This window comes from Phragmites australis, chromosome 9 (assembly GCF_958298935.1).
Source record: "Phragmites australis chromosome 9, lpPhrAust1.1, whole genome shotgun sequence".
Lineage (NCBI taxonomy): Eukaryota > Viridiplantae > Streptophyta > Magnoliopsida > Poales > Poaceae > Phragmites > Phragmites australis.
This window is the reverse complement of record NC_084929.1, coordinates 2,072,039-2,360,396: the sequence shown is the minus strand read 5'-3', so window position 1 is coordinate 2,360,396 and position 288,358 is coordinate 2,072,039. Positions and strand designations below refer to the sequence as shown.

Here is a 288,358-nt window from a genome sequence, read left to right as displayed (position 1 = left end):
GAAAATTATCAAATTTACTTAGAACATTGTATAATAGCAATGAAATATAAAATATTATTTTTACTATGTTAGTTTTGGAAATGTAGATTTTATAGAATAATAATTGTAGGATTATACTGTGTGACATAGGAGGTAACACTATATGATAATATGCGAACCTACAATGTAGCGTTTAGAAAATGGTAGCGTTTAATTTGCACAGGTAGAATAGCTAGTAAATATAGATTGTATAGAGTGATATTTCTAGGTTAGTTTGGGTAGGACTATTATTGAAAACCTATTGTTATGTATGAATCAGTTGTTTCGCGGATTCGAAACGTCTTGCATTCGAATTGTATTTGAAACCGTATATGTAATATTGCGGGCGTGCCAGTATACAGAGTATACAAGAGACAGGAGACGATGTAATGAAATTGTAAACTTTATTCATTCATATTGAATTCATAAAGTACATATTTCGATTACAAAGTTTTACTCTACAACGTACAAGCTATCTGACTATCTTCATGATCTGGCGATTGCTTTGTCTTGGTTCCCGTGGCCTCGTGAGGCTCCCTGATTAATTATGCCCGTCTTCGGGCTACCTTCGATTAAGTGTACTAGCAGTCATCATACCGAGGTCGTCTCCGAGTCTGCAAGCCTATAGTCACACGTAACAAAGACCAAGCAAAGTAAGCGTTAGCAATAGAATGCGGTAAAGTACGGGACAACAGTCTGGCATAAGCTTTTTAGATTGTTTATGTATCCCGGGTCATCATCGGCCACGTAGGCCTCAGAATTGTGTTTGTGTAAGAAGAGGTGAGCTAGGAGTGCGGCACGTCGCGTAGCTTCTACCAGAAGCGGCAGCATGGCCACGACCAGGAGCTTCGACGTCGTGCTTGACTGACTAACTCCCTCTTCGGGCCTCGGACGTGTCCTCATCGGCCGTCTCCGAAAGCAACTTGCCACAAAGGCGAAGCCACGAAGGCGGGTGATAACTCGTGAGCCACAAAGGCATCACACTGTTTGCGAGAAGCATCGAGATCGAACACAAGGCAATTAACAGTAGAGTCCACTGAATCATCTTTTCTTTTCTTTTTCTTTCTTCTCTTCTCAAACACCAAGCCACCAGTATGTATCCAAACTGACAGTGACAGAGAGGGAGAAGGGGGGTAGCATATATAGATCAAGAAGCCGCCCACAAATACATCAGAACAGCCGAACCTCGATAGGGCAAGCGACTGCAAGCCATGACAGTAGCATCACAGTATCAAACTCACCACCAAAGTGATCACAGCCTGCAATAAGGTGTTATGCGGCAGTAGGGAATAGGACTGCCATCACAGTATCAGGTGGCTGATAATAGGGCAAACAGGACTGTTAACAAGATCAGCCACCACACATCAGATCAATGACAGAGGCAATGGGCAAGTATGCTCATAGCCTCATCTCACAATGATCAATATAGAACAGGTATGCTCAGTGCTAAGCAGGAAGGTGCATCAGCAACCTCGCATCAGACCAACAACAAAGGCAATCAACAAACAAGCTCATAGCCTCAAGTTTTCTCCCCTGCAGCATTTGCTCACTTAGCAAGCCATCACAGAACATCGGAATCCATGGGCCGTAAGAGAACAACCACATTTATCCGGTAATCACAAATAGCTACAAGATGAAGCGGCAACAGAGAACCACACCAATATGAATTATAGCAGCTGGGCCTCAAATTTTTATCACCGGCCAACGGCAATCATAGACATACGGCGAGCACAAGTGAGGCACCAGCACGAAGGCTGAGCACACAGAGAGTCAACCGGCCGGGCATAAGCAGGACACCACGGCGAGGGGTACGACAGCACGAAGGCCGGGCCATAACACAGAGAGAGCGTAGCAATAATTCGACAACGGGGGGTGGCCTCAGCTTTCATCACCGGCCACGACAAACTCTCCATGATGGAGAAGCAGGAACACGGCAGCGAGCACGGCATGATGGTCGGCCACACATATGAATCCTCACGGCGCGGTGACCGAGCATCACAAAGCAACGAACACACGGCAACCGACTAACAGGGACAAGGCCGGGCCACAAGCAAAGCGCAATGGCACCACATAGACAGGGGGAATGCACCGGGCCTCAGTTTTAACATCACCGACCGCGGCAAAAGCATGACGGCACGAAGGCCGGGCTATCACAGAGCAAAGGGGGAGAAGCGCAACGGCATAGCCAGAGCACCAGCTACGACGGCAAGGCCGTGCATCATAGAGAAAAGTCACAGCCAGGGCTCACCTTGGGTCGACGTCATGGTGGCGATGGAGACGGATTGACAGTACGTTCCGATCAACGTTGGGGTAGCAGCAAGGGATCGGCCTTTCCTCCTCGGCATGGGGTGGCTCGGCCACGGGCGGCGCAACAGGGGCGACAAGGCACAATCGTAGCAAGGGCGTCGTCCAGCAGCGACGAAGGGCGGCGGAGCAATGTGGCAAAGCTCACGCGTTTTCTCCAAAAAAAACTCTCTTCCCCCCCCCCGGGCACCCCCTCCCTGCACCTTATATAGGCACGACACGGGGCTCCCTCGCGGAGATTTCGGATTGGGGTATTTGGATTTCGGGAAGGGATAGAGACGGGTGGAAGGGATAAGCACAGGTGCAGCTCGGCGAATAGGGTGAAGCAGGCGCGTGTGAATGGCTCGGGCCAGGGCACGAGGAGCAGCACGGCCTGCTCGGGCCCAGGGAGAAGCGGCTCAGCGCAGAGAGCGGACAACGCAAGCGCGTGCGGGCGGTGCGGCGTGGGAGAGCGGCGGCTCGGGTGGCGGCGCGCTCGGTGGGGCAGAGGAACAGGAGGAGCGGCTCGGCGCGGGGAGCGGACAGCGCAAGCGCGTGCGGGTGACGCGGCGCGGGAGAGCGGCGGCTCGGGTGGCGGTGCGCTCGGTGGGGAAGAGGAACAGGAGGCCAGGCGTGTGGATAAGAGAGAGAGGAGGGGAGGAAGAGCTGGGCCGGCCTAGGCCAAGAGGAAAAAGGGAAGGAGGAAAGGGGTCGGGCCGGCCGAAAGGCAAAAGGTCGGCCGGCCTTCTTCCTCTTCTTCTTTTTTTCTTTTTTCTCTTTTTCTTTGCTTTTTATGTATACTCATAAGTATATGGGAGATCGCGTATATGCACGGCAAAATACCATCGTACATCGGTGTCGGTAAATTATTTTCTCCGATAATGAGAAATATAGTTCGTCGGTCTTAACATTGGTTATGTTTGTGGGTGTTTTCAGGGATGGCAGATAAATTAATTTTTCAGATATATTATGGTGAGAGTGAAATTAGGTATGGTCCTAACGGTGTAGATCTGTCTGGATTTCGTCATGTCATGAAGGGTTTTAGTAAAGCTAATGAGAGGACCATTGTGGGTGTGTGCAAATGGCTCGTGTAGTTTTTTTAACTGGATCCACAGCAACATGAGCTGAAGCTGAAAGCTGTCCTCAACCGTGCTAGTCATGGATACTTTGGCGAGCTTGTTCCCATCGAAGCCACATCAACTTGGATGCAGTATATAGATATATCTTGTGAACATGGCCTGTATCTGGTTTTGTTAGCTGAGACGTACCTAAAAGATCAAACTGAGGTGAACTCTGCGGAAGCAGTAGCAGGACCAAGTGAGGCAGTGAAAGATGAATCGAAGCAGGTTAATGTTGGGACCAGGAAAGATGTTGGAGATATTCCAGAGCTGCAACCGATGGGTGTAGCCGATGAAGGGGAGCATATCCCTAGTATCATTGAAGAGACGGAGTTGGCAGATCATGAGTTGGAAGAAGGCCTTGCCGATGGGGATTCATCTGATGAGGAGGGTAATGTTCCAGTGCTTGCAGAGTGGAGTGATCATGAATTTTCAAAGCTGGTGGTTAGCGAGGCTGATCGGACACCGTGGCAGTACTATGAGAACGAGGTGTCCCAGGGTGGTATGTACCCTACAAAGGAGGCAGTTATTGATGCAGTTAAATTCTGGTCGTTGTCTCTTCAGAGGCAGTTCAAGGTTGTTAAATCCAGTAAAAGAGAGTATGATGTGAAGTGTTTGGTGGCTTAGTATCCTTGACGGGTGCACGCATTCAGAGGGAAATAGGTAGACTACTGGCAGTGCTCAATAGTTAAGGAACATAATTGTCACATTGAGGAAATAGAGTTCGCCCACCGGAACCTGTCATCTGCATTTATTGCAAATGTAATGTACCGGGAGATTGTGGACAACCTAAGGTATGAGCCACAATCAATAATCCGTGCTATTGAGCAAAGGTTCCAGTACACAATAAACTATGCGAAGGTATGGAGGGCGAAACAAAAGGCTATTGAGATGAGGTTTGGAACATATGAAGATTCATATCACAATCTACCTCGTCAATTAGCCACAATTTGTGGAAGGAACCCATGCAGCTACTATGATATCAAGCATTACCCCTTGACTGATGTGGAGTACAACGGGAAAAGAGTACTGCAGCGTGCTTTCTTTGCATTCGCTGCAACAATCAAAGCATTTCAGTACTGTCGACCCATCATTTGCCTGGATGACACATTCCTGACTGGGAAGTACAAATGACAGATATAGTCTACAATTGGGGTCGACGGTAACAACCAAGTCCTGCCACTAGGGTTTGCTTTCGTGGAGAGTGAGAACGGGGATAGCTGGTATTGGTTCCTTGAGCGGGTCAAACATGCTATTGTTCTTGACCGACCAAATGTGTGTCTGATTCATGATAGACATGCAGGGTTGTTGCAGGCTTTGCTCGATATGCAACATGGTAGTGTTCGACGGGTTGTAGCAGCACAATGGCCAGACCTCAAGAGCAGGTGGTGCATGCACCATATGGGTGCGAACTTCTACAGACAGTTTAAAAACAAAGAGTTGATGAAGCTTTTCAAAAAGTTGTGCAGTCAAAATCAGCAATGGAAGTTCAATGCCCTATGGGCAAGACTTGATGAGCTAACTCTAAAACAAACAGCGGATGCTGCATCAAATGGTGATGAACCGATAGCTCTTGGACCTCTCCCAACAGAAACTCCGCAGATAGTAAGGAGGTCAGGATCAGCTATTAGGAGCTTCTCATAGTAGATACGTAATGAGCCAAATGAAAAATGGGCTCTGCTGTACGACAGTGGTGGTGCAAGGTATGGAGTAATGACAACAAATCTTGCAGAGGTTTATAACTGGGTCATGCGAGGAATGAGGTCTCTTCCACTTGTTGGAATTGTGGAAGGCATTTTGCATGGGACTTGTAAGTATTTTATTGATCGTTATGCAGCTGCTAAAAATGTAATGGAGAATAATCGTATGCTTTACGAACAGATGCTATGTGAGTATATGGAGAGGGCCACTAAGAAGACCCACATGCATCGCGCAAATCAAGAGGGAACTGCGGAGCACAGGTTCAGTGTCCTGTGCCGGGATAAGGGTCGGAGGGGTGGAAGACGTGAGCGGCATGTTCAAGAGTGTGTGCTAAGGAGTGGGACATGCATTTGTAGTTGCCAGAAGCCACAATTACTCCACAAACCTTGTACACACGTTATAGCTACGTGTACAGACCACCATATGCTTCCCAGGCAATATGTTTCAAAGTACTTCTTGAAAGATCAAATACTGAACACCTGGAATCATGAGTTGTATGGTTACGGCATTGTTGATACTTTTACAAGTAATCCAGGGCCTGCGAGAATCTATGTCCCTAATTTGGAAAAGATGAAGAACGCACCTGGCCGAAGACAAACTCGGCGAATTCGCAACGATATGGATGAATCCGAGACGGGTCCTAGGGTCAAGCAATGCAGTCAGTGCAATGAAACAGGTCACACGTACAAGTATTGTCCTAAAAATGCACCTGTTGTCTAGGTAAGTATTATGATGTGTTGTAGTCGATTTCTAGCATTTGAACCTTCATTTGTAAGTAAATGTCGCAATGTGTTCATTTTGCATATAGTTGTATAGTGAATTTGCTTTCAATGTATATTGTTAATGTCTACATCTAGCAATGCATTAATGTATATGTCTTTCAAATGCAGATATGGCGGACCCTGCGACCCCCGAGCTTCTGGACCCTGCAGTGGACAAGAGGCACCGCAGCTTCTTGTCCGCCGAGCAATAGACGGAGTTAGGAGTGTTGTGACCACGGGGCCCTGGAGAACTGCTTACGATCGACGATCGATGGAAGCACAGGTACTTCAATACTTTCATACGAAATTTCCATATCACTGATGTAATTTCATATTATTGATGTACTTCAATACTTGTAGGTTGGCAGTGGCGGGACTCCTACCGCTTTGCCGTTTGGTTGAGGCCCAATCGACGGAGAACCCTGTGGCAGCGGCGCGTCGTTTCTACTTTGACCGGTCACTGATAGCAGCCCTGGTCGACCGATGGAGGCCGGAGACACATACGTTCCATCTCCCATGCAGCGAGATGACCCCGACCTTGCAGGACGTAGCCTACCTTTTAGGCCTACCTTGTGCTGGAGCTGCGGTTGGGTCATCGATATGGATGCTGACTGGATCAACGTCATGCATCAGCACTTTGGCCCGTTTGAGTGGAAGGCGGACGCACCCTCCTACGTGCCTGAGTTCTTGTCAGATGCACGAGGGCCAATGAAGAAGTGGATCCTACAGTTACAGGTTCGGTACAATACAACGTATCATTTACTAATCGAGTATGTAGTTATGATCATTATTGACATGTGTCATATTTGCAGCCGGCGTACATACACCCACAGGCCAACGCAAACTCGGTATCCAGGCATTTGGAGGCCTATCTGCTTTGGCTGTTTGGGTGGGTTATGTTCACCAACGGCCAAGGTCACCTAGTTGCTAGGACGCTTGTGTCATACGCCAGGTTGATAGCGGATGCTGAGGACGAAGAGGTACCGCAGTTCAGCTGGGCATCTGCTGTCCTTGTTGCGACGTATCGAGCGCTCTGCGACGCGTGTCCACTTCTTCTGCAGCTATAGTCCTACGAGCGGTTCACCATAGGCAGGCCTGTGGTGGACCGCTCCCCGTACCTGGAGGAATGGTACGGTGAGCCGGACGAGGACGCGCCTACCATGGCCTCGATGTGGTGCCGTCGTTGGGTACGTACTTTGTATTAACACTTTCGTTCGCACGCTTGTTACCTCTAATGATTTGTAACGATGTTTGTCACGCAGCCACACTGGGCGCATGAGCAGCCTCGCAGCGCTTACGAGCATTTTCGGGCCCTGTTCGACAGGCTACGTCCGGACGACGTGGTATGGCAGCCGTACAACATCTTGGCTGTCCAAGGCCATGCAGGTTTGGGTTTGTCGCCATTGTGTACCCGCAATGAGGATTACTGGCTTACGAAGGCACCGCTTGTCTTCGACATCTACGTCGAGGAGTACTCACCGCACCGCGTCATGCGACAGTTTGGCCGTCACCAGGCATTCCCTCTCGTCCAGATTCGTACTGTCCACGTGCACGTCCACAGGTACATATGCATAATTACAATTTTCGTTACCTTCGTCTTACTGTGACTTACATTTACCATGGTTCACTTGTAGGTACACACGTAAAGGCCAGCCGGCTAGCAACCTCTAGGAAGATCGCTTGGCCCCTTATGTGGCAGCATGGGCCGAAGCGCTACAGGATGTCGTGGAGGAGGCGCGTCCCTTCAACGAGCGGAGCTTCAACGATTACCTACGGTGGTACATTCCACGTACACGCACACGGGTCACGTACACCCCTGAGGGTGTCCGGCCCCACATCGCGTCAACTAAGGAGGCATACCCGGTGCATTGGGACGAGGACGCTGCATTAGCGGTACGTTTTACTTATAAGTCAGTAGTCCATACTCAAGGAACAAAACCTGTACATTTTAATTGTTTTTTTCTTGTTCGTATCCGCAGGCTGATATCATTTACGATGTCCATAGGGATGCAGCGGGTGCCATAGACCGCCTCCGGCAAGGCCAACACCTTAGTGCGTCGGATGTTGCAGGCTTCATCAAGCAGGTTTTCGACAAGACGACGCACACCTTGAAGCTTACCTCCTGCCGATCCACCATAGATGTAGCTGGAGCGCCTCCCAGGTCTTGTGGTGTCCACACCGAGTCGTCTCGGCGGTCAGATGTGCACCGCCGTTCATCAGTGTCGGCACCCACACGACCCCTTTTACCACGTCATGCAGGCTCAGAGCAAATAGGTACGAATTTTTAATTCGCACGACGTTCAAATATATTCGTTTCTTACTAGTGCATTGATTATTAAACTTTCATTAGGTGCCCCTACACAAGCCTCGACGCAACCTCGTAGACCGAGCCCTGTGCGTCCACCCTCAGGTACTGGGCGCCCTCATCATACCCGTTTTCAATATATTCAGCAAATTAAGATAATATTGTGCACATGTTACTTCGGTGATGAGGTCGGTCCGTCTTTAGCGGCCCCACGCCCTATCCCACTAGCACTGTTCGAGCCATACTACGGCACGCCCACCTGGCCATCTTCTGCTGCACCGGCATACCACGCAGGTACAATTGTACATTTTTTACTACTACTTTTATTTCCACATTGTTCATATCTAACATAATTATTTATTCGTAGGCCCCTCCAGCCAATACACATGGACGCCAGGAGAGCCTTCACTATCCTCGTACCCTAGTCAGGAGGATGAGGCTGACTCGGACCCCGCGTACAACCTCGTTCGTGACTTCTTCGGGGGCACACCTGACTACGATGTCCTGCAGCGGTCCCAGGTACCCAGTGCTCCCCTTCGGACACAGCCCACACAGGACGAGGTCTCGACACCGGTGCTCCCTACTAGGCCTACTAGACAGGTCGGTCCACCCAACCCCCTCACCTACTCCAGGGGCCACATGAGGGTCAACCAGCGGCATCAGGACCACGAGGGGGGGCACGGCCGACAGCAACGGGGGAGACAGCAGTAGAATTTTAGATTTGTTTTTGTAACTTACATATGCATATTCGATTCGCGATGTACTCCTACGTATTCAGACACGTTTACTCTTTATGGTTCACTTTGCATGTCGTAACTGCATTTCATATTCCAAAACGATGGCATCCTAGTTGCATTTCTTAATCCGACATGACAACACCCCACATTCTATCATCGTCACTAATGTATATCTTACAAAGCTACTTATGCAAGAAGTGACACCTCGCTTACTCAGTAGAGAGTATCTAATGTAACCCGACATACTTCCACTCCCTAAAGCATGTTATGATTAGGAGCGGCGCACTAATAAGTAGGTCTTAGTGCGAACCGTACATGCCACTTTCGTTTTCTCGCCGTGTCGTCGTGGTTACAGTCTTATGCAATGTTTTCACCCTATGTTTAATACTATATTTGTCGTTGTTCGCACCGCATATCCACGTAATATGCTGCGAGTGCTAATTACTGATTTTTTATTCTCCGACTATTACATAACCTACTCCAAATTTTAATTTCAAATTTTCTTAAAGCCCTATTTTATTTTATGATGAAATACACAAAATTTTACAATTTCGGAAAAAAAAAGGTCATTACCGCTTCCTCAGAGGGCGGCAAGGGCAAGTGGGCTAACCGCCCTCCCAGAGGGCCCTGGGAGGGTGGTTAGCCCCCTTGCCGCCCTCTGAGGGGCAGTTAGGCCACCCGCCCTCCCGGGGGCGGTTAGCAGTAGGGATGAAAACGAATGGGAACGGTCGGAAAACCCCCTAACTGTTTTCATTTTCACATTTTCTCTCGAAAATGGAATCGAAAACGAGAAAGCCAGAAACAGGTACGAACTTGGGAATGTCAGGATATCAAAAACGAACCAATCCGAACATAAATATGTAGGTATCAGTCAGGAACCGATAATTTAAAATGAGAACACCGATCCGTAGAACAATGATTTCAAGCATCAGCGCGACACATAATTAATTCACACCAACAAAAATAATTTATATCATACACAAATGAACCACGTAATGACATAAGTATCAACTTAAAAAACAACTATCATGTCCTTAACTCGAGTACTCGACATAACATACAATCACACAAAGACTAGGATTGGAGGTGGCGCAAGAGCTTGAATAACATCGGTAGGTCAGTAGCCAATTGAGATTGGACCACTGGGATCTGGTTGAACTTTGGGATAGGGGTTATGTTTGGACTGGTCGGCCGGGCTTGGCATGTGGGCTATATTATGATTTGTGAAGTTCGGTATCAATTAGAAAAACGAGAAATTCTAGATTAAAAACGGAAAATCTGAAAACGGTCGGAAAAACCTCATAACCGTTTTCATTTTCACATTTTCTCTCAAAAACGAAATCGAAAACGGATGAGAAAATATAGAAAACGAATCGGAACAGAACAAAATTTATCCCGTCCGTTTTCATCCTTAGTTAGCAGGCCTGACCGCCCTCTCAGAGAGCTGTAGCCCTCCTAGTTTTGTAATTTTTTCCACGGAGAATCTATTTATTTAAATTTTTAATTAAAAAATATATAAAAAAAACTCTGTGTTCGTTACCTCTTTTGTGTGGGCCGGTTTGGTTTTAGGTTGGGTTTTAACCTATTAGCATGTCCAAATGTAAAACTAGCATCACTGTATACTTGTTGGCACTAGTTCTTTTTTATATATATATTGAAACCCAATAATAGTGTATTGGCATTGGTATTTAATAACAAATCTGGTAGTAATACGTGAGTATGTGACAGTTTGAATACTTTGTCGCGTATAAATGAGGGGGGAATTCACATATGTTTGCGCAACATGCCATGTATGTAGGGCCTCACAGCACTTTACTGAGCCTGCTAGTTTTGTAGAGTGGCCGGCCCATTGACTTGTCAGCGCTTAAGCCCATGCAGTCCAAGAAACTTCTGCCAATATCACAAGTGATTTTCTCCCCGCCCTAAAAATATTTTTCTATTTTTAGAAATATTTGCTACATCTAAGAAAACGTACTGGGGAAGTAGTTTTACATTCTGAACTTTATCTGTACATTGCAAGATTTCCAATATTTTCAGAGAGTTATTTGTGGGTGGACGGTTATTGCTTTTAGAAATTTCTCGAGTGGCCTAGGGTATTTTTAGTGCTATTTGGACATTTCCTGACAGTAAAAACAAATCACCAAAAAAAAATTACCGATCAAGAATTCCCAACAGAGACTTTACTATTAATAGCTAGGTGTATGTGCATTACAACGAAAATATTAACATTGGACACGGTAACATCAAGTACAAACTTAAGTATAAAGATATAGATATGTTATAAGAGCGCCGTCAAACGAATACGTCGGGAGCGATGCTGTAGTTTGATTTCAGATTAAATAAAAAAATAAAAGAAGATTATTCACTAATTGTTCATCTAATTTTTTTCATTTATTTTTATTAGTAAGATATATTTTATTCTGTAACTAGTGACGAGACAGGGAGACTGAGGGAAGAGAGTGGATAGTAAAAGTGGATAAATTATTTGAATTTAAGGGTTTTTATTAGACGGGAGGAAACTAAAAAATATATAATATGAGAACCAATTTATGTTTTATATAGAAGAGATAATAAACAGCCAGTTAGTAATAGAACTCTCAGAAAATATTGAATAGCTTGCGGTGTATTCCACGTCAATGGTGGGAAGCAATCATTTGTGCATTCGGAGAGATCGAGCGTGTGCCGATTACTACAAGGTAAAATCCGAAAGTTACTTGAGGACTACCACGTTTATCATTCAAGCGTGCATGTGCCTGTACGTGCCGTACCAGTTTGAATATAAATTTACTTTGGAGGGGCCTTGTTGTTCCATACGAGGTCGAAGAACTTACAGCAGCCACCATGCTGCACAGTGGCTTTGCAGAGAGGCCAGTCAGTGAACGGACAGGAGGGCTCATTAGCAAATTACACCATTCAACCTCGATAGCATTAAAAAGATCAAATAAAAGTAATGCATTACCTTTATTATTTACATTCTTTCAAGATCTTAAAGTGACTAATCATAATATCATTTGTAATTTTGTTAATTTCTAGTTTCTCCACATAGTTCTCGAAGTTCAAATAAGCATTCCTTCTCTTTCAGTCCCTCCTTTGCAATTTGCGAAACCCCAATTACAAATCCTAACCATACAATTTAATTAAAAAGAAGAGAATCGGTAATCAATTAATTGAAACACTACCTTGTTTGCTTAAAAGAAATCGACTTGCATAAAAAAAATTAGAAAGAAATTAGTGAGTACCATCGGCAATGGAGTGGAGCCGTGGAGGGGGGAGGCCCAACCGACAGATGCCTAGTCGCGACCGCACGGAGGGAAAGCGGACGCGGAGGGCTTGAGGCTGCAGGCAGCCGGCAACGATTCCGGCAAGGAGGAGCACCATGGTGACTGACAATGGTGCCGACGGCGAGCACCGGTCGTTCGTTCGCCTGTTCACCTTCTGCATTTTTCTGTTCGCTTCGCGAAATCGCGATCATGGGCGAGCGCGTGCAACTGATTGTGTGGCTTGTGGCCTTGTGGACGAGCTAGCAAGAGCAATGAGCCGGTAGCTGGCTTCTGGCCCAGGTGAACTGCTCAATTATTTGCACAAAGAACCGATAGCCCATAGTGGATGATGGCCCTAATGGCCCATAGCGCCCTATAGCCCCGGTGCACTGGCTTAATGAACCGTGGTGCACGGAGTTTTTTTATTTTTATATTTTCTAACATTAATATTTAGATAAATAGACTTCTGATGGAAAAAATTATCAGAATAGACGCCTACCATCATGTCATAGAGTAGTTAAGCTATTACCGCCCTCTCAGAGCGCCTTAAGCAGGCTTTCGTGTAAACAGTGTTTCGTCAAAATCACTATTTAAAAATACTAAAAAAATTTATACTGCTTCATTATTCACGTGTAATCCATTTTAATTGGGTTCATAAAAAATTATGTAGAATTTAAACTAAAATTCTAAAAAAGACTACTTGTATAAATTTTAACAATTGTTACGGCTTCAAATAAATTTCCAAAAATCTGAAAAAATTCACTAATATTCATCTTATATGATGGACTAATTTTTAAAATTTCTTTCAGTCCAAGTATATATGGTGAAAAAGTGAGTTTCTTTGTAATGCTCTATTTATATACATTTTTATCATTTCATGTGAATAGAGCGTTACAAAGGAACTCATTTTTTAATCATATATCTTAGGGTAGAAATAATTTTAGAAATTAGTCCATTACATAAGATGAATATTAGTAATTTTTTCTAGATTTTTGGAAATTTATTTGAGGCTCTAACCATTATTAAAAGTTATAAAAGTAGTCTTTTTTGAAGAATTTAGTTTAAATTATAAATATGATTTTTAGATGAATACAATTAAAATGAGTTGCACATGAATTATGAAATACGTACAAAATATTTTAGGATTTTTGGAGCAACAGAAGACTACAGTTTTGTATGAGGAAGATATAAAAATATTATTGTAAACAGTAATTTCAACGAAACACTGTTCACTATTTATTTAAATATTAATATTAGAAAATATAAAAATAAAAAGGACTGGTGCACGCATGGTGAATATGAGCCAATAGTAAAAAAAAATTTAGACCTGGTGTTAGTGCACCAGAGTGGGCTGCCTGGGGTTCGCCCCTGAATGCGGCGAGCTCTTTAGGGAGACAGTCCTAATCGCAGGCGATCATGTAGCGTGCTCCGGTTGTCTTGTCCTCGCCAGATCGATCACAAGAAGGCCCAACATCGCTATCGAGGGCCTCGATCACGCCTACGTAGAGCTGGGACTTGGGCCCGGTCGGGCCAGCCTGGCCCGGTCCCCTTTGGGCCTTGGGCCATTCGGGCCGTGCTAGGACGGCCCGAGGTGTTGTTCGTGTCGGGTCGGGCTGGCCCGAGTCACCTTTAGCTAGGCTCAGGCCCGACCCAAAAGCACGACGGGCCTCATCAGGCCGGGTTGGTACGGGCCCGGTACCGTTTTGAACACATAAGATTTTTTGGTCGCTGTTGAGCCCATGTCTATTTGCCAGCTGTTGGATGGTATAACCACTGGGTTCGAGGATAGTGGAGTGGAGTATTGTATCTTTGACTAATATAAATGCTGTTGTACCTGTAAACCATCATGAATTTATCAACTGGTTCTTTCAATGTCACCGTTTTGACAAGGGTTGGACCATATCCACACACATGTGGGCTTGAACATTGAGGTGACAGGGGTTGGACCACCATGTTTGCACACATACGATCACCATCTCTGCACACATATGATCACCATTGTGCATCGGGCTATTTTTGTGCTGGGTCGGCTCAAGCACATCCCATATTTCGTGCTGGGCTGGGCTGCCCGTTGTGCCACATATCAAGGCCCGGTCCGGGCCATGAATCGTGCTGGGCCGGCTCGACCCATCTATACTCGTGCCGGGTCGTGCTTGGACTAGATCGGGTCGTGCCGTGCATGGGCCAGCCCAAAAAACACAGCCCAAAGTCCCATCTCTCGCCTGCGGGAGCTGAAGTGCAGACATGGTGTAGGCGGGCAGGCTGTTGAGTACAGTGTTGGCCAGGACAGCGCGGCCGAGCCTGCCATCCAGACAAATGCTTTTCTGATCTCATAGTGAGAGGTGTGAAGGCTGATAATCGCAGCTCACTGTTGAACATGGGCAGACCAAGGTATGTATGAGGAAAACCCTCCCTCTTGCAGCCGAGGATCGATGCACAGGAATTCAGGCACCAGCTGCCCAGTGACATGCATGGGGACCATTGTGCTTTTGCTGTAATTGATCTTGATCGAGTAGTAGTTTTAGCCACGGGACATCTGGGAGCTCTGCTCGGATCAGGAGTAACGTATCATCCGTGTACTCAAGTACTGGGCAGCTATGGTCGTCGACAAGTGGGTGCCGGACATTACTATCCACCTTGATGAGGGCTTGGAGCAGTCCGGCACCAAAATCAACATGTACGGCGACGCGTGGGTCGCCCTATCGAAGCACCTGTTTTCAATGATCCATTGTCCAGGGGAGCCATTGACCAGCACCGCCAATTTTGGTGTACGAAGGATGTTGGGGATCCAAGCACACCACTAATAAGGATATGGTAATTAATAATTTATTAGAAATACGATATATCTTAGTAATGGATATCCATCGTACACGTGTCCTCAGTCCGATATGGTAGATTTTATAATCACCATGAAATAAACATGGCATGTGCTGATACTCTAAGCAGTTCATCGTGTTATATACCATAACCATCATTGGATTAGCAAAGAATTCTCTAAATATTCTGAAGTAATACAATTTGAAAAGATTATAATCAGATACTCCGAATATAGTACATCTTCTCGACCCGACTATATAAGGAGAGGAGATGATACATCCAGAGGGGAAATAGATGAGATGATTGATCCAAGGGAAGTGAGAAGTCGAACAAGCAATACAAAGCAAGCATAGTCGGATAAGAGTAGAAACAACCAATTGAACTCCACAAAAGAGTCGCTCCTTGATTAGATTCATCCGAGAAAGGCTTCGAGATTTAGAACACGACAGAACTCATCAAGATCCTTAGGATTAGATATAGACACACCTCTATTGTAATTTTCTTTTCTTGAGAATAGTCTAGGCAGAACATGACGTAGGACTATTATCCTAAGAAAGATATGAACCTATATAAAATCTTGTATCCTTCTCTTCATATACACAGTTGATGACTAGATATTACTACCTTAAATAAGTATTTGCATAATCTACTTTATCAATCGTTGACAGTTGGTGTTGTATGTGGGGATAACTACAAGACATGTTTTCATCAACTAAGTGCACTAAGTCTCTGGAAATAGGCTATTCCGATGATGGATTCTACAATGACTTCGGATCTGATATCTACATGAAGCCTGATAAGTTGACATAGATTCATGGTGAATTTCAACCATCAAGCCCCATGGTTTGATGGTCAAAATGATCACTCACACGATTGTATGGCTAGTAGGTCAGAAAATCCAACTACAATCGTGGCCTCAATTTCCGGTAGCTCTCTCTATCAAGTAGTCATCAATATAGAGAAGAAGATTCCAAAGGATGAACCTCACTTCTTGGTATTCGTAACATCTACAGACAAAGAAGACATGGACGATTATGGTGTTAATATGCTCTCTACTGATCATTGAGAAGACTAGGCAGATGTTAGTCCTGGACATGAGAGCCCCATCGCAAACAAAAGTGATGATAGTGCTCCACGAGGAAAATCGAGTCCATTAAAACTCCCCTCATTAGAGCACATCCAAGGTGGAGACCAACATTGAAAGAGTCACCAGATATTGCCTCATGGTTTAGTGTTCAGTTCGTTGGGCCAACAATGCAATGATGGACAGTTTATCTCCAGCACCGCTCAGTACTTGCAAGGCGCGAGGGCTCTACTATCCAATCCACCTCAAGGAGGGTTAAATAATCTAGAAGGGGCGAGGTGGTTGGAAGACATTGTTGTGATTTATCATCGATGCACAACAACAGAGAAAAGCTTCAAGCTTAGAAAGGTCTACCACTCATACAGATAGCACATACGAAAACAATTCCAACCCAGTTTCCCCAAATCAGAGGAGAGAAGCTAGACCAACCTACAAAAGGGTGCACACCTAAGACGGATGACCACGTTGTACGATGCCTTAATCAAGATCTACATTATGAGATCAATGAACGTCGCAATAGGGAGAAAAATCAAGATAGGTCTTCTAGAAGGGTGATATTAAGTTCTGGGAATCATGCTAATGTGATTCCTGAGGGTCGAGGTTATGACTCCAACTGTCGAAGAGGCACTGTGGTGGTTACCAGGTGTCATGGCTTTCAAACTTGATATCCAAGCAGTACACTGGTTGGATAGATTCTAACCTAGTATATTGGAGAAGTACGATGGAAGTTCTAATCCATTAGAATTCCTCCAGATCTATATAATAGCTATCCAGATAGCCGGGGGGATGAGAAGGTTATTATAACATCTAATATTATAGTAAAAATATCAATCAACTGACGTATGGGAGGCGATGGCCGCTTAACAAGCCCCCCCCCCCCTCTCACGCCTTAAAAAGCCTCGGTCCAGGTCCAGCTAAAACACGAACTTCCTAACCCTAACCCTAAAACTTGCAGGCGCCTTTACCGGTTGTCACTGGTGACCGCCACCATCCTTGCCACATTGCCATCCAAACCTTAGCACCATCATCCACCAAGTCGATTACCACTACCATTCACCGTTGCCCTCTGCTGTCGTCGCATGTTGTTATTGAAGCCACAACTCGTCGTCGCTTAGCTTCGCCTAGTAAAACCTCCACCCTGCATTACCTATCATGTTGCCCACCTGCACCCCAACCGGTATTGTCGCCGCTGCCCGGCACGAAGTGCCATTGGCTGTTAGGCTGCTTGGCCGCATCGCTGGCCGATATCGCACTAACAACCTCTAGTCACCACCCATTGCTACTTCAGTGTAGAGGAGAAAGAGGCAAGACGAGTAGAGACAGAAAAAGAAAAGTAAGGAAGGAGGAAGAGAAAGAAAGAAGGAGGAAAAAGAGAAAGAGGAAAGAAAAGGAAATGAAAGGGAAAAAAAGGCAAGAAAAAGGAAAGAAAGAAAAGAGGAAAAAGGAAATAAAGATAGAAAAGAAGAAGAAGTGATTTTTTTGGGGGGGGGGGGGATTTTGTTAGTTTCACCGTCAATCTGTGATCTTCTCGCTAAATGTAAAATCTTCATAATCCCTAGTTGTTCGTAAATGGATTTTTGATGACTAGACTCGTCACCAAAATTAGGGATTATTGAACCGGTTCGTGTATAACAATTTGATCTAAAAATTGGAGTTAATTAAGTCAAATTCAGCTATGTGATTAAGAGTAAAATCATAGCAAAATTTCTGGAAGATGTTCTAGATAATTTATTTCACGGTCATTGGTTAAGCAGGATAAAAAGCTATGGCTCGGTCAGTGAGCGACTCATATCATTGGTCCAATTCCTGGAAAATGATACAATTAGGGATTTTGGGTTTCGAATAGAGAGCGTAGCTCAGACACCCAATGTATAGTCAGGTGGACTTTCTCGGGCAAATTGCGATGATGCTGGAGATGCAATTTGGTTCTTATGTAGGGATGAAAACGAACGGGAACGGTCGGGAAAACCCCCTAACCGTTTTCATTTTCACATTTTCTCTCGAAAACGGGAAAGCCGGAAACGGGTACGAACTCGGGAATATCGGGATATAAAAAACGAACCAATCCGAACATAAATATGCGGGTATCAGTCAAGAACCGATAATTTAAAATGAGAACACCGATCCGTAGAACAATAATTTCAAGCATCGACGCGACACATAATTAATTCACACTAACAAAAGTAATTTATATCATACACAGATGAACCACGTAATGACATAAGTATCAACTGAAAAATAACTATCATGTCGTAACTCGAGTACTCGGCATAACATACAATCATACAAAAACTAGGATTGTAGGTGGTGCAAGAGCTTGAATAACATCGTAGGTCAGCAGCCGACCGAGACTGGACCACTGGGATCTGGTTGAACTTTGGGATAGAGGTTATGTTTGGACTGGCCGGCTGGGCTTGGTATGTGGGTTATATTGTGATTTTTGAAGTTTGATCTCAATTAGAAAAAACGGAAAATTCTAGATTAAAAACGGGAAATCCGAAAACGGTCGGAAAAACCCCATAACCGTTTTCATTTTCACATTTTCTCTCGAAAACGGAATCGAAAACGAACAAGAAAATATAGAAAACGAATCGAAACGGAACGGGATTTATCCCGTCCGTTTTCATCCCTATTCTTATGTTTAGGTTCCTGTGAGTAAGTGTTTGCCCACTTGCTCGGTTTCCATAGATATATTCATGTATGTCCATAAAGAAACTATTGTTTCATTATTGTTTTCAAGAAAATAAAAACTTCATTATTTCTCGTTCTTCATTGATTTCGGTGATGTGTTGTTCTTCTAGGTTCTAAATGGTACTTGCTGAGTATTTTTACTCACTCTTGGGTTTTGATTTGGTTTTTAGACACCCAATAATCACAGCATGTTCGAAAAGAGATGTAATATTACATGGCAGCACGCATCAGCACCCTTATGTCAATACATAATCATCTCAATAATGCTCTAGCTAGTTTGATTAGTCAAATGGTTTGGGTTTTGTTTTTGCTCAACTTATCGGGTTTATGAGTTGTATCTTGTCATAGTGTTAGGTGGCGAGGTTTACTTTCTGCTTATAAATATCATGCCTAATGTTGTGTGTTTTATTTATTTGGAAAAAGGATAGATACAGGGGAAACTTGCTGAAATGTGTCATCAACCTTTCAGTTTAGCTAGAAGTAGGTGTTAGGCGGTAACCTCCGGGTATGTAGATACCTATATAATTATGACCAATTACCTCCCCATGACACTTGAAGGGTCTGCCCATTCATGGTTGACAAATTTGCCAGTAGAATTGATCTACTCATGAGAATACTTGTGTGACCTTTTCTTGGCCAACTTCCAAGGGACCTACGAGTGTCCCTGGAAGTTAGATGACTTGTATTGCCTTCGCCAGGATAATGATGTGACTCTGTGACAATTCATCAAGAGGTTTAGTAACATCAGAAATACAATTCCTAAAATCACTAACACTTCGATAATTCGTGCTTTCCGACAAGGAGTTTGGAACATGAGGCCGACTGAAGATATAGCCATATGTCTATGTCAAAGTGTCAAGGAGATTGATGAGGGATGCATAATGAATAATTATGTGTTTAATAGAAATATGGTATATCATTAGAACAGATATCTACTATGCACGTGTCCTTAGTACAATACGATAAGTTTCACAACCGTCATAGGGTAAATAAGGCATGTGCTGATATTCCAGGAAGTTTATCGTGTTCTATACGAAAGTCATCCCCCAAATTAGGAAGGGGTCTTCCAGATATCTAGAAGTAATATAATTTGGGAAGGTTATACTCAAAGGTTTTGAGTATGATATGACACATCTGCCCCAACTATATAAGGAGGAGTATGTACATCAAGGAGGGGAAGAACCAGAGCTAGAGATACCAAACCAGAGATCTCAAACCAGATCAAATTCCTAGCAAGGAGACAAATAAGCAATACAGAGCAAGCATCATCGAATAAGAGCAAATGCAACCCGTTGAGATCCATAGCAAAGTCATACCATGATGAGATTCATTCGATAAGGGATTTAGAACTTAGAACACGAGAAAAATCACTATAACGCCCCAAGAGTGCAAACTAGCTTAGGCCTACATGTACAACGGGCAAACCACACACTTCACCAACCTGCTTATGCTTTCGTCCTTGCTTTACGTAGAAGGGTTAACCCGGGGTTGGTGGCGAACTCTAGTGGCCTTATAAGTTGATTCCACCCTTGCTCAACTAGCAAGGTGATACTAAACATATGTACTCATACACTCATGGGCTCAATCTAAATTGGGCCAAAAGTCGCACTCAGCTATATCCTTATGATTAGATCTAGTTCCGTAGCAATTACAGTTGTCTTTTTCCTAAGAATAATCAAGAAAAATAGGACATATGGATATTATCCTAAAGGAAGCTTGAATATGTCTAAAATCTAGTGTCTCTTTTTTTGACAGGCACAGTTGAGGGCTAGGTATCCCTACTTTATACAAATATTTGTATAATCAACTTTACCGGTTGTTAACAGCTGGCACCGACCATGGAGATATGACAAGACATGTCTTCATCAACTAAGTGTATCAGGTCTTTGGCAATGGGTTACTCTAATGATGGAATCTACATCGACTTCGGACCCGACATCTATATGAAGCCGAACGAGTTTGCGAAGGTCCCTTGATCTTTGATGATGATTTTCGATCAATAAGCCTTAGGGTTTGTTGGTCAAGATGATTACTCACGTAATCATACGACTTGTGTGTCGAAAAACTCGGCCATGACTATAGCCTCAACTTCTGGTAGCTCTCGGTACCAAGTAGTCATTTATATCAAGAAGGAGATCCTTAAGGATGAATCTTGCTTCTTAGAATTCAATGCATCTATAGATGGAGATGACGTGGAGGATTACAAAGTCAGTGTACAGGAGATCGGAATATACCGGTCCTGGGCCTGAAACTCCTATCACTAAAAAGTGATGATGATTCACCATGAAGGTTTTTGAGTCTATCGAAACTTCCCTCTTCATCTCATGATCTCAATTGAGATCAACATCATAGGAGTTATTTGCCCTTGCCTTGCCTTATAATATTTGGTTTGATATGTCGACAAGGCAACGGTGAATAATTTGCCCCTACCATGGCTCAGCACTTGCAAGATGCAAGACTCTACTATCCAATCCGCATTAGAGAGGATTAGATACTTTAGAAGAGGCATCGTGGTTGGAAGATGTCACTAAGGTGCAACAACAAGAATATTCCTATATCAAGTATTCTGTATTTTTTGAAAGAGTGTGTGATTAAACTCGATTATTTGCATTGATACAATGTACACATATATATAGCAATTACATGAGTTGATGTGTAGCAACAACCTATCTCTATCCTAGCGCTAGTCAATCCAGGAGAAGTGGTAGCGATCTTGAAGAAATGGTCAGTGCATTTGTGGTCCAACGGTGAAGACTCCAGATAGAGTTTGCTTAACCCCCCCCCCCCCCTTGCAGGCTTAGTGTCGTTACTGGTGATGCTGAGGCTGGATCGTAGTTCCTGGAACACTGAGGAAGACAACCCCTTGGTCATGATATCTGCAAGTTGCTGACTTGTGGGCACATGAAGAACCTTGAAATCACTGGGGGCCACCTTTTCACGAACAAAGTGAATATCCAATTCAATGTGTTTTGTGCATTTGTGATGAACCAGATCAGAGGTCATGTACACCGATGAAACGTTGTCATAATAAACAACATTAGCTTTGGCAATTGGCACATGTAGTTCACCAAACAATTGTTGCATCCAAACACACTCTGAAACCATGTTCGCGACAGCATGATATTCAAATTCCATGCTAGATCGAGAAACCATAGTTTACTGTTTGGACGACCATGAAACCATTGAGCCATGAAAGAAAACACAGTATCCAGATGTTGATCGTCGTGTGTCCAAGTAGCCAGCCCAGTCGACGTCCGAGTAGGCTGTGATCTCCGTCAAGGTGGAACTGGATATGATGAGTCCAAAGGAAGTTGTTCCACGAATGTAGCGAAGTATTTGTTTGATGAGGGACATGTGAACATTATGTGGTTCTTGCGTAAACAGGTAAGCTTGTTGTACAACATGTGCGATGTTAGGACGTGTCATCATGAGATACTACAAGGCACTAGCTAGGCTTCAGTATGAACTGGGATCATGGTAAGGTGAGCTAGCAGAAGCGGTTAGTTTAGATTTGGTGTCAAAAGGTGTAGATATAGGTTGGAAATTGGTCATACCAGCGCGATCCAAATTTTCTTCAATGTATTTGGCTTGGGACAAAATGAAACTAGAAGATGACCGCGACACGTGTATGCCGAGAAAATAGTGAAGAGGACCTAAATCCTTGACATCAAATGCACTCCACAGTTTGTTGATGACATGATTGAGAAGAGTCTGAGGTGAAGCAGTCAGAATCATGTCATCAACATAAAGCAGTAGAACAGCAGTGCCAAGCCCTCGGTGAAAAAAGAAGAGAGAGGGGTCAGAACGAGCCTTGGTGAAGCCAATTGAAGATACAAAAGAAGTGAATCTCGTGTACCAGGCTCTTGGATCTTGTTTGAGGACGTATAGGGAACGCGAGAGAAGACATACATCATCAGGCCGTGTAGGATCGATGAATCCAGCAGGTTGTCGATAAATAGACCCGTTCAATTAGATTGTTGTGGAGGAAAGTGTTAGAGACACCTAGTTGATGACAAGGACAATTCTTGGAGGCAATGATGAAAAGAACAATGCAAATTTATAGATAGTTTTACAATGGGGCTAAAGGTGGCACCGAAATCGACACCGGGACATAGGAAAAACCTCTAACAGCCCATCAAGTTTTATATCTGTCGAGATTCCGTCAGGATGAAACTTGTGAGGGTAAACCCATAAACCCATTTTCCAAAAATGATATTTTCTCCTGGAGGAGGTGGAACATGGGTCCATGTTTGGTTGGATTGTAGAGCAACGAACTCAGCCTTCATAGTGTCATGCCAATGCAGATTGCAGACCGCACAGAAGAAGGAAGGGGAGAGATGGCTACAACAGTGGAGGAAAAATGGGCATATTTAGGATTTGGTTTGAGGATGCCTGCGCATGCACGAGTCACCATATGATGAGCAGGAGCAGGGAGGGCCAGAGGATCTGCTTGGGTTGGTGGAGAAACTGACTAAAGCCCCCGATACAGCAACAACAGGTGATGGCAAGGCCTGTTGCCAGATGGGAAGGAGCGTGCTGGTTGCTGAGGCAGGATTCGAGTCAGAGGGACTGGTGGCACACGTGATTTATGGCTGGGGAATAAATCAAAATGACCAACCGATGGTGCGAGGATGGGAACAATCTGCAGTGGACCATCGGGGAGAGGTGGCATGGAAGAAGGAAGCCCGGATGGTGGTTGCAGTGAGTGCTGTTAAAAAGGAAAGATAGTTTCAGAGAACCGAACATGGCAAGAGGTTATGATATGTCGAGTCTCAAGATTATAACAACGTTACCTGCGATGATCGATAGTATATCCCAAGAAAACATAAGCGACAGACTGTGGAGTTAATTTGTGAGGACTGATGGATGAGGTGTTTGGGTAATAGAGGCATCAGAATACTCTTAAGTGGTCGTAGGAAGGAGGGTAGCCGAGGAGGAGCTCGTATGGTGTTGTAGTAGCGAGGTACGGACGCTAATTTATCAGGTAGGTAGTTATGGCTAGAGCCTCAACCTAGAAGGAAGGAGGCATAAACAAATGGAATAGTAAAGCGCGGACGCCGTCCTTGAGAGTGCGCAAGATTCACACAGCTTTACCGTTTTGTTGTGAAGTGTATGGGAATAAAAGGCGCAAAGAAATACCGTAAGTGGAGAGGTAGGATCAAAACACATGATTATCGAACTTGCATCCATTCTCAGTCTGAAGAGACAGAAGGGACAGATGTAACTGTGTGTGCAAAAAAGCATGTAAATGCAGACAAAGTTTTAGATTTGTGACGTAGATGAAAAGTCCAAACAAAATGAGTAAAATCATCGAGAAGGACTAAATAATATTCATAGTCTGAGTTGCTTTGAATTGGAGAGGTCCAAATATCAGCATAAACAAGCTGGAAAGGAACATAAGTTAAAGAGGTAAAAGAGGAAAAAGGTAGCCTCACATGCTTGCCAATTTGACAGGCGCATCATGTGTGGTTGAGCTTTTTATTACATGAGAAATCAAATGAACGCAAAGTCTTATTAAGGGTGGAATTTTCGGGATGGCCCAATCCTTGATGCCAGAGCTTAGTAGAAGCAGCAGTAGAACAAAGATTGAATTTTGTTGGTTCTCGAAGGGGAAAAAGATCTCCTCTATTGTTACATCGGAGGAGCTCCTGTCCCATCTGTCGATCCTTGATGCAAAATCCAAGAGAGTCAAATTCGACATTGACGAGGTTATCACGAGTTAGTGCATGAACATAAGAGGTTTTTGATCAATTGAGGAGAATATAAAACATTACGAAGAACCAAATTGTTGGAGGATGCAGGAAGCATGGCCTGACTAGTTTAGGTCACAGGGAGGGACTGGCCATTGCCAACAATGACGGGAGAAATATGACTGGAAGAACAGAGAGAATGGAGGATACCTGGATTGGAGGACAAATGAGAAGAAGCGCCAGTGTCCAGGTACCAGTCGGAGGTGCTGGAGGTCGGCGTGGTAGGAATGCCAGCACTGTTCAAAGCATGCAGGAGTGTGGACTGATCCCAGGTGCTGGAGGCAACCGACGATGGGATTGTGGATGCAGTGAGAGCCTGGTGTGCTGAAGAACAAGTGGATGAGGTCTATTGTCCGTGTGACTAGGGGAGGAGGGAGGGGAAGAAGATGCTGACGAATGTGTGGCCATGGCAGCATAGGAGGTAGCGGAACATGCAGGTGCGAGTAGGCTATCAATGCCGGCTTGAACATGCTTTGACACCATGAAAGAGTGTGTGATTGAACTCATTGATTTGCATTGAAACAATGTACACATATATATAGCGATCACATGAGCTAACGTGCAGCAACAACCTATCTCTATCCTAGCGCCTGTCAATCTAGGAGACGCAGTAGCAATCCTGAAGAAATGATCAGTGCAGTTATGGTCCACTCATCCCGACCAACCATAACTTAAAAAATCTAAGTCCGTAGCGCCTCCTCCTCCGGCCCGGCTTTTTCTCCTCAATTCACCCGAGAGAGAGAGAGGTGGGGGGGGAGAAGGTGAGAATGGAGAGAGAGTGAGGCTTGGCCTTATCTCCAGCCGCACGCCTCGTTTGACCGAGCGCCTCCTCCAGCGGAGCCTCCTCCTCCAACGGATGAGTGCCTCCTCTCAGGCCGCAGCCCTCCTCCTCCAACTGCCTCCGACCGCGCGCCTCGTTCAGCCGCGCGTGGGTGGAGGCGGCGGCGCCTAGGCTATCGCGGTGGAGCGACGACGCAGGGCGTGGTAGAGGAGGGTGTGTGGGTGGATCAATGGCGGCAGCGACGATGCGTGGGTGTTTCTTTGTTGTGGTGGCGGTCTTCATGGAACCACGTTTCTATGTTATGGTAGTGACGGTGGTGGGATCCATGGCGGCGAGCACGATGAAGTCCTAAATGTCATCTTTTTCTTTTGTTTTCTAGAAAAAAGTTTCATTACCGTAGACAACCGTTAACAATGATAACAATCTGACTATCACCACCTATTATATATTATCGATTTCAAAACTGACATAAAAAATTAGTTTGAAATCGATAGTATTAGACTATTATGAGTAGTGTATAGTCGTCTCTGCGCCTGTCACTAATTCTTCGGTCGAGTGTCGTCCACCCACCGGCCGGCCGGCCGACCGACCAATCTCTGACTCTGCCGTGAACGAGAAATAGTAGCAACGAACAACGGAATAGTAAGGATAGGTAGGAGCATTTCGTCAACCGCTGGCTGAGAGGACTCTCTGACGCTGACGCCACTGCTGCAGAGTCTGCATGCAGTAGCACTGCTACGTGGAGTACCATTGGTCAACCTCTGGCCCGGGTGAGGCTTGACGATCGAACGCCAGACCATGTGGGCCAACTAGCTTAACACACACGTACGTCATCCGTGCAGCACTGACCAACTACGCGATTATAGGCATGATTGGTGGGGCTTTGGCTATAAATTTTTTAAATCAGATATTGTTAGTTTTAAAATTTTATGAAATAGAATTATGAGTATATCGAGGTTTTTTTAATAAGTTGTTTTTTTCATTTAATATAAAAATAGAGGTTTAAACCATTTTACTTAACCTACTGACATACGATCTGATATAGAGATTAGAGCTCTTCCAAACAAGGTGTATATGAGGCCGTGCGTGAGACAAGCTGCAGGAGGAAGTTACTGAGCAATAATATCTTGGTAGGTCAAAATTTACTTTTTTAAAGAGTTCTTCATTCTAAAATACACCTTTTATAGTGGACGGAGAGAGCACTCGAGTGTTCACATAGAGGAAGGACAGTAAAAAAGATCGTAGCGAAATGAGAAATGCTGGAGAGAAGAGGGTCCTTGATTTTTTTTGAAGGAAAAAAGAAGACCCTTGATTGGTTTCTGTCGTGGCATGGTCGATTTACTTTTTTTTTACTTGACAAATATTTGATATTTCAGTTTGATGCACCAACCAGTCTCCGGAACAACAAAATTGTCAAGAGACGAGAACTTATCCATCCTTCGATATCATGTTCTTTTATTTGGCTTTCCCATCCTTCAGTATTTGGCGTAGGCATGTTCCTGTCCTCATATAAATGAATGAATGGCTGCATGGATGGATGGATGGATCGGCATAGGTGTACGAATGAGATCGATGATTAGAGTAAGATGAATAGATACTTAATAAATTTTTTTATTAATGATTTTTATTTATTTGGATCACTTAACGTACTTTAAAACTTAAATAGGTGTAAAAATCAAAAAAGTTTTAATCAGAAAAAATCGAGTTAACACAACACTATAGATGTTATATGAACCATATGTTCTATTTAAAATCAATCTATATGTCTTAGCACTCAAAATATCATAACTAGTAAAGAAAAAAAGATAAACATCGGGCAACGTACTTCTCCAAGTTGATTGTCTAGAGGCACGAAAATTCAAGACCTTATCATATAAGCGTGTGTATGTGAATTTTATATCTCTAGCAATTAAAAAAATAACCTCATATGGTGCTAAAATTTCAAACAAAAAAATAATGAAAATCAAAACCAGAAAGAAAAAATTTGCACATAAGCAAAAGAAACTAAAATAGGGAAACTAGAAGGATGGAAATTCTAACATACGAAACAAAATAAACTTTACTACTTAAAGAGATCTACCCTATTTTAAGCGGATTACAAATACTTTCCTTACAAAACTCTCACATATTACATATGCTAAGTATTCATCCTCATCTCTATAAAACTCTAGCATAATGCTCTTATCTGGATGGCACAAGAGGTTCAAATGACTGGTACTCTCTCTCTTATAGTCCTACCCTTTATCTATAGATCTAATAAACTTAATCCTAAGTTTCCTAACTTTTTTTCAAAATATATCTATCTTATAGTACATTTCTACCTACCATCGAGAACATTTAGTCTATTTTTTCTCCCTTCATCGAACGCCCACGATACCTTTACGACTTAGCTTTATCTTGATGCAAGCTTCATGGTAGTACCACATACTCCTCCAGTCCTCCTATAATTTTGAGGCCAACCTGCGTAACTCTAGCACGCTTCTCAAAAGCATAACTAGCCGTCACTTACTTCCACACAAAGCAAGCGCTCTGATGATGACGCGTGTCCTCCGTCTTGCGATCTTGACCGCCGACAAGTCTCTCCTACTCTTGATCCCTCGGTTCACCTTGTCACTGCACCGGTACCCCCTTCGCTTGATTTTATCAACATGCCATATTTATCCTTTGTTTCATGCTTTGTTTGATCTTCATATATACACATTTCTCTGTACTCCAAAACATCTTCAGGTAAGCACAAAATAAAAAACGTCAACTCAGTACACATCCTAGAGAAAATATGAACACCAGATGTTCCATTGTGTTTTGCTCTAAACACCGGACCATCTGCTGAGTGTAACACTATCTGTTTCAGAAAATTTTTGCTCTCTGTAAGAAAATGTCTGGTGAAAGCTTTCGATGATCTCATGTGCATCACCAGATAATCCGGTGTATGCTAATCCACCGAACCACCGTCCTGCAATCTCTAATCCGGTGTATGCTAATCCACCGAACCACCGTCCTGCAATCTCTCTGCAACAAAAGATCCGGTGCATTCTTCGATGTTCACAATTACAACAGCAGACTATCCGGCGTACATAATCAAACTTGATATCAAAAATCTCCTCTCTGCAGAAAATACTCCGGCACTCTCAAAGTCTATTATCGGACCATCCGGTGTTAGCTTTCATTTCTGCTTCAACATTGAAAATACTCCGGTGATATCCTTCGGTATAGTTACCATATTCACCGGACCTTTCGATATATTGATCTCTAATTTCGTTGAAAAATTACTCTTTGTAAGAAATAGTTCGACAAGTACACGTTATTCACACCGGAATTTTCGATGTTCACACCGATGTATATAATTTTTTCTATGAAAAAAATATTCTTTAATTTTAATGACCGCTAACTCAAGTTAGATCAACTTCTTCACTTGTTTTCTTAATAGAAACACGTACGCAGGGCACGGCCAGGCCAGCAAGGAGCAAGCAAAGCAGCAATCATGGCGTTCCGGCCAGCAAGCAAGCAGCTACCGATCGATCTCCAAATGGTGGCTGCCGCTGCTTGCTGGTGCTGCCTGTGCTGTTGCTCGTCGCGCCCCGGGCGGCGGCCATCTGGAGGAGCGCCAGAAACGCCAGGAGAGAGAGAGAGAGAGAGAGATCCAGTCTTTTTTCTTTCTTCTCTCATCTATCTGGAGATGCTTCGCAGCAAAGCAAGACTGGCGGGGCGGACCAACGGATGGCCAACTTTACGACGTGCAGTCGTCGGCGTGACGCCACTCCCCACGCACCGCCCAGCCCCGGCTCCCCTATGCGGACTCACCACAGGGAGGCCAGCAGGATCCTTTGTGAACACCGCCGCTCCAGCCGTCATGCGCCGCGCTACCTATAGTTCTTGCAAACCAGTGACGGATCCAAGGGGAGGGGCGCACTTGGGAGCCTAAGGACTTTATTTAATTTCTTAACACGGAAAAGAAAGAAGAAGAAAAAAAGAAAAGAGAAAGAAGAGGGAGATCACCTATTTAGTGGCTCTAGATCCTGTCACTGCTCGTAATACACAACGTGATTGTTAAATATCTCTAGTGTTCATATTATATGCGAACCGTCTGATAGAATATGGCTATTACAAATTTTTTAAAACTAAAACCGTATGTAGTTTTAATTATGATAATTAGTGGACTCTTCATAGAATTACAAATCAAAACTACATGTACATTTTAATTATGTGAATTAGTATTGATGTGGTAATATTTGCTTGTGTTCTGTATTCAAAGAAAATGAGGCCTATGAAAAGTAAAAATAAATAAAAACACAACCATCTTCAGTGTTAAATAGCCCGTGTAAAAAAATCCAAAGAACTAATAGTGTTGCACGATGCAAAACCGATCAATTGTGTACAAAGTTATATTGAAAACACTATTTCAACTAGCAGCGTAACGTTATTCCTACTTCTAGCTATGGTTTGTAATAGTTCCTTTTGTCAAATGTCTATATGTCATCATATCTTATTATAAGATTATCTCTTGTGTAGTAGATAGTCAGCGCATATATTTTCTTGCAACTTCCAGAAAAATGATTTAGTCGTATATATGCAGCCTTTTGGAGTCATGTGCACTGTCTCATGTCTCTAGCTAAGATCATCATAGTTGCTATGGCTAGAGAGTTAGATCAGACAAGATATGTCCATGTACTCTAGAGCCTTCATCTATCTATAATGCTTACGAAATGTCATTTTCAATTTCTTGTTCTGGCTATATTTGTCAAATCTTATACACATCATCGTTCTAGTGAAATTTTTTATATTAAGATCTTATTTATCAGAGCTTCAGCCTCTAAATCTATGCGCTTAAAGTAATTGGTAGATTAAAAGACTACACATGCAACATATTAAACTTGGTGTATAATATTTTTCATACCACTAATACAACAAACTTAAACATAACTATCAAACAAACATAGTGCTACTAGTTAGGTGGAAGTAGTTTTGCAAAAGACACAAATTTTGCATCTAACATTTTAGTCCTCTATGTTCCTTTGAAGACGTTGACAAGACACACGATAGGCTATAGAAGCTATCCTGGCGCAGAGGATCCAGATCTTGAAGAAACGTGATGTGAAAGCAAGCCGTTTCCGCGTTGAAACCCAAGAAGCAGAGCCGAGCAGATTTCCTTGCTCTTGACTTTGCATTCCACCCTACCCTGACCTCGTCGTCCAAATCCACATCCGGAAATTCCATCGCCATGGATCCCTTCCACCACCTCAACTCCTCCTTCTCCAGCCCTTACCACTCGCTCCTCTCGCCGTCCCCTCCCCTCCCGCCTCCTCTCGCCGCCGAGCCGCCCGCGGGAGCAGCCCTCGAGCGCGAGCGCCTGCCGCAGTGGTCGCACGCCGAGACGGCCGCGTTCCTGGCCATCCGCGCCGAGCTCGACCACTCCTTCCTCACCACCAAGCGGAACAAGGCGCTGTGGGAGGCCGTCTCCGCGCGCCTCGGCGCGCAGGGTTTCTTCCGCACCCCCGACCAGTGCAAGTCCAAGTGGAAGAACCTCGTCACCAGGTTCAAGGGCAGCGAAACGGCGGCGGACGCCGATCCTGCGGCGGCGGCGCAGGCCAGGCAGTTCCCGTTCCACGACGAGATGAGGAGGATCTTCGACGCCAGGGTCGACTGGGCGCGCGCATTGGAGAGGAAGAAGGCTAAAGGAAAGGATGTGCGACCGGAGGACGACGAAGCCGGCGGTGACGGAGAGGAGGACGACGGGGAAGAGGAGGAGCTCGAGGTGGAGATGGCAGAGGAGGAGGCCGGCAGGGTGGCATCGGAGGCGAGGGGCGGTGGGGCGAAGAAGCGCAGGCGGAAGCAGGAGGCGGCGAGGACTAGGGCGGCGGATCAGGGCGAGGTGGAGGCGATGCTGCGGGAGTTCATGCGGCGGCAGGTGGAGATGGAGGAGCGGTGGATGGAGGCGGCCGAGGCGCGCGAGGCTGAGCGCCGCGCGCGCGAGGAGGAGTGGCGCACCGCCATGGTCACACTCGGCGAGGAGCGGCTCGCGCTCGTGCGCCGCTGGCGCGAGCGCGAGGACGCGTGGCGCGCGCGCGCCGAGGAGCGCGAGGAGAGGCGACACCAGCTCGTCGCCGCCCTGCTCGCCAAGCTCGGTGGCGACTCCTCGTGATCAATCCCCATCCATCCATGCACACTCGCTGGTACGGACCAAAGCCACGCCCTGCCTACTCCCTGATCTGATCTTGACATGGTCTCAGTATGCATGCAAAGCTACCTCCATCTCCATTCCTTGCATTGAGTGACTGCAGTAGGTCTTCTGATGGAGAACATTTGTTGGATTATTCTTGCTCAGGAGCAACAATTGTTGGAGAAGCCCGCGTCGGCCGGATAGCTATGCTACTTTAGATGATCACTAGTGATCGATCAATTACATCTTTGTTGATTAGGGTTTCTTTAGACCGCTAGCTATTGATCGAGAGAAAAGGAAAGCTAGGTGTGTTCAGGTTGTGAAAAGGGTTTGCAACTCATGAAATCTTTGTTTGGCCAGCCTATAGTTAGCAGCTCTGGTCTTATCAGCTTCAGGAGCTGCCTGAGCTTTCTGGCTTTCCAAGTGCATGGATGCATGCCTTTACATGATCAATCGATGTGCGCCTTCTCCTTGGTTCGTCGTCTCCTCTTCTTTTCAAGATGATCTGTAGGATGATCTATATCTCGCAACATGGTCGGTGCTTCTGCAGTGATGATATCTCTGCAGTGTAGTACTTGTGCGGCTTTTGAGCAACATGCATAGTGTAGCTGCTGGATCTTTCTTCCTTTAGTTTCTTTCTTTTCAGTTGCTTGGGTAAAGATATCTCACTAGCTAAAAAGAGATTTGCATCTGAAAAGCCCTGGTGCTATCTAGTATGATCGGAAAAGAGAGCATGGTGGATACTGGAAGCACATGCTTGCTGATAGGGGTGCAGGCAGGCAGTATTGATGCCCCTCCCTGGCTTCCTGTATGCGTTTGCAAAGAGAGGTGTCCAGTAGAAGCCACTGGAACAACACTAGCTAGCTAGATCATCGTGTAGTGCTTGCTTATTGACTGATTAATTAGGATATATATTGCTAATTATGAGATGAACTCCCTAATGATGTGAACCGCGTGGCATAGCATGCATCATGGCATGAACACAATGGGCGCATGCGCGTGGTATGAACCCATGAGCATGCATGGTGTGGACGTAAGAAATGAAAAGTAGCTAGAGTATGAAAGCGCGTTACACATGTACAACCAGTTCTCTCGAAAGATCTCGCTGACCGGTTTAGCTAGTTTTTTTTAAGTACAAGTCACATACACACACAATATTTACACCGATATATAGTCATGTATAGTTTTGTTCTGGCACACGTTTAAATAAGATTGGAGATATAATCTCATGTAATATGGATATATTTTTTAACCACTGCACGCACATATGTGGTTCAGCTAGTTGATCAAGTAATGTCAGATTTTCTTGTACAATGTTTGCATATGCAGGTGCATTCACCCCATGTAAATGCTACCGAAATTTTATTGGAGCTCTGTGCTTTTCTCAATATCGAGAAAGATAAAACTGCCATGTACATATTCTGCACTCCATCGAAGTATTTTGAAAGCACAATTGCTGCATGTGGCCTGTGTGGAACCTTGAAAGCCAGATGATATCAATTGCCTCTGAGACTTTCAAGTTCAGTACCTCCCTACTGTAAACTTTAGTGCATATGCTACCTGCTAACACACTCGATAGTGCGTGTGGTCATAACAACCGTTTGTTGGGGATGGGTAGCTAAATAGCTACTAGCATGACCATGTATGTCACTGAAAAAACTAGATGTGGCAAATAGAGATGAGAAACAACAATATTAGTAACTAGGCATAGAATACCTGTTTTTCACTTATCCTCTAATTTTGTCCAAATGTCGATCATATATTAATTGAAAGGCAATCGATCACATTTTTTCTTTGCATGCATGCATCTACATATAAGTGTAATCAGTTTTCTTACCGTCCAGCAACACTAAATATTTAGGAAATACCTATACAAGAAGATTAGATGACAATGACGAGCAAAGTGACATCAGCGCGCGTATCATCAATCCGTGACCTAACAGTACATGTGTAAGCAAGTTGCCTATTAGTTGGTACGTCCAGCTTTGTTGATATGTTTTGGCCACTGTTCACTTTTGATGAGTGTGATCTTGAGTGTTCACAATGGCAACAAACAATCAAAGGATATGTTGCTTGAAAATTCTCTTTGGCTTTATCCTCAACATGAAACAAAGTAAATAATGTTTTTGGAAAAGTGTTGGTAATTTGATTGATCAATAATACTGATTTTATTGGTTACTTCTTTTTTATCTCAACTTGAGATTATTTGCTAGTTGAACTAATTGGCCTCTTTTTATTTTATTTTTTCTGAATGACTAACCTCTTTTTCTCATGATTGTACAGATTAAGCTTAGTTTTACTCCAAACACTGATAACAGTAGATAACAATATATTGTTTTTAGTAGGATTCAGCTTATTTGTGTTCATGTTTTTATATGCATATGTGTTATTACTTCTGCGGCATGACAACTTGATGATGTTACTATGATTTCATACTTTGACCGATATTTTGTTGAAGTGAGTATAGAATATATATCCACTTTTCATACTAGGTATTAGTTCCATAAAACCATTGCAACTTGCATGGAAATATCAAATATATGATTAACCTTGCTACTTGGAGTAGCAGTACTCCCTTCGTTCAGTATTTGTTTTGAGTTCGGTATTTGAAGTTGGATTTTAACTAAGTTTTTCTTAAAAAATATATCATTTATAGCTATAAAACCTATATAGTATGAAATCATTTTGAATTGTGAATCTAGTTGTATAATTTTATACACTAGAAATTTCTATAATTTAATTAAATATTAGTAAAAGTACATAAATATTGATTTTTTTAAAATACATTTACTATTTCTAAATGGAGGGAGTAGCAACCAGTAAAATAAGCTATCTTTTGAAAGAAACTGAAATAAACTATTGATTGCTTACTGGATCATCACCGATATATAGATTCTGGATGCACAGTCAATTTCTTTGAATGCATGATTCATATCAGCGTCAGGTCAATCTGCCCTAGTGTGAAGTCAAGGATAGAGATGTTTAGCCAAAATCTAGAGAGACCTCCTTGACATGCCATTAATATATTCTCTAGTTCGAGCACCAATGACGATCTGAGACAAGATCGATGTGACTCAAGTAAACAACGAGTAATTGTCCGTTCAGTTGAATCCTTCAGAAGTAAGGACAGTACAGATTGATGGATATCGAACGATGAGACATCGGAGCCGAATTGTACTTATGAAGTTGTATTATTGAAGTGATCAGAATCGGAGGTTGTATATAATTTGACTACTAACTGATAATGCATGATATGTGTACCAGTAGAGATCAGCGATCTATATATGTTGCTTGAATTGATTTGCTGATACGCTTTCACGATTTATATGATCGATCGATGAATATGCGAAAAATCATCTTCGAGTGTAGATAGCAGGCTAGGTACGTAGCCACCGTGTATTATGCCGGTGGTATAGCTTTTTCATGAATAATATGAATTTATGACAGTATCTGCATGGGTCTTATTAGATCATGTTTGTTTGTGTTTTTGTTGGTTTCTGCTTCTCAGAAAGTAGAAGTTGAAATAAATAATCTGTTTTTGTTAGTTTTTGGTTGTGATTTCTGAGAAAAAAAAATAGTTTTTTACTACTACAGAAGATTAAGAAATCAGAAGTAAGTTTGAATGTGCTTGTATGCATGGGCGGTTTTACCACGTGAGCGTGTTTTTGCCATGTGGGCATATTGAGATGGCTGATTTGGTCTAGCTTACAACCCACCTACGCATATATGACAATGCAGACTCTGACCCCACTTATCATTATCTCTCCGGAGGATGGGGAAGCAACATGACCAAGTCGACGACGCATGGCAAAACCACTTGATAAAAGGAAGAATAAAAACAAGATTATGTGACATGTCAGCTCAAATGGCAAAAACCGTCCATACAAATCTGCCATGTAAGTAAAACCACCCTCTAAAACCAGTAAATCATGCATTAGTAGTTAGTTAACTTGATAGATTAATTTTATAACTGCATATACAAATATACATACCATATGGATCGATGAATTTAGACAGAATATGGATATACAATTATGTAAATTCTAATCGATTTTTGTATCACACGTTCAAACTAGGTTTATTCGCTAATCCAATGGTTAGAAAAAAAAACAATGGCGTATACTTGTTTATGGATTTTGAATCTGATGCATGTTGCATATATACAAAGATCAGTTTCGTACTCTCACATATATATTGAACAAAAAGGAAATAGAGAGACCATACAAGAAATGCATGCACGTGGAGCTTAAGCTTGACCAACGACCAATGTGAAAAAATGTGAATGGATATGCGCGTGCATGCTTAAGTGCGGACGCGCGCAATTTATCTTTTATGCGGTGTGAAAATCTGCTGCTTGCAATTGCTTCACATTGTGGTGTGAAATATTCTTTGCTGTGTCGCACCGCAAGAGTACTTCACACGGGCAGCTGCTGATTGCTCAAGACCAATCCACGTAATCACTTACGCCGGCCCATACGTCATCGACCATGCATGCATGGCGTGGTCTAATCCTTCAGCGACAAGGTACCGTCGGTTGACACTTAGGATTATTGACCCGTTAAAGTTTCACCCGCAGGAGACGTTAGGGTTCGGGCTTCTGCTGGTGAGCTTTTTCGATAAGGATTTGCGCTCTGAAGACTTAGAGAGAGATTGGAGAGCGGCAGGCTGGTTCGGTGGAGGAGACGAGCGTACAGGCAGAGCGATGAGGCGGCGCAAGGGTGGGAACACCGTCGGACGTGGGCCAAGTGACAATTAGTTGATGAGCCAGTTTCAAGGTGGGGAGCTTCAAAACTAAGAGGTTGGCGAGTGGATATGAATTCGGTGGTGGAGACGTCGTTGGAAACAACACTAGGTAATCGGGAGGGGAGGGAGCGAGTTGGTGTTGGGAGTTTGAAACTGACCTTTGGACGGTTGGATCGTGATCCGATGGTCAATTTTCATTGCATGAGAATTTTGTTGTTTTTATATGGATGAGAGTTAGCATGTATTTTTTTCTTTCCTTGAGATGCACGTACGATTGACTTGTGCTTTAAGACCCAAAGAATCTTGCGAGGAAATACGAGCCTGATTGGGTCTACGAAACAAGATTGGTTTCTCCTCTCTAGGCTCGGTCAAAACTCAAAAGAGGACAACGTAATTATTGCAGTAGTTCTAGAATGGTCATTAGACTTTTGAGGCCTTGTAATTGTAGCGGCCCATCCAGTTTCCGGCCCAACCAGTCCATCTATATTGATGGGCTTTACTCGTTTGGGCCTCGGAAGGCCGGAGTGCTTGTGTAGTTCCGGTGGGCCTGGTATCCTATAAAAGAAATGGGCCTAGTTGTTGGTCCACCTCAGAAGCCCTTTCCAAAACGGACCCAAGCTATATTTTTTTATATTTTCAAAATTCAAAATTAGTATTTTTTAGCCGCTTGTTCCAAAAAATTACAGGACTAGTTCTGCAATTTTATGAAATAGGCATCTAAAAATGCTAAACTTGAAATTTGAAAATATGAAAAATAAAAAATCCCCGAGCTAATCCAACGGTGTCCGACCGATGCGGCTGCTGGAACGTACGGCCTGGATGGTGGGGGACCTATCCTTGCAGTGCAAATGTGCAGTGCTCGCAGCCACCCAAAGCAGAGACCCGGATCCGAGGCAGTGGTGACCTCTCAAAAACCCAGCCGCAGTGAGCAAGCTCAGCTCAGTCTCAGCTCAGCAGCTGAAAATATCTTATCCATGGAGGGAGCGGCCCTGACGATACGCTCCACCTCCCACTCCCAGGGCCCCCCTGCTGCTTCTGCTCCTGCGCATGACCACCGGCGAACTGCAGCGACCGTGCCGCGCCGGCGCCGGACGCCGTGCGGCCGGCTCCGGGCGTTGCCGGCGGAGCTCAGCGAGATCCTCAGCCCCAAGCTGGTGCCCGGCTCGCCCGCCGACACCGGCGACGTCTCGTCGCTCATCCCAGTCAGGCGAGTAGCACTTACAAATTAACTCGGTGCTCGTAGATGCCAATTTAACTCGACATTAGCCTGGTTGTAGTGTTGTTTGATGCAAAATTTTCTCGACAAATTGTTCGATGTTACTGCACAGTAAAACAAAAGGTATTCTTGGTCTAGGTGCAGCTAAAATCTTTTAGTTAGAAAATATCATAAATGTAACTGTAGATCCACCAATGCCTACCTGCACCTTTTGGCTTTTGCTCAACACGCATATCTTTCCACACTTCAATTCAGGTAGCAGCACCTGTGTCCTTTTTTTTTTCTTTCCGAATTAGACGTCTTGAATCCGAGTCAGATTTTGACACCCATGTTAAATTCCAAGTTATATTTTACATGTTCAAATTTTATTTATCGAACCATTGTGCAGCACACTGGCATGCACTACTTGTATGCCATATGTATCTTTATATATGCAGGTGCCAGCTGACACACACACACAGTCGCTGCTCACAATTTTCTGTCACCTGCTGTGCTGATTTACGCAGTGCTCTGATGCTGCTCTTCTACTTCGTGTCCAACTGGGTGGTGCCTGAGCTGCTCATGAAACGGCTCCAGCCCAAGGCTGAGGATGAAGCCGCTGCTGCATCAACAGCATCCATGTCGTCATCGACGCAGCAGGGGGATGCCTCCGACGGCAAAATCCGACCGAAGGTCAAGAGGAAGAAGAGCAGAAAAGCAGCCATGAAGGTTTAGGATGCATTGCATGAATGGAGGCTTCTCAGATCATACAAAACTACCAAACATAAGAATACGTCAGCAATCAAAGAGTCTCTGAAGAAGATATAAATATGTAGTGCCAGCTGATATGCATAATGTACTCGTTTTCTGAATAAAAACTACCAAACATTGTTCCAAAGCTATGTGGGTATCAAAGACCATGAGTACTGCTAACAATTATGTAATTATCCATCCCTAATTACAAGTTTCAGAATCACAACTACTAAGAGTGAGTTTTTTTATTTTTATATTTTCTCGATTAAAAATTTGAATAAATAGATTCCTCGTAAAAAAATTACAAAAATAGGCGTTTGCAGCCCTCTGAGAGGACTGCAACCCTCTGGGAGAACGGTTAGACATCCTTACCGTCCCCTCAGAGAGCGGCTAAAGCCTACCCACCGCGCCGTGCCCTTATCGCCCCCTGAGAGGGTGGTTACGGCCCCTTACTACCCTCTCAGGGGGCGGTAAGGAGGTTGCTGGTCCGCCTCCCCGCCTCCCCCCTTCTTTATAAAAGGGTAAAAAATAAAGATAAATCCTCATTTTAATCCGAAAAAGAGAAAGCTCTTAAGAGGGAGGAGAGGAGAGGAGAGGAAGAGAGCACGGCGAAGTCCTGCTGCATTTGATCCACGGATTTGAAGATCACTTTCCGGTAAGTTTTTGTATAATTTTATTGTTGTTAATAAGTACAGTAGCACTATATGACATAGGTTTGATATGTATGACCTAGGGTTTAGAAAATGCTGTATTTAATAGAAAATTGTCAATATTACTTACGATATGGTAGGATAGCAATGAAATACAGAATATTATTTATAGTATGTTAGTTTTGAATATATAAATTGTATAGAGTAATAATTGTAGGGTAGCATTTTGTGACATAGGAATTAGCACTGTATGATAATGGTATGACTTAGGATGTAGGGTTTAGAAAATGCTAGTATACTGTGAATATTAATTTTGACATGGTAGGATAGCTATTAAATATAGATTGTATAGAGTAATATTTGTAGGTAAGTTGGTTAGGGGTATTATTGAAGAACCTATTGTTAGGTATGAATCGGTGTCGGTAAATTTTTTATTTTCGATACTGAGAAATATAGCTCATCGGTCTTAACATTGTTTATATTTGAGGATGTTTTCAGGGATGACAAATACATTAATTTTTTAGATATATTATGATGAGGGTGAAATTAGGTATGGTTCTAACGGTGTAGATCTGTATGAATTTCGTAATGTTATGAAGGGTCTTAGTAAAGCTAATGAGAGGACCATTGCGGATGTGTGTAAGTGGCTGATGCGGTTTTTCCAACTAGATCCGCAGCAACATGATCTTAAGCTGAAAGCTATCCTTAGCCGTGCTAGTCATGGATACTTTGACGAGCTTGTTCCAATCGAAGCCACATCAATTTGGAGGCAGTATATAGATATATCTTGTGAACGTGGCATGGCTCTGATTTTATTAGCTGAGGCGTAACTGAAAGATCAAACAGAGGTGAACTTTGCGGAAGCAGTAGCGGACCAAGTGAGGCAGTGGAAGATATTTCGTCTAACTTTTTCTTTGTCCATTGAGCGGCTATGGTGCCTTCATGATGTACCTTCATCTCCACACAAGGTTCGCGATGACGCTACGTGCACTTCCAAACTTCCTACAATTTTGAGACGAAACCGCAAAATCACCTTGAATGCTTCTCAAAACGTAACTCACCACTACTTGCTTACACCTTAAGCAAGCCACCCGATGTCAACTCTTGCGATCTCGACCACCGGCAAGTCTCTCCCGCTTTTGATCCCTCAAGCCACCTTGTCACTTGTACCGGTATCCCTTTTGCTTGACTTTGTCAACACAACATATTCATCCAACTTCTAAAGCTTTGCTTTTTCTTCACGTATACAGCTAGGATGACCTTTGACTCTATCTGACTTCCTTGATTGTTCGACACCAAGCATCCCGCTTAGCCCTGATCATCCCGCCGTCGACTGTCAAGTTGCATCTATCACATACATATAACAAGACAAGGACAAAAGTTTCTCCAACTCTATCTCCAATTAGTCATAATCAAAATTCTCAATTGAAGACTCATCATAGAAAAATCATGAACACCAGATGATCCGGTGTATACTTTTTCTTAGCACCGGACCATCTAGCGTGTGAAAAACCTTTCTTCATTAAGCCGAGAGAAAATTTCCTTGAAAAAGCTCCGGTATACACACCGGACCATCCAGCGTGTACAAAAGCTCTTTCTCCACTGAGCTGATGAAAACTTCTAGAGAATGCTCCGGTGAAATATCCAGTGTGCACAACTGCCATCACTAGATCTTCAGGTGTTCAACTTCATTCTGCCAATAAGAAATAAATCTCCTGAAAAATACTCTGATGTGCATACCTCACTAACACCAGACCATCCAGTGAAGTCTTCAATTTTCTCTTCCGAGTCAAAATCCTTTGACTTGAACTTCTTCTGAACAACAGATGATCCGATATGATCTTTTTTCTAAGCATTGAATCATCCGATGTTTGCAATTTTTCTAGTTCAGAGATAAAAACTCTAACCCCTATTTTTTCCTAACTCTAGTTAGTCATAATCATAATCATGTATTGTAATACATAGACATACTCATGTAAATCAGCCTCAACTTAACTTAAACTTTGTTAATAACTCATAACAAGTGAAAATAAAATACATATCCATTTGGTTTCTCAGTTTCAGCTAACTGCTCTTCACTTTTCCTGAAAATCTAACTCAGAAAACTGACCCATTTAGCACCGATCAGCTTATGGTGTCTACTATGTCTGTAGCATCGTGTCCAAAAATCTTAAATTATTAGTGACATACACCTAAAAGGATAATAATTAAATTACACTACTCATCGAGCCTAGAGATTGAAGATTTGTATTTGCAGTAAACTTTAGTTGCCCATGAAGCAATCTTATTCATTTCATGAGCAAACTCCACCGATTCAACGGGGTAAATTTCATTGCTATATTTGTTGTAGCAATCAAACTTCTGGTTTCGTTTTGTTTTCTTTTTAGCGAGGAAATTCGACTTCTGGCTAGTGTCATGCCCTTCTAGAATATCTATCTCATGGGAGTGGCTACAACTTGCAAAAACATGTGCACCACTTGCAGCCAACTTCATAGGCAGCCTCTTTCTTGCTTTCAAGCAAGAGAACACAAACCGGCATCCATGCCGTCCCTCGTATTTCGATCTGAAATAGGTAGGGAAAATCTATGCCATTGCTTAAAGGCAGGCAGTAATTTTGATAGATAAATATGATGTACACATGACAGGTCTAAATAATTTTGCACACCGGTGTTCAAAGTTCTAAGAATTTGACTGCCTGCTCTGGAACAAACAAACACACAAAATTGACCACCACAGACAAGGGCCAAGAAACATTTGCCAAGAACTTCTCTGTGGCTAAGGAGGAGCCCGGACAACCGATGCCACCAGAAGATGGAATCCTGTGTGGCGCGAAACTCCACAAGGGTAAAGAGTCAGAAGGCAAACAGTGAGGGGAGGACTAAGAAGCTGTCAGAGATCACTCACTATTCACTCGATCGACCGGCAATGGTGGTGATGTGACACGTCTCCACTCCCTACCGATATAATCTGTCTCCTTTTAGACCATCTCCAACAGTTACCTTAAATTTTCATCCTCAAAATATTATTACAGCATCCCCTATCACTATTACAACATCCCTTATCACTAACACTGTAGCAGTACTGTATCACTGGATACAGGTTCTGTTAGAGATGAAATTCCAGTGCTACAGTACACCTTAAAGTACTGTAGCACTAGAATTTGCAGATTTGGAGACTCCATTAGAGATGGCCTTACCACCTTTCATCGATTCCTTTACAGACTAAAGTCTCTTCGCAAAAGATTTAATTTTTACAGCATTTCAATAGTTTTTTTTACTATTATTGTTATGAAAGTATTCTCAAGATCATTTTTTAATAGAATTTTCTCTATTTTTTTCACATCAAAAGAAAGTTATTAAAAATAAAAGAAAATAAAAAAAATAAGAACAAGATGAGAAATCGAAAGGTGAACAAAATGAAGATAATATTGTTGGTATGGTCTTATCACTCGCTTGCTCACAAAGCATTCACGGCGGCTGGCTGCTGCATCCGCCAGGTTAGAACTTAGAAGTCGTGCTTTGTTCGCATGCATGCTCTGTCTCGCTGCCACTGCTCCTCTGCTTGTGCCCGTCCGGCCGTCCCTGCCATGGCCAAGATGCAGATGAAGGGACGATTCATGGGGCTCGATCGGAGCTGAAAGTAAAAGGCTCCCTCCCGAATCCCAGTCCCCCCGTGCGCACGAACGAACACGCGACGCGAGTACGTGATCCGGCGTTCGTGCTCACCAGCGGTTGCTGCAGAGACCTTCCTGCTCTCGATTTCATTTTTCTTTTTTCTGGCGGAGATTGCGACAAAATTGAGCAGTGATTTATTGTTGTTTCTTTTTTTAATTTCTTTTACTAGGGGAAAGGTTTTGGCTGTTGTGTTGAGTGGTCTTCGGGGTAATTTTCGCAAAGATGGTAATATTTGCAGGCACTGTCACTATTTTTGTCCGGAGAATGGAGATCGGCTTGTTGGTTTTTCTGGCTGTTGATTCTTTATTTTTTTTGCAATAAATTTTTAAACTGTCATATATCTAAAGTTAGAAAAACTTCTCTTATTTATTAGTTTTTAGTTTATTTTTTAAAATAAGTTTTTCAACTTTTTCAAAAGCTAGCTCACATTTGAATTGTTTAATTCGGTTTCTAACTTATGAGAAACAAAAGTATAGAAAACTCGAACTAATACCAGTAGTAGCTAAGGTAGCTAAGAGTAATTTTTCTAATAAATAGTATGATGAGAAGTCAAAAAATTATTGTAAAAATCAACCGCTAAAATTTAAAATAATTTTTTTAAAAACATATTTTTTTAGAAAAATAAAAAATAGAAGCTCAAACAAGAGCAAACCGGGCGAGACAGACGCAGTCGCGTTGGTCCACATTCTGTTCACCAAGGTCGAGTTAGGGACCATTCCCGGCTAGGGGTCCTGTGGGATGTCTTAACACAAAAATATGAGTTTGTTGTGTTTGCCAAACCATCGGCGTGATCTCGATGTAGGCATCCGAGCTGTTGCGCATTGCAACGATCGGATAGGCTCCCGAGCAGTTCAACTCTGCCCCTACAGGACACGCTGATTTTTTCTTTCAGGACAACCAATGCAGATGGTACTGCATTGGTTAGCCTCTTGAGTGAGCTGGGAGAGAGGGGAATGGAAGAGTGTGGGCAAAAGATGGACGGTTGGTGGTGTATGCAAGCTAGCTAGGAGAAGAAGAGAAATTGAAAGAGGCGAAGTTTTTGTGTGGTTAAGCGATTGATTAGGTCCAGTGGTAAGCAGATGAAATGGAGTAAAAGATGATATCCATATCAGCACTTGCACTAAAAAAAGTTATGTGTGAAGGCGGTGGTGGGGTGGGACGAAAGAGGGTCAGTCACATGCCACAGATATCAATCGGCAATCTTTACTATATCAAGGATATGTAATATACAGAGGATTATAATGAACGTCTCAACTCCTCTCACAACTTATAATAGTATTTATATAGGTGAACACATACGATTTGAGTCTAATACGGATTATTTCAGAACACGAGCTGAAAGGGTTCTATGTATGGCCCAACAAGAATTCGGGTCACAATCCAACAAACTCTACCTTAAAACAAATTACATCTTGTAGCAAATGAAAAATCATCAATGAACTCTCTTCAATAATAAATATCACCGACGTTAAAAGTCTCTATGACTCAAACTATAACACCAACTAAACTTGAGCATAGCTCGAATTTAGCAGGAATTGACTTTGTCATCATATCAACATGATCATCATGAGTGCTTATCTTGTATGTTTTAATATCACCTAATGATATATCAAATATATGATATCTCACATCAATGTGCTTTGTTTTTTCATAGAACATCTGATCCTCTATAAGATAAATAGCACTCTAACTATCAAAAAAATATTAATGTGAGAATTATCTCTATAAATCTTAGTGTATAAACATCTCAGCCAAACGTCTTCTTTGTATACTTCAGAAATAGCCATATATTCAGCTTTAATAGTTGATAAAGCAACAGTAGTACGCAAATATGCTTTTCAACTAACAACACAACCACCAATAGTGAAAATATAACATGTGAGAGATCTCCTCTTATCCAAATCACTAGCCTAATCTGAGTCAACATAACCAATAAATTCATCTCCAGATTTCTTAAACTACAAAAAAGCATTACAAGTACCATGCAGATATATAAAAATCCACTGAACAATTTTCTAATGCTCTTTGTTAGGATTAGCCACAGATCTACTAACAACACTCAATGCATGAGATAAATCATGACGCGAGCAGACTATAGCATACATAAGTGAACCAACTACACTTAAATATGAAACTCTAGACATATACTCAACATCATAATCCGACTCAAGACATAAAGCTGAAGATAATTTGAAATGTGCAGCTAATAGAGTATTCACTGGTTTTACATCATGCATATTAATACCCTTGTTGACTAAGATATAACTTGCCATCATTCCTGCCAAGTATTTTCTTTGCTGCACCTAAATCTTTCATCTTAAATTCATTACTCAACTGTGATTTTGATTTGGCTATTTCTGATTTATCCTTAGCAACAATCAACATAGAGAAGCAAATAAATAACTAAACTATTAACATTTTTCTAATAGACATAGCTATCATAATCAAAATATTTAAAACTATTAGAGAGCATAAATGTGTCAAACCTCTTATACCACTGTCTAGGGGATTGCTTTAATCCATAAAGAGATTTTTTTAATTTACAAACAATGTCTTCTTTTCAGGAATAACAAAACCTTCAGGTTAATCCATATAAATGTCTTCATCTAACTCCCTATATAAAGATGCAGTTTTAATATCTAATTGCTCAAGATCAAAATCACGTATAGCAACAATATAGAGTAAAGTGTGAATAGAAATATGCTTCACAACAGAGGAGAAGATATCATTATAATCAATACATAGAATCTGGCTATAGCCTTTTGCAATCCTTGTTTTATACCTTGCTATTTCATTAGGAGAAATAACCTCTTTTTTTAAAAAAAATCCACTTGCAACGAACATGATTCTTCTCTTTTGTTAATTTTACTAAATCTCAAATACCATTCTTTTCAAGTGATTCAATATTATCTTGCATTGAAGTCATCTAGTTATTGCAATCAATAGAAGTAATAGCCTTATTACAAGTAGAAGTTTCTACATTATATTCAACTTCTTCTGCACAACACAAAGCATAAACAACAATATTACACTCCTTAATTAACCTCTTAGATGGATTAATTTTCCTTCTAGGCCTGTGAACTGCAGTACAATGTTGTGTAGGCTGCACAACAGGAGAGGAAGGTGAAACACTAGATGAATCATGATAAATAAATATTTTTTTAGTAATAGGTGCATTTTGAATAGCAACAATTGGTGTACTTTCTGTATTAATAAAATACTCCACCTGCACGCTAGAACTCTGTTGACTCTAAACGGGAGTATTAGGCAACATAGCAGATTCATTAAAGATAACATTTCAACTAATCACCACCTTTTGTATTGCAGGATTCCATAATTTATAACATTTAACACCAGATTTGTAACCAAGGAATAATCACTTAACAGCTTTAGGCTCTAATTTACCATTATCAACATGAGCATAAGCAGAACAACCGAAAACTCTCAATTCTAAATAATCAGCTAGAAAACCATATCATACCTCAATTAGAGTTTTTCTTATCAATGACAATATTAGATGATCAATTAACAAGATAGCAAGCAGTGGAAGCGGCTTTAACCCAAAGATAACAATGCCCTCATGCTCTCTAGTGGCTACTGAAAGGACAATGATGTCGCCTAGAGGGGGGGGGGGTGAATAGGCGTTTTACAAAAATTCGTCCCTTTTTACCGTTGGCCTAAATTTGCAGCGGAATATACATTAACGGATTTTTCACAAGTAAAAAACCTAAATATGCTAGGCTCAACTAGTGCACAATCATCCTAAATAAGTGTGGAAATTACAATCCTAAGGTGACTAAAATTATTCAATTCTAGCAAGAGATATGCAATAAAACTTAAATTGAAAAAGGCTGAAAACACTGTTTATATGCCTGAAATTACTGTTCACCGGATACTCCGGTGCAGCCCGGATACTCCGGTGTGTACAGGTCCGGAAACTCCGGTGAAGTCCGGATTCTTCGGTTTCTGTACAGAACAGAGCCCGAAACTGAATAAAAAAGATGGATAGAGAGTTCTAGCTCAAACCAAGTGATGTCGTGTGTTCCCGGAGATGATTCCAAGTAGATCCACGAAGAATCTACACTCAAATACACACAAACAAGTAGATCGAGCAATATGCACCAAGATTTGAACAAGAACTCAAAAATAAAGAAACAAGAGAGGAGACACAAGATTTGTTTCCCGAAGTTCGGATTCACCACCGTGAATCCTACGTCTCCGTTGAGGAAGCTCCAACGAGCCGGGTCTCTTTCAACCGCTTTTCTCGATCCACTAGCTTTATCTCTTCCCTTTCGGAGGTGAGATCGACCTTCACAAACTTTCCCGCGGCTCACCACACGTGCGGGAGCTCACCGGGCAACACCTAGCCGGCTAGGAGGTTTCACCTCCAAGAGTAACAAACACAATCGAACTTCTTGCCGAGAACTCAAGTGCTCAAGATTGGATTTTAGCTCACTTGCACTCAATCTTCCAATCTCTCAACCCAACTCACTTTTCTTCTCAAATTAAACACTAGAATGGAGTGGGAGAGGTTCTTTTGGCTCTAAAAATGTGTTCTTTCGTGCCCCTTGCAGCAGCCCCAAAGGATGGGTTGAGTGGGGTATAAATAGCCCACTCCAAAGAACTAGCCGTTACTGTTTTTGTCAGAACTGACCGGAGTATCCGGTGAACACCGGAGTATCCGGCCCTAAATCCAAATACGGCGTCAGAACGGTCTCAGAATATGTCAGAACTAGCCGTTATGCTCTTTTCTGGACTTTTACCAGAGTCTCCGGTCGGCACTTAACCCAGAAAACAGCCCCGGAGACTTCCCGGAGTCTCCGGCCACTCTAGGTACCGGAGTATCCGGACTACACCGGAGTCTCCGGCCACAGCACAGCTGACCTCCGAAAAACGGCGATAACTTTTGATCCCGGAGTCCGATTTCGACGATTTTGGACTCTATGGAAAGCTTATTCAGAGGGCTACACATCCCAACTGAATTCATGACCTAAAACATATAGGATCAAATTAGGAACACTCCAAAACCTATTTTGGACACTTCTACACTTCCCGCTCCGGACTCTTAACGACAAACTCTCACTTTGGGTTTGGTTGGGAACTCTTGAGCACTGAGACGCGACAATTAGCTCACGTTGCATCCCTCTTAATAGTGCGGCATACCTATACTCAAATTCAAAGATAAAACTTGTTTGAACCACTTTGAGCATTTGAAAACTTTCAAGTACCGCTTCTTTTTCTTTCAAACCTTGAGGGTTGCCAACTTCCATATATTCTTCACTCCATCTCTTCTTGATTCTTCATATGATTGATGTGAATCATCCATAGCTTTCCATAGCCTCGCACGGTCCATCGGCGCAAAGCCTTCAGTCGCTCTTCACCACCGCCTTGGTCCTTCGGTGCCAAGCCATTTGCTTGCCCTTCACCACGGATGGTCCATTGCAGCCGAGTCTTGTTTGCCCTTCACCGTCTTGCTGTAGAAAACCACTTTGTATTCGACATCTTCAAGGAATTCACTTTTTCATATATGGAGTCAACTCTTGTTCTTCACTCTTGGCATATATGATTTCAATTCAACTTATGCCTTTTTATGGATCCTAACCCCAACTCACTCTCAAGCACAAAGTACATGAGTTAGTCCATAAAACCTAAATGACAACATTTATACCTTAAGTTACTTGATCTCCACAAGTAACTTATTAGCCTTCATGCATATTGTCAATCTTCATATAGAACCTAACCCCACTCATTCTTAAACACATAGCACACGGGTTAGTCCATAAAACTCTATTGACAAGTCATACCTTTAGTTACTTAATCTCCACAAGTAACTTAGCCTTCAAGCTTATTGCCAGTCTTATTGAGCTTCTTCTTCTTCTTATGAGCATCACCAAAATCTCAATGACTTTTGATGCAATTCTTTGAACTCATGACATTTCTCAAAGAATCCATACTTCATCATTTATGCATCTCCTATGGAATAACCTAATAACAATTCTTAATATGATTGTTAGTTCATATGCATTGTCATCACTTACCCAAGCATCACCTAGAGCTCATTCATCTTGATGCATTTTCATTCTCCTTATTCACCTAGAGCTCATGCATATCTCTCATCTATGCATCACCTATGAAACAACCCTAACAAACTCAACAATATTGTTAGTCCATAGGTATTGTCATTAATTACCAAAACCACACATAGGGGCTATATGCACTTTCAGCTACCTAGCTCTGGATCACGCCACAGAGGTCACATTGAAGCAGAGAGTTACGCAGGTCGGAGGGTTGACTGTCCTGATGTGGTGGTGATCCACGGGTATTCCATGTGGTTTGGGGAGCATGGGACCTATTCCACCGTGGGCCCTGTCGTGACCCTTGGCGACCATAACCCTCACCGGACCTTGCGATGGGTGCGGTGCATGTTGACGTGGTCTGACATCGTGCGGTCTCGACCAGGAGGGCGAGATCACACAGCCATGGTGCCACAGACGAGCCCTCCAATACAGGTACCGGTGGGTGGCTAAGGAGGATGAAATGTACGATGTCGCCTAGAGGGGGGTGAATATGTGATTCCTAAATTTAAAAACTTTGCAGCAGATTACTAGATCCAGATACTCCGGGTTATACAGAACCCGGATACTCCGGCCTTATCTGGATAGTTCGGATTATACAGGAAAACGAAACTAAAGAACTGTTGAGTAACCACAGGTTCTAGAGGAGGTCTAAATACCTTATCACCAACACCCTGCAGTCACAAGCACACAAACAAGTAGATCGGGAAAATCCCTAAAGATTAACTAAAACAAGTAAATGTGTAACAAAGTAAAGTGGACAATAATTTGTTCCTGAAGTTCGGCCACTTCATAAAGAGGTGCCTACGTCTCCATTGAGGAGCTCAAAAAGAGATGGGTCTTTTTCAACCCTTTCCTCTCCCAAGCGACCACAAATATCAAGCGAGGGTTCTTACTCAAATCAACGAGGGTAATACAAACTTCCCAGGGTACTGCACAAATTTGGGTGCTCTCTGGGTGACGCCTTAGCGTCTAGGAGCTCACAACTCCAAGAGAAAAGAATGCGAATCAAAAGCTCGTTGATGACCTCAAGTGGTCAAGAGTGGATTTTTGCTTTCTAGCACTGAAACTCACTTCCCAAAACCTAATCTTCAAATCTTGCACAAGTTTAAGCTCCAGAGGAGTTAGGAGGGCTATTGAATGACTTTGAATGTATTTGTCCACGAGTTGGTTCAGCAGCACCCCAAAAAGGGGGGGGGGGTGGGGTATTTATAGCTCACTTCAAAAAACTAGCCGTTACAGTCTATTTTGAACTGACCCGGAGTATCCGGGTTTACCCAGAGACTCCGGGTAACACACGATAACTCAGGCAAAAACACTGTACGGAGCCTCTTCGGAGGGTCCGGAGACATTAGAACCCGGAGTATCCGGGCCAACCCGGAGACTCTGGGTTAAGCACTTAAGGCCTACCCGAGACTCTCTGGCGGAGTCTCACTCGGAGACTCCGGGCATGAATAGAACACCGGAGTATCCAGGCTAACCCGGAGGAGACTCCAGGTTAAGCACACAAGGCTTAATCGAGACTCTCTGGCGGAGTTTCACTCAGAGACTCCGGCCACAAACAGAACCCCGGAGTATCCGGGCTAACTAGGAGACTCCGGGTTGAGTTCTTCAGACTCAAATCGAGACTCTCTGGCGGAGTCTCACTCGGAGACTTCGGGTATGAATAGAACACCGGAGTATCCGGGCTAACCCGGAGACTCCGGGTTAAGCACACAAGGCTTACCCGAGACTCTCTGGCGGAGTCTCACTTGGAGACTTCGGCCACAAATAGAACCCCGGAGTATCCGGGCTAACCCGGAGACTCCGGGTTGAGTTCCTTAGACTCAAACCGAGACTCTCTGGTGGAGTCTCACTCGGAGACTCCGACCATCTGAATAGAGTTCGGAGTATCCGGGTTCACCCGGAGACTCCGGGCTCAGACAACAAAAATTATTTTCCAGTGTCCGTGAGTGATTGTGTCTCTCATCTTTTGGTTCTAAAAGAATATGTTGAGCACTAAGACATCTTCAAGACTATCAACATGTATCCCTCTTGATAGTACGGATATCCTTAACTCAAATTCAAAATAAAATAAATTAAAATCTATTGAGTAACTATACGTCACTTCTCTTTTCTTTTTGAGGGACGCCAACATCTCTTATCTTAACCAATGAGACTTAAAACCTATTCATAACTTCAGGAAACTCATTAGTCCCTTAATCGTTTATCATCAATAAGCCAAAACCCACATAGGAGGCCTAGATGCACTTTCAATCTCCCCCTTTTTAGTGATTGATGACAACACGATTAAAGCTTACAAGAAATAATTGAATTAAATAGTTTTGAGTTTTAAGATCTATGGTGAGCTCCCTCTAAATGTGTGCATTGATTTAAAATTGGAGTTTGAGATCAAATGCACATATTTAAATAAATTTTGCGAGAGCTCCCCCTATATCTTAGAATCCGTGGGGTACAAGTGTGTGAACATGATAGCACGTGATGCATATGACAAGATATATCACAAAAAAAATAAAGAGAAACAAACACCAAAGCATTTCATGGCATAACACTAGCACAAATATAATTAACTTACAAATATGAATTCAACGACTACCACACCACACATTATTCATCACAAATAGATACATATGTCTTACATGTCCAACGGGAAAGATAAACTCAAAGAGATAAACAAGAGAAGATGGACAGCATAATAGGGTTTACATTCTCTCCCCCTTTGGCATCAAGCACCAAAAAGAAAGAGAAGCATTGAAGATAAACTAGTCACTGTCTGCTTCGAAGTCCTGATCGCCGTCATCATCGGAGCCATCATTGTTGTCCGGAGAGCTTTCCTCGGCTCCTCCCAAATTTTCTTCTTCCTTCTCCTCATCATCATCCTAGACATCGGAAGTTCCGGTTACATCTGTTTGTGCTTCATCATACCATGCCCAAGGATATTCAAACGCCTCTGGCTCACTCACTTCTTCTTCTGAGGCAAACGGATAGCAAGGAGGCTCAATTATCAAATTTGCATAAATAGCTTTTTTCCTCTCTTCTATCTTCCTCAATCTCAGATTTGACTTATCCTTGTGCTCTTTGATCTTAATGGCAGTATGAGTGCACACCTTAAAAATTGCCTTGAGAGCTCTTTTTATGAAAGATAGAGAGCTATAGGAGGAAGACATATGTTGTGAAGCTTGCCTTTGAGCACTTGGAGCTGAAGGAGGAGGTGAGGGTGGAGGTGAAGATGATCTATTGCTCACCAACCTCATTATATAAGGCTCGTGCTTCATTTCCTTGAAGAAGCTTTTTTTGGGGACTCTTTCAATCATGAACATGATATAAGGAGCATAGGGACAGCTTCTGCTGGGAGTGTGTGATACTGTATGAATTTCTTCCCAAATGAAGTCAATCACACTGAAGGGATCTCCCTCATTGGACATCCTAGCAAGGAGATTTCTCAAAATTCCTTGACCTGCGGTGGCATCTCCACTTTTAGGAGTCAAGGCGACTCGAAACAATGAGTTCAAGCATTTATAGAAAGGCCTCAAGCCGGTGACCATGCCATGAACTACTCTTCCGTGATCCGAATACATAAAATCCATATCTTCTGCAGAAAGTTGATTTTCAATATGGATCTTCATCTTTTGAGTGTCACAGATATCAAAACCAAAAACATGAGTGAAAGCTCGATATGAGGTCTCATACTTTTCTCTCTCAATAGTCCAAAACATGAATTTATTCTCTTCACGATCATACCAGAGTGTTGCGTAGAACTGAGCAATTACTTCTTCACTCCAATCATACCTCAAACCCAAGATGGATTTGATTCTTTTGTGTTCACAAGCTGAGATCACTTCATTGAAAGTTGGATCATTCTTGTTGGCCATGTATTCCCAATCATTCTATTGCATAAGAGTGATTGGCTTCTTCTTGGTAAGGATCACCGTTTCATAAAAATCTACTTGGAAGTCACTCCAGAAACGGTGATCAGCTACATTCTTCACAAATTGAAATGGATCCTCATATCTCTTTTTCTTGACTCTGCTTGCCCTCTTCATGTAATTTACAACTTGCTTGGGCATGTCATTTGTTGTGTGCAATCTAATGCGCCGATGAAGCTTCAGAGGACTCATCATGCGAGTTTCTTCTTCCTCGATTTCTTCATGCCATTGACTCCAAGACCCAGAAGCAGCAGCTTTTCCTTTTCCTCTTTCTTCTGCTGCACCTCTTCCTCTACCTCTCATAGCTTGCATCTTTGTTCTCCCACGAGGTGCATTTGTTGTGGGAATGGGGTCATGAATGTGAATCCCTGTTGATGAATGTGGCACTTTCCGAATAACTGAACGAGAGCGACCAAGGGCACGTCGATGAAGATGACGAGCAAGGGCACATGTGGCAGGGGCCAGTGCAGGCTGCTGGGATGAGGGCCACACACCGGCCAGACGCGTACACTCCTAGGGATTGCGTGCGACGTCGTCATCGTTAATGAGCCAGTACAGTAGTTCCGTGCACTTGCACTTATTACTAACACATATGTTATTCACTATATTATGTACTCATCTGTACTATACCTTATGCACTGTAGTGTTAAAGTAATTACATTTAATTTACATAATCTTTGTCAAATAATTAGGACACATAACTTATTTATAAGTTACTTATTAAGCATTTGTATATATCAATTACGATATTTCATACATGTTTAATGTTTATTAAATAACCAGCGATTCATGCTTTTGTGCAGAACAAAAATATTGTAGTCAAAGATCAATACATATATGACGGGATATTCTAATACAAGCTATCTATGGACACTTACAACGATCAATATAGCATTAAATGCCTCCTTGCAGATTGTGCATGGAGGGAATGATGAGCCCTTTAATGAGAGCAACCTAATCCAAGCTGTGTTTAAATTGCAGGCAAGATCGCCCTATTCTGCGTTGATCGTTCTACTCCTACATGTAACAACCGATGATCTTAGGACCCTCTTGCACAAGCGCCGCCAAATATACCTCAGGGTGTGCGAACTAGCCGACCATCCTTCTGTGCTAAGTTTCTGTATGAGGCAAAGAAGGATGACGATGTTGCTCAATCAGTATGCATCTCACATACAGGTTCATCACTTTATATTTGGTTACCCTACTTATCTTATTGTTATTGATTCGAATGCTCCTCTTCTGCGTTAGGCGTTCCCAGAAGATGCAGAGTTGATCAATAAAGAAATCTCACACTTCTTGGCGATGCATATACTCTTCGACAGGGATGTGATACCTGATTTGCGTAGAAGACGACGAAGATCAATAAACCTAAGGGATACAAGAGCGCCCTCTACTATTCTACTTGAAAATGATGACGCCGATGCGGATGATGATTTCATGCCACCAATATCTCGACGTTCCACCAGCCATACAGGAGAAGGTTCAACGAACACTACAGGAGGATGTTCACACACCACATCAACATGGTGTCCAACCAACAACGAAATAGGACGTGCTCCTACCATGATACCTCAAGATGACGACGACGACCATTTTATGCCACCTCACCCCTCCCTTTGAGGCCTCCATCTCCGGAGGACCGTGATGACCGTGAAAATGATGTTGGATTTTTTTTAACCCGTCCTCACAACTTCCAACCACCACCTCGGAGACGACAACCATCTTACCCTGATAGCCTTGACTGGCACACCTGGTATTCTTTCACTAATTTACGTCATCACTTTCCACCGTCATCTTGAGATGCTCAATGATACAAGGGTTAATTTTGTGCATGTTCAAACATACCTAAGTGTTAAGGCTTCCCATCGCCTTAGAGACCACATGCTTTTTTTCTCATGCAATTTGAAATGTACAGTTACATTAGCAAATAATTTCAAATTTTGTTGAAATTTGGTAATTACATGAAATGACAACACACTGGTTATAATTTTAAATTTCGTTAAAATTTGCCAATAACATGAAGTACCAACTCGTCGGGATAAAATGACAGTAAAATTAGCAAATCGTTTCAAATTTAGTTGGAAGTTGCTAATTACATGAAATAACAGAATGACGGTATCAGATGACAGGAGCAAACCGCAACCGATCACGACCATATTTGCCAATTACATAAAATAACAACACGCTAAAAAAAATGTCAGGAAACAATTATTTCCGCATACCGTGTGCCGAATACAGGTGATTTTTAGCACTCCTTATGCCGAAAATGTCTTTTTCGGTACATCGTGTACCGAAAATGAATTTTTGGCACATCGTGTGCCGAATACAGATGCTAGATTCGTAAATACACCAATATATTGTCTATTTCAATAAATACACTTAGGTATATTATTTTAATTCGTATTTTTGCCAGTACTATGCAATCGGCCACGAATAAAAGAAAAACATACCCTCCAGATAGGACTATTGATTTATATTGATAAAGTGTTATATTAATTACTAATGCATCACAGGTCTTATGGATTTATTTTTCTTCCCAATTAGATTTGCTTTTATGCTATGCAGATACGTACAGCAAACCAATTGGAAGTTAAACCTAAGCTTTGAATCCTCAGTTTTCAAGATTGTATACAAAAAATAAACATGCAAGTGTTTAATTATGCAAATTTTCAAGGTGGACAATAGGATATTCCATGATTATCCCGGTACTAACAAAAAGCAATTTCATGATTTATCGTTATTTTAGATCCTACATGTTGGGAAGTCTATTCATACGTTTATCTTTTTTATATTCCAACCAAGACATAACTGAATTTTATGAGGTATTTACAAAATAATGAAATTGATAAAAAAACATAATAGTATAAACAAATGAAATTCGTAGAAGATATAATAATATTATATAAACTATTTAATTCTAATTTAATTTGTATTTGCAGGAATTACTCCACTTCATCTCGGCCCCAAATCCGACGTGGCAACGCAAGTCGCTCGTCCTACTCGTCTGGTCCCTAACGGCTACTTCTTCTCCGATACCCTCCCCCGTCCATTTGAATCCGATCCCCACCCTCCTCGCCTCCTCCCTACCACCTCCCACCGCGCCGCTCGCCATGGCCACCTTGCCTCTAGCCTCGTCGTCTCCTCCCCCCGCCGCAGCCGACGGCGACGGCGTCGGGGGCGGCGCCGCCCGCTGCTCCTCGCCAACGCCCATCCGCAGGAGGAGCTCCCCCAGCCACAGCGGCGGGAGCGCCCGCAAGGTTCGCGCGCTCGACTCCTTTTCCCTCCCACCTGGAACAGCGGCGAACTAATCTTGTTTGGTGATGGGGTTTTTGGTTTGGGGGTTGTTAGCGGGTGAATCGAATCTGCTGCTTGATCTGTGAGTGCGAGTGGCGGCTCTTGTTTGGAATGTTGGATCTGTACGGAAAAATTGGGCGGGGTATGTGCCGCTGGTTTGAGCGGTGTTGTAATCGATTTTGTTCTCTCGGTTCCGTCCGATTTATCTGCAGTTAGTGCTGCACGGCATAATTTCTTTATATCTACTGGCTCGCCATCGCTAGAGTCAAATGTCTCGTCAAAATCCCAGTTCTGCTTGCGCCCTTCCTCGGTGACCTCGTTCAATTATTCGGGATCGCCAGCACCTTTACGACCCGATGTAGTAATATGACTTCCAGTGATGTGATGCATTATATGGACCACTTTAAGCCAATCCTTTGGGCCTTAATTTCGTAAAATTTCGTGCAGTATGTTAACTGATATATTGTCGTTGTGATTTCGCAATTTTGTAAACTGCTTTCAGTCTGTTGAGTGATATCCTATTGATGTGACTTCATGTAGTTTGTAGACAGTAATTTAGGACTAGTGTGAATGCTTAATTCTCTTTTGGTATCAATTCAAGTTGATGCACATGCTCTCGAAAAGTTCAAGTTCATGCGCAAAATTATGTGCACCGTATGGCTGTATGAATTCTCTCAACGGTTTGTGCAATCAGTACTATTTTCAGAAAAAAAATGTGGTTACCTAGTTATCGTCCAATTCCTTAGCCTGAAATATGATTACAAATTTGGATATGGAGCTTCATGTTGAGGTTGCATTGATAGGACTGGTGAAATGGTAGTGTGTCTGGTATGTTACGCTGTTTCAGGTTTCTTGATTTCTAGCAGGGTCTAACCAGTAGAATAGATCACATCTGCAATGCACCAATTGATAAAAAGTGTGTCTGTTATTGAAATTGTTGCCAAGAAGTGAATATTACTAAGTTGAAGGTATACTGTTTTCTTGTTGCTTCGTTAGATGTAGATATACCACCATATGTATTTCATGATTGTGGACTGACTTGATATTCTGAATTTTCACCTTTAAATGGATGATTCATTTAATAGCCTACGAGAAGCCGGCAAAATTTCTTTTCTGATTTAAATCATTATAATCATAAAGTCACAGCTTAATAAAATCTGTGTCAACTGAAAAAAATAACTCATGCTGTTATGCACTATTCCCTGAATTATTCACAGTATACCAGAAATATAAATTATGTTACTAAACTATTGCGTTTTAGATCCGGGAAAACTATAAACTTTGTAGTAATATTCAAGGGATTTTCAGGTGAAAGAAAGCTGAGCCCCTAATGGTTTGCATTCAAGAAGATGTTTACGTGCAGGATGTGGATTTAAATTGGATATGCTAATTGGTACCAAGCAAATAATTGTGACGTTTTCTCTATATGCGACTGTTTGTGTGATAGCCTAGTCCTGTAAGTTACATAGTGTCTATTATGTGTTTGTGGCTGAAAATCTAAGCTCCTCTTTGTGAAGCTTGGATAAAATCCAATTAAAGATTACAAACATCTTTTTCCGTTGCTCCGTTTCTCTCATGTGAGCCCTTCCTTTTGTGATGAACTGAGCTAAAACATATTTCTGCATTTGTTTCATGCAGAGTCCAGGGTCAAGAGATATTGGAGGAGGTTCAGTTTTGAAATCTGTAAATAAGTCAACATTGCAGTTCAAGAGGTCCTGGTATTGCAGAAGTGGTTCCCCTATCAATTGGACCCCTCGGAAGAAGACCGAATCATACATGAAGAGAAAGATAAAACATCTTCAGGTACTTGATGAATAGTGCAAAATGATGCTTCTCTTTGGTGAATGTTTGAGCATGGATTTCAAAGATTTTTATAGGGCCTATAATGCATTGCATGTTTTAAGGTTTAATTATGCTCTTCCATGTATTGCATGATTATGAAATTGAATTTAAAGCCCAAGCCACCTGAATATACTTTGTCCAGGATAAGACATAAAAAAAGAGAAGGGAAATCAGAATTAGAAATTTTGTAGCTGAGGGATTAAAGCTCTGCCTTTCTGTCTTCTGCAGGAGACTGATGGAATGACTGCATCCCTTCACGAGACTTTAGGAAATGCTAATCCCCACTATACTAGGATGGCTAGGGAGAAGATCGCTGCTAGAGAGGCGGCCAGAAAAGCGACAGAAGCTCGCAAAGCTGCTATGGTTGAAGCTTCATGGTGCAGAATTCTTCGAGCAGCCAGGTGAGATGAGATTACTATTATTTGATTTCCTCATTCTCTCTTATGCTGGACCTTGATGCATTCATTCTTCTGTTATATTAATTATCCTCGGTGCATTCTTTCATTATATTTTACGACAGGATCCAAAACAAATATGCTGAAGAAGTTATGGAAAAGGCGATGCAGCGTGCGACTGAAGCATTTGAGGAAGCTAGAGCAATGGGTGTGATGATGTATGACCGACTAGATTGTCCACATCAGCAGTATGAGGTGGAATCATCGTCACATACTGTAGGACGATCAACCCTCAAAGTTACTGCATCATTTCAGACTGCTTTCCAGGTTGATATGGAAGTTGCTGCTGCAGTTAAAAAGGCATTTCTTCAACTCTCAAGCTCTCCAGACTCATCAAAGAAAGAAGAGTTTAAGGAGCTATTATGGAAAATTAGCCAAAATCCTGATTTGACAGAGACTGATGTGAATTCTGAAGGTAAAGAGCAGCTGGGTGACTGTAGCGATGGAGATACAAGTAATTTGAAACTCAATAAAGGAAACTTCTGTATCAGAAGCGTTTCTTCTGATTTCAACACAAAAGAAGTTCAAGAATCCACAGATGTTGTGAACATTATGCTTGAAAGGCTAAAAGCTCTTCATGAAGATGAGCTTGCCTCCCTAGCAGTCATTGTGGCCACATCTGGCCTAAATGCAGTACTTCAAAGTGATAGGGGCAAATATCATCAAACAGAGGCTGTGAAAAACATTGGTACTGGGTCATTCAGATCACAGTCAAGAAGATATTCTACTGCAGCAAGCTTCGTTGATGTCCAAGGACCAAAGAAAGAAGTCACCTCTGAGTTACCAAGTCTGGACAAGTTCTTGGTGAAGCATCTTTCAAAACTCGAAAGAGAAGTTCAGGAAGCAAAAGAAGCAAGCAGAAAATCCACTTCAGTAAAATATGTTGCACAAGGTGCCCACAGCCAACTTACAGGCACCAATGCAAAGGCACCAGAATCTGCTGACCTGGGCACCATTCTTGTGAAGAATGTGTCTAAGCTTGAGAAGGAGATCCTTGAAGCAAAGAAGAACAACCAAGGCACTCATCCCATGGAAGGAAGCTGCAAGGATGTCAAAGTGAGTGTGAAGATAGATGTGCAGTCTAGAAACAAGGAATCTGAGTTTAACAAACCTCAGTCAGAAGCTGAAAATAGCAGTGATTTAAAGGAAAGTTGTAATTCCAGGGGATCAGGTGAAGACAACAATCACATCCAAGATTTTTCTGATTATGTGCAAGACGATAAAGAGAACAAAATTTCATATTCGCATCAGCTACCACCCTCTGGTGCAAAGGGAAAACAGGGTGGTAAAAGATTAACTCGAATTGAAGTTGCTAAGCTAGAAGCCCTTAAATCCTTCTGTACTAAAGATGGCAACACATTAGATGTTGGCCTGGATAAGATCTTCGTTAAGCCAATCCACAGATTGGAGAAGGAAAAGAGGGAAGCACTCCAAGGACAAACTAATGTGCAGAAACATCCTCAGAAGCATGGTCAAAACACAACTGTGACAGGGAGCTTAGATGATATCTTAGTGAAGCATGTATCAAGACTTGAAAGGGAAAAGATTGAATACAAGAAGAGGAATGCATCAGGAGAAGGATGGAGCAACGTGCCACATGATCAGCGAAAGCATGGTAACAGTGCCACATCATCTGAGAGTTTAGACCAAGTCTTGGTAAAGCATGTCAGTCGACTAGAAAGGGAGAAGATGGAATATGGAAAGAGAAATGCATTGGAAGGAGGAACCAATGTGCATGATAATAAGCAGAGGCAGTGTAACAATACCTTGCCTTCTGACAGTTTAGATGATATCTTAGTAAAACATGTCTCCAGACTGGAAAAGGAAAAGCTAGAACATGAAAAGAAGGGTGGTATGGTCTTTCTAAAGAAGAGTCATACACATTGTACAGATGAAGCAGCAGGAAGTCTGTCTGACATCTTTGTCAAGCGTCCCACGAAGCTTGAGCAGGCCAAGCTGGCTTCTGCTCCCGAAGAAAAATCGTTTAGTGGCTTAAACCCTATTGAAGAACGCAGAAGAGTAAGAGAGAAGGAGCTTCTGGATGCTTGGGGAGGAATGGGTCTGGGGAACTCGATGAAGCCCCATGTGTCCAAGATTGAAAGGGATAAGGTAATTATATTAAACGAACCCATCATCTGAAATGTCAAAAAAAAGTCATGCCTTCCAGGCGACATCTAAATGTTTCTACTGCTTTCCAGGCTGCTTGGAGAAAAGCAGAGGATGAACAGAAGCAGATGTGTGCTTCAAGTGAGCTATGACTTAACAGAGTTGGGACAAGTATCCAATGTACTTTCTGTACTGTACTCCAGTTCGGAGGAATATGCATGCTAACTCCTTTCCTTTGCTGAAGGCAACTGCCATTTGTTTGCAAGGATCAGAACATCCAGGGCGTCTTGACCTGTCTCAATGCCGCAAAACTTGACGTTGTCAACAGGTTACTATATGATCTCCCCGATAGATATGCTGTAGCGTCCACTACCACATTCCCCCTGCTTGCTGTCTTGTAATAGCATATAGTTGTTGTTATTTTGGTGCTTTATTGTCTAGCTGCAATACAGGGGTTACGAACAATTATAAATGAAACCGATAAACAACTCTTTAGGAGACAAGGATGATAAGGCTTAATGGAAACGCTGAAGTCACTACTCCCTACTGTGGTTGATAGATATGGAATGGTTTGTTCTCCCACAGATAGGGGTGCAAATTGGTGATCCTAAGGGTACCCTCCAACCCTCTTTAGTTCAATCAAATGAACTAGTTCATTTGCACTCCTACCCTCAGAGTTTCTTGCATAAATTTTTTCCTATTGCGTTGCTTCATCACAGATAGTGATGAATCAGTTGCAAATCAGATGCATGTTTTCTGCGATTCCTAAGCTGTCGTTCAGATATCTTTACCTTAACAAGTGATTGCATACAACTTTTATTATAATTACTTTTGCTTATCTTGTGTTAGATATACAGTCCCTGGTTACTCTTTTCCGTTATTTCATCCTGTCTGAAAAACTTGATATTGTCTTCAGGTCATCAGCAGATTACTAGATGGTATCTGGTACATATGCTAAGCCTGATCTACTACTTTTCCACTGCTTGCTGTCTTGTAGTAGGATGTAATTGTTGTTATTCTCGTGCTTTATTGCCTAGCTGCAATACATGGGTTAGGAAAAATTATAATTTAAATCGACTGTTTAGGAGATAAGTCCCAATGGAAAAGCTGCAGTCACTAGTCATTACTGTGGTTGATACTAGACATAGATTGTTTCGTTGTCAATCCCGCCATATATTCTGCGTATACATGGTTTTTTATCTGGTTCATTCTTGCATGATAATTTTTCTTGCATTGCTTCATCACAGATAGGGGATAGGGATGAATCAGCTGTAAATCGAATACCTTTTATGTGAGCTTGGTTCATTTCCCAAGTTCTCCTTCTGACCTTAACAGTCACTGTTACTTTTCCTCTAGTCAACATTTTTGGATGTATGCTCTGCTCTGAAAGTTTGGTGAAAAGCTGGATCGTAAGAAAGAGAGACAGGGGTGGAACATGGCCAGGGTCGTGTCGGTCCCAGAGAAGACCAACTCCGATTTTTATATATTTACTAATTAGAGACTCCTTTTAATACCTCTATGTTAATTTAGAAAATTCCTAAAAATTCTAAAAAAGCAAAACATCTAACTGTCGAATTGATTGATTGACTAACTGTAATCATAGATCAACAAACAGATGAAACAACATAGAAGATTAAAAAATAAATCATAAAGTCCAGCTCCAAAATTACTTCCAAATCAATTGTCTTGACTTTCCTTCCCTTTTTTTTATACCCTTTGTCCAATTAGTAAATACCCTTTATCTAACAAGTTTACGTTAACAAACTCCAACTTAGACAATCAACATACTTTCCCAAATTAATTAAAATATGCTAATTAAATATGCGTGTAATCAAACATTATAAAATTAAAACAACAGAACACGAACATATTACGGATTATCATATAAAAATAATATCAAAGAATTTATAATGTATTTTAAAAAATAATATGAGATAGGGTGACGACATTAAAAATAATAATAATTTCAAAAAATCAAGAAACAAATAAAAATCAATTTGCATAACACATAAAATGAAATTTATAAATTAGATCTATTCACAAATAATAAACATGATCCTAATATTATGAACAAAAATTACATTTATATTTTACATTCTAATATTTAAATATAAATAGATGATATATCTGAGCATACAACTATTATTAACACAAATATCTACAATTCAGTCGTAAGCTAAATTTTTACCCTATGCAATCGCACGAGTTGATACACTAATAGTGTATAAATAATATACGAACTTTACAGACAACTATAGTTATGAATTTGATTTGTTCATCTTCCAAGCTACACTTGTGAGTTCTCGCAACTTGTGGAACTTATTCTTTTATAGAACCTAGCCCTTTCCCCAGCCTTCATGGAGGCTTTTTGACGAAGTGCGACGCCTAGGGTTTGAGTCCCGGCAGGCTCAGCTTATCAAGCGTTTTCGTTCGAACCCGATAGAACTTATTTTATGTAAAATTCTAACATAATGTGATTTTTCTGGAGCATATGACTATCGCTCATCACTGAGTCACGCAGCCCGTGGTACTTTCTGCTGTGCCTTTTCGCCTCCACTTTTCCTTGCACGGCACGCACATGTACATCATGAGCAAGAATCTCAAGCGTGATGAACACTACTCGGGATTAGCCTGAAATTACTCGTTAATTTGCAATTGTCAAGCGGGATTGATTGAGAAGCTAGCCCACTGACACGCCAAGCCTATCAGGCAACTTAGTGCCTATTTGTTTGGGTTTTTGCTGATTTCTGTTTCTCAGAAGCTAAATAAATGAGATTGCTAAAAGGTAATTTTTTGAAGAAACCAAAAATCTATTTCTAAGAAAACAAACTAGAAGCTAAGAAATTGATTTAAAAGAGTTTTTATGATTTTTTATGTGCTAGAAAATTAAAAATTTATTATAAAAATCAACGTCTAAAATCCAAAAACAATTTTTTAACTAAAAACAAAAATAAAAAACCAAATAAACAGGTTATTTTTTTTGACTCTTCACTACTGAATACAGCTGTAGTATCTGAACATGAACGCGTGCGCACTCACCCCCACACACGCACCCACTCCACACACACCTAACGCACGCACATGCTAGTCCTACAACTACACACAGCTTGAAGAAAGCGTCCATCTAAAGATCACCAGGACCCATCGAAAATCCCGTAGACGACGAGCACGTCGTAATCCCTTCTGTAGCGCCACGCCGGAGAAGCTAGAGAAATCCGAAATAAATCGGAACTCCCCGTGCGTCACCCGGACTTGAAGCCCGGATGGGTTCGGCTCAACGCTAGAGCCTTACCACCGTGCTGAAGGCACGTTCGCAATAAACAGGTTATTACTACCTGCATCCTCTCCTACAAGTCACAACACGACCTTTGCAATCCTACAGAGAGCACGTTATGATCGATCATCTCATGCCATCCTAAGGCTGAGGCACTGCACGAGCCACGGCGACTGCTGCTGCTTCATCACCGTCCCTTCCTGGAGACAACGACGGCGATCCGCCCTCTGGTACGTCGGCGATCCGCTGTTGTCGGTCGACAACGACGAGGTCGGGCTCCCGCCGCCGGAGCAGTCCGACGCCAATAGGGTGCCCTCGTCCCGCCGCTTCCTCCGGCTGGCTCTGCCGCCGCCGACGGCCAGCGTCAGCTCGAGCTCGTCTTCCCTCGTCGCGTTGTCCTCTCCGATGGCGACATACTCGTCGGCGGGGAGGTGCAGGTCCAGCGCTCGCCGCGGCTTCTTGCGCCTCTGGCGCCGGCAGCTTGGCCCGGTCAGGCCGGTCATCAGCTGCCTCTGGACGCGGTACAGACGGTGCAACTCGTGGACCTTTTCGACCGATTGTGCAGCAGAAATGGCAAACTAATTAGCTAGGGAAAGTTCATCAGAGGTGGATTAATTCAGCGTGCTTTGCGTTCGAGTGCACCTGCTGCCTGAAGGTCTCTTCGTGCTTAAGCATGGCCATCTTCATGAGCTCCATGTCGCAGTGATTCACAAGCTTCTCCATCTGAATCGTCCTCTGTCCTTGACCAGTCCTTGCTCTAGTGAGACCAGCCGGTTGAGTGCCCTACAGAAAGGCGTAAAATGCACAGATCGATAAAAAGGAAGCTTTTCAGTTGCTGGAAAAGATGTGTTTCTAGGATTCAAGGCTGAAATAATCCCAAAAACAAACAATCAGATGGCAATAACAAGTAAATCAAGAGATGTGAACACGAGGACCTCAAGGCTGGCTGGCTGGCTGGCTGAATGGGATTCTAATCATACAAGTAATGAAGCAAATACTACCTAATAAGTAATAATGATACGCAATTACAGAACACTGCAGAGGCAACTGACCTGAACGCTGAACCTACTATACCCAATATCCACCGGCTCAAAACAAAAGATGCTTTGCGTGCCCTTGTTCTCTCTCCTGGTCTCTGTCGGGCTTCAGTAGGTTCCTGTTGAGTCTGTGATCATACGACTACTTGCAGCTGCATGAGACAAGCAAAGCGAAAGGAGAGAGCAAAGATGCTCAGCTTCTGGAACTGGGAGGTGAGGAAGAGAGGGGGGGCGTTTATAAGCTTTGCCACCAACGCAGCCGCAAAACTGCAATGATACCGCGAGAGAATATTTCACTCGGGCCTTTTCGCATGCCAAAGATGACCCAGTGGCATCCGTTGCATGAGCTGCCCCTCCCGGAGCAGACAACGTTGGCAGGCGTCTGGTTCAGCCGCTAGCTGCCCCATTACACCAGTGTGGGACCCACAGGCCCTACATGGCCAGCAGCAGTACGCCACCCAGTACAGTTCTTTGTGCATGCATCCACTTACTGTGTTACTATAGTTGTTTGTATGAGGGCAAAGTAATTCGGTGGATATATATAATTTTAAAGATAAATATGTTTGATTATCTGGATGTACTGTTTTAGTTTGGTCCGATGGATGTAAATGTACGTCCGCAGTCTGATCTGACGGATATATACTCCTACATCTGCTCATGTAGGTGAGCCCACTTATTAGTATCATAAAATCATCTTCATACAAGTAATTAATCACAGTATCAACTCTTGTATCCGTTCATACGATTTCAGATTCAATCAATCAAACATAAACTCAGTTCAATCTATCCAGACAAATACAATAAACCAAACACTCTTCTTTTCAACGAATATGACTCCGCTTATCTTACATCTCCTCGACCTGCATATACGGTATATACGGACAACCAATCACATCTATTTTGTGTGTACATGTGCGCCCCCTCGGGCTCCAATGATCATCGTTGAAGGTTTGGCACTAATTTGTAGAGTATTTCTCATTGAGCTTCTTTGATTGTTTCTTTGATCCATGAGGATAACAGAGGTCTAAATTATTCCAAACTAATGAACTATGGTGTTTTGTAAAATAAACATGTCCGAGTTGCCGAGTGTTGACATGAAGTGCCTTCGAGTTTTACGAAAAAGAAAATAACTATAACCCACTTAACTTTGAGCCTATATTATAGCTTTGATGAAGATGAGACTTGAGTTGAGCGCTAGTATTCGAATATGCGTACGTACATTGCTCGTCTTTCCTCAACATCGAAAATTACTGGTGAGATGATTAGACGAATCAACTCAAAATAGCTGGTTATTATATATGATGCCCAGATATATTGACCGTTGGTAATCACTAGTAATTCATCTGCTCGCAGAGCATTCAAGAGTCATAAGATGATAAGACCAGCTATCAAGTTACTGTCCTCCCTTCGATCCCATAGCTAGCAACAGCACTGACAACATTTACAATGATCACATGCTGCATGCCTTTTTGACCGATTTGCCTTCTCATCATGGCGCGGCTGGAGCATTGGATGGACCATGCATGCGCAGGCCGCATGGCTACCACGCCACCAACAGTGTCTGCATGCTCTCAGCACCCGCCGACCAAATCATGCTCGCACACATATGCAGTTAGTGTTACATCGTTTTGAGCAGAATCACTCTAGTCTAGTACATACAACTAGTCAGCACAAGTGAGTGTATTCATCGATCATATCGTTTCCAACAATGAAATACAGAAAAAACTCCGAATGGAAGACAGTCTGGGGAGGATGAGATCGAGTGGGCGGCTGCACAAACTGAGGCGATCGAAGCACTTGTCGATCAGTTGTCACTGAAAACAAGCGAAGGCATGCATCGGCTTGTGTGTGGATCTCCATGCCCGCTGGGCAACACGGAGAACCACGAAACGGTGCACGCACGAGCCAGGATGATGCATGCGACTATGCAGAGCTGAAAACAAAGCTCAAGGCTGTGAGCTAGCTCCGGCTCATATAAACTCGGCTTGGTGGTCAAACAAGTTGAGCCCGAGCCGCCTTTCTAGCTTGTGGCCAAACGAGTTGAGCCTGAGCTAGCTCGCGAGCGGCTCAATGCCTCGGTGGTCGACCCAGCTCAGCCCAGCTAAGTGCAGCCCGAGTCAAGGTTAAGGCCTTTATGCCTTTAGAATACCTCCTCACGAGTCACGATTTAGACCTCACCCCTTTCGACCGTTCCTCGTCAAGCCGTCACCCGCACCTATCGCCCAGAGGCCAGAGCCCTAGACAAGTCTCTGCCCTCTCTAATGGCTACCGCAAGCAGATCCTTCAACCTCGATTTAGATCCCGGTGGTGGTGAAGATCTGACGTAATTTGGCTGTAGGCTAGAGCATCGCGATAGGTGATGTGATCCACAGGTGAAGTATATGAGCAGTGGAGCAAATGAATCTCATCACAGAGGGCGGCGGCGGTGACTACCGAAGAGCCAACAACGGTGATGACTTGAAGAGCCGCGGCCGCGGCGACGTGCACGGCTTGAAGAGCCAGCCAATGGCGCTGGACGAGACCCCGATGATAACAGAGGAGAGGGTACCAGTCCCAGCGGCGGCCTCAATGCGGAAGGATGCGGCAGCCCTGACGTGGATGGAGGCTACGATGACGTGTGGATCCGACGGCGACGAAGCCCCGAAGGCGGGGACGGCAAGCGAGCAAGTCGTGGCGCCGCGAGCTGTGGTGTGATGGTAGACGACGGAGACGAACCAACAACGATGGAGGGGAAGCGGAGCGATCCAGCTAGGGGAAGGTCGAATCCAACCTCCCATGGTCAAATCTGTCATCTCCCTGTTAGAATCCAACCTCCCATGGTCGGATCCATCCTTCCACTAGGTTGGATTGTATGATCATTGATGTTGGAGAACCTGTCGATTGAGTGTAGATCAATATAAATTTTTATTCTGGTTCATCAGGTCATCAGGGCACCTGGCTCGCGAGCCAAACCAAGCCAGCTCGAGACGACAACGAGCTCGAGCCAAGCCAATATTTAAGCTCAGTCATCTAGCTGAGCCGCTGTTTCCACCCCTATATGCAACTATGCCTGCTCTTCAGAGGCAAACCAAGAAAGAACTAGTAGGAAACAGAGGGAAAAGGGGGCAGACGCAGTCATCATCCCTTTGAGAGCAAGCGAAGTATCTCTCTCTGCATCGATCGGTCTCTGTCCTCCCTTGGTTACCATTGCATATTTTAAGGATCATTGCCCCGTGAACCAAACTCAACCGATCGGAAGTTCAGTGCTTATGTGATGCATGATGGTCGCATGAAGTAACTGAAAACGTTACTGTAGTCGTTGATTGCTACAGCATTCATCGCGCCCAATCATTGTCGCAAAATTATCCATTTAGATCTCAAGTTTAGTCTAAGGCAGGGTCATGCGAAATAGCTACTAATACTGCTACCTATGACCAGAACCAAATCAGTACTAGCTAGTTGTAGCTGCTGGTCTGTACCAAGAAAACTTGGTACTACCATGCGTGGCGACACAAGATGCAGGAAGGGAATTGAAGGCGGGCTTGATTTGAACTGGAATGGATAAAACTGTGGCGCACGCGCTGCCGGCCGGCGATGGGAGGTGCAGCCGTATGAGATGGGTGGCCCATGGATCTAGAGCTAAATTTTAGAGAGGTTAATTTTTTTCTTCTTTTTTTCTCTCCTCCTTCTCATTTCTCCTCATCTTCTTTATATTCTTCTTCTATACCAAAAATTATAGAGGGGAGTTCGGGAGGGAGGGGAGGAACTCTCAAGTGTTCCTGAAGAGATACCTCAGACTCTGTTGAATCCGCCTATAATGGTGATCGAGATAAAATTCGTCTTCTATAATACTATTATAGCATCTCTAATACTATTACAGTATCTTTTATTTTTTTTTATCTCCAACAGCTACCTATTTCTTACCTTCTATTACTCTCCTTCTCCCCTCGGACCCACGTGCATACGCTATGAACAGTGATAGAGTCTCCCGTATCCATCCGCAAAAATGCTGCCACCCACCTCTCATCCGTAACACTGTTTACCCGATATGGATTCTATTAGAGCCGGATAACAGACGTTACCATCCCTTATTTATTGTAGCACTAAAAAAAATACAGATGCGGAGTCTGTTGGAGATAGCCTTAGGTAGATGCCCACGCATTGACTTCCTTGTATGCCAGATGATTTGGACGATCCTGTTTTCTTACATGGTGAGGCTGTTTCAATATATAGCCACTGCAATTTTAGTAACAGAACCAAAATTTAATTAGGACGTGTTTGATTTCCTTAATTCTCGCTTTAATTTGCTCAACAAGAAGTTTACTTGATTTTGCATACGTAGGAGCCAATCCTCCTTGTTGCTGACTGGCAAGGTATGGCAAAATCAACATGTCTAGCTAAAAGGCATTTGTTTTAGCAACGTGTTCCAAAGTGGGAACAAATTAACTTTTCAGAAAAACGTTGGACATTGCTAGTTGACGTACTCCTAGTCCTAGATAGGCCACAACAGCTAGCCCTTTTTTACCTGATGAGAGAAAGAAAAAAAAATTACTCCTTCTGTTTCGCAATATTTGTCCATAGACTCAGAGTATCTATCTCAAATTATTCATCCATTACAGTAACTAAGGATGTTTTATGATCTATTTTCCTGTTATATCTTTAAGTGTATGTATGTATTTACCTTAACGCTAATGAGTTACTTGTTCTTATCTTTGTATTGATTAGGGGTAGCATGGCTATTTCACTGTATTTTTTTACTCGATTTCAGTATTTTTTGTTTGTACGTAATGATAGATGTGGACAAATATTGTGAAACAAAGGTAGTAATCGAAAGCAGCAACACTCTGTTCAGTAGATGCCCTTTTGGCCCAGAAACGCACGGGCATGGCGCGTCCGGACTGCTTCATGTATGCGAGGGCACGAGCTAAGCGTTAACTAATTTTTCAGTGCCGATCGGGCTAGCTTTTCAGTCTAAAAGCACACTGGGCTCCGTGAAAATTTCAGCTGCAAGCAAGCTTAGTCTCAGTTCTGTCTGTCTCCCCGCCATCCTCGGAGTTACTCGTGGTTGCGGTGGGAAAAAAGCTGATGTGGTTGCGGTGACCTCACTCTTGCTAGCACGCTTCCGTAATTGTAGCGGTAAATTAAGCGCACACATTCTCGTTCTTTCCCTCTTCTATTATTGTTCTTGAATCCTGTCTTCCTTTCTTACCTCTCATCCTTGTCTCCTCTCCTTTCTGTGGAGAACAGTGAATTTTATCCTCAAATTATCACCCAAGGCTTTGTTTGGTCCTTGATGTTTCGAAATGTCCATCTACGGACTTAAGCTTTCTCCTTTGGTTCAAGAGAGTTGTTAAGGTGCTTGGGGGAACCACTCTGGGACCTCCTCTGCTTCGTCGATCATGCCCCGATCACATCCGTGACGCCCCTGACCATGCCACCCTCTCCCTCCGCGAGGCCCCCGGTGAGCACCTACACCACCCGCACCCCTCCTCTCCCTCCTCCCTTTCCCCTTCCCCTCCGGTCCAGGCTGCCACTGTGCGTGCCGCCTCCCACCGAGGGCGCCGAGGGCAGCCCACCTCAGGCTCCCTCCGAGCCCCCTCGATCAGGGCATCGCCTCCCCTCACCGAGGCGGTGCTCGTGTGCACGTCGCGTCAGCCGGGGAAGTGTTGGAGCAGGGTGGCCACCAACGGCTCGAGGCTCCGCCCCACTGTGCAAGCTGCGAGCTCACGCGCGCGTGGGTGCGACCTCACCATCGGGTGGCATCCCCTCCCCCTGCACGTCTTCGGCCACCGCCTGGCCGAGCCGCCACCTCCCCTCCTCTCTCTGCTTTGGTGGAGAAAGGAAAAGAGAAAGAGAAGGAAAGAAGAGAAGAGAAAAGAGAAAAAGAAAAGAAAAGAAGAGGAGGCTGATGTGGCAAAAAACCAGACGACATGACATCCACGTCATCAAAACCGCTTAGGAAAACCACTCTAGTGGGTTAAGCGATTCGGTATTGAAATTTTGAGAGAGTAAAATGGATGATTTGAAAGTTCAGAGGGTTATCCAAATCACTGGCATAGTTCGGAGGAGTAAATTGGACTTTTTTCTTTTATGAATGTTGCCCTTTGATTGGGCAATTAACCGCCCTGGACTCAATCACGTGATCTTTCACCTGTTGAAAAGGTGACGCATCACCGATATTACTCGCTCACTCAGTGGGCGATCCATTGTCCAGGCCCCACCATGACCGCACGTCGCACCTATCGCTCGTTGGGTGGGAGATTTTTTATAAATTTCGCCCTTCAGTTGGCGATTAATCGCCCTCGGTCCCACCACGCATCACCGATATTAATCGCCCACTTAGTGGGCGATACATTCTATTGTCTGACAGAAGGGCGAGATGAATTCGTTATGGAAGCTAATATAGTTGTACCATTGATGCTTGGTAGATATTTTTTGTCAAAACTGTTGCTTGGTGTGGTCATCTCGTTCTACAAAAGTTCAGCAAGAGTTATTGTTGCTTCTGTATGGAAGGTAGGGAATCCTGTAAAAGTATTGGACTAAGAAAAGATGTATTAGTAGAATGATAAATTCTGGCCATTTCATTAGTGAAAGTAAATTACATCATATATAAGGCTCATCGTAAGCATTCGTTGTCTTTCTATGGCTATGATACATAAGACAACATGTATCGACTCACGAGCCCTATTTATATACAATCTACGACAAGTTACAATATCATATAGTACCCTATCGCTAAATGAAACATGACTTATGAAAAAATAGATTGCCGAGGGCAACAAAATATCTACTGGCGGAGGGGCTTGGGTCATTTTATTTATATTTGCACATAAAACTTTTAGACAACGTATTTGGAATTTGTAACTTCTTGGGCTTTGCTCTGGCTCGACACCTTTCATCATAGTTCACCCATAAGACCATACACTTCTAAACTGCACGAAAAAGGCTAAAACTAGTAATAACAAGGTGAAAGAATAATATATACAATGCTAAAATACTAAACATTGAATTTCATGTTGTGTATCAAATGCATTGATCGAAAGTCTTATCTGACTTTCATTTGGGCCAATTCGGCTGCAAGTTGAATAAAAAAGAAATACAATGATACAAAAATTAGTAAGGTAAAGGGTCAACTCTAATATAATAGTCATGTATATAGGAAGTTCAGGTTAAAAATCTCCGTCATAAACTCTCGAATATAAAATAATTAGCTTGTCTATATTAGTTGATCCAAGCTAATATTATCCCACATTCGCATTCTTCTGGTTTTAGACTTATATACAATAATATAATATATCACTAGTGCTTGCTAAATAGTTGGTCGAAAGTGACATGGTTTGTTCGCAATCTCGCAGGGAAAACAGGAATAATAAAAGGAATACTCCTACCAAAGAAAGTAAATCTATGTGAGGTGAGTTACATTGTTTATGTGGACTTAAAGATAGCTAAGTAGGTCGTGTTTATTAGGCCGGCATGAGACATGGTATTGTAGATACGCTCCAGACATGGCCTAGGCACAAGTGTAGATGAGCCAGGCCAGCATGATATGGCTAGTTGGGTCGTGGCTGTGCTGACGCCTTGGCACGGTGAACCAGCATGACACGATTCGACCTAGACGGGCCGATACAGGCACAGCCCAGGCACAGGCACGACCCGTCTTAGCTGCAAGGCCGCCCCGTCTGCACCCTGCTCGCCCACGCACCACTCCAACGCGTTGCCCCTGCCTCGCCCCGATACCACTCCACCGGTCCGCCTCGCGCCACCCGCCCTCGGGCCGCCCAACTGCACTGCCCCTGCCACCATACCACCCCGCCCTTGCCTCGACCGCCTTGCGCCGCTCCACCCGACCACCTCGCCTCGCCCCGGCCACGCTGCCACCTTGCCGTTCGACCACTCTACCCAACATGGCCCGTCATGCCGCAACTATGCCCGGGCACGCATGCATGTTTCATGTGACCGTAACGATATTTCTATGGTGGGTATACCGGGTGAATAATTGTTTTTCTAAAAAATTTAAAGCCAAAAAACTAGTGCCTAAAACAGATTATTAGTGTACACTGCTTCTACTAATTTGGAGCCCGCAATTATAGTCTCATAGTGTCGGTTCAAAAACCGATGATGATAGTTTTAAACTGACACTCAAGAGGGTTTTTGGGTAATAGCTCAAGAAAAAAAATACTTCAGAAAAAAATGCATAAGACCTCCCTTTTCTTTCTTTTTTTTTGTTCATATATGTGAATGTCCTGACAAGTATTCCCAAGAGTATTTCATAAACAAATCAAAGATGCAACTACAACAAAACCAAATATGCTACCCAAACAATTTAAGAAAACTATCTGAACAAAATAAAGAAAGTACTAAACAATTAGAAATTAATATACCAACAAAATCAGTTTTTTCTGTTGCAACATTACTTTTTGTTCCGGCAACATTTTGTTGAACATGAGCTATGACATGTTGCATTAACCTTTGGAATCAGTTACCCAATATCTTTGAAACGGTTGTATTAGATCTTTGAAGTTGTTGAGTAAGGTCATTAAAGCTACAGCAGACGTGGAAAAATGTTAAGTGGAAACACCCTCTCGGTCGAATTGTGAGAACCCTCCAAAAATATGTCTAAAAGTTTTGAAAATTCTTTAACCAATTACACATGTAGACGATAGGGTGACATATGTGCATATAAAATTTCGAGTCCAACTCATCTCTATTTGTGAGACATGAATTGCCTTGTATTTTTTATCCCTTTCTTCATGATTTATTAATATCATATCTAAGACAAAGTTGAGTTTGACCTCAAATTTCTTGGTAGGGTTTTTCAGATTCCACCGAGAGACGGGTTTCCATTGAATATTTCCCCAGCAAATATATATAGTGGCTAAAATACAACAAAAATTGTCACGTAAGAGGAAATGAATAAATTAAAAAAGCCAAAACAAAAAGAAATTGGAAGGGAAGGTAAAATAATTGGGGGTTGTTATCTCACAAACGGTCTCAGCAGCCTGAGCCCGTGGACTCTCTCCGTGACTGACACGTGGCAGGTCATAGTCCTGCATCGTCTTCCTCGTTCCCTAGCATCGTCATTGGCCATTTGTCGACTCTCCTTCCTCCTCCCATTCTATTTCCTCTCATTCATCCACCTTCCTCTGTCCACTAAAAAAACATTCAACTCAACAAGTGCAAGCTTTCAAAAAAGAAAAGAATCCATTTTTGAATCAATTTAAAACTAAAGTGGAATTCACTTTCAACTAAAGTAATTGGAACTTCCAACTCAAAAAATTTGCTTCCAACTCGACCAATTATAGCTTTCGACAAAAAAAATCTCAATATCAACTCGAATAAATTGACCTTATAACTTAGAAATCTCAATTATAGGCAAGGAGATGTTTTATCCTTAATATACAATTAGTTTTTTTAGATGAAGAAATAAAACTTATTCTGGCCTCTGTATAGAGTTATGCATGCAGCCGTTCATTATTACAAAGTTTGATATAACACCTGGCGTTCCAGATAAATTATGGAAAAACAAGAGTATTCTTAACATTGGCCGATCCAAGTCAAGCATAAAGTCTATTAATAAACAACCAACCATATTGGGTATAAATCTCTATCACTACCTTCCTAACTTTGTTTTGCTAAATTATCTTTGGTTAGAGTCTTTTCATTAAAAAGAAATCATAAGAACACTTTAATCTTTAGTGGAAGTTTTACCTCTCAAAGATAGAAGTTATTTGGAATGACAAATTCACTAATTAAAGCTCTATACATCGATTGAATCGTGAATCTTCCATATTGATGTAGAGACCATTAAAATATGTCATGGTAATAATTAAGCTGTATAAAAGCTAACTTAAGAAGCAAGCCACTCCAAGCTATCATGTTATTTCAAACCAGTGTTCTTCTGAAGGCAATATTTAGGGGTCTTATCCTAAACACATCCGCAACCGTGACATTCTTCCTGCATGCAATTTGAAATAAAGTAGGATACTCCTACTTAAGAGGTGTTTGTCTGAGCCAAACATCCTCCCAAATCTTATCTGAGGCCCATTATTCAAGTTAAAGGAACCTAGCCCGAGGAAATCATGTTTCACTGCTATAAGGTCAGTCCAAAACTGAGAATCTCTAGGCTTTTGCTCCACTTGAGTAATTATTTTGTTTCTCAGATATTTTTCCCTTAATAAATCTTGCCACACCCCTTCTTCATTTATCAGCTTATAAAGCCATTTACTAAGCAAACATTTATTATGCAGTTCTAAGTTGAGGATACCCAATCCACCTTGATCCTTAGGCATGCAAAGAATGCACTATTTCACAAGTCTATACTTTTTCTTATGCCCATCACATTGCCAAAAGAAATGGGAACGGAAACGATAATAATCTAGTTTCTTTAGAATCCCTTTAAACACTTGAAAGAAAGAAAGCATAAACATAGATAGGCTACTTAAAATAGAATTTATAATAACAAGATGACCCCCATGAGATAGACGCTTTTCTTTCCAACAATTTAATTTCTCTGGAATCTCTTCAATTTCTTTCCGTTCCTCGTTCAAAATCTCTCATGATGCATCAGAATGCCTAAATATTTAAAAGGGAAAGATCCGAATTTACATCCAAAAAATTGTGAATATTCTATCTCATAATCTTTGGCTTTACCGAAACAAAACAGTTCACTTTTATGGAAATTTATTTTCAAGCCTGAAAGATGTTCAAAAGCACATAGCAAAAGTTTCATATTTTTTTACCTGATCTAAATTGTGATCCATAAAGAGAACTGTATCATCAGCGTATTGTAAGATAAGGAGACCATTTTCAACAAGGTTAGATATAACACCTGCAATTTTCTCCTCTTCTTTAGCTCGCTCAATGAGAATGGCTAACATGTCCACAATCACATTGAATAAGATTGGAGATAGGGGTCCCCTGTCGCAGCAGACCCTTTTTAGTTTGGAAGTAGTGAAGCTAACTAGTTATATGGACATATATCTAATTAGTTTCCGAAGCTAACTAGAAAACAGTTAATTGACTTTTTAGATAATGGAATAAGATTATCCCAGTCTATGCACCATCGGATGCACGTAGCTGTAGCAGATAATTGCTTCAATTGTCAATAGAATTATTTTACGAGGAAGTTACAATGTAATTCAACTATAAATTTTGTATATAAGATGAGAGGGCTTTAGAGATCCTAGAGTGTTCCTCCTACAGTTCTGAAGCTCTGAATGTTGTATCAGTGTATCATTGCCAAACATTGGACTGTCGAGGCTGGCGACGAATATCGTTGTCTACCTGACAGCCAAAATTGTACCAACGATATGGTTATTCTTGTGTCGGAATGTGGGCATACCAGTAACTTGGAGTATAGGACGAGTATGAAATTATATATTGAAGTCAATGAACTAGCAAGGAGAGAAGTAGATTTATTATGTTATTTGAAACCAAACAGTAATACCAATGAGGATCTTCCCAAGAATGGTGGGGGGAGAAGCCCTCTCTCCCTCTCCTTTCATTCTCTTCTTCATCCTCCTCTCTTCTCTCCTAACTTCTCTTTATGCGTAAACCCCAGGATCTTTTCAAGCACCCAAACCGAAAAGTTCCCATACAATAATCCAATTCCTAAATCAAAACACCAAACTCCCAAGAAGAAGAAATGCTCCTCCTGTTGGTCATGCATGTACACCTGAGTGTACATTGTTCTCTGGATCTTCTCATGCTCTCGATATGCACTCTGAGCTTGCAATCAATGAACTAACTGGTCGTCACCATCTTCTGTCTCTCACTCTGTTGAACCGTACGTGGCTTTGTATATATGTATCTATGTGATTTCCTTTTAAGGAGTGAAATGTCTCTGAACACTCTTCAGTTTAGAACTTTGCATTCCAGATAGCGTTCTCACTCTCAGCGCAGCGCTGGTGGACTTCCTTAATCCGATCGGCAGATTTGCAGATGCCGCTACAGCTCCAGTCGAACGAGGCAACACACGCGTTGCCTGCCTGTGCCTTCCATTCGCAGTCTGCATAAGTGTGTCAAGCACAGAATCAGCTCAAGTATATCCTAAATTTGACAAACTTTCACATTGCTCAAATGAAGCATTTATCGTCGACAGAATTGAGCTGTAACTTTGGTGTGAACGTCAAGCAAACATCATATCTGCTCAAAATTCTGCTCTTACACTACATGTCAACAACGGCATCTTTACCCTAAAACACATTCTTGCTAGTCATAGTACCTACCAAATCCATCATACAGCAATTCCTATTTCTCATTAAACTCGAGCATACTCGGATACATGATGCATAATTTTCACTACAGTACCCTGATGGAACTGTATCTAAGGTAAAATGTAGGTAAAATGTTTCTTCATTCTGATGGGCCATTGACACCTTAAGCATAGGAGAGGTGTGGCCTTCCTAAGGAAAGGTCAGATGTCCCATGTCTTGACAGCCTACTTGAAGGTTAACGCAAACAATGTTGACAAGCACATGCTTCTGACAGATGACGGCACACCTACTTAGTGAAGTTGACTAACAACAACCCCAAACTACCTGTTTCCTCAGTTAATCCTATAGAGATCACGTAAGCTGTATCAAAAAACCAACTAGCTATACAGTTGGGGATCGACCGACATCACATGTTGGCACCAACCGGATTCTGAAGGAGAAAACAAATTTGCTACACAGAGGAGAAAGCATCAGCCATACCGGGTGGAGTGCCGCAGCAAAGACGACGATCATCGACGTGCTCAACGTCTAATCCGATGAACCAGGCTCCTAGAGATACATCCTCATTAGCATATTTGTGCAGGACGTGCCTGAAATGTCACGTCCAATTATGGTCAGTGATAGGTATATGTTGTTAGTAGACAAATAAAAAGGAAAACTGAATGGAAGAACAAGGGAAATAATGTCTGAATAAATCTTTACTTGTTGAGTGCTATGTAGGAGGCCAGATCCTTAGAGATGGCGTACAGCTGACCGGTTGCGTGTCTGAAGTACTTATTTCCCCACTCACCAAATTTCCAGTACTCGGGCTCGTGGTATCTCACACCTCTGAAATAAAAATTAGCACATTTTAACTGATGCTGCAAGAACAGGCAGAGCTAATAGCAGAGCATGGAAACTTACTTCTGAGCCAGGACTGGACCGGATTTCATGCAGCCGATGTAAACTCTAGGCTTGGAACGGTGTCTCGCTAGGGTGTTTCCAAGAGTTGCTGCAGCATTGATGAATCTTGTTAGTAGTTTACTATTGTTGAAAACAGAACGTGGAAGTATACTGCTGCTGAGCTTTAGCTTCAGAAGACACATCTCTAACGAAGCGAGGAGAGTAAACCGTGCCATCAGAGGGTGATAATTTGCTCACCTATATTTACATGTACATCATCGTCGACCTTGATGAAGTACTCTGCGTCCCACATGGACACCGCCGTGGCGAAGTACGATTTGGTCTTTGCTGCCAGTTCCAGGTACCCTTCAACATGGTCCTGAATGGTTGGAGAGCATTCCAAAGGGCACTTCAGTTCGGTACATGAAAATAGACACAGAGCTAATACTGTACTGCGTCCATAGGAAATTTACCAGTCTCATGAAATCCCCATGTTTCCTGTCTTCTGCATCAATTGCTCTATCAAGTATACCGCCAGATGTCGCACTACGAATATGGGAAAGAAAAAGTTTCTGATTTAGTTTCTGTAACAGTAAGTTACTGTCCTGGTAATGCAGGACCATAAAAATTGTAAATTGGCAACTCTGTCAGTTACTGTACTACCTAGTAGGAGTACAATACAAGAAAATTTCATTGTGCTCATATTGGCAAGAGGAATAGTACTCCAGGAGGTACACTTTCCCGTGAACTAACCTATGACCGATGACAAACCGAATGATAATGCCCTTCTCTTCCTCCATTTTTCTTCTTTTCTCTCCTGTTGTAAAACCGCAAAAAAGAGGTCAGGAAACAATTTCACAAAGCAGAAGACTGTCAGAAGCACAATATCTGCAAACCTTGAGGCATCCATGTAGCACGAACTGAATCTCTTCGTTTCCGGCTGCTGAACGCGGTGTTTATGCCAATGACCATGAAGTATTTCCGTTTCCCTGTTGAATCCGATAACGGCGCGCCATTGAGGATGGATTCCTGTGTCGCCTTCGCAGATGCTAGCTCCATTTCGAGGTTTGATATTGTTTTGTCCAGTGTCCTGATCACAGTCAAAGTGTCCTAAGCCTCAACAGAAACATATATAATACGATGATGTCACGATCAACTTATTTAAATACATGGCTAGTTGGCTACTTACTGTATAGCATCTTGAGTTCTTGCGACCTCACCAGGAACTTCCTTTACATCGCCGATCTGTATTGCAAGCAGAACATTTTACAAACTTGTTGATGATTCAGACCAGAAGTCCAAAACGGCAGTATACTTACGCTTTTCGGAGCACAGTCACCAGCGACAAGATTCATCTTTTCCACTTCGAGTGTCGACCTCCTGATGATTTCTTTCGGTTCCGGCATCGTCCACATTCTGCATCAATCAGTTCTTTAGCATCTGCGTACTCAGAACAATGCTGAAGAGAGGCACACATTCAGGAACCTAAACGTCCAGTACTCCTCAAACAAAAGAAAGGAAAAAAAAAAGAACTAGTGCTCAGCCAGATTATTGATGGGAAAATGCAATCTTTCAAAGTACATTGTAATCCTTGTTACCGTTTAAAATATGTTTGGTAATCAGTGGATCACGATTTAAAACACTAGAATTTTGTTAAGCATAGTTAATGTGTACAGCATAAACTTCAGTGTCAATCACAGACTATTGTTGCAAGATGTTCCTCTGACAGATAGAAAATTTAACCAAAAGTTCCTCAACAAACGAATAAAAAAACAAAGAGGAGAACTGGAGCCTTGCAGGATCAACTAAAAGCACATCGGCAAAGATCAACTAGATTGCTCCTTTGGATACGAGACGTCTGTTCCTAATATCAGTCAGACGGATTGATACAATTCTACTGATTCTGCCGGCAAGCAAACCCTTTTACATCAGAACTAGAAACAAAAAGCAGGAAATTTTTACTGCATGCGGGCCCGGGTCAGGAGCAACCTAGGTGAAGGGAGAACAGAGTGCCTGCCACTATGTTGTCGGCGACAGGTAGCGTTCTTCTTTCAAGAGACGGACAGCCCGTGATAAATAATCCTGCTTACCTGCCTGCGATGCAACTGCACTGCGCTGCACCCGAATCTTGCCAAAGAATAAAGGCGCATGGCATCCTTCAGTGAAGTACATGCGCTCAAAATTCCACATTCACCACGAGCACGATCGGGCCTCTTAATTCTCGAGATTTCCTGTTTCTTCTAGTACGATACGGCAACACAAGTACAGCAGCTATAGCTGTTGGGAGGAACTCCATTGATCAACAAGAGGGTAGCCAGGGGAAGCAGAGGAGTTCCGAGATTTGGCTCAGCTAGAATGGAGGGGCAGCAAGAAATTTGTTGCAACTTTCATTCGGAACACCTCAACTTGTGTACTAGTTGCAGACCGAGCACCTAAGAAGGCAAGACAAGTGCAAACAAGAAAGGAGGTGGATGACCCAAGTGAACTTGCGCGTAGGAATATAATATGATCAAATTGTTTCCAAGATTCATGGAAATTAATTGACACCAAATTAAGAGTCACAGAAAGGAGGAGCAGAGTGATCAAGAAGAAGTATGGTGTGCACCTGTTTGTGAAGAGCAGGCCGATGCAGAAGCTGCCGAGGCAGAGCAGGAAGGTCCATTTCTTGGAGATGGTGCCTCTCAGCACCAGCTCCTCTCCTCCGACTCCTCCTAATCCCCCTCCCCTGCTCTTGTTAAAGCTCATCTTCTCTCTGTATCTATCTCTTGCTAAATTGCTCCGTCTCCTCTCTCTACAACCTGGGATGAAGGTTCTCTCACCTCAGTAGGCTTAAGTCCCTATTGCTGCTTCCTCTCTGAAACCTCATGGTCGCACCAAGAAATGGTCCCTCGTCTGCTCCTCCAGCAGCTGCTGCTCTCACTTTTGTGCAGAGCAAGTCACCGTCTTTCTCCTCTCTCTAGATTCCTTGGTTCCTGATGCCCAGCTCCACCTCCTCCTCCTCCTCCTGCCACTGGTTGGTGCCTTTGGGGTGAAGGGGAAGGCGACGCAGTGGAGTCCGGAAGAGGGAAGGGATCTTGATCCTTGCGTGTGCTGCTGGTGCCGAGATTTATTTGGCACAGTGCCCGGACACTCAATCCGGTCTGGTCGTTTCCGGCCGGGTTGGGTTGTTAAGACAGCTTAAACTTTGTTCCTGTTGGTGGATTACATACTGTATTAGTAGTCAAGTAGCATCATTAATGGCTTCGCCAAAAAAAAAAAGTAGCATCACTAATGGGGTGTAGCTAGAGCCTAGAGGAGTTTGAACTGCTCAGAGAAAATGGCGGTTTTGCCCCACTGTGGTCAAGTCAATGGCTTCTGCTTCTTCTTGCCCTGTATACAAGCTCTTCCATGTGTGAGCGAGGCTCGGATACAGTGCCAATATATTTTCTGGTGGTAGTGAGTGATGATTCCATAATTAGGATGTGTGTTTTCTACTGTACTTTGAGTGCGAGCTGATATTGTTGCGATGATTTTTCGCTAGGTATCGCAATCAAATTCTTTGAAGTTTTCATGTACGATTTTGAATCATTTATCCGCTGCCATTTTCAGGATTTGAATTTGTAACACGTAGATCGTGCGGTTGGAAGATACTCCAGAATACCAAAAGTCTACTCCTGACATCTTACTATCCTTTGTAAAGAGGCAAAGGATCTAGTTCCCTTCTTCACTACTACTGATGGCACCCTTTCTCTTTTCTCTCACTTTCTCTCTTTCTCTGGAGAGTTCAATCAGGAATAGCTCGATCAAGCTTTATTCCCCCCAAAGCAACAACAACTTGTGTCTAATCGCATAATTTAACCAATGCAGCTGCAAATTCATATCACCACACATACATATATAGGTATGGTCTAGAGTTTCTGCAATCAGGCACAACAGGATGATCATGTCATTGAACAGAGAGCACCTAGAGTGTAGATTCATCTACAAAATTGCAGGACACCAGGGTCCATCCAATACAGAAGGCTGTAGTAATGTGCTGGGGGGCGATGAGTTGCCGCAGCCATGCATGTGGGCAAAGAGCAGTTACAGGGTGGGCTGAGCCTAAAGTCCTCGGCACACCTCATGCAACTCATGTGCCCTCTGGGATCAATCATTGTGGATCAGTGTTCCCTGTTTTTAGATCCAGTTTCACTAGTGCTTCTCCTTGCCTTTCTGTAGCAGATCTAGGTTATACTTAAGTAAGGGCGTATCTGCATAAAGAGAGTAGCTGGACAAGAAGCTTCGAAGCAATCGTCATAATGCCATCCATCTCTTCTTCGTACATCTCTGTTGTCTTAGACATAACAGAAAGAAAAAAAAATCAAGCTAGATAAGTGGACTTCATTTTTTTTCATGCAAGGGAAAATAAGCCACCTCGGGGTCCCTCCCGAATGGAAGAAAAGAAAAGGAATTTTCGAGGATTCAATTGCCAAAGTAAATTTTCCTTGGAGTCTTTGGAACAAGGGATTGCCACAATCAAATTCCTTTGAAATTCATATGCAATAAGCTATTCCGTGAGAGTTTTGGAGGGAGACTAACATGGGGTAAAGTTTATTTAGCAAACTCATCAACATCAGAATTTACATAATTTTTATACAACTAATTACAGCTAAGTTGGAAAGCAATGCCCCGACTAGATAGAAAAAGGCTCCATTGGGTCCAACGAAGACCCGACATAACTATCTGGAGATATACCGGGCGAAGGCACACGTGCAACACCCTATGCTTCGACAGGCAGTGTTACAACCGATGGTTGTGTTAGTCGTCGATAGCAGAAATGAATGGGCGAAGGCGAACCATACTCTTCGTCAGTTGGTTTGAGCTTCAGCTCGAGTAGTCCTAGTGGAGCATCAAAGTCTCCGCGTTCTATCCTACTGATTTCTCGCTCAACCCTTCGGATATGTAAGTCTGAAGGGCTGAATGAACCCCAAAACATTTTCGTCTTAACATTTCTAGTGTCATAGGCCTTGGCCTTCGCTAGCCAAAATTTATCAAATTATATGTCAAGATGACATCAGCGGAATGAATCCCAACACATCCATGACATGAAAGAAATGTCCCACATCATAGTTATACGGACAACACCTTTGACTACCTGTGCAGAGTCCGAAGGGAGGACCTGTGCAGGAAGTGAAGATTATCAAAATACTTAATAAGAAATCAATCAAAAGTTATTACAAATCCTTTGAAAACATCAAGTGTTTCGGTCAAAAAAAGCAATACAGTAAGGCACCCCTCGCTTAGACCTACTCTGAACCTTCAGGCAAGGTTGGTGCTTCGTTAGTGCCTTGCGAAGGGGTAGAAGAAGGGGTTGGTTGGGTAGAAGTTCCTGCAATGGCTGAAGCGTCTCTGGTCTTTGTGACAACCTACAACAAAAAGCAGTCAAACATAAATGAAATTGAGTAACAAAGCAATGCTAGAGCATAGCGAAGAGTAAAAGAACTTACTCGTTGGCGATTGTTCTCCGCCTCTTGAAGAGCGAGGTCGCACTCGTATTTGCACCAGTAGTTGTGGGTAAAAGTTCTGGCAGCGGCCTTTGACACCGTCCCGGTCGACATGTCCGAAGGGTAGGTGGAACGAAGGGCTCTGGAGCGCCTTGTGGTGATCACAGCCAGTCAGATCATGGCACAGAAATCGCTGTGCAAGTGAGCTGCTTGCTGAAGACCTTTAGAGGACTCTGTGCTTCACTCAAGGGTGTCAACAAGGTCGCCATAGTCGAAGGCGGGAATTGGTGCCGAAGCATCTAATTCTTGTAAAGTTTTTGTCAATAGCTTTGACGGCCCTTAGCGCTTTCGACTCCAAGACCTCAACCCTTTTCTTGACGATGTCCCGGGCAAGTTGTCTCGCCTTGCACAGTGCTTCGCTGAAGGGTGTCTACCTCCTTTTTCAGTTCCTGCTCGCCCAGTACGGCCTTCCTCGTCTGTCGGAGGTATTCACCAATTTTTCCTTTGGCCTTCTCCACTCTTTTGAACAGAAATATTCTCTCTACCTTTGCACCTTTTAGGTGAGCCTCCACATGTCCCACACACTTGTGCATAACGCGCCCGAGAAGCATGCCCTGCAAAAAATAATATTAAGTACAAGTGTGCAAAATAAAGGACAATGGTAATCGAAGGAACCTTCACCGTTACGATGTCGAAGGCATCCATAACTTCAAAAGTTGGTTTTTGTGCCAACTCAATCTCAAGTTTGAGGAGGGCGAAGCTATCAAATATGGCCTTCACATCCTTCATCTCTCCGGCGCTTGATTCAAATGAGGTCGGGTGCAGCGCTTGAGCCTCGATAACCCTGACATTGTGTGAGGTGCCTGCCAACCTCATGAGATCTTTGCCACAAAAGGGAAACAATCGATGTACATGACACCCAAAACCACAACTTGAAAGTAATCCATAAGCATAAACCATGATCACCATCCTATCCAGTACTTTGCCCAAGCTTAAGCTTCTATCTTGCTACAACATTAGCAAATTAATTCATCATTGTTGCATATATTCATTAATCATGTATATGATACTTTCCAATATCTCGACAGCATGGCTAAACAATACTACCCATAAAGACACATAAGCTCCAAAAAATGTGAAAGAATAACTAGTAAACCCTAACATATGTGACTATCCATCAGATTAACAAACAATGCATGCAATTTGTAAAATACAACATTTGTAGAACATAAGTTTAGGATGATCAAGGACACTTGCATTCTCCTTTTTGCTACTTAGTGTACTCCAGCTCTTGATCTTAGAGTCTCTCAAACTAATATGAAGCGTTATCAACTAATCACACAAACAACTGGCAAAGGAACAAACAAAACATACTAAGAATAGTACACCAAACAGAGGCAAAGTAAGATGAAACTAGTCTATAAAGATAGAGCATCAAAATAGAAAACCAACGGTGCAATAATCATTGAAAAATAAGTTTAAACAAAAAATTATAAAGGTCTAAAGGTTCAGGGACTTTTTAGAAAAAGACATAATTACCCAAATTAACAGAATTATATTTTATACTCAAAACATGGATTATTGCGCAAGGCTAATGCAATAATAAATTAGAAAAGAATTAAAATAAAAAAGAAAAGCTGACTATGCAGACTAGGCTAACGTGACTGCTGACTAGCATGACATGTCACGAATCTGATGATATGGGTGCTGAGGTGGCTGGTGATGTGGCATATGGACCCGTGGACCAGGGTGGTGGACTCGGTCTATGGGTCCACAATGGACCGGTTACACACCTCGAAGGGGTACGCGCTCTGGACGGTTCGATCTAGATTGAACAGCCAGGGAAGGGGAAGGGGTTGGTGGTTGTCGGCGGCGGGGAAGAACACGACGGTGCCGAGCTCCCATTGTGGTGGAATCGCCGGAGATGACGAAAAGGTCATCGTCATGGTCAGATTTAGACGATGAGCGGTGGAATAGAGAGAAGGAGGCGAGGGGAGCTCACCTAGGTGATTTATGTGATCAGAGAGGCTGCTGGGTGTGCTGGCAATGGACAAAGGCGACTGTGGTGCTTAGGACGCGGCGGCGACGGGGCTCTGAGGCTTTGAAAGCAAACGTTTGGGTGGCAGCTGCTTCCTGAGAACCTTGCAGTCCTTCTAGTGCAGACGGGGCGACGAGAGCGATATGGGAGAGGCAGATCGACAGCGGCTACGCAAATCGGCTGGAGCCAATGAAGACAAAGGCGGTAGTAGTGAATTAGGGCACGGGGGACGGCGAGAGTTGGCGAAATTGAGACGGGGCGGAGGGGCGCACTCCCGTCCGCTATTTATGGGCGGGTGAAACGTGGGAAACGGGGAAAGGAAGGCGGCGGCAGACTCAAGTTCGGCTCAGACTCGTCAATGCAGAGTCCGGGTCATAGAGGACAGCCCTGATAGGTGGGCCCCACCTGTTAGTGATGTGCAGAGAGAAGGCAAGATCGAACGTAGGCGCCAACAAGTGAAGATGACGGGAAGCGCAGGGGCGGGAGGGGGGCACGAAGGCGGCACGGCGCTGGCGAGCTGGGCTAGCCCAAGCCAGAGGAAGGAGGAGGAGGCGGCGTGCGACGGATGAGCTGGGCCGGCGCGGCCCAGTTGCTGCATGCGAGAGAGAGCGCGACCGAGGGAGTTGGTCGGTTGCGGTCTAGACTGCCTTCAGCTAGCCCAGTTGGGTTTTCTTTTCTTTTTAGGTTTGTAAATTCAAAACAAAATCAAATAAAAGCCAATTGACTTCAAACAAATTTGAAAAATATTCAAATAAATCCAAAAATTCTAAATGAAACCCTGCATACCTATTTTCAGCATGAATGCATTTCAAACAAATATATTCCTAATTCAAATTTGAATTTGAATTTAGAAAATAGGAATTTTTCCTATTATGTTTATCAAACTGTAAATTAATCTTGGGGAAATTTTAAATATTAGGAAAAATGAAAAGCATGGTGTTACAGTCCATTCATTCAAGGAACTTGTAGCAATACACTAGAATTCACATCATAGCAACAACTCTAAAAATAGAAGCTAGAGAAGTACTAGAATTCATTCGTTCAACTTGTAGAAAAGCACTAAAATTCTTAAACAAAGGGTTACAATGATATTACTTTTACAATCAGTTTTTGCGATTCTCCCTTCTCTGTTACTACTCGAACCCTTATCATAGTTCCAGCGATGACTTTAGTTGAATGCTTCCAAGGCATCAGCATGATTTCCAAACTTCTAGAAACAAGCACCTGAATGACCATGAACCTGTTTCATGGCATTCAAACCAAGTTGAGTAGATCCCGGGCTTTCAACCGCAAAATACAACATACTAAGCCATGGATCAACATATACATAGGAAATGACTTAGTTCATATTGACGATCTGACCGAAAGAAACGCACAAACGGATCATCATTGGCAAATAGAAATTGATCACAATCCAATACAACTGAAATCATTTAAATTGTATCAGAATGCAGAGACAACAATATTTTCAGAGCTTTAGTTAAGAAGCATATGTTGAAAGGGAGAAAACAGGGGAAACTATCCTTTGACTTAGAAATGGAACTTCAAATTCAACCAAAATAGGTCCCTGAAGCTGCACTTTCAAGTCAATTGTTTGTTTTCCTATCGTGTCCTTCTCCATATACCGTCCCCAACTATTCTGACTCCGATATATCCATATCTCCAGTGAATTTCATCATGATCATGCAGATGAAATTGACCATGACTTCATCATTTGCAATATTACGGGCATCAGATGGAAGAAAACCATGACAATATAAAAACTGCAATCAAATACATACCACTATTTAAATTGCATCAAAATGTGGAGACCCCTATGGGTGAGAGCAAGTCTATTGGGAAAGTTCAGTACATATCCATATCTACATGTGAAAACCCACCCAATAGAGCTCTACTCTCACCAAATATTAAGTTGTCTCTCCCGTTTCATCATTTGCAAGTAGGCAAAAAGCAACACAAAAGCAAGCATGCAAATTTTAATATCATTTGAAACAGCATGAATGGGCCTCAATTTCGACTCCCAAAATTTGAATGTGATGTTATGGGTATCCGGGTTTAGACAATTCACCCGACCTAAACCCAAATACCACATAACGTCACATTCAAACTCAATCGATATGGCATCGTCATTGGCCTAATCACACAAAATTGCAACTAACGGTGTAATTTGAACTAAATAAATTCATAACCGCATATTTCATCACTAAATTGAATCAATCTATGGATCCACGTGCATAAGTACTCCTACAAGAAAAGGAGATCGGAGGGCCGGGCAAACCGAGGATATAGGTGTGGTGTTGTACGCGTGCCCGATGAACGAGGGCTCGGTGGAGGACGCCGGATGTCGAGGACGATGGAATGGCGCGGTGGAGTAGGACGTGGCGAGGCTCCCTCAATCGCAGGTCTAGGCAGGGCTCCCTCGCTGTAGGGCCTCCCTCGCGCTCGCGGTGTAGTAGGATGCAGACAGGTCCTGGCGGTGCAACAGCTCGGTGGAGCAGGAGGAAGCATATGACAACGAGGCGGTCGTGGATCATCGATGATGTAGCAAAAATAGCCTAACATGATTGTGATTTTGGTGATTAATGACAACATAGTTATTGAGACTAACATGTTTGTCAAGAATATATATTAGTAGGCCTTATGGATGCAATACATCAAAAGCCACCGCAGTTGGGATAAAATTTGATTGAATTGGACAAGTCTTAAGAGAATTGAACTCACCGGAAGGTCCGGTGCAGAAGAGTTTGCACTCACCGGAGCATTATGCACAGAGGCTGATAGCCTCACCGGATAGTCCGGTGCTCTATGTGTTGAACTCATCGGAGTATTTCTGACAAAGGAGGAGAAGGCTGATGACCTCACCGGATAGTCCGGTAATCTACATGGGGTAACACCAGAGTATTTCTTGCAGATAAGAATGTAAGTACAGAAGATTAAAGATCAACCCATCGGAAGGTCCGGTACTTGGTTTGTGCACACCGAAGTATGGCACCGGAGTATTTCTTGCAGAGGCGACTGCAACTACTGAAGAATGAAGATTAACTCACCGGATAGTCTGGTGATCATAGAGATAGTTGCACCATAGCATTTTCAGGGAAAAGAAAAGAATGTTTAACTCACCGGATGATCTGGTGTGAATGGAATGAACATAAGATGGATGCACCGGAGCATTTTATACAGAGAGGCTGTAAAGGCTATGATGGTTCAAGATAACTCATCGGAAGGTCTGATGATGAATTTGAAGGCACACCGGATTGTATGGTGTTCACAGAGGCTTTCAATAGAGTTTCAATGGCTAGTTTTTGAGTTTATACTCACCGGATGATCCAGTGTTAGTACTAATATTCTCACCGGATCATCCGGTGTTAAGAGCTTTTCTAGGCCATTGGAAAAATGGCTAGTTGGCGGGTTTGAGGTTATAAATACTCATCCACTCAGTCATTTGAAGGCGTGGTATGCTGCTGAAGTCTGGAGGAAGCTCATATACACTTGAGAATACATCTAAGCCACCAAAGTGCTTAAAGTGATCATCTAAAGCGATTTGGCACAAGATTAGAGAGTGCTTAGTACTTATAGGCCTAGAGTGAGTTGTTGTTAAGTGTTGTAGCTTGAAGAAGGGATCAAGGACTGATCCTAGTTTGTACCGAGTGGTACATCAGCACCTTGGAGTCTTGGTGACTCGCCGGTATCTTGGTCTTGGTGGCTCAAGCTTATTGACCGTCCAACTTGGTATGGAGCGGCGGCAAGACACATGTACAGGGACGCGGAGACCCTTGCCTTGGTGGCTCAGGATCCGAAGTGATCACGGTGGCAAGTGGCCGGAAGAGAGGCTAGTTGTGAGATCTTACCTTAGTGGCTTGGCGACTCATCGTGCTTGAGACCTTATTTTGGTAACTTGGTAGCTCAAAAACTGTGACCGGAAAAGATTCGATGACTGGGAGTATATCCTTTGTGGAGCTCCAACGTGAATTAGGGGTGATATTCATGTTATCGATACCTCAAGATAAAAATATCTTATGCTGAGTTCGTCTCTCTATCTTATTTACGTTTCCCCATTTACATACTTAGAATTTATCTTGCTAAAGTAGGTTACAATTCTCTTGAGCGTTAGAGTAGACACACTAGATAAACTTAGAGCATATTTAGATAAAAATTGATATGAGTTTATCATGTGAAGTTTTTTTGAGCTAATTTATTTTAGGTGTCTAAGTGTCATAATTCACCCCTTCCCTTTTAGGACGTCACCGTTCCTCAAAGATAACGAGGAGGCGGTCGTGGCTACAGGATGTCAAAGCGGTGGTGGCTTGGTTGGGACTGAAGTTAGGGTTTGCGGAAATAGAATAGTGGTGGGTATATATACATGTTAGGAAATAGCAGTCGGTTTGCAACTAGAAAGTGACTGCTTTCAAGAGAAAGGTGGTCGGTTTGATATTTGAAACCGACTAATTTTTTGTATATAGAAGTCATTTTGCATTTAGGAACCGACTGCTAATTGTCTTTCCCTTATTTTTTAACACAAATTTCAGCAACAGAAGACAATTGCACTTACATATAACACTTAACTTAAAGTGTTTTACACCGAAAAGTTAACAAAATACACAGCTATAGTTAGTTCCTTTGCCCTGTTGAAGCCAAAATGAAGCAAGGGTGGCGCATCGCCATCATCGTCGATCAATTGCTAGCTACTACGTATTGCATGCCTAATAACTACCACTACTACCGTAGCCTCCTCTTCATGGAGCCTGGGGCGTCATCGCACTACTGCAACCCAGGTTGTCATGGCGCTACTGCAGCCTCTTCTTCTTGGAAGTCGCAGCGTTGTCCGCAATGGCACGCGCGATGGCACAGACGAGGGTACGAGCCAGGGCACACGCGATGGCATGCGCAATGTCATCATGCTGGATGGCATGCACGATGGCCTCGTCGTCGTAGCCACCGATGTCGTCGGTCTCCTCCTTGGGCTCCTATCTAGCTTCTCCTCGGGTTCGTCCTCTGGATCCTCCTTAGGCTTCTCCACCGCCTCCTTGACGACGTTAGTGACAACGCCATCGCCTACATCCTCGTTGATGGACCCATTATCGCCCTCGTAACCCTCCATGTCTACCTCCTGGACCTCCTCGAGCTCCTCCTTGGGTCTGTTTGACTCAGGGTCCAAGTCTGAAACCCCGCCCCAAGACGCGCTGGACTTATTGAATTTATGCCACCTTGGTGGTGAAATGGTAGACACACGAGACTCAAAATCAAGCTGCTAAGTTCAACGTGCTCTCTGAGCTTGCGATGTCCATCACTAAGCTGCCGGATTTCTCCGCCTTATAGACTTACACTCTCCTTTCATGGATTCTCAAGATCCCCGTCTCATTTATCAAAGTTGGACTTTGGGTTTTCACCGGTTAGTGAAAGTAGGCATGAGTGGAGGGAGAGTACTAGTAGCCCGTTGGCGCCTTCACCGAGCTCGGCAAAGAACACATCGATCCGGTCCATGCCCACAATGTCATCCCGTTCGGAGGACAAGGTGAGCAACGGCGGAGTCAGAGGCGACCACGAAAACGAAGGAGACAACGGGTATATCAATGAGGAGGAAGAAGAGGCCATTGTGACTAGATGTACAGAGAGTGTGTGAAAGCTAATGTGAGCGAATGAAAACCTAGCTGCTCTCCTGCACGAATATAAGGCGCGTGTGTGCCTGACTACATGCCTTTTGAACTTCTAGACGGTGTCACACGAAAAAACGACTGCAACTACGGTCTTAAAGGTAGTCAGTTCAAAAACACAAGCGACAAACATTAGAACGCAGTCCATTATCTTTGATAATGATCTGCTTTATACAAGATAAGGATAATGAACTGCTTTATACAACATAAGGCAGGCATTGCGTTCACAGGAACTGTCTGCTTTCTAAAAGCAGTTGGTTGCCTCTTACAAGCATCTGCTTTTTTCCATCCCCCTGACACCTTTTCACACGCCAGATATAGGAGGACGGTTGTCTACAAGAAGTGACTGCTTGATTTGTCTCCAGTAAGTGAAGTCCCGACTATGTTATGACGGTATCTTTGTGGCGCTCTATACTAGTGGCATATGGTGTAAATAAAATATATATCATACTGGCAAATACCAGACAGTACAAAAATATACCACATACTAGCAAACAACCAAATGAACATCCGTCCTTGCCGAGAACATCAAGCTTCTTCACTGCATTTGTGTTGTCGTTGTCCCGACAAGTAATCCGTGGAACATCACTCAAGAATTGCAATGTGGCGCATCTAGTATTCAAAATACGCAGTCTGCATGATAATCTACATAATGTATTTCTGATATAAAACCAATCAAAGAAAAAACTAGGCACATGTAAATTGAGAAAGGGGAATATATATCTTTGAGTTGCCAGTAGTGTTTGATCTGCATGATTGTTGGAACCTAATGATCTTGGACGTAAGTCAATCTAGCATGATATTAACACCAATCATATGATTAAATTTCTTCCACTTCAAGAATAATTGAATAGTATTTGGGACATGCACTGTCATAACTTGTTATGCAAATGAATATAGACAGAGTAAAAGCATGAATATCCTTACAAAGGGGTCACCATCCAGACTTTTATCCACTAAACTTATAAGGTGCTCTACTTTTGGAGCCTTCTCATAAACTCCAGTGTCTTGAGCTACTATATCCTTTGCCTTTTTTATATGCCTTCTTCATTACTTTCCGACCACCGAAAGGAATACCAAGAATCTGATGAACTGTAAATGTATTAAGTCTGAACTTTGAATCATTTGGCAAAGGAACAGTCATTGTCTTCGCATCAAAATGCTTAGCGAGCCACTGAGCTAGCAAGTTAGGGATCATGTTACAACGCAGACCAAGGATTGGACCAAAACTAACTACAGAAACAAGATCCCTCTGCCTTTGAGTTAAGTTGGCCAAAAGTTGACATATTTCGAAGTGAAAGTTTTGTGCTGAATTATCGGAAAAACAATAACACTAAATGATACAGCTTAGTATTGTAAAAGTTTGAAATGGTAACTCAAAAAAAATATTAATGCAAACAACAAAAAGAATGTACCTCTGATTTCGTACCCATAAAATGGCAACGACATTCACCTTTTCATTGATCGACATGTCTGAACTGCTAGATTATATTGGGCTAAGCCCATAGTAATTATAAATAAGGTAAAGACTAGTTTTTAGGCGTGCATGCAGTTACCGTCCCACCCGCACGCACAGTTCACTGTTCGGTGATGATCCATCACACTGGTTGCGTTGTGGAAAAATCAACCGGTGCACGTGTTCACACAGCACGACACAACATCCAACATGTGGTGGGTCTAAAGATGGCCAAATGGGCCAATCGGGCCGGCCCGGCACGGGCCCATCTCGGCACGGCCTGAAATCGGCACGGCCCGATTGGCCCATTTACTGTTACGGGTCGTGCCGTGCCGGCCCGCGTGCCGAGCCGTCGGCCCACGGCACGGCCCAACTGTCACCGTGCCGGGCCGGGCCGGCCCACGGCACGGTCGGCACGATGGGCCCGTTCGGCACGATGGGCCCGTTCGGCACGGTGGAGGCACGATAGGCCCGTTTGGCACGACGGGCCCGATCGGCACGGTGGAGGCACGACGGGCCAGGTCGGCACGGGAAGGCACGACGGGCCCGGCCGGCACGGGAAGGCACGACAGGCCCGGTCGGCACGGTGGAGGCACGTTGGGCCCGTCAGCACTAAAAAAAATAGGAAAAAATCAAAAATAATAGCTAAAAAATCCAAAAAACAATAAAAATATGGAAAATAAATACATAACATCTTTATTGATTGGTTGCCTCGTTAAAAACCTTTCTACTAGAAGGAAAAAAGAGTACAACCAATGATTATGCTCCGAAAATTACATGGTTTCATTAGAAACCCCAGAATTTTGCTTGCAATTTTTCATATGCTTCCTCAAGTGTCCCGTTCCATGTGAAGATCTGGCACCTATTTCTATACTGCATATATTACACTTAGCAAATCTTACCTGTTCCCCGTTAATTTCTTTGAAGACCTTTTCAAAATGTTGCCACACTTGGGACCATGCACCTGAGTTCTCGGCGCCTTGATCCATGAATTGAAATATGAAATTAGTTTCTTGATGTGAAGTGAATACTGGCTACTTGGCTAGCAAATAGGAAAAGAGAGATGGGTGGGCAGGGTGGAGTTTGAGATGGAGTAGATGGTATTTATAGGGATGAGAGGAGAGGTAGGTGGGGGTGGGGCCGCGGGGGGTATTTTAAAAAAATAAACAAAAAACATGAATAAAAAAACTTAGAAATAATAGGGGCACATGATTAATTCTAAAAATGAGCTTTATTGATAGGTTGCCTCATTAAAAACCTTTCTAGCAAAGGAAAAAAGAGTACAACCTAGCTCAGAAAATTTAAAATTACACGTTCTCATCAGCATCTAGATACAAATTTTGGAATGATTCTTCAAGCTCAGTATTTTCTACAGTGTGTTGCATTCGTGCTTCAGCTTGTTCCCAATCCTTTACTATGGTGAGTATTTCAACCATCTCACTTGACAGATTTGTTCTTCTCTCTTCGATTATCCTTCCTGTAAGACTGAAGGCAGCCTCAGAAGAAACTGTAGATACAGGAACCGTTAACAAATCTCGCGCTAACAGTGAAAGGACTGGATAATTCGTCTTGTGCTCATGCCACCATTGCAGTATGTTGAAGTTTTCTTGTTCGTGGCTGATAACGTCACTGTCGATGAAGGTAGTTAGCTCCCCTCCGGATGTTGGAATTCCGGTGCCCGTAGACGATCGTGACGAAGAGTCTGAACTTCTTGATGAAGAACCTGCACCAAATATTTTCCCCCACGTTGTCGTCTTCTTACTTGTTGTGGGTGCTAGTGGAGGTCGTTGCAGGTGAACTCCGCCATACTTTGTTTCATATTTACTATAAACTTCGAATAACTTAGAACGAACATTAGTATAATAATTAGAATAATCATGGCCAAGAGCATCACCTAGAATTGCGAGAACTCTACAGAAAGCTGCAATTTTAGCTCTAGGATCTAAAATAAAGGCAAAAGCGTATAACAAAGGAATTTCTTTCCAATACTTTAAGAATTTAGATTTCATAGGAACTACACAATCTCTTAAAAGATTGTCATTTTCATAGTTGTTTAAATGAGTAGCAATTTCAACAATATTATGCACTACTAAACAAGATGTTGGATAATAAACTCCTGATAAACTCACAGTTGAATCATAAAAAAATTCAAGAAACTCCAGTATCCTTTCAGCAACATACCAATGCGCTTCCGTGAGTAAAGTTTGACCCCCATGCTGATGGTAATGTGTATGAATAAACACACCAAATGTGCTCTTATATGATATAATATTTTTAAGCATCAAGAAAGTAGAGTTCCATCTCACCGGCATGTCCAGAGCAAACTTACGTGGACGCACACCTATTGCAACACAATACTGTTTATATGCTGCAATTCGTTGGTTAGAGGAGTTCACAAAAGATATTGCAGTACGAAAATCTTCTAAGTATCGCGATAACCTCTTCAAACCGGATTTTACTATAAGATTGATAATATGACAAGCACAACGTTGATGTAACAAGAAAGATTCAGCATAAGTACTAAACAACGGAGTAAGAATATCCATTGCTCTAGAATTTGCACCGGCATTATCTAAAGTGATAGAAAATATTTTATTCGTGAGGCCAAAGTCTGCAACTACTTGAGATATTTTTTCAGCAATATTTTCACCGGTATGCGCGTTGTCAATCAAGCGAAAACCTATTATTCTCTTTTCTAATTCCCAATCATTATTAACAAAATGAGCAACCACACTAAGATAATCCTCTCTAGCCCTACCTGCCCATATATCCGAGGTCAAAGCAACTGAAAATGTACATGTTTGTAACATTTCTTTAAGTTTGCTACGACACGTATTGTAGTATTTTACCATATCCCTACTAGTTGTCTGTCTAGAAACATGCGTGAACCTAGGATTATGAGCTTGCTTAATGTAATCTTCAAATGTAGCAGACTCACCGATATTGAGTGGTAGATCCGCTCTTGCAATGAAGCGACATAGCTCTTTTCGAGCATTGGCAGAGTCGTACTCCCAATGATGAACAGAGCCGTCGGGGTTGTACTGCAACACCGTCTGCTTCATGGCTGCTCCACTCTTTCGCTTGCAACTTATGGCGTGCCTCTTCAAGTGCCCCGTTCCACCCGAGGGCTTTGCAGATAATTCATTTTTACAAATATAACACTTAGCATACCTGACACTTACCCCATCTTCCTCTTTGTAGATCCTTTCAAAGTCTTGCCAAACTTCGGAAGTACCGGCTCTTGATCTTTTAGACTCGCTGCTTGCTAATGTGTGCGCACTTGTAGAGCCTAACGATGGCACTCCTGCTGCATCACCTGGATCTGGATGTGAACCAACCGGAGGTTCACCGTCGGGTCCATCATCACCTGCAGCACTAGTATCAAAGGGGCCGTAGTCCCCTGTGAGTCCTTGGAGAAAAAAATCATGATCTATGGATGTATCATGATCACCGGCATCCATGATCAATGTCGAATGACACTACAAAAATTGCAAATATTCAGAGTTAGAAATAATCAAATAATAAAACTAATAATAAAATAAGACTCAACAACGATGCAAAAAAATCACCAAGATTTCTTCAACTTCAAGATAGCAAATCAGCAGGATGACGATTTTGGAATTGCTCGGATTTTTTTGCAACAATTCAAACTAATTTTGCCAAATTATCGCTAATTCACACGAACTTTGAGACAAGAATGAGAGGAGGAAACAAGAGAGAAAATGGTGTTGCTGGTGTGGAATGGAAGGGCAAGGTGCTCCTCTATTTATAGGTGAAAAATGGTGATTTTTGCAATTTTTTTTGAATTTTTTGGAGCTCAAACGGTCACAAAACGGCTATAAAATTCAAAAATATCGGGTTAACGGGTTAAACGGGCCGTTCCCGGCCCGTTTAACCCGTTAACCCGCGTGCCCCCGCCGGCCCATCGTGCCTCACGTGCCGGCCGGGCCGTGCCCCCCACGGTGGGCCGTGCCGTGCCGTGCCGGCCCGGCCGTGCCGTGGGCCGCCGCGTGCCTAGCCGGCACGGTGGGCCGTGCCGTGCCGGGCCGGCCGTGCCGTGATGGGCCGGCCATGCTGTGATGGGCCGCCGCGTGCCGTGCCGGCCCGGCCCGGCCGTGCCTCCTGGGCCAGCCGTGCCTGAGCTGGGCCGTGCCCGTGCCGCCCGTGGGCCGTGCCGTGCAGGCCCGCCGTGCCGCGCGCTTGGCCCAGGCACGGCCCGTGGCCTCGTGCCGTGCCGGCCCGGCCCATCTCGGCTCGGGCCGGGCCGTGCCTGGGTCGTGCCTACAGTTCCGTGCCTCGGGCCGGCCCAGTAAGCACGGCCCATTTGGCCATCTTTAGGTGGGTCCCAAGTGGATTGGTGGCCCATTTCTTTTTTTTTTACCTATGTGCGGTCATACCCCTGTTCTACTCCATCATAGGGCCCACTTATCATTGTTGTTTTGATCAATAGCTTTTGGAGAAGCGAACGATGCAGGGAGGCGAGTGGTTTCATTTTGATGCATTGTGTTCTCTCTCTAGTTTCGTCTCTCTCCTCTCATCTTGTCTATTGTTCAAAGGCGATTCTGATTGCTTGCACTCCAAATCAACTAATTTTTTATGGTTTAATCTAGCGGGGAGCAGAAAATAAAAGCAAGGAGGAGGGGTTGTACTGAAACTGAGTTCATAGGTTTGCTCTCTCTCGTTTAGAGGCGATTCTGATTCATGGAGTCCCAAATCAATTGATTTTTTAGGTTTCGATCCAGAGGGGAGCGGAAAACAGAAACAGGGAGGGGGTTGTACTGGAAGGTGAGTTCATCTGTTTGCTATCTGTAATCGATTTTGTTTTCCCTTCCCCCAAATCAATCTAGATTTTGTTAGGAATTCTTGGGTGATGCCTAGTGCTACAGATTTGGTTAATCTAGAGCGGGAGGCACATATGAACTCATCCTCAATGATGAGGAACTTGACCAGGCACGGAGGAGCTTGTCTGCTATGACGAGGAGGTCGATTTTCTTGTGGTGATTTTTTTTCACCTATGGAGTTCTCTCTCCTTGGATTTGAGTAAGGCTCAAGACTGGGTGTTCAATTTTGGTCAGGCTCATCCCCAACGATGAGGAGCTCGACCATGTGTGAAGGAGCTCATCCCTGACTTGAGGAGTTCGATCTGCTCGATTTGGGCAATATGGAGTCCAATTTCGATGGCAAGAAGCTCGATCCTAGATTAAGGAGCTCGGTCCCATTCATTCAGGCGACAAGAAGCTTGTAGCAAAAATGACCCTATTAGGCTATAATTGTGATTTTGGTGATTAATGACAACATAGTCATTGGGACTAACATGTTTCTTAAGAATATATGTTAGTAAGTCTCATGGATGAAATACATGAAGAAGCCACCGAAGCCGCTACAAAGTTTAGTTGAATTGGAAAAAATCCCAGGAGAAATGACTTCACCGGATGGTTCAGCGATCACATGGTTGAACACACGGGAGCATTGTGTCTAGAGGTATTTGACCTCACTGGATGATCCGGTGCTCAGAGGCGAGTTTGAGGCTATAAATACCCCTGCACTCAGTAATTTGAGTGTGCTGAAGTCCTGAGAAGTTCATGTACACTTGAGAAGACATCCAAGCCACCAAAGTGCTTAAAGTGATCATCTAATGCGATTAAGAACAAGATTAGTGGGTGATTAGTGCTTATAGGCCTAGAGAGTGATTTGCTAGGTGATTCCTGCCTAGAGAGTGAATCAAGGAGTGATCCAACAATGTACCTCTTGGTGTGGAGTAGCGGCAAGGCAATTATGCAGGAACATGGAGGCCCTTGTCTTTGTGGCTCAAGCTCCAAAGTGATCACAACGGCAAGGAGGCAGAAGATAGGATAGTGGTGGGACATTGCCTTGGTGGCTTGGTGGCTCATTCGGGTGAAGGCTTTGTCTTTGTGACTCGATGGCTCAAAGGCTATGATCGGGTGCCGACCGGAAGTATATCCTTTGTGGAGCTCCAACGTGAATTAGGGGTGGTATTCATGCCATCGATACCATAGAAAAAAATCCTTGTTCTGAGTTTGCTCTCTATCTTATTTACGTTTCCGTATTTACTTACTTGCAATTTACCTTCTTAAATATGTTGCAAACACTTTGATCGGTAGAGTAGACACACTAGATAAATCTAGAGCACTTCTAGATAGAAATTAATATAGGTTTATCTTGTGTTATTTTTGGAGCCGAAATAGTTTTAAACGTCCTAATTCACCCCCCCCCCCTCTTAGAACGTCACCGATCCCTACAATGGGTATCAGAGCCTCGTGCTCTTGATAGGCTTAAAATCCTAGAGTTGTGACATCCGAGGTTGGGATGGATTTGTGCTCATTTGTACCATCAGGCCTCTGAATCATTTGTGCTCATTTGTACCATCAGGCCTCTGAATCATTTGTGCTCATTTATGATCTTTACATTTGGAATCATTTGTGGACATCCGGTGAGGTCAAATGACTGAGTTAAAGACAAAGGATATCAAAGTCTTTTGGTAGGCCTGATGGTATTATTGAAAAGTACAAGGCTCGCCTTGTAGACAAGGGTTATACTAAAAAAGAAGATGAAGACTTCTTTGATACTAATTCACCTATTGCTAGATTGACCACTATTCGAGTTCTACTTTCCTTAGCTTCCTCATATGGTCTCATCATTCATCATATGGATGTTAAGACATATTTGCTTAATGGAGAGTTGGATGAGGAAATTTATATAGAACAACCTGATGGGTTTGTAGTAAAAGGTGAAGAAGGCATGGTGTGCAAATTGTTAAAGTCTGTGTATGGTCTTAAGCAAGCTCCTCAGCAATTGCATGAGGAGTTCGATAGAACCTTAACATCTGCAGGCTTTTTGGGTCAATGAGGTAAATAGATGTGTGTATTATTGTCATGGTGGAGATGAGGGAGTTATATTGTGCTTGTATGTTGATAACATACTGATATTTGGGACAAACCTTAACGTGACTAATAAGGTTAAGTCTTTATTGTCCCAAAGCTTTGATATAAAAGAGCTGGGTGAAGCTGATGTAATCTTAAACATCAAATTACTCAAAGGAGAGAATGAGATTACTCTTACACAATCTCATTACATTGAGAAGGTCTTGAGCCGCTTTGGCTACAAGGACAACAAGCATTCTCCAACACCTTATGATTCCAATATGATACTTCAAAAGAATATGAGAATTGGCGGGGACCAATTGAGATATTATCATATTATTGGATCAGTTAAGTACTTATCCAGTGCTACAAGGCTTGATATCTCATTTACTGTGAGTAAATTGAGCCGGTTTACTTCTAAGCCGGGTGATGAACATTGGTGTGTGCTTGAGCGAGTTATGCGCTATTTGCTTGACACTATGGATTATGGTCTTTACTATTCTTGGTACCCATCGGTACTGGATGATTATAGTGATTCAAATTGGTTATCTGATACTGATGAGATTTATACCACAAGTTGATATGTATTCACGCTTTGTGGCCCTACTATGTCACGGAGGTCTTGCAAACAGACCATCTTGATGAGATCAACCATGGAAGCATAACTCACTATATTATATATAGTAACTGTTGAGGCAGAACGGTTGCGAGAGTTATTGATGGACTTGCCTATAGCGAGACTATTTTGCGCCTATGCGCAACTACCATTCGCACTGCGCACATCCCGTAACCGTCAGTTACAATCCGAAGAATTGCGAGTTACAACTTGTTACATAGACCAGTTACAACTCTGAGTTATAACTATGCCTCCAACATGCACCAAACAACATGAGCCAGCCAACCAGCTTGTACCACGTCACCCATCATTCACCCGCTAGAGCGTTGCATATGGAGAATCTTTTGTTGATTCGAATCGTTAAAATGCAATACCTCTAAAACCACAGATCCGATTCTCGATCTATTTGATGCATATTTTTGAAAAAAAAATATGCTTAACAAAATAAGATCCAACAAGACTATATTTTGATAAAGTTTTAGAATCATAAAGGCGTTGCGTCCATATAGTTACAACATGATGAACATCGCAGTTACAACATGGTGAACTGCAGTGTTCTCTGGTGGTGGTAGACATTTTAGTTACAGCATGGTGAACTCTTTAGTTACAACATGTTAAACACTACAGTTACAACATGGTCAAGCAGTACAGTTGCAACATAAAAAAATTAAATCAAATTAATTGCATCATGCAACTAAAAACAGTTACAATATGGTGAACACTACACTTACAACATGTTAGACAATCTAGTCACAACATGCATATAGTTGTAACCGCTCTGTCTGTGGTTACAACTAATTGTTGTAACCGCTCTATCTGTAGTTGCAATCACTCTATACTATATGTTGTAACTCATCTATACACCTGGTTGTAACTAGCTGCAAATCGCTGCTCACGAGGTGGGAACGTGCTAGGTCATCCAGTGGGCCCGCGGGGTAGGTGGAAGAGAGTGTGCTAGGTCACAAAATCAACATGGTAGCACTGGCATGGAAGGTACCTGCAGGAGCAACAGTAGATAGAGTCGAGCAAGTCACAAAATCAATGTCAAGCAAGGTCATAAACGAAACACAAGCAAACATTTTCAATCTGTTGAATATAGGGGTAGACACAGAAGGGAGCATAATCAGTCACAAATCACAGTTTCGCATGATCAAGTCCTATGTTTCTTGATAACTGATGTAAGACATGTAGCAGAGCTAAACATATCAACCTGTGTGACAATAGCAAGAAAATTGCAGCTTCAGCTTTGGTGTTCCAAGGTTCTGTGAAACTATGAATGAAGGATTTTAAGAGAGGAGTTCAAGGTTCTGCGAAGCTACATATGGGCCCGGGTCCTGTGTCAACCTCTGTGCATTACTGCAAAGGATCCACATCCATTGCAAAGTGTTACCCTCCTTTACATCATCACAATCATTTATAACTCTATTGAACCAACTTATTAGCTACTGGATTAACCAAGTTGTGTAATAGGAAATGTACAGAACAAAGCAAAAGGAGAGGAGAATACTATTGTGTAGCTAAATGTAAATAATCTAGAATTTGCAAAACAGAAAAATGACATTCTTTTGAAACCAAAATATACTTGCAGCACTCGGGATAACATATAAAATAACTAGAAATCGTATAGTAGTCTACTGCTAGATCCTAACATACCTTATTATGATAGCAAACTCATCTGTCATTGCACACACATATATTTAGTAGCATGAAAAGGGAACCAAAACATGATTGCATTAGCATTCACATGAAGGTAAAAAATTAGTAGTAATGTGTAACAGTGACACATTAGAATTCAGACATCCAACAATGAACTAAAATGGCAATTTAGTTAAGAAACATGTAATATTCTGCAAAAGCACAAAATATATCATGTACTACACTGAAAGCTCCAAGATGTTCATTATTTTCATTTTATTAATGGAGACCTAGCCTCAATGGACTCAAGTACTTCAGCGTAGCCAAGTAAACTAAAATTAATGGAAGGAAGCATATTGTAAAAAGAATGATTTTACCTTTGTATCTGCAGAAAACAACATCATTTTTCGCAGCTTCTTAATTTCACCAATTTGCTTATGAAATAATATTTGAGCACAATCCTAACTTTTGATTGTAATGTAAAAAAATGTGGCAAATACCAGTCATGTAAGATCAGCTTAACTAAATATAGTGGTGATAGAACTTTAGAACTCATGTAAAGGGAGACAGCTGACTTCTGAAATAAATATTTTGCACTAAGAGGTCTGAAACAATGACTAATGTACCATAAATAATAATGATAAATAGTACAGAAAACAGTGGTTCAACTGAATCTAAGGGGAGAAAATACACATCAGGAATAACCACGAATTTCCACCCTAGGATAGTATGTATGAAAACAGATAGCAACTGAAGTAGCGTTTTGCCATCATTTTTTCTTATAATCAACTCCTTTTTCTTGTGCTGCACACAAATAGAATTGAGAAGAAGAACCACGTAGGAAAAGAATTACCTAGAAATCCTGGGACCTTCGTGCAACAAAGAGCGATGTTGCATCCACAATCAAGAGGTTCCAGGCCAGAGTGAAAATTGAAACCAGACATCAACTGCGCGTTCTTCGGACTGACCATGGAGGTGAATTCACCTCCATACGTTCGAAGACTATTATGCGGAGTAAGGTGTGCAGCGACATCTGACAATGCCTTACCCTCCATAGTAGAACGACGTTGTCGAGCATAAGAAACGGATGATCATCGCCATGGTACATAGTCTGCTCAAAGCCAAGGATCTGTCGAATCTCTTTTGGGGGGAGGCAATCACAACGATAGTCTACGTCTTGAACCGGTCATCAACGCAGAGCATGACAAAGAAGATCCCTTTTGAATCTTGGTATGGTCGCAAGCCAAATGTTGGGTACATCATGACATTTGGATGGGTGGCTTATGTCAAAGGTGACCTGGCCCAACTTGAAGAAATTGAAAGATCGAAGCACTCCATGATTTTCATCGGATATGAATCCGGGGCGAAGGCATATCAATGCTACGATCCAAGCTCGGAACGCGTGGTGGTAACACGTGATGTCGTGTTCAATGAGGAGGCCAAATGGAATTGGAAAAACAACACCAATGCCAGCGCTGTAGACATGGCAAGCAACACGTTCATCGTCGAATACTCCATTCCAGCTCAAATGTATGTGCCTGGCCCTGACATGTCCTCGACACCAACCCCACGCCATGAAGGAAGCTACCCTGATGGAGTCTCTTGGAAGCATCCAAACACCATCATCGTCCATCAACTCTAATAGGCACCTTGACACTGATCATTATGACGCCTCTCTGCACCTGCGTAATATCCATGACGTTCTGGGCCCTACAACTCCATCGGGCTATGCATATTGTGAGCTCGACACCAACGAGCTTCACTTCACCACAGTTGAAGAATCATCATCCTTCACTGATGTTGAGCAACATTACTGTTAGCGCAAAGCTATGCTTGAAGAGATCAGATCAATTGAGGACAACAAGACCTGGGAGCCGGTGAGCTCCATGATGGACATCATCCAATCGGTCTGAAATGGGTCTTCAGAGTGAAGCGAGATGAAAGTGGCAAAATTGTCAAGTACAAGGCATGTCTTGTGGCAAAAGGTTATGTGCAGAAAGAGGGGATTGACTTTGTGGAAGTATTTACTCATGTAGCTCGGCTGGAATCAGTGAGAATGCTGATTGCTATTGCAGTTCACCAAGGTTGACAAATCCATCACATGGATGTGAAGTCAGCTTTTCTGAATAGAGTCTTGCAAGAGGAAGTGTACGTTGATCAACCACCTGGGTTTATCTATGAGTAGGAGGATCAGAAGGTGTACATATGATTCTTGCTCAATGCTATGACCGATTTGTTTTCAACCTTCAAGGTCACTATGTCAGGTTCCTCTCCAGTGAGATCACTGAGCAAATGCCTGAGCCAAGCTCCCTGACATGCTGCCATGCTTGTGGGTATGTATTCTGCTTCACAAGAGGAGAGCCCCACCACACGCTGCTTTTGTGATTGCTAGCTTATGAGATTCTTGCCGAGGAAGGACATGGCTCCTAAAGTATTCTTCCTGTCACCAATGTCGCGGCGAGATCATTATCATTATAACCGATCAACCTTGGCTTCTCAGTGCTAGTTCTTGCAAAACAGCACCCAAAATGAATTGTTCCAGCCAAATACCTTAAGATATGCTTCACTGCTGCAAGATGATCCAATCTTGACGCCTCCATGAATTTGCTTGCATACCAAACAGAGAAAACAATGTCTAGGCAAGTGTTCACGAGGTACCTCAGACTTCCAATCAAGCTGTGGTACTATTTGGTGTCTGACAGAGGCTGATTGCTTTCCTAGCTAATTTCAGATGACTTTCCATGGGAACCTAACAAGAGTTGCAGTCAGCCATTCCCGCTCTCTCCAAGATATTCAGAGCATAAGCTGACTAACAAATTGAGATTCCTTGACTGCTCTGTTGGACTTCAAGCCCTACATAATAACTTAGCAAGCCGAGACCACTCATCTGAAATTTCTTTCACATTGCAGTCTTGAGCCTGTCAATATCTTTAGAATTAGTGTCAGTGACGATAAAATCATCGCCGAATCCACTTCCTTCGGGACTATGTGAAAGAAGGGACAATCGACATTGACTTTGTAATCACAAATGAGCAACTTGCTGGCATCCTCATCAAAGCATTCGGGAAGACCAAGTTCTTACAGTTAAGGATCAAGATCGGTGTTCAAGAGATCAAGCGCAGTAAGGATTAAGGGGAGATTGACAAAGTAATCTTATGCGCTGATCTGATCTTTTCCTGTTTTCAGTCAGTTAGTGTGGTTTGTCGGTTTTTTAGTTAGTTGGATAATTCAGAGAGCGCGCCAAGGACGGGTACACGTGACGTGTGGGATGGCACACGACGTAGTTCGATCGTGACGCGAGCGTCTCAGCCTCAATGGCCTGCTATGCGTCTATTGTTGGTATTTATTCAGAGATAGTAGAAAACGCTGAACTTCGTCAGTTCGGCACCAAAATACGATCTTGATTCTTTGATTCGATCTGAGTTACCACATGATCACGTGAGTGTAGGATAGGAGATCATCCAAGAAGATCTAGGGATGGATTTGGTCTCATGCTACCTCAGCGGGAACACCATGCATTGTGGTGGTGTTCTTCCGCACCTCGCCGCTCTCTTCTTCGTCCATGCCGATGGGACGGATGCTTCCTGGCGGCTCCAGCTGCTGCACACGATGGAGGCCACCGATCTCGATATGAACTAGAGCCCTGCGTCACCGCTGCTGACATGGCCGATGCCCGCGGCCGCCTCACGCTCTAGCGCCTGGAACCGTATGATGACTTACTGCAAACATCCATTCCACCTCTGATTTCTCTGTAATCTGATTTCGTTTCTATTTCTATTATTACTCCTCTAACCACACACTTAGTAGTAGCTTGCTAGGTCGGCAGCACGTGACCAAATTGGGGTTGCCACATCTCAAGCGACAACCTATGCCAGAAAAGAAAACAGAATTGCAGGCTCTAGCTCCCCCAGAAAGAAAAAAAGAAAGAAAGAAAGGTAGTTCGCGAGACGCGGCCGCCGGTTCGCCCAAATCCAAGTTGAGCTGCTCGTTTCGCTCATGAAATGCCAGCATTTTTGCCTGCGCCTAATCATGATGACATCGATTCGCGGAACTAGCAGACTGGTCTCGTTTCGTTGCTAAAAAGATCCGGAGCCGAAGATGCATGAGATGAAGACCGTGTGAATTGCTCAGGGCAAATGGAAATCAGAACTAGTCCACACCCATCGAAAGTTGTAGGGCAGCAGTACGTGTTCCGTCTGTACTAATAAGTACTACCAACTATTAGTACAGACAGTTGTAGTTTATAATCGTCTGTACTGCAGCGTTTCATTTTATTGTAACTGTTTGTTGCTATTTTCTCAAACAATTCTAATTTAAAACTGTCTATAGTATTTTTTACAGGTGGTTTCATAAATTCATCTGTAAAAAACATCTGTTTAAATAGATTCTACAGTAATGTAAGATCTATTATATAGCTTCTTAATTGTACTCAGTGGGAACGTATGACCAGGAGAGGAGTAAGTTTCATACTGCATGCCGTGGTAGCTGCTGGCTTATTCTAGAGCTCTAAACTGCAGGCTGCAGCTGATCACGAGCTGCACTGCATGTGTGTTGACTACTATTGCTTGACTTGCTCATCATCCGTCGTTTCTTCTTAATCACTCGCTCGGAGCTCGAACTTTCGCCGCGGCTACTATTACGCATGCATGCGTGTCGGGGTAGGGCCCACACATAATGAGACCATTTCGTCCCTTCTTCCGCCCACCCTCTTGACCGTTGACCAGTCGTCTAATTCAGCCTTGACCGGCTGACGTTAATGCGAGCTCAACATCATGGATCACAGGGTTAATTATCCAGCCATATATTTTTAATTTTGTGGAGTAAATTAATTGAGCTAGTATAAACTAGGCTTACAAATGCGGATAATTTTTTAAAAAAATAAATTAAAATGTGTCTTGATTTATATATAATGGATAATTGATAAAGTTGTCGATTTGGTTTATCGAGTTTTTGGATTGTTTGAGTTTGATTTGAGCATTTTGATTATAAATTAACTGAAGTTGGAGTTGAAGAAATATGTTTGATTGTCTTATAGCGTGAAGGTGATAAATACAACTTGGCGATCTATTGCGGATGATCTGAGCTAAGCAGATGCTTGATATCGGATGATCAAGGAGGTCGGCTAGAGTCGAAGGTGATCCTAGCTGTACACATAGGGGTCAAGCAAAATATAAAACAAAAGATGAAGATGACGTGTTGACAAAGTCAAACGAAAGGGATACCGGTGCAAGTGATAAGGTGGTCCGAGGGATTGGAAATGAGAGAAATTTGCCGGCAGCCAAGATCACAAGATGTAGTACACATGTCGATATCAGAGCGCTTGCTTAAGGTGTAAGCTAGTAGCAAGTTGCATTTTGAGAAATGTGTAGGGGGTTTCGTGGTTTAGCCTCAAAATCGTGGAGTATGTGGCATCATCGCAAAACTTGCGTCGAGACGAAGCTAAGTCGTGAAAGCATCACGATCGGCCGATGAATAGAAAAAAATTGACCAAAATGCTATCTGTGATAGGTGAGAGTGTACTATAAGAAAGGGGTATTTTAGAAAAATGCTAGAAAACTTATGGATCAAGTTTTCTAAGTCTATAAATAAAAGGGTATGGTTATGGAAGAGTGGGAACCAGCCACTTGAGCCTATTGTGCCACTAATTTGAGAGTATAGTGTTAGAGTTTTAGAGAAGAGAAAAGATGAATGTTTAGTCTATATATTATATGAGAGTTTTAAGTGAAAAATCTTTATAATCCGTCTAAAATAGAGCTGACATCTTTGAGTAAATAAGTTTATATCTTTGCATATGTTTGAATTCCTCTTCTTCTAGCTTTTCTTTATTGGTTCTCTTGCAAGTTTGTAAGTTTTCGGTGTTTTGTTATGATTTTTGTTTTGTTTTTTGAACTGAATTTTGCAACACCTTGTGAAGTTATTCTTCTTGTTGCTAGAGGCATAAAAATCACATACGAGTGTATACTCATGGGTCTTAAACTCCATTGCCTCTAAATCATCAACTTAGAGAATTTCTTCAACCGATAACCTTATCTTTGATTTTTGAATCTTTCTGTTTAGTTTTTGAATTCTTTGAGTTTCTGTTGTTCTATTCTAGATGTATCTTACGGACTGAGCTCTGTGTTTCCGCTGTGTTTCTGTATTTTATGTTGCGTTTTATTCTTAAGATGTGTTAAGTGATAAAATAGAAGAAAGTCATCTATTTTGAAAAAAAATTATTAATACATATATTCACTTTCTTTAATCGTCTTCTTTTTTTTTTCTAAGTGCATATATAGCTAGGTTTTGTCTGAGCTTGTAACGAAAGCGACTGACGAATACATGGAACGATTAGCCCATCGATTGATTAGCTACATATATATATATATATATATATATATATATATATATATATATATATATATATATATATATATATATATATATATATATATATATATATATATATATATATAAAGTATTTTCTATACTTTCGAGTGTACTCCTCATCTAATGGGTATTTATAAAGAGTATGTACAACTTAAAATGTAGTATATATATATATAAATAAAATATTTTACTGATAAAGAAGTATATACATCTCAATTAGTCTGTACTTCTAACTCAATCCATAGTTGATTATGTTATAACTAAAATATATACTATTTTCTGAACACCCATTAGAAAGGAGTATGTACATCAGTAGTGTGTGTATATATTACTCCCACAACCTAAAAAGCCATAATTTTTACCCTCACAACCTGAAAAAACCATCCCGCTCGTCTTTAAATAGTAGTTATTTCATTCTCTCCCCTCTAATCCCCAACAAACAGATGCAAATATCTAGATTCGATTTTTGTAGCCAATGCCGATGGAGGCGATTTGAGAGGGTTGTAAATCCCTCCATCTCGCTGCACTTGCTCCTCGACATCCACTGATAAGTTGGGATATCGTCCTTCGATGCAAGTGCTCTCTCGAGTCTTTATCATCAACCCAATCAATGTACTTGGTGGTGGCACCGTGGCGAGTGCGCTGCTCGGCCGTATTCACGCTCCTAGACCTCAGCGGACACTACCATGGGACACCCACAATTCTTGTAATGCTTGTCAGGCCAAGTGATAACATGGTCATCATGTTCTCATCATCTCACTCAATTCAAACGTTGGGTTTCTTTTGTGTACAATTTTGATCTTAGTTAATATGATGTGTTAAGGGAATATTTCTGAAATAGTTTTTGATACAGAAAAATATATATTTAATTATATATTGTGATAATTTTTCATATTTATTTAGTACAATTTTGAGTGAACAAATCATTCCGTTAATGTTCTCCCCATACTTTTGTTTCTTCATGTTGTTTACTCAATAAAAACCATAATTGTCAGAATAAAAAACTATAGGTCATTCAGTTAATTGTTTCTTGATTACGAAACCAAACGACTCGGACACTGCTCTTGCTAGTCGCTGATACCGGTATATTATGCAACCAAACGAAGACTGCCGTCATCCATTCCACTTCGATTCTCCTGTAATCTAATTTCATTTTCATTCGCATTATCAATCCTCTAACCAAACGCTGCCTGCCTAATAAGTACTTAGTAGTAGCTTGCTAGGTCGGCAGTACATGAGCAAAGTCATCTCAGGCGACAACCTATACCAGATAAGAAAACAGAACTGCAGGCTCCAGCTCCCCCAGAAAGAAAAGAAAGAAACATGAATGCAGAGACAATCGATAATTCGATAGAGGGTTTTCTTCCCTCTGAGCTACTGGTTTATCCACACCATACACGTACGCATCACATGCATGAGCACGAGAGCAGTAAGTTTCATACTGCAGGTCTCCGCGCATCTACATTTTTATATACTTTAAGTTTGTGATTAATATTAATATATAAATATTTATGTTTGGATTGTAACGTATGAGATATTTAGCTAATGTATATATATTGTACTGCAAAAATGCCAGTCACTGCTGATTTCATAAGACAGATATAGCCATGCGGTTAGTTTGAAAATGTTGCAATCAAGTAAACTAAGCTGGAGCAGCAGGCGAGGATTTTGGCCCAGATCGGACATGTCTCGTCCTCTGTCACTGTCAGCCACAACACGCTAACAAAAGCAAAGCAAAACGCGGTTAAGCTAACGGCCGCCCCGCGGCCAGTGGAAGACTCAGTCTGTTAGTTGAGTTTTTTCTAATTTAAATTATCTATAGAGATGATTTTTTTTAACGGGATTTTGTGATTGAAAATGATTTTACGGTAATTTTGTAGGGTAAATTTTATAAAAGACAATTTTTCACTTCTGCGGAGAATTGAATCAGAAAAGTTAGTCTTCGAGCTCTCAATATCGGACTCATTTAAAAAAATTATTTTCACAAAATCACTTCAAAAATTGAGAAGTATTGTTGACTTGGTGTGAGCCTGTGAGCCGTGCCAATGAGGCCTGACTCGGAATGACGCCACCACCACTGGAGAGGCACCCGCCCGTGACCGCTTTCTCTCCCTGACAGCGGGCCCGATCAGACCCACACGCGTGGGTGTCAGAGAGGCAGGATGTAGTCACGTTTGGCGAAAGAAGTCAAGGGACATAGTAGCGGGCGCCACGTGTCACCGGCCGCCCGATATTTACCGGCAAGGGCGGTGACGTGGCCTCCCCGGATTCCGCTGTCGGCGAGCCGGCCACGTCACCGCTAACGGAGAGCTCTCGACGGCGTGAGTTGCTGCGCACGCGTGAACCTCGTTGTCCTTTGCTTTTGCGAATGCTAGGTCTACGAGAGAGTAGTACACTTTTGACTCACCGCGTACAGGCACAGGCGTATTTTTCACTTTCTCGACTCGTCCCCTCGACAAATCTTCGCTTTTAAGCTATGTATTTTGCTTGGATTGAGTTCGCCCATCTTCCAATTTTGCATGGTATTGAAACTAGAGACTTCTCATGCTCATCTCTAGATAAAAATCTAAATACTGTATGTTTGGTAGAGTCCTACCTCCTACTCCATATTATACATAGCAGAGTTTGCATGTTAATATAAATTGATTTAAATATCTATTAATGGTTTAAAATAAAAATAATATAACTCACTCAAATATCTCAGATGTACTCTCACTTAAGATCTACGGATTTTTGAAGCTACAAATACTCAACTTTAAAAATTATTAAAAAATTAAGCTCTATCAAACAGGACCTATCACTAGATTCTACAGCCACAATTAGATGCATGTGGATCTTTATTCTTTTATACTCATAAGATCGTAATCCAACCATTGTTAGTTTTATCCATCATTGGGCCCGTATATTAGCCTTACAATATATTGTGAAATGTGATCCATTACGTTTTTCTATGGCATATAAAATGTTTACTTTTTTAGGTGACAAATTTTCTCTTTGGAAAAAATTAATTACTCTCTCATGATCAATCGTCGGGTCCAGATGTTCCCTGCCAAAGAAACATGTGTACGTTATCCCGCGGCAGCATACCACGGTACCCACAGCCCCAACCCCTTATAAAAAAGCCAGAATTTCTCATGTTTTTTCTTTTGCAAACAGAAAGAAAATGATCTTTGTTTCTTTTCCCCGACGATGAATCATCTTTGTTTGGACATGCCGAAGGGAGGAGGAAGAGAACCGAAAGCAACTCCAGAAAAAAGAGAGAGAGAAACGAAAGGAGGAAGAAGCAACGACTTGTGCGCGTCCCGCTTTTGACCACGCGAGCTCCGCGACACCAAAAAAAACAAGCCCCCAGAAACATTTTTTTTGCGCAAAGAAGGGAATGCGAAAGCCACAAGAGAGAGTGATGAGTGATGGCTCGACTGATGAGAGAGAGAGAGAGGGGTGAGGAGAGAGAGACCATCCGAGCTTCGTGTCCTACTTCCCTTATCTCTTTCAGCCCCACCCAGCCATTTCTCCTCTGCAATCTCCATCCTCCACTATTATTCTCTCCCACTCCTCTCTCTCTCTCTCGCTCTACATATACCCCCTCTCTCCTCTCATCCTCCTCAACCCACCCATCTCACACACAACCGCGTGGTCCGCGTCCCCTCCTCTACCCGAACCAGGAAGCAGCAAGCTCTGGGATTGGATTATTAACCAAGAACCATATCGATCCTTGCCTGTGAACGAGAACGCGAGCCTTTGGCTCTTGCCAAGAACTCGTCTTGTGCTTGCCTCGCTATGTGCTCCGGGCCGCGCAAGCCGTCCACCCCTCCGCTGCCGAAGGCGACGGCCAAGGACTCGGCGGTGATGGCATCCCTTCTGCTGGAGCTGGCGGCGGCGGATGACGTCGTGGCGTTCAGGCGCGCCGTGGAGGAGGAGAAAGTCTCGGCCTTGGACGCCGCGTGCCAGTGGTACGGCCCCTCCGCGGCGGGCGTCGGCCGGCTGAGCCTCGAGCTGCGCACGCCGGCCATGGTCGCCGCGCTCTACGGGAGCACGGCGGTGCTGGCGTACGTCCTGTCGGTCGCGCCGTCGGAGGCGGCCCGCGCGTCGGGCACCGACGGCGCCACGGCGCTCCACCTCGCCGCGACCGGCGGCTCCGCGAACGCCGTCGCTGCCACGCACCTCCTGCTCGCTGCGGGAGCGTCCGCGGATGCGCTGGCCTTCTCCGGCCTCCGCGCCGGTGACCTCCTCCCCCGCTCTACCGCCGCCGAGAAGGACAGGTCCCTCCGCGTCCTCCTCAAGTCGCCGGCGGTGTCGCCGTCGTCCTCCCCCAAGAAATCCACCTCACCGGCCCCGGCGCCTGAGCCGAGGAAGGAGTACCCGCCGGACCTGACGCTCCCGGACCTCAAGAGCGGTCTCTTCAGCACCGACGAGTTCCGCATGTACAGCTTCAAGGTGAAGCCTTGCTCCCGCGCCTACTCCCACGACTGGACCGAGTGCCCCTTCGTGCACCCCGGCGAGAACGCGCGCCGCCGCGACCCGCGCCGCTACTCCTACAGCTGCGTCCCCTGCCCGGAGTTCCGCAAGGGCGGTTCCTGCCGTAAGGGCGACAACTGCGAGTACGCGCACGGCGTCTTCGAGTGCTGGCTCCACCCGGCGCAGTACCGGACGCGCCTCTGCAAGGACGAGGTCGGATGCGCGCGCCGCATCTGCTTCTTCGCGCACAAGCCAGAGGAGCTCCGCGCCGTCAACCCATCCGCCGTCTCCGTTGGCATGCAGCCCACCGTGTCCTCGCCGCGCTCGTCGCCGCCTAAAGGGCTCGACATGGGCATGCTCAGCCCCTCGTGGCCCTCGTCCCAGGCGAGCAGGCTCAAGACGGCGCTCGGCGCGCGGGAGCTGGACTTCGATCTCGAGCTGCTCGCACTGGACCAGTACCAGCAGAAGCTGTTCGACAAGGTGTCGTCGCCGAGGTCCAGCTGGGGCTCGGCCGGCGGGCTCGGCTCCTCGATGCCCCCCACGGCGCCCTCCAGAACCGTGCCGGACTACACGGACTTTCTCGGCTCCGTCGACCCGGCCATGCTGTCCCAGCTGCACGCGTTGTCTCTAAAGCAGGCCGGTGACATGCCGGCGTACAGCTCGATGCCGGACACGCAGCTGCACATGGCGAGCTCGCCCATGGTGAGCGCCAACACCGCGTTCGGGCTTGACCACTCCATGGCGAAGGCCATCATGAGCTCCCGCGCCTCCGCGTTCGCCAAGCGCAGCCAGAGCTTCATAGACCGCGGTGGCCGCGCCCCGGCCACGCGCTCGCTCATGTTGGCGGCCCCGACCAGCTCGCCGTCCATGCTCTCGGACTGGGGCTCGCCGGACGGCAAGCTGGACTGGTGCGTCCAGGGCGACGAGCTGCACAAATTCCGCAAGTCCGTGTCTTTCGCGTTCCGTGGGCAATCCGCGGCGCCGGTGGCCACCCCCGCCGAGCCGGACGTGTCATGGGTGAACTCTCTTGTCAAGGACGGCCACGCCGGCGACATATTTGCGCAGTGGCCGGAGCAGGAGCAGATGGTGGCATAATTTGATGATCGTTGGCTCATAGCATCTCGCTGACCAAAGTTCTTTCCTTCAATTATTTTTTCCCTTTTTTTGCTTAATTTGATTCATACGAGATGTTTTTAGTACATATAGGCTCCATAATAATATTGTTCATCAACAAAGAAGCATGGATGCCCAAAGGGAGCTCTATATTGATGAAGAACAGCCAATATTTACTTCTTCTTCCTTTAGTTTCTCCTCTCTTCGGTTTATAAATAGTTGTATACAAGAATTCCAACAAGAGTTTATTTACTCGATTATTGACATACAAAAAAATATTAGGAGAGCAGCAAGATTTGATTCATGTGCTTTCTTTCTTATGACAATTGACAAAAACTATGGGAAATTCCATGCTTATCAGTTGTACTCCTCTCATGGACATGTGTATCAGTATATATTCCTGATTCTTCTGAGCATATAGTGCTTTTCTTGATTCTTGTTTTTTTTTAGAAAAAAAACAAGTGGAATACAATCCATTTGCAAAATTGCTATTGCTTTCCTGCCAAGTGGTTGGTGGGACATAGGAGGCAGACTGCAAAGCAATCACAGGTTAGTTTAGTGGTGATTGGGTGAAGTGGAGGTGGGTAGGCCTGTTCCGCAGCGACCAGCCCCTTACGACGGTGGTTGGTTCGTTGTGGGGAGGCCTCGTCTGCGCGGGATGGGGTGCTGGCCGGCGGTTGCTGTGAGGTTTGAGTGACTGGGACGGCGTGGCAATGCCTTGGAGGCAAATGGATTCGGCAGCGTGGTCTAGGCCGGTGCAGGCGGTGGGCGGTGATGTGTGGCATCTGCTCGACGATGGTTGGTCCCGCAAAGCGGTGGCTAGTTCGGTGCGCGAGCAGGGTTAAAAAAGCTGACGGTAATTAAGCAAAAATCGACTATCTCGGTTCGGTTCGATTTTAGAAACCAGACGGTAACCGAATTTGAATTAAAAAATTCGAAAAAATAAAAAAATTCAAACAAAAATCTAAAAAAAAACTAGATAAAATTTTAAGACCTTCCGTGAAAAATATTTTCAAAAATAATGTCGTTTGCATCATATTCTATAGGGAGGAAGTTTGAAAAAAATTGAAACGTGCAGCTCAGTTATTAACTCATATTAAGGAAAATTTTAACATGCAAACACATTTTTTTTTAAACGTATCTTAAGATGATCTTTAAAATTGATTTCACTTTATTTAGAGTTTTATTAATTTCCCTATGATTTTTACAAAGTTCACAAGCATAAAGTGAATATGTTAAGAAACAGCAATGTAATTAACTTTTTCATGTGTACTATTATTTTTTCTATGTAAATAATAGTATAAATAAACTAATAAAAGTGGTTTCACTAATTTTTGAGATGTGATGGGTCAGTTATGAATTAATCTAGTCTCAACACATTTACACAATCATGCATTTTACAATAACTAATTATGAATTCATGTATTTTTAAAAGACATAGGATCATGTAAGAAGACTAACAATATTAGTTTCATGATTTTTGGATTAGCAAAGAGTAAACTATGCATTTAACTTGGTTTAACAAATACATTTTCTCACAAAAATTGTTGAACTTTTTTATGAGTATAAATACTTTTATCATGTAGATCATGTTAAAAAAAACCAACAAAATTTATTTCACTTGATTTGAAGCTCAGATGAATTAGTTATTGATTTTACAAGATTGAGATAATTTTTGAGTTTTTTGTTCAACTTCAATGAAAATAGAGAAAACCGCTCGATAAATCGAGAAAACTGAGCGATTACCGACAATGCGGAAAATTCGAGAAAACCGCTCGATAAATCGCAAAAACCACTCGGTAACCGGTCCAAACTGACCAGTTACCGAGCGGCTAAAATCACGATTTTTTTCCCAAATTTTAAATTTTGCCAAATGAATTTTATCTAATTTTTTTTGAATTTTCGACCGGTTACCGCGGTAACCGCGACTTTTCGGTTACCGCCGGAGCTCAGTAACCGTGCTCCGGTTGGTAAGCCAAACCGTGTGCGGGAGTGGTTTGGCTGATGCAGTGGAGGTTAGATCCATGTGAAGGTGGTACGGATCGACACTGCGTAGCTAGATCTGGATGGTGGAGTGTTTGCAATCGACACAATTGAGTAGTCGGTGGAGCCAGGCGGCGGCGGTCGAACTTGATGCTGCGACAGTCGCTCCTGCATGGTGGCGTTCAATTCACGTGATGTGAGGTGGCACAATAGCCTAATGGTCGGTTCCACGCAGTGGTGACATACAGTCTCACATGGCGGCGACTGTTTTTGACGACGCATGTGGTGGCACGACATCGGTGGTGGAGGTGCGGTAGCCTGGTGGGCGGACCCACGTGGTTGCGGCATATGGTCCCGCATGGCAACGGCTATTTCGGTGCGGTGCGGGGTGGCATGACGATGGTGACGGTGGTGTGGTGCCCTACCAGTGGTGCGAAGGCAGTGGTCGTAGGACGGACAGTATGACGACGATTGGTCCGGCGAGGTAGTGACTAGGTCAGTGCAACGACGGCGGCTCCCTATCGGCGACTGGTCCCACAAGACGGTGGCCAGGTCAGTGCAACAATGGCGGTTTCTGTGGAGTCATTTGCGGTGGACCATGCAATGGTGAGCATGTTCAATGCAGAGGTGTGGTGGCTGGTGGTGTCTGTGATGTTGCGATGATCATTGTTGCATGGAGTGGCAGGAGTTGTTGCTTTGTACGACCGGCCGGAGTGCACAATTGTAATATGTATTGCTATGTTATTTTTTTTTTTTTCAATAGGCAGTCTTCCCAGTCGTCCGTTTATATTTTTTTCTGCTATACCAATATAAATAGGCGTTGTTCAATGCCTGCTTCGTTTAAAAACAGTTTAGTGGTGATGGTGGCGTCATGCAGCAGTTTATATTAATAATATTGTTATCAGTAAGGAAGCATTCATGCATTAACCTGAAGTAAAAACAAGATTAACTAATTATTCTTGTGTTGGTGGGTTCGGCACAAAACACAGAAAGGCACCAAAATCTGGGCATAAGTGCCGCCACGGTACAAGAGGAGAGCATGACAATATTCAATTTTTTACTATTTCGTAATGTTGCCAATGTTGATTTTGCTTTGACAAAATTTGTTCGTCTAGAACATTGGACCTGTTCCTCCTTTCATGAACAGGCGCCTTTCATTTTCTTTTGTCCTTTTCTTTTTGTATTTTCTTATATTTGCATATTATAGAGAACGATAAAATCGTGTATCGTCATCCATGCTGTCTCTGGGTTTTTTATGCTGGTGCAGCTGTTGTGTTTGGACACTCCGAATTATTGCATCTAAAAAGTACCCAATTCTTAATCATGCTCGAATATTGTTCTTGCAGTAGGAGCAGATTTTGGAGTTCTCTATGCCTATCCAGGTATTGAATCATTAGTGGCGTACTGTCCAGCCTCTCATCTATGATGAAATTTTAATATATTTGTATGTGCATCATGAAACATGCCTATATTAGTGTGGTTGTTAAATAATGCTTTTACCCAACTTTCTCTATGTGCTATTCTTTTGTATTTGCTTCTACGTGCCTTCTCTATGTCTGCTCTTTCTTCCGACCAAATTTCTTCAGATCTACTTCTCGGCCTGCAATTTACATTGTAACACAAAGGATCAACCAATTGGAGCTTACCTACCAATTATGGATAAAAAGTTGTCGGTATTTTTTCGATTATGGTTGCTTAAGGGGTTAATTTGGAAGCAGTCAAACCATAATCTGCAAGACTAGCGCAACTGCTTGAGTAGCATGTGTAAATGGTATCAATATCGAGTAAATTAAAACATACCTGCGTCACAAGGAGGTTTGCAGTTGTTTGATCAATTGGTTAATTTGGTCTTTCGTCTTCATGTGAGGCATTCAAACCTTCCTGCCTAAGGGACTATTTTATCGGTTCGACGACCGGCGACAAATCCTTGTTCCAGATAGGTTACAGATTATGTGGCCTATTATCAGGCGATGTCCCATCTAATGTCAAGTTCTTATCTCCAAACACTGATCAAGAAATGGAGCATCTTTCCTCCCTTATTTAGAAAACTGAAGCTTTCCTCCTCACGGGACTGATTATATGGGTATGCATTTGTCATCGATGTTGACATCATGAGACCTTTCTTATGGAAGGGACACATCATTGACCTCATCTCTGTGGAAACTTTCCGACAAATTATTCTGTTGTTTATTTGTATTCAGAAAAGAAACCAAAGTGTCCAACCTCACTGAAAGTTTGCTTCCATGTTGTAGCTTTGAAACCTGATTACTTAGACCCCTCCAAAAACTCTCAGCATCTTATCTCAAGAGCCTGTTCGTTGAACCTGATAGGTTGTTCTGATCCATGAGGATTCAGACAAATCTTGCAGTATCAGGAAACAGATTGTTTATTTCCTGACAAAGACTTGGTTTACTGCAGTTGGTCAAGCGGCAACTTTACCAAAATGCAAAATTATTATCAACCAATATGTATCTTAGAGGAACCTGCAGTAATTTATACGAAACCAACTCAAATGTCATCATCTTGCCTCCAATTGCTTGTCTTGCCTGAACATATTTCTTGGACAAAGGGAGGGAAGAGACAAAGCATACACTGAACCAGGCCTTAGCTCAGACGTCACATGTTCTTGAGATCTTCCTCAACCAGCCTGCAAATGGGTTGCAGACGCCACTGACACCTGAGATGATCACCTCATCTTGTTCACCACTCTTCTCTTCCTCTTCTTCCTGTCTGAACATCTCGAGGCATTGCAGGTGCTTCTTGCAGGGGACACGTCGTCGAGCCGATCGAAATCGAGTTGCAGCTTCCTCCTGGAGCTCTACTGCTCCAGTGTAAACTGAGCTTCTTCTACAGTGGGTGGAAACAGTATCAGTGCTGTCAGTAATAAGAAGAAACACATACGCGGCAGCTATTAGCAACACTATCTGCTAGTACTAGATTTCAGTGATGTGTTACTATCATGGAAGAGCTGGCTCCACAGTTTCGCAGTATTCAGAGCAAACATGAAGAGATGATTGAGCCACATGAGAATGAGGTTTCAGAACATTGGATTACGCCATCTTGGACCGGTTAGATCACTAATTAGAAGGAGATGCTGCGTAACCAAGCCTGAGACATCAACCAAGAAACGTCCTTGGGGCAGTTATGACAACTTGGAAATTTTCAGTTGGCTGATGCTGCAGGGTCTGTGTCTGATGGCATCGAAGGCAGAGCTCAGGCAAGGCTTCTTGACTTGCAAGAATTGATGCACAGCACGACTACAAACAGGTTGAAGCCGTAGAGATGGAGCAGACGAGGACGGCCTTGGTGACGAGGGCAGCACGTAGGTACCCACGGGTTTTGCGCCTAGCGTATGTGGGTTCGGATGCAAAATTGCTCCAATGGTATAGTGGGTTTTTTTTTTTTACTCTTCACCACTGAACACAACTGTAGTATCTGAATATGAACGCGTGCACTCATCCTACACACACGCACCCACCCTACACACACCTAACGCACGCACATGCTAGTTCTACAACTACATGCAGCTTTGAAGAAATCGTCTATCTGGGGATCATCGGGACTCATCGAGAATCCCGTAGACGACGAGCACGTTGTAATCCCTTCTGTAGCGTCACGCCAGAGGAGCTGAAAAAATCCGAAATAAATCGGAACCCCGGTGCGTCACCCAGGCAATGAGCCCGGGTGGATTCGGCTCATCACCCGAGCCTTACCACCGTGTGCCTTCGCAATGGTATAGCGGGTTTGGTGCTTGAAAAGGGTGTGGGTGAGTGGTGGGTTGGTGATTGCACCTATGGATGCTCATTGGGGGCCCGAGCATCATGTAAGGCCTTCGAATGCTCAGCAATTCTAGCCCAGCCCAACCAAAAAAAGCCTACCTTCAATCATTCACTCCATTGTCCACCACCCCTATTTTCCAATCCCCGAATGTCCATCTCATTTGCTGCAGCCACGCACCACACGCAACACGGTCGGTGGTGGTGCAGACGAGCCATGAAGCTAGAGGCGGCGCAAGGCCTAGCGATGTGACTCTATTTCAGGAGAAAAATCTTGTATCAACTAGTATTGACTGATATAGATCATCAGAACAAAGAATCCCTATTCTATACACCGATAACCCTATTTTGGATCACAATTATAATCACAATGCGGTACGATTATAATCACAATGCGGTATTTTGCAAACAACACCGTATTTGGGATAGCGATCTGGTATTTTGCGAAAGGCCCCTATTTTGGATCGTGATGCGGAAATTTTCCAACTATGCCCTCGGCAGCTCGTTCTCCCTTCTTCCCGACGATCCGCCGACGTCGGCGGCCGCCGCAGCTCCGGTCCAACGTAAACGCTAGGCCACATCCATCACCTCGCACTCAAAACCCTAGCACACCAGATTCTCACTCTTCTGGTCCAAAGAGAGTCGCCGGCTCCTGCGGCAAGGACCGGAAGCGCGCGATTCGCTGGCTTTGTACGACTTGTGCTCCTGTGTTCAACATCTAATGAAATCCTGCTCTATGCATCCTCTTGTCCACACCTCTTGTATCAACCTCACTGAAGGTTTCCTTCAATGATGCAACTTTGAATTCTGTTGTTCCAATCCATGGAGACTCCGACAAATGTCGCAATATCAGGAAACAGATTGTTTAGTTTCCTGACGAAGACTTGGTTTACTGCAGTTGGTCAAGCTGCAATTTAACCAAAATACCAATTTATCTGCCAATACAAACCTAAGAGCAAAAGTCCGCAGTAATTTATATGTAACTAACTCAGATGTCATTCAGTTATTCAGGTGCTAGTACATGGAGTTGAAGTAGAGTAAAAGAATGTACAGTTTTAAACTTGGCAGTACAGAGAGTGCAGGTTCCTGAGATCTTCAGGTTCAACAATCTCTGAATATTGTCTGCTGCTATGTTTGCATTTTCACTTCATGTTGTCAAGAACTTGATATCATGCTAAACCAGCTTACGATCATATTTTAGGACACAAGTCACAACCGGAGGGCGATTGACATTTCATGAATCCTTGTTCAGTAGCCTCCAATTGCTTGTCTTGCCTGGACATTTCTTGGACATGGCTACCTCCAATTGGTCGTCTTGCCTGAACATTTCTTGGACACAGGTACACACAGCATCGGAGCTTAGCCATGTCCAAGATGAGCCGATCAAGTTTAGAACTGTACATCGGAGCACACAAGGCATCGGAGCTTAGCTGCAAGAGTTCATCCGTTGCCTCGCATATGAGCAGATCAAGGATGCCTGACTCCATCTCGGCGACGACTTTTGCGCCATCCCGAGTAAGCCATTCCATGTTCTTCTTGAGATCTTCCTCAACCAGTCGACAAATGGGTAGCCAGATGCCAGTCACATCTGGGGTGATCACCTCAGCCTTGTTCACCACTCTTCTGTTCGTCCTCTCCCTGTCTGAACATCTTGAGGCATGGCAAGTGCTTCCTGCAGGAGACAGGTTGTCGAACTGGTCGAAATTCGGTCGCAGCTTCCTCCTTGAGCTCAGCTGCTCTAGTGTGAACTGAGCTTCTTCTACAGTAAGCGGAAACAGTAACAATGCTGTCAGTAGCAAGAAGAAACACATACGTAGCAGAATTGGTGTCCAGCTAGAGCAATGGACAAAACACTGCAGTTCGTACAACGACAACGATTGATCGGTACTCGGTTTTGTGATTTTTGTTTTGTCGCTTCTGTATTTTAGGACCAAGTCTACTTAGTCTAGTGACTATTATCTACAGTACCTGCTGGTACTAGTTTTCAGTGATGGGTTACCGTCATGAAAGAGCTGGTTCCATAGCTTTTGCAGTTTTCAAAACAACATGCAAGAAACGATTAAGCCACTTGAAAAAAGTGGTTTCAGAAACTGGGATTACGCCGTCTTGGACTTGATATATCCATATTTAGAAGATTATGCTGCATAACCAAATATGAGACAATGATCGCTATCCTAAACAAATAGTTGGAATATTTTTTTGCAGAATTTGACAGTACAATCTTTTCAAGTAGTTGGAAGATTATCATCTAAAGTTGGCACTAATTCATCAGTCGTCAAGTCACTGTTCACCACAAATTCCACTCCACTTTGTAACTAGTAATCTTGTGCAAAGATGTGAAGGTTGCAGACCTCTGTAGCCGGGAGCACAGCAGAGCAGAGTGCAGCAACCAAACAACTGAAGAAGCAACGCAGCACGAACCTGAGGTAGCCGAGCAGGGCTCTGCTTGCTCCACCTCTTCCAAGGAAGACCAAGTGGTGGTGGTGGTGGACGACGCTTCGTATCCATCTCGCGCCTCCAGCACCGACACCGGGCTCGAGTTCAGCGTGTCACACTCCGCCGCCCTTCGCCGGCCCAACGACGACTCCGCCTCCTGGTCGCCGAACTGCAGCTTGCGGCGGTGCCCCCTCCCCTGCTCCTTGGCTCTGTCCCGTCTCCTCTCGCCGCGCCTCGTCCCCGCGTCGGCGAGCAAGAGCGAAACTCCCTCCTTGGTGCTGCGCTCCTCCGGGCTGAAGCTGAGGAGCAGGAACTCCTCGTTCTCCTGCCTCAGGTACGCCGGTTTCTCCCTCAGCGACGCCGACGTCCGGATGGCCCGCGGCCGCGGCGCGTCGCCCCCGGAGCACGGCGGTGGCCACCCTTCCGCGTAGCTCGCGGACCGGCTCCGCCGCAGTGCCTGCGGCTGGTCGTGCGGCGCCTCCGCGGGCATCGCGTCCAGGCCCATCAGCCTGGCCACAATGCAGGGGCTCCTCGCCTCCGGTTCCTGCGCCGGGCCTCCTGTCGCGCCCTCACCGGCGCTGTCATTGCCGGCGCTGTGCGCGCAGAGGAGGCGGCGTATGAAGTGGAGCGCGAAGCTGGAGGACGACGCCAGCTTGGCCATGCGCGCGTGCTGCTCTCGGTGAGTGGAGCGGGAAGGATGCTTGGTTGATTGCCGTGCGTGCTGTTGTTGTTTTGAAGTGGGAGTGGAGGGAACCTTCACAAGGGAAGGGAGGAAGAACATTACCAGCCGACCGATGGAATGGAATGGAATGGAAGAAAGGCGAGGCTTGTTGAAGAAAGCGAGAGAGAGTGTGATGGTGAAGCTTTCTTTGGGAGTCATGCTACTCATGCATGTTCTTTTGGATTTGACCCCCTTGTCGTTGAGTAACATACATTCAAATAGTTACTGTTTTTACCATCTTTGTTTTTGCGACACTGAAAAGGTTGCAAGAGTCGCATTCTTTTCTCTTCCTCTTTTTCCCCCGCAATACAAGACTCGCATCCTTTCTTTTATATATAATATAAGAGGGTGCATCCATTGTTACTAGATAGATACTAGATGCCATAGTTTGGACCTAACCACTTACAGGTGTCTGCCACAAATGATCCATTGTTACCTGAATTTGAATTGCTCGAGGGGTCGGTAAAACTAGAGATAAGGTTACTTAAATTTTCATCTTTAAAATACTATTACAGTATTCATTATTACTATTACAATATTCTTTATTTTTTATTTTCAACAGGTACCTATTTTCTAACTTCTACTCATCTTTTTCTATCTCTGATTACGCTGCTAGCCTATGTAAACAGTACTGCTACAGTACCCGACGGTGTTTTTCTCCCTCCGAATGCACTGACAGCTCTGTAAACAGTGCTGCTACAGTATGTTACAGTCTTACGTAGGTACAGTAACTCCGCAGATTTACAGCTCCATATTCTCTCTCCGCAAATACAGTACTGCTACAGTACCATAAACACTGTAACACTCGAATCTGCAAATTTTAAGCTCTGCTGGAGTTGGTCTAAGCAGGGTCGGAATAAGTTTCGGCTCCACCCGCCTCTATTAGCATGTTCCCCGCCGTTCTGTCAAGATCAATGAAAAAAATTCTTGTCCTACCTCGTTTAAAATCATAAAAAAAAACTCTCATCAAATTTAATTAGAAAATAACAGCTATCATAACATACAAATCAATAAAAAGAACACAGGTAAGATTTATAAAACTTAACATAATATGACAATAATTACATGTATATATTAATTTATTAAAAGTTTTATTAAAAAAGATAATAAAATTTTAAATAAACTCACTAAAGATGTGTGTAACATATAACCCGTTCCGTCTTGTCCTGACACTAATTAAAGTAAGAACCTGTCCCAACTGGGACGAGCGCCGACGGAGATCCGACAGGTTCGGTGGAGATTTGACCTCTAGGTGAAATAAGTTGTCCTCAAAGTAGTTTTACACTAACTTTTTTTTCCTTGTTACACAAAAGAAAGCACATTAACCGTTATATTTTTGACGGGGCTAAAAGTGTGAAGGAACTAAGTTATAGGTCTGATGGATGTAGGCTTATGTAAGTGAGTTTATTTGTTAGTATTATAAAATTATTTTTTTAGTAATTAATTATAATTTTAATTTATACATCCGCTTATATGTCTTTAGATTTAGTAAACAAAATAAAAATTCAGTTCACTCTATTGAGATAGTATAACTAATTAAATATTTTTATTATCAACTAATATAACTTCACTCATTATTCTTTTACTCAATTAAACCTTAGATACAACTAAAAAAACTCATATGTTAAACCAAACACACTAAAAAGGAGAGAAGAGATGGTGGTGATTACTGATTATTGTGGACGGGCGGGCTCTCCGTTTGAAAGCCTCTGCAATTCTGCTTCTGTTACGGATTTGACCAAAAAACAAAGGCTGGCCACCACCCCCACGTGATACTTCGACGGAGCTCCGGGCCCACCACCCAGCAGCGCTTGGAACACGCGGCTGGGCCCAGCAGGCCTTCGGGCCCATCCAGACTCAGAGACTTGATTGATGGTGTCAGACTGTCATGTCAGGTCAGGTCAGCGTCTGTCCACTGTCTGAACGCCAACTGCATGGCTCTGCCAATGGCAGGGCTGCTGCTGCTGGTGATCTTGTGTCTGTCGGGTGAAACAGAAGTCCATAAATCTACTGCATCTGGTTTCTTATCTTGTCATCAATTTTTACTGCGTTTTTTAAAAAAATTTATGAATACTTAAAAGTATCTAATATTAATAAAATACATTCACGATAAATCTAATGATACAAAAGTTTTAGTTATTTATAAATCTTTCGTAAAAAAAATATAAGATCAAAATTTGTTACAGTGAAAAACGGAGGTAGTATTTAAAGATCTTTTTAGTATAATATATGTTTTTTCTTTTTTTATCTTTTTAAATTAAGAGAAAGATAATATAAATTAAAATCACACATATATCCTTTTGCAAAAGGTCATCTAGGAATTTCTTTCGTAGTTGTTGGGATGCATGGGTCGTTAGCCTCTTCTCCGGGTTTCACACTCATCGCTACTTTGTAAAATATGTTTTTCAAAAAAAATAAAAATAAAAATTACAAGGTGCATGCATGCCATGCTTGCTGCCGTCAGTGATGACGGTACTACCATGCTGCCTGTAGTGTACAAACGCACTCGCCTCGAATGCGTTTCTATATGAGCCATGCACCGGCCAGCCCGACCGGTACGCGGATCGCGTCAGGGGCTCAGGGCACGTCGCGACTGACGAAAAACAGGCTTGTTTCGGGCCGGCTACAGAAGTTCAGAGAACTGACAACTCTGCATTTTAGCTTTGCTCCGATAAGCAGAACAAAAACAATAGCATAACAAATCCAATAAAACACAAACAAAAGTTTTGTTCCATAGCCACTGTTTTCCTTTTAAATAAAGTGATACTCCCTCCGTTAGAAAGAATACAAGGTATATTTTATGTTGAAAAAAAAATCAAACTTTATATGTTTCGACCAACAATTAGTTAAGTAATAAGTATATTTAGTGCATAAAAATTATATAACTAGATTCATATTTCAAAATACTTTGACACTATATTGGTTTTGTAGCTATACAATATATATTTTATGAGAAAACAATACTTAAAGTCTAACTTTGAAGATTGAGCCAAAACAAAATATGCCTTGTATTTTTGAACGGATGGAGTATTAGCCTTGTTTATTCACATGTAGTATTTCCTATCCCGATATTATCTTAGTGATTTATTGGCACAATACAACAACCATTAATTGACAAGAACTCTGGTATTGACATGTTGGTTTGTACTTAGGACATGTTGCAAGGAGCATTAGAAAAATCCAGTGCCCGAAAAGCTTAATCTACCAACCCATTTGCATGAGATGTTCTTGGATTTGTTCTATTGCATGAGAAAGGCCAACCTTCATTGTTGGGAACTTGGGATATGAAATATGATATCCTTATTAGATCGGGAATAACGGAAATAGAACCAGTATGCCACTTCTATATATAGGCTTAAGAAAAGTAATTCTTTTCCTGACAATCTTCATTTGTTCACTTTGTATGTCCTATTTTTCTTATTAGATCTGAATAAGGAAAAAAAAATAGTATGTCGCTGCTATGTACTAGGCTAAAGAAAAGTAAAAATATTTTGTTGACAAACAATGGAAAGTATTTCTCGTTCATTCAATAAATCTCTTGGCTATTATGTCTACCATTCTTTTGCTAGCTATGTTAAACAAATCTCGATGTTACTTCAACGACAAGCATTGTAGTTTCACCTTATTACAACACATAAAGAACTCTTACCTCAGGGTTCATATGCACAACCCACATCAAGGTAGCCAACTAAAGAAGATACATATGGTCTTGTTGCGTATCCATGAAAGTATTATACTTGTTACAAAATTAACATGGCCAAATGATTTAGGTAGGGCAATGGGAAAAACCTGCTAAGATTATTGTTCCTACCAATAGATCAAACAAGCCTACGCGTGTTAGATCCCATGAATTATCTGAATATGTCCACCACAACAATTATATTTATCATATAGGGTTTCAAGTGCTTACAACAAGATAGGAAGAAAAACTAGGGGTGATGTAAAAGTTGATGCGGTAAATTCCAATGGAGCCAATGTGCTACCCAAAAACATCAGCTGGGTTATGAATGTTTTGACCCCATGCATGTACAAGAACCAACAAATTACCACAAACCAAACACTCTAGTAACTTACACTAATCAACATAGACTTAAACTCCAAAGGACTGAACATTGGACGCCTCTTCTTCCTTGGGCATATATATCATCGTCGGTGTATATTTGCATGTTGTTAACTAATACAATATATTACTTACAGGAGCATAAACATTAGTAGCACAACAAATTACCTAGAACACAGAAGGTCGTGTAGGAAAAAACGTAAGTGTAACCCTAGAACACTTCCCTAGCCCTCCTAGAATTCAGTTGGAGCATGTAGACATGCCCAATTTGGAGATCGCTATGTGCACGCACAACCATAAATATTGCATCAGTGCACTCCATGAAGCCAATCACTTTTGCATTATGCATCCTCCAAAGAGTAAGAGACACCAACACCGTGAGCACGCCATCGGAGAAGCAAATTTTATAGGACCCGGTCCTATAAAAGACTCTCCTATGATGACACGTGTCCACTCTCTTTTTCTCCTCTTCAGTCCAGCTATTAGATCACATGATGGATGATATAGATAGGATCTCACGAGAGTCTTTCTGGACAAAGTCATATAGAATTTGCTTTCCACCATTGGGAGCAGCGCCTCGAGCTCGATGTCCCTGTACTGTGCCCATCATGGAACTCTTCTAGGAGCTTCCTTCCTCAACCACAAGCGTAGGCACAATGGTTGTTTCCACGCATGGGCAAGAAGTAGCTCATTGTTGTCCGCGGACATGAAGATCCATCCATACATGAACATCAAAGGCCCGTCGATCACTAATAGTCGTTGCACGCCTAATTGGTATTTGAATGCATTGTAGTTGTACCTAGGGCTGTAGAAGTAGAGGTGGTCTCCCACAAGGGTGCTGGGACATGCCATTTTGTTAAGTCACCCGTGTCCAATGAGTAGACATGAGCAGACATGACATGGCGATTGGTGGTGGTGTTTCAGGTGGTGAAGACGAAATGTGAGATCTATACTATGAAAAAATATATTAATGGTGAAATTGGTGAGAGCAAAATGTTTAGCATAATAATGATAGGATGATGTTCATGTGTTATTATGATATTGTGTGGATTGATAAGAGTTAAGTTTGGAGAAACTTATGCTCAGAATTGATAGTTTGTTTTGATCATATACATGTGTGTCTTGAGAACGGATGTGGTTGATTGCCGCCATAGCCGCGCACTCTTCATCACCCCAGCCCCAGACCTGGGATCCAAGGGAACCTTGTATTTTTGTCATCTGGGACCCCTTGAAGGATCTGAAGGAACCTTGGATTTCGTCATCTGGGAACCTAAGGCTGAAAGTACATTTCAAGGAACCTGACACGATCTACCGTGTCAATTTAATAAAAAAGAGAACACACATTCAACATATCTTCAGTTCCAAGTGTTTTCCTCCAAAATGAATAAAATAATAACTCGAACAAGACAAGAAATAAACACAAAATATAGTTGTCTTCTTCCCAAGTCAAATTGAACTAAATGACACTATATTCATTCATTTTTCAAAAAAGAGAAACACAGACAATATAGATTAGGTTCCAAGTGGGTATGCCAAGCATGAACTGAACGACATCTTGAATAAGCAAACACATGAACTGAAGCATAGTTTTCGAATCATGATCATCAATAATTCAATAAGGGTAACCTTACTTGACCAAGATGAATTGCTCTCAAACCTGATAGTAGTTCTATTGAAAGAAAATTATAGGTCATACCTGAACATATCCACCATAGGTATTCACTACGTAAGAAACTAACAAAAGAGACACTACATTAGTGATGGCTGCTCAACATACGTCACTAATGTCCTATTAGTGACGAGTCCAATAAATATGTGTCACTAATGTCCCTTCTAATCCGGACTAGATATAAACCCGTCACTAATGAGTTATCATCAGTGATGGGTCGTAACATGACCCGTCACTGATGATAATAGAGACGGATCAAGTTGTGACCCGTTACTAATGACTAGGTTATGAATGATGGGTCGTCCATAGATAGTCATTAGTGACAGGTCAAGTTGTGATCCATCACCACATCAGTGACGGGTCATCCTAGGCCAATCATTAGTGACGGGTCAAATTGTGACCCAATACTAATGATAAGGTCATCAATGATGGGTCGTCCTAGACCAGTTATTAGTGATGGGTCACAACTTAACCCGTCACTAATGATCCACTCATTAGTGATAGGTTGTCCTATGCCAGTCATTAATGATGGGTCAACTTGCAATCCGTCACTAATGATCAACTCCAGTCACTAATGATGATATTCACATTTTTTTTTACTTTTTATTTTATTTTTCTCTTATTTTTTTTCACCTCAGTAGCACTAGAATATGAACTATTATACATTTCTTCTCAAGTTTGATATAAGGTGTGGCGGTTATGGACACAAACGTGCGTTCCAAAAATGGTGCAGAAACTTCCGTTGCAAGACTCAATCTTTCAAGCTATTTTTGGTCTTGAAAAATTCTCCGAACCTGACAAAGTGGAGGAGAAACGGATATAACTTTTTTTTAAGATGTCCGTAGAGTCAAAAAAAACGTCAAAATTGGAGTCCGTATACAAAAGTTATGCCTATTTTACCGAATGCACTCCGAGTCACCTGTCAAATTATAACCCTCGATAAAATTTAGAAAAATTAGTCATTAGTGACAGATCATGATTATGACGTGTCACTAATGATCTTCGACAATGAAGGTTAAAAGGATAAAATATCCGGTTTCTATCACAACTACGTGATAGCAGATTTGGTAAGGTGGCTACACATGCGAGGAGGACGTCGCGGTTTCGATTCCCATGGAACGCGAACTTGAAAACAATGTGAAAAATATGGATTGTGAGGCATATGGGATGGGCCTGCGTTGGGATGGCTCAGTTGAATTTTTTTTGACTTTTTGTGTTAAAAAAATATGAAAAATGTTCATCGGTCATTAGTGACGGGTCAAGATTACAACCCATCACTAATGACATTAGTGACGGGTCATCATCCGTCACTAATAACCTGTCATTAGTGACAGGATAAGAGTGACGGGTATGAGACTTGTCACTGATGCCGGTTATCACCCGTCACTAATAATTTTTTTCACATAGTGATTGTAGTCTCACCTTATCACAACACAGAAAGAACTCTTTCCTCAGGGTTCATATGCACAACCCACATCAAGGTAGTCAACTCAAGAAGATACATATGACATTGTTGTGTATCCATGAAAGTATTGGACTTGTTACAAAATTAACATGGGCAAATGATTTAGGAAGGGAAATGGAAAAAAACATGCTAAGATTAATATACCTTCCAATAGATTAAACAAGGATACTCATGTTAGATAGATCCACATAAAATATCTCAATATGTCCACCAAATCATTTATATTCGTCATATAGGGTTTCAAGTGCTTACAACAAGATAGGAAGAAGAACCAGGAGCAATGTAAAAGTTGATGCAGTGAAGTCCAACTAAGTAGTTGCTTCAATGTGCTACCCAAAGACTAGATCGCCAATACCTGTGCAAGTCTTCAGATCATCGGTGAAGGCTCGAAGCCATTGCTACGGCACAACTAATTATCCAGGGTTACAAAATTGGGTTTAAAATGTCTAGTTTGCATTATCCACTAATGAAAAACAAAACATAATGCTGCCACAAAATCCAAGGTATCCTAAAGAGAAGTCTCACAGCAAAATCAATTGACAAATCATAGAGTTATCGCACCACAAAACCCACATATGATTGCCATCTGCGAACACCACGGGACACTCCCTGCTAGATTCAGAAGCCCATGCGCCTATAACTTGAGTTTATTATGCGCTTGAAACACCATTTCTTGGTTCCTCACCAGTTAAATTAAGCCGTATCCATTACTCAAAAATGTCGATAATAGTATATAATGATCGGATGAAAATGCCAAGAGATTGGCGAACAAATTGACTATTCATGTGATAAATTCTTTGAGTTAACTTGCTATTTTCATGGGGCTCACCTAAGCGTCTTCCTGAGATCGGATTCGAGTGAAGACCGTAACCTCTTTTGGATTCTTAAGACCACTTAAAGAAATGCAAAATAACATCAGATGGTGCAGAATGTTTCACCCCATGCATGTACATGGACCGACAAATTACGACAAACGAAAAACTCTAGTAACTTACACTAATCAATATGGACGTAGAACTCCAGAGGATGCTTCTCTTCCTTGGGCACATATATCATCATCGGTGCATATTTGCATGCTGCTAACTAATATATTACTTACAACATAGACATTAGTAGCACAACAGAAGATAGAACACAAGGTTAATATACTAGGATGCATAAACTCGTATAGGGAAAGACGGGAGGGTAACCCTCGAACACCTTCGTGGCCCTCCCTGAATTGAGATGGAGCATGTAGACGTGACCAATTCGGTGATCATGCACGCATAACCACAAATATGGCATCTAGTGGTGGAGCCAAAATTTAGAGGAGTCTGATGAAGCTAAATGGGTTTTAATTGGGCTATAGGAGGGTCGAATCAATGAAATATGAGAGATAGGACCTAAAATACACTACAAAATGCAGAAAATATACTACAAAATTTATTTGCATTGTGCATCCTCTAAGGAGGAAGAGATGCCAACATCGCGACGAGTAGACGCGAGCAAACATGACGTATCTAGTATCAGGAGCCTAGGCAGTGAAGATAAAGGCCACACGGAAGGGGGGCCATGGCAGCCACGGTGGTCACAGGTTGTAGCAAAAATAGGCATATTAGGTCATGATTGTGATTTTGGTGATTAATGGCAACATAGACGTTGGACCTAACATGCTTGTCAAGAATATATGTTAGTAGGTATCATGGATACAATACATCAAGAAGCCACCGTAGCCAGGACAAAGTTTGATTGAATTGAAGAAGTCACAGGAAAATTGACCTCACCGGAAGGTCCGGTGCAAAGGAGTTTGCACTCACCAAAGTATTGTGCACAGAGGTTGATAGCCTCACCGGATAGTCCAGTGCTCTATGTGTTGAACTCACTGGAGTATTTCTGACAAAGGGGGAGAAGCCTGATGACCTCATTGAATAGTTTGGTGATCTGCATTGGGGAACACCAGAGAATTTCTTGCAGAGAAGAATGCGAGTGCAGAAAATTGAAGATCAACCCATCGAAAGGTCCGGTTCTTGGTTTGTGCACACTGGAGTATGGCACAGGAGCATTTCTGGTAGAGGCGATTGCAAGTGTTGAAGAATGAAGATCAACTCACCGGATAGTCCAGTGAATACAGAGATAGTTGCACTGGAGCATTTACAGAGAAAAGAAGAGAAGATTCAACTCACCGGATGATCCGGTATGAATGGAATGAACAACGGATGAATGCACCAGAGTATTTTACACAGAGAGACTGCAAAGCCTCGGCTGTCTCGAGATAACTCACCGAATGGTTCGATGATGAATTTGAAGGCACACCAGAGTGTCCGTCGTTCACAGAGGCTATGAGTGGAGTTTCAACAGCTAGTTTCTGAGTTTGTACTCACCGGATGATCCAGTGTTAGTATTATTGTTCTCACCGTATCATCCAGTGTTAACAACTTTTCTAGACTATTTGGAAAACAGCTAGTTAGCGGGTTTAATGCTATAAATACCCCTCCACTTAGTCATTTAATGGCGGGCATATTGTTGGAGTCTAGAGGAAGCTCATTGTAGCATCTCGGCCCTTATGTAAGTGGTAAGTGTTTTGGTGATTAATGATAATTGTATTATTGCGACTAACAATTTGTTTCGAAGGGTATCAAAAATTTAGTTCACAATGATAATTGGGTATTCTTGGTCCCTAAGGCATTTTTTGTGGATGATCAAATGACATATGCATCAAGATTAAGGATATTCTAGTTCTAAGTATAACAAAGGAGATGAAGGACACTTAGAGTAGTATATGTCATTTTTCTTTGATCTTTTGACCATACTATAAAGAGGAGCTAAGAGTAGTAGTTTGACCTAGTGAGTCTATATTTGGTTTGATGTACACTTATGAAATTCTAGCACTAGGTAGCTCATAGAAACTCACAGTTGAGATATCGAGAAGTTAAAGCTCAAGAAAGTTTGAATTGGACGAGCACAGAAAAAATTTAACTTACTGGATGATCCGGTGTCTGAAGAAGGAAACTAACAGAGCTTTATTTGTTTAGCAAGACAGAAAGTAGTTGAATACACAGGATGATCTAATGTATAAGTTGATGGATCATCGGATGATTTTTTTGTGACATGTGCCCAAAACTGTTAGAAGTGTTACACCGGATAGCCTGGCGTTAGTGTGGAACGTGCACCAGACCAATTTCAGTAGAAGTGGAATTGCACAGGAATCAACGAAGTTTAACTCACTGGATTATTCGGTGATGCAATGATGACTGCACCGGACTAATTATTCCAGAGGCGATTCCAAGAGAAGAAGTTTGAAGCTCAGTTCACTGGATGGTCCGGTGTTCATGGTGTGTACACCGGACCAATTCATGTAAAGAACAATTTCTTTTGGCAGAAGAAACTTTACTCACCGAATGGTCCGGTGAAGGCAAGGAATTAACACCGAAGAAATTTTTCCAGAGAGGGCTGCTTCAGTTGGTTTGAAGGAGTTCTACTCACCGGATAGTCCGGTGATGGACAAGTGTGTACAGCGGAGCATATTTTCCAAAGAGGGTTACAACGGGCAGTTTAGCTGGCTTGTACTCACAGGATGGTCCGGTGTCAAATAGTTGTTCATCGGATGATGTCATCGGACCATTTATCAGCAGTAATGGCTAATGACAGCTGGCACAGTGGAAATAGATGTTTGTACTCACCGGATTGTCCAGTGTGAGTAAAGAGATACTCACTGGATCATCCGGTATTAACAGAAAAAGTGTGTGGTCAGGCAACGGCTATAATTTAGATCTCCAGCTTATAAATACCTCTCCACTTGGTTTCATTTGGCTTGGTAGCGACCCAGAGAAGCTCAGACACTGTGTGTGTCATCAAGAAGCAAGAGAGAGCATTTGAGTTGATTTTCAAGTCCCTAATTGAAGATTAAAGACTTTATTAGTGCTTGGAGAGTAGCAAATGTGTATCTAGTTGTAGTCTAGGCTTGATCTTGGTCAAGTGAAACTATTGGCTTGTTACTTTTGGTGTTTGGCAATACCTAGCCGGTCTTGGTGATTGGAGGTGTTCTTGGTGAGCTCTTGGAGTTTTTGTGGGAGCCTCAGGAAGAGCTATGTACTTGATTTGATGTCTGTTAATTCGGAGATGAAATGATAATCATGAGGGAGCATTTGAGTCTTGATGACTTAAAGGGGAGTGATATCCTTGGTGGATGCTCCATCGAGGACTAGGGGGAGTGTCAATTCCTCGATACCTCGGAAAAAAATTCGTATTTTCTTATCCATCTCTTTACTATTCCGCAATTTAATTTGAGCATTTACATTCTTACAAGCTTTCAAATTCCGCATCTTCTTACCATCTTTGCTTGCTTGTTTTGTTGCTCTCTTCTAGTTTATTCGTGTAGTCGTATTTTCTTTTTTTTTAAGCTAAGGTTACTATTTGTTCTAAATTTCGATATAAGTTTTTAATTACCCAATTCATCTCATCTCTTTGATCATTCGATCCTTTCACTAATATACGCTTGAGAAGATATTGAAACCATCAAAGTACTTAAAGTGATTATCTAAGTCAATTAAATATAAGATTAGAGAGTGTTTAATACTTATAGACTAAAATAAATTGTAACTAGGTACTGTAGTTTGAAGAGGTGATAAAAAGTGATCCTAGCTTGAAACACCATTTCTTGGTCCCTCACCAGTTGAATTAAGCCGCGTCCATTACTACAGAAATGCAAAATAACATCAGATGGTGCGGAATGTTTTGCCCCATGCATGCATGTACATGGACCGACAAATTATCCCTCGCCCCCGCCCAGGGTCGACGACCTCTTCAACGCGGCGGTGCTCTCCGCGGCCCCCTTCCGTGTCGCCTTCGTCGTCACTAGGTGGGCTCCTGACGCCAGACACGTCGCGCCTGCTCGCGTGTACTCGTCGGAGACGGATGTGAATGGAGCGAGCTGGCCTCCATCATCATGATGCTGATGGCCTCCATCAGCCCATGCCCAGCGTCCTTTTTTCAACAGAGGACGGTGGACTGGCATTCGCCGACGTGGAGGAGCCAACACCTGATAGCTTCACGACACCTTTACCATGTGCTTACCCTCGTTGGATGCCCAGTGCACCTCTGCTCTGTGGGCAGGACACATGGTCGCGTCCTCTCCGTGGAGCAGTCTGCTATATATGGTTCGGTCCATCTCAATTCACTAGCGAAAGGCCACATTTGTGCATCTACCTGATCAGTTCTGTGTTGTAATAATGCGAGACTATAATGCCTATCGCAGGCATGTGTGAGTATTATTGACCTATAAGCATGTCGTTTGCTTCGACCATCGTACCACTAGCAGGTTCGAGAATTGTGAAAAACAAAGAGAATCCCTTAATTTCCAATACACCACAGACTAGCAGTAGTGAACATATTCACCATGCTATTGAAGCTTACAGATCCAATTGATTTGAACGGCCCGCCAAAGGCTTTCAGTATGTTTACAGGACAGACACAGCAGATGCAATTGAAGGCACGAAACCTTTCTAGTTATATTTCAAAGCAGGTAAAAAGAGTCCTCCCGGCATTCCGGAAGAAGCTTCAAGCCATGTTCAGAGATTAAACTGACGAATACTAGTTTTCATTCATGCACGAGTAACCGAGTGACTTTACTAAAATAAAGAACTGGCCATCAATGATTTTCATCGCAGATATACTGCAAAACAAAATGCATTGCAACAAAAAATGCACAAGTCAACCGGGAGAAGCTGCGTTCCTCCATTCAGTTGTAGCAGCAATCAAGCTCAAAACAAACGGTAATAGGCCAAGCAGGAGCCCTCGTCACATCTTCCACGCCAGAAAACGTCTTACATAAAAGTGATGACACAGTGTGCTAACACTAACAGATGAAGTTCGATGAACCCCCAAGGCGCTAACAACACGTCCGAAAATCGCATCCATGTGAATGCACTGACTGATGACTACACCACCTGAATAACTGAATCGTTCACCTAATAGACTAGTAATGATAAGTAGACGATACTATCCATCATCAGAATTAGCATCTAGATGAACCTGCAAGCATATTGACGCTCTGATGACTGGCTGACGCCTTCCCAAGTGCAAAAAACAATTATTAACCACACCAACAGGATAAGCAGTGAAGACGTGACGCTTCTTATCCCCCAACAGCCTGAGATTAAGCCTACTGGCGCTCGATCTGGATGGTCACATGGCTGATGTTGTACTCCGTCTTGATGTAACAGATGACCTTGTCAAGTATCTCATCAGCATCGGCTTCCTGCGTGATCGTCACATGGCACGCCAGGAGCACCTTCCCCACTGTGATGGCCCAGATATGCAGCTCGTGGACGGCAACCACACCTTCCATCTCGCAGAGCCCCCTCTCGAGCCTGGTGGCATCGATCTCACGCGGTGTGCTCTCCATCAGAACTTCAAGTATGTTGCGCAGCATCCTGATTGTGGTAAACAGTACAATCACAGAGAAGATGAGGGTGCAGATGAGATCAATGATCTTCCACTCAGGCTTGTACCAGATGACAGCACCTCCGATCATCACACCAATGCTCTGGATGGAGTCCCCAAGCACGTGCAGATAAGCACTGTGTACATTGATATTGCGTCGAGGCTTCTTAGCAGCTTTGGCACCAGACTGGGTACTCTCGCAACCAGCTTCATGCTTAAGCAATGGTTCCTCGGCACCATGATGTTGTCCAGCACCTGAATGGTGGTGGTGATGAGTTGTGACAGTAATAGAGCTGCCATGGCTGTGCTCGTGGTGATGCACGTGGCCCTGCTCTTGTTCTTCATGGTGGGAGTGGTCATCATCTGAATCATCATGGCTATGATCATGTGAATGGCCATGTCCATGTCCATGTCCATGTCCGTGCCCATGGTCATGGCCAAGCAATACAGCCATTATGATGTTGACAAACAATCCAAAAGCTGATACAGCAAACATTAGGGAGCCCTGCACCTCGCCACTGTCTTTAATGAGCCTCACAATAGCCTCATACACGAGTATGCCAGCAAGCAGCCATATGAGCTGAATTGAAACCAATGCACCGAGAATTTCTATACGAAAAAATCCATATGACTGCTGTGGTGTCGCTTCCCATCCAGCTGCCCAAAGAGAGAATAATGATATGGCAAAAGCTGCAACATCCGACAGGAGATGGGCTGCATCAGTTAAAATTGCAAGACTGTTTGCTTTGATGCCTCCAACCACTTCCACCGTCATGAATATAACGCAAAGGATTACAGCAATTATGAGCTTCCTCATGGATGCGAATCTCTCCTTTGCATCTTTTGAGGCATTACTGGAGTCAGAGAAATCGCAGGCAGCACCTCTGCAGATTTTGTTCCCCGCTGCTCCAGAAGCTGATGGTGAGATGTCCATTTTCACTTCAGCAATCTGAGGATGTGGTGAATTATGGCCGTCCATCTGAAAAAACATCCAAGTCAATACACAAGTATGCCGATAATGATAGATGCAGTACAGAAATGTCATGTGCTACAAGAAAACTTGTTAGTTGTTACTCATATTTCCTGCTAGAAACAAGTGCGGAAGAAACAACTGAAGCAGAAACTCCATATAATTAAAGTTGCGTAAAAATCTCTAAATATCAATATTTAATGAAGATCGTCCATACATGACTAAGGCTATTACTAGCACGAAATATTGAACTTATATAAAGACACATACTTACACAAAGAAAAATCATTAACACCACAATTGACAGAGTAAAATTCAACAGAGATTCGGCAAGCTCAGCATCAACAGAAAATATAATTACAGTTCATACAAATGCACACCTGTAGCACATACTCGTTGGCAACATCAAGATCAAATTAATGAAATAGAGAGCTAGCATTAGAACAACATCATTCTGGTTGCAGAATGATAATTTCTTCAGGGACTACAAAACTAACCGATAAGTCACACCAAGGCATTAAGGAATCCAAAGAAACATAACTAAACAGTCAGTTCACGCATGACCACAAACCAACTGAAAATTCGAGCATGTGTAAGAAAATTCAAAGAAGCAAATTAGCTACCTGACCAAGAACAGGGAATGCTCATATATGGCGTCAATAAGAGTGGAGCGTCAAGGATAACATTCTATCAAAAAATTCACCACAACTGAACCTCAAAGACAAGCATTGTAATGTCACTAATTGGGCATGCACAAGATCAATACCAATCTGCAAACAAAAGAAGATATCTGCTATCCCAAAAGCACAAAAGAACTAAACTACTCAAACTCAGTATTCAGCGACAACGGTGTTTCTGCAACCCAAGATTTTCACAACCTAACTCAGCTCAACAGAAGAACATGGAAACCACAAGGCGTCTTCTGGAATCAACCAGGTGGTACTTGCAGACACCACCAAGGAAGAATCATAGAAGCATTGACATATCTCGGGACAACGAAGCCAAAGTCACCGAACAGCATAATGATAGATAGGAAGGAATCGGCCCTACCGATTGATCGGATCAATCACGGCGCGCGCGGACAAGTACCGATTGATCGAATCAATCACGGCGCGTGCGGACAAGAGGGTAGGACTGACGATAACACAGCCACCTAAAGACCAATGGAATCGCGGTCCAGATGAATAAACCCAACGCAGAAACGAACAAGGCGATCCCTGACTTTCTTAAAGCGGAGAAAGCGACCCCTGATTTGTCTATCTTGTGCTATATAATTGTCGGGGTCAAAAGAATAGAGATTCGTTTTGATCCGTGTCACCCCAACCGCAGCCGTCACTCCCCAACAATTCATCCAACAAAATTCCAGAGAAATAGGGGGGAGGAAGAAGGGGGGATCCTATCTGGAAAATGGAGCCCGCGGCGCGCATCGCCCCATTGATCGCGTGCCGCTCGGTGGTCGGGGGCGGCGGCGTTGATCGACCGCGCTGAGCGAAAAAAAGAAGAAAAAAACTAATACTCGATCCGTACCGCGGCCGCCATTGCTCAGTGTCACGGATTGGGTTTTCTGGTTCCATCGATCAATCCAATCGAGAGAGAGAGAGAGAGAGAGGGCGCAGGTGCAGGTGCGTACCTCTAGGCCAGAGAGGTCGTGACCTCTCGCTCAGGCGCCGTGCGTCGAGGAGAAGTCGAGCAGCGGAGGCGAGTGGGGAGGGAGCTCTCCGTTTGCCGCGGCGGCGGCGTCGAGACCCAACCCGAGAGAGGGGAGGAGAGGAGACTTGACGACTCACGAGTTGTCGACGAGGGCGTCGCGTCGTGGTGTGGCACGCGGCAAAATAGCATCCGCCTCGCAGAAGGGTCGGGGGAGTGGCGGCGGTTATTTATCGGGTGGCGGAAGGGAAGGGGAGAGACGAAAATACAACTCGGCATGGTACTACCGTATATTTTTTACCTAATATTTATCAATTCCTTTTATCACCATTAATTATGATTTATCTATCTTATAAATTTTTTATTTAATTTTTTAAAATTTTAACGTAAATGACGATGATGATAAACCATACGTCTATCTGTAAAAATTTTATTTCTAAGATAGAAAATTTTCTTTCAACATAGACTATATAAATTTTAATATAAATAAATAGATAAACCATACATTCCGATGGTCTACTGAAATTTTAGTAATTTTCCCTCTCGGCAATAAGGGATTTGGATAAACCATACATTCCGATAAATTAGGTACTGTAGCATAATTTCAAACATATGTTGGACGCTAGATATGGAACGGACTCATAAGATTCAATAGTACAATAACACTATAAACTATAAATATAAACAGCATTTAGACCCTGTTTGTTTCAGCTTCGGATTGTGGCTTTCAGCTTTTACAATCCGAAGCTGAAACAAATAAACAGCTTTTGTTTATAGCTTTTTAAAATCTGCTGGTTGGATTGTAGGAATATGAGAAGCTGATTTTTCTTAGCTTTTGATAGATTGTGAAAGTTCATTTTACTAAATTGTCCATCAAAGTTTTTTAAATCTACAATCTAATTTTTTTCACAATTCAACTTTTTACGATCTAGCTTTTCACAATCCAACTTCTGTAAACTGATTTTCAGAATCTCTAACGGAAACAAACGTAACTTTAATAAACAGTAAATTTACTATAGCAAAGACATATTTTACTATTGCCGTCTGACCTCACATGCAAATCTGCAGGGAACCGAGCCAAGGGTAGTTTGGTACTTTCAGTTGGGACGAGCCACGCTGGCGTGGTGGTGTGGATCACGTTCCGATCCTTTGCCAGGGTGCAGGGTGCCGGACCGGGGGACCCACCGGGAGGGCAGGGAAGACCAGAAGAATTTTTTTAAAAAAAAAGAAGAATTTGAAGTTTATGAATTTGAGACTTTGTATGATCTTTCGTTTAGCTCCAGCATTCCCGTGCGCATATATGATCTTTGTATGACTTTCTCCGAACTCCTAAATTTGGAACACATCTTGAAGCTGCTCGCTTCAGATTTAGATCTGTTTGTTTAGATTGTTTTTGTTTCTGTTTTTATTAGAACTTTAAAAATCAGAAATTCAAATAAACGGATTTGCTGAAAAATGTTTTCTGAAAAAGTCAAAAAACTACTTCTGAGAAAATGAATTAGAAGCCGAGAAGTTAGTCGAGAGTAACTTTTTTAAAAAAATAGTGTGCTGAGAATCCAAAAAATTATTGTAATACCCCACCGCTAAAATCTAAAAGTAGATTTTTTAAAAAAAATAAAAACACAGTTTTTAAAAAAAAATCAAAAACAAAAATACAAACAAATAGACCCTTAGACGTTCAACACGATGACTGGAACCGAATTTTCTCAGGAATTGGAATGGCTCTACTTGTTTATGTCGCAACAATGTGCATCGCCATCCATCTACTACAGCATTGTATTGTATTGGAGCATACCATATATATGAACCGACAGAACATGCGTACTTTCATGGCTCATGCTATCTTTTAAACACATCTTCATGAATCATGCATCATGCCGTTGGAGTCCCAATACACTAGATACAAGAGTCCTTGCAATTCTTTTTTTTTTAATCTGGCGCAAGAGTCCTTGCAATTCTTATGCTCTGTACATTCCCTTGCCACTTTTGATCTAGATCCAAGAGGTTAATCCCGCCTTAAGGAAAGCCACAACTCACAAAGAGCTTTCTGCTCGGGGAATGCGCACAAATTTCAAGCAGGCGGAGCATAGTTCTTCAGAAAATCTAAAAATATATTTTTTTATGATACAGACGTTTATATAATTCCCATAATGCATAATATCATGTTGTTATATCTAAGACCGTCGCGTCATAAGGAGATCGTTAAATTGATGTGTAGACATAATCCTCCAATGCATATGATTGTATTGTTGTTTCATATGAGCTCCTGAAATAATTAATTATTGCATATGTTATGTCTATGGTGATGGACCAAGCCGTTGGATTTTATGCCGCTGTATCTTATATGAGATACAATTTTCTTCTCTCTTCTATTTAATTATTTGTCACATCAACAGAAAATCATATATAACAGCTAATAAATGTGTGTGATATCATCTATTACAAGTAGTATAAGAGTTCCTCTAACAATGTAGAAAGCTATTATGTGTAAGAGATGTACATAATACTAATAGATAATATTATAGACTCATAATATCTTAAATATATCATTATCTATAAAACTAATATATACTCACATGTAATAGATTGAAGATCAATAGATTAAATAAGTAGATTATCTTAATAATTAGTAGTCCGACTTTTATCCATCCACGCTACTCTCTCCACATAGGAAAAAAAATCTGATGTGGATAATATTATAGCTACCTAACCGGTATTGTTAGAGACGCCTGACAGCAGCGATTACAACTCACAAATATCTACATTAATTGATTAAAGGGATGCATCAATAATTGGAGATGCTATAGGAGATTGTAATTGCGTCATTATAAATTGTTTGTTTTAGCAAGGTGTGAGAGAGGGGGATGGCTGAAAGGATGTGCATCGCCGTTGCTTGTTTGTATTTTTCCGGTGGAATTTGGATGTGCATTGTTTGCTATTGGCATGAGCAGAGGTGGAGAGATCCATGACGTTCTAACAGCGAAATGAATTAGAATATTTAAAACTATTTCGACTCTAAATAGTATAAGATAAATTTATATTAATTTTTATCTAAATATGCTATAGGTTTATCTAGTGTATCTATTCTACCGATCAAAGCACTTACAACCTATCTAAGAAGTTAAATTGCAAATAAGTAAATACGGAAACGTAAATAAGGTAGAGAGAGCAAACTCGGTATAATAATTTTTTTTTCCCATGGTATCGATGGTATGAATACCACTTCTAATTCACGTTGGAGCTCCACAAAAGATATGCTTCCGGTCAGCACCGATCACGGTCTTTGAACCACCAAATCACAAAGACAATGTCTCCACCTGGACGAGCCACCAAGCCACCAAGGCAAGGTCTCAGCGTAGACTCTCTTCCGGTTCCTCGCTACCGTGATCACTTCGGAGCTTGAACCACAAAAGCAATGGTCTTCGTGTCCCCGTACAATCACCTTGCTACCGCTACACACCAAGTCAGAGGGTCAACAAACTTACCGGCGAGTAAACAAGATTCCAAGGTGCCAGCATACCAAGAGGTACACTGTTAGATCACTCATTCATCCACTCTCTAGGCATTAATCACCTAGCAACTCACTCTCTAAGCCTATAAGCACTAATCACTCACTAATCTTATGCTTAATCGTTTTGGATGATCACTTTAAACATTTTGATGGCTTGGATGTCTTCTCAGGTGTATATGCACTTCTCAGGACTCCAGCACGCTAAAATGACTAAGTGAAGGAGTATTTATAGCCTTAAACTCGCGCACTAACCGTTAACCTAACGGTTTAAAAAACTGTTAACACTGGATGATCCGGTGAGAACAATAGTACTAACACCAGACCATTCTATGAGTACACTCTCACAAACTAGCCGTTGGAACCCCACTCAAGCCTCTGTGAACACAGATTATCATGTGATAACTTATTAAACACCGAAAAAATGCACCGGATTATCCTATGTGTATATATTCATTTTGGTGCTCTCTTGAAATAATAGTTCGGTGGGTTCATTTTGTGAACACGGGATCATCCGGTAAGGCAAAAGACTCCGCTTCAAATTTTCTGTGAACACCGGACTATTTTTTATTGTTCTCACCGGATTATCCTATGTAGCACCAGACTAATTTTTATGTGAGCATCGGACTATCCGGTCAGGCAAATTTTAACAGAACAGAGTTATGTATTTTGGACATAACTTTTCGCTCCGAACTCCGATTTTGATGATCTTTGACTCTATAGAAAGTTTGTGAAGATATCTACAAGATTATACAGAAATCTATCCCATTTGATCACATCATAATTCATGGAACAAGTCCAATTCATTCCTCTCTTTGCTCCGGCTTTGGTGACTTCTCTTTTGTTGCATCCACAAGACCTACTAAAGCATATACTTGACAAACATATTAGTCTCATTGATTATGTTGTTATTAATCACCAAAATCACAATCATAACCTAATAAGACCATTTTCGCTACAGCCGGTATCCTATCCGTCCTGAGCTATACTAAGATGTGAGTCAAGTGTCAGAAGAAAATAAATACACACATTAATCTGTACTAATATGCGGGACCTACCGTACATATACTGGCCGGGTACAGAATAAAGGGACTGGACCTCTCTCTCCTCTCACTCATTTTCCCCACCGTCTCTCTCCTCCCTCTCACCTCCTTCGACGCTCTCGCTCTCCTCTCCATGGTGTTGAGCTCACCACCAGCGAACTGGTACAGAACCGTGCAAGCAGAGGTGCGCTGGGGCTGAGGTACACCGTGCGCGGCAGCGGAGGTCAGGAGGCTCCCCTCTGCCATGCACGGTGGCAGAGGCCAGGAGGATGCCCCTGACCATGCGACAACACCGCGGCGGGTGGACGACAATGGCGACGTGCCTCGCTGGTGCAAGCTGCCGGATCCACCCCTCCCCTCATGATGTGCCTTGCCAGAATCGTGCGGAACGGCCTAAAGGCGGTTGGATCCATACCCTCCCCTCACCGGATCCTTGCTGGACGGCCTCATGATGGACGGATCCACTCCTCCCATCGCCGGATCTGCGCCTCCTCTCATCAGATATGTGTGGGATGGCCTCATGAGGGACGGATCCGCTGCCTCCTCGCTGGATCCATGTGGAACAGGAGATCCACGGAGAGATCCTTCACCACAACGATTTCCCCCACAACGAGCTCCTTCACCATGATGATTGAATCTATGGTTGCTGGTTCCACTTCGACTAAATCCATGAAGATGGCCTGCAGCATGGCAAGCTGCTCCACCATAGCTGCCTCCACTTGCCGTGGACGACGACATGGAGTTGTGCCACTCGCTGGAGCATGCGATGCCGGCCATGACAGAGGAGCCTGGCCTCTGGTACGGCCACCGAAAGGTCCTGGAGCACGGGACCCCGCTGTTGGTCGCCACCACCTACGGGAGCCTCGCCGCACTTCGCCTGCCATTGTCCCTCCTGCCTGTCGACATCAACCACTGAAGCGGCACCACCTCCCTCCACTGCGCTATCTCTGAGCTGCTTCTTGTTGTTCTTGGGCGGCAATTGATGCTGCTCTGATTCGCGCTTTGTTCAAACTTGTTTCACTCTACCTGATTGATGGAGGAGGGATTGATTGTAACTTTTATCTTTCTTTTCTATAAAATATAAATGTTTATACACAGTAGGAGATTCTCCTATTGCTTTTTTCCAAAAAAAAATGGAGAAAAAACTTCTTGTGAACTATAGGTGGGGACTATGATGGGTCCCTCACTTGGTAACCATAGCTGGGGATCTAGGATTGGACTTTTTCATAGGCAACTTTCTGCTAGCTTTTTTATCATGTTTATATATGGGCGTGTAGTCATGTTCATCAGTGCCAAGTTTCCATTTATGCATGCCTACTACGTACTGGATGAGATTCCAGGAGATATCCGTTGTGAAAGCAGTCACTGGTCCACCCGGACAGCTTCCTGTACGTATACTCCGTCATCAAGTTCATGAACAGCGACCAAGTCTTCTCTACTCAGGACACCAAGATCCTTTAGTTCATGTTCTCATGTGTCGTGTATTTATTCGAACTCTATAGAAATCTAGTTTGTTCATGTTCCTCTGTTTTTCGGTTGTATGGTGTGTACATGATTAAATTTGTGAGGTTGTGGAGAAAACTGTTCTTATTTTGAAACTTTTTAGTGTAATTTTCATTAGTACAGGTCCGTACATGATGATACATGGACTGTACGGGTGATGTTTGAAAAAATTTATTGATTTTTGTGTAATTTAATGACTGCACTGGTGATGCTATTGCAGAAAATTGTTGATTTTTATAAGTATAGATAGAGGAGCACTTAGGTGAAGTTGGTACATATGTGGTACATGACTTATTTCGTTAAATTTAAATAGGTGGTATATGTCTTATTTCTTCAAATTTCAATAATGAAGACATATTAATATTATGTATTGAAAGTCTTCATGCACCATGTACCGTGTACGTGAAAAAACCAAGTCTTCATGCCTCATGTGTTAGAACGACTTAAATTAAAAAAACTCACGTGACAAAAAAATATCAATAATGTTTAATGAGGCTTTTAGTTTTTTAGTGGTACAATTGTGTTTGTTCTACTTTTGAGCATTTAGCTTCAGCTAACTTCGTTACATGTACAACATTGTTTGCTATGGTTATGATCAATACATATATGTCTCATTTTCTTCTCTTCATGTTAGTGTTCGATTTGGTTATGTGTACCTTGTTCCTAATAATACTTAGGCGGTATAAGTTCTTGATATGCACTGATTTAATAAGTTTTGTATTTTTTATAAGTATAGATAGAGGTGCATCTAGGTGGAACTGGTATATTGGTGGTACATGACTCATTTCTTTAAATTTTAATAGGTTGTACATGTCTTATTTCTTCAAATTTCAATAATGCAAGACATTAATATTATGTATTGGAAGTCTTCATACACTATATACCGTGTACGGGTGAAACCAAGTGTTCATGCATCATGTACTAGAATGACTTAAATTTAAAAACTCATGTGACAAAAAATATCAATAATAAGATATGTGTTAATAAAAATAACGAGACTTTTAGTTTTCTAGTGTTATAATTGTGTTTGTTCCACTTTTGAGCATTCAGGTTCAGCTAACTTCGCTACATGTACGATCTTATTTGTTATGATTATGATCAATACATATTAGTCTCATTTTCTTCTCTTAATGTTAGTGCTTGATTTGGATCAGGTGTAACTTGTTCCTAATGGTACCTAAGTGGTATAAGCTTCTGATATTTACTGATTTAATAAGTTTTTGTTGTTTTATAAGTATAGATAGAGGGGCATCTAGGTGGAACTAGTACATAGGTGGTGCATGACCCATTTCTTTAAATATCAATAGGTGGTACATATCTCATTTCTTTGAATTTAAATAATGCAAGGCATATTAGTATTATGTATTCAAAGTTTTCATATGTCATGTCCCGTGTACGTGTAAAACCAAGTGTTCATGCATCATGTATCAGAACGATTTGAATTTAAAAACCCATGTGATAAAAAAAAATCAATAATGGGTTATATGTTAATGGATACAATGAGGCTTTTAGTTTCCTAGCGGTACAAATTGTATTTGATCCACTTTTGAGCATTCAGATATTACAATGTATAGTATATATAGAATTTGTATAACCAAATATCTGAATGTACTAAACACATGTATTTTGACAATTACATGTGTGTACATACAGAAAAATACTCGCATGTATTTATAGAGAATAACTATAAATAATTACAATGTATAGTATATATAGGATTTTTATAACCAAATATCTGAATGTACTAAACACATGTATTTTGACAATTACATGTGTGTACATATAGAAAAATACCCACATACATTTATAGAGAATAACTATAAAGAATTACATATGTGTACATACATGTTCAAAGTATTACATGTAAGAAAATAAATATAGAGAGCAACTATAAAGAATTTGAAATGAATAAATAAAGATAGAATTATTCTTATTATATACTATAAAGAAGAGTACACTTATCAAACTATACAAGTTTGGACATGTCCAATACCATGATTTTGTACCTGAACATTTTCGTAATACAAGTTTCGACATGCTCAATGTTACTATTTATTATGTACCTAGACATTTTTTATGATATTAGCTTTGATATGCTCAATGGCACAATTCTCTGTACTAAAACATAGCTCTCTCCGGTGATAAAGGGTTCAAAATTTAAAAGATTATCTAATCTGTATGAGAAAAATACATTACATATGTCATTATATCATAAGTTATATAGTACTAGTGGAGAAAAAGACCAATAAAGGCATAAGTGGTATGACCTGTCATGGTTATAGTTTAAAATTTAAAAGTAGACTGCCTAATAACGTGATCCGGTTTGGATACATGAAAGCACCAGATCCACATTTTTCACCTCTTCGTTCCTTGCGTTAGAACCTGACTGTGATTAAAAATTCAAAATTACATCTCTCTTCTCTACTTAGTCTCCACCTACTCCATCACCTACTCACCTCCTTTATACCTTATCCTATCTGCTATGACGTAGTTAAAAAATAATAATACTATTCTTAATAAAAAAGCAGGACCTATCTGGTACTAATCTTAATTAAAAATGTACTGACAAGATATGGACCACGGAGGTTCTCGGGAACATAATTGCTTTTTCCAGCAGGGGTGTGGGAGGCTAGAACTGCCACACCTAATTCGTGCAGTGTGCTACCTCTCTTGTAGGACCCACCATTCTTTAAACAAGTAGTAATAAAGTAAACTCTTTGCCCGCCTTTCTGGGCTTTTCGTGTCCCAGCTAACGTTAGCATATAGTAAAAAACATAGGAACATTTGGATGAATCTAGAATATGCTACTGGATAGCTGGTTAATCTCTGATATCTTATCGTTATGAGGAGCCTAATTCTACGTGCCAATCTACGTACTATTGATATACCAGAAATATATAAAGTTATTGGATGATAAACTATGAAATAGCACAGGAGCTTTTAAACTTAGCCGGATGCAAGAATCTTCTCTTACCTCCCCAACCGTGTCATGGCTTGGAACAACTCAGAAGCTAGAAAAGTCCTCGAGGTTTCTCCTAATATTTCAATATAACTAGTTTTTAATATTAATTAGGTATCTGCGTAAATAAAAATCTGATAGGATAAGCTATTTAAAAGGAAGAGAGATGAAGTTTATTTTTTATTAAAAAAATAGCTAATTGAGCTATCCAAAACGTAAGATATCGTATTGACATACTACAGTTTCTTCCTTGTATTCTCTCTCCCTCTATATTTGATCATCTATATCCTTTATGACATAAGTATTACTTACCCCTCATCTCTCTGTAAAACAACACAATTGGGCATATGACTAAAAGATAATTTTAATCATACTACATGCAAATATTAATTATCTTGCAGATTAAAAAAATAACATATAGACACTATATATTAGAAGCTTATTTCTTAACACTAATTTTTTAAAAATCTAAGTTGAAAAACAAGAATGAGAGGATTCAATACTGCATCCGAACCCAGGTAAGATCGTCTCCCACAGATACTTAAAAAATTATCCACTGTAACACTATACAACATTCCCTAATACTATTATAGTACTAAGGGTCTGTTTGTTTCAGCCTGTTTCTAACTTCCGCTTTTGTCAGAAGCTCAGAAGTCTAAATAAACGGGTTTGCTAAAAAGTGATTTATGAAGAAGTCAGAAGGGTGCTTATGAGGAAATGAATTAAAAGCTGAGAGTAGTTTTTCTGAGAAGTAGTGTGATGAGAAGCTAAAAATTATTGTAAAATTCAACAGCTAAAATCTAAAAGCAGTTTTTTTAAAAAAAACTAAAATTGTAGTTTTTCAAAGAAGCTGGAAGCAGTCCAAATAAACAGTCCCTAAGCAACTAGTGGCACACATGTTTGTCCTTACATTAGAAATTTTGCTTAATTTGTTTAGTTGGTGGCGAGGTCAGTCATTCTTTTATTTAATAATGGTCACATTTGACTCGAGAGATAGAATCATTTCGAATAATTTAATGGTCACACGGTAACCCAGAGATATGTTGATTAAGACTGAATGTTTCACGTGTTAGCACTATTACCACCATCTATGAATTCTGTAAAGGGAAAATCGGGACACTTCTATTTCGCGCGCCAGCAACGCAACTCATGTTTCACGCTCACTCAACGAGGTGGCATGATCTGCTCTAACCTAGCCGAGCCGCATAGCGCCAACTTGGGCCGCGACTGCCCCGAGCTTCCGGCCCATCTTACCGTGCTCGCTTGAGCCAACTGCCTCGGCCCGGAAAAAGTGCTCTTCCCCTTCAACTAAGAAAAAAATTAGCTCGGAAAAATTACCAAAGAAAAATATTGGCTAAAAAAGTTTTGAGAAAAATTATCAAGAAAAGTTTTGAAAAAAAATATTGAGAAAAAAGCTACCGAGAAAAGTTACCAAGAATTTTTTTAGAAAAAGGTTACCGACAAAATTTTCAACACAAACCTTTCTCAACAAAATTCCAACACAAACTTTTTGAACAAAATTTTCAGCACGAAATATAAACATAAAGTTCTGTTCAAAAAATTAAATAAGAAAACCCAAAAACTTAAAAATCGGTCCGGACTAAAAGCCCCAGCCGGCCTCGACACGCGCGGCCCAGCAGCGCAGGCTGTGGCCGATCAATGCGAGACCCGGTCCGTGGGGCGCTCGTGAGCGAAGTCACGAGGGCTCACGCGCGGAAGAGGATTCTTGGGGAAATCGTAGTGTGGCTAACCCTTGACGTCCGAGTGGTTTGGAGGGTCCAACACTTTGCTTCGTGTAGGATAGCCCATATGGCCCATCACAGTGGCCTACCAACACGGTAAGTTTTTCTTTTTTCTTTTTTAATATTTATTACCATTTTTCTTTTTTCTTTTTGGTTTACTAGTTGTGCTTCTTATATGCATTCAATGTCTTAAAAAAATAGTTCAACATTTTGAAAAACTTGATTCAATATTTTGCAAAAGCTAGCTCAACATTTTTAAAAAAAATGGTTCAACATTTTGAATGCATTGGCTCAATATTCTGAAACATTTGATTCAACATTTTAAAAAACCTAGCACAACAATTTTGAAACACTAGTTCAACATTTTATGTGAAAAATGTTGAAACACTACATTAAAAATGTTGAATTAGTATATTCAAAATATTGATTTTTGAAAAATCAGAATATATTCATATTGGATCCCATTTTGTTGCATTAATTATAAACAACATGATATTTCAAATGGATTTGAAAACAGGCTTACGGTTTGAGAGAAAAATACATTTGAAGTTAGAGATTCCAACTAGTTTCCACACACCTCACCCAACTGAAGACTATCATCGGTCCTACCCACGCTTGCACATTTGACCCACACACGAATTCATCCGCTTCATAACCGAATTGTGGTTGTAAGCTCGTGCCTTGCATAGATCTCAAAGCACCCTATCCAGAGCTTCTGGGTAGTGTGTTACCTATAGGATTGAAAGACGATATTTTTAAATATATTTTCTTTTTATTAAAACAAGAATAGGCATCTGTTTTCAAAATTTACAAAAATAAATGCTTGTCGCCCAATGTCTGGGCAACATTCATAGGTCACCCTAACAATGGGTGGTTAATAAAGAAATCATTGGCCGGTAGGGTCATGACAAGTATAAATCGCCCATTGCTTGGGTGAGATTTTGAATCACCTAACATGCTAGCGACAAAAGCTAACATGGCTTGCCACGATGGCAGAAGCGAGGTGCACGTAGCACCATTTGCTACTAGAGAGGCTTGTTGCCCGGACGTCAGGCGTGATTTAAATAAATCTCTTGATCATTGGGCAGCAACGACATGGTGTGCGATGGCAGGCCCTGTAGCTCGAATGGCATGCGAGATTTAGATAAATCTCCTACCTATTGAGCGACGGGATCGATGTGCTCACTTGTTGCCCAAAATTAGGGAGACTGTCCCTCGCCTATATAAGCTAAAAAAGGTTAAGAATGTCCTTTTGATTCAGAAAAAAAGAGAGAGAAAGGGAGGAGAGGAGAATGGAGGGAAGGAGAGGAGAGTGGAGGGGGTTATGGTGCGCCGCTGTGCCATGTCGTCTTTATGATAAAATTTTGAAATTATGTTAGTTATAAGTTTTTTTTTTGTTAAACATGGTAAGTTAACTATTTGACCTAGGATTAGATGAGTAACGTAGTGTTTAGAGATGTAAATTACATTTGTTTCTTCCATGTTGACCACTACGACTTGACATTAGAAGTAGCACATTTCGTGTTTAAATCGTTGATAGATAAATGGAATGAACCTAGCATAGCGAATTCTTGCGACTAGCTTCTACAAGAAGCAAAGCTTTGTAGAAGGTTCTAGAGGCATGAAGGGAATAAATGCTTCCCTAGCAGCTTGCCGGAGAAAAACAAAGCCTTAGAAGTTGTAGATTTAGATATAGATTATGGTAGATTTTTAGTCGTAGTAGTGTTATGTAAATCAACACCTTGGTACGATAGCCATCTAACCTAGGATTAGATGAGTAGCGTAGTGTTTAGTGTGGATCTAAAACTGAATTAGTTATAGATTATGATAGTTCTGTAGTTGTAGTATTGATCTAAAATTTGTTTGTAAATTGATAGGTTTTTAAGTTAACCAATGTTATTGTTTCAATATAGAATAATATTTTTGTAGACGGAAATAATGGTAGATGCTATGCTGGTTTTTGGGCAGGTATGTCAGACAGGTCAATGTATCAATTTTTTATGGAGAATGGAAGGTTGTTCTGGGTTCAGAAGGGGTTGATCTATCTAGATTTCAGCCAGTGTTCAGAGGGATAACAAGAGCAAATGAAGGTTTTTTTTTTTGCAGGAGTTGATTTTGCTAAATGTGACATCGAGTTGGAAGAGGTATGTGGAGGTGACGACCGAACAAGAGTGGCCTATTATTGTACTTGCTCAAGCATACAATAGGGAGGTGGTTGATGTACATGTTGTGCAAGATGAAGCTGGTCCTAACACCACTGGTGTCAATGAAGAAAGGGTGATAACTAGGGGAGATGAAGAGCTGGGTTGGTAGAACTCGACAGCTATGGAATCAATGAGTGTGGAGAACTAAGGGGAGAAACTTGAACACATTTGAATAGATGAAGAGGGAGGACCGTTGTGGGAAACTATTCAAATAGTATTCTAATTAATCATTGAGTCAATCATTTATATAATCATGACCGCAATGATTAATCAGAATACCATTCTGGTAGTCCTGATATGTGTTATTCTCAAGATCAGAACACACTTTTCCAACATATATCATCACAACAAAGCTTAATAAAGAGCGAGTAATGAAATTATATTACAAGTCTTTAGAGGATTATCATTTACAATAATTTACAACACACGAACACTAGGAGGATAAAATAACAGTTTCACCTCTTAGCCACCTAGAGATACTATGCAGCGAAAAATAAAATCTATGAAAAAAAAAAGATGGGTGGAGCCATTTTCCCTGAGGCACCACCCCAAAACCTCGTCACTCGAGTAGTTTGCATTACTCTTGCCTGTCACCTACATCAGCGGGCGTGAAGTAATCAAATACTAGCTCCTTCTCACATGTAGCACCGGTAAAGCAGTGTGAGTAAGAAATTACTTGCAAGACTTAATACATAATAGGTACATATAATAGTCCGACTCCAAGGATTATGCATTTGGTGAGTTAGCAAGGGATCGGTTATAAGGTTAAGTAGATTCATATGCAGAAGCGATTTTTGACACAAACTATGAGCATCTACACTTAACCGCATATACCCTTATATCCTGAAACCCATAACACAAACATATCTGTAACAGAACCATCTTATCTCATCAATAGCCATCACCAACCATTTTTCAACATACTATTCTATCATCCCACATTGGTACTCTACAACTGCTGCAAATGGACAGAAGTATGCTCATGACCGAGAGCGCAACAATTTGCATTATTCTTACACCATGCAGGGGTAGATCTTTATCCACACGACTCGAGGACCATTCGGCTTGCATGACCACACAGGCCTACACAAGGGGTACTCGTGTAAACCTTTCTCAAGTAAGCCACAACCGTTTGAATAGACATCTCTAGGTGTGGGGGTCATCTAGAACTACTCTCAGAGCAAACTAGATACCCCTACAAGCCTATTATGCCCATGACACTCGAGACGTGCAAGCCAAATGGTCACAACTACACGAGGTATTCGGCTCATTCTTCCCATAATCATATTTGTGGTTAGTACGGTAAGTGCTAGAGCCAATTGCAACAACGGTCGATACTTAAATGATATAAGTGGTCTATGGCATCCGAGTTTCTCTCTCGACCTAACTCTAGCACTACCCACATCTCGCCTCATTCTCACAGCTCATACTTCCCAATATTATTCATTATCCTTTCGAACAATAAACAATCCCTAAGCTTGCGAACAACGGTTGAGTCATCGCTCGACTTCTACTGAGGACCTATGCATTGCTAAGCATATTGGAGAAAATTTTTAAATTCAACAACAACATTGTTAACCTAGGTTACAAGGATATGGATCATCAACAATTCAAGGTAGAGGCAATGCATCAACATAGGTTCTACCATGCACAAAATGGAATATGCTTAGATACTTGCCTTGCTACTTCGGCGTCTTCCTGACATTTCCTGCACAACACTCACAAAACTCCGATTGTTAGGTGCCACCTTCGATCACTTGGATAGTCGATGCATCACTCTCTAAACAAAACACGATTGTATCGAATAAACGAAAGAACAATGGAATGAATGCAACATGTTTGATAAGAAAAGTTTTGTGTTTCAAAAGCATTTGCGAAAGATCCAAAAAGTTTGAACATCAAATTAGACAACTAAAGACTACAGTGAACTATATAGCTGGTGGTCAGACCGAAAGAAGTGACGGTCAGACCGTCGGCGTGCAAAGAGTTTCATGCTCTAGAGGTCAGACCGGACTCCTGGGCGGTTAGACCGGCCCTAGCGGTGGTCTGACTCCTGACTATGGAGTATAACTTGAAGCTAATTGGCTAAGTTCCATCGTTGCGGTTAGACCAGCCATAATCGTGGTCGGACCATTGGGCCCTGCCGGTGTCACCTCGTTGAGGTCATCAACGAAGGCTTCGGCATTGCTTTCAACCACGAAGGATATCAAAATGCTCTAGGAGACTAGTAGAGTTCTTCTAGGGTGATTTTGACAACATTCACTGAGCCAAACTTAGAAAGCTCTATGGATGGGATCTAGGCTAGGGTGGAGATCAGGTCTAAACGGAATGGGAACTGATTAGGGCTCGGGTATGACGGAAAAACGGTATGAGATATCTCACCTTAGTGTACAAAAGTTTTCTATTGGAGGGAATCACTCCGGGGAAGCTCTAATTTAGATATCTAGCTTTGGGGTGGTGTATGGGCTTGAGGTGAATGAACGCACGTAGAAACTCCTCTGGCAAACAGGGGGAGGGGATGAGCTTGGGGAAGCCTTCGGGAAGCTCGGAGGAGCCTCTTCCGTCGATCTCCGGTTGTCAGGGCCATCCTCTCCCTTCTCTCCCTCGGTTCGTGTGAAGAGAGTGAGTGAGAGTGAGAAGTAAGTGAGAGAGAGACTGGTCAGTGGCTTAAGTGGAAAGCCACTGCATGCTAGCGGTCATACCGCAGGCTCGGGCGGTCAGACTGTCTCGGGACAGAGGCCAAAATGGCTCTGCACGCCTCTAGCGGTCAAGCCAGCAGTGGTGCGGTTGGACCGTTAGGGGAGGGTCTTTTCTCAACTTCTTCCTAAGGGTCTAGGGTCTTCCTAACCATCTTCAAACTATTTCTACTCAAAATAAATGGTGGAAATGCGCATAGACTCAAGACACATATTTTTGAAATGTTTTTAAATACTTAAACATGGTTTTAAGATGCCATGATAGTTATACATACTTAATTATGTAATTAACGCCTTGGGATGTAACAACCTTGAGCACCATCAAGTTCCTTATGAGGACTCTTCGGACGATGAGATTGATATGCATGTCCCTGCGGAGTGGAACAACGTAGATATTATAAACATGGTTGTGAGCGAAGGGTACACGGTGCCATGGGAGTACCACTAGAATGAGGTGTCACATGGGAGCATGTACCTAAGCAAGAATGTTGTTATGGATGTTGTGAAGTACTGGTCTCTATCTGTTAGGAGGTCATTCAAGATTACTAAGTCCAACGAGAAGGAGTACAACATAAAGTTTCTGATTCCTAATTGTCTGTTCAGGGTGGATGCATCAATGGAAATGCTTGATAGCTAGGGAATACATGCGAGCTAGAAGAACTAGAGAAATCCCACAATAACCTTACATCTAGTTGGGTTGCAAATTATATGTACCCACATATAGTGGACAACATACACTATGAGAGCCAAGATCCATAATTAGAACTATAGAGGAGGATTTTCAGTACACCATAAGCTATGCGAAGGCTTGGAGAGCAAAATAATAGGTGATAGAGTGGAGGTTCAAATCATTTGAGGTATCTTATGAAAATCTCCCATGCTTGCTAGCTACCATTGACGCAAAATGTTTTTATTACTTATTTTGTTATTATTTCTCACAATATTTTACCATTGTAATAGAGTGACATAGCCCAGCAAATTGTTGTTGAGTCGAGTTGTGCCTTGCAGTGCATGAGGTAGGGCATTCAACTCACATCGATTGAGGTTGGGCTCATGATGAAGAGGATCTATGGCACAGCCGCATAGATCATCAAGCTCACCTCCTGCCGCATAGGTACTGATGCGGTCCCTCCCCCAGCATAGTCCACACAGAGGACACAATAAGCTCTTGTACACCCATACACCTCAGGTGGTCCTACTATATCTTCTCCACATCCTGTTGCATATTCTCCATGTTCTCTAAGCACTTTCTTACACTCGATATCTAACCGTTGTTGCTAACAACTTTAAATCTTCACAATAGGCCCACAGATAGGTGCATGGGCAAGTCAGTCATATATCATTGGATCATTGACATATATGGCTACAGGGAGGTTCGCAATAATGACTTCGTTCAATATTGACATAAGCAACATGTGGTTCCTAAAACTTGATCTATATTAACATAGCTCCTATTTTGATGGACTTTTGAAAGGACAATGATGTCGCCTAGAGTGGGGGTGAATAGGCGTTTTTACAAAAATTCAACCCTTTCTACCGTTGGCCTAAACTTGCAGCGGAATATAAACTAACGAGTTTTTCACAAGAGAAAAACCTAAATATGCTAGGCTCAACTAGTGCACAATCACCCTAAAGAAGTGTGGAAATTACAATCCTAAGGTGACAAAAATTACTCAATTCTAGCAAGAGATATGCAATAAAACTTAAATTGAAAAAGGCTGAAAACACTGTTTATATGCCTGAAATTACTGTTCACCGGAGACTCCGGTGTAGTCCGGATACTCCGGTGTGTACAGGTCCGGAAACTCCGGTAAAGGCCGGATTCTCCGGGTTCTGTACAGAACTGAGCCCGAAACTGAATGAAATAAATGAGTAGAGAGTTCTAGCTCAAACCAAGTGATGTCGTGTGTTCCCGGAGATGATTCCAAGTAGATTCACGAAGAACCTACACTCAAATACACACAAACAAGTAGATCGAGCAATATGCACAAAGATTTGAGTAAGAACATAAAAGTAAGGAAACAAGAGAGGAGACGCAAAGATTTGTTTCCCGAAGTTCGGATTCACCACCGTGAATCCTACGTCTCCGTTGAGGAAGCTCCAACGAGCCGGGTCTCTTTCAACCGCTTTCCTCTCCAAGCTCGGTCACACTTGAGCTCGGTTTCCACTAACTTGATCTCTTTCCTTCCGGAGGCGAGATCGACCTTCACAAACTTTCCGCGGCTCACCACAAGCACGGGAGCTCACCGGCGACACCTAGCCGGCTAGGAGGCTTCACCTCCAAGAGTAACAAACGCTTCGAGAACTTCTTGTCAAGAACTCAAGTGCTCAAGATTGGATTTTAGCTCACTTGCACTCAATCTTCCAATCTCTCAATCCAACTCACTTTTCTTCTCAAATCACACACTAGAATAGAGTGGGAGTGGTTCTTTTGGCTCTAAAAATGTGTTCTTTCGTGCCCCTTCCAGCAGCCCCAAAGGATGGGGTGAGTGGGGTATAAATAGCCCACTTCAAAAAACTAGCTGTTGGGCTCTTTTCTGGAACTTACCGGAATATCCGGCCTACACCGGAGTCTCCGGCCACTCCAGGTACCGGAGAATCCGGTCTTCACCGGAGTCTCCGAGTATAGCACAGCTGACCTCCGAAAAACGGCGATAACTTTTGATTCCGGAGTCCGATTTCGACGATTTTGGACTCTATGGAAAGCTTATTCAGAGGGCTACACATCCCAACTGAATTCATGACCTAAAACACATAGGATCAAATTAGGAACACTCCAAAACCCATTTTGGACACTTCCGCACTTTCCGCTCCGGACTCTTAACAACAAACTCTCACTTTGGGTTTGGTTGGGAACTCTTGAGCACTGAGACGCGACAATTAGCTCACATTGCATCCCTCTTAATAGTGCGGCATACCTATACTCAAATTCAAAGATAAAACTCGTTTGAACCACTTTGAGCATTTGAAAGCTTTCAAGTACTGCTTCTTTTCTTTCAAACCTTGAGGGTTGCTAACTTCCATAAAATCTTCACTCCATCTCTTCTTGATTCTTCATATGATTTATGTGAATCATTCATAGCTTCCCATAGCCTCGCACGGTCCATCGGCGCAAAGCCTTCACTCGCTCTTCACCACCGCCTTGGTCCTTCGGCGCCAAGCCATTTGCTTGCCCTTCACCACGGATGGTCCATCGCAGCCGAGTCTTGCTTGCCCTTCACCATTTTGCCATAGAAAACCACTTTGTATTCGACATCTTCAAGGAATTCACTTTTTCATATATGGAGTCCACTTTTGTTCTTCACTCTTGGCATATGTGATTTCAATTCAACTTATGCCTTCTTATAGATCCTAACCCCAACTCACTCTCAAGCACAAAGCACATGGGTTAGTCCATAAAACCTAAATGACAACATTTATACCTTAAGTTACTTGATCTCCACAAGTAACTTATTAGCCTTCATGCATATTGTCAATCTTCATATAGAACCTAACCCCACTCATTCTTAAACACATAGCACACGGGTTAGTCCATAAAACTCTATTGACAAGTCATACCTTTAGTTACTTGATCTCCACAAGTAACTTAGCATTCAAGCTTATTGCTAATCTTATTGAGCTTCTTCTTCTTCTTATGAGCATCACTAAAAGCTCATTTATTTAGATGCATATTTCTCTTCCATGCATCACATCCGAGCATCACCTAGAGCTCATTCATCTTGGACTTTCAATCTTCCCATTCACCTAGAGTTCATGCATGTCTCTTCTCCATGCATCACCTATTGAACAACCTACTAACAATCTCAACAACATTATTAGTCCATATGTATTGTCATTAATTACCAAAACCACACATAGGGGCTAGATGCACTTTCAACTTTGACAATGACCAGGAGGAGACATTTGCACATCCTGATTGGCTCGGATGACACGAGCCTGCCTTCGATGTGGGCGCCTTCTTCATTGGCACAACACTGACATAACCGTCTTAGGAGGCTCCTCTAGCCTAGCCTAATCAGAATGTGGTCCCCCATGACCCACTCACGTACTTTACAGCACACATGAGATGGTCTTACACTTTCAATGTTCAATATTATAAATCTATAACTCATAAAAAACAAAAAGCACCTAGGACATTATGAAAGATGGTCTTACACTTTCAATGTTCAATATTATAAGTTTATAACTAAAAAAATGACCTAGGACATTGTCGCCTGAGCAATGGGCGACATGACCTTGTCGCCTAGCCTTTTGGCGACAGGCTCCAGTCGCCCAAATGTGGGGTGACTTTTTCCACGTTAGCTCCACCTCGCCATAGGCATACCGCATAGTGTACCTGGGACCTTATCACCTAACAATTGGGTGACAATGAAAAATCGCTCGGCAATTGGGTGACTATTAAAAGTCGTTCATTGGTTAGGAGGCAGAGCTTGTCATGTAAATTCTGAAATTAGGCACCTATTTTTTGTGTTTTAATAAAAAAAATATTTAAGAAAAAACTTGACAGGTGGCTTGTGCTAGATATGGGCCAAAGAATAAGCGGCCCAATGATATCTAGATGTTGGGCTTTAAAACACTCTTGTTTTGAGCATGGCACTCCGCAGCTCTCTTTCAGTTTTATTGAGTACATCACGTCCACACTTCAACATAAGTTGGTCTCCCTGCTGTCCCTCTCCCTAAGAAAAACTTAAGCAATAACAAAGGTTTATCCTCCAAAAGATAAAAAAGTAACAAAGTGCGTCCTCAAAATCCCGTCAATAACAACAAGTTCCTCGACCAAATAACATCCAAATTGAAGAAAATAAACCTTTGAATTCAAAAGAACACACGACCACCTAGACTTAATAAGAGATATAAACCGGAGTTTTACTAAAGGACTTCTTTTTAAAAAAAAAGTTTTACTAAAGGAGCAAGGGCCTTGAAGGCTAGCAACAAAAGAAACGCTAAGCAAGTACCAACTCGGCCACTTTGGGCATACACCTAACCCTAGTTGTGCAAATAGATTTTGGCCAGCCTATTCTTTACAGTTGTTGGCCAAGAGTCATCCGATGTACGTAGTAGAGAACAGAAAAGCCATACATAGTTCCCAGAGATCAAGAAGCACACTCACATGCTCCGATTTGACGCTCATCATAGGGAGCCAAGGTTGAACCTAATGCATGAGGTTCACTCCCATCACACAGTGCATCTTCTCCGACCATTTTGCATATGCTCCAAACTCAAAATCTAGTCCGGATGTAACACTCGCAACACAATTACTCTAAAGCTTAACAAGTTACATGAAGAATAGTCAAATCAAAATAGGATTGATGTACATGACAGTAATAGCAATGGATGGACGGGGTTCATTAAGTTGTGGGTGATTTTATGCTGCCACAGTAGTGACCACAGGGGATCTCAAGTTTGGTCTTTGTGTAACTGGCAGTATAGTTGCAACCTACTACCTCTATTTTAGTTTACTAGTTAGTACCCATGCGTTGCAATAGGAGCTAAAATTTTGCACCAGATATCATAGTTGACTGAGTGTCATACGACGAGCTACAATAGAACAATATCTTACACCACATAATATTCATATTTTGTAAGGCACAAATGACACACTGCCACTCAGGCAAAGTATGATATTTTTAACTGCTCGTTTTCGTTACATATGTCAAGTCCTTCTAGTGCTATGTCATGGTGCAATGATAATGGCCGTACGTTGCAATGGAGCCAAAAAGTGTTCACGAGATAATATAGTTGCAATGGACAACAAATTTGGAGCCCACTGTATGGATGAAATTCCTACGTTATCACTTTATTTATGCATCTTAGCATGTTTAGGCATTTAGGGGGCAACAAAATTGTTGACTCACCTAGTCTTAAGTAAGAAATAGAGTTCTTACAATTTCAAAAGCAAGCCCATTGAATATTGTATGGTATTCAAAGCTAGGAGTTGGGAATTCTGGCTTTGGATATGCAAAGCACATCAAAGAGAAAGACCTACTCAGAAGGATGCTATTGTAAAGTCAGAAAATCATGAGGATACTTTTCAACTTTCAATATCACATCTTATGTGCTACCAAGATTTGCAGTACGAAAGCATTGAAGTGTATGGACATACCGTTTTGCCCAGGGACAACAAAGGTATCAACATGGTCATGCACAGCCCACCAGAATGCGAGGATGACAATACCAAAACCGGTCCTAGCAATAACATCGGTCAAGCTGTGCATACCCAAATATATCCTTGCTGTCAATTTTAAGAAAACCAAATCGTCAGCATACTCTTGTAAGTCGAGAAAACAATTGCCTAGAGAACTCAGACTCACCAGTGCCAATTAGCATAACAAGCAAGAGAGCAAGAGATAAACCGGCATCAATCATAAAACTGCCATGTGCTCCATAGTTGAGGGCATAATGCAATAGATATATGCGTTCATCAGAGGTAGAATTAGCCAACAATTCCCTTTAAGCCTCTATCGTCCACAAATAAGAACATGAGTATGCCTCCATCAAACAAATAAATTGAGGCTCTTACTTCTCCTCTTGTTACAACAAATAATATTTAGATCATTTCCTACACAAAATATACCAACATCAAAAGATGTCGATGCATGTATCCATGAGCTAGCAAATCATACAAGAGACAATATACAATGATGAAATATGAATGCAACACATGTTACTGCAGTCAACATAATTATACTAAAGAAAGGGCAATACTTGTCAACAGTTGTAAAAGGAGAAATATATTCATCTTTTGCGCTGCTATTAAGTCTTTCTCTATATCATCATATTTGACCATAGATTGAGAGGCTCATATACTGCAAATGGTTGAGTGCCATGCAAATATCCCCATGCACTCTTTTAGTAAGCTCTTCCATTGCATTCTAGGAGATCAGGAAACCATAAATTAGTAGTAGAACCTGGAAAAGATATGGAGCACAACTCTTGAGCTTGGATACCTTCCTTTTTGGCAATTTCCATCAATCTCTTGCCCATCTGCTCAATAAAGAAGTTAGAAACAGCACGAAAAAATTAAACTTTCGAATCACAAGTTGAAAATAAATAATACTTCCCTTTTTTAATACTAATGAAACTGTATACTTAGTGTAAGCAGATGAGATATCACAATAGAACGAAGGATAGTAGTCAATGTGAACCATGCAATAGCTAATTATTAGGTTTTCTATCGATTAGGAACAATTGTACATGACCAGCAACACTAGATGAGAAGATTACAATATCCATAATAATAGGCATGATCAACATAGAATAGCAGCAGTCTAAACTACACTGCACATGCATAGATATAACATGAAATTAGGAATATTGCGCTAGCTTTCAGTCATTCAGAAACAATGTCAACAAACTATAGTAGGAATATTAGTAACTCTAAAGGTCATTAGGACTGAATGTGGCAAGAGATAACTTGTTGTTTTGTTGTTTTTCTGAAGTTGAGCAGCAGACAATAATTTACAAGGCTCTTCAATTTCTGGCTATAACAGTCATTGCAAATGCATATTATAGGAATCTTAGATATCCTAATGCTAGCAATAAGATCAGCAACACCACCTCTATCTCCAACAGACATACCATCAACTTCATCCATGATTAGTACATCTTTAGGATGTTTTGACCTGTGGAATTGTTCCCAATTCATATATAATAAATAAAATACAAAGTCCAAAAAGTTCATGATCCATATTGTAATACTAACCGATTGCCACTATAATCTAAAGTCACGTTGCCGATAAGCTCTTTGATAGAATTTGATGTACTCCCCCCAACACCTTTCTCAATCTTGGAGTCTGCTTCACCGTGGCTATCACTTGCATTAACCTGTTTGCAAAAATTATCATTTAGATTTCTGAATGATAGGTTAAGTAAGGAACAGATGGTGCAAAGAATATAGAAACACCTCAATGGCCTGCAACCTAAGCATCTGACTGACAACTTTTATGGTTGTAGTCTTACTAATACCCGGAGGTCCACTCAACAACACAGCCTTTTTAGCTCCACTATCAGCCTGCTTCTTTCCCTTACCCTTTTGGCTAGAATTAAGGAATTGTGCATCTCAAATTTTCAACCAATCATGAAGTTGTTTGACCTATATATGAAAATTCATACTAAGTTATTGGTGCAGATATGCAATTAACCAACGTAACCAGAAGCAGAACCACTCACCATTTGTGAGAAGATCAAAAACATAATCTGGATTTACATGTGTAATTCCATAACAACTTAAGTTTTAATTCATCTAGGAACAGCAGCAACATGATTACAACTCATTTTTAACAAGGGCTAATTGGAGTTGTTGCACTGTAGGGATCAAGAGACTATCGTCATTCTGTAAAATTATGTTCTCACAAATATCCATAGCGAGACAACAAAAAAGGATTCAAATATATTCAACTATTCAAATAGTCCTTCCTTATGGTTTGCTCAGATCTAAGGATATGCTAAATTTTATGGCCATCCAACTGTATACGTTGTCTCATGTAAATCATCTTATACTGACAATTAGAGCAGAAAATTGTAGCAAGAAATAGTACACACCCACTTTACAAGACTACAACATGGAATACCAAAAGTACCACAATATGAACCACATAAGAACAGTTCAGCATCAATAGCAGCAAAAACAAGTACATGATGCTCTCTGTTTACACCATCATATTGAACTTCTATCCAGTTCTGCAACCTCTATAAGCATTCTTCCTGGAACAGTCACAATAGAAGATGTTATTTTGACATTCGTGAAATTAATCAAAGCCGACTTCTGTTCAGAATAACACTGAAATCAATCAGGGGAGACATGTCAAATTTTATGCAGACAATGCCAAAAAAGTGTATGATTCGGATGTGAGTCTGCAATTCCAAGATAAATTCGAGGCTAAAGAGCTAAAATTTTCAAATTTCGTGAACAGGCTCGTGATTCTAGCAGAACATTGACGCCGCAAAAGCAAACTTGGAGATAAAATCTTAGAGGAAGAAACGAAGCCCACCTGCATAGACGTCAAATTGAAAGAAAGGCATGTGTCATTGAGCCAATCACGACCTCCATTGTAGCAGTAGCAGCGCACGAACGTACAGACCATGAGCATCATCCCGGTGTGACGGGCAACGATTGCCAGAAGATAAAAACAAAAAACATCCAAATCAAAGGCAAGGTGAGGCACTAGACGAGGAGTGATGAAAGGCGGTAGTGTGGTCGGAGCCGGAGAGCTGACAGACGGCGACGAAGGAGCTGACGTTCGCATCCATCTCGCGCGCGACAGCGGCCCTGGCCCTCCCCCTCAGCCGCCGCGTGCTTGGAAGGGCCGCCACCATGGCTTTGGCCGCAACGAGCTCGGGGAGGGCCTTTGCCATCGGATGCGACTGCTGCGAGCCCACGACCTTGGGGAGGGCTACTGTTGTCGCCAGCCGCCATGAGCTTAGGGAGGGCCGCATGCTTGGGGAGGGCCACCGTGTCCTCCAGATTTGGCATAGACTAGTAGTGACGACCTCGAGAGGGACACGAATAAGAGAAGGTAGAGGACGTGGACGCGACAGTATGCGCGAGGTTGCAGCGAAGCGATTTGGATCATCTGTTTTTCTCAGTTCGCCCTCTAGACCAACATCATTGCCAAATGGTTGCTTTGCAATAGACAAACTCATCGACTCAATGCCGAAGTCATAGAGAAACTAATATAAATAGTGCCAATTCCAAACCACCAAACACCCAACAGTATGCAGCAAGTCGCGATTGCACGAAGAAGCTCTTACTTCTCCTCTTATTGGTTTCCTCCTCCACCTTGTCCCCAACCAATGCTCTGGCTCTCCTAACGACCCTCTTACTGACGGCCATCAACCTCCCTGACCTGGTGCAGAACAACCCACCCTTCCCTACATCCTCGGGCAATCCAGTCATCCCATCTCCTTCAATCAGCTTGTCCAGCACTACAGATCCCATCAACGAAATCAAGCGGGCACAAGCCAGTTAGACACAATGCCACTCACGCAAACGCCGGAAGCGGCCGACACACACAAAACAGCACGCACGCAACCACAAACAGTACTGAGATAACGCACGAGAGTGGATGGAGGGAGAGGAGCGGTGGTACCTTTGAGGAGGAGGAGGAAGCGGGGGGTCATCAGTTAGCAACCCATCAACGATCGAGGCCAACGCAAAGGTATAAGGATGTATAGAGATGGAGATCGAACCTTCGATTGGCAGGTCATCAGGCGACGGTGGCGGACTAGGAGCTGTAGAAGCAGGCGGATGGGTGCGGGATTTAGTAGGTGTGGGACTCATTACCTACTTTTTAAGTAGGAGAGACTTGTTCTCAACTATTTAATGTAGCAATTTTGATTTTATATTTTTTTTTATAAAAAATTATAAATACTTAAAAGTATATAATATTAGCGAAGTAAATTTTACGACGAATCTAATAATATGAAAGTTTTAGATATCTATAATTTTTTTTAAAAATGTAATATCAAAATTACTATAGTAAAATCAGATGACGAGTAAATAAAAACAAAGGTAATAAATGGTTACCCTCCCGATCACGAAATCAAAATTGGAGGAGCCGAGATGGCCAAATCTTGTGCCGGCGCTAACGAGTAAGGACCGTAGATGGATGAGATTGGTCGCAACAACAACCACGGTAGCGACCACAGAGGATCCATCTAGCCTCATCATGGAATTCGTCATCAGGGGCAGTAGTCAGCAAGAATCATCGGAGCAGTTTCGCTTTGTCAAATTTTAAAATTGTAGAAAGAGCAGAATCATCAGTGCACCCACCCCTTAACAAATCCCCCTTTTTTGGAAATAATGACCGCTCCAAATCAGATCAGCAGCCCAGTCGCACGTCACATGAAAAATAATAATACGAGACTTAATCCTATTTTTTAGGATCTGAACCTAATTTATAATATAAGTGCATGATGTATAGAAAAAATACAAATAAATTGTGATAGAATTAGAAAAATCGTATGTGAGAAAAAAAAAGAAAATAAATTATCACAACGGTTGTGCTGTAAATACATGTATCATGCTACGAATTACTAGTAGTTTCATGCTAATACATAGTGTCAGATTATTTTCTCATCTCACCGGGAGCCGTCCAGCTACTATAAAGCAAATTCTATAAAATTTTATTAAAAAGACTTTCATAAAAACTATATCTATATCATCCGTAATGTAATAGCTAAGGTAAAGAAAAAAAAAATCGATACGTATCTGCACCTGCGGATCGATGGGCGGCAGCACCTGCGGCGCGCACAACAAGGCGTCGTGCTACCTCACCGCTTTATAAGCAAGCCCGTCTCTTCTTCCACCTCGGCTCTCGCAGCGGAAGCAGAAGCAGCAGCAGCAGCATCAGTGGACGTCGGCGTCTGTCTCGTCGCGGCGGCATCCCCACGAACCCAAGCCTAGCCTCCGGGTCCCGGCTCCACCCGCGGGCGTGGTTAGTGATCGAGTTCGACGGCGTCCGTGTATCGGATTCCGCAATTCCCGCTGATTTTTTTGTGGGGTGGATTTTGGCAGGTTAGTTGGCGGTTGGATTCGATGGCGGTGGCGTCGCGGCTGGCGCTCGCGCGGGTGCCGCCGGATGGCGCGTGCCCCGCTTCGGGAAGGAGGGGGCGCCCGGGGTTCGCGGTGGTTGGGCTCCCGGCGGCCGCGAGGAGGGGGAGGAGGCGCGGCGGGGCCATCGCGGCGAGCCCCCCGACGGAGGAGGCGGTGCAGATAACGGAGCCGCTCACCAAGGAGGACCTCGTCGCGTACCTCGTCTCCGGTTGCAAGCCCAGGGAGAATTGGAGGTGAGAAGCCTCCGTATGGTCCTTGTTGTTTTTCCCGGTGCCTTATTGGGTGGCTTTGTTACTTTCCTAGTGGTGAAATGTTTCACGTGGAGGCCTAATTTCCAGTTGTTTGAGAGGAGTGATGGGTTCATATAGCCAGGAATGCTGTCTAGCTCTAAAATTGAGGTTTTCAAGTGCTTGCGGAATGGCGAGCATTTAAGATGGATTAGTGCTTTGCAGTGATGAACAGGTTTATTAGTCTGTAGTTTGTACTCTATACTGAATCGAGGATGGATTCGTCGATGTGGTTCTCTGATTGCCATTTTATCTGTTGCCTGTGCTCAAACTGTTTGAGCATTGGCAATCTCGTCTTGTGTTTATTTAAGCTTTTTCTGTATCTTATTTAATGCGCATTTCAGTCAATAATTATTCAGTTTATCCCTTAAATACATGTCTGGTTTCACAGAATCGGCACAGAGCATGAGAAGTTTGGTTTTGAAGTTGAAACATTGCGCCCTATGAAATATGATCAGATCCGTGACTTACTGAATGGGCTCGCTGAGAGATTTGATTGGGACAAGATAATGGAAGAAAACTATGTTATCGGGCTCAAGCAGGTACTGTGCCACATTGCTCCTTTTCTTTTGTATGGATGCACTCTTTATGTGCCATCGACCAACAATCGAAGTTGGATGAGAAAGGACAGTGCCATGCATTTCATTAGATCAATCATAAGTTCGATGCCACAGGCGAACAAAAAAAAACATGACAGGTTTTCCTGACCACTCTAATTCAACTCTGTAACTGAACTTATTTGTATGGATGTAGGGAAAGCAAAGCATATCGCTAGAACCTGGTGGCCAGTTTGAACTTAGTGGTGCCCCTCTTGAAACATTACATCAAACTTGTGCTGAAGTCAATTCACATCTTTATCAGGTAACTTCTCTTAACAACATTGTACTCCCTGCATAGCTTCTTTCATAATTTATGATCTGTTAGCTTAATTGTGTTTTTACTTGTGACATCATATCAGCCTGACAATTCTTTGCCAGAACATGATCCAATCTCAAACTCTTATAGCAAACCAAAAGTTTATTTACATCCCAACCAGTAATTTTGTTGAGAACCTTTAACTCGAGCATCTTGTGGAGTTTGTTTGGTTGCATTTGCAAGAAAATTGGAATCCAGATGGGCACAGAGCTTGTTTGCATCGAACTGACTAGGAACTCATTGTGAACTGATCAAAATGTTCCATTTTGCGTTTGCATATTTGCCATCTAGGTTTGATATGATCTAAGTATAATTGCAGCATCTGTATAGTTTTTGCAATAGATCTATGCATTTCAGTGCAATTATGGTATGACTTCAGAATTTGGCTGTTCTTGTAGGTCAAAGCAGTTGGAGAGGAAATGGGGATAGGATTTCTTGGAATTGGTTTTCAGCCGAAGTGGGCGCTGAGTGATATACCAATAATGCCCAAGGTATTTCTGTTCTTCAACCTTGTAAACCTTAGTTTTTATGAACTTTACAGTGTTGCTAGACTGTTGATGAATGGTTGCCTTATCCCCATATAGTTGTTGTCATTTTCCACTGTTAGGCGCTACATACTTGATATGTCTGTGAGAACAATGGTATCACTAGAAATTCTGTCGTTTGGTGCATCACTGCATCTCTCCTTGCTTGTCAAACAATAAGGACATAATAGTTCCACAGAAAATGTGTTAAGAACTAAGAATAAAAATGACTGATAACTCACATTGTAGCCTTGTTGGCATTTGCCTTATGGAACATAGTTGAACTGTTACTGTTTCCTATAAAATCTGACGAAACTGTTGGTGCTCTGTAGGGAAGATACGAAATAATGAGGAATTACATGCCTAAAGTTGGTTCTCTTGGCCTTGATATGATGTTCCGCACATGCACTGTTCAGGTGCGCATATTTACATTTTTCATGAATGGAGTGCCATTTTCTCGATTCCATTGCTCTCCATTTGAGCTCATCTCAAAGAGGCTTGAAAACACTTCATGTGGCTTAAGTTGAGCATCAGTAAATAACTTTACTGATATAGAGTTCACTCTTCTGCATGCAGGTTAATCTTGACTTCAGTTCAGAGCAGGATATGATAAGGAAATTTCGTGTTGGCCTTGCATTGCAGCCTGTGGGTATTTGTATTATCTTCCCTTATCATTTATGTGCTGTTCTCACATCATCCTGGCTTGTTCATTTAACAGATAGCAACAGCAATATTTGCTAATTCTCCCTTTAAAGAAGGAAAGCCAAATGGGTTTCTCAGCTTAAGAAGGTATTTGCTTCATACCCCTTCAGAACTCACATATGCTGCTTCATTATCTGCTGCTGCTAACACCATTGCCGTCATCTGCAGCCATATCTGGACAGATACTGATAACAACCGCTCAGGGATGCTTCCTTTTGTCTTCGATGACTCATTTGGGTTAGCATTCTTGTGAAGCTCCTCCTCTCCCCCACCTGAGTACCAATGATTTGATTGATGGCTTTATTTTGGTCAAAGATATTTCCTATATAAAACGATCCTGATTATAATCTTTTTTGGGGTGCAGATTTGAGCGATACGTGGATTATGCATTAGATGTCCCAATGTATTTTGTATATCGAAATCAGAAGTACATTGACTGTACCGGAATGTCCTTTCGGGTCTGTTTCTGTCTCTGATGAATGATGTCCTATTACTTCTGTAGTTCTGTGTCGTAAAAGTTTTAAATCTTGTTATGAAGCTTCCATCTACAGTACACAACACTTGGTTATTGATTCATGGAATCTTATTTAGTTTATATTTATTTGCTAGGATTTTATGGAAGGAAAGCTCCCGCAAGCTCCTGGGGAGTTGCCAACTCTAAATGATTGGGAGAACCATCTAACAACAATTTTTCCTGAGGTTTAGCCTTTTATTGGTTACATGGTGGCATATTATCATTTTCATTTTATTGTAATAACTACTTGGCTTTCTATTCTGCTTGCAGGTTAGGTTGAAAAGATACCTAGAGATGAGAGGTGCTGATGGTGGCCCATGGAGGAGATTGTGTGCCTTGCCTGCATTTTGGGTTTGTCAGCTGTTTCCTCTTGTGTGTGTGTGTGTGTTTTTTTTTTGTGTGTGTGGATGTACACTTTCTGATAGCCAGTGAGTTAATATGATACGAGTCTGTATGTTATTAGTTCATTTCATGTTTTTGGTAGAAGTTTGAATCAGATTTGCACCTTACTGTTACTTATCTACAGGTGGGGCTGTTATATGACGAGGAATCATTACAAAGCATTTTGGACATGACTTTTGATTGGACAAGGGAAGAAAGGGAGATGCTAAGACAGAAGGTATTTTAAGTTAATTGTGCTCTGAGTTCTTCTATGCGATATAGAACCTTGTTGATTTGAAATTATAATCTGTTTTGCCTTACGATTTCAACAGTACAATAGAGTTTATTTGGTTCTTCTGTCAGAAATCATCTATAAGATGAGAATAAAACTCTAGCAGATTTAATCAGTCCTACTATGAATATTTGATCAGGTACCGTTGACTGGTTTGAAGACACCATTTCGTGATGGATATGTAAGAGATTTAGCTGAAGATGTTCTGAAATTAGCCAAGGTTAATAAATCACTTGGATAATACTCTTTTAAGAATAAGAAAGGCCCAGTGCGTAGAGATGCTATTTGTAATAATGCTCCTGTTGTCGTAATGCAGAGTGGATTAGAAAGACGAGGATACAAGGAGGTTGGTTTCTTGAGAGAGGTCGATGAAGTGGTGAGAACAGGTAATGTAATTCGGCATTCTCATATCTTTATTCATTTGAGCGAGGTGGCAATATTTTGCCATGAATTTGTTTTGCTGGCAATCAGTTGCTCTGTTTCAGAAGATTCTAACTCATCTTGTTACAGGAATGACACCTGCTGAGATACTTCTGAATCAGTACGAGACTAAGTGGCAACGCAGCGTGGACCCTGTTTTTCAGGAGTTACTATACTGATGATGTCGAGAATGCTGGACAGAGTTTGTAGATGTACTCCAATACAGAATCCCTTGTTCATCCCTTTCAACGCCTGGGAAGCTAATGCCTGTCGTTAACGCTCAGCAGATTACTGCCTGACGGGAAACCGACAACCGGTGTTATGGCTACAAATCTACAATAACCTCGCTCGGATCACTGGGACGGAACAAACAATTGTTTGTTCTGAGATAAATGTTGTATGAAAGTAAACCATCTGCTGTACGATGGGAGCAATCTGTTTGTTTTTCTTTCACAAATGCTGGGATGTATAACATGGGTGTGCTACATTCGCATCGAACATGAACTAATGACAATAATCCTTTCTCTCCATGAATGTGCCGTTTGTTACTATGATCATCTGATTCTAACTCTTTTCGCATTCATCCTTGTTACTATTTGTAAATGACATAAAACTGTATGGAGATCGAAAACTTACATCAATCTCCAGGATGGTAAATCGCTAAAGCTCCAGCATTAGCCGCTTGTTGAATCCTCAACATATGCTCCTGCTGCAGCCTTGCATCAAGCTTGAGTTATCTACCCTGCAAAGAATTTTGTTGAATACCACCATCTACGTTCTTTTTTACTTGACGTTGTTGACTTTTTACGGTCTCTGAGATGCGATGTTGACCATTAATTTTATAACTTTATGTTAAGATTTAATAATAAAATTATAATATTATAAAAGCTTCAAACGATATGATTTTCACATAATAAATCTATATAGTTTTAAATATATAAATGGTTGAACATTAAAAAGTTTGACGGCATGGATCTATGATGTTAAGTAAAGATCTAAAACATAAAGTTCTGCGTTGATTAATCTCAAGAGAACACAATTACAATAGGCTGTGTCTAGATCTAATCTTAAGGATCTCGGCGAGTTCACTCGTGTTCTAAATCTTGAAGTTATTGTCGGATAAATCTAATTGTGGCTCGAATCTGTTGTAGATCTCAATGAGTTATTTCTTCTTCTATTCGACTAGGCTTGCATCATATTGCTTGTCTGGCTTCTGACTTCCATCATTGCTTCTTCTTATCCCCTTTTTTTCATCCCTTTGGAAGGATCTCGACGACTTCTCTCGTATTCTAAACCATGAAGCTATTGTCAGATAAACCTAATTGTGGCTCGAATCTGTTGTAGATCTCAATAAGTTACTTCTGCTTCTATCTGACTAGGCTTGCTTCATATTGTTTCTCCAGTTTCTGGCTTCTAACCTTGCTTCCTCTGATCTCCATTTTCTTCATCCCCTTGGGTGTAGCCCCTCCCCTCCTTATATAGTCAGGCCAGGAAGATGTACTATACTAAGAGTATCTGAGAGTAACTGTGAGGACCCGTCAAATTGTATTCGAATTAATTATTAGAGCGATCATTTAATAAGATGAGAGTTAGCACATGCCTATCTCTCGATGTGCCACGTATTAACCCATATCTCACCACAACAATCGTAGCCACCAAATGATTATCCCAAATCCAATCTCATTAGCCTTGATATGTGTGTTTTGATTATTCCCAAGAGAGCTATTATCCACACATATCTCTACCAACATGTACATCACAGCATCACAATTATACGCAAACTCAAATTATAACATGTTGATAAATTAACCAAAAGACAAGGTATCATCTAGCGTAAATATACATAAATCGCAGCAGAATAAACATCTAAAAGAAAATGAAGACCAGTGGCGCCATTTGCCCACAAGGCAACCGACTGAGATTAGTAGTAATATAGTGACTACTCGTCACCACACCGCTCTCGGTGGAGTACAAGTAGTCGGCACCCAACTTCACCCGCAAAACAATCACACAAAGCACGATGAGTATAAATATACTCTCAAAACTTACACATATGGGTATATATATCTTCGACTCCAAGGATAATGCATTTGGATGAATTAGCAAGGAATATACTATAAGGTTAAATTGAATTATGCAAAAGACAATTGAACATACAACTTAAATATGTGAGCACCTACATATCCTAACTTTTGGACTATCCTAGCCTAACTATAAGAATATAACCATAACTGACATATGAACATGATCTCCTCAACATAAACCTTCACTAGCCACTTCCCAACACACCACATACAACCACTATCGAAACTCTACGACTGATACGGATAGACATAAGCGTGCTCATGACCGAGAGCACGGTAATTCGAATTGATCTTACATCTTACAGGAGAGTACATCTTTACCCACATGACACGATACCACCCTCCATACAACCCATCGGTTGCAAGCGACGATTCACATGACAATCGTTCACATACCCACCCCAAACCTTTGTTCCCATGCCTGAGTATGAGGAGGCCACCTAGGTCTACTCCTGGAGCAATCTCAGGTGCTTCTATAAGCCCTCTCGCTCACATCATGAGCACATGATTCAAATAAATGTGGAGACTTACAATACTTGGCTCATCCTTACCCTATTCGCATATGTGATAGTACGAAAATATGCTTAAGCCAACGGCACCAACGATCGATGCTTAAATGATGTAAGTGATCCATGGCATCCGGATTCCTCTCCCAACCTACCCCTAGCCCGCCTACATCTCGTCTCATTCTCACCAACTCTTCATCCCGACATCATTATCATTGTGAAAGTAATTAAGCATATAGCTCACAAATGATGGAATGTTTTACCGCTCGACTTTTACTGATGATCTATGCATTGCTAAGCATTTCAGATAAAGTTTAAGTTAGGCATTAACATGGTTATCCCTAGATTAGAAGAATTGAGATCAACAATAACAAGATATTAATAAATGTAACAAGATAGGTTCTACCCGATTCCTGACAACGATTAGCTAAACATGCATATAAGACACATAGCAATACCTAACAGATTGACCAACAATTCACCAAAATTTATGAGAAATATGATAGATGCTTTCTTTGGTGCTATGCTTCAAATCAAGATCAACCACAAAACCTTCTCCAGAAAATCCATCACTCTCCAACTTGTCGATCACTAAAAGAGAAAAATGCATCGCAATAAGCATAATAAAATACCATAAAGTAAACTTCATGACACATGATCATGAACAAGATGAAATACGACATGTCATGAAAACATTTTCATAGTTAGCACATATCATAAGAAGACTAGCAAAATTGGTTTCACCAATTTTGTACTTGTAATAAATTAATGGTGAATTAATAAAGCTTTGAAATAATTAATTTATATTAGAAAATTAATTAATTAATTCATGGCTATATATATTTTTAATAGGTGGATGACATTATTATGAAACCAACAAAATTGGTTCCATAATTTTTGGAGATATAAAGAATTTATTATGAATTTTATAAGTTTCATCGAAATAGTAAACTACACTAAAACGATTTTGTTTCAGTTGATTGCGGCTAGATTGTAAATATGGGTGGTCAGACTCTTAGAAAGTGCGTCAGTTTGATTCCCAATGGTCAGACTAGCCTGAGGGGCGGTTTGACTCCTAGAATAGTGGTTAGACCGCTATGAGACACGATCAGACCGCTGTGCTCGGTCGGTGGCACTTGGCGAGTTCATTGGCGACGATTCTAGCGATGCCTTCAGTCAAGGTCGGCACCTAAACGCTCTATGTAACTAGGGGATCCATTTTAGATGGTTTGAGTGATATGCATGGGACTAAAAGCTTGGACCCTATGGATCGACATCTATGACTAGGTGGAGCTCGGTTCTATGGCTATGAGGAGAGGGGGAACTTGGTGCAAACGAGGAGAAAGATGTTAGGGAGCTTCACCTTGATGTGGAAAACCTTTCTTGAGGGTTGATTGTCTCTGAGGAAGCTCTGATGTGAAAATCAACTCTGGGGTGTTCTGACCGGCCTAGAGGTGGAAGAAAAGCTTGGGGCTTGCTCCGGCGAGGGGGATGCTTGGGGATGAGCTTGGGGATGACATGGAGACTCGTGGGCGACCTCCTCTTTCAATCTTTAGCTTTCATTGAGCTCGAGATGGAGGAATAGTGAGGGATCTCCCCTCCTTCCTTCTCTCTCGGGTGAGGAAGAAAAGAACGAGTGAGAGAGTGAGAGGTGGTCGATGGGGTCTTAAGTAACCGCTCTGAGTCTTGGCGGTTAGACCACGGGGGGTCCCGGTCAGACCACAGGCTGACCCACATGTTGAAAGTTTTTCCTCATTTTTTCCCTTTCTATCAAAATGGTTTTAGGCTATTTAACATAGGTGGAAAAAAACAAGACGCTTAACGATGTAACCTTTTTAAAAAGGTTTTAGAACACATAAAACAAAAACCAAAAATATGAATTATAATATCATGATACATATGCATACTTAATGACCATGTTAGGGTTTTTAAGGTGTGATAGTAACTTTTCTGGATTGTATTACTTCTGAATATTTAGAGGACTCTTCCTTAATTCGAGGATAGTTTTCATGTAGAATGCAATGAATTGGCTAAAATATCGGCCCATGCTCATAGCGGTTATAAAAAAGACGTGTGTACAATTGTAATATATCTTCAAGATATATCGTATTTTTAGCAAATCTTTAATTATTAATTATTAAATCCTCCTCGGGCATGGATATATGATGTCAAGTAAAAATAACATATGCAGTATCAGACAAGGATCTAATACAATTATGTTGTCAAAATGTAACCCATTTTTTTATTCTATATTTCCGGATAGCATGGAGTGAAAAAAACGTGAATCTAAAGGAGTGAAACTCAAACTTATTTTATGGCAAACTATATAACCAGGACTTATTCGGTGACAAATAATACATTACCTTTTAAGATAAAGACTCATAGAAAGAATACTGCTTGTATTTCTTGCTCTACTCAGTTTGTTTCGTTGCATCAGCCAACACTCAGCAACAATAGTTAGAGAGACTGAAAAGCTAAAAGTATATTTGAAAACGTGCCTGTCCTGACCCTGTTTAGTTTAGCTTTTACTGATTTTTCCTACTTAGAAAACTAAATCAAATAATCTGTTTTTAGAAATGCTTTGTAAGAAGTAAAATCTAATCAAAACTATCATTATTATTGAAAACTGAAACTAATGTGGAGTTTTTTAACTTCTAAAAGATGATATTCTGATAGATATTATATATATATATATTACATTACATTTTATTCACATAAAAAACTAATTCAAAATCAATTTCTCTATAAATAGCTTTTCAACGACAGATTTAAAAAAAACTTGAGCCCAAAACAGGATAGATATTATATATATATATATATATATATATATATATATTACATTACATTTTATTCACATAAAAAACTAATTCAAAATCAATTTCTCTATAAATAGCTTTTCAACGACAGATTTAAAAAAAAACTTGAGCCCAAAACAGATTCTGACCACGAACTCGTCTCTCCTCTCCCGGCGGCTGACCTGAGACGGCTGCTACCAATAATACCAACCGCGCCGCTGCCACACGCACGCACCTACTCCCCCTCCCAGTCTCGCTTCCGCGTGCGCAAGCACCTACTCCGCCTCCCTGTCTCACTTCCACGCGGGCCCCACCGACGCTTGATCCGAAGCGTTAGCCCGCCCACACAATGAGACGCGTGATCCCATTCCCCTCCGTCGCTCGGCAGCTTCTTGGACCCCGGTACTTAATCCCCCCCCAAATCGACCTCGCCGAGGCACCACCGCGCACGCCATGAACTCGCTCCAGTCCTTCCTCGCCGTCGCTCCCGTCGTCAAGCCGGCCTCGGGAGCCGGCGTGCGGCTCCCGTCGTCCCTCCGCGCGCGCGTCTGTGCCTGCCTCGCCGCGCCGCCGCCGACAGCCGCGGCCGCGGGGGCGCGGCGGGAGCTGTCGGCGGTGAGCCTGGCGGTCGTGGAGGACGAGGCTCGGTACCTCGTCGGCACCTACAATCGCGCGCGCGTCGTCCTCGTCTCTGGACGCGGGTGCAAGCTCTACGACGCCGACGGCCGCGAGTACCTCGACATGGCCGCCGGCATCGCCGTCAGCGCCCTGGGCCACGCGGACCCCGACCTAGTCGCCGCCGTCGCCCAGCAGTCTGACACCCTCATCCACGCCAGCAACGTCGCATACACCGTCCCCCAGGTGCGTGCCCCCCGTCCTCCCCCTCCCCCGCGCCCACCACGTGTTCGACGCATTGCCCCCGTCGGTCGGCCTCTCTCTCCATAGAGCTCTCTCACCGCGTTCTTCTGCGCGGCGCAGGTGGCGCTCGCCAAGCGGCTCGTGGAGGCGTCCTTCGCGGACCGCGCCTTCTTCGCCAACACCGGCACGGAGGCCAACGAGGCGGCCATCAAGTTCGCCAGGAAGTTCCAGCGCGTCGCGCGCCCCGATGGGGACGCGCCCACCGAGTTCTTGGCGTTCAGCAACTGCTTCCACGGCCGGACCATGGGCTCGCTCGCGCTCACCAGCAAGAGCCAGTACCGGGAGCCCTTCGCGCCCGTGATGCCCGGGGCGACCTTCGTGGAGTACGGCAACTTGGAGGAGGCCAAGAAGGTCATACAGTCCGGCAGGATTGCCGCTGTGTTCGTCGAGCCCGTGCAGGGTGAGGGTGGGATTCATAGTGCCACCAAGGAGTTCTTGCAGGGGCTGCGGGATGCTTGTGATGAGGCTGGAGCCCTCTTGGTCTTTGATGAGGTATGGTGTGGTTTGCCATTACTTCTGTTCTTTTCGTCTTAATAAATTGCATAATAGTAGTAATAGTCATCCATGTTCGATCTACAATCTTTAACATAAGTAGAAGTTAGTGGCAACTACACAAGATGTAGTAAACAATGAAAATTTCGCGGATTGAGCAATGATTCAAGTCAGGGAATGCATTCCATTACGAACCTTGGGCATATGTCTCTTACTGCCGTCCCCATTGAGGAATTCTCCAAGAGTTAACAGGGATATGTGACTCTGCATTTCCCCTCTTATCTCAATTATTGTGGTACTCTTCTCAATCCAGATTGTCAATTCATTGGTACATCATGATTCCATTCCTTGCTTGTTAAGTTGCATCTACCTGTGAAGTGGACAACAATCCAATCAAATGTTGGTTTCTGGTTTTGAAACACAGGTGCAATGTGGTTTGGGACGCACAGGTTTCCTCTGGGCCCATGAGGTGTATGGAGTAGCACCTGACATCATGAGCTTAGCAAAGCCACTGGCAAATGGTCTTCCCATTGGTGTTGTCTTGGTCACTGAAAAGGTTGCTGCAGCCATAAACTATGGCGACCATGGTACGACATTCGGTGGTGGCCCTCTTGTCTGCCAGGCTGCGTTAACTGTATTGGACAAAATCCAGAAACCTGGTTTCTTGGCCGAGGTGTCCAAGAAAGGAGAGAACTTCAAGCAGCTTCTTCGCACCAAGCTGAGTGGAAACCCGCACGTAAAGGAGGTCCGTGGGATCGGCCTCATTATCGGCATCGAGCTTGATGTACCAGCTGGTCCTTTAGTCGATGCGTGCTTGGACGCCGGTGTCATTGTGCTGACAGCTGGGAAAGGCAATGTTGTGAGGCTCGTGCCGCCGCTCATCATCTCGGAGAAGGAGCTGGAGCAAGCTGCGGGTGTGATATGTGACTGTCTACCTGCGCTTGATGTTGCTACTTCTTAATGTAACCAGATCCTTGTCCTGGTTCTGTGGTTCAGATAATGTGTGTTGTAGGTCCGCATATGGAAGCTTGTTCCAATTTTTGGAATCGAATAATTTCATGTAGGACCGATGTTGTTCTGAGAGTAAATGATTTATTGGATCTCATTGTTGTCAAGTTACAGGAGTGTGCCATTTGTCTTTGCACGGCTCGTGAGTGAAGCATCATGTCTCACTCCTGCAAAAGCCTTGCAAGCACTCCGACGATGGGCGCGACGGTGACAGTGGATGGCTCTCCTTGCTGATAATTCTTCCGGTCATCGTTGTACTGGTCGTTTTCATCCGGACCTCCGACGATGGCGCCCATGATCACGTTCGGGTTGGGCGCGTCCTTGTTCAAGTAGTCGAGCCCGCCCTTGCAGGTGATCTTGCCGGGGCTGAACTCGATGGACGGCACCGACGCGCCCCGGTGGTGCACCTGCGCCGGGAATCTCGTCCCGTACCCGACCATGTAGCTCATCCTCCCAGGGTTCGCCCCGAGGATGTAGTCCACCTGCGACCGCGCGAAGGTGAGGAGCTGCGACGGCGGCAGACTCACCCCGCCGCACTGGAGCGAGGCCCCCGCGGCAGCCAGGTGGTCGGAGTGCGCGGCGAGGATGAACGCTGCCGACGTGACGAACTGCAGGTTGTTCCACCGCTGCCACCAGAGCACGCCGCCGGGGCTCTGCTTGGCGCTGCCCCCGCGCTGCAACACGTTGCAGAGGAACTGCTCCAGGTTGCTCTTCAGCACGGCGGGGTTGCCGGCGTCGGCCAGTTTCCCTTCAAGGACAAGCTGCAACACGAGCAATTGTTTGCAAACTTGTCAGTCGCTACTGTCAAATGCTTATGGATAACTACTTAAATCTAGTATGGCTGCTCGCTTGCCTGGGCGATCAATGCCTGGGCGCCGACGAACTTGTTGTCCCATGAGAACTCTGACTGCACCTGGCCGCTGTTGCCGGCGCCGGCGATGTAGGCCTTGTAGTCTTCACCGCCGGTGGCGACGTAGAGCCAGACTGCAGCCCAGAGCAGCTCGTCCTGCCCAACAAGAACAACGCATGCATGCATGCCTATGTGAGACTACAATTATTCCATAATGTTCGATCAAAAATTGGTTTCCATCGAAGTAGTCACACAGTAGTACCTCGTCGCCACCGCTAGGATAGAAGCTTGCGACCGCCGGCACGCTCTTATGGTACAGGCCACGGTGGTTCTTGGCGAAACGGAACAGCTGCAGCGCGATCGAGAATTATCAAATGGCCATTAAAGTATTGAACATTGGTTTGCAACGTGTTGTGGTCATGCATGCATGCATGCATGGGAACGTGTGTGTCCTACCTGCTCCGCGTGTGCGAGGAGCGTCGCGCTGTAGCGGCTGTCGAGCCGCCGGAACGCGACGGCGGCGGCGGCCAGCGCGGCGGCCGTCTCGGCCGCGACGTCGGAGCCTGGGCTGGAGGCATTGACGCTGTAGACCGTCCGGGGTGTGTCCATGTCCTCCGGGCGCTGCCAGCAGGAGTGGTCGGAGTAGCCGTCGCCGACCTGCACGTACAAGGTCTCGTCGCCCGCGTGCGCCCTGGCCAGGTAGTCCGCGCCCCATCGGACGGCGGCCAACGCGTGCCGGAGCTCGCCCGCCGTGGCCAGCGGCCTCTCGTACTGGACGACGCTCCACGACAGCATTGTCACGGTGAACGCCATGGGGAGGCCGAACTTGACGTTGTCGCCGGAGTCGTAGTACCCTCCGGTCAGATCCACCTGCGTCATCATGTATGTCAGCGAAGTGAAACGAAGCAGCCGACATGGCCGCGCGTGCAATCAAGTGTAAACCTGTAATGTGTGCTTACGCCGTGGTCGCTACCGTCGGCGAGAGCGGAGTCACCTCGCCACCGGACGCGCTGGTCGGGCGGCAGCCTACCGGAGCGCTGCCCCTCGAAGTAGAGCAGCGAGTTTGCCAGCGCGGCGCGGTAGTCTGGCTGGCCTTCGCATGAGGAGATTCTACAGCCCAAGCAGCACAATGCCGCGAGCCCAACAGCAGCAAGAAGCCGCACCATTCCACCCATCTCGATCTCTCTTCGCTCTCGCTCTGTGTGTGTGTCTAGGAAGAAGATCACTTCTTGTTCTGCAGAAACTTTTTCCTGATTGATTGATTTGTACCAAATCCCAAGCTATATATGCGCGGTGGTAACGTACATTTCTATCTCTTGTTCTTGCTCAAGTATATTTATAGATGAACACCGTTGACTCCAGCATAAATGCATGCATGGGTCTTGGATGAATTTGTTGTGGTGGTGTCCAAATCTGATGTATGCGCTGCATTACATCTGAATTTACTTTGCAAATCAATGAGAAAAAACAACGAAGTGATACGTACTACGGTACAATTTCTCCAACGGCATGGTCAATATATGTGCGCTCATGCTTTTACTTGAACAATGGAAATAAATGAATATTGGACAAGATGATATACATTGATAGGGTCAGTTAACATGAGAATCCCCTGTTAAATTTTTGAATCCAATCAAATATAGGAGTGAGATCGAGAGGAAGATACCAGCAAGATATTTGATTTGGAGGCAGTGAGGATGCAATCACCATATCTTCATGGAGCAGATTTGATTTTTTTCACTTTCTTTGCATGATTTTGCATAAGGTTTGCTACAATTCTCAGTGATCTGCTGCGATTGCCATCATTAACCATGTCCTCCAGACTTAGCTGCTTGATGAATTTTTTATTTTTATATTTCGAAAATAAAAAAATTGTAAAAAAAAATGTGTGTCTATTTGAAAAAATTGCATAACCATGCTATTGTCACCCGCTAGAAGGCCGATAGGTTAAAAAAAATAAAAATACAACATTTCAATACTCTCAAAATTCAAAATATTATCAAAATAGCTATGAAAAAAATATGAAAAAATGTATGATGTAGAGGATGTTATAATCTAGCTCTCCAAAAATTTCAACTCAAACAATTACATGTACAATGAGAAATAAAAAAGACAAATTTCATTTTATAGAGTCTCAGACAGGAGATAGGTTTAAAAAAATAAACATGTCACTCATTAGAAGAGTGACAGGTTAAAAAAACAATGTGTTTCATCGCCCCTAAAATTTCAAAAAATATCGAATATTCACGACAAATTCTAAAAAAAAATTTGATGTAGAGATTACTATGATCTAGCTCTAAAAAAATTCATATAAAATATGATATGTACAATGACAAACAAAAAGGTAAAATTTCTGTAGAGCTAGATTACAATGAAATGTCACATTATGTACAGTGAAATTTATTTTTCCTCATTGTAAAGTAATTTTTTGAGTTGAAAATTTTGGGAGCTAGATTATAGCATCCTCTATAATATACTTTTTTCAAAAAAAAAAATAATAACTATTTTGATAGAGGTTTGTATTTTGAGAGCATTGGAATGCTATTTTTTTAATGTTTTTAAACATGTTGCTCGTTGGAACTTGGAAGGGCAACAAGTTTATTTTTTTATTATCTTCCTAGCCTATTTTGCAATTTTTTCAAGCATGCACATAGTTTTGCAATTTTTTATTTTCAAAATATAAAAAATATTGCCTTGCAGTGCTATAGTGGGCCAGATTTTGGGCCGTGATGGGCCACCTTTGTTTTAGGCTCCGCAAGCTAGCCCATTCTTTGGTAGTGTTTGTTTTTTTTTTCTCCCTTCTCCGTTGAGTGCTCCCTTTTGACACGTTCGTTCTTACAAATCTCGTCATCTTACTTTTGCAAAAGGGTTCAGTTGGTTTCCACAATCATTTTTTTTTCGAATAAAATTGGATTACAATCGTGAGCAACTAATTGCTCGACGCAAATGCTCTTTGTCTTTAAAAAGAATGCCAGGTAAATGTTTGCTAACTGGACTATGGGTTAAAAAAACAAAGGTACTCGTGTTTTGCTGGCAGGACTCTGGGTAAAAAAAACAAAGATACTCCGTCTAGCTTATAAATACTTAACGTTTGGGATATAACAATCTATAACACGTAATTTTGACCACTATTTTTATTAGAATATATTTATAAAATTAAAAAAATTATGATACTATGAAAGTATTTTCAAGGTTAATCTACAACCAAATAATTTGAAAGCTATTTATAATCAAAGTTTTAAAAGTTTGGCTAGATCTTATTTAAAAGATCAATGTACTTAAAACCGAAGGGTGCAGTACTTAGCACTTTGTAGTGTGAAACATATACACAACTATTAGTTACTAAAAATGAACGAGATTATCGAGAGAGACGTCACCCAATTCTTCATTAAGAGGTGAGATCCTGAAACCCGGACCAATTAGGTAAGACATTGCTCTCCCAACCGTTGACTCCACGAGGGGACCCTCGGAGTACCTCATTGTTGTTATGGGTTAGAGAAACAATAAACAAAATTGTGATTAAAAAATAAATTCACTTGTGTACGTATAGCCCGTATATATAATCATGTTGCACTTGACCTCTCATGACACCCACTGAAAAAGATGTCTGGTTTGTGATACACGCGCGCACGAAGCTAGCTTGCATTGCAAAAGCTGAAAAGCTCTCAGTCCAAAAAAAAAAGTGCTTAAAAGCTCTCCAATTGTTTTCTCATTAACCCAATACATATATAAGAATAAGCTACGAGTACTAGGGGAAAAGTCCAAAGAAATGGACAATCGATTTTCCGTAAAGTGAAGACCAAAAAAAAAGAGAGTGCCCTCTCGTGCTCGTGAAGCATCACTTAATATATATAAAAAAAATGCACAGTTAATCGAGGCCATGGCCTGCGTCAGCGATGACGTGGTTCTCCCTCCCAGCATTTGCATATATATATTTTTTGAAAGCTGTAGCCATTTTGTCCCCTTTTGTGTGTGTGTTTTTTTTTTTAATTTGAATTGTTGGATCGCGTCATTCCAACCGGTAAAATTATGTCTTTTTGCGGGGGTCTGGTTGTGCTCTAGTTATTATTATTTCCTTCTTTTTTGTTTTTGAAATTTTGTGCTTGAGTTAGGTTAGTGGGATTACATAACGAAAATGGAAAGGCACCCGTGAGTTGTGAACTACGCACTTTCATATATTATCACCTACGAAAGAAATTCGCTTCGTAGATGTTAACAACTATACTATGGTCCTATTTGTTTCCACTTAAGATTATAATAAACTAGTTTATTTGTGTAAAGTGGAAACAAACAAATAGATTATTTGTCCAGATTATTATAAGCTGAAGTTCGGATTATAATAATCTCATAAGCTGTAGAGGAGAAGCTTATTTCAGCTTATTTCGACTTTTTACTATACTACCTATTGAATTTAGAGAAAATTACCCACCAATACCACTCCTCCCACCCCACACCCGAATCCCCCACTCACTATTGAGGGTATTGCAGACTTTTGCCAACAATCCAGACTCCAATAATCCAAGTTGCCAAACAGTTCACAGCTTATTTTCCTCCAGCTTATCATAATCCAGCTTATTATAATCCACCATCTATAAGCTGCTTATTATAATCTTAAGTGGAAACAAACAGGGCCTATATAATATAAAGGCACTGCCATTTTAACATGTCCGAAGGATCAAAACCCTCCGCTGAAAAAGTGTGGTGGTTAAAATTTAAAGTTATTCCTCACACCAAAACATCTCCCTATATTAAAAAACTTTAAAAATATTTACTCTATACTTTGTGCATTTTTTATGCATACATTTTGGTTTTACAAATAATCTTCTTAAGTTTTGTAAAAGAGTTTACATGGATTTCACATGTGCCCTGGCTAGCGGTCCCAAACTAGGAAAGCCGAGAACATAACAATCGACCATCACACAGTGGTAACATGTTTCGGTCTTTGGAATGCTGGTAAAGTTTAGGTAATGTTTTACTGTTCTAGTCAAAAGCACATGTAACTCATGTAGCTAAAGGTGAAAATAGAAAAAGACATTAATGCTTGAGTTTTTTTAATCATGGAAGTATCACTGTACACGTTATAAACCTCAATTATCTTACTTTAAGACAGGGTACATAGTATTTGTTGGCTATTAAATACAATTGAAATGACGATTAGGAAACATCTTTGTGAAAAAAAAAAGAAGAAACATATTGAGGCTGATTAATTGATTATTATGGTATAACGATGCAAAATAGATAAAGACCATCTATTGCAAAGAGCAATACCTTATAAGGGTCATGGATGATGGCAAAAGCCTGCTCTCTCTCTTGCTTCTTTGAAACATAGTTGGACGCACAATTCAAAAGGTGAATAGATGAAAATGTAATCCGAACAAAATGAGCAAAAGCATGGATGTGGGCAAGGCATATGAATGTAGAAAAGTGTCATATTCCCCTAAACCTCTCCTTTGTATATTTGTATTTAATACTACAGAAAGAAGAGAGAAGGAAGAGGTAAATGATGGTATCTTATCATTGGTTCGATACTTGAACGGTGAGATATCCATGCTGTAGTGGAGTTTCTTGTTGAGAATTTCCGGTTCTTCCTTAAATTTTAACCGAATGATTGGAAGACGAAATCCATATCTTAACATGAAAGATACATAAGTGCCTCATGTCTTGAGTAAAAGCCATGAAGCCATAGCTCGCTCCTTTTTACCCTATGGAAAGCTGAGGCTGAAAATAGACCTGTAAAAGTTTTTTTAATAATAAATTTTTATTAATTCTTATTATTATATTAAGATAATATAAAATATAAGAGTCAACTTTGGTCTCTATATAACTCAGATGTACATAACCAATAGCCAATAAAAAAAATATCAAAACCAAAACTGTAATACAAGAGATAATTTCATAGACGAAAAAAACACAAGTATTGTAGAGTAGTGTTAATCTGAAGTCTAAACTCTCAATCGGATCGGCTCAAGAGCAGAGATTTTGATGTTAAAAAGGGAAAGGGAAACCACTGCTACAGCAGTACGCAGAGAAAGACGAAGTTGCATGTGACTTCGTGTGGTCCATGCGTGGTTGGTGCGGCTAGCTGTTTTGGTCGCGGCAGTGAGGTGAGGGTCCATCCGTCGTGTCGTCCAATACTTGCCGCGTCATCCCATCCGTCGGTGGACGCCGTACCAGCTTGTAATCAGATTCAGATCAGACGGCTGTTCCTGCTGGCTTTGCTGGGTCCCACCCAGATTACACTACCACAGAGATGGTCGTCTAGTTTTTCCTTTTTACTTCTTCAAGTGTGTGCTTCCTAATAGTTGTAGTTGTAACCTAAAAATTAGAAAAAATAATCGTCATTTGCTAGGAATTTAGGCGTATATGTGTGTGTATATCCTTTTTACTTCTTCAAGTGCGTGCTTCCTAATGGTTGTAACCTAAAAATTAGAAAAAATAATCATCATTTGCTAGGAATTTAGGCGTATATGCGCACACACACATATTGGATACAAAAGTAAGAGTATCTGGCCAAACTTGAATATATTTTCTGTTAAAGTGTTGAAACAAAGTACCTCAAGCGTAAACTTATTTAAAAACTGATGGTATTATTAGAACTGCAAGCATCACCAGAGTATTTTGTACAGTAATTTTTGTGCAGAAATGACATGGACGCCTATCTTTGAGTAACCGCTTTATATAATTTTTTAGGTTATTAATATAAAGAAAATACTTCATATTAATTTGTGTGAGTATGAGAGGTATGATACGAAAGTAAGAGTATTGAGTAGAAATAGAATTTGAGCTGAACATAATTTGAATCTAAGTGGTGTGGTGTATATTCACCCACACCTCTGGTGGATGGAGCTAGCATCACTTCATGCATGCTAGCTTCATCCGAAAGTAAACCTAAAGAAAATATTTATATCTAGTTTCACGTATAGAATCAACTAATCCAACGCGATGTTAATATATGAGAGGCATGCTTCACCTTAAAACGACAAGAAAGACATTTTTTATCGGATGGGGTAATCTAAAGGGAATTGTAGGGTTCCATTTCTGCCCTAGCAACACGGGCACAAGAAGAAGATAGTTTCAAGATGAATCCAGAGAGGACGACAAAGCCAAAGCATAATCATCTAGAACAAGGATATCTATCCCTCCTAGAGATATATAAGATGTCATTATCCAACCCTGTCAAAATTGTCATTATCTTTTCTTACTTGCATCATCATATTTCTATTTCTCCCCATAATTAAATTAACAGCTAGCTTCCGATTTTTTTCTAAGGTGGTTCAATTTCCACGGGATGTGAGGAGGTTAATTTGGTCAATGCATGATCCATCCAACTTTTCTATACACCTATAAAATGAACAAGTTGTAACAGATCCAAAATATCTTTATTGTACATATTATACGATCAAACGATCATGATCAAAATTAGTCCCTCATCTCCTCCCCTTTCAACTGTTTGAAAACCAATTAAGAGGTGCATCCTCAGCTGTTTTATTCAATTATTATTTTTCTGTGAAAATTTTCAGTTTTGTCGTAATATTATTAATTTCACTGGTTGCCAGGTGCTACACGCTTTCTTTCTTTTTTCTTTCCAGGAGGGCGTCTTCCTACCGGCTTCCAGCAACGAAGTGAGGATAAACATTGGCTTGCATTTGAAACATGTGGATGGTGGGCAAATTCGGTATAAAGAAGAAGAAATTTAATGACCTGGACCAGCTGGGTGTGGTCGCCGTCGCCCCGTCCGGTCAGCGGGCAGCTCCATCATCTCTTCTCTTTGCGCTTTCATCCTCCTCAAAACTGTAATTTACAACTAGGTCCTCTATGAGTACAGTTTTTAATGTAGGCCTTTCTTGAAACATTGGAAGCTGATCTCTCGTGGAGTTTCGTGAAAAGAAATTTTCTAGCACATGTAGGATTAGACGCTCCTAATAAGTTTAGGGAATTCTATTAGGCAAAAATAGTTTAGAGAATCTGCTGAGAATTTTATAGAGCTCCATAGAAAATTTATTTTGCAAGTAAATGTCAAACATCCACCCACCGGATACATGTGGGTTACTATGGTAGATTGTGTAGAGCTAATGCGGAAGAATTTATCTTTATTCTCTCCTTATCGTCTCCTTCAACTTACTGTGTATTATTCTTTATGTACAATAGTAATACAGGAGGAGAAGAATCCGGTCTGATACAACACTATTGGTTTTTTAAAAAAAGGTTATCACATACCCAAATAGAACAAAACAGATATTGAGGCATGGAACAACAATGTTGGTGCTTTATTGAGCAGACACCTAAAGTAGGAAGAAAAATGGAAGAAGGCTAAAGCGGAAGGAACCATAGCTATGCTTTCCAGGGCCTCTTTCGTAATTCCAACACTGCCAAGCACTTAAATTGCAAAAACGCAAGATAAACTTGACGTCAGGGTAGATTAACGCCCGTGACAGCTGTCACCCGGAATATGCCACCCACCATCCCTTTCTGAAATACCCAAAATGCCCTTCCATTTCGCTATAAATTGCCTCTCCGGGAGCCATTCGAAACCTTCCCCATTTCCTCAAGCTACCTTTGCGCAAGAGCCCTCGGTTCGTCATTGCCTTCTTTCAGCTAAGTCCTCGCTCCATTCTTTTATCGCATTCAGGTCCTCGGTAGTCTCTTTTCCTTCCTGAGGAACTCTTGCACACAGCCCCCTCAGGTTACTCGAATTCTAGTTTGCCGGTCCCCGTTGTGTAGATCCAGGGAACCCAGCCGCCGTCCCCATGTTTACCTACCCGTTCCTCTGACGGACGCCGTCCTCCGATGAAGCTGAACGTGCTCCGCCGCCGTCGCTCCCACTCATTCTCCGTCGCCTTCCTCTACTGGTTCTACGTCTTCTCATGAACTCATCGCCCTCTCCCAAGAGCACCACCTTCTCATCCGGTCTCTAGGTTGTTAGATCTCTCGTAGTTTCTTGTCTTCTTTGATTCTTTCTTTTTTTTCCTCCCGAAAAAAGCCCGTTTCTTGGACCGAGTCTGTTCAAGAAGATCGATCCAACCATGTCTTCGCGCCGGAGCTCGAGCCCGGAGAGCAACACCGACGGCAGCGGCGGCGGGTTCCCCGCCGACGAGCGCAAGCGCAAGAGGATGCTGTCGAACAGGGAGTCCGCGCGCCGGTCCCGCGCGCGGAAGCAGCAGCGGCTGGAGGAGTTGGTCGCCGAGGTGGCCCGCCTCCAGGCCGAGAACGCGCAGGTGCAGGCGCGGATCTCCACCTTCGACCGCGAGTTGAGCAAGGTGGACGGCGAGAACGCCGTGCTGCGCGCCCGCCACGGCGAGCTGTCCGGATGGCTGGAGGTGCTCCAGATGGCTGGCGCCCCCGTGGACATCCCGGAGGTCTCCGACCCACTGCTCCGCCCCTGGCAGCCGTCGTTCCAGCTGCAGCCCATCGCCGCTGACGCGTTCCAGTTCTGAGCCAGCGGCACCGCCATGGTCATCTGCTGCTTACTACTACTAAGATCACTAGTACTGTTCTACGATCCCTGTGACTATGATCTAGACCATTAATAAAATTAGAGTGTGATTGTAATCTTATCATGTACTCCATTAAAATGTGTTCTCCTGGAGCAAAAAGGGTGTGGATGTGTATGAGATGGGAGCACATGGATTCTGGTTGTAATATCTTGACATGGATCCAATAATATATGCTTGCATTTCTACTTAAATGATTTATCTGTGTGCGGCTGAACTGAATTGTGTGAGATGAATCCAAGTTGATTTGTAAATGTTGATGGCATGGTGAGTTTGCAAACCGGTATTTCTTTCCATGGATTTTTAACAAGTTAGGCTAAGCATGACTCCATCACTCGGTAACATGGAGAACAAGAGATGCAGATGGTTGCATCTTGCTGTTGTGAGCTGTATGTAGAACAGAACAAGATGGAAATGTTTTTCTTTCCATGGGCTTGTCACATCCCATCTCTTGAAGAACAAAGGCTCTGACTCGCTGAAATTCTGAATTCAGTATGCTGTATGCCTCTGTTTTTGAGGTATTGAGCTCGCCCCCTGTATATGTTTAGCATCTTTTGACCAAATTTCCATCTAAACAGCAACCTGAAACTTGCAGTAATGATGGTTTCCTCTGTCCTTCCATGGATCATGGATGAACCTGGACCATGAAATTTCTGGTTCTGAAACAGCATCCTGGACCATGGAATTTCTGGTTCTTGGGCTCAGATTGAACTTTCTTTGGGTCAGTTTAAGGCCTCAACTATACCTGGGCCTAGCAAGCATTCTACAATGTGAAAACTGTAACATGCGAACAGGGTCGGCATCATACATTTTGAGTGCTTCGTCAAACACGCATTCGTTTTTTTCCATCCTCTTATCTTGCTCCGGCTAACGATTTACATGACGAAGAAGATGAGTAAAGCAAGAAACGGCAACTCCGGTCGTAGCATATCAGCTCATAATCTCTCTCGTACCACATCGGAATCCGAGCTGCCGCACCGACCGAAAATACTGAATGCGTACAGAAATAAGCAGATTCCATTGCTACAATTACCACTTGACGATGAGTGATATAAAACTATCTAATACGTATCCAGATCTTTTAGGATGGTGTATATTTTTGAGGCATACATTCATGCTAAAAAAAAAATCTCTAGATATATAAAAATTAACCGGGTACTAAAATATCTCATAAACAAAAAAATTTATCTCTAAAGATAACAAAATTCAAACCTAAATACTGTAGAGGATAAATCCATTTGACAAGACATAAGCCCCATTATCAAGCACACAGAAGCTCAAAGCCTTCAAACCTTCTGTATTCACGATCTACATCAACATCTAACTAAAACTAAACACAAAAGCATTCGACTAGATTTAGATCATCTAATCTAACCAAAACCTCCTTATAATATATTAATAAAAATTAATACAAAATCACATTATGTAAATCTAATTATCCTTCAGAAGGCCAAGACCACATAACATAAAGCTAATTATCCTTAAAAAACCTAAACCTATATAAATCTCCGTGTTTTGGCATACGATTCAGCTACAGAAAATATACCCTATATCCTTCACATATTCGTAAGATCAACATTCACAAATCGTCGACACCACTTTTAATACCCAATTCCCAGTCATCTTTTAGATTCACTGTGTAATCAGTAGGCATACGAACAACTAATTCATCAATGTTACGGTAAACTTCAGACAAGTTTTTACAGGGTCACCTGAACACCTCCCTTGTAGATACTGTCCGGACACATCCATATACACATTAATAATCAGATTTCAGACAAAATGACCAAGTTACCGATTCATGTGATTAATTATGGTATCATCCGACACCCATCGCACAACCGGCGCACCGGAATTGGTGTCGGTTTCATGGTCCGATCGTGCCCGTGTCAAAGTAGAGCGTCGTCCCGGAGGAGGATCCACCTCCGGTGACCCCCTCCATGAGGGCGAACCGCATGTCCTCCGACGGCTTCCAGTGCCGCTTCCGCTGGTTGATGAACCAGTTGTTGATCTGCTTCGGGTCGAGCCCAGTCATCGCAGCGAGCCTCACCTTGTCCTCTTCCTGCCAACGCCACCATGCCGGAAGATGACAGCCAGGTAAATTCTGGTTACAGTTTTGATTTGAGCATGGAAAGATCAAATGTGTTTTCAGGATGTCACCGTAGGGTATGGCCAGCGGTAATGCGTGTTCCACCAGTCCATCAGAGCCGACCGTGCATCCTTGGGTAGTTTCCCTTTCTTCCTCTTCTTCAAGAACTCGGACCGTAGGCGGCTGAGGCAGCCGCTGTATTTCTTGAGCAGCATCTCCTTGAGCTCACGGTCAGCCAAGCGGGAGCTGTGCTCCTGCCCCAGGTCGGTCGCATCCGTGTCTCCTGAGCATGGTTCATCCTCCGAGGACCCTACCATTTCATCTTGCATGCGCAAACCCCAAATCAGATTACAGGTTCCAACATGATGAAAAATAAATGCACGAGAGAATATGATGAATTGAACCATCAGGATAACATTGAAGCTTCTCCAGACACAGGACTAGAACACGATGTTATCCACTCGCAGACAAATGCTGAGAGCCACACGATTTGTGCAGCAACCAAATAGAAGCGCATTCAGAACCAAGCAGATCAGTACTGAAAAATAAGCTGTTTGTGCAGCAACTTAACACATTCACATTCAGAAACAGGCACAATTCAGCAACTTGACACATTCACAATCAGAAACTGGCAACAATTTGGGCAGCTATGGACAAAATCTGTTCTGAAGGTATCTATCTTTCTTTAGAACAGAAACCAAGGACTTCAACACTGAAAAGTACAAATGAAAATGCCGTTACAATGTTTTTAGTAAAACATAATTCGGAGTTAAAAGCAAAACAAAACGCAACTGGATGTTGAATTAGCAACTCTCCACATATTCTGTCCAATGTTAGTCTCCAAAACCGCCTTCTTTCTTACCATATATTTTTAAGGGTTAACATTTTCTTCTGCAACATCTGTTGCAAATACGATAATAGGAGTATAAGCATGCTGATTCGATCTCCAAACCATATAAGAATGGAAGAAACATCATAGTTTAATTCAATGCCAAAACGACCAATTTCAGAATTAATATTTCAGGAAACGAGCAAATGTTTGCACCCCTTCTGCATGATTCGGTGCTCATTCCCAAAGCTATCTGACACTTCTGCTGATGACTCTTTGCACAGCACCCCATATTGCCACCCATGCAATGTTCACAAGCTGAGTCTGTTCTAGTAATTACTTGGGGAGAGTTTCAGTTGTGCACTACCTTAATTTAGAAGCTTAAGCTGTCAGAGAACAATGTGTACTTCAATATTCCTCAAGTCTAGACTTCAGGAACCAAACTTCATGGTCTGCTTGGTCTTCAGATAAAACTTATCCAATACATTGTCTTGTAAAGGTTTCTGCATTGTAGCTAGAAAACCCAATAAACTGAATTTTAAGATGGTATACACACGCAACTTGCCTTTATATGTCTTAATTTTTTCACCTTTTAATGAAACTTGCTTACAAACCAGGAAATCTACCTTTTGCAGCTTTGAGGTATTGCCAGCAAGCTGAACAACCCCACTTAAGCAGTACCATAAAATCCTGTTTGGCGCTAGCTTAAACATATTTATGCAACAAATCAGTGGTCAAGGCCAAAAAAGTATGATTTAAACAATGCCAGTCGATGATAGCTATGTGAAACTACTACAGATCTATAGTTTTCTTGTTAAACAAACGAAATCATATAGCCTCCTTATAAATATTATAAAAATAATAATATAAACAATTATTAAATACATCTGTGGAAACAATCCATAGGATGCATCACGTACCTATATATAGTTCAACCAATACTAGTCCTCATATATAAGTTTTCCCTTTACACGACTCCAAAACGTAGCAAATTATTGTAAACTATATTCTAGATAAGTATGTTTTAATGCTGAATAACTCATCATTCTTCACACCCTACACCACATGTTGTACGGTGGTAAAACGTGTAGTAGGGAATGGTTACTTTTGCTGTGTTTGTTGTTTTCTGGATCTAGGATACATAATTTCTCCTTGAGATCCACAAGCCACATATATGTTTCCCATCCAATTCATATTCAAGCAATGATGCTAGATCATTAGAGTTTCAATATGACAACATCAGTTCATACAAGATTTTGGACCTAACCTTGTTTGTCAAGTAATGTCAAGCGCCATGGCATAGATGAAACTCATTTAATTTTTATCACGTGTCCATAATATTTATATTCTATTAAGTCACAGATATTTCAATCTAACAACAGTCCTACATCTTTCGGATTTATATCAATTTAATTAGCTGCCACAATCCTAACAGTTTTGCTGAAACGACAGGTCAGGTTACATAGTGAAAGATGATAACACAACTTGATGTCCTTTTTACTCAACATTATGTACCAATTCAGCATAGCCAAAAGGGGTTGTAACAGCTATTTGCATGAACGAGACCAATCGGCAACATACTAGAAGATAAAAATACTCAATTACTTAATTAAAAGATACGTTGTTTGAATAATGATTTTTAGAGTAAATTAAAATGTCATTAATACATAAATAATACAATATCAAGAACCAACAAAAGAGTTATATTCCTGAGCTACAGAGCAAATTGACCAATATATTATTATTTGCCAATAGAACTACCAAAACATTTATCTTCATTTGTATTACAATTAGGGCATTAGTCATCAGCTGAAAATTGCAACCATTTCCATGTGATCAGGACATTATTTGCCCTAGCTATACACGTGCTATTATAGAAGCAGAGCAATGCTTAAGTTTGAGTTTTTCTTCAGTACTCCTCTCTTATAAAATTTACGAATTTAAAGTAAAAGTACGCATTAATGATACTGAGGGTGAATTAGTACAAATGGTGATTTGATTATGCCAGCCATATATGCACGTAAACATCTCTAATATTATGGAAGCAACGCTCAAGTCAGGATTTTTATATCATTTAATGTGAATATACAGTTCACATGTGTTCGTCCTTTTCCAATAAAAGAACCAGTATTCTGTTCGTCCTTGATCAGTTCAACGTTGCCTAGGCAGGTGTCCATTAGTTGCATATGGAGACCAGAGATTATCTAGCTGAGCATAGGAGTTTGTATCTTATTTGTCAATTTGATCTTTGAATTTTTTTATAAAAAACAAATTAAAGGATAAGAACATATTGTGACGCGTAGACTAGTTATGCTAGATAATTCAGTTAGTTTCTAAGAGTACAAGTTTGCCCCACAGCCAGGACTGTTTTCAGCTTAAGAATCATAAAAAATTATAAAATAGGAGTTCTGAAGCAAACCCCTAGTTTTCTTTAAACATTGGCGCTCAGCATATTTTCACTAAAAGAGAAAAAAGCAAAAGGTACACAGGTTAAATACATTCGGTCAAAAGTGAAGTCCGTACTAATGTCACGAAGAACCCTAACTAATTGCTATGACTTCTTATAAATTGAGTTCTCTTCGAGATGCATTTCATGATGCCACTTGACCTTGTTTGCTTAGAATATGAGATCGTAACACGTTGTTGAACTTGAGCAAACTAAACGGATCTATGCATTTATAAGGGCTACTTTCTGCATGCATTGAGCAAAACAGTTTAAAGTATTGTGAATATGTATATTTATTATTGAATAGAACAAAGAATATAAAGTTTGCACACAAGCAATCATTTAGCAAATGGATCAGTATGTTAAGCTATTCATAATTAATGTGATGTTGAATGGCTTGTCATTTTTTTAACTGTAAATGACCTTGTCATTTTGGTATTAGTATTCTTATAACATATTGTGGCACAAAGCTCCGACCAAATATTTCAGTTTCTTGTAATAATTTATTTTGGTTATCTGTCATCGGCAATATCAAGCTCTCCTTGCATGCATGCCATATGACTTAATATTATCTATTGGTTTGAACGAACTGTCACATTAGATATATAAAAACCATTATCTATGCGAGTAAAATAGGTGTATTTACTGTGGTGGTTCCTATGATCATGTTTCGTGCTTCTTTGCAGTAACCTGCACGTTTGTACTTGGCATTGCCCAAATATAGTGGAAACGCAAGAAACAAGCATGAACTGTTCAGGCCATAAGTATGCTACTGTTTGTTAGGTTGTATTAAATCATTTCGCATGTTTCCATAGTTATAAAAAAGGCAGTTCTTTTGAGTTTATTAAATATGTGAAGTTTCCAAAAGCCCGTGGGTGCTCACCACTCCAAATTCACTTGTTTATGATAGTGAGATGTTACAATATACATGGAATTGTGGATGAGAATTGCTAAGACTATCTCCAACCATATTCCCTTCATTTCGTTCCCTTCCCGATTCCCTTCCCCGTTCTCATTTCCTTTATTTCCTCTCATCTCCAACAGCTTCCCCTCGAGGGGAATCGCGAAGGGAATGGAGAGAGAATCCCGTCCTGAAGGGAATGACCCTGGGAATCCCGTCGTGACGGGAACCGTGAAGGGAAACCGTTGGAGCGCTGAAGGGAACGAAAATCCCGTCGTGAAGGGATTCTGGCCCCTGAAGGGAAACCGTTGGAGATGGTCTAACACAAAGTTACTCGATCTAATTGAAAATGCATCGACCGTAGAGCTTGGACTTATCTAGAATGACAGAAAATAAATATCATTACTAGTATAAAGTACAAGGAGAAGCGCTCATACGAAGAAGAATCATTGTCCTTAATCACTAATCCTGGTTAACACAACAAAATCCAGCAAGAGATCATAGCACCGACAATTCATATATTTTTTCAAGAAACCCGGTATCCACAGCAAAACTTGGGCTGCCCACAGCAATTTCTTTCACCATTGGGCACTAGTAACCAGCATGCAAGAACAAGATTCTCTTTCCCCAAAGCCATCCAAGCAGTGTCACTCCCCATCAGCACTCTCTCAAGTTCCATCACTCATCAGGGCCTGCAAAGTCTACATGTAGCATGCTCAGCAACCTCCCTGCTCTCTCTCTCTCTCTCTCTCTCTCTCTCTCTCTCTCTCTCTCTCTCTCTCTCTCTCTCTCTCTCTCTCTCTCTCTCTCTCTAGATGGAGAGAGAAGCTAAGCTATGCTGCACAGGGAACCTTGGACAAAAACCCTACACGAGCAAGCTAGCACACGCCCAATGCTTTACTCATCCGACCCCGGCATCTGACACGCCTGCACCCCATTTGCATGGACAGGATTTGACCTCACAAGAACACGCACACGCATTCATCAAAGCTACCCATCCTCTCCCCTATATTCGCACACGCACACGAGAGCTTTCTTCACTTCACATGCACAAGAGCAATAATGCACGGCACAGAAGGGCAATGGCGATGGCAGTGGCAAAGACTAGGCTGCGCTTGCACCTGCGGCTGTTGGAGGAGATGCATGTGAGTGGTCCGCGTGTTCTAGCTAGTTACCGGAGAGCGAGGCGGCGCCGCCGCAGAGGGTGCTGAGCTGCGTCCGGACGCTGCTGAGGAAGGACGCCGCCTCGTCGAACGGCCGCGACAGCTCCTCCTTGTAACGCTCCAGCACCCGGCAGTACGCCTCCTGCACATCGCCGTCGTTGTCATGGTAGCGTATCACATGTAATAACAACGAAGATGCGCAAGAACTAGAGCAAGTGTGCGCGTGGCGTACCATGAACTCGTCGAGCTCGTGGTCGAGGCCGACCTCCCCGGTGGCGGAGGCGGCGGCGCACCTCTCCTGGCCGATCTCCTCCAGCAGCGTGGCCACCTCCGGCGGCGCGCCCACCTGCCAAGCCAAATCAAAGAACCACGCACGCACGCGCATAAAAAGGCGATCTTTTCGCAATTCTTGGCGAGCGCGCGATGCATGAACGATTGGAGCTAACCTTGCGGCACTCGATGTAGGCGGAGAGGAGAGAGGGGTAGCGCGGGTGTCCGGCGATCTGCGCCTTCACCAGCTCCGTCAGATCCGCCGGCGGTGGGGGAGGCGGCGCTGCCGGGGGCGAGCCCGCTCCACCGGCGACCCCGGACGCCTCGCTGGCCGCAGCGGCGGCGCCCCCGGCCCGCGAGATTCCCGGGTGGATGCTGTACAGATCATCCATGCCCACCACTCCTCCCAATCTTCTTGGCTGCAACTCGGCTACCTAGCTACCAAGAAAGCGAAGCTACCTCCAGCTATAATATATCTTCTCCCTATCTCCATGCATCTGTGCACACATCCATATAATAGTAGTAGAAGACTCTGGTAGTTCTGTTTCTTTATTTGTTTGGTTCCTGGGGTTTGTGTGGATATGGGTTGCAACTGCAGCCTCCAGGAGGAGGAAGAGGAAGAAGAAGCAACTGCAGCAGAAGAAAAAGGAAGGGGGAGGAGCAGAGATTATGGGGAAACTAGCAGCAGCCGTTTGCACTGCAGTCTGTGCTGCTGCCGCCGCCGCCGCTGCTGCTTCTGTTGGTGCTGCAGGCGCAGGAGCTGAGCGTGATCTTTGCAGCAGCAGCGGGATACATGGGGGTGGGGCGGTGGGCTGGCTTCTCTGGCCTCTGGCCTCTGGCTCTGGGAGGATGGAGCGCTGCCAGAGAGAAGGAAGGAAGATTGGGAAAAGGGAAAGAATAGCTAGCAGGAAAAGTTTAATTAGGTGTTTTTCTATGGGGAAAAATGTGACTCTTTTTATGTAGGAAATACTTTTCTTTTTTACTTTCTTTTCATGTTGGGGGAGAAGCTGTGCTATTGTGAGGAGGGAGAAGATTAAGCTGTTGTTGTTTGGCATGAGTGCCCTAATGGGGTAGGACTTTTGGGAGATGCCCTTATCAGAGTGTATTTGGTTCTCTAGATAAGTTTTTTTATAATTGTATCATATAAACTGAGCTGAAGTGAAATAGATTAAGTGAAATCATATTTACGAAACAAAGTTATTTGGTTGGTTGTATCTGTGTGAACAAATTAACTAGAGTCATATTTGTTGATGTATTATCATCTAAGATATATTATCAAAGCAAATATTTTCTTTCTTTTTCCTCTACTATTTCAAGAAATTCTGTCAACACAACATTCTCTTGATTTCGTCTTTACCACTCTCTCCTAAATAAACAATCTCTGTTAATAGGAAGCTCTAATGTAGTTTAAGCTATGAGCATTTTGCTCTATTCGGAATCACCTTTTCTTTTGCAAAACAAAATTATCTAAAAAGCTATTGTGTTTATATGAAAGGTGTACTGTTCTCCATCCTATGGGAGGAGCAGTGTTTGGCTGCATGAACAGAATGGGCAAAGTAATTTCGCGGGATGGCCTTAGTTTTCCTTCGGTTTTTGGAGGATTCTGTAAGAATTTGAACATCAACTCCAACCTCATTTTGTAAACACAATCTCAATGCTCCTGTTCTTTTTGTCTAATCCTAATGTTTTTATTCGTCTATCTTCTAAGACCATCTCCAACAGCTATCTTAAATTTTCATCCTCAAAATACTATTACAGCATCCTCTATAACTATTACAGCATCTCCTATCCCTAACACTGTAGCAGTACTGTATCACTGGATAGATGATATGCTGGAGATGAATTTCTAGTGCTACAGTAGACCGCAAAGTACCGTAGTACTGAAATTTGCAGGTTTGAAGACTCTGTTGGAGATAGTCTAATTAGGATACTTTAGCTCCCTGGTGGCAAATGCAGAATGGACAGACATGCAAATCCTAGATTCTGTAAGCCTGTGAGATCAAAAATGGAACAAGTGGTCAGTAGTCAGTACAGGGAAAGAAAGAGAGAGAGTGCAGAGACATGCACAGTGGGTAAACTGAGGTACTCTCCTCTCTCCTCTCTCTCTTCCCCACACAACAACAAGCCCACACGCGCGCGGGGATGGGCCCAGCAGCTCGCACGTGGGAAGGTGCGTGGGTCCCACCACCTCTGCGCGGCCAGTGCGGAGGACCCCACATGTCAGCGAGAGGTCGCGAGGCCGCGGCCAGTGGGTGACGCGTATTTCCGCCGTCCCATCGCCAGTGCCAGCATCGACGTGACATTCCGCCACGTGTCATCACATCACCCGCTCCTCCGTGCTACCCTCAGCTTTTACTAGCTTTTCTTTTCTTTTTCCTAGTTTTCGTTGAAGGATTTTTCTTTTCCTCGTTACTGGCTGTTTTGGAAGCATTAATCATATTTAGAAACCTCTCACGTTTCTGGTAGGGCCTTGCGATCATCAAATTTATATGACGGGTCGTACAGATTGCTTTTGATTTACCTATGCCCTACTTATATTTCCAATATGTTTGGAGATTAGTTTAGCGGGCTCCTATCAAAATTAAGATTAAAGATTTGAGTTGGTCAATATGATTGAGTTTAATGAAGGAAAGAATAATACACATAAGCAGGTGATCTTTAAGCTAATTTGTAGCTATGATTCTGATCTCTCCTTCAAAAGGACAAGATCAGGAGCTTCTCACATCGACGGGACGCGCACTGGAGGTTTATTGGCTACGATTTATGGTGTTTGATTTCTCCAACCCTTATTTTGGTTTATTAGCATTTTAGCCCCTTTCGTGGGGTGCAGATGAGAGTTGTCCTTTGTAATAAGTGTCTTTGTATGTTAATCTGCAAAGATCAGGATGTTGTTTTATGTGGTTGCGTGCACCTACTCAATGCAGAGACTTGAACTTACTTCAATAGATGAAATAAAATTTTCTTTATCTTAAAAAAATAAATGTTTGCAGATTGAGAATTTGAGATGGCAAAATGTGTCAGTCTAGTCCTTACTCTTCATTGTTATTTTGAACCGAGTTGCATACTTTTGAGTTACTAAGTGCATAGTTATTTCAGCTTACAGATTATATATTATACAGGTTCCCTTTTACCCAGTATTGTACAATCTAGTTTTCTATAATATATAATCTATAAACTACTTTTACAATCAATAACTGAAACAAATAGACCCTAACTTTTTTAAGGCAAAGGCATATTTCAAAATCAAACACATACTTTTGGACTGCCTACCAATTTGTATACTTTGTTATACAAAAATTGGTGGCATTGAATTTATATATGAAAATATTTTTCTTATGATCATGATTATATTGTTATAGCAATATACTATAAAAGAAATTAAATATCAAAATATACTTGGGAGACTACACCGTATCAAACCAGAATTTACATTTTGAATCGAAGGCACTACTACTTATATATCTCCCAGCATTCAACATAGGGTTGGCAATTCTATCCATAGGTACCCATCCAACAGGCGTGAACATGGCCATAATTTTTCACCCATGAGCATGTCGGTCGGGTACGGTACCCGGGGTACCTAACAGAAAGAGTTAGATATGGATCTATATCTTAGCACACGGATGCCAATGGTAGATCCGAACAACCAACATTTTAACATAATACCACATTTATCGGCTCAATAGCCAACCTATCAGATGTCCATATATTTCTTTATCCTTAATTGTTTATGTACTTTATATCGGGGTTTGCTTTGCAGGTCTGTACTTTGTGGTGATCTGTTTTTACTTATCAGCGGGCATTTTTGCTGCCTGGATTAAAATCCGTGGGCAAAACCATGGGTATCGGATGCCCAATGGATACAAGCATATAATTTAGCCTGTCAACGGAGGGTTTCTCTTTACGATCTAGATTTCTGTTGTGAAGGAATTTTTATTTTTTTAGTGTTCTAACAGTTTTTTTTACAGTTTTTATTATGAAAGGATTTTTAAGTTCATTCTTTTCAGATAGGATTCTCTTATTTCTTTTCGTGATTCTCCTCGAAGGAAAGCTGTTAAAGATGAGAGAAAATAAAAGAAATAAGAAAAGAGAAGAAAATTAGAAAGAAACTAAAATAAAAAGAATATGGTTCAAGATGATCTTACGGGTAAAAGTTAGATAATAAGGTTCGGGTGATGGGTCAGTAGTGATTTTGCTCCGCCCGCTTAACATGCATGCTTCACTGATGGGTCCAGGCCTTTTTCATCTTTGGAAATTTTGCCCCCGTGTCCAGACAATCTTCCCCGGACAAAATGCCAAGCCAAGCACGGGCTTTTGCATCGTACAAAGCAATACCAAAGAGAAATTATTGGGTTCAACAGCTAAATATTGCTCAACAGTTGCCTATAAATGAACATGTGGTACGAGTACGAGCTACCTGTAGAGTGATGTCTCCTTGCCATGCTCAAAGCTGGGTTTAATATACCGTCGAGGTGGAAAATACAATTGCAAATGGCAAACACGCAATATTAAGATAAATATGTCATTTTTGGTTCAACTGTTGTGGAAGGGACAGTAGTTGGATTGGTTAGCGCGCGAGTTAAGTTGGATTTGTAGTTGTCTTCTGTCTCGTGGTGAATTTGATATTGATGTCTTTCTGTTTTGTAGGTTATGTTGTCATCTCTGAATATCTATCGGTTTCTTTTAACCGTGTTTTTTAGTTTTTCAGATCCGATATCTCTTATAAATTAGATTATTTTTTTAAAAAAAAATCGATAATGCTCTTACCGTGCTTTCTACTAACATAGTATAATAATAAATCAGGATGTATGCACCTATACACCGCATGATACACAGACAAAAACAATGTATCTATTATTAAAAAAAAATACATAACTACATATCTCCTATGCTGACAAACTCAACTTTGACAAAGTAAGTCTAGGCTTAGCTGTATTCAAACTTAGAACAAGTTTCATACATGCTACTTGTTCACAAACAATAAACTAAGATATAATGCCAAAAATGGTGAAGTACACTTTGAGTCCATGACTATGGTACGGTGATTCTTGGCCAGCGTGGGACAGAAGGAAGAGGGACGCATGTGAGTTGGTGCCCAAACAGTGTAGCTGCCCTGAGCTCATGACCTGATTCAATGAAAGCTCGGCTAGGTTGGCCTTGTTGTTTCCTCTCCTTGTTGCAAGCGTTCCCCACCTCATTACTCTAAAAACTATCTGGTTAATTCTCTTGTTTGGTTATTGTCTCGATACGAAACAAACAATAGATATCAACACGGTCACCGACACACTACTTTGGCCACTGATTATTAGTACAAAATATATGCAAAATGTATCAAGTTGTAATATTATAAAACTACTTTTCAAGACAAATATAGCTATACCATTTTCAAAAGTTAAGTAGAAATACTTAAAATGACATTACTAGTCAAAGCTTAACACGTTAATTTCACACAAAGCCTAAAATGACACTTTTTTATGACGGGAAAGAGGAATATGATATATTTGTATGTGTGACAGTCATAACCTTGCAAAGTCATAGTTCTAACATGCAAAGATGTGCTGTCCTGAAGCCAAGGAGGGGTTAAACAGTCTTGTGGACTTGTGATTGGCTTGTGAGCTAAAGACCTCAAAGCAAGCAAAAGCATCTAGATGTGGCAAGTTTACATGATTGAATGGATTCTCCATGCAGAGATAAAAAGATGGCTGTCCTGGGGATCATCTGTTCTGAAATAGAGTAGGACTGTTGGTGAGCCAGGACCACAAACGGTTTTTCACCAGGACCACAAACTGCCTACTTGGAAGCACCAACTGCCTCCTACATTGATCAAACACACATTTATCAACCAATGAAATGGTTTTCTTTTTCCTTGACAGCAACTTTTCTGATTATTATTCATGCATGCACTGTTCCTCCTGACCTGTGAGAGAGGTCTTCTGTGTACAATCTTATATGTAAAATAATGTGAGTATAGATTTGTCAATAAATGGATGATTATTAAGTATTTACAAAACGGTGAACATTGCATGGATGATGAGTTTGGACTGTGACTAGATGAAGAGTGACAGCACGAGCCACATCGACGATGGACCTCGTCTCTTTTCTAAATTACAAACCAAAAATCACTCACCGGGTATAGATGCGTCCATATTAGATATAACATGAAAACAAACACAGGCCACAATCGCTTCTATTGATTAAACATTTGAAGTTTAATAAAATGTATTGTTTCTCTGGCCAATCAATGAAATTATTTCTTCAAAAAACAATATGTAACTATCTACTTAACTGGTAGTTTTATAATATAGTTTTTTTTAAGAGGAAGATAAGCTAATCTAGAGAAGGCAAGGAAAGACAGAAGTCAAGAATGCATTATTGGTCATAGGTCCTACTCTTTTTACGAAAAATCTCTAAGACAAGGACAGCCATTGCTAAGTGCAGAAGATGAGAGACTAACCGACGCGATATATATGCAATTGGTGGCTATTCCCTAGTAGAAACATGATGTTTGGAGCTATTTTTTAAGAGTTAATTTCACAAATCTATCACTTTTTTTTTGTCTAATAGGTACAAAACTATCATTTTTTTCAGCTATTTCACAAAACTACCATTATCTTGGAATTTTTTCTCACAAAACTAAGCAGTCGGTTGTTCGAAATTTACTGTTCACCAATAGTACTATTCACGACGGTTTTCTATTTCTTAAAAAATCAGTGGTCTTCTACCTTTAAAAAATCCTATAATTTTTTGTACATATTTCATAATCCATGTGCAACCCATTTTAATTGGATTCACATAAAAATACTGTGTAGAATTTAAATTAAAATTCTCCAAAAAATGCTTCTTTTATAACCTCTAACAATTGTTAGGGCCTTAAATAAAATCTCAAAAATCTGAAAAAATTCACTAATATTTTTATTATGTTATGTACTAATTTTTAAAATTATTTTCAGTCCTAGGTTATATGGTGAAAAAGCAAATTCCTTTGTAATGCTCTATTTCTATCTATTTTATCATGCTGCAGATAAATGAAGCATTAAAAAATAACTCACTTTTTCATGTTTGTAAAAAATGGTAGTTTTGTGACTATTTGTCTACATGTTGTATGATCGTAGCACTATTCTACACCCAGTGGTTACTACTGAAAAAACATTGCGAATTACTAAACCGAAAGCACGTTACTACTTAAACCACGTTCAATAGTAGACCTTCAGTAGTCAACCGTCATAATTCGTGTGGTGTAGCTACACCTAGGGTGTAGATTATCACTTAGATGTTGTATGATGTACATAATTCTGGCTAACTTGACAATTTGAGAGAAAATTAAAAAATCGGTGATGATTAATAACTACCTGGATGTCGATTATGAGGTACCGACTGGATTCCCGTGAATATCGGAAATCTGGTGTTCCAATGCTGATCTGAATCATCAGTTCAGGTTACAGTGTAAGATCACGTGGATTGTTACAAAGCAATTGCCCCTTTTATTTTGAAAAAAGCTCTGATGGACGGTCACTTTGAACTTGAGATGGTGCTGAGTTTACGTCCCTTCTTTTTCACCTTTTCAGCAACAAACAAACACTGTGAATGCATTGTTTGGTATGGAGCTGCCCTCGGCTGCGAAATATGATGCGGTACATGCTCACATTCCTCTCAAGACGTCAAATCACAATGAGCCTTCGCATCCCAGCAGTTAAATTATATCTAGCAACTCCCTTTCACGAAACTAGAGAGAAAATAGACAGCATCGGAGATGAGGATTCAACAAAGCTGGGGAGCAGATGAACATATGCATGAGCGTGAAAACCGGAGCTTATCTGATGCTACTGCACCGTCCATGACGGTGCAAAATAAAATCCAGCACCCAGAAACCTGATGAGCTTCCAATCCCCATCACCAGCTCCAGTAGTCTAATCCTAGCTTCAATAGAACTGGCCACTGTTGATTAGATCAAAATCCCAACACCATACGACCAAGCAACCATGCCATTCAACATCTATCATCTCCAATCACCTCACCTTTCTGTTTTTGGATTGATGCAAGTGAAATATCCATCTCTTTCTCTGGTTTAACTCATGTCTCAGCTGATTGTTGCAACTTACCATGTAAGGCACTTGACAAGCAGTAAGAATTTAGTAGTAAAAATGTGAGAGTGATATGGGTTTATTTGGAGTATAGGAGTTCTTAATCTTTGGAGAACTTAGAATTGTTTTTTGCTAAATTATTGTGGAGTTCCTGCCATCTAGGATGAGTTCCGTGTTTTCGCAAAACTCAATGGCTTTTGGAACTTGGAAGATGCCCAGCTTTTTTTCGAGAGGATGGAACTTGAAGTTCGAACTTGAAACCTGGCTACTTTTTAAGTTCCCACTAAGATTGAGAAAAGCAGGGTCAGGTGCTAGACAAACAAAAGCACAAACCTCTCAAATCTACACTGTCATCCTCATCATACAACCATTTGATAGGAGTAGTTTTTAATGCCCATCTGAAAGTTCCAAGAAAGCCTAGAGATGTGTACATGCCCTAAACTAATGACAAATGGAGTACCATTATTAATAAACCATGATGTCAGAATGGCAATGAGATCAGCACTCTTATTTATACTAAGCATTACTATAATGTTAGCTTCTAAGAGGTTAATGACTGCATCAGGCATAGGATTGTATCATCTTTGTTTAGATTTTTTGTTTACAACATCTTATTTTTAGTGCTTTAGACCATGCATCTCAGCTACGCAGAGATCAGACCGAAAGTATACTCTTATACGGTTGTATCATCTTAATGTAATAATGAGAGTTAAAAAAGCTTTCTTTATCGGAAGAAAATAAGTGGCAACCAAAAGAATGCCTAACATAAAAAGATTGTCGGCATTTCATAGCCTTTTTGTCCTTTACTTATAGAATCATTTATTTATAACTGTGTAGGATTGTGAGAGGAGATTCCCCAATGTAGGTGGAGGGATTTGGGCCACCCCAGTTTTATAGTTTAATTCTGATGCAGCAGGTAGCATTTGCAGCATTAAACTATGATAGAGCCTTATCTTTACTGATGGTTCTTTTCAATTATCTAGAGGAAAAGTAGAGGCAGCATTCTTAAGCATGGACCTTAACAAGTTAGGCCACGCTTGTTCAATGAGGTACTATGCATTACTCAGAAACTTATCAATTTTCCTTTTCTTTTGGTTGAAACCTTAGCAGCATATGCGCATAAACCTAACTCTATCTCAGATTTAACACGAAGCTATCAATAGAAGGTAAGAATAAACTTCACATTATTATATATTCCAGAACTGTAACAACAGAAGGTGCCGGCTTTGTCAAGCAAATCATAGAAGGTCCTTGTCCTCCTTTGCTCGTTCCAGTGATGCATCTTATACAAGCCTCCGGCAATGAGCCCCAGTGTGAGGCCAGTGGCGATCCCCTTGATGGTGCTTGGACCCTTCAGGGTTAGCGTGCGCAACTTTATGCGACGCCATTTTGCTCCCTTGATGCAAGAGACAATGAATGATGTAAAGATTTCTGAGCTGGAAAAAGTGCAACTCAATTAAACCAGTGTAATTTCAGTTGTTTCCTGTCTGATTACTACTATTAATATTCAGTTAAGTGCATGCATTGTCCAACTCAATCAAACCAGTCTGATGCTGTTACTTTAGTCACTCAATTGACCAAGAACATGAAGCTGTTATATGTTATTTGGAATGATATTGTTTTAGCTCTGCTTCTGATTTAGCAAACTGTTTTCTTTTTTCATGAATATGTGGGAGGACTGCATATCGTTGTATTAAGAATGAGAAGAGTAGAAAGTTAGATTACAAACACAATGCGCAGACTAGAACTCCCCCGCCTAGCAGCATAAGGATGCCATCCACCTAAGCTAACTACTACTCAAATAAGCAACCTAAGTGACGAGTGCCCGCCGAGATCCATAACTTAGCCTCCGCCATGATCCGGTCTAGGAGCTGTGACCGTAGAGGTCCGATGATCGAAGAGCTTAGCATTGCGTTCCTTCTATAGATGTCAGGCTATAAGCATGAAAAGTGTGTTTGTTCCTCTCCACATAGCCGCCGACTGCAGGGAGACGATGTGCGTCCACCAATCCTATAGAGAGACATTTGGGATGAACACACATGTGCGGCGAGCCCACAGGAGCGTCTCCCACCAGATCGATTTAGAGAAAGAGCGCTCTACCAGGATGTGAACCGCAGTCTCAGACGCCTGATCACAAAGAAAACAAGTAGGATGAGCATCCAGACCGTGTCTCAGGCACCTGTCTGCGGTCCATATGCGCTGCCGCGAAGCGAGCCAGATGAAAATCTTGATTCTGAGCGGAGCCCAAGTCCTCCAAGTTCGGATGGCACCTTGGAAGCCAACAGCCCCAAGATGAAGAATATCGTATGCTGAGCGCGCTCAGTACACCCCATCCGCAGACCATCGCCAGATGAAGACGTCCTCAGTATGCTCATCCAATTGAAAGTCCTAAAGACGAGACCAGATCAGGATATATTCCATGAGAGCCTGCACAGTAAGTGCCCCGTTGATGTCACGAATCCAACGCCGGCCTTGAAGAGCCTGAGCCACCGTCCGAGTGCGGATTGCCCGATATTGATCATTGCTCAGAGTGCAGGAGCAACTGATTTGATCGACTGCCCACCGAGCCATGCATCCGTCCAGAAAAGAGCTCATTCGCCATTGCCGACACGCACAAAGACAGAAGCATTAAACAGAGCTCGAACTTCCGACTCAGCCTGTAGGATCATGGCCGACCAAGCCCGATCATGATCAACTTTTTGCAGCCAAAGCCAACACATACGCAGAGCATATCCGGCTTGCTTGAGGTCCGGAACGCTGAGGCCGTCGTACTTCAATGGCATGCAGAACGCACCTCACGCGACAACACACTTACCACGCATGGATGTGTCAGTCCTCGACCAAAGAACTTATGATGAATTGTGTCGATCTCATTGATTATTCACGTGGGAGTTTGTCAGCCATAAGAGTGTAGGTAGGAATGGACGAAAGGATGGACTTCACCAAGATAAGACAGCCACTTTTTTGCAGCAGAGGCCCTTTTCAAGACGGAAGCTTGCCTGCGAGGCACTCTACGAGCGACCGAAGTTGGTCTTTTGGGAGCTTCCTGGTAGATAAGGATAAACCAAGGTACTTGATCGGAAAGTGCATGACTTGACATTGGAAGATGGCTTGAATACTCTCCAGTGCCTCTTTGCAACCAAACATAGGAGTAATTGAACACTTATTCAAATTCATCCTTAAGCCCGAGGCAACTCCGAAGATTTTCAGGATGCATGTGATCACTGTGGCTTCAAGGCACGTCGGTGTGGCAAAAAGGATCACATCATCTGCATACATGCTGCACTGATGCCGAATTACCGAGTGGCCAATCTTTTGGAGAAGGCCATTGGTGCTCATTTTGAAAAAGAGACGATTCATGACATTCATCACTAAGATGAAAAGCATGGGGGATAAAGGATCACCTTGATGAAGGCCACAACAGTGACGGATGGGCGGTCCAAGTTGGCCATTAAGCAACATATGTGTTAACGAAGAAGACAACAAAATTGCAATCCAATTCCTCCATCGCCGCCCAAAACCCCAGGCTTGCAGAACCTCCAACACGAGTGGCCAAGAGACCATATCAAAAGCTTTTGAGATGTCCAACTTTAGAAGTAGCTTGGGGATTTTCAGCTTCATTAACAGCTTCGCGGATCATTGAATATACTTAAAATTGTCTTGGATGGAGCGACCCTTAATGAACGCGCTTTGGTTGAACAGGATGATGTCACCAAGGTGTTGCGCGAGGCTGTTTGCCAGTAATTTGGAAACCAGCTTGGGAAAGCTATGGAGTAAGCTAATCAGTCGATAGTCAGTGGGGGCTGCAGCATCCAGCCTTTTAGGAAGAAGGGAAAGAAGGGCGCTGTTCAAACAGTGCAAATGTTGCCCGTTTTGCGCGAAGAAGGCATCCAACGCCTTGAGCACGTCAGTCTTGATCACCGGTCAAGCTGCTTGGTAAAATGTACCAATGAAGCCGTTAGGACCAGGAGCCTTGTCCGGCGGCAGGTCGCGGATCACACTCAAGGCAGGAGAGGTCCTGCGGATAGATCCCCAATGACTCCAGGTTAATTGAAGTTGTTCTAACAACCTCAACACCCAACAGTTGTTCAAAATACTTCCGAAGAATGTGAGCTTTCTCTTCATGGCTGTAGACCAAGTGATCATCCACACGGAGGTTGACAATGTGATTCTTTTGCCTCCGGTAAGAGGCGTGCAGGTGGAAGAAACAAGTATTTGCATCACCCTCCCTAAGCTGCGAGATCCTAGATCTTTGCCGTGCGATGGTCCGTTCCAACGAGGACAGGCTAAGGCAGAGGGGCTTCAAATGCTTACGGAGATCAGATTCATCATTCGAGAGTGACCTGATGTCCTGCGCACGATCAAACCTCAGGATCACCTCCTTCGCCAGAAGAAGTTGCAACTTGACGTTCCCAATTTTTTTCGCAGCCTAGCTCTGGAGCTCTCGAGCCGTGTTACAGAGTAAGCAGTTGAGACGCTAGAAAGGGTCCCAGACATTATCAGGATAGCGCCAGTCCCGTTCCACGGCCTCGAGGAAATCATCAGACTTCGGCCAAAAGGTTTCAAAGTGGAATATCGGCTTGATCTTGATGGGCGCATTGCATTGAAGAAGAAAGGGGCAATGATCTGAGACATCCAAAGATAAACCCTGAAGGTAGGAGAAGAGAAAAAGCTCTTCCCAATCTAGGTTGGCCAACGCATGATCAAGTTTGATGAGCGTGGGATTAGCACGTTCATTTCTCCAAGTGTAGACTCAACCGTGCAGGTGCAAGTCCCATAGTTCCAGGTCATCTACAACTTGACGAAATTACATCATGTTATGGTGGTTAATGGACGCGTTATTCTTGTCTGCTGCCATCAACATAAGGTTGAAGTCCCCAACAACGAGCCAAGGGCTGGGGAAAGAATCCCAGATGGCATGTAGCCCTTCCAAGAATAGAGTCTTTTCATTGTCTTCCTATGGGTCGTAGACTAAAGTTAGCCACCAGGAGTGATCACTGGAGGTAGGGGAAACCTTATACATGACAGAGAAGTAGCCAATCTGAACGCAAGACAATGACGTGACATCCGAGCGACAGACAATCAACACCCCCTTCCCCCACGTATGACAAGCCGACAAGAATGTAAAATCTTTGTAATTGGAACCAAGCATCAAGGAAACAACACCAGAAGGGATAATGTCCAGCTTAGTCTCCTGGAGACAAACAAAAGGTGCCCTCATCCCGGAGTTAAGGCCCCACACATTCCAAGAGAGAATAGAAGTCTGATCCATCTAAACAACAACAACAACCGTAGAACGCAGCCAAACACAAGCGGCGAGGTTGTCAGTTAGCCGAAAAAGCAACTATAGTGGAGGTCTTGCCGAGGGATGGGAAGAGGTCTCTCATGGCCGCAAAGTGATCCCCGCGCAATTCTACTTTGAAGAATTCCTTATAAGCCTTCCGTGCCTCTTCAATAATGGGTGCGGATTCGGAGAGGATACCAACACAGTGCATCAGCACCATCTTAGCCCACTTAGCCGGCCTAACCTGCGACAACAGCTGATTTGCATTCCTTGCGCTTCGCTTCGGTAGCGGAGAGGGTAGCACAATAGCAACGCACAGGATTGGGGCAAGTTTGAAGCAAGTGGTGTCTGAACCTCCATCTTGATGACATCAACGAATGCATGTAAATTGTTCTCAATGACTATGAAGCTTGATCGCTAAGAAGTGACATCACCCGCGCTTGGAGGATCTGGATAGCCGTTGAGAAGCGCGGGAGCCTCGCTTGAAGCAGTCGAGACGATCGGGCTGTCCGTGGCATGTGAAATATTATCAGTTGGAAGCATACACGGCACAGAGGAACTATAAATTGTCCGACAACAGGCCCGATGGTGCACTCGGTGGCCCAACACAGAGCAGGTGAACGCCGACCGAGGCATGCAGAAGATCGGCCTCCAGAGCCCACAACGGGAGAGGCGCCCTTGGAGCCCAAGTCTTTTTGCAACGTGTGCTGTGCAGAAGAAGCTTTTGCACGCCGTCGAGAGTAGACCAAGGAAAAGTTTCACGGCGCAGAAGGCGTAGCCCTGGCATCGTTGACCGGGTGCACACAGACACAGATCTCCAGCGTCATGGGGTCGAAGATTCTCTGGTGTAGGTCATCATGAGTGTGAAAGGAGGTGGCAATAGGGCCGTGCACCTCAGACCTCGACACGCTGAAAGCCGACTAACCCTTTTCAGAGTCTATCTGCGGGGACACGTGGGTGAGCAAAACCTCGAGAGGCGCGATAGGGAATGAACCGAACCGGATGCGCCCAGATGCCGAGGACGGAGGGATGACCCCCTCATCCCAGTGCACACCATGGCCGTCGCCACGGACCAGCGTTGGAACGTGCACGAGCGCAAAGGAGCAGGTCTGATCGCTGTGGATGAAGCCAAGAGCTGGTGAAGCAGAACCGGCCACAGTGACCGGTGAAGGAAAGAAGGACAACCGCCTCCCATGAGGCAGGCAAGAGCGGCCCATGGCGCCGAACCCACTGGCCCTATCCTCGGACAGCGCAACACTATCGCTGCTGGAGGACGACGGCACGCGAAATTCAGCCAGGGAGATAATGTGTAAAGAAACTTTGTATTTCAAGGTTGGCATCTCCATGATGTATGTCGGAAGGCCGTCGAAGAGATGCTGCATCCCAGGGTCATCGTAGCGGAGGGCGAGGGAAGGCGATGCAAGAACCGCTGACCCCGGAGGGTAACTTGAAGGAGTGGAACCGAGGGCCATGGAGCTAGAGGGAGTGGAGCCAGCACAAGGAGGCAGTCGACTATGGCCGTCTTCCGAGTAGAGCAGTGGGGTAGGACTCCTAGCGCCGAGCCCACCGCAGTGGATCCAACAGAGGAGAGGAGCCGGATTTGGCGTCGGCATCCAGTTCCCTTGGAACCAGAGGAGGATCCTCGCTGACGCTTGCAATCTTTTGCCTGGTGACAGAACCCCCGACAACGGAAGCACCTCGGTGGAAGGCGGCATTCGGCATGATGATGCTTCTAGGACAAGCAGTTGAGACAACGACCATCGAGAGCCACAGGTAGGCCCTTTTTTTTGCGCTGTGCCAGAGCAGAAAGAAGGGCGATAGCATCACGCTTGGCTGCTCAAAGCCTACGACGACCAGTGACCAAGGTCTAGCCCGCAGCAACAGCCAGATGAACTGTAGACAATGTAGAGCAATTGGGGAAGCAAGGTGGGGCTTTCCGCGCGGCAGCCATGAACCCCGAGGGGGCACCGTGACCAGATGGAGGCCCTGGCAAGGAATCCGAGAGGATGTTCTTGCCATTAGGCCCACCCAGCGATGTCCCGGAGACCGGCACTAGTGGAGACAACGACGAGCTACCAGCCAGCAGAGTATCGAACCATCGCTGGACCTTTGAACGGCCAGTGGAGGTGGTGCCGGGACAACGGACGAGCAAAAGGGGATAGAGGCGAGGAGCACACTGGGGGAAGAAAGGTTCATCGGCCGCTGAGAGGGGAGGCATCGGCGGTAGGTGTTGAGTGGGCACCGAACTCGGGGAGAGCGACGGCGATGGGGAGGGAGGGGATGGCCGTAATGCATTGCATGGAACTGTGGTGGCTTCATACATCATGTACAACATTTTTGTGGAAACAGTGTACTTATTGATCTTTTGCGGCATATTTAGAAAAGAAAGATGGATTTCCACCGACGAAATCCACAAGGAAAAAGTAGAGTTGAGAGCATGTCCCAGTGAGGAAATGCGTCGAACAGCTCCGTCGCAACGCAGGAGCGGACCGAGCCTGGACACGACGAGGCGGAGCCTGGCGTCAGAATGTCGACGACGACCAGTGAACTAAGAATGCCTCTGCTAGACTGAAGGAAGAAAGGACTCCCATTTTCCAGGACGCTTCTTGAATCAGAAGGAAGAATGAGCGAGAACGATAATCATACTGTCTCAATTCGTCAGTCGTTAGGCTTGGCAAGCACCACCACCTGAAACACCAACGCTAGCTGCCGCGAGCAAAGCATGCATGCACCGAGGGACAAGTGTTCTCATTGTTCATACAAGTCACTAACTTACGTGCTGCAAGATGTGAACCTCGGGAATCGGTAACACCAAGGTGTAAGGACATGCATAACTCAAATAGTCCTGGAATACACGGCAACATATAGCAAGCACAACAACCTTTTCATCTCAGCACATGTTTCTAATATATGTTCCTAAACTGCATCTACCATTGACTCCAACCATTTGGCAGGGAAAATGATGCGAAAATATTGGTTGGCATTGGCAAGCCAGCGAAGGCTTTCTAATGATCCTTCTTTACACCGTCATCATTAACTCGAAGCAAACATGCTATCCTGCCATCCTCCCTGAATATATTTACCTCGCAGCTGCCTGAGGACTTCCATCTGATCAGCTGATGCTTTTTCAACAAGGAATACTTCATCCCACATCCTTCTCAGTTCTAATCGGGGAAAAAGATGAAACCATCAATTAGAAGAGTTCATTAAAAGATGTTGTCCAACTATTGAACACTAAGAAAATAAACAGTCTTCATGTGTTTTTAACTCAATAATCCTACAAGAACGCCAAAATATATTAAACTACTATTCCCCATTCCCCAGCTAACTCATTTAGCAGTTCCTTTTATGGTTTATCAGCCTTCGAATAGTACGAGTCTAAGAGGTAGCTGAGCATGATGGGGGAAAAGAAAGGAGTTTAGGGGCACAAGTTCAAACTTACCAGATTTGTGCATGGATGAGAGGCACATGATTATCAAGTCAAAGCGTGGAACTTTTGCCAAATTCTCCAAAATGCTAACAGCTAACGCTGCATCATATCTGAGTGTGTAATAAGTACAATTATATCAACCAAGGCCCCGACTGGCATAGTGCAAAAGGACTACTAAAAATTAACAAGTGAGCGCACCGGAAAATTGAGGATGCACACTTCACAATTTCAATAAGAAAGGCTGCGGAAAGTGAGTTCTTAAAAATCTCTGGTAGGCTTGCTGGTGGAATTGACTGCTTGCAAAACAAGAAGGCAGGAAATTACGCATCAAGATTAGGTAAGCAAAGGTGCCAAAAAAAAGAAGAAAAGGGCTACAAATAAACCTTTAATAAGTGTATTTGCTGGGCAGTGTCATCAGAAAGAGCTCTCCAAGAAACCTCAAAGTCATAAGCTGTCTTTGGTGTCTTAATGCTTTTTACAGTGCTGGCCAGATACCGTGAAGCAGCACGCGATGCAAGATCTTGAACTGAAGCTTCTGACCCGGGCTTTTGTTTAGCATCTCGAGACTGCTGCAACAAATATTTGACACGAGGCATAAAGAAACAGAAATATTTCCATCGAACTGTAAAAAACAAACACTTCTGCGCCATCACAATTGCATTAAACTCTTAAAGAACAAATATGTGCCTCAAAACAGAACTCTTAGTGTAGTCGGCATTCAGTGATGTAGTTCCATCTTGCAGTGGGCAGAGGAGGGTTTGCCCCTACTCATTCAAGATTTTCCAACCACCTGCACCATCATGCTCCACTCCAATGTGAATAGCACATAGCTCAAGGGTTAACTAGCAGTTAGCGGCCTTTTTCTCTGTTTAAATTGGGAAGCTGTCTGTAGGAAGCTAGTTCAGGACTTCAGGTAAGTTTAAAACAAGTACAGAATTTGAAAACCTGTTTCAGTTGAGGAGAGCGCATGAGTTTTGGGAACTCCTATAAATATATGAGGCAGTAGTTTGCTTAACCATAGATATCAGTTTTTAAAAGCAAAATAGAAAATACACATGCTATATCTTAGAAAGATTGCAAGCAAAATAACCTAAATAACTTGCACAGTAAATCCTATAGTACGTATATGATATAGGTGATTCTAACTATGCCACGGTATAACATCGATAAGTACCAACACAGAGATCATGGGTGTTAGTCAGAAATGCTGTAGAAAGAAAGACCTGCATGACACTGTTATTGATGATTACTCCAGATCCCCCTTTAGGCCTTCCACCTGCACTCTCTCTCATCTCCATTGCAGTTCCAATAGGTGAATCAACTTCCATGAAACTGTCCTGTAGAATTAGATCGGGAGATCTGGTATATAAGTCCAACAAAACATGTTGGCTAAAGCCTAAACAGACTAGATGGAATGCAACCAAGTCCAACAAAACATGTTCGCTAAAACCTAAAGAGACAATGCGGAATGCAACCAACTCTTCAAGAAACAGAACAAACAGCAAAGGCCTAATTCGAAAGGGCAAAGCCAAGCCACGTGCATGACTTGCACTATACTTACATAATTTGTTAGACAATGAAAACCATGACTTTACTTATTAGAAAACTCAAAACTGTAGTCAACTGGTAGCATTGAAGATATGAATAGTTCATAAACAAAAATAACTACAAAAGTATTATGGCACTGTATAACTGCACTTGAACCTACCTTCTGGGAGATAGTCGGTGGATGAGAAGTGCTGTCCTTTTTATCAGCTAGCACTGAAGCTTTCTTCGCCATTTTCTGCAGAATTAATAAGCCAATCAGTATTCTTGAGAGAGACAATCAAAAACACATATATTCTCTGCAGAGGTCGTCCATGTGGTTATGCTACCAAGAAATCACACTTACAACCATTCCATATTGAAAAGACATTTTACCAATCACACAAACAAAAACATTTATAGTCTCTAAGTTCAAATGAAATTTTATATAACCAAAGACCAGTAAAATTGCCAGAAAGCTTAGTTAACACAAAAGGTGTTTTGCTAAGATGTTCGATGTAATGCTTTGAAGTAGAGTTTCTTCACCTCCATGTGCAATGCTTTTATCTCAGAATACTGCTTCCTCAGCTCTGCATTGTTTGGATCAAGACTGATGGCAAATTCAGCATCTATACACATAATTGGTGTACAATACTGGTCAATATTCACACATACAAAATTAAAATTTAAAACAAAGAAAGGAGGGTTACAACATGGATACCATCCATTGCTTCCTTAAGCTTCCCAAGTTCTTTTCTTGCAGTAATTCGCCGTGAGTATGCTTTAATATAGCGATCATCCAGATTCAGAGCTTCAGTGCAATCGTCCTCTGCCTTCTCAAATCTAACGAATTTCATATATCACCAATATAAGACATCACCCAGATAGCAACTCTTGGAAACACAACTTCCAGGTTCCACGGCAGTTAAACAAAAATATGAAATATATCACAAATAGCATAAAGGCAACAATACACAAAATATGCCCTGTTCTACAGTCTAAAATTGCTGATACCAACTAAAATATGATGACAGATTCAACTAAGGTGAACTATTTGCAGTTAAAAGCACAAGTAGTGAATAATAACATTTGCTGAAGTGAATGCATACGGTCTCACAGTGACTTGCCTTCTTAGTTTAAGATATGCCATAGCTCTATTTGCAAAAGCCACTGCTGTAGGAGACAACCCAATGCTTCTTGAGTAGCACTCAATAGCTTCAGAGAACTTTTTCTGTTTGAAATACTCATTACCCTAGAAACAATATACAGAAAACAACAGGTTTAGCATCAACAAGGCTTGTCTATGCAACAACCTAAAGTTCTAACAAAATCACCAGAGATTTAACACATATTCCAACCTGTTCCTTTTCTGACGCAGCATCGGGCATTGGTTCATCGTTTAAGGAGCTTGAATACTTCACATAGTTGTACCGATCACCAAGATTTCCGGTGGAAGCTCCCGAAGCACCATTGGATCTCGCTTTATACTCCTGCAAAGGTTATTTTTTCACTTTTAAGCCACAGGTCCAAAAACATGACACAACACAAGCACTCAATAGAGAGGGAGTGAGCAAAAAAAATTGAAGTTTTTAAGTACTAACTATAGATAATAGTCGAAAGTGCTGCCAATCCACTCATCTTTAGCAATCACATGGGAAATAACCTCAAACTACGGTCTAAGTTAAATTCAGTTCTTCACCAATTAAAGCTCGCCATTTTGACTGATAGCAAATTCTGCACTCCAAGCACTAAAGGCATAAATTCTTCATTAAACCACATTTGCGCTAATCACCAAGATTCCCTTGGTATCTAACCCTCAAGCTGCGGAAACAGCTGAGGCTCACACTTCTTCACTAAAAGGGGGTAGTCCATGAGAGCTTTTACCATATCTCCGCCGCCTCTTACTCCCAGATCGTGGCCGTCTTAAACTTGCAAGTTATCCAAGAAGCCCCTGAAATCCATATTGAACTGTTGTCAGGAACAGAAGAACCCACATATCCGAGACAGCCAAGAACGGAACCGCCACGAAAACCCAAGAACAGAGAAGCAAACACAAAGATGAATAGAAAAATCGTGGGAGAGCATTACGTGGGGGTAGTTCCTCGCCCTCAAGCTGGAGCTCGGGCAGCCGCACGAGGAACGGCGAAGGGAGGTGGCCGAGGGCTCTAGAGTCTCGACGAGCCGTCGAGGTGGGGAGGACGGGGTAGCCCGTAGCCGGAGAGCGTTCGCTGTGGACTGTGGGCTCCGATAGTCCAAGGGACCTCCGGTGGTGGATCGGCGATTGGTTTTGCGCGGCGTTGGCTGGACCGAGGCGGGGAGAGATTGGGCTGGTGTGGAAGGTCGATGACGGACCAGCGCGCTGGGCCAAGTCGGCCCAGGTTGCAGAGAGAGGAGTGAAGGTTTTCTTACTTTCATTTTCCAAATTTAACATAGGCGCCGTTTGAAAAAAAATAGCAAGAATTAGGCTTATGTCGCATGCTGGAAGGATTTAAAAATAGTAAGAATAGGTTTCTGTCAGGCAGGTGACGAGCCCTACGTTTTAATGGTTAAAAAATTAATCGCTTCGGTGAGAAGGCTACGGTAACAGCCATATCCTCCTATTAACTGTTGGAAGAGCGAGGCCAACTGAAAAAGATGTTGCCTATAAGCGTGGCATGGGTCTCCCTAGCATGATAAGTAAGTGAGCTGCACGTGCCACGCGTAGCAATTAGGCGGCCGGCGTCAACCTCAGAGGCCGCCGGAATTCGCTGGCCGGCCGGTGTCCATCAATCTCAACCAGTGTCAACGCCCGCGTGGCGATCGATGATTGATGCTGCGTGTGTTTACCATTCACAAACAACTGCTTAGCCCACTCCGGATACCCTACTTGTTTATGTCTTAAATATTAAATACACGTCCATATAAAATAAAATTTAATGTGACAAACAATTTAATGATAAAAGAGTATGGGCTAGTGTCTTATAGAAAAAATAAGTTAGTTCCAAACCATATAGACAATAAATAACAAAACATATATTGTGAAAAATGTAATGTTCTCTATATATATTCTCATATTTATCTATTAGTCATACATAATATTTGTTGTGGAAAAATGTAATGTTCTTGATATATGTTCTCATATTTATCTAAATCCCTTTATCGGTTTATTCTTGATAGAGGTGTAAGAAGCAAGATTAGTGGGAGGATATGGAAATATAAAATCCCTAAGAAAATTAAGGTTTTTCTTTGATAAATGTTTAACAATAGACTCCAAACTGCAACCTCGCTAAAACGCAGAGATTGGAAGGGTAGCGAGTGCGGTTGTCTATGCGGCAAAAAGGAAACTACTGAGCACATTTTTTTCAGTGTGTCCTTGATAAATTCATATGAAGTGTGATCAGAGAGTATTTTAGATGGGTGGACCAACTCAAGTCCCTTGATGACCTTGTTCTTGGTCATTTGATAAATAATCTGAATATACTCGCAAAATTACGTTGCTTCTTTTTTTAGGTCTTAGATAGGCTATGTGGCGTGCTCGTAATAAGATGACGATTGAAAAGATTTTTTCTAACAAACTGATTGATATTCTTCTTAAAGGTCTTTCTTATTTACAAAGTTAAAAAATCTCGTTCAAAGAGGGTGACAAGAAAAGGAGTGGTCCATCAACTTTCAGCCAAGCTATCTTACCCAATCTGATGTGGTCGAGTTATAGCTTGCTTATTATGTCTACTATGTGTATATGTGCTTCTAGAGCTCTGACCTGTTTGATGTGTATTTTGCTTGATGTATCTAGTGGGATTATGTCTGAAACTTGTTTATCAGTGGTCCTAAGGTCTTTAATTTGGTTTGGTGCCTCTCGGTACTTTGCTATTGCATCTAGCGATCTGGTATATGTGTACTGTTATATTACTTTCAATAGAAACAAAGCTCGTTCTCCTATAAAAAAATGTTGTGGAGTATTTATTACTGGCTCAACAGTCAACACACGAAAACACAATGGGTTATATATGTAATCATAAGTTGATCAGGGGCGGACTCAGGCCCATGGCAAGCTAGGTTTCAGCCCAGGCCATGGGCCCAAATTTCCATTGAAATTACTATAGAAATAATAGAAATTTTTACATCCAAATCAGATTTGAATGGGCCAGCCTGAGATGTAGGGCTGGTTCCACCCCTGCGTTGAACGGACATGCATGTCTAGTTTTTTGTTCTACATGAGTAGATGATGAATTGTTAGTGACTAAGCCAGAACTGTAGCAATTTTTTCTTACTAAAAATCAAATGAAAACACGTCCATTCTGCCACGTCACTCCAAAGAAGTAGCCAGCTGCAACTTCCACCAGTTCAGACCGCAAACACACGACGGGCATGCCACGCCACGTACAAAAATGAAGCCACGAACGAGACATTCGCACGCGCGACACGAGCGCGGCGCCATGCAGCGGCGGCGACCAGGAAGACCGCGCCACCCCTTGCTCCCGGCCGCGGCCGTCGTCCACCTTCTCTTCTTCTTCGCCGCCACCGCTGGCGCAGATAACTCGGGCACGCCGGCGATCCTGGCCACAGTGTGCGGGACCACGCCGGCGGCGGACCCGGAGGCCTTCGACGTCAGCTTCGTCAACACGCTGGAGATGATCTACCAGAACGTCACACGCCACGGCTTCGGCGCCGCGGCCACCGTCAGCGGGATCAACACCGTCTTCGGGCTCGGCCAGTGCATGGCCTACCTCTCCCCCACGGACTGCCAGCTCTGCTACGCGCAGAGCCGCGTCAAGCTGCACCACTGCCTGCCCGCCACCGGCGGCCGCATCTACCTCGACGGCTGCTTCCTCCGCTTCGGCCCCGACAACTTCACCGCCGTCGCCACCGACACAGCGGTGTGCTCCAACTCCACCATGCCCGCGGCGTCCGCGCGGGGGTTCGCGGTCGCCGCGGCGGCATTCGTGCGGGACGTCACGGCTGCCGCGCCGGGCGCGAGGGACTACTACTACTCGTCGGCAGCGCCCGGGGCCGCGCGGGGGGCACCGCGGGCATACGCCGCGTCGCAGTGCTGGAGGTCGCTCAACGCCAGCGCGTGCGTGGAGAGCGCGCGCGACCGGGTGGCACTACCGGAGACGGCTTCTTTGCCGAGTGTCTCAGACTTTGCCGCGTGCTTTTTATCGGGCACTCGGCAAAGAGCCTCTTTGCCGAGTGCCAGCGAGAAAGAACTCGGCAAACATCTGGCACTCGGCAAAGAGGCTCTTTGCCGAGTGCCATAGAGAAAGAACTCGGCAAAGAGGCAATTTGCCGAGTGTCAGAGATAAAGAACTCGGCAAACATATGGCACTCGGCAAAGAGGCTCCTTTCCCGAGTGTCATTTTTTGACACTCGGCAAACCCTAATTTTTTTTTTTCACTTTTGACCTCTAAACTTTTTCTGCAGTCCTCATACAATACCTGGTACTCCATGTTCCAATGTGGCACATTTCTCGGACTTTTTCTATATTTCTTTAATTTATTTCAATTAATTGAATTTTCTTGGATAATTCAAATTATAACTGCTAGTCATTCGAATAATGAAAAAAAAATGAATGAAAAAATGATATTCATGTTATTTAGTATAATGTGAGGCCGTATCCAGGAACAGACCATAAATTTCGAACATCGAGTTCACGAAACATGACCACGAACTTGCGGTCGAGTTGTTTTTAAATTGTATAAAAAGCAAACGAAGTTCGAAAATCATGAAACTTGTCAAGATGTCATGATATCATATGTGGAGGCTGTGATAAAAATTTGAGAAGGTTTTGCACAAGTTGTCACGTACGATGCTTGCAAACCGAAGAATCTACGAAGAAACCTGGGTAAACTTCTTCGGTTTGCAACGGTTACAAGTATCGTACATGACAACTTGCGCAAAACCTTTTCAAATTTTTATCACAGCCTCCACATATGATATCATTACATCTTGACAAGTTTCATGATTTTCGGACTTCGTTTGCTTTTTATACAATTTAAAAACAACTCGACCGCAAGTTCGTGGTCATGTTTCGTGAACAAGATGTTCGCAATTTGTGGTCTGTTCCTGGATACAGCCTCACATTATACTAAATAACATGAATATCATTTTTCCATTCATTTTTTTTTTCATTATTCGAATGACTAGCAGTTATAATTTGAATTATCCAAGAAAATTCAATTAATTAAAATAAATTAAAGAAATATAGAAAAAGTCCGAGAAATGTGCCACATTGGAACATGGAGTACCAGGTATTGTATGAGGACTGCAGAAAAAGTTTGGAGGTCAAAAGTGAAAAAAAAATTAGGGTTTGCCGAGTGTCAAAAAATGACACTCGGGAAAGGAGCCTCTTTGCCGAGTGCCAGGACGTCTGGCACTCGGCAAAGAATTTCAAATTTTTTAAAAAAAACCCCTCTTTGCCGAGGGCCAGATCGGGGGCACTCGGCAAAGATTTTTAAATTTTTTTTTAAGAAAACCCCTCTTTGCCGAGTGCCAGATCGGGGGCACTCGGCAAAGGGGGGATTTAACCCCCGGCCGGCCCACGCACCGCACACACGCACACACGCCCCGCCGCCGCCCGCGCCCGCGCCAGCCGCCCCCGTGCCCGCGCCGCCCACCCCGCGCCAGCGCCACACCGCGCCCGCGCCGCCCACCCCGCGCCAGCGCCGCCCCGCGCCCACGGCGCCCGCGCCCGCCCGCGCCCTGGTGCGCCGTGCGCACCGTGGAGGTGCTCCGCCCGGGCCGCCCGCGCCCGCGCCGGCCCCGCCCGCGCCCGCCCGCGCCCTGGTGCGCCGTGCGCACCGTGCAGGTGCTCCGCCCAGGCCTCCCCTGCGCCGTCTTCACCGGCGACGCCGACGGATCTTTGGGCCTTGCCGCTCGGGCCCTAGACCGGTTCGGCGTTCGCCTCCTCCGTCCGCCGCAGGTACGGCGATAGAGTCCTGCTGTCCTAATGCATAATTTAAACCTTTGGTGCTGTATAAAAAAAAGACCTTGGTAGTCGGTAGTTTTGGTTGGAGACTGTTCATGGAAGAAGTGTGATTACCTTCCTAGTTTGCAATACATCGTGGATAAAGCTAGAACCATAGTTAGAGGGAAAAAGAATGATGACATTGTTATATATATGTGGTTGGATATAATCTTGTGCATGTCGGCCATCGTGCCGTTCATATATATGTGCATGTCGGCCATCGTGCCGTTGGATTTCTTGCAGGTTTTGGAAACCTCACCGTGCAGGGGAGGTGCTGCCGAAATTTTGTATTGACAGTTTTATGTTTCTTTTTTTGCAGAGAAGAGCCAGTCGGAGCGGCGCCGGAGTACCTCGGCGACCCCGATCGCCTTCCTTGCCGCTGCGGGTCTGCCTGCACCGCGTCGCCTCGCCACTGCACCGACCCGCCACGGCCCCGCTAGCCTGACTCCACCGCCACCCTAGGTATAACCCCTCTTTCCGTATCATGGTCGTAGATCACGTAACCCAGTTAGGCGTCTCCCGTTCGAAAGAGATACGGTTGGAAATATGCAGATATTTCCATATCTAAAACCGTATCTGTTTCGAATTGTCCACGTTTTTTGGACAGCCCGCGGATGCGTAGGTGGGGTTAGTTTCCATGGTCTGCTCCGATCCGAGACAGAGTTTCGGCATCATCTCCCTGTTGTTCTCCGGATACACACTCTCCCTAGCAGGACGTGTATTTGGAGAACAGCGGGGAGGTGCTGCCGAAATTCTGTCTCGAATAGGAGTAGAGCATGGAAACTAACCTCATCTACGGATCCTCGCGTGGGATTAGGACCTATCCTCACCTATTAGATAGTAGGAACGTCGTGTAGATGCAATTGATGTTTATATTACTCGCCGCTATATATGTTAGAGGATGGAGGACCGTGAGTGGATGTACACGGGCCGCGCAAGTCAGGGTCAGGTCACCAATGAATGGATCGACAAGACCGATGCTTTCTTGGAACGGGCATTTGGCGTGGCTGCTAAAGGAGCGAGTAAAATTTGTTGTCCCTGCAGCAAATGTGCAAACAGGAAAAGACAAACGAAGAAGGTCATGGGGGAACATCTTTGGAAGAATGGATTTACGGCGGACTATACCCGGTGGGTCTACCATGGTGAAGCCGATCGTATGAGAGAGGAGGTGGTGAGACCACGCGTCGAGGATTATGATGCTGATGCCGGGGTAGCAAACATGTTAAATGACTATCACGAGGCACAGTTCGCTGAAGGACGTACGGAGGAGGAGCCAGAGGCAACCGCAAAGGCGTTCTATGACATGTTTGCCGCGGCACAGAAGCCCCTTCACGGCCAGACAAAGGTTTCTCAACTGGATGCCATTGGACGCATAATGGCTTTAAAGTCCCAGTATAGCCTGAGTCGAGACGCCTTCGATGGTATGTTGACAGTTATTGGCAGCCTGCTTCCGGAGGGTCACCTTCTGCCAAAGAGCATGCACGAGTCACAGAAACTCCTTCGTGCACTTAAGATGCCGTATGAGCAAATACATGCTTGACCGAAGGGGTGCGTCCTATTTAGGAAAGAATACGTGGAAGCAAAGTACTGTCCAAAGTGTAAATCATCTAGGTTCCTGGAGGTAGATTCTGGTGATGGCCAGAAGAGGCAGCTTGACATTCCCGTGACAATCCTACGGCACCTTCCGTTCATACCGAGGATCCAACGACTATACATGACCGAGGAATCCGCGAAACAGATGACATGGCACAAAAATGGCAAACGATACAATCCTGACAGGATGGTACATGCATCCGATGGTGAAGCATGGACCCACTTTGATGGCATTCATCATGAGAAAGCTAAAGAGGCTCGTAATGTACGTGTTGCGCTGGCAACAGATGGGTTCAATCCTTATGGAATGATGGCTGCCCCATACACATGTTGGCCCGTGTTCGTTATCCCCCTCAATCTCCTCCCCCGGCATATGCTTTCAACGACAGAACGTATTCTTGTCGTTGATAATTCCTGGACACCCGGGGAATAATATGGGTGTGTTCATGGAGCCTGTGATTGATGAATTGGTCCGTGCTTGGGAGGAAGGGGTATGGACATACGACCGAGCTACAAAGAAAAACTTCAAAATGCATGTTTGGTACCACTACTCCCTGCATGACTTCCTGGCGTATGGGATATTCTGCGCCTGGTGTGTTCACGGGAAGTTCCCATGCCCAGTATGCAAGGAAGGTCTGAGGTTCATTTGGTTGCAGAAGGGTGGCAAGTATTCATCGTTCGACAAACATCGGCAATTCCTCCCTCTTGACCATGCATTCAGACGAGACATCAAGAACTTTACGAAAGGTGTCGTAGTGACAGACCCTGCACCACCGATAATGACTGGTGCCACGGTTCGTGAACAGATAGATGGTCTCGAGGTCAATCCAGAAGGTGGTTTTGTGGGATATGGTGAGCAACATATGTGGACTCATAAGTCGGGCTTGACTCGGCTCCCCTATTTTGATGACCTTCTCCTTCCACACAACATTGATGTAATGCACACTGAAAAGAATGTTGCCGAGGCACTTTGGGCAACAATCATGGACATTCCTGACAAGTCAAAGGACAACGTTAAGGCTAGAGTGGATCTGGCAACGATATGCGATAGACCAAACCAACATATGAAGCCTCCTAGTCGCGGCAAGACATGGAGAAGGCCTAAGGCCGATTTTGTCTTGAGCAAGCCCCAAAGGAGGGAAGTACTAGAATGGATCCAGACGTTAATGTTCCCTGATGGGTATGCAGCTAATCTGAGGAGGGGAGTGAACTTATCTACTATGCGAGTCTTAGGGATGAAGAGTCATGACTACCACATATGGATTGAGCGGCTTCTTCCGGCGATGGTTCGAGGCTATGTCCCTGAGCATGTCTGGCTAGTGCTGGCAGAGTTGAGCTATTTCTTTCGCCAGCTTTGTGCCAAGGAGTTATCTCGGACCGTGATTGCTGACTTGGAAAGAATGGCACATGTGTTGCTCTGTAAGTTGGAGAAGATCTTTCCACCCGGCTTCTTCAATCCGATGCAGCATTTGATTTTGCACCTCCCGTACGAGGCACGAATGGGGGGGGGGGGGGGGGGCGTGCAGGGCCGTTGGTGCTATCCAATCGAGAGATGTCTAAAGGTTCTTCGAAAGAAATGTAGAAATAAATGCAAAATCGAGGCTTCCATTGCAGAGGCATACATTCTGGAGGAGGTGGCGAACTTCACAACAACATACTATGGTGACAACCTCCCTAGCGTGCATAATCCACCCCCTCGTTACAATGCTGGCGAAAATGAATCGAACCTCAGCCTTTTCCGAGGCCAACTCGGAAGCGCAAGTGCATCGACCCCCAAGACCTTGAATCATGAAGAGTGGCGCCATATCATGCTATACGTGTTGACCAACCTTGACGAAGTGGCACCGTACATGCAGTAAGTTCTCAACGAACTTGTTAAATACGCCGTCACTATTCTGCATCCAACCCCCTTGTTTCTCGTTGGTACAGGGAATTTCTTCATGAATTCTGGCGTCAATCAAGGGATCCTACCCCGCAGCAGGTAGATACCCTTCTTAGACAGGGTGCGGGAAATGGAATGCCCGATTTCATTTCTTGGTTCAAACGGAAGGTACCGTCCAATTTAGCTCGTACGTAGTTTGACATTCCAAGTTACTCGTACGTGCGAATAATATAACGATGTATCCTGCTTGAGCTTGCAGGGCCAGAGGGATGCGTCTATGTGTGCCGAGTTGAGACAGGTTGCCGATGGCTTTGCCTATAGGGTCAGGTCATTTTCTGGTTATGACGTGAATGGATATCGCTTTCGCACAACAAGCTACGAGCAGAGTCGGCCCAATCGAAAAACCACAAGTTCTGGAGTTTTTACGCCCGGCGTTGATGAGGTCGAGTATTATGGAAGAATTGAAGAAATATACGAACTCAAGTTTCATGGTTCCAAACCTTTTAATCCCGTCATATTTAAATGCCATTGGTTTGATCCTGAAGTAACGAGACGGACATATTGTAATCTTGGGCTAGTCGAAATTCGACAGGATTCCGTCTTACCAGGAGACGATGTCTATATTGTGGCCCAACAGGCCACGCAAGTTTATTATCTCCCATATGCATGTCAAACCATAAGGCATCTTAAGGGTTGGGATATTGTGCACAGGGTATCGCCACACGGTAAAGTGCCTGTCCCAAACGATGAAGATTACAACTTAGACCCAAACACATATGACGGAGAGTTCTTTCAAGAAGAGGGACTAGAAGGGAGGTTTGAGATAGACTTAACCGAAGCGATCAGAATGGAAGTAGACAATGAAACGGTTATTGAAGAGGACGTTGGAGATGAGGTGCAAAATGTGAAGGACTTACAAATGCTTGAGCGATTACATTTAGACAATGACAATGGCAACATTGCTCATTCGGATAGTGTTGATTATTTCGACATGATTGATAGTGATGATGAGACTTATGATCCAGCTAATCCCGATCATGAAGATTATTTCTAATACATGTAATACTATGTTATTTTGTAATTACGTTTTGTTTATTTTGCATCTCTTTCTAAGTACTTCTTGTTTATCTGTGCTTATTGGTTTACTCTTTTTAATTGCAGGTGATTGAACAAAGATGGTGGGCGGTGGGATGAGGAAGCTAACGTCCTTGTACCGAAGGACAAGGAGGAGCAGCTGCAGGAGGGAGTCGTCGCCTGCCGCCCCGTCGCGTGAGGAGGAGGAGGAGGAGCAGGTGCCCCAGGAGGACGCCGAGGAGGCGCAGGAGGACGCGCTGGAGGAGGCGACAGCAGGGGGTTCCGCTTCCTCTAGTTCGTCCAGCGTCTACTTGCGAGGTCCCGCGAGCCTCCCTCAGCGACCGATACCTCGTGAGAGACGCCCGCTGATTCGACCCGAGGGGGAAAAGTAAGTAACTTTAGATGTTATCACTACTTTATATGATATGTTGAATATCAAAATAGAAATTGGACGATTGTTAATCACTTGGGCAGGAACTGGACGATTGTGGCGAGTGGAGGTGCTCACACACGCCAAGTCAATGGCATCCTCGGTCTTCTGTGCAAGGAGCACTTCCCTGGCCTGGTTGAGTACGCCGGAGTGACGGGGCCGGCCTACTCGTTTGACCACTACGCCGCCGCCCCCGATGCTGCAGATCGGGCCCGCAGGGTATTCAACAACAAGGCGGAGCGGGTGAAGCAAGAGCTGTGGGTAAGTCTTCCTCGCACTACATTGCTCAATACATCGTATTTATTGGACATTCTTGAAATAATGAATGGATACATCGTGTTTGTATGCAGGATTTCTTTAGATGCCAGGACGGACATGAGGCCAGGGCGGATGCGGTGGCTACCAAATGCTGCAAAAAACTCGTCGTGGACATGCATTACGAGGCACGCATCCAGGCCGTCGTAACTTACCACGGGACCGTCGTTGGAACGAAGGTCACCAAAAGGGACGCAAGAACCATGACGCTGACCCGGGACCAGTACCTGCAGGTAAATACAGAACATTAATATTGATTCCTTTTGAGATTAAGTAGGCTTAATTTCATCTTCTGATATGTCATGTACTTGATGGCCTGTAGATGATTCCTTATTGGTGCGCCGCGCATCCCCAGTGCTGGGAACAGATGGTGGACAAGTGGTGCTCACGCGAGTGGGAGGAGACGCGCAACTTGTGCCGGGAGCGGCGTTTGATGATGCCAGGTGTAGCACACCATCAAGGCAGCCGCAACCTCAGCGGATACGCACAAACATGGGTACGCGAATTCATTTATTTATTCTAACGCTCAATTCTGCATGATTTCTAATCATCTTGCTGTTTTTCTCGCAGTCGGCGTCACATGGTGGCCAGCCTTGCTCCATCTTCAAGGCATTTGCTATGGCCCACAAGGGCAAGGCGACGTCCGACGTCGACTACAACCCGGAGGACGGGCCCGAGGCGTACAGCAATGCGACCGTCCACAACCGCCTTAGTGAGTACACATCGATGGCAAGGGAGGTCCATGGGCCAGAGTACGATCCGAGCACTGAGGACCTTGATGGAGAAGTCGTCATGAGGGTGGGAGGAGGCAAGAAGCATGGGCGATACTGGATTGGCGACAGCGCAATCGACTCGGCCGCTATTCCCAGTCTCTCCCAGATTCGAGCAAGCAGCACGAGCACGAGCCCGGCCATACGACCTCGGAAGGACACTTCACACCACCGGGTGGAGGCACTCGAGGTTATTCCTGGTTTATTCGTCGTTCATTGGTTTTTTCATACCTTTCCTTTGCATTATTGTAACATTATGGTGAATATATTGTAGGCCCAGCTGGAACAAGAGAGGAGGATACGGGAGCAAATGTAGGCGACGATGGAGGCCGAGCAGCGGAGGATGGTGGAGATTCTTCAGTACATGCAAAGTATTGGCGCCGCTACGGGTGTGGCTCCGCCACATTCGCTATTCGCTCCACCTCCACCTCCTCACTATTCTACTCCTGTGAGTATAAATGTTTTAGTTTGTATGTTCATGCTTACGGTCAAACCTAGTGGAGTATGAAAGTTTTATTCATGTATGGTATATATTTATCTTGTCTCACACATGCAATCTCTTCTCCTTTGTGCAGAATCAATCGGTGGCATCGAACGATCCTCATGCTTCAGCGAATCATTCACCAAATCAGTTTCATTGACCATCTTGGTGATGATACTTGTGGTTGTTAATGGTACTTCTATTTGCAATTATGGTTGTAGATGATGGAGCACTTGGATTACTTGTGAACTTATTTGTGATATATTGTGAGACATGTGATGTTTGTGATATATATGTGGTGTTGGTGATATATATGTGCTGTTGATGATATATATGTGATGTTGGTAATGTTTGTTATATATATATCTGTTTGTTTGGATGGGATGTCAAAAACAAATAAAAAAAGCTGTTGTCAGTCACTTTGCCAAGTGCAATGGCCATGACACTCGGCAAATTGACAACATGCTTTGCCGAGAGCCACGGTCCAGGCACTCGGCAAAGATGGCCTGTTTGCCGAGTGTCCTCCAGGTGGCACTCGGCACAGACGCCACCTTTGCCGAGTGTTTGATTCACTGGCGCTCGGTAAAGCGGAGGCCTTTGCCGAGTGTCAGCTTAGCACTCGGCAAAGCCTTTGCCGAGTGCCCGATAAAGTGCACTCGGCAAAGAGGTCTTTGCCGATAATTTTTTTACCGAGCGCCCTTTGCCGAGTGTAGCACTCGGCAAAGCCTTTGCCGAGTGTATATCGTCCTTTGCCGAGTGCCTGAGGCACTCGGCAAAGAAGCTGTCTCGTACGCTAGTGCCTGCCGGCCGCGGCCGAGGGGTACGGCCTGAGCGCCGGGTGCGTCGTCAGAAGCTAAAAATTTATTACAAAAATTAATAGTAAAATATTAGAAACCAGAAAAGCTAAAAACCTCAGCTCAATCAAACAGACCCTGGATGCATTGCAGCAGCAACTGAATATGTCGCGTTGTTGTGTCGTGTTCGTCTATTTTGCGGCGCGTTTCTTCTAATAGCAGTAGCAGTATTGTGATATTTTTTGTGTGATTGCAATAGCATTTCTCTTCTGACATGATGGCGTAGGGTGTGCTGCCAGACGGCCGGGAGGTCGCTGTGAAGCGGCTCTTCTTCAACACGCGGTAGTGGGCCGACCAGTTCTTCAACGAGGTGCGCCTGGTCAGCCAGGTGCAGCACAAGAACCTGGTCAAGCTGCTCGGCTGCAGCGTCGAGGGCCCCGGGAGCCTCCTCGTCTACGAGTACCTCTGCAACACCAGCCTCGACAAAACAAACCCCTAGCTGCTGCATCCTGAATTTTCTCCATACCTGAAAATGTGGATGCATTTCTGATCTTTCATGCTCGATGACGATGCAGATGCGTTTAAAAAGAATGCGCTGGATTGGGACCGGAGGTTCGAGATCATCCTCGGGACGGCGGAGGGTTTATCGTACCTCCACAGCGCTTCCGAGATCAGGATCAGACATAGGGACATAAAGGCCAGCAACATACTGCTGGATGAGAGGTTCAGGCCGAAGATTGCCGATTTCGGCCTCGCGAGGAACTTCATGGAAGATCAAAGCCACCTCAGCACCGGCCTTGCGGGAACTTTGTAAGTCCAATTCCTTGAAACATCGTAAAACAATCGCACGATTATGCGGTGGAGGGAGAAAATTCTTGTGCCAAACCGTGCAGATATGTCTGAAGAAATAGCACTCACCGTTCCAAATTTTTTGCACAGTGGATACATGGCTCCAGAGTACATCGTCCACGGGAAGTTGACAAGAAGGCTGATATATACAACTACGGCGTGCTAGTCCTTGAGATCATCACCGGTGTCACTGTAGCATTTCAGGAAACCTGATCAAGCTAGCACTACTGTCATTCTTCAGATGTGGAAAAACTACAACGCAGGCACCCTGATAGAACTGCTTGATCCAAACCTTCGCGAGCAATGCTCCGAGGAGGAATCTCTCAAGGTATTCCATATCGGGCTACTATGCGCTCAGGCATCGCCGAACCTTAGGCCACTGATGTGGAAGGTGGCTGAGATGCTGAGCAGTAGAGATAAGGTGCTTCCCCAGCCTACTCAGCCTCCGTTCATCAATGTTAAGGGACCGAATGCGACTTCTCTTTTGATGAACTCTGACAAGTCACCGCCCTCCCTGAACCAGTTATCGGTGTGCGGGGTGTAGGCCAGGTAAAAGGTGTGGATCATCTTAACATTTTTCCTCATATTAGGATGCGTTTGACTTTTTACGGTCATGGATCTTTCATCGATCTGATCACGGCCCTGAATTGCTACATATGTAAGTCTTCAAAAGAAAGATTCCTATTTGTACGTAAACATCTAGAAAATGTTGGATCTTAGTATTTTCCAAACATTCAGAGCATAGTCGTCTTGATAATTGTCGCAAGGAGTTTTGTTCCGTTATAACCGTCACATGCATAACTGAAACTGATATTCACCAAATAAACATGGACATGCAATATGCGAATTAGTTCAAAAAAAGTAATTAAAGCAACAGATAAAATAGGTCATCTTTTTTTAATTTTGCACTTTTGCCTTATACCTTTCACGGGGATAGTGATTGATCACCTAACAACAGAAAAGACATTCTCATACTTCTCCATCTTAGGTCGACAAAGTCCATCACAAGAACCCATAGATTGGATCGCACTTGCCATCATCTCACAGATACAAAATTCAAAAAAAGAAATCATCTCACAATAAAGCAAGTAAAAGTCAGACAAATCACTCGACAATATTGACCGAGAAACACTTCTTGCTTCTGGATAGAGTGAGACATAATCAGCGTTAATTAACCGCCGCATTTGCGTCACAAGATCAATCAATTTCCCTTTTCAAAAGTCAAACACATGGATAAGTTGAGAGAGAAACCAAGACTTGGGAGAATTGAGATGGGCAGGCAACTTGAGAGCTGAACAAATGAAGCCCACGAATTCCTTGTCTGATCAGAGATTCAGAGCTGCTGCTGCTGCTTGGAATGCAACACTTCTGACTGTGTGATCTGGTCCGGTCGTTGTCGATTTCTTTATGCATGTCAAAACTTGCTGCTGAGAACGAGTGAAATGATCAGCCAAATGGCTTGACTAGAGCTGAAAGAGTATTGATGAGCAAGTAAAGTGTTTGCAGCCGTCCAAGATGGAGACGGTTGAACAACCAGCATCAGCGTTCGTTGAAACTGAAGGCAAAATGCAGAAGACGTTTAACTCTACTGCCTCACACCTTTTTTCCCTTTCCCGTTGTACATATCTATAAAAGGATTGGAAATAAAATGATGCATGTAATGTGTGAACTGTGAAGCGTTGGCTGACAAGTTGAGGATGTTTTGACGGGGAGGATATCAGGAGAAGTCAAGATAACGTTTGAAAATGGTGCAAATTCTATTAGATCTAATTATGAACTTAATTCGCATAAGCATTAGCCCTAACATCAAGACACCACCTTGAAGCGGAAGCATGGACATACTGGTGTTCGGAGATACCATTAGTGAGCGGTGAGATGCAAAGAGTCGGTGTAGGTGTACACGTTGGTGAAGTTGATGCTGGCGTGACGCAGAGCTTGGTGGAGACCGTGGCGGCGCATGAGAACGTTAGGATGCACGAGCCGAGATCAATTCCAATAAATTCTTTAAGAATAGTATCCACAAGTTTTCAGGCCTTCTAAAAAAATGTCAGCTATAGGCAAATGTGTGCTTTATGTCTAGACAAAGTTTCAAGAACAAAGACAAATTTTAGGTGTAACAGTATAGAAAATCTGACACATCCAGCCATATACGTGACGTTTCTTGAAGAAAATTGAGTTCAGATACAGGTAACTGCAGCGAAGATGCTGAAACAGAAACACCATCTCGTTACTTAGCAGTGCTGGTTCCGGTGTTAGGGGGGAGGCGATCGAACATAGATGGGGGTCAGATTTTGGGGAGAGAGTTGAGATGCCTGGGCCTGTGACATCACTTTTTGTTTTTTTTTTTTAAAGCAGAAGAGCTGCGTTTCATTCATTAGGAAAAAAAAAGGCCAGTACATATCCGGAAACAGAACCAAAACAAAGAAAAAGAAAAGCTATCTAAGCGTATATGTACAAGCTATACAAAGCGCAGACTCAGTTGCTAAGACAGTTTGGTGCCCACGACCACCCAAAGATTGAACTCTTCCTTGATGAGAGCGCTTAAGGTGTTGATGGAGAGGTAAGTGTTCTCCAAAACATATTTGGTTCCGTTCTTTCCAAAGATGCCAAAAGGTGAGGAGCATGAGGCTTTGGAGTCTCTGCCGAAAGGCTGGTGGCGTTGAGGAAATGTAGTGCCTCCACCATTGAGAGAAGGCTTGTGGGGTACCCTGTGGTGAGATGGCTGTTTGGCAATAACGCCATGGTGGTCAACGCTGTAAAATGTTGTGACTCCGCATAAAACGGGGAGAGACTATTACGTGAGATCTCCTTGTTGACACCTAGTAATACAACGACACTCTTAACGTACGATGCTTATTTGGTCTTATTACATCGTCGGCAAACTAGCTTAATTAAAATACTTGCCATACCTTGAGTTCGAAAGGCAATAAAATGAAAGCAGCGTTATATTATTAGCTAGTACCATAGCAGTACATTCTAGCAGTGTAGTTTGCTGCTTGTGTGCTGTAGCAGGAGGATGTGAGAAACACATGGACGGGGCCGGGTATAGTACGTGCGCAGTAACAGGTACAATACACTAAGTAGTCATTAGAATATACCGAATGTTCTGGTAGGATATGATTTGATTGTAATCTGTCTGATACGATTCAGTCTTATATCTAGAATTATCTTGCGATCCAAGTCATGTACTCTATACAAACACACCTACGAGGCTCAATGACATTTATAATTATCGTAATATATTCATCTTTCTATAAGTGGAAGCAGTGCCCTAAGCATGCATGCATATATGGGGTAAGAAGATAAGAAGAAATAAGGTGATTGATCGCGAGGTAGGTATATGCATACATGAATACATGATATGATACATACTAGTTAATTGCCCATGCGTTGCAACGGCAACCGAAAATTTCACGAGATAACATGTGTCGCCATCGACTTCATATTGCAGTACCAAGTGTCACTCAGTTTCTCATAGTCATAGCCCTACACAATTCAAAGGAAAAGCGAGGAGACAAGGATACCTCGAAAGGCAGAACCTAACTCACCAAGTTTCAAGAACAATACGTCGAGCTCGTACCACATGCGCAGACAAACAAAGTGCAAACAAACAAATTTGTTCATCAAGACGTGCAACCAAAGCGAGCAACTCGGCTTTAAAAACTTTAGTAGTTCATCTAGCAGCTGTTGTTATAGGCATACAAATCACTCCAAAAATATTCAATCACGATATATAGATAAATATTAGGCACTGAACGTTAATGATGAGCTTATAAAAATAATGTGTTATGCGTCAATCGACTAACATTACCAATAGTCATGGACAAATAGTACGAAAATAAAAAACAGTTCATATAAACATGTTACAAAAGCAAGCTGAATGTGTAACAGCTTGACATTAGGCTATTCTAGAGACTACCAGACTTCTTTTTAGGTTGCATTTTTACGTATAAGGTAGGGATGCCCTTAAGGTTGCTCTGGCCATAAGTATTGTGCTATTTCTGTGTTGGTCTCTAAATAAGAATCCCCTCAAGTAGCTACTTAAAGAACTACGGCACTTTCAGCAACTTACGGTGTCTGCCTATAAATCCAAACAAGGGATTTGCAGGAGTCTACCACCATCGGGAGCTTAAATGGATTTTGAAGAGTAATTTGTTTTTATACCTTAGATTACGACTGACACATGGTTTTCAAAGTAGAAGATTTTATCGTATAAACAGAGCAAGCTTCAAAACCTCAATAATTTTGTAACACTAACCTGTGAACATATAGATAATATGTGGTTCCTTTGAGGAAGAGCTTTTTCACATATGAATCTTCGTCATCGGATGGTTTAGGAGCCTTTCCTGTGTCCTTCTCTGGGATAGCATATGCCATTTGGACAGATCCACCACCAAGATTGACCACACCAACTGTGTCTGCGTAAGTCTTTCCCAATTTTCCCAACAGATAATTGACAGTAACCTATTTGAACAAAGAAGAGTGATACTTGTTATTTGCTCCTGGACTGGAAATCTGAACACAGACGCACAACTCATGAGCAACCCCCTACTATGTCTTCTTGCCTTATTGTATTGGACTTGAATGAGTTACAACTTATTCTCTTTTATACATCCATATTAATTGAACTGGTATTGGTCCTAATAATCAGTAGAGGCAATCTCTACCACTGGAAAAGCAAAAGCTTACTTCAAGAGCAGTCAGTCCATCAGCTCCCTTCAAATTTGAGGCCCGTCTCTTCTTCAATTTCTTCAGAAGAGTCTCATACAACATGAACTGAATTGCAGGATTGCTAACCTATAACAGATGAAATTGTGAAACCTCCATTGTAAGACTATTAAGCAAAAGAAAAGGTGAACAACAGTGACTTACCATAATTAGAGATGGAACTACCCCTTTCCAGAAGCCCAGCACTCCAGCTTCTTTGTAAAGCTCCTTAACCTGCAGCTAGACCAAGTCAAACAACCATCCTCCAAACTAATGTATAGTCATTTGCAGTTGCATGCGGCATTATGTTAAGATCAAATATACCATGGAAGCCTTACAATAAAAAAACAGATTCTAGTGAAAAGCATGAAATACATTGTTCTTCGTCTTCCAAAATTAATATTATTTCGCTTGTTCCTCTAGTGCTCATCGCAACAGGGCACTCTCCAGGTCCATTCGTCCCCCTATGCAAATATAACACATTGCTAACAGGAACCATTTGATTTGCATGATGATTATCTGCTTATAGTCTATATCACAGCTGTGGTACAGGTTTTCCATTTTTTTTTTTCAAAAAAGGGACACGGTAATTGGCAATGTATAATTGCACTAATAGAGTATGTTGTCCTACAGGAGAAATGAATTGTTATTAAGAACGAACAGAGTATTTTATCCTACAGGAGAAATGTTGTGAGTTACATACAACATCAATAGTTTTGTAAGGGGTGTTTTCAGTTGTAGCAGCTTGGAGGGCCTTGTCAAGAGCACATGTCAAACCCTGAGGGCTTTGCTGTTTGTTTGCCTTTTTGTGTGTCTGCAGAAGAGAACGAATTGTTATACCTCAAATGTGTTGCTAAACGTTTTCCACTCAAAGCAGGTAGCTGATAAGGGAAAATAAAAAATCAAACTGTGCATTTGCTTACTTGCATTCGTGTAACAACAACCCAAATTGGGTTTGTGAGCAGTACATTGATGCAGCTGTGAAAAAATAATGAGATAAATTGAGCAAACAACACATAAGGTTGATAACCACACAAGTTACAATAATTATGCCTGGGAGTAGACAATGCAATGTTTACGTCAACAGAAGGTGCTCAGCTAAATTCCAATTACCCAGACAGGGCAGCGACAGTGAGAGACTGGAGCATCCCGACTGACCCATCGCCAAGCCCTCTCCTGGATCGCTCAAGGGCCTTCGCCTCTGCCCTGTTCCGGAATATTTGGTAGAAGTAGTAGTAGACACCCTAATAGACAAAGCAATTAGAATTCGCGCAAACGCCCTTGACGATTCAGATGCATATCGACCATCCCAAAGCAAGGCAGGAAGCTGGTGAATCAATCAATGAGCGAACAAACCTGCGAGGCCGCGGTGCCCACGAGCGAGGGCATGAGGCCGCCGTACAGGCGCTCCCATCCCTCGTGCTTCACCACTTGCCACAGCAGAAATCAGGGATCGCAGCAGCATTAGGCCTGGATCCGGTTAGATCACTGAAATTTCGGGCGGAGAAGGAAAGAGGGGCGAGGAGATGGACCAGGTATAGCTGGCGCGCGGCGCCGTCCTTGAACGCCGGTTTAGAGGGGTCGTGCTCCATCTGGCAGACCGCGCGTGCTTCGGTGGACGGAGACCTCGAGGGTGCGGCGGTGGCGCTGGCCAGGAGGGGGTTTGGCGGCGCCGAATTCGGGGATCAGATGGCACCCATCAGTGGGGACGAAGATGAATAGGGAGCCCGCAGGGCGCCAGCCTCCGCCACGGCCACCCCGTATCCGCCTTCCCCCGCGAGCGCGCGTGCGTGGGGCCGAGGAGAGGAAGAGATGCGGCGTTCGGATCCTTGGCTATGGAGTGCGGTGAAGAGGGCGGCGCGGAGGAGGTCAGGAGGAGGACGGCACGGTGGTCTAGGCGGCAACGCCGTTGCCGGCGGGGTGGTGCGGGCGGCGAGTCGGTTGGATCGGCTGCTGGATCGCGCGCGGGGTCGTGCGGGGGGCAGTAGGGCGGCGCGGTTTTGCAGGGGGCGCGCTCGGAGGGGAGGGGGGGGGGAGTGGGCTGGCGCGTGCGGCGGCCCAGAGGCGCGCGGGATTGGCGTGCGTGCGGACGGACGAGCGGAACAAGGACGGACGGGAGCGAACCATACGAAGATACGATGTACTGTACATTTTTTAAGCAGTAGAGATCCATATGGTCCGGTCCGCGTATATATGATGACGTGTGAGTGTAACTGGATAAGACCTAGAAAGGCAGCTTGATTCCCTCCTCGCTCGCGGGAAGGCTAACTATTATGCATTGCTTCATCCAGTTATGCGCAAGGCTGTATGTCTTCAGTTTCCAGGATTTTCTTTTTAAGATATGACGAACCCTCCTCTTGTATGATGATGGAGTAGCTAGTAGTCAGCATGCAGTGTTATTGATCTCTGAATCGTTTCTTGTTCATTTATGCTTAAAGGATGCGTAGATCTGGAGTATGTTAAAGACGAAGGTGACGAAGGCGACGATCTCGGCGACGATGGCCCATGGCTCGTTGAAGTAGTTGCGCTGAACGTCCGCCCACATCCTGAAGATCGGGTGCCGGCTCCGCTCCCACAGCTTCCCCAGCATCTCCCCCAGATAGCTCTTCTCCAGCTCCCCCGCCGCATCGCTCGCGGTGCCCACCTGCCGGAAGAGCCGCGCCACGTTCTCCTTGCTCTCGCTCCCCGCCGTGCTGCTCTGCACCACCTCCGCCGCCACCAGCACCCCTGCGTCCTCCGCGGACTGCACCATCTTCGCCATGAGACACGCGTACGCCGACACGTCCCCCGCCCACTGCTCGAACGCCATCAGGTTCAGGAGCAGCGGTGCCGTCCGGAACTCGATCCGCAGCTGCGGCAGACGCAGCTCCTCGTGCGTAAGCTTCACGGCCAGCGGCACCGGGCCCAGCACCGACGCGATGCCCGCCGCAGCCTTGTTGCTCCTGCCGCCGCGCGCTTTCTCGAACAGCACCCACATCCGCTTCAGGTCGCTCGCCGACGGCAGGTCGTCCCGCAAGTATCTCGCGCTCCACCGGCGCTCTCCGCGCAGGGTCGGGTACAGAAACGGCACCAGGAGCAGCAGCGAGAGGCGCCACAGCAGCCGCGCCACCTCCTGTGCCATCACCAGCACCGCGGTGTCCTTGATGCGCGGCGGCGGCTCCCACCTGGTGCGCGCCGCGGTGACCATCGCGTGGAGCAGATGCAGCATATGGGAGACGCCGTCCGCGTTCGGCAGTCCCTCGCTCATGTCGCGGCCCTTCTCTCCGGCGAGGTAGAACAGCACCAGCTTCATGAGCAGGACCGGCGGGTCGTAGCCTGTGGAGTTGAATTCCGGCAGTCTGGTGCTCTTGATCAGGTCGACGAGGACGAAGAACGGTACCTGGTTCTCTGCGAGGATGAGGTCCACGGAGAGCTGCGCGGGGCCGAACGGCATGGCGTGCAGCGACGGCTCCTCCAGGCCAATGAAGACGTTGACGAGGTGTTCGATGACGAAGCAGCCGTCGAGCACCAGCATCTGGATGAAGTCGTCGGCCGTGATGTCATCGACGTCCTCGGAGGCGTACATGGCGCGGGCCTCCTGCTCGCGGGCCGCGACCAGGCGGATGTAGCTCTGGATGACGGCGAGGTGGTCCGCGGGGTCGGGGTGGCCGCGGGAGATGAGGCTGTTGAGGTAGGCCATCTTGAGCCGGTTGCCCTGCTGGAGCCCGCGCTCGGCGGCCCTGGCGTGGAGCGGGCCGATGGCGACGAGCCCTGGCGTGTATGCGTCCGGGTTTTTGTCGCGGACTTGGACCGGGACTCGGGACACGCGGTGGGTGGTCACCGTGATCCGGTGCTGCTCCGTCGCCGCCGCGTCCTCCTGCTGCTGCCTCAGGCGGCGCGCCAGCCATTCCACGTGCACCGTGATGTCGTCCCCGGCCATGTTTATCTGTCTAGCTACCTATCCACGAGGGGTGCCGCAGCACTGTACGCGATCACCATGGATGCGCGTAGACATGTATTATATAGCTCGCATGAAATCTTAACTGGGAATGGTTACAGACGATGACGAAATGGACACGCAAGAATTTCAGCATACGAGCTCTGGCGTGATCTCCTGATGGCATCGATGCCAATATAATATACGTAGCTTCCATCGGCAATACAATATACGTAGCTTCCATCGGGCGATAAAGGATCTAGACTTTGTTTAAAGAATACTATGTAGTGAAAGGCCTGAAAATTGTACAAGAAAAACGTAGTGCTCACCGTTTTTCTGATATTGTTTTGACACGTTTATTGCTAATAAATAGCTACCTAAATGTTATGGGCGGCTTCAGACCTGTTTGGCGGTGCATGTCGAGGAAGCAGAAGCACCACACGCCAGGAAAGCTAGGAGATAGGATCATTAGTTGCCTTCGAGTCATAGTCATGATCAGATAAGATTGTCAGCAGATCTGGTTAGTTAGGACTGGATTAGATTTGTTAGTGGAGTCCTAGCCAGCTATATAATGCCCGTTCATGTCACGTCAATAGGCAAGCAAGAAGAAACTTAAAGAGCAGTGAGAGCCTTCGAGAGGAGGGCGATTAGCCAGTTTCTTTCTGCTATTCCATCTAACTTAGTCAATCCATATCATTTGGTATTAGAGACATTTGATGCCGCACCTGCAGCCATCGCCCTCCCTGCTAAACACCACTGCTTCGGTCACCTCCTTCCACCACAAACCAATCATCAGTGCTTCAACTTTCCATGGGAAGCTTGTCGGTCATGGAGGACATCAAGTCCAAGCTAGATCAGCTCCAGGCTATGGTGGAGACAAGCAGTGATAAGCTTCGCACCTTCAACCATCTGCACACAGAGCAGTTGGAGGTCAGTACTAGCTTCGGCAAGGACATCGCCCTGGCACCCGTCGGAGTGCGCAATATCCGCATTCCGGAATTTGATGGGAATGAAATCTGTTGCTGTGGTTGGACAAATGCAATGTGTTCTTTCATGCAAGCCATACTGTTGAGGAGGAAAAGGTGTGGATCGCATCATTAAACTGACTGGCATCGCATATCAGTGGTACTGCAAGATGGAACGGAACCGTGGAGTGCCAACTTGGAGGGGTTTTGTCGCAGCCATCAGTCGCCAGTTTGGGCCAGCTACGGTGGCACCGCCTGCAGCCGATACAACACCAGCATCGGTGCTGGTCAATACAGCATCACCAGCGGCATCGACGTTCTCACAGGCAGCATCGACATCGTCCTCACTGGCAGCATCGCCTACATCCACTACGGCACCAGCAAAGGTGCTGGTCATGACAGCATCACTGACGGCATCGGTGTTGTCTTCATCGACAGCATCAACGCCATCTTTGTCGTCGTCATCCATGCTGCGCCCGACCATTGCTAAACCGACAAGCAAGGGCTTGCATGGCGTGACGACGGCCATTGCCCCGACACAAGTGGAGGATTTGATGCTGCAGTCTTCACCCACAATCTTGGTGTCATCTTCTCCTTCCCCACAACCACCAGTGATGCCACCTGCTTTGCCGGTTTCTCCACCCTCTGTGCGTCGACTATCGTACGTGATGGTTGAAGGTTCATCTAGCCCTAGATATGGTTTTGATAATTAATGATAATACCTATGAACTAACAATTGTGTTGAGAATTATTAGTAGGTTGTTTCATATGTGATGCATGGTGGATTGAGCATGGATTCATAGATTAATACTATGAAGATCAAGAGATATGTATCGAGATCAATGAGTTCTAGATGATGCTCATGTGATGCAGAAGAAGCTAAAGTGGAAGAGACCTCGAAAGTTGAGTATAGCCTCAATAAGATTGACAATAAGCATGAAAGCAAAGTTACTTGTGGAGATTAAGTGACTAAAGGTATGAGATTATTAATTGTGTTTTATGGATTAATCCATGTGTTATGTGCTTGAGTGAGTGGGGTTAGGTTCCATATAAAGAGTGACAATAAAAGTGAAGACCAAGTTACTTGTGAAGATCAAGTTACTTAAAGTATAAAGTTGTCAATTGAATTTTATGAACTAACACATGTGCTTTGTGCTTGAAAGTGAGTTGAGGCTATGTTCCATAAGAACACATGAGTTGAATTGAGGTACTCAATATGCTAAGTTGAAAGAGTAAGATCAAGACAAACTTAGTGGATAACTTATATATTTGATGCTTGCGGTTCGTATCTTGGTGGTGAATCAAATTGAAGATGACACAAAGAGTGAAGTCTCCTATGCTTCGTGAGTGGGAAGCCATCAAGAGAGCTCTATTAAGCTTCCGAAAGATCAAGAGAAGATCGAGAAGGTAAGCGAGGATGAATATCGTCATCAAACTCAAGTGAAGAGTTGATGACAAGCATAAAAGAAGCATCGGGACTAGGATGATGTGTTCATCAAGTCTGACGGGATTGCTCAAGGAAAAAGTATAAATAAAATATGTTTTCTAGTTTTGCCTATCTCAAGGAATTTGATAGGAGATCGGGTTATAAGATCGATAGCCATACTATCAAGAGGGACTGCCGAAAGCGTTGCTCGGTTATTGTGTCGAGTGCTCAAACCATGTGCTTTGTGCGAGATGTGTTTATGCTGAGAGTTTACTTTATAAGTCTGGGGTATCTAAAAGGTGTTTTAGATTAACTATTTGTTGTTGTTGGCCTTTGTAGCTTGTGGTATGCCATGTATCTAGTTTAATCTCTAGTGATTAAACTCGTGAAAGTATCGGATGTGTGTTTCAGAAAGTTCCTAGAGTGCCTTTGTTGACAAAAGTCTGTGTGTATCGGAAGTTCCAGTGCTAGGATCGGATGTTCTGATTAGGGTCAAATAGTTCGGTCTCTAAGTACTTGGTGTTCTCGGGTTGCTGAGTGATAGGTACCAGAAGTTCTGGTGTGTCGATCGGATGTTCCGGCATGGGTCAGATTGTCCGATTTGTTGAGAACTTGGTGTTCTCAGTTAATTGTGTGGGAGTTAATCAGAAGTTCCAATGTGGTGATCGGATGTTCCGATTGTGATCGGAATCTTTGGTCTTGTGCCGAGTTTGGGTTCTCAGTTAGGAGTTTGTTTTTACTTGGAAGTTCTGATGTGTAGTTTTCACCAGATCTAGGTTGGTCTGTGAAGTTCAAATATGTTATTTTGAACTGATCGAAAGTTCTGATGTGTAGATCGGAACATCCAATGTGTGCTGGAAAAGGTTGTAACAGCTAGTTTTCGACCGTTGGGATTCTAGGGATCGAAAGTTCCGATTAGCGCAGAATCTTTCCAACAGCTAGTTTTTTCAGAGTGGGGGTATAAGTACCCTTTGACTCCTTGTGTGGGGCTGACGTTTTGGCTGGCTTTGTGCTGCTTGTGATAGGTGTTAGAACTTGGTGTTCCACCTTTGAGTGCTCCCCTCCCCTCTCTATCAAGATTTTGTGATAATCAAGCCTTTGTGGCTTAGTGAGGATAGAGTGAGGTGTGTGGAGCTTGGATTGCTCGCACGTGTCGTATTAGTTGCGTGTGTTTGAGCACTTGGCGTTAATCGTTCGCGAGTTCGGAAGTTTGTTACTCTTGGAGACCACCATCTCCTAAACGGCTCAAGTAAAGATTGTGAGGAGGCCTGAAAGTGGTAGCGGAACTCACCATCTCCGGAGTGGAGGAAGAGTTGGCCATAGTGGAGACGAGGAGTGCATGTGTGCGACCTCGTGAGGAAAATGTTTGAAAAAGATCTGTGGATATCCGAGCTTCGGTACAAATCATTTGTCTTTGCGTTTCCTTACTCTTATGCATTACATCGATATTCACGCTTGTATACTTGTATGTACATGCTTTGAGTTAATTTCGTGATATTCATTCTAGCTATTTTGAATAGATCGGAATATCCGATCACTAGGATTGGAACATCCGATTGGTTTCAATTGGTGTTTCTTGTATACATGGCTAGATTTGAATAATCTTTGTCACTCTAGGATTGTAACATTCACACTTGTTTAGGGTGATTGTGCACTAGTTAAGCCTAACATATTTAGGTTTTTTACTTGTGAAAAATATGTTAGTTTTATTTCAGCTGCAAGTTTAGGTCAACTAGTAAAAGGGGGCAAACTTTTATAAAAACGCCTATTCACCCCCTTTAGGCGACATCATTGTACTTTCAATGGTGCATTTGTCTGTGCCTACCACACAGGCTCCGTTAGTTTTTTCGCTCCGACCCCGGAGACCTCACTGCCCCAGACTATTGTGGCGTGCAGGATGTCATGAGCCACGCGGCCCCATTCAGCATCGTGCATGGCACAAGACGCAGCCACGTCAGTGCTGGCCTCCTCACACTCTACTGAGCAGGCTACCGAAGCTGCACGCTGCCAACCATCGAGGCACACCATCCGTTGTGGCTCACGTGTGTACTCCATGCGTGGCTTGTCACTTGGGTCGAGGGGGTTCACAGCCCTATGCTAGGAACGACCCATCACCATCGGGCTGTTCTCTATAGCTCCTTGCCTAAAAGATCCAAGGCGGCCTTGGCATTGCACACATGCACTGCTTTGACGTCATGTCCAACCTCATGGCGCATCGCCCCGCCCAACGGCATCCCTAGCGGCCAACGCTCTGTGACTATCACACCCAACGCGACTCCGATGACAACATAGCCAGGTTCCACTCCACAAACCACAATCATCGCTACCCGACCGCACACAGACCAGATCAGGGATGGATCAGGCGCGCTCCGCCTTGCTCGTGGTTCCGCTTCCACCATCCATGCCTGTAGCATGCGCCTGTGCGATCGACCTTCCGCGCGATTGCGTCGTCAGAATCTGCACAGGTCCTATCCTCCTCCCCGTTCTGGCTCCGACGACCCCACAACCCTTCTCCACGCCACCACTACCGCCCTCCTAATGCACCATGCCGTGGCCATCAACCTGCTGCACCACGCCGTCGCTACTCTCCTCTAACCATGCCATCGCTCATCGACATGAGGTCTTCACTAAGAATGACATCCATGGCCACCACAACAGCTCGAGGACGATCTGTCTTGGAGGGGTGGTGTAGTGTTATGGGCTGGGCCTTGGGCCTATTTGGCGGCGCACAGCTAGGAAGCAGCAGCACCACACGCCAGGAAAGCCAGGAGATAGGATCATTAGTTTCCTTTGAGTCTAAGTCATGATTAGATAAGCAGATTTGGTTAGTTAGGATTAGATTAGATTCATTGGTGGAGTCTTGGTTGGCTATATAATGCACGCCCATGTCATGTCAATAGGCAAGCAAGAAGAAACCTAAAGAGCAGTCAGAGCCTCCGAGAGGAGGGCGACTAGCCGGTTTCTTCATGCTATTCCATCTACCCTAGTCAATCCATATCACTAAATTGTTGTAGGATAAAGTCTAATTTCAATGTCAAGATTAAAAGTTGTATGTCTATTTGCAAAGTATGAAATAAGTGTAATTATAAGGAAAAATGCTATATATTCCAAATCCCAAATGTTGAAAATATGGATGACTTATTCACGAAATTTCTACAATTCATACATCTCATAAAAATCTAGCCCGTGCAAGCGCACGGGTTGATGAACTAGCTACTTAAAATTATTGCACCAAATAGACAAAGACATGGTGAGTTTTAGTTGCGAACAACACCTTGAAACAATCAAACCTGGGGCAACATTACTGAATTGTACCATCTTAACTATGTTGCGCATACATTTGGAAGTAGCAAATCAAACTTGGGGACAACTAAGCTCGTCTGGGTTACTGTTTCTGCCTGCGTCGCCTTGCTTTTGTGCATATGTCCGAGAAGGGCTCCTTGAGGGTTCTGTCAGTATCGAGGGGCGGATGCCGCACTTCAAAGTTGAACTGAAACAAAGAACAATGTGAACTTTGATGTCAGGTGGTGCGCTTCATCTCGAATTTGTTGCGAATTGCACATAAAAGAGCAAGTATACACAACACGTCCAGAAGTTTTGTTTAGCATAAGAACTAACAACTGGTACATACTTAAAATCATTTGCCTGGAAGCTATAGTCTTCAAAAATTGGCTCCATATATAAATGAACACCCATGTGATCTTTGAAGAAAGTCTGAAAACAGTAAGTGTAGTTCAGTCAGGAAATGGGAGAAATTTTGGAATGAAAGATTTTTCAAGACAATCCTGCAAATGGGCAATAATGACGCAGAAAGCATTTTCAAAAACCACTTTTCGCTGAACTTGATTTTGCGATTTCCTTAGGACACAAAAAACATTGCTGGAAAAGGAATATTTTTGAGAAATACAAATCCATATGCACAGACATTGGCAGACCTGAGTTGGCAGTTTGCACGTGTTGATGCAAATACCAAGGCATTTGCTCTCTTCCAGATACTTGCATTTCTCAACGAACACACCTGGCAATTGTCACCGTCAAAGATCAAGTGGAAGTCTTAGTGAGTAAAAAAGATTTAATTAATTAAAAGTTGGAACAAATCAATACCCCACTTGACCAAGATTTTCTATTAGGTAGTCACGAATTAACTGAGCATGGGCCCATCAGCCATTGGCATGAAAGCGCTGTCACTCTAGCTTCTTAATAAAGAAAAGCCACCAACACCAAACACACCAAGTTAAAAAGAAAAAAAAATATAAATGGAAATGATGTACTTCTGACCTGAAATAAACTCACCGACCATCATGGAGGCTAGTTGACCATTAGCAATTGGCGCTAAAAGAGCTTTGAAAAGAACAAGCAAGAGTGGGGGGAACAATGACTGGAGTACTCGGACCTGGCATTTGTAAAAATAGAGATGCGAGAAAGAAAAATTAATTTTAGATATTATGTCTATGTGCCGGACGGATGCCCAGTAGAAGAGATCAGGGTGGAACAAAAGAAGTGATATACAGCTGATTGCTCAGTCTCCTTGATCATGAGGCGATTTGCAACTTCAATCAACCCAGCATAACCAGGCTTTTCAGAATCCCGTCCAATCTCCAACAGCTTTTCAGAGAATTAACAATTGAAATTGCCGAATTGTTTTGATGAGAACGAAGGGGGTTCCATTGACCCAACATAAGTGATACCAAATTTTGAAAGCGTTGGATGTTTGGGCAAATACGAAATGCATTGATCTGAGAATCAAGTGTTACATATATAGGCCAGCCCGTCGTTATCTCTAGAGCCGGTTTATAGAAAACAATGACCAGGAGAATAGGAAGGGAGGCAACCCAAAAGGCAAGCGCGGTATGTGTGATAGGCAGGCTCTTGGTTTAAAAAAAGTCATAAGGGTCAAACTCGACAGAACAGTTATTGTCAATTGTAAACCGACAAACTGAGATTAAACTTTTAATAATATGAGGAGTGACTAAGACATTGTTAAGAACAAGCGGGCCTAGGGAGGAAGGAAATGAAACTGAACTGGTGGCAAAAACCAGAAAAGATGATCCGTTGTCGACAATGATGGTTGATGGACTAGAAGGAGAAACAGGAAAAATAGTGGAGAGAGTACTGGAGTCCGACATCATGTGTGAGGTCACACCCAAATCATATAGAATTTGGCGGATGACGGCGGTGGCGTGAGTCATAATGGTGAAGGTGTTGGTGAGTGCCTGCTGGTACTAGAAGCCAGGGAAAGGCATGGGCCCCAGAGGCCCGAAGGTGCCATCATGGGCGCCGGTGTCGGTGCGCTGGCCGCAGTGGCTAGGTAGCCAGGAGGGTAGGTCGCCGTGAGCGCCTGGGCATGCTGGGGCTGCTGCTGTTGCGGAGCGTTTCACCCAGGGCCGAGGATGGACGCCGGCAAGCGTACATGCGACCAGACTTGGACGGTACCTGTCCAGGGATTGAAGAAGGAAGGCTAGCTCATCTGGCCGGTGCTAACACCGGGACCGGCACCCTGAACAGAAGAGGTGCCACCGGTATTGTTGCCACCGAAGGACTTGCTGGAGGTGCTGCTGTTGTTGCGGCCACCCCGGTTGTTGTTCTTCCGGTTGGTGTTGGTGCGGATAGCGGAGGAGTTGACAGGCGCACGACCATTGTCGGACTGTGGAGCGCCGCCTTGCTGACCACCAGTGGAGGAGCCGCCGCCTGTGGTCGGTCCCTTGTTACCAGAGGAGGCGATAAGGGCGGTAGATGTGGAACCGGGATTCAACGCCATGGTGAGCTCCTCAAGAAGAAGGCCCGTCTCTTCTTAATTGTTTCTGCCTATGAAATGGAGGATGTAGTATGGACCGGATGTCTATCTGGGACAGCTTCACGCGTGGCACTTCTCTCGCCTGAGTGCCACCACCACTAACACTGTCGCTGAGGTTTGGTTGGTGTACAACCTCAGCACAAGCCACCATGCAGCCACAGAGGTAGACGGGATTTTCTTCTCCTGGAATAAGCAGAAGCGAAGGAAGGCGTCGATGGTGCGCTTGCATGTTGTACTGTAGCTTCATGAATTCCGATGAGCCCTCAAACTTCTTGGATGTGAGTACGTGACAACCTCGCCTGTCCTGTTGTGGGGCAACCACGGGTCCAACGAGGAGGACGACGATGCATAAAAGAATTGCCTGACGAGGTCCAATGGACATTGGGTATTTAGCATTTCTATCCAAATGGATGTTAGATGCTACTGGATCTTGTGGTGTTGGATTTCCATGTCCAAACAAGGTTTGTCCAAGCAAGTCCAAACAAGGTTTAGTCCAATTGGACTTTGGATTACACAGATACAATCCCACCTGCAGTCATTAGAGCGCCAGAGGCGAGCGTGACATTGAAGCAGACGAGCACGTAGGCGAGGCTCGCCGAGAGGACCGGCTGGCCGATGTACTCGCTCCAGCCATGCATGATCACGGCCAAGGCCTTGTTAGCTGTCATGAAAACTAAGATGCTACTAGACTATTAGAACAACAACTTCGTCTGTCTAGACCATATCATAGTGGAGTATGCTACTAGATCACTTAGAATCACCTTGTTAAGATAATATCCTGCTGCATATAGTAATGATCCATGTATAGTTGGTAACAACCAAATCATATCCCCTAATTATGGAGATTTGCATCAGTGTTGATTGTAAGCCATCCACCTGTATACTTGTGTATAAATATGAGAAGGTGTGCTATCTATTGGGTGCACAAGCTACAATTTCTAAACTATCATTTCCTATTTTATATGGTCCCAGAGCTTGGCTCTTCTACAAAACATCCAAGGCATCCTGGTGCTTCCTCATCTGGCACGGCAGCGCCATCCCTCGGCCTCACCAACTTAGTCAATGTGAAGCTCGCGAGGGAAAATTACCTGTAATGGAAGGCGCAACAGATGCCTATCCTTCGAGTCCATCAACTTCTTTGTTTCGTGGATGGATCAGAGGTTGCACCGCTAGCAACCATACAGGCGACCGAGACTCGATATACCTATCCTTCGAGTCTAGCTGCAGCCTGCCTCAATATTATTTTCATCCATATTCACTCCTTCCTGACTAATGACATGGCCTAAATAAGTCAGTTGGCGACGAGCAAACACACACTTGGACCATTTGATGCGAAGTTTGTGTTCACATAAGATTTGGAATACTTGTCACAGGAGTGTGACATGAGACTCCAATGTGCTGTTGTAAACCAAAATATTGTCGAATAACACAAAAACTCCTTTTCGCAAAAGTGGGCTGGGAATGGTGTTCATCACACTCTGAAATGCGGCTGGTGATCTCGTTAACCCGTACGCGATGACACGAAACTCATAGTGTCTTGAAGGCTGGTTTAAGCTCATCTCCTTGTGTCAAGCGGATCTGATGGTATCTGGCCCGCAGGTCTAAGCTAGTGAACCAACAAGCTTCGGATAGCTCATCCAATGACACATCGATGATCAACAATGGATAACAATTTTTGATAGTTATCGTATTAAGATGCCGGTAGTCGACGCAAAAGCACCATGTTGCATCCTTTTTCTGCACTAAGAGCACGGCGAATGCAAATGGGCTATTATTGTGTTGGATAACATCTTGATCCAACATCTCTTTTACCTGTTTCTCAATCTCATCTTTTTGTGTAGGATTATACCGATAAGGGCGCAAATTCACTGGTTTGGCCCCCGAAAATAGAGGAATTGAGTGATCGAATGATCGGCTAGGTGGTAATCATTTAGGTTCTACAAACAGGTAATCAAAGGTGTCCGATAATTTTCCAATTTCGACCAGCAACTTAGAATTATCAGAGATACTCTCAGCTTGCCATAACTGCACAATTGATTGAATAGCTCCCCAGTTCACTAAACTTTTGAAAATGGAGCTAAGATCATTGAATAGGCTGATAGTTGTGGTGTAATACCTTGTATAGTGATCCAGCTATCTTGGTGATAGAAGTCGTAGTTTTCAACCCCCAGTGCACACTCATCGAGCTATGAGGTTTGAGCTAATCCATGCCTAAAATCAGCATATCAACCCAGAGGCAATACTTCCATATCACAGGAGAATGAGTATCCCTACAACCACCATTGGCATCTCTGAATTTCTCCATCATAGAGAAGAGTACCGCTGACAAGGGTATATAATTAATATTATATATTTCATATATCCATAGAAGGGTAATATGAGGATCATCTATATCTTACTCGATACGAGGCTAGTCGTAGCTGCCACGGAGTAAGGTATGGAGATAAAACATAAGAAAATTAATCGTGTCACGTTACCTCCTATTCGGTAAGGAATCCTAGATATTTGGAAGTCCAACGATCTGAATATATTACGCTCGGAGGAGTCCGGATAAGTAACGTCCGAGTTCCACTGACTATATTAGGCGGGGAGAGGGGTACGTCCAAGACAAGTCAATCCAGGACATTGACATCTCAATCAGAGACAAGCAACTCATGCCTTCAAATATGCGAAGCCACGAAACCCTCTGAGACTAGTCGAGTAGAAGACCAACACCAATTGAAGATTCACGGCAGAATAACCCCTAGTTGAATTGATCTTAAGCCTTAGATACAACTGTATTTGCCTAGTTCTTAGGGATTGACACCCCCATGTTCCATCATTGTATTCTGTTTGATAAGGATAATTAAGGCAAGACAGGATATAGGGCTTTTACCCAACTCAAAGCCTGAACTTGTATAAACTCTATGTCTTTGTACAGTACTCTTCTGACGGCGGAACATGTATCCCTATTTTTAGTATTATAACAACATATAACGAGCGTCAAATCCTCGACAACCGCCATCAGAAATTTTGACATGCACCAGCAAAGTAACCCAAATTACTGTAGACATATTGGCTACCATCGCTTCACTGACAAAGCAGTGCGAACTTCCTGAGTCAACCAGTATTAGCACCTCCTCCTTCTGAATATGTCCCTAAAGCCTGATTGTTTTGGGAGAGTCTGTTCCACTGACTGTTGCCTTGGATATGGTCATCACAACTTCTGAGCAATGAGCCTTCCCTAATTTTGAAGCTGCATGGTCTCTGCTAGCGAGCTCTTGGTCCTCGTTGAATGCTAAGCAGTCCAACAGTTCCTCCACGATGTGAAGTTGCACGGTCGCAACACACTTATGATCATGAGACCACTTCTCTCGGTAGCGAAAATAGAGGCCTCATGCTCTGCAATATGCCCATATCGAAGCCAGGCTATCCTCTAGTCCCTCGGCACATGCTCCATCTGTGCCTTGGTGGTCCTCCGGTCGGTTGCTGGGTGCATTGTGTAGCTTGCCACATGGTGGTGGCGGTTAGGGCATTAAAGAACATGGAAGCCCACATGAATGACCGGTGTTTCAGAGTGGCTACGAGGATCCGACTAAACAGTATTCAAACTAATTATCATGTGGATCATTAACATGATCACAACCATGACGATTAATCAAAATCCCGCTCCAGCAGTCCCGGCACGTGTTTTGTGCCCAAGGATCGAAACACATGCCTTCCAACATATTTATCACAACATAATTTAATAAAGAGCAGGTAATTAAATATTTATATTACAAGTCTTTAAACATATAGTTGTTTCCACAATTTACATCAAAAGGAAACAACAACTACATAGCGGAAGATAAACCTATACAACAAAAGCCGAAGGCGCCATATGCCCTTAGGCATCATCCCAAAAGTACCGAGTTCGGAGTAGAGTGTGCTACTCCTGCCCGCCACCCTGATCGGCAGGCACAAAGTAGCCGAACACCGCCTCTTCATCACCGACCTGTGAACCTGCAATAACTTAAGGGCAGCACCCTGAGTACGAAGTTATTCGCAAGTCTTACACAGTATGAGTATATATATTCCCGACTCCAAGGATCATGTATTAAGCTAGTAGCAAGAATTAAACATGGTTAAGTTAATTAAGCGGTAAGCATCCTAGACATAGGTGTGAGCAACTAACTTAACCAACTTATATGAAACTACCCTGCCATAACCAACAACTGAGCATATATAAAAGTAACAACAAGTATATCAATGTGAACAAGTGCCAACTCGAACCACCAACCACCATATCCAGACCAAAATCACATGCCTAACCATCAACCTCATGCCATCATCCACAAACCACAATGAGAACTCTACGACCGGGTGCAGATAAGCGATAGACATGCTCATAACCGAGAGTGCGGTAGTTCAAACTGTTTATACACCCTGTAGGGGGATACTCCTGGACCCACACGACACGAGGACCATACGACTTATGCCACCCGCTAAAGTGCACACAAGGGGGTACCTGTGACAACCTTTCCCAACCAGCCCCAACCATGTGGGGCATGTATCGCTCGGCGCGGTGATACTAGAACTACTCCCGGAGCAAACTAGTACCGCTTACAAGCCCGTCCGCTCACACCGTCGATGTTCACGCCCACAAAGCCACAGCTGCGAAGATATTCGACTCGCCTTACCATTAGATCGGTATGTGGTGAGTAAGGTAAGTGCTAAAGCTGACTACCCCGACGATCGGCCTTAAACGATGCAAGCGGTCTATGGTGCTCGGGTTTCCTCTCCCGACCTACCCCCTGAACTTTCCACCGAGGCAGACGACACCCCTAACATCGCCTATATCTCATCTCATACTCACCACTCACCAACAACATGTAATTGTAAACAGTAGTATATCATATCCTCGCGAACAACGGAGAACGCCGTCGTTCGACTTCTACTGAAATACCTAAGTATTGCTAAGCATAGCGAAGACCTTTAGACATCGACATCACCTCTAGGCTTCAAGGAACATACATGAACTCGTGACCAAGTTAGAAGAATGCAACGGCATAGGTTCTACCCAAAGGTACCCGACACATGCATGCATACATAAGCATAGATAACACTTTAGACTTTCAAGTTAAGACGGTGCAATATGATAGATGCTTGCTTTGCTACCCTAGATCAGAAAGATACGGCGTGATGGGATCGTCTTCGGCCTCCGAAATCGACTGATCGGCGGTCACTATAAGACATACACGCGTGCAATGCCATGAGTATGAATAAAGTGCAACAATGCATGCCTCAATATGCACAAGATGAAATGCCATAAAAATATGCTTTACAATGCATGAAAATATTTTTCCTAGCTAAAACAAGTCATAAAAAAAACTAGCAAAATTGGATTCACCCACTTTGGACATGTGAAGAATTATCGGTGAATTAATGAAGCTTTAACCTAATTAATTAATCTTAGAAATTTAATTCAACATTTAATGTCTGGGCATATTTTTAATAGATATAGTAGTTTATTATGAAACCAAAAAAATTGGTTTCATAATTTTTGGAGTTACAGAGAATTTATTATGAATTTTACAAGTTTCAACTAACAGAAAACTGTGCTGAAACAGCTGACAGCGGTCAAACTCTTAGCAGTCTGACCGTCAGAAACGAGGTCAGACCGCCCGCGTACAGAGGGTTTTGGCCCCTGGCGTTCAGACCGGCCCCTTGTGGTGGTCAGACCGCCCCCACTTAGTAGGTTTCTGACCCTGGCGGTCAGACCGGCCTGGTGGCAGTCAGACCGCCAGCACGGCGACATAACCCCTTTTTAAAACTCTAGACTTTTGAGGGGCCGTCGACGGAGATTTCAGTGAAAACTTTGAAAACGGTTTGGACTAAAATAACTCTAGGACGTATGTGAACGTTTCACACAGACGTTTGGACGACATCTGTGGCCCAAACATGTAGAACCCATAAAGTAGATCTATAACTGGAAAAGTGGGGTTCTGCGGCGAAAAACTAGATGACGACCGATTTGACCGACGAAAATACAGAAAGAGAGTATTGGGATGTTCACCTTGTCGTTGGCGAACTTTCTAGCGGATCACTTCTCCGCCGGAAAGCTCCAAACTCTGGATCCGGCTTCCAGAAGGTGGGTGTGCCTAGGGGGAAGAAAACGGTGACTACCAACTCGAATCTTTCAAAACGGCGAAAACCAAATGGATGGATGAGTAGCTCTCAAGCGTGTGGTCACGTGGGTACCACACACGTACCTCGACTTCGCTTGTAGTGGTGGGAACCAAGGGGGAAAGGGAGAGCTTGAGAGAGAGAGTGAGAGGGAGAGAGAGCACGTGTGGGGAGAGAGAGAGAGGGGCTGCTGCCCATTTGAGAGAGAGAGTGAGGGATATTTTCCTCATGTGGGCCCCACAAGCTAGAGAAAAAGTCCGATTTTGCTTCTAGTTTAATTCTCTCGCCAATTTTCTTTTCTCCCACCTCATTAATCCAAATTGAGGTGCGGTAGAGCTCCAAAAACTTGTGAAATTTTTATGTCGTGATTTAAATCCTTAGGAGATCCTAATCGCGAATTTGCAATGCAAATTTCATTCTGGCGATCGAAAGCGATCCAGATTCAAATATGATGCTAATGATGCATGTTTAATACTAAACATGCAATTACAGATTTCGGGACGTGACAGTGGCATTCTCGGTGATGACTTGCGTTCATCACCTCCTCCTGTAGGCAAGCCAGAGAAACAACAATATCGAGGTTTTATGGTCTATGCAACACAACTGCAATACAGTTGCCGTCGTGTAACCCATCTAAAAATAGAGTGATGAAGTACATGGCTCCCAAGACTCCTAATGTGCAAGTAACTGATGCATCAGGGTGTTAACGCTTAGCATAATCCGCCACACTAGTAGTTTGGCGGAGGTGAGTAAATTGTTGCAATGACTGCTAGAACACGTCGTTCTCAAACTTCTCAATCAGTGCTCAAGTGAAACTCTCCTAATCGGGGGCCGAGTGGCAAACATAATGGATTGTAGCCAAAGTGCCACGCCACCCATGAAGTGCATCATGGCCATACTCACCCATAACTCTAACTAAACCCAAAAATTTCTAAAATATGCTTCACATATGATTTTCTAGGATTTAGGCCCCTCACCATCAAATGAAGGAAAATCCATGCGTGGTAGAGCAGCATGGTGACCCCCAAATGCATTCGATGGTGAATCATAAACATGTAAATCAACTGGAAAATTGAACATACCCTTGATCGGAGATGGATTTTGGGGGAAATTTTCCCAAAATTCCTTCCCCTGGTGTGATGATTCTACACCTTGGCCCCCCAGGCCCGATATTGGATGAGGACTGGAGATCACCCAAATGCTTCAAGTGTGAAGGTAATTGGATTAGTGGTGTCCGATCATCGATTGATGCTTTTCCCTTCACCTTAGCCCCGATTTGCCACACTTGAGCATGCAGATCCTTCACCTCGTTCTTCAGATCATTCACTGTCGCCTCCATCTCTAGCCTCTAGCACATGAGTGTATGAACTATCAGACTCATCTCTTCCACCATCTTGAGGATCACCGAATTGGAAGTTTTCAACTCCGCCAACATTTTTGCGATCTCTGACACTTGCTTCTTCATCTCTGCTGCCTTCTTCTGCTCCTACGTTTGATATTGGGGATGAGCAAGATAATCTAGTTGGCCTGCCAAGATCACAACGGCTCTGATACTAGTTGTCATGTTCCTTCACCGATTTGAGCTAGTAATTGGCACGGAATTATAGATAGATTACATAGAGAGAAGCATAAAGGTTTGTTACAGATGAAGGTTTTGATGGTAGAGGAGATACTATTAGGGTTCTAGGATAAGACATCCAAGTTCTTTCTTTCCCCTACTCTCACTCACCCCTAGCCTGAGTAACATATCCATGCCTTAGCATTTCACTAGGCCCATGTGGTCACCGGGTACAAAGTTTTAGGCTAACGAGATCTGGTTCTGGCTGGTTGGACCTTAGCGCCATTTCCCTTGAGTGTCAACTCCTTACTGGGCCTCAATGATGTAGTAGCCGTATTAGTCATGACAAACGATGATGCCACTGGGCAAAGGATTAAGTGGATGAAGCAGCTGGAGACCCGACAAGACTAACTGAGGCAGCGGAATGAAGATGAAGCCAATCAAGCTGCTAGAGGCACTGAGAACCACGACGGTGAGGGACAGTAATAACCAGAAGGCTCATGTTGCTATCCTAAACACAACAAGAGTCAGAATCAAGAATAATGCGGCAACCATGATCTGTGAGCTGGCCCACGTAACCGCTCAGGGATTCCACGGCTCTATTGGAAAAAATCCTTTAAAATATTAGATGCATGGTAGTTTGGGAACATATGAAATAGCAGGAACATGAAAATAGGAAGATAAAAGGGTACCTCATCCTACAATTGAGAGCGGCGAGCCATCATCAGTTTAAATGGTAATGGGAATAGACAGATGACTAATGGAAGAAAGACTGGTGCGATCAGGAGTCATATGAAAAGAAGCACCAGAGTCAAGAATCCATGGAGAAGTACTTGAGGTGGGTGGCGGTCCCTCACTAGAAGACAAAGAGGCAGAAGTAGTAGAACCTAATGGTGCCGAAGCCATAGTGACCGAACCAACAACGCTAGCAGGTGCATAAACAACAAGGCAATGAAGAAGCATAAGAATCTCTTATGTGTCGGAATCAGTAAGACCCTGCTGAGAACCTCTAGTTCCTAAAGAGCCACCAGCGCCCTGAGGAGAATGCCATATACGACGAAGATTCTTCTTCTTCCATAAACAATATGCCTCAACATGGCCATCCTTGTCGCAATAGATGCAATGAAGATCAGCACCGTCCTCGCCATTCCTAGAAGAAGGCGCCAATGGTGGAGGTGCAGTAGAACAAAACACAAATGAACGAGTAGCTAGAACTAAAGGTAGCTATAGAAGACAAAAGCACAAAGATGAACCTCCTCAACACGAACAACAGAAAGAGCATCAATCAGAGACACAAAGGGATCATAAGAGAGCAACTTGAGCATGAAGAGGCTGAAACTCAGACTGCAGACGTGTCAAAAAGTCGTAGGTGCAACAAATCTCCAAATGTGTCTTCTTACCATGATAAAACTGACATGTGCAAGGAGATAGCTATGGTCCAAGAGTGTCAAATTAACACCACACAATAGACATTTGGTAAAATAAATCATCAACTATAGAGTCACTTCACCGCAAGGCTTGCTCTTGGCATACAACAACAAGAAAAGTGGATTGTCTAGCAGGCTCATAACGTCGACAAAGAAAATCCTACAGCTGCCAAGCAATGTCCAGACCAATGACATCACCGGCAAAGCACTCCTACATACTGGCAACAAGAATAGGGCATGCACGAGCATCCTCATCCCGCCATGTTTTGTAAGCGACAAACTAGGCCTCAAAGGATTTCATGGCAGCTTTATGATCAAGAATCATTTTATGTTTTGCTTCCTTAGAAGCCTGAGAAAGGATCACATGTGCGGCGTAAAAGGAGGACAAGCTGGACAAGACAACTCTCTAGTAATAAAATCCCAAAGCCGCAACTGAACCATGTGAAGAACCTAATTTGGATAGTTAGTGCCATTGAAAAGCACCGGGCAACGAGGAAGCAAAACATGACTAGAAGAGGACGATAATTTTTTCTTTTTTTTAATGAAAACATGACTGATTTGAGTCTCCTAAAGAGATACAAATAGAGTCACGAGTCACGAACATAATAAGAGGTGACAGATCCCATCCTTGTCCATACGTGAAGCCCGCTCGACGACTTGATCCAGTTGGCGAACAGTGGATCTTGGTGGAAAACAACTGCCGATGGCTGGTGCGTGACAGGCTGGCAAATGGGCAAGCAATCGATGAGGACGCATGATGGGTGGGCACGTGATCCATGACGGTAGACAGGCAGACGGCGACGCCCGATGATAGGCGTGCAATGGGCCACAGGGATCAAATCGATCACGATTTGGATGAAATCGATCAACTATCTAGTAGCGGTCAGTACGAGCAATGTGGGTCGAGCGATAGGAACAACCGCAAGACCAAAAAACCTCATGCCTCATGCATTGGCCAAAAGAGCTGGCAGTGAGATGATGCTCTGATTCTTGACAACGATGAAGATAGATGTGAATGTCGATAGGATGGTGGTGGTGGACAGGTGCAAGTGCAACACCAGGAGCGGCGCCCAGAGAAGGGAAAAAAAATCCGAACCCTATCTTAAGCTCTTGATACCAAGTTCTGAATAGCACTTTTATTCATCATGAGGGCTCTAGGCCCGTATATATACATATACATGAAGCCATAAAAGTCAGATAATCAAGTATTATACAAGGCAACTAATTAGGCGCTATTCTAGACAAACTATCATTCCTATACAAGATAGGGAATAATATGCTACATCTCTAACAATTACAACCAAGATACAGCTTTCACACTCCAAAACCCTAACCTAGTCATAAAGCATGAATATGCATCATGATAGCATTTTTAATGCTTTTGGTTTTGTTTTAAGTGTTCAAAACATTTTGAAATGGTACGTCGATAAGCGACTCATATTTCCACCATTTACTTGTGGGTGGAAATTGCTTTTGAAGTAGTTTAGATTGCCCAAAACCATTTAGAATGGAAGGAAAATAATTGGTAGAAAAAGGGAAAAGGAAGGATAATTCAATACACGTGGGCCGAGCCCGCGGTATGACCGGCGTTGCCCGCAGTCTGACCGATAGGACTCAGAGCGGTCACTTAAGACCCCATCGGCCATCCCTCACTCTCTCTCCCTCACTCATTTCCTCCTCCACCCCAAAATCGAGACGGAAGAGGAGAGCACCACCTCGACCACCACGACAGCCAGAGATCGACGGGGAAGGCTTCCCCGAGCTCCTCCCTGCCATCATCTTTGCCGGAGAAGCTTCCACACGTTCTTCCTACAACTCAAGGCCGAGTTTTACCCCGGAATTTGATCTCCAAATCGAGACCTTCCTAGAGACGCCCAACCCCCTCAAGAGCTTCTCCACACCAAGGTGAGACTTTCCCCACCATTTCCCCCATCATCCACGAGCTCCACCCGACCCCCACATGCTTAGATCTAAGCTCCACCTAGCCATGGATGTCGATCCACGGGGTTCAAGCTTTTGGCTCCATGCACGTCACTCAAACTACCTAAAATACACTTCCCTAGTCTTGTAGAGTGTTTTGGTACCCTTCTTGGCCGAAGGCATCTCCGGAGCCTTCACTGGCGATCTCATCGAGGTGCTGCTGGCTAGGCCTAGCAGTGTAACCAACACCTAGGCCAGTCTGATCGCCAGGTTGAAACTTTGCCAGTTAGAATGTTTTCAAACTCCATAGTCAGGAGTCAGACCGCCACATGGCCAGTCTAACCACTAGACCCCACGATTTGACCTCCATGGGTCCGATCTGACCGCCATGGCTACTCAGTACCACTTTCTCTCTATCTGACCCCCATAGTCTGACCGTCACCCATCCCGGTCTGACCACCAGTGACCTAGAACCTAGTAAGCTTAGATTGTCTCGTGCGAGGTTTAAACCTCTTCTAGTCCAATCCATCAAGTGTTCTTTAACAAATATTTTCATGACATGTCGTATTGCATCTCGTTCATGATCATGCATCATAAGCATACATCTTTGTTCATTCGATACATTCTTCCATTGATTAGAGAGTAACACGTCGACGGTACAAGTGGTTGAGGCCGATATCGAACCAAAGGTGTTCATAAGCGAAGCATCAGAGTACCAAGGCAAGCATCTATCGTATTGCACCCTTATTTTACAATGGTCGTGTGTATAAACTTAATATTATTGTATGGGATAGTTGCATTAAGTAAGTTGAGTTATGAAGGTCAAATGGGTAGATCCTATAGTGTTGCATTACTTTCCTTGTGATTGATAATATCATTCCCTTGTAACCCTGAGTAACAAATATAATTAAGTATAGTGATCGATATATGCTTAGCGTATCGGTAGAAGTCGAGCGGTGGATGTCGCCATTGTTCGCGAGTTGTAGGACTATGATACAAACTCTACGATGATGGTTAAGTCAATGTGGTAAGTGTGTTGGTTACGAGACTTGAGTGGGTGGTAGGGACAGATGAGAAATGAGTCTTAGTCCACTTAAGTTGATTAAGGACCGTTCCGATGTTTGCCAGTGCCTAACACTTACTGTACTTACCATATATCCGTGTATAGGACGGATGAGCTAAATATTGTATGTGTGTGCATCGACTGACTATAGCCTTACGGTGTGTCGAGAAAAATGATGAGCTAAATATTGGGATGGCGAGGACCCTAGGGGTGTCCAATGGGGAAGAGCCTCGGCGGAAACTAGGTATCCTCGACAACGTAGGCACAGACCGGTCTGATGTAGCATATGTGAGAAAGGTTATCATGAGGGCCGAGAGGATGGACTCGTGTCGTGTGGATAAAGATGTACCCCTGCAGGGTTGTAAGAACTCGCTCATAAGCATGCTTGGTGTCCTGACATTTCGTCATAGAGTCGCGTGATGTTGAGAGATAGATGATGCTCATGCTCATTGTGGATGAGTATATGAGGGAAAGATTGTGGTGATCCTTTCGGGTTGATCACTTATATAAGGTTATACATAAGTTATGTGTAGGAATTGGGAAAGAACAGGGTTATGTCAGTTGAGTCGTCTAAGTCTTCATATTTAGGTGCGTACACATTAAGACGATGTAAATTGTATTTAAGCTAATGTGTCAGCTTATGGCTTAGTTTATTTACCACTATCTGAATGTATTATCTTTTGAGTCAGGAATATATATACCAATATGTGTAAATCTTGCGAGTAACTTTGTATTCATTGTACTTTGTTAGTTGTTTTGTAGGTAAAGTTTATGTGTCGACTACTTGTGTCCCACCGAGAGCGGTGTGGTGACGAGTAGTTGTTATACTACCACTAACTCTGGTTGGTCGCCTTGTGGGTAAATGGTGCCACCGGTCTTCTTTCTCTTTTAGATGTTTATTTCGCTACGGTTTATGTATATTTACGCTAGATAATACCTTGTCACTTGTTTATTTTATCAACTTGTAATCACTTAAACTCTTGTATAATCATGATATTGTGATGTACATATTGGTAGAAAATATGTGTTGGATAATAGGCCTCCTGTGAATTATCCAAATGCATATATCAGGACTACTGGGATTGGATTCGACTTACTCAGTTTCTGGTTGCGATTGTTATTTTGAGATGTGGGTTAGCACGTGACGTGTCGAGATGTGGACGCGTGCTAACACTCATCTTAATGGATGATCGTCCAATTTGATTAATTCGAATAAAATTTAGACGGGTCTCCACAATAGGACAACCTCTATAGGATCTATTACTCTTTAATATGTCAATCAGAGGGGTTGAATGATTGGACAAGCCAAATTTAAAATTTAATTCACGTTAATAAAAAATCCAAATTAATCTCATATTCCGTTTTAGGCAGAGTGCTATAACTTTACTAAAAATGATATACAGAAAGATCTGTAGGTCCGATTGCTCTTCAATTTTAACAACAGAACTAGACAAAGTTATGGAACTAACCCAATAAGAATCAGATCAATTGGATCTCTATATCAAGAAATATGACCCTGGCAAACAGACTGTGGCATATGGTAGATGGTGGTGAAATTGATTAAACCTAATTTTATGATTATACAAGAATTAAAAAAATCAACCAATCAAATTTTCAGATCCTTACCTAGATGATTAGGATGATTTTGAATGAATCAAATCAAGACAAATTTTGTCAAACTAAAAGATCAATAAAAAAAGACAAGAACAAAAAATACGAAGAAAAACCAAATCACGAACTTATTAACTTAAGAAACTTTATTCCTCATTATATAAATGAGTTCGTAATATACGTAATAATGAGATGAGTTCTTTATTTTTATCGTATCTTTTTTTACCGAGCCTGCCGCTCTGCCCATCGTACTGCTTGAACCCCTGGCGTCTCCTTTTATTGCGCCGCCAGAGACTTGACCGATCTTCTGGTGTGCGCGAAGTCTCGCGTCAGACGCCCACACCCGACACGCCTGTCCACTTTGAACACAGACTCCGCTCGTACGGCCTCCTGTAGCCGCACGTAACACAGGACCTGCAACCTGAGACAAGCCTCAGCTGGCATGAAGTGCACATCTTTTATTCTTTTCCACTTTTTATATTCAGCCGCATACACCATGGTGAGAACCACGTAAGCCTAAGATTTGTACGTCATACGCATAAGACTAACCCTAACTATATTCTTTTCATTTCGTTCCCTTCCCGATTCCCTTTCCTATTCTCATTCTCTTTATTTTCTTTCATCTCTAACAGTTTTCCTTCGAGGGGAATCGCGAAAGGAACGGAAAGAGAATCCCGTCCTGAAGGGAATGATCCTGGGAATCCCGTCGTGAAGGGAACCGTGAAGGGAAACCGTTGGAGCGCTGAAGGAAACGGGAATCCCTTCACGACAGGAATCTGCCCCGCGAAGGGAAGCTGTTGAGTTTAGTCTTAGGCCCTGTTTGTTTCAGCTTCGGATTGTGGCTTTCAGCTTTTACGATCCGAAACTGAAACAAACAGACAGCTTTTGGTTATAGCTTTTTAAAATCTGCTGGTTGGATTGTGGGAATCTGAGAAACTGGTTTTTCTCAGTTTTTGATAGATTGTGAAAGTCCATTTTACTAAACTGTCCATCAAAGTTTTTTAGAATCTACAACCTAAAAGCTTTTCACAATCCAGCTTTTCACAATCCAGCTTCTATAAACTGCTTTTCAGAATCTCTAGCTGAAACAAACAGGCCCTTAGACCGTACATCTACCATACCAGTTGAATATCTACACACTGCAACGGGATAGAAGTATAGGTGCTCCCTCCTTGTCCACCCATGTGGCACATGGTCACCTTTCTTTCATACGGTCCTTCCCTTGTGCTCTAATATGATAGGGCCATGAGCGAGGGTAAAACCTGAAAGAGGGTAGGACACAAGAGGGTGTAAGAACTGAGGTTAAGATGATTATAAGGTTATGCAAGACATTTGGAGTTAGGGAGCAATGTACATAAATATGATCATACTATGAGATATACATAAGAGATATAAGAGATAGGGTGCAGTAAAGATAGATTATATCATGAGATGATATAATCTGTGGTGCGGAGCGTCATTGATGTATGACGCGAAGAAATTTATTTCTTAGAGCATGAATGTGTGCGCGTGTTGGAATAAAGGAAACAGAAATGCTACAATATGTACTATTGTGCTTGCCTAGTGTGTTGTCGACCTGGAGGTACAGAACGCTGCTCAGGCTATGCATCAGCCTGGAGGCTGCTGTTGGTCCATGTGGGTGACGTACTTGGGAGAAAAGTTTATGAGACTCTATCGAAAGATTCATACAAGATTCTGATCTATGTCGTTCTTCTCTAATCTAACAGCTAGTACGTGTAACTAAGATGAAGAAGAGGAACACGTGACATGCGCAAGAGAGGGTATTTCTATGAGAACAGGTCTCATAGAATTTTTTTTCCGACACACTTGGGCTGGCAGCAGCTCAGGCGTGGTCTGAGTGGCATGCGGCTTGACAGTAGTAGGCGGGAGCTAGCCCAGTCCGTGTGGAGGTTCGGTCGCAAGAGCGTGACCGGGTCTAGTCGACCGAGCGGCAGCACGGTCCAAGGCGCGTTCGGCTGTGTCGTGCGCACTTCTGTTGGGCTGGCTCGACAGGTGAGCAGCCCAGTCGAACGGAGGCAGGACACTGATGGTGCGGGGGGAACTAGGTGGCTAGGTGGCAGAATGTGGAGGGGTGGAGACAGCCCATGTGAAGGCTTTAGAAATCACTTCGTATTTTTAAGTAGTAGAGATATGTCTTATCATATGATATATCTCTATCACACTTGTCGGAGTATTGAGTAAGGGGATATTTTGGCTAGCAGACCCCACGAGGGATTTGGCGACCGACAGAGGATATTTTCTAAATCCTGGCCCATCGCGCAACCAGCTCTCGGCCCGCACGACTAACGCGAGGCTTACGTGACTAGCCACTTTTCAATATAATATGGTCCCACGACTAGCCTTTACTGGTCACAAGATGTTCATACCTAACCTGTCTAATCACATTTATTGATGTCTACTCAAGTATTTTCTTTCTCGAAGTATCTCCTCCAGCGAACAAAGTCGTGGCTGGCGCAGATGGGCAGTGCCACGTCTTGTAACATTAATTGCTATGGAGTGGGGTGTTGCGGACTAACTTGCGCCACATGACGGATGGGACAGAATCTGCAGAACGACTAGACAAGTGAATGATTTTTGCAGATAGACTCGCAGAGTGCAAGGATTGGATGGCTTGACAGACGAACTTGCAGTGCATGGCGATAGGACAAGCCGAGCGACCTGGGGAGGCAGGTGTGTTGGCGTTCCGCTGATGGGACGAGCATGCAGAGCTCTCAGGGAAAGTTGGATCACCCAGTTCTCCATGATGATGATCCAAAAGTAGAATATCTCGCCAGACATGGACCTACTGAGCAGGACTCACTTGTAAGTTCTCCTTCTCTCTAGTATATAAAGAGAGGAGGACCCATTTTGTAAAGGGAAATAGAGAAGAGGAGTCGTGAAAACTCATCTGTAACCAGTTCGCAAACTCTGATAACAAAATACACATGACATAGGGCTGTTATCTTTAGAGAGGCCTGAACCTAGATAATCCATGTGTTCTTGAGTTTATCACAAACACACACACCGTAAGCGTTTTTCACACGGCCATCGACCAGTACACCCTGGAATTATTGTCAGGAACTAACCCTCGAAACATCTGATATGCATAGAACGTGATCGAGCACAAGTTGTCCATGCGACTTGACGCGTGACGAGTCAAACAAAAAGCACGTCAGTTTGTAGCCGACCGAAAGGAAGCACTTCGTAAGGATATCGACAAGCTCCTGGAAGCAGGCTTCATCCGAGAAATACAGTACCCATAGTGGCTCTGATCCGACAATGGCAGCATACCTCACCGAAGTGGGAAGACTGGAGCGATGTTTTTTTTTGGTTTTGAAGTCAAACACGTCCCTCGTAAGGATAACTTCCTAACCGATGAGCTGGCCCATCTAGCTTCTTCTCGCAAACCTGTCCTAGTTGGAATCTTTAAAGAAAGACTGACATGACCATCCACCGCGGTCTCAGGCTAAGGTGAAGGGGATGCTCCGCTTAAAAACGGAGCACCAAAGGCAACACCTTTGGAGGCAACGCATCCTTCGGTACCGTCGACCTTGGGTGGCCATCATGTTGTCGCCCTGCTTGATTTGGGTACGACCTGAATGGATTAGATATCAGACTACTTTCAAAATCGAGCAATCCCTGATGATGATACGTCAATAGAAAATGTCTCGCAGCAAGCCCGTAGATACTCCCTGGTAAAGGGATACCTTTACTGCCGAGGGAGCAACGGCCTTTTACTGAAATGCATCACTTAGAAAGAGGGGAGCACATTGGTCTCTGATATCCACGAAGGCATATGTGGTAGCCATGCTTTGTACCGTGCTCTGGTCGAAAAAGCTTTCCGACAAGTATTTTATTGTCCCACCATCCTCCAGGATGTTTGCGAGCTAGGGAAACGAAATGAGTCATGTCAGTATCATGGCCAACATACCAACCTACCAACCCAAGCACTGCAAACTATACCACTCTCTTGGCCTTCGCTGTCTGGGGCTTGATATCACAGGACCGTTCCCTAAAGCCCCGGGTGGTTTTGAATTCCTGTTCGTGGCAATCGATAAATTCACCAAGTAGATAGAGGTCGAGCCCGTCAGGAAGATCACCGCCGCAGTAGTGATTAAGTTCATACAGGAGCTGGTAGTGCAATTTGGCAGTCCAAATCGCATAATTACGGATAACAGTATTCAGTTCGCCAGTAGTGCTTTCCAAGACTACTGCGAAGAGATCGGGACTAAAGTTTGCTATGCATTGGTGGCACACCCACGGAGCAATGGACATGCCGAAAGGGCTAATGGGGTGATACTGCAAAGGATCAAAACCCGGATCTTTGATCGGCTTAAAAGCCATTCAAGACGCTAGGTGGACGAACTACCACAATACTTTTGGTCGCTATGAACAACTCCTAGTAGGGTTGGAGTATTAAGTAAGGAGGCAACCTGGCTAACGGGCCCCATAAGAGATGTGGCGACCGGCGGAGGATATTTCCTAAACCCTAGCCAATCGTGCGACCAACTCTTGGCTCGCACGATCAGCACGAGGCTTACGCAACCAACCTCCTTGCAATATAATATGGTCCCGCGACTAGCCTTTGCTGGTCGCAGGACGCCCATACCTAACCTGTCTATCGCATTTATTGATGTCTACTCAAGTGTTTTTCTTCCCGAAGTACTTCCTCCAGTGAACAAAGTCATGGTCGGTGCAGATGGGCAGTGCCCCGTTCCGTAGCATTAATTGCTACGAAGTGAGGTGTTGAGGACCAACTTGCGCCACACGACAGATGGGACAGGATCTGCAAAATGATCAAGCAAGTGGATGATTTTTATAAGTAGACTCGCAGAGCGCAAGGACGGGACGGCTTGACAGACGAATTTGTAGTGCACGGCGATGGACAGGCCAGACGACCACGGATGAGACGGGCATGCAAAGCTTCCAGGGCAAGTTGGGTCACCCGGTTCTCCATGATGATGATTCAAAAGTAGAATATCTGGGTAGGCATGAGTTTGCTGAGCAGGACCCACTTGTAAGTTCTTCTTCTCGCTAGTATATAAATAGAGGAGGACTCGGTTTGTAAAGGGACACAAAGAAGGAGGAGTTGTGAAAACTCATCTGTAACCAGTTCGTAAACTCTAATAACAAAATACACATGACGTATGGTTGTTATCCTTAGAGAGATATAAATTTGGATAATCCCTATATTCTTGAGTTATTCACAAATACACACACCATAAGCGTTGTTCACGCGCCTATCGATCGGTACACCCCGAAATCATTGTCAGGAACTAACTCTCGACAGTTCTGACCTCATATTCTTCTTGAACCTATATCTACCACCGACCACATTCGCCCTCAAGACACATCTACACATTAACAAAAACAAACAACTAATTCCAGATTTTTCAAAACTGAGTCACATCAATCTTTACCATACCACTCACATGAGTGTATTGTATATTTCAAAACCACGAATATTATTATACTATCACAAGCATACACAAGCAATATATTAATAGCACATGCATATATATCACTTATGTCATAATGCTAAATCACTTTGCTATATCAATTTCATCACTAAACTATTTTTTTATCAAATATGATCTCACAGCCTCACTGCCTGAATCACAAACGAGCTGTGGCGACGACAGCATCCAGGTTGTTTCTTTCATCGATCCTCCATGTGAGGCGTGGATCTCCCGTTCTTGTTGTCTCCAAAGCTGAGATGAAGACAAACATCCTGAATCCCGGTACAGTACCTGTCAGCTCTTCAAAGTCCTGACCACCCTGATCCAAATCATCTGCATGTTCGACCATGATATATTTTAAATCACATGTCATTCCTCATTTTCCAAAGTACCCAAAGCACAGCTCAACTGACTAAGTTCAGGTTTTCATTACTTTCATCACAAACCCACCACCTAGCAACATTCTCATAGCTACCTCCTGCCTGCTTACCAGTCGCATCAGAAATTTCATTCCAGGCATGTTGTGCTACAACATAATTAAAAAACAGATGCACGATACTTTCTTTTTCACAACAATACAGATATGTATCAACAAGAACATTTTGTCTTTTCAATAGGTTATCTCTAGTCAGGAGCTTGTTATAGTTAGATGGCAATATGTGTTAAAGGGACTTTCCACTGCTGCTTCTGTAGTGCATCTACTGGTGCTTCTACAGGATACACTAATAATCAATAACTATTCATTGTCAGTCTAGTTTCATTCCATCAACACCACCACCTACAGTTTAGTAGTTCATAAAACTAAAAACAGAACTGGCATAGAAAAGAAAAAATTGATGAGGCAATTTTAAATTTTCTGCACACGATTCTGATAAAGAGTCTAAATTGTAAGCCAAGTAAATGGATGATCTTTCTGAGAGGTACAGAAACATACTAACAAGCTTTGGTATGTCATATAAGATAAGTACGGAGCAACCTGAGCGTGAGCTCTCACCTGTCAATAGAAAAACGAAGTGAGTGATTTTATCCTCTGGTTTGGCCTTGAAACTCTGATTTGCTTAAGAATATTGCAATAGGGTTTCCAGGAGAAGGTGGATTCTGCCTGAGCACGGAAATATGTGGGGCAGCTTTATTTGCAGCAGATTCATCAGATGCCAACAAAATCTCTACATGCTCGAGGCCTAACTGCCTTTTGATCTGCCCCGAGTTCTCTTCAAGAACCTCCACTTCACCAAAAGGAAGCTTCAATTCCAAAGCCTGCAGACCAACCTTTTGAAATTCATCTTTCTTGAACTTAATGAAGGGCATGCACAGCTTCTGAATTTGCTTCAAGTTCATCTCCTGCCCAATAGAACAATTCTTCAGCGCTTCAAGAATCTCTTCGTCAGGAGCGAAGGAACATGATTTAGTGTCAAATTTGGCTTTTAGTACTCTCAAACATTGCTCTTTCCAGCCATCATAGTTCTCATTGACATATATTATTCCAACTGACAATCTTCTTTCCTCCGATGTTGCAGGGGTTGCAGCTCCCTTCTTGGCCTTTTTGTGACCGGATTCTTGCTTCTGCAGCAACCTCCTCATCAGAACCATGGAGTCCAGCAGGTACTTGTTTTTGGCCCTTAGAGTAGGATCCAGGGTATCAGCAATTGGCCAGCCAGCTTTCACCACGAACCCTTCCTTCTTCAGTGAATTTTGCCACACATGCTCAGCATAATGTGGACAGATCGGAGTTAAAAGCCTGGTCTGCACATCCATAAAACGCCAGAGTAACTCACGGTTCATACCTCCTGCTCCACATGAAAATCTATACTCATCTCTCGCTGCCTGTAGATCATAGAAACCAGTTTTCAGAGCATCTTTGAACATGAAAGCTCTGTAGCTATTCTCAGTGTCTCTGATGGCATAGTTTATCTCATTAGCAAACGCTCGGTCAGCATGAGTAGTCGGTGGCCCAACTCGCAGGGGTGCTTCAGCTTCAGCTTCAGCAGAAAGAACTTTTTTCATCCATGAGATTTCTTTTGTTAGCCTCATTATAGCAGAATTTGCAGTCTCAAAGGCAAAGTTAGCATCATCCAGACTGTCACCAGCGTCAGCAAGGGCAAACCTAGTGGCATCAGATGAGAATTCTTCTATAGCCTGCCAAAGGGTTCTGAAATTCCCAGTGGACTTGGACATCTTCTCAGAATTAAGCATAAGGTGTCCGTTGCAACGGAAACCACGGGGCCAATAATGTTTGGGAAGAAGTGCCGTGTGGTTGTAGATGCAGAACGCCAAATGGTTCTGCATAAGGTCCTTACCAGATATCCGAAGATCAAATGGGTACCAGTACTCAAATTCTTGCTTCATTTTGGCCAAAACTGCAGGGGGGATGTTGGTTTCTGGTATTGGACCATCACAAAACACATAATCCCAGACTTCATCAGTCATTTGTTCTGCCCCCAAATTAGAGGAATTGGCTCCATAAATGTCACCATGTTGCAGTAGATGTGCAATTGTGTAGTAGGCCATGTACAAAGTTGAATCAGAGAGAGAATCTACAAGGAACTCCTCATCCCATGGAATGCGAGTACCTAGTCCAAAAGAACGGGAACAGGCCCGTGGCATCAGCCAGTCCAATGTGTGCTTGAAACCATTATGGGCTTCGATTGAGAAAGTATTCATTTCTTCCAAGCACTCTATAGCCTCGTGCTTCCATTCAGCCTCACCGTATGTTATGAGCCACTGATCCGTGAGAGCAACGACACATTCATCACCAGACCTGGACATGACCTTTTCCTCAGGCTCATAGTACAAGACAGTTGCACCCGCCTTCAGTAGCATGTCCTTTATAAGTGGTCTAACATCTTGAACCTTTCTCCCCTTAAACTCGCCTACAATCATTGTGCCATTGTGGTAGCCTTTCAGGTATGCTATCTCCTTTGCTTCAGCAAGTTCATCTTTCTGGCTCGGGCTATCAATTTTCAGATCAAGGCAAACCTTCTCAGCTGATTTATTTCCAAATCCTGGAATATTGATTATTGGTATAACCTTAATGGGGATAACCCACTCATCTTTCACTCCATACATCAGCCTCAAACCTGGATGTGTTACCAACTCTTGAAATGCAATGAAATCATCTGGTGAATCACTTGGAACACTAGTCACAACACCGGTGCCTTTATCTGTCAAGATGTTCTGCATTGGAAGCACATATACGATTTCATTCAAGGCAAGAGGAGATTTCAGTGGCAAGCCAACTAGATCCCTGCCACAAAGCTCAACCAAGCAAGTTGGCTTTTCCGGGACTCTTGATAGCATTTGGTAAGCAAGATTGCGTGCAGACCTTGCTGTCAAAATGAAAACATCAGTGTCATTGATCTCGAAAGCCCCATAGTTCCCATCTGGCCGGACCCAACAATTTGTTTGACCATACAACGTTTCAGATCTGAGTGTCACCGCTGCCATACACACATTTCTGCGTTCAAGGGCCTTCAACTTGGGTGGAAATGGAGGGATCACCTCCATTTTGATCAACACATATTCCTGCGGTCCGACTTGTTCACCTGATGCGCGATCGTGATCAGCGCAAGGTTGGCCATCCAATGGAGAGTAGATCATATACTGCTTGCCTTTAACAATCTTGCCCACTTTCTTCAACTTTCTCATCTGCCATCGAACAAAAGAGTCATAGAATGGATTCATGTCAGTGGTTATGAACGAACGCCTCCAATCACAGCCCAGCCCAAAAGCCTTGAGAGCCTCCATAGCTTTCAGAGGAAAGTAGCTCAACCAATGATGCGGATCTTTAAATTTGGCAATCTCTTGATCAGAGAGTCCAAAGCTCCTCATGATCTCCCACTGGAACTTGTGCGATCCAGACTTGGCCACCGCCTTAGATCTCCTACTCTTGTAGTGTTTATTCAGGTCACTCCAGCTACTATTGTTGCCATTTGTTTTTGAATCATCCTTGTCCACTGAAGGAAACACTGGAGGATTTCCATATTGTTCCATCTCCCTGGCAAGCTTATCAGCTGACGCCTTGATGGGCATTCCAGTGCAGTGGAAAGCAAATGGGACGAGGACATTTGAGCCACAGAGCCTGTGGTATGCAGCAGCAAACTCAAGCTTGGAGAGTGTGAAGGCGTGGCCCAGATGCAGCACGCCATTCATGTAAGGGTACGTGAAATTCCCAAAGAACTTTTCACCAGGGCTCGGTGGTTTATCGCCAGAATTAGCCTCGAATACCTTGCTCTCTTCCCAAAGCTTTTGCATCTCGTCTTGGATTTGAACCAAAAGGTCTCTCCGGGCAAAACAATTGCCCCCATCATGTTGATTGGATGACATTCTCCTTTCCTAATTACAGTAAGAAACAAGGGAAGGGAAGGAAGGTGTTAAATCAAAACAGAAAGAAACATTATCCTAGCCCCCAAACAAACCATACTTGCACAAATGCTTTTGGAATTGTCATCTAAAATGTAAAAAAGATTTGCTGGTTGGGTTGCTTGTAGTCTTTTAATCTTGGACGTCGGTTATGGATCGGGTGGCTGAGGCTAATCTAGCTCGGTGCCGGTCGACTCAGACGGCGGCGGCAACATGGGTTGCCGGAGTTGCGCTATCGGCCTCGGTTTTCAACGGCGAGCGCGCGGAACATGATCAGGGAAGCTGGGCAGCGATTCGACGTCAGATATCTACCTACAGGGCTGGCGACGGTGAGATGCTTCAGAGAGGCTCGGAGCTCGGCGCAGGGACGTCTCGGCGTCGATTTTGTGGCAAAAAGGCGCGGAGGAGGCTTGGGATGTTCTGGGGAAGGCGGGGGGGGGTCCTTTTATAGTGTAGGGTGACTTGGAGGGAGGGTTAGGGTTCGGAGGGTGGTTTTTGCGGCAGCGGAGTTCGTCTAGGGTTCGGTTTGCGATCGGCTTGGCTAGAGATAAGGTAGGGAATCAATCGCGGAGATCATCACAATCCCGTTTGATAGCTTCCAGAAGATCTTCCCTGCTTGGCTGAGGCGGATTTGGCTCGACGACGTAGAGGAAACGGCCGGAGTCCGGGTGCGAGGAGGAAAGTGAATCCGACAGTGGCCCGGGGGCGGCAGCGGGAAGGAGAAGACGTAGAGGAAGTTTTTTTGTTGCTTAATTAATCCAGAAACTCCAACAAAAAAAACCAAATAAAGGGCAGAACACTTTTATTAATTCTAGAAGAAGAAAAAATCTAGCACAACAAATAAAGCATGCAGAACCTATAAAAATATATTTAGTCTATGATAATATCTTCAATTTACTTCAAGTCATTTGGACTGCTTTTGTCTTATTGCTTAATTATTAATTTGGTTGTTTAATCTATGTATAATTAATGTAGAAAAACAGAAATGGGCTGTTACAATTTTGATATCCAGTTGTACTAATCTACTAATCTAGACTACAGAATACTGTTGCCTTTTTCCAAAATTGAATAGATTCTGCAAATTGGAAATGTTGCTGTCCTCATCAACAACCAAGTAATCACTTATCTACGAATATGTATTGGGAATAACACGTTACCGCGAACCTAATCGATCCATTCCAATATTTGTTTGACGGAAAGCTGTATTGATCAGTAGTACCGATGTTATAGTCAAATGAATCAACTTTTTTCCCACATAAAATGTTAAGCTAGGTCCAGTTGGAGGAATAATATTTCACCAACCTTCAACCAAAATGGGCCAACAAAAATTGCACCCGGCTCGCTCTACTTACTGGTTTTGCGGCTGTCATCAGGTACGGTGAAAGCCTTCGTTCCCTGACATGCTACTAAGCAGTACCTGCTACTACAAATGTAATACCAAATTTTTGAGAGAGAAAAAAAAGTGAGATTTGACCAAATTTTGACTTTTTATCCGTTGCTCATATGGACAATCGGAGACCGTGGTTGCGTTCATCTCGTCGAGACGAACCCATTTTGCTATTCATATGTCCGTTCCGAGCACTTTATGACCCGTAGCAAGCCCAATAAATTTAAACCGTTCGTTGTTTTTTAAAAAAAATAAAAAAGAAAGAAGATAAGTATCGGCCGATCCATCCAGACTTTCCAGCACCCGTGCTTCGCGTTTCTCTCTCTCTCTCTCGCACGCGTCTCTCTCTTTCGGTCGGCGCCGAGCTTCCACGGTGTGTGTTCTGCGCTGGGCTGCTCGCCGGCCGACCTGCTTGCTCCGGCTGTCGCGCCCCTGCTGTCGCCGTCGCGCTCGCCGCCGTGCACCGGCCGAGTTCCCGCCGCCGCGCCACGCGTTGCCGAGCCGCCGTGCGCCGCGTGCCTGCGCTGCTGCTGCTGCCGGCGCCGCTGCGCGTTGCCAAGCCGCCGTGCGCCACCGTCCGTCGCCGGCCGCCGTGCCTCTGCGCTGTGAGAAGAAGCAAGCACAGGAGAAGCAAGCAAGCAGCCGGCGGGAGAAGGAAGCCAGGAAGGAAGAGAAGGAAAGAAAAAGAAAAGAAAAGAGAAAAAAAAAGGAGGAGAAAAGAAAAAAAAAAGAGGAAAAAGGTGGAAATTTCGGAATTTCGTCGGATTCGTCATCAATCTTTCGAAGGCGAATTCTCGGTAATTTTCTGGACATTTGTGGTTGGACTAAATGAAATTAATCAATTCCTGTCGTATTATTTCATGTGATTAATAGTCTGTTTCGTTTCGATAATCATTATTGATTCGAAGATACGATATCCGAGTCGAAGTATTCTTTTCGTTCATCGAAGAGAAGTCTAATTAGTGAGAATTTTGGTTCGACTCTGAATTGGAAATAATGTATCATTCATGTGATACGGTTTTCTGTTCGATTTTTCGAAATATAGGCGTATACGCGATATTTTCAGGCGTAGAATTGACGCTTCATATTTTATGTGTTTTAAATGTGTTTTAGTTCTAATAGTATGCCTGTACAGGTGGTACTATTTTCGGACGTTCTTGATCGAATTTTCTTCATCGTCGGTAAAGGCAAGTGAATGTATTGTATGACTATGATTTAACCTAATATTGGGTTGCCTACATTCTTTAATTACAGTGCATTCATCTAATCTGAATGACTGATTCTGAGCTGGGTACTATGTTGTTTACGTTTCCAGAAGTTTACTCGATGATTGATTTATGAAGTGCAGTAGGTACGATATGCCATTCTGCAGTTGTTCATTAGTGTTGTATGCAATGTTTTTTTTGAAGTCTCAAGCATATTCCGGAAGTTTTGTTGGTTATGCTTGAAGCACGTCATACATATACATCTCATGCATTGGAAGTTTGTCGTCGTCTTCTGACCGCGACCGTACCGGTACAGTACCGTATGTCACCCGAGGAGGGATACGGTGCACACCCTTACGTTACCCGAGGAGGGGTAAGGGTGTGGAGAGCATATCATGTGCACACCCTTACGTTACCCGAGGAGGGGTAAGGGTGAGGAGAGCATATCATATACATGACCCTTACGTTACCCGTGGAGGGGTAAAGGTGAGGAGAGCATATCATATGCATGGTTATGTCTTCTTGTGAAATTCAATGAATTATTCACATCAAATCTTATTTCCTTTAGTTAGCTTGTATATAGATATATATGCAGCTCTGAAGGCTTATATCAACCGAATATTAAAATGTTTAATGTTATCGTTGGACTTGCTTAGTCATAACTGTTTTTCCTAGTGTTGGCGGTCTGTTTCGTTACTAGTTTTTATTTAGAATTATTAGCACATTCAACTGTGGCTAAATAGCTTTTTGTTAAAGTACCTTTCACTTGCTGAGATTTTCGAATCTCACCCGTGTTTTCTTTACAGGTATGTTTGAATGTTGACGTGCATTTTGGGGATGGATCTCGGTAGCTGCACACACTAACTTATCACGATGTCGATAGCTCAACCGGTGTATACAAGTGGTGTGTCTGATGGTCCGTCATTTGTTTTTGTTTATGTTGTGGTATGACGCTGGTAGCGTCGTGACGGACTCTATATATATGCTGGTTATATCTGTTTCTGCCTGCCTGTGATATTTCTTTTGGTCAGTTATACCTCTCTATAGAGGAAATACTGCCAAAATTTCTTATTTTTTTCAAATAAATAGGCTTGGTTGTAAAGTAGGGTGTTACAACAAATGTTCAATCAATTTCTTTCCCGAGAGAACAGTGAAGCACTGAAAAGTTTCAGAGAAAACTAGAAAGGTGGAACGGCATTGCCGCGCTCCCTGCGTTTATTACGCTCGTGGCACTGTTCCAATAAATTTAGTGTAACCCAAGATGAGCACAAATTTTCATGATCTACAAAGAAAATTAGTAGAGAAAACAAAGACAAAAGGGAAATCTTCACGTTGTATGGAAGATTACCCTAAAGTAGCATTAAGATGGAGCAATGACCATTCCGTTCTTTGGCCAGTTGCCTTGAGATGTTTGTCTAAAATTTCCGTTGTGTTATACGATCTTCATATGTTCCCATTGTTGGTTTTTTTTTCTACATGAACCTATATCATAAGAAGAAATCAGAACTACTTGTGTTAACCTCTTGTGATGGAAAAAACCAAACGAACTAACTGGTCAAGGTGCCTACAAGAGCCATAAGCATAACTTTTCGACATGAGAACAGCAGAGCGCAAAAATGAGATATGGATCAAAACACTAACAATGACTTTACTCCTACATCTCTTATGCTTATCAACTCTACCTACTCATACTTGTATGATTTTAGCATGAACAGAACTGTACTCTTAGCTAATCTATATGCAGAGGATTTCCCTTTTGTTGTGTAATCACCTGTAACCAGGGATGAAGTCCGGCAATTCTATGTGTGGTGGTCGAAGTAGTAGTGCCAATCGAGCACAGAATCGTCGTTGGCCGGGTCGCACGAGAACCAGAGCTTGTCCCCCAAAATCTCCGTGGATAATCTCATATCCTTTTTTTTATCTAACCCAATATGTACTGACTTTCCTCAATATATCTAATGGCCATAATGGCAATCGAAGCCAGCTGCTAGTTACTCCTTGTCGTCAGTCTCGTCTTCTCATTCAAATTCGGAGTTCAAGACGGCTTCAAATACAAATATTGACAATACCAAAGTTGTAAGTCTCATCAAGAGCTTCAATTTGCACCTATGAAAGTTTTCATTTGGATAATGTAGCTAGGAGTTATTGCCCCTGAGATCAATACTGCGTAGATAAGGATGAATTCAAACGGTTTATCTTGAGATGCATTTTTATAAATTAAGATAGTATTTCCAGAAATTCCAATGAGTACCGAAGTTGTAGATATTTTTGAGTAATACAATATAGAGTCTAAAAAGTCCAATTTGGTATTCGGACGGTGGAGATATCATTCTCAAACCATAGTTGTATGTTTCGTCTTCCACCCGTTTGTTTCGTATTCCATCTCCAGCCTTTTCCTCTCCCCATTTCGTGGCCAGCTGCACCTAGGCTATAAATATGAGCTCCACACCCTCCCTTGCCCGTTCCCATTCCTCCCAAATCATAGCCACAGCTGCTGCCCTGCCCGTGCGCCATCGCCATTTCCGTTTGCCGCCGTGTCAACGAGTCATCGCCCATGGAGGAGCAGCCCCGTTGCCCCGCCACCGTCGACGATGTCTCTGCACTACAGTGTGTCATCAAAACCGCCGAGAATCCTCACCGTACCCCTACTCGTCGGACTGCGCTGCCATGCCGCCAGTGTCGCTGGTGTCGTTGTCATCTCCGCGAATCATTCTTCCCCGATCGTCGCAGTAAGGTGAGGACCCCGGACCAGCCCCTTCCCCTCCACTTTTCCCATTTATGGATATCATTTGTGAGCCCTAAATGAACCCCATTATATAAAATAACAACACATAGTTACATAAAATGAAGAGCCAAATCACTGAGATAAAATGACTGTTAAATTAACAACTCGTTTCAAATTTAGTTAAAAGATGTCAATTACATGAAATAACAAAATACCCGTAAAATAAAATTGAACCGGCAGGATGGAAAAAAAACATGTATTTCAACACATCGTGTGCCGAATACACGTGATTTTCGGCACACAGTGTGCTGAAATACGCTTTTCCCTGTATTCGGCACACGGTGTGCCGAATACAGGTGATTTTTGGCACACCGTGTGTCGAATACAGTATATTTTGCGCACGATGTGCTAAAAATAACTTTTTGGTACACCGTGTCCCAAAAAACCATTTTCGACACATTGTGCGCCGAATACAGATGCTAAAATCGTAAATACAGAGAAAAAAAATCCAATTCATTAAATACGCTCACGTATATTATACAAATTCATATTTTTGCCGAGCGTCGTGGTATTTGTAGAAGCAGGGTACTGCAAAGGTGGAGCCACATTCAGCCATTCAGAAAAGGAACGAAATAGAAGGAAAATAGTTAGAATAGTCTCATGGCTTGAGGCATTCAGAGCTGCTGGTGCGCGTTCATGTAAAATTCATTGAAATCCCTACAAAATCCTTGCGCTCTCAACAGAAGCAGGGCTCCTCCTGCTATATATGATTTAATTCAACTTTAATTTGGCCGTGTTTCATATTTGTACTGCTCCCTCTTTATTCTCATTTTTCTCGCTAAGAAGGTTTGATTAAGGCTGTGCTGTGTTCCATGATCATCGAGGTTTAACTATGATGACCATTATGTTTTCCCCTATCCTTGTAATACAAGTACGATCCAGTCTCCTTATCCTTTTCGGATCGGAGTCTCCCGACATCATAATGTCGATAATGTCGTCACTAACGTATAAATTCGACGGGATATATAGCGGCGTCTAGGGGCTCCCCACGCGGAGAATCTGGATTGGGCAGTTGGGGGGAAGAGATAAGGTGGCGTGCGGAAAGAGCGGCGGCGCGGCTCGGGTGTGGCATAGCCGAGGTGCGCGTTCGATGGCCCAGGGAGAGAGAGAGAAGCGGGGAGAGGAGAGAGGAGAAGTGGGGAGGAGAGGGGCGCGGCTCGGGCGCGAACAAGATGAGAGGGCGCCCGAGGAAAGCGGCGGTGTGGAGAGAACGAGGCGGAGAAGGAGAAGGGGGCTGCGCCCTAGGGCAGGCGGCGGGGTGGAGAATAAAAGGAGGCCGGGGCGCTGGGCTGGGCCGGTCTGGTGGAGATGGGAGGAGATGGAAAAGGCCAGGCCGGCCCAAGGTTGGGCGGGCCTCTTTTTTCTTTCTTTCTTTATATGTGTATGTCTGCGTATACGGGGATTGCAACCGTACATGGCAAAATACCATCATACATTCAGCTCGGCTCAACTGGTAGCAACAAGAAGGTAAAACTGTAAACGATGGCCAGAATCAAGTCGTTTCCGTCGACCACGAGCTATAACAAATCCCCTGTACTGGTGCGAGTGACGGCGCCACAGCGTTGCCCCGAGCGCCCCGGCGTGGACCTCGTCGCTGTCCTCGACGTCAGCGGAAGCATGTCGTACGGAAACAGGATGGAGAGCATGAAGCAGGCCACGGTGTTCGTCATCGACAACCTCGGCCCGGACGACCGGCTGTCCATCGTGCCGTTCAGCGACTTCCCGCAGCGCCGCGCGGAGCTCGGCGTCGTGTCCGATTCCGACGTGAATCGGGCGAAAGCGAGAACAGAGGTCCTCGCTCTGACGGCGGGAGGAGAGGATGATATGGGCGAGAGAAAGAGGCAGCTGAGGTAGTACGACGAACAACATATTTCCTTCAAAATTTAAATATTCAAATTTTGTAGCATTATTCGTTCCTATATATCTTAATTGAAACGGCAAAACTCCTGCCTGATTCCACCAAAAAAAAATTGTAGCATTATCTAAGAAAATTGTAGCATGCATTCTAATGCACTATGAACAAGTTGGAGTTAGGATATAAGGGGTTTGTTCATTTACGCCTAGGTGAACATTTGCTAACTACTTCCATGTATGCGTGTGCCACAATGTAGATCCTGCGGGAGCGTAAACCAGAGGAAAGAATCAACCGTGTACGCCGCATCATCTTCCTCTCCGATGGTGAAAACAATCAGATCTTCCATCAGGACATCAGCGACGAATTCCCAGCGGAAACCTTTGGTTTGGGTGCCGACCATGACCCCAAGGGCTTGCGCTACATCGCCGACAACACCTGTGTGCTTCCATGTGTCGCGGCGTTTCTTCTCCTGGCCTTGCTTCTCATGCGGAGCGGCCCCGGCGACACGTCAGGCGACGACAAGGCCACCATTACCCTGGATATCTCACAGCATCCGGGTTGGCCTGAGATGGAGAGAGCCCTCGAGGTGACCATGCTCAAGAAGATGGAGGACGTCGGGATCACCTCCATCTTGCACGGTGCTTCGGTCGTGGACATGAGCAGGCACCTCTACCTGGTATCAAGGCTTAACCAACCGATTGATTTGCATGTCTACCTGGTGCCACGTACGGTGATTGGTTTGCATGCCTCCCCTAGTCAATAAAATCTGTAACTCCATCGTTTGTTTCAGGCACTTGTGCACGCTAGCACTCTCGGGAGTCTCTGCAGGTCTGTCGTCACTGCAGCCGAAAGTGTCTCTCTGCTGGACCTGGAACAGAAGAAGGCCGAGAGGCTTGAGGCAGAGAAGAAGGATCTACTTGGCAAGAATGAGGCCCTTGCCAAAGAAAAGGAGGAGGCGGTCGCAAACTGCGCCGCCGGCGAAGAGAAGGACGAGGCGCTGGAGAGGGCCAACACACGAATCAGCGAGCTGGAGCGGCAGGTGCAGGACAAGAAGGCCTTCGCGGACAGCCTGCTCTCGGAGGTCGCCAACGCCGACGCGCATCTCAAGACCTGCGGCCAGAGGGTCGACATGCTGGAGGCCAAGGTCAGGGAGTTGGAGGGCGCGGTTGTTGCCCAGTGATCCATCCATCCATCCAAGTATATATCCAACACAAGACGTCTAGTACGGCGAAATGAATAATATGCACTAGCGTATTAACCCGTGCGATTGCACAGATTAGAAATTTAGCTTACAGCTGAATTGTAGATATTTATGTTAATAATGAATGTATGCTAAGATACATCAACTATTTATATTTAAATATTAGAATGTAAAATATAAATGTAATTTTTTCATAATATTGGAACCATGTTTATTATTTGTGAATAGATCTAATTTATAATTTTCATTTTATGTGTTATGCAAATTGATTTTTATTTGTTTCTTGATTTTTTGAAATTATTATTATTTTTAATGTCGTCACCGTATCTCATATTATTTTTTAAAATACATTATAAATTCTTTGATATTATTTTTGTGTGATAATCCGTAATATGTTTACGTTATGTTGTTTTAATTTTGTAATGTTTGATTATAATTGATTTGAAAAAGTATGTTGATTGCTAACGTAACTAAGTTGTAGTTTGCTAACGTAACATTTTTGGACAAATAATATCTAAAAAAAAGGAAGGAAAGGCAAGACAAAAAGTAGTTTTGGGGCTGGACTCTATGATTTGTTTTTTAATCTTCTATGTTAGTTTCGTCTGGTTGTTGATCTATGGTTACAGTTAATCAATCAATTAATTCGACAGTCAAATGTTTTTATTTTTTTGGAGTTTTTAGGATTTTTTTAGAATTAACGTGAAGACACCAAAAGAAACCTCTAAATAGTAAATATAAGATTGCTTTTATTTGATCCCGCTGCAAGGATAGTCGAGCTTTGAGATTTCCATCTCCCCTGTTAATTTGGTCAATCAAACCTGTACTGCTACTTATTATTTCAGTGTGATTGAGTCATTTCTTCCTTCCTACTTATATTAGTTATACTTAGCAAGAGGGTCGTGGTATTTGTAGAAGCAGGGTACTGTCAGGGGTGGAGCCACGTTCAGCCATTCAAAAAGGAACGAAATAAAAGAAAAATAGTTAGAATAGTCTCATGGCTTGAGGCATTCAGAGTTGCTGAGCGCGTTCATGTAAAATTCGTTGAAATCCCTACAAAATCCTTGCGCCCTCAACAGAAGCAGGGCTCCTCCTGCTATATATGATTTAATTCAACTTTAATTTGGCCGTGTTTCATATTTGTACTGCTCCCTCTTTATTCTCATTTCTCTCGCTAAGAAGGTTTGATTAAGGCTATGCTGTGTTCCATGATCATCGAGGTTTAACTATGATGATTATTATGATTTTTTCCTGTCCTTCTAATACAAGTTCGATTCAGCCTCCTTATCCCTTTCGGATAAAGAGGACCTCAGTCCATCTGTTCGTTGGTGCTTTTCTTGACGGCCTGCTCGTGCTTGCCACGTTGAGGACCGGACAGGACAGGTGGAGCCTTTCATTAAGCTTTGATGACTCTGTACAATATTTTTTTCTTATTGTATAGATCATTTATTTGAAATTTTTGGAGAGCTAAACTATAGTATTATCTACACTACCAATTTTTTTAAAAAAAATTATGACTATTTTGATAGTATTTTGAATTTTCAAAACAATAGAACGCAATATTTTAATTTAAACACATCACCTATTGAAAGAGTGATAGGTGCTGCAGCTTTTCAGCGTAGTTTTTCAAAATTTTTTTGAAAATGACACTCATTTTTGCAATTTTTTATTTTCAAAATATAAATATAAATATCTTTCCCGCTGCGCTAGAAGGAAATCCTTCTTGCTCGCTGGGCTGCAGTGCCTTTCTGAGTTTTTTTTTATATTTTTTCTATTAAAAATTTAAATAAATAAATTTCTTCGTGGAAAAAATTGTAAAAAATTTTGTAATAATTTTAGAAATTATCACATCGTACGAGAAGAATATTAGTGAATTTTACCAGATTTTTAAAAATTTATTTGAGGTACTAACATTTGCTACAAGTTATAAAAGTAGTTTTTTTTTTTAGAATTTTAGTTTAAATTCTACACAAGTTTTTTGAGTGAATTCAATTAAAATGGTTTGCACATGGATTATGTAATATGTAAAAAAAAATTAGGATTTTTGGAGTAACAAAGCATCACTGTTTAGAACAGAGGAAAGAGGGAAATTGAAATTCAGAATACTGTTCATGAAAGTACTGTTCGTGTACTGTAACTTACCTTTTAGAGGACCGTAAGCCTATCCATCCCATGATAGAGCAGTAAAAGTCTGTAGGACTGCTTATCATCCTTTTAGAATGTGGTAAGGGTCTAACCGTCCGTATGAGAGTGGTAAACGTCTAGTTTTATAATTTTTTCACGAAAAATCTATTTATTTAAATTTGTAATGAAAAAATATAAAAATAAAAAAGCTCCTGCCTTTCTCCCCGCATAGGCTGTGAAAAGATGCCCGAACTGGACCGATTGGGCTCAGCTATGACATGGGTTAGGACCAAGTCCACGGCCAGTTTACGGGCCTGTTTGGATTGAGCCCCGCTCACCCAGTCAAATTGTTGACTTGCTAAAAAAAATTGGCGGAGGATTTAATGGTCAGCGCAAGGGCGTCGGCATCCATCCAAACACGCGTTGCCGCACACAGTCAGCACCTAAAAATTAGCAGGGCAAAGCGAGATGTCGATCCAAATAATCCCTAAAATCATAAAAGGTTGCATTCAATGCTCTCACCCTTCAAAATAGTATTGAAATAGTCATGAAAAAGTCTGAAAAAAATTGAAAAGGTAGATGGAGTTATAATCTAGGTTAAATTTTTTTAGCTCAAACAATTACTTGTACAGTGATAAAAAAACAAATTTTAAATCCTAATTTTTTTAATTCAAAACACTATCTAAGACATTTATCAAAATTGGTGGTGTAGAGGATGGACGGGAAGTTAAAAAATTCTTTCAAAATTCAAAACACTAACTAAATAGTTATGAAGAATTCTAAAAAAATTATTGTGCAAAGGATGTTGTAATCTAGCTCTCTAAAATATTATATATAGTGTTTCTCATCATATAAGTAATTATTTAAGCTAAAAATTTGTATCGGGCTATATTATGGCATCCTTTACGACATAATTTTAATCCACAATTTTTCATGATAGTTTTGATAGTATTTTGAAGGTTGAGATTATTGGAATGCGACATTTTATGATTTTAAATCTCTCGTATGTTGGATGTGCGGGAGGGGCAATTTTTGATTTTTTAAATCGGTCATATAGTTTTATAATTTATAAAATTTATTTTTAAAAAAAAATCGAACTTGGATGCCGACGCAGGCTGCGGGGCCTGGACTGGAAGGCAACAACACGTGTGGTGAGGCCCACCCTTCCCGTGAATCATCGTCAATCCATTCATCCCTTCCAACGCGACGCTTTTTGTCGCTGTCAATTATGTTTAACGGATTCCTTTCATGATTATAATTCTTTCGTAAAGATATTTTTATTTTCTTTAACGTTTTAATATTTTTTTATGTTTTTTTTCCGAAGGAATTTTTAAGAATATTTTCTTTAGGACGTGATTCTCTTTTTTTTTTATGAATTATTAAAAAAAATTATTGGAGATGAGGAAAAATAAAGAAAATAGAAACAGAAAAAAATTAGAAAAAAGGAAATAAAGAAAAAATGATTGGGATAGTAGCTTGAGACATTCAGAGCTACTGCACGTTCATGTAAAATTCGTTGAAATCCCTACAAAATCCTTGCGCTCTCAACAGAAGCAAGGCTCCTCCTGCTATATATGATTTAATTCAACTTTAATTTGGCCGTGTTTCATATCCCTCTTTATTCTCATTTCTCTCGCTAAGAAGGTTTGATTAAGGCTGTGTTGTGTTCCATGATCATCGAGGTTTAACTATTTTATTATGTTTTTTCCTGTCCTTGTAATACAAGTACGATTCAGTCTCCCTATCGTTTTCGTCGGTGCTTTTCTTGACGGACCGCTCGTGCTTGCCACGTCGAGGACACGACACGACAGGTGGAGCCTTTCATTGAGCTGCCAACCTTTTCTCTTCTTTTTATCCTTTCCCATTCGCAACTTTGAGCAATAGGATATCCCATTGACTGTTTGAAATCTAAAAATATATTTCGTTAAACGTCTGTGGGCTTAAACTTAATTTAGTCATCACCAATATTAATTTAGTCATTGCTAATATAAAAAGAGGTGCTGTTTGTCTATATAGGGATTAAATCCTATATTTACTTATTTTATATCTTATTAAGATGGATTTTTTCAATAGTGTATATCTATACTCTTCGATACTCCTTCAAACTTTAAACTCAGAATTTCCAATTTTTAATAGGCACTACGTGTGTGCATATATATAGTGATATAAATATGTACGTACGATTATGATTTATACTGATGTTTAAAAATAATATAGAATTGATTGACGTCGGCCGGCGAACAGCGGCGTGGAGACGAGTACGTCCAAGCTAGGTTTATTTGCTGCTGCTCCGTGGGCTTCGCTTACTACCGCGTTGTCGGTTTGTGATTTGGCCGGCCGGGAGAAGAAGAAACGAGCAGCATGGCTGCAATCCTTTTGTGCTACGTGATTAAGCGCAAAAGGATTATGCGATTGAGAAAATCCAGCACGACTATTATGCGATTGAACAAATCCAGCTAGCATCTGTTCACTGAAATCCTCCCTGAACTATCTGATTTTTTTAGACTCGGATATATTACGACATTAAGAGTAGGATACAAAGTCGAGGAGGAAAAAAATCCCTGATTACACCAGTGTAGCACCCTAGAGACTATCTGATTTATCAATTCTTTGGATATTAAGGAGATTGTTGGATACAATTAGCGAGGTACAAGATCGACAAGATGCTGTCACAGTATGATTTATATAGAGACACCAATATTTGTGGTGTGTCACATTCTATACACATCTTTTACATGCCTCACTTTAGTTACAGCGACAGTCTAGTGGCTTGTCACACTTTTCCATAACCATATTTTGTTATGCCATAGCTATGTTTGGCAAAATGTGGTTCTAATAAGAGGTGGTTAAATGGACGGTTTGATCTGGTACGACATGAGCCTATTTAGGCATGGCTAGTTTAGGTATGGTTCAATTAAGTTCTTAAGCTAAACAGATCATGTTGTGTCGGTTATGTGTTGTGATTCCAGTATAGACATGACCCGCTTAAAATCGAGCTATGTTGTGCCGGCCCATGGTACGGTAGACTCGATGGATTTTTTGGCCTGTTAGTCTATCAGCCTGTGAAAAATTAGAAAAACTCGTTTTTATCAGGAATCGAACACACAATCTTTTGTTTAGAGTCGAACATACTACTATTGCATCACATATCCTATATGATATTAGATCTAAACAAATTTTATAAAATATTACAAAAATAGAAAAACTTAAACGAGTCATGCCATGACTTCGGCCCAGGCCGTCGTGTCGTGCCATGCCTGAGCCGGGCCGAAATAGTCGTGCTTCGTGCCCGCCTATTTGTTCGGCCCACTTGATCACCTTTAGTTCTAATCAAAGAAAAAAACAAGCTCACTATCACCAACTTAGCTAAGTGCCCTTACGTTACAACGAAAATATAAATATTAGACGTGATAACGTCAATCATAAATTTTGAGATATAGATGCGTCATGGGAACACTGCTGAATGAATTTGTTAGGAACGGGATCGTAATTAAATTTCAAATGAGATCTAAAAAAGAGGAGATTATCCGCTATTTCTCTCTTAATTTCTTAATTTATTTTTATTAATAAAACATATCTCATATCCGTAGCCGGTAACAAGACAAGGAGACTAAACGAGGAGAGTGGATAAAAAAAGAGATAAATTATTTAAATTTTAAAGATTTTTATTAGATAAAAGGCGAATAAAGAAAGAGATAACATGAAATCAACTCGTGTTTTATACGATAGAGATATAAAAGGAAATCTTTTCGCTAACCACCTCCTCTCTCCTCGGCCGAACTAAATTTAGACTATATTTATTTAGGCTTCTGCTGGTTTCTACATGTCAAAAGTTAGAAACCTAATCAAACGGCTGGCTGTTGAGTTGACTTTTAAAAAGTTAAAAAGCTGATTTCTAAGAAAATGAACTAAAAATTAAGAAGCAAACCGAGAGAATTTTTTTTAGTTTTTTATATAAAAACTAAAAATTTATTATAAAAACAAATAAAAAATCATTGACTAGAAATAAAAAACAGAAGACAACTTTTCAACCAAAAACCAAAAATATTAACCCAACCAAACTTACCTTTAGGCTCGCTCAAGGAGGAAAAAAAATCTAAAGAAACGAAAGGAGCCATGTCCGGCCCTAACACCATTGACGATCCGAGCCGTCCGTTTTGCGATCCGACGGCTGTTGTCTCCTCTCCGCCAAAACGGATGAAAAAAAAAGGAACTCGCAGCGATCAACTCTGAAATGGAGGGCTAAAAAAAAAAATCTGAAATAGAGGAATTAAATAGAGCGTGACCCTCGAGGCAAATCTGGAATTCTGGATGCTCCCAACCCAACCCCGGGACGGAACGGACCCACCCCCACTGCCTCTCTCCCCTCCTCGATCCCTCAGCCCCCTTTCCATCCGGGAATTCCTTCCATCCGAGCCTTCTGTTCCTCACGCGTGGGTTCGCGAGTTGGCCTCCCTGCGCCGCCCGCCCCTTCCTGCCCGGATTGGTGTTCTTGTCTGCGCTGGGGAGTTCTTGATTCACTGGGGAATCGCCATGGGAGGCGTAGAGCATGCTGATTGCTGGCTGGCCGCTGGCGTTCAATAGGTGGGTTCACTGTTATTGTAAATAGTTTTTTTTGTATTTATTTGGTGCTTGGTTGATGGGGGAAAAGCTGTGATTTTTCGCCGAATTCAATGGATTTGGGGCCATGATTTGTATGGAAGTATGCAACTTTTTCTACGAGGGGAATGATGTTTTGCATCGTTTAAGCCTAAAGCTGCAATTTTTTATGGGATCGTGGTGTTCCAGGGAGCCTGTTTATTCAGGATCAGAAAGAGAGGGTTTTGCTGCGATTCCCCACCTTTGGAACAGCTTTGCCCAAATTTGTGTGGAACCGGTTCCGCTATGTGCATTGTGCGGTTTTTGCTGTCTCTTTCCTCGACTGTACCGTACCTTAGCTTGCTCTCGTGTGTGTCTTCTTCCTCTCGTCATTTCTGCTCGGGCGGCAATTGTCCAGCAAGTTGAAATTTTCCGCCAATTTTGTTTGGCCACCTAACTCTTCAGGTGCCAAATGAAAGTTTTTGTCTGTTCCCCCGTATGCTCTTTGACTGCTGTCCAGTTTAGGTGTAACGAAAAGGCGATTAGTTAGTTTTCTGATTGGGGATGAGTTACTTCCTGATCTGCATATCTGTGGTGCAACGTTTTGGTCCCTACCCCTATTTTAGGTGAATGATTCGTTGATGCCCTCCTCTTTTCTCATAGGAAGTAGCATGACTTGAAATGGTGATGGTTCTGACATCCATTTTTAGAGTAGTTTGGATAAGAAATAGCATTCCCTTTCTGCCACAGGCAAAATAAGGTTACCGTAGCTATAAATGGAGTGCTTGTTGCAATCAGGAGTAGTTAGTTTCAATGCACCTGCTTGGCCTAACTGAACCCAAAAAAAAAAAAAAAAACTTAAAAGAAAAAAAGCAAGCAGAAAGCAAGGGGAGATAATGGTGCGTTGCCATGCGTAAGCAATGCGATGCTTTGTTTGCTTGCAAAGGCTCGTGTGAAAGGGTGGTAACCGATGGAGGGAGAACGATGATGGCGGCCTGCTTGTAGCGTTCAAGGAGGATAAAAGTTGCGAGCTTTGCGTGTTTCTCTCCTGTGTTTCTGCTTAATTTAGGCAGGCTGTTTTCCTCCTTTGTACGAACTGTTCCTAGGAAGTAATGAAGTTACCTCCTTTATTTGCCGCCTTCATTCTGTGAGTCCTAACATGCGTTCTTTCGTGCTACTGGTGCCGTATTTTCGTGTTGCGGTTAGGCTTTGATGGAATCTTCAAGTGCTTTGGTTTCGTAATTCAGGTGGAGAAAAGTTTGAATTTTGTTTTTCCTTGTTTGATGAATTCTTTGGTTACAACTGTGCCCGATTTGGACTTTTTACTGACTAACCTATCTTGTTGCCTAACTTATCCGTGCAGGTGGCCAGTATTTCAGAAGCATAGGGAGTGGGAAATCTGGATCTTGATCTCTTGAAACCGAGAGGGCCACAGTTTTGTCTGTTGATGTTTTAGAGTCAAGTACTCTAATTTTTGCAGTTCTGATGGAGACGAAGGGTGTGAGTGACCAGGATGCTTTGATTGACCTGGAGAGTGGAAATTGCGTTGTGGTAAGTGATCATAACAATGGAGTGGATGCTAGTTTTACAGTTGGGCAAGCAAGAACAGTGCCTAATGGTGCGTGGAATGGTTGTGTGGTTGCCAACGTATGTCTGAAGGATGACAAGAATCAGAACATGGATTGCTCCCCTCCTACTTCAGATGTTGTTGCTAAAAACGGTGACGACAGGAAGTCTGAAGGGGAGGACAAGCTGGGCCTTTTGGATAATTCCGGAGGCGATAAGGCAAAGAAGAAGCGGTCCAAAAAGCCACCGCGACCACCAAGGCCGCCAACACTTACACCATTGGATGTTTCCGACCAGAAGCTCCTCAATGAGCTGAATGAGCTTGCAGTATTGAAACGGGCCAGGATTGAGCGAATGAAGGCTTTGAAGAAGATGAAGAATGGCAAACAAGGGTCCTCAAGTAGCAATTTATGCCCGCTGATAATTACCATTATCTTCTGCATCGTCATACTCTGGCAAGGTATACTAGATTAGTTCACTTGTAGGCATACTGATATGTGCCATGTTTGTATGGAAAAACAAATTCTTTTATCTCATGAATAAATTTTTGATTGACCCCGAGACTCACATTGTCAAATAGAAGGGTTTTTTGTTGTTGTTGTTACTATATTGATAGCTGCCGACGCAAAATCATCGCATTCGCTTCACAGTAAATATCTTGTCAAATCTTTGGAAGTAAACTTAGTTACATAGTTGTCAGTGAATATAGTGTTTTACCGCACTGGTTCCATATGAGTCTGCAAGATAAAGTTGCATCACTTATGTCCTGACCTTTTAGGATTACTGGACCATGTAAAACAATGTTCTCAGCAGATGACATTTTGCCTGCAGTTATGATTAACAAGACTTAGTTATGTGGTTTAATTTGGTTTGTATGTTCGAATTCTTGCTTCTATTACTTTTCATAATTTGTTGTCCAGTATGGAACTAATTTAAGATCTGATCAACCATAACACTAAACAATGGAAGGTGGAATGCTGATGATGTTGGTTCATTGGTTTTCAGTTGCCACAAGATATTACTTGTGCAACACTGTCATCTTTTCCTCCTCCCTAAAAGTGAGCTTGTCAATGTTTCCTCATAGTACCTCATTTGAACTTCACAGGTTTTTTCTCGAGACAAGGGTCGGCCGTAAGCTTCCACGGATCACCCGAATCATCAATCAGAGCACATAGCAGTCTGATCTCCATTAGGTTCTACAAGAAGAACCATTCCAATGTTCGACCACCCAGGTTGACCACTGCAGCTCCCAAGTAGGTGTCGGGAACATGTTTTGTTAAACAACATGACATTCATTATTTATATCTGGAGCTGCTTGTTGTGACCTATTTTGTTGCGCATCAAACCATCCTTTCACCATGTTTGAAAAGGTATGCATACTATGTTTGCTCTGTTGTTGATGCCTATATTCTTCAACCTGTGCAGTAATGCGGAAACTGTTTCGAGGCCGGCGATTCATAACGAAGTGAGAAGGGTGGCTTGATGAACATGGTGGACACATGCACCCCCACTTGCCATTTTGAAGCTTCATCTTGACCCAGGTTATGTAAATTACGACACCGTTAGTGCACTCCTCGAGGCGCCTTGCTGTAAATTAGTGTGTGCTCCTGGGTCGTACGCTAATCAGTGGACCTGTTGGCTGCTGTGCCTCTGGTCACGGCACTTAGTGAAGAGAGCAAGCAAGCTGTGTCTTGATTACAATAATAAATGTTTGCGCGTAATAATCAAAGCTGATCTAATTCACCGTGTGCTGTGCAAGTGCAATGCCACATCTGTTACTGAGATGCATGATGCTCGGTAGAGTATATTCTTGGTTGTGGCTGGCTGTTCATGTTCAGAGATTAGCTATTTAGCTGAGAAATGCTCAGTTCAGACTGTCCAGTTAGATCCGCGGGAGAGATCTGTAGCTGAAGATTCTCAGTTCAGACTGTTAAGTTAAATCTGCAGGAGAGATCTACACCCATACGGCTTGTAGATCTGCACACAGTATGCAGCATCCAGCATGGATGTTGCAGATGTTTTGTTCCAAAGATCAAAGATGGTTAGACAATGTGGTCAGATATGATTCAGATCAGATCCATTTGTTTGCAGACTCATGTGACTATGTTTCGAGTGTTCTGATGGTAAAACCCACATGGCATTGCTTCCTATGCAGGCAGCACTTGCGAGTTGACTTGAACAGATTTGAGTACAACTGTGCATGTACTAGATCTCCGCTGTTTGACTTGCACTAAACTACCTAATTGTACTTAACAAAAGATTACATGGACTTTTGGTCTATTAAACATAAGTATAGTACTCGGTGGCATCTTGAGGCTTCCTCTATAACTTTGAGCGTCGTCAAATACGTCGCTGACATTTTCCGAATAAAAAGAATACGTCGCTGGAAA

General features: G+C 43.1%; 19 protein-coding genes and 2 pseudogenes across 27 annotated transcripts; 9 read left to right on the top strand and 12 right to left on the bottom strand.

Annotated features, from left to right (window-relative positions):
* The first annotated feature begins 30,413 nt into the window (after positions 1-30,413).
* On the top strand, positions 30,414-31,933 carry LOC133928371 (trihelix transcription factor GT-3a-like). Its single transcript, XM_062374675.1, has 2 exons — positions 30,414-31,476; positions 31,629-31,933. The coding sequence occupies exon 1, from the start codon at positions 30,525-30,527 to the stop codon at positions 31,443-31,445; it is 921 nt and encodes a 306-aa protein (XP_062230659.1). The 5' UTR covers positions 30,414-30,524; the 3' UTR covers positions 31,446-31,476; positions 31,629-31,933.
* Positions 31,934-37,084: 5,151 nt separating this feature from the next.
* LOC133928370 (uncharacterized) lies at positions 37,085-38,359 on the top strand. Its single transcript, XM_062374674.1, has 2 exons — positions 37,085-37,413; positions 37,929-38,359. The coding sequence occupies exons 1-2, from the start codon at positions 37,181-37,183 to the stop codon at positions 38,134-38,136; spliced, it is 441 nt and encodes a 146-aa protein (XP_062230658.1). The 5' UTR covers positions 37,085-37,180; the 3' UTR covers positions 38,137-38,359.
* Positions 38,360-55,532: 17,173 nt separating this feature from the next.
* Positions 55,533-60,675, top strand: LOC133928369 (uncharacterized). Its single transcript, XM_062374672.1, has 5 exons — positions 55,533-55,735; positions 57,411-57,575; positions 57,843-58,015; positions 58,135-60,178; positions 60,268-60,675. The coding sequence occupies exons 1-5, from the start codon at positions 55,589-55,591 to the stop codon at positions 60,325-60,327; spliced, it is 2,589 nt and encodes an 862-aa protein (XP_062230656.1). The 5' UTR covers positions 55,533-55,588; the 3' UTR covers positions 60,328-60,675.
* Positions 60,676-63,499: 2,824 nt separating this feature from the next.
* Positions 63,500-64,800, bottom strand: LOC133929716 (uncharacterized). Its single transcript, XM_062376500.1, has 3 exons — positions 64,502-64,800; positions 64,092-64,232; positions 63,500-63,994 (listed from the first exon to the last, which is right to left on the bottom strand). The coding sequence occupies exons 2-3, from the start codon at positions 64,170-64,172 to the stop codon at positions 63,581-63,583; spliced, it is 495 nt and encodes a 164-aa protein (XP_062232484.1). The 5' UTR covers positions 64,173-64,232; positions 64,502-64,800; the 3' UTR covers positions 63,500-63,580.
* An 11,057-nt stretch (positions 64,801-75,857) lies between these two features.
* Positions 75,858-80,761, bottom strand: LOC133928368 (probable beta-1,3-galactosyltransferase 2). Its single transcript, XM_062374671.1, has 11 exons — positions 80,168-80,761; positions 78,882-78,978; positions 78,752-78,807; positions 78,459-78,652; positions 78,316-78,379; positions 78,036-78,108; positions 77,821-77,941; positions 77,584-77,671; positions 77,383-77,508; positions 77,161-77,270; positions 75,858-76,472 (listed from the first exon to the last, which is right to left on the bottom strand). Exons 1-11 carry the CDS (start codon positions 80,305-80,307, stop codon positions 76,324-76,326), a joined length of 1,218 nt encoding a protein of 405 aa, XP_062230655.1. The 5' UTR covers positions 80,308-80,761; the 3' UTR covers positions 75,858-76,323.
* Positions 80,762-92,866: 12,105 nt separating this feature from the next.
* On the bottom strand, positions 92,867-95,846 carry LOC133928367 (uncharacterized). Of its 2 annotated transcripts, XM_062374670.1 has the most exons (3): positions 95,739-95,846; positions 95,108-95,648; positions 92,867-93,892 (listed from the first exon to the last, which is right to left on the bottom strand). In XM_062374670.1, the coding sequence occupies exons 2-3, from the start codon at positions 95,628-95,630 to the stop codon at positions 93,477-93,479; spliced, it is 939 nt and encodes a 312-aa protein (XP_062230654.1). In that variant the 5' UTR covers positions 95,631-95,648; positions 95,739-95,846; the 3' UTR covers positions 92,867-93,476. The 2 variants fall into 2 exon arrangements, with proteins under 2 accessions (XP_062230654.1, XP_062230653.1); XM_062374669.1 differs by lacking the exon at positions 95,739-95,846 and having other exon boundaries at positions 93,167-93,892; positions 95,108-95,708.
* A 15,347-nt stretch (positions 95,847-111,193) lies between these two features.
* Positions 111,194-113,542, top strand: LOC133928366 (zinc finger CCCH domain-containing protein 33-like). The gene has a single exon (XM_062374668.1). The coding sequence runs from the start codon at positions 111,448-111,450 to the stop codon at positions 113,218-113,220; it is 1,773 nt and encodes a 590-aa protein (XP_062230652.1). The 5' UTR covers positions 111,194-111,447; the 3' UTR covers positions 113,221-113,542.
* Positions 113,543-119,969: 6,427 nt separating this feature from the next.
* Positions 119,970-122,556, bottom strand: LOC133928365 (uncharacterized). Of its 2 annotated transcripts, none has more exons than XM_062374666.1 (2): positions 121,419-122,539; positions 119,970-120,756 (listed from the first exon to the last, which is right to left on the bottom strand). In XM_062374666.1, exons 1-2 carry the CDS (start codon positions 122,362-122,364, stop codon positions 120,188-120,190), a joined length of 1,515 nt encoding a protein of 504 aa, XP_062230650.1. In that variant the 5' UTR covers positions 122,365-122,539; the 3' UTR covers positions 119,970-120,187. The 2 variants fall into 2 exon arrangements, with proteins under 2 accessions (XP_062230650.1, XP_062230651.1); XM_062374667.1 differs by having other exon boundaries at positions 120,451-120,756; positions 121,349-122,556.
* A 12,538-nt stretch (positions 122,557-135,094) lies between these two features.
* Positions 135,095-138,589, bottom strand: LOC133928364 (metal tolerance protein 1). 5 transcript variants are annotated; one of them, XM_062374660.1, is made up of 2 exons: positions 138,369-138,589; positions 135,095-136,747 (listed from the first exon to the last, which is right to left on the bottom strand). In XM_062374660.1, the coding sequence occupies exon 2, from the start codon at positions 136,745-136,747 to the stop codon at positions 135,488-135,490; it is 1,260 nt and encodes a 419-aa protein (XP_062230644.1). In that variant the 5' UTR covers positions 138,369-138,589; the 3' UTR covers positions 135,095-135,487. The 5 variants fall into 5 exon arrangements, with proteins under 5 accessions (XP_062230644.1, XP_062230647.1, XP_062230645.1 ...); XM_062374663.1 differs by lacking the exon at positions 138,369-138,589 and adding an exon at positions 137,789-138,100; XM_062374661.1 differs by lacking the exon at positions 138,369-138,589 and adding an exon at positions 137,617-137,782.
* Positions 138,590-165,317: 26,728 nt separating this feature from the next.
* LOC133928362 (glutamate--cysteine ligase A, chloroplastic) lies at positions 165,318-170,159 on the top strand. Its single transcript, XM_062374659.1, has 16 exons — positions 165,318-165,475; positions 165,556-165,827; positions 166,273-166,423; positions 166,635-166,742; positions 167,195-167,287; positions 167,653-167,736; positions 167,897-167,965; positions 168,039-168,109; positions 168,191-168,259; positions 168,387-168,480; positions 168,632-168,721; positions 168,807-168,887; positions 169,063-169,155; positions 169,349-169,429; positions 169,526-169,595; positions 169,720-170,159. The coding sequence occupies exons 2-16, from the start codon at positions 165,577-165,579 to the stop codon at positions 169,806-169,808; spliced, it is 1,494 nt and encodes a 497-aa protein (XP_062230643.1). The 5' UTR covers positions 165,318-165,475; positions 165,556-165,576; the 3' UTR covers positions 169,809-170,159.
* A 5,203-nt stretch (positions 170,160-175,362) lies between these two features.
* LOC133928361 (acetylornithine aminotransferase, mitochondrial-like) lies at positions 175,363-177,527 on the top strand. The gene is made up of 3 exons (XM_062374658.1): positions 175,363-175,875; positions 175,993-176,424; positions 176,849-177,527. The coding sequence occupies exons 1-3, from the start codon at positions 175,468-175,470 to the stop codon at positions 177,383-177,385; spliced, it is 1,377 nt and encodes a 458-aa protein (XP_062230642.1). The 5' UTR covers positions 175,363-175,467; the 3' UTR covers positions 177,386-177,527.
* Positions 177,528-177,593: 66 nt separating this feature from the next.
* On the bottom strand, positions 177,594-179,540 carry LOC133928360 (endoglucanase 14-like). The gene is made up of 5 exons (XM_062374657.1): positions 179,242-179,540; positions 178,739-179,152; positions 178,545-178,631; positions 178,292-178,432; positions 177,594-178,193 (listed from the first exon to the last, which is right to left on the bottom strand). Exons 1-5 carry the CDS (start codon positions 179,455-179,457, stop codon positions 177,594-177,596), a joined length of 1,458 nt encoding a protein of 485 aa, XP_062230641.1. The 5' UTR covers positions 179,458-179,540.
* Positions 179,541-186,812: 7,272 nt separating this feature from the next.
* Positions 186,813-187,967, top strand: LOC133928359 (ocs element-binding factor 1-like). Its single transcript, XM_062374656.1, has one exon. The coding sequence runs from the start codon at positions 187,306-187,308 to the stop codon at positions 187,714-187,716; it is 411 nt and encodes a 136-aa protein (XP_062230640.1). The 5' UTR covers positions 186,813-187,305; the 3' UTR covers positions 187,717-187,967.
* Positions 187,968-189,297: 1,330 nt separating this feature from the next.
* Positions 189,298-196,402, bottom strand: LOC133928358 (homeobox protein knotted-1-like 10). Its single transcript, XM_062374655.1, has 5 exons — positions 195,648-196,402; positions 195,434-195,547; positions 195,214-195,343; positions 189,934-190,184; positions 189,298-189,835 (listed from the first exon to the last, which is right to left on the bottom strand). The coding sequence occupies exons 1-5, from the start codon at positions 195,861-195,863 to the stop codon at positions 189,641-189,643; spliced, it is 906 nt and encodes a 301-aa protein (XP_062230639.1). The 5' UTR covers positions 195,864-196,402; the 3' UTR covers positions 189,298-189,640.
* Positions 196,403-211,640: 15,238 nt separating this feature from the next.
* Positions 211,641-216,056, bottom strand: LOC133928357 (uncharacterized). 2 transcript variants are annotated; one of them, XM_062374653.1, is made up of 12 exons: positions 215,879-216,056; positions 215,675-215,741; positions 215,149-215,280; positions 214,918-215,042; positions 214,512-214,633; positions 214,337-214,419; positions 213,975-214,049; positions 213,490-213,603; positions 212,650-212,835; positions 212,465-212,559; positions 212,279-212,376; positions 211,641-212,000 (listed from the first exon to the last, which is right to left on the bottom strand). In XM_062374653.1, the coding sequence occupies exons 2-12, from the start codon at positions 215,675-215,677 to the stop codon at positions 211,870-211,872; spliced, it is 1,164 nt and encodes a 387-aa protein (XP_062230637.1). In that variant the 5' UTR covers positions 215,678-215,741; positions 215,879-216,056; the 3' UTR covers positions 211,641-211,869. The 2 variants fall into 2 exon arrangements, with proteins under 2 accessions (XP_062230637.1, XP_062230638.1); XM_062374654.1 differs by having other exon boundaries at positions 212,650-212,832.
* Positions 216,057-218,205: 2,149 nt separating this feature from the next.
* Positions 218,206-229,652, top strand: LOC133929616 (cysteine-rich receptor-like protein kinase 42; annotated as a pseudogene).
* Positions 229,653-233,568: 3,916 nt separating this feature from the next.
* Positions 233,569-235,619, bottom strand: LOC133929615 (peroxisomal nicotinamide adenine dinucleotide carrier-like). The gene is made up of 6 exons (XM_062376413.1): positions 234,985-235,619; positions 234,742-234,872; positions 234,552-234,606; positions 234,332-234,442; positions 233,794-233,862; positions 233,569-233,718 (listed from the first exon to the last, which is right to left on the bottom strand). Exons 1-6 carry the CDS (start codon positions 235,015-235,017, stop codon positions 233,569-233,571), a joined length of 549 nt encoding a protein of 182 aa, XP_062232397.1. The 5' UTR covers positions 235,018-235,619.
* Positions 235,620-236,050: 431 nt separating this feature from the next.
* On the bottom strand, positions 236,051-237,547 carry LOC133929613 (UPF0481 protein At3g47200-like). The gene has a single exon (XM_062376412.1). The coding sequence runs from the start codon at positions 237,545-237,547 to the stop codon at positions 236,051-236,053; it is 1,497 nt and encodes a 498-aa protein (XP_062232396.1).
* A 5,742-nt stretch (positions 237,548-243,289) lies between these two features.
* On the bottom strand, positions 243,290-245,693 carry LOC133929611 (beta-carotene isomerase D27, chloroplastic-like; annotated as a pseudogene).
* Positions 245,694-265,932: 20,239 nt separating this feature from the next.
* Positions 265,933-269,234, bottom strand: LOC133929721 (leucine--tRNA ligase, cytoplasmic-like). Its single transcript, XM_062376505.1, has one exon. The coding sequence runs from the start codon at positions 269,232-269,234 to the stop codon at positions 265,935-265,937; it is 3,300 nt and encodes a 1,099-aa protein (XP_062232489.1). The 3' UTR covers positions 265,933-265,934.
* Positions 269,235-284,126: 14,892 nt separating this feature from the next.
* On the top strand, positions 284,127-287,711 carry LOC133928355 (uncharacterized). Of its 2 annotated transcripts, none has more exons than XM_062374650.1 (4): positions 284,127-284,408; positions 285,766-286,428; positions 287,074-287,221; positions 287,394-287,711. In XM_062374650.1, exons 2-4 carry the CDS (start codon positions 285,888-285,890, stop codon positions 287,449-287,451), a joined length of 747 nt encoding a protein of 248 aa, XP_062230634.1. In that variant the 5' UTR covers positions 284,127-284,408; positions 285,766-285,887; the 3' UTR covers positions 287,452-287,711. The 2 variants fall into 2 exon arrangements, with proteins under 2 accessions (XP_062230634.1, XP_062230635.1); XM_062374651.1 differs by lacking the exon at positions 284,127-284,408 and adding an exon at positions 285,305-285,649.
* The last annotated feature ends 647 nt before the right edge of the window (positions 287,712-288,358 follow it).

Bases quoted from the DNA above. Each gene is read 5' to 3' on its own strand.
- LOC133928367 (XM_062374670.1), bottom strand. From the start codon at position 95,630: ATGGATGCCGGTGATCATGATACATCCATAGATCATGATTTTTTTCTC. The intron at 93,893-95,107 runs GTGAGTCTGCTA...TATTTGGTGCAG, and splicing joins GGATCTACCACTCAATATCG to GTTCTTCATCAAGAAGTTCA.
- LOC133929721 (XM_062376505.1), bottom strand. From the start codon at position 269,234: ATGTCATCCAATCAACATGATGGGGGCAATTGTTTTGCCCGGAGAGAC.
- LOC133928362 (XM_062374659.1), top strand. From the start codon at position 165,577: ATGGCGGTGGCGTCGCGGCTGGCGCTCGCGCGGGTGCCGCCGGATGGC. The intron at 165,828-166,272 runs GTGAGAAGCCTC...CTGGTTTCACAG, and splicing joins AAGCCCAGGGAGAATTGGAG to AATCGGCACAGAGCATGAGA. The intron at 168,110-168,190 runs GTATTTGCTTCA...CGTCATCTGCAG, and splicing joins GGGTTTCTCAGCTTAAGAAG to CCATATCTGGACAGATACTG.
- LOC133928366 (XM_062374668.1), top strand. From the start codon at position 111,448: ATGTGCTCCGGGCCGCGCAAGCCGTCCACCCCTCCGCTGCCGAAGGCG.
- LOC133928369 (XM_062374672.1), top strand. From the start codon at position 55,589: ATGGCCACCTTGCCTCTAGCCTCGTCGTCTCCTCCCCCCGCCGCAGCC. The intron at 55,736-57,410 runs GTTCGCGCGCTC...TGTTTCATGCAG, and splicing joins GCGGCGGGAGCGCCCGCAAG to AGTCCAGGGTCAAGAGATAT. The intron at 58,016-58,134 runs GTGAGATGAGAT...ATTTTACGACAG, and splicing joins AGAATTCTTCGAGCAGCCAG to GATCCAAAACAAATATGCTG.
- LOC133928359 (XM_062374656.1), top strand. From the start codon at position 187,306: ATGTCTTCGCGCCGGAGCTCGAGCCCGGAGAGCAACACCGACGGCAGC.
- LOC133928361 (XM_062374658.1), top strand. From the start codon at position 175,468: ATGAACTCGCTCCAGTCCTTCCTCGCCGTCGCTCCCGTCGTCAAGCCG. The intron at 175,876-175,992 runs GTGCGTGCCCCC...TGCGCGGCGCAG, and splicing joins TCGCATACACCGTCCCCCAG to GTGGCGCTCGCCAAGCGGCT. The intron at 176,425-176,848 runs GTATGGTGTGGT...TTTGAAACACAG, and splicing joins CCCTCTTGGTCTTTGATGAG to GTGCAATGTGGTTTGGGACG.
- LOC133928371 (XM_062374675.1), top strand. From the start codon at position 30,525: ATGGATCCCTTCCACCACCTCAACTCCTCCTTCTCCAGCCCTTACCAC.
- LOC133928364 (XM_062374660.1), bottom strand. From the start codon at position 136,747: ATGGACGGCCATAATTCACCACATCCTCAGATTGCTGAAGTGAAAATG.
- LOC133928358 (XM_062374655.1), bottom strand. From the start codon at position 195,863: ATGGATGATCTGTACAGCATCCACCCGGGAATCTCGCGGGCCGGGGGC. The intron at 190,185-195,213 runs GTAACTAGCTAG...TGCGCATGCAAG, and splicing joins CGGCGCCGCCTCGCTCTCCG to ATGAAATGGTAGGGTCCTCG. The intron at 189,836-189,933 runs GTGACATCCTGA...TGGCGTTGGCAG, and splicing joins ACCGCTGGCCATACCCTACG to GAAGAGGACAAGGTGAGGCT.
- LOC133928365 (XM_062374666.1), bottom strand. From the start codon at position 122,364: ATGTTACTCAACGACAAGGGGGTCAAATCCAAAAGAACATGCATGAGT. The intron at 120,757-121,418 runs GTTCGTGCTGCG...CGCTTACTGTAG, and splicing joins GCCCTGCTCGGCTACCTCAG to AAGAAGCTCAGTTCACACTA.
- LOC133928355 (XM_062374650.1), top strand. From the start codon at position 285,888: ATGGAGACGAAGGGTGTGAGTGACCAGGATGCTTTGATTGACCTGGAG. The intron at 286,429-287,073 runs GTATACTAGATT...TGAACTTCACAG, and splicing joins CATCGTCATACTCTGGCAAG to GTTTTTTCTCGAGACAAGGG. The intron at 287,222-287,393 runs GTAGGTGTCGGG...CAACCTGTGCAG, and splicing joins TTGACCACTGCAGCTCCCAA to TAATGCGGAAACTGTTTCGA.
- LOC133928370 (XM_062374674.1), top strand. From the start codon at position 37,181: ATGGAGGGAGCGGCCCTGACGATACGCTCCACCTCCCACTCCCAGGGC. The intron at 37,414-37,928 runs GCGAGTAGCACT...TGATTTACGCAG, and splicing joins TCGTCGCTCATCCCAGTCAG to TGCTCTGATGCTGCTCTTCT.
- LOC133928368 (XM_062374671.1), bottom strand. From the start codon at position 80,307: ATGAGCTTTAACAAGAGCAGGGGAGGGGGATTAGGAGGAGTCGGAGGA. The intron at 78,109-78,315 runs GTTAGTTCACGG...CCATATTCGTAG, and splicing joins CGGTTTGTCATCGGTCATAG to TGCGACATCTGGCGGTATAC. The intron at 77,271-77,382 runs GTAAAGATTTAT...GTGACATTTCAG, and splicing joins TCCTACATAGCACTCAACAA to GCACGTCCTGCACAAATATG.
- LOC133929613 (XM_062376412.1), bottom strand. From the start codon at position 237,547: ATGGCCGGGGACGACATCACGGTGCACGTGGAATGGCTGGCGCGCCGC.
- LOC133929615 (XM_062376413.1), bottom strand. From the start codon at position 235,017: ATGCCCTCGCTCGTGGGCACCGCGGCCTCGCAG. The intron at 234,607-234,741 runs GTAATTGGAATT...ATTTTTTCACAG, and splicing joins ACTGTCGCTGCCCTGTCTGG to CTGCATCAATGTACTGCTCA. The intron at 234,443-234,551 runs GTAAGCAAATGC...TCTCTTCTGCAG, and splicing joins TTGTTGTTACACGAATGCAA to ACACACAAAAAGGCAAACAA.
- LOC133928360 (XM_062374657.1), bottom strand. From the start codon at position 179,457: ATGGGTGGAATGGTGCGGCTTCTTGCTGCTGTTGGGCTCGCGGCATTG. The intron at 178,632-178,738 runs GTAGGACACACA...ATCGCGCTGCAG, and splicing joins TCCTCGCACACGCGGAGCAG to CTGTTCCGTTTCGCCAAGAA. The intron at 178,433-178,544 runs GTACTACTGTGT...GGGCAGGACGAG, and splicing joins ATCCTAGCGGTGGCGACGAG to CTGCTCTGGGCTGCAGTCTG.
- LOC133929716 (XM_062376500.1), bottom strand. From the start codon at position 64,172: ATGGAGAAGCTTGTGAATCACTGCGACATGGAGCTCATGAAGATGGCC. The intron at 63,995-64,091 runs GTGCACTCGAAC...TCGGTCGAAAAG, and splicing joins AAGAGACCTTCAGGCAGCAG to GTCCACGAGTTGCACCGTCT.
- LOC133928357 (XM_062374653.1), bottom strand. The intron at 214,634-214,917 runs GCAAGTCACTGT...GAAATTCGTTAG, and splicing joins GCATATCTTAAACTAAGAAG to ATTTGAGAAGGCAGAGGACG. The intron at 212,836-213,489 runs GTCTTTCTTTCT...TATTTGTTGCAG, and splicing joins TCAATAACAGTGTCATGCAG to CAGTCTCGAGATGCTAAACA.